The sequence below is a fragment of the Hypanus sabinus genome, chromosome 7 (assembly GCF_030144855.1).
Source record: "Hypanus sabinus isolate sHypSab1 chromosome 7, sHypSab1.hap1, whole genome shotgun sequence".
NCBI lineage: Eukaryota > Metazoa > Chordata > Chondrichthyes > Myliobatiformes > Dasyatidae > Hypanus > Hypanus sabinus.
Window position 1 is genome coordinate 16,359,940 of NC_082712.1, and position 263,939 is coordinate 16,623,878.

The following is a 263,939-nucleotide window of genomic DNA, read 5'->3' on the forward strand; positions in this document are numbered from 1 at the left end:
AAGGTATCCCCAGTTGTGTCCGAGCCTGAAGGGTTTAGGTGAGGGGGTACAGAGGCCTCAGAAGGGTTAGGGAACTCCCAGATAGTTGGCCTAAGTAGCGCCTGAGGAACTGTGAGGGTGACTGTGTGGGGAGGAGATGTCACTGTTTGTGCTTGGGTTACGGTGTGTTGGCAGGAAAGGTGGCGAGTTATTTAGTAGTCATGAGGACATGACTTTTATTTGGTGGAGGAAGTGTGTAAAGGGGGTTTCTTTTTTTTCTTTGTTACTGTTGGGAAAGGGTTTCCTTTTGTTAACTAGCAGGAATGCTAATTTACTGATAATGAGAATGGTATTCCTTTGTAAACCAAATGGGGATTAATGTTCTTTCTTCTGAGTCTGTAAGCTTTTGTTGACGGGCTTTTGGGCAGATCGGCGCGAGGAGGTCGAGAGAGAGGACGCAATGCTCTCTGGGCGAGGATCGGACCCCAAAGGGGGGTCCGAGGCCGGGAGATTCTCCGAGGGGGGGGGATGAAGCTAGATGTGCTTGGTTGACCACTCGGAGGATCCTGAGCTGTTTGGAGAGTCGAGGAGTTCGGAGGGGATCGAATGGTGGCCAGAAGACTTCAGTAATTGAGCTCCAACGGTTGTGCACGAAGTGGTTTGGACTTTGATAAGTTTGGCGCCTTTTTTTAAATTTTCTCTTCATATATACTGTATCGTTATTAATCACTTAGTTATAGTAACCTTTATAAATTGTACTCATTTAATCGCTTATGGTGTACTGTTTGGTTTTGGGCGAGGCGGGGACATCTCACAGCGTCCACACCAGCTGATTACCCAGTTTGGCGGGGCCGAAGGCTGCTCCCCCTAGACGAGAACGAGCTGAGCGAGCCTGAGGCGACCCAGGGGGTTACACCAAACTAGGAGATGAGCTAGTGCTTGCCGAGCACAGGAGAGTATTCTTGTAACAGCACCAGGAAAACTACAAAATGAGGTGCTATCCTCATGAAAGTAATAACTCTTTAGGGACTGTATTCATATCATGCACAAAGGAAGCTCATTGTGGTTGGAAAACAATCACCAAATTAGAGCCAGAGGAAGAAAGTTCCAGACTAATAAATTCTGTGTTGCATTAGAAGGTCTGAGCTTGGGTATCTTGCAGTGAGTGACTCATCTCCTAATTCTCCACATTCTTTCCACTATTTACAAGGCAAAATTCATGTGTGTCTTGCCCAGATGAAAGCAACTCAACTAACAGTAAAATAGACTGAAATCATCCAGGTTAATGCAGTTTATTTGCAATTTTTTCCACCAACCTGATGCTTGCTTCCTCCACAAATGACATCCCCTTCCAACCTCATTAACAACACACACAAAATGCTGGAGGATCTCAGCAGGCCAGGCAGCACCTATGGAAAAGAGTCCAGTCGATGTTTCCAGCTGAAACCCTTCGGCAGGACTGGAAGGAAAAAGCTTTAAAAGATTTAAAAGGTGGGAGGGGAGAGAGAAAAAAGGGATGGGGGGGTTAGGGGTAGGAACACCAAAGGGAGGCAATGGGTGGGCAAGGAGATAACATGGGAGAGGGAAAGGGGGATGGGAAATGGTGAAAGGGGGTAGGGGAGGCATTACTGGAAGTTTGAGAAATCGATGTTCATACCATCAGGTTGGAGGGTTCCCAAACGGAATATAAGGTGTTGTTCCTCTAACCTAAGTGTGTCTTATCCCGACAATGGAGGAGGGAATCGGTCAGGAAGTGGAATTAAAAGGGGTGGCTGCTGGGAGATGCCGCTTGTTCTGGTAGTTTGGAGGAACAACACCTTATATTCCACTTGGGTAGCCTCCAACCTGATGGCATGATCATCGATTTCTCAAACTTCTAGTACTGTCCCCCAACCACCCACCTTCACCATTTCCCATCCCCTTGTCTCTCTCTCTCTCATACTATCTCCTTGCCCGCCCATCGCCTGCCTCTGGTGCTCCTCCCCACTTCTTTTCTTTCTTCCATGGCCTTCTGTCTCTTTTACCAATTAACTTCCCAGCTCTTTGCTTCATTGCTCCCCCCTTGTAGTTTCACCTATCGCCTGGTGTTTCTCTCTCATCTTCCCTCACCTTTCAAATCTACTCCTCAGTCCTGCTGAAGGGTTTTGGCCTGGCCTGCTGAGTTCCTCCAGCAGTTTGTGTGTGTTGCTCGGATTTCCAGTGTCTGCAGAGTTTCTCTTGTTTGCGATCCTCATCTAGAATATGAAATGCTGTTACTTGCTAGAGTGAGCCTTGCCTGAGGCGTTCACCTCCAGTCCAGAGACAGGATAGTGAACACCTGGAATCATGACTACTGTTCACATCGATAGGAAAGAGCACTGTCAACGTTTCGGGTTGAGACCCTTCGTCAGGACTAACCGGAAGAAGAGATAGTAAGGGGTTTGAAAGTGAGAGGGGGTGGGGTGAAGCTAAGAGCTGGAAAGTTGATTGGTAAAGGGGATACACAGCGAGAGAAGGGAGAGGATCATGGGACGGGAGGCCGAGGGAGAAAGAAAGGGGAACCAGAGGTGATTGTGAGAGGGGCAGAGAGAGAAAAGAGAGAGACAGAGAAAAAAAGGGGAAAATAAGTAAATAAACAGATAGATAAATAAATAAATAAACAGATAAGGGATGGGGTAAGAAGGGGAGGAAGGGTATTAATGGAAGTTAGAGAAGTCAATGTTCATGCCATCAGGTTGGAGGCTACCCAGCCAGTATATAAGGTGTTGTTCCTCCAACCTGAGTTTGGATTCATTTTGACAGTAGAGGAGGCCATGGATAGACATATCAGAATGGGAATGGGACGTGGAATTAAAATGTGTGGCCACTGGGAGATCCTGCTTTCTCTGGCGGACCAAGCGTAGGTGTTCAGAGAAATGGTCTCCCAGTCTGCGTCGGGTCTCACCAATATATAAAAGGCCACACCGGGAACACCGAACACAGTATACCACACCAGCTGACTCACAGGTGAAGTGTTGCCTCACTTGGAAGGACTGTCTGGGGCCCTGAATGGTGGTGAGGGAGGAAGTGTAAGGGCAGGTGTAGCACTTGTTTCACTTACAAGGATAAGTGCCAGGAGGGAGATCGGTGGGAAGGGATGGGGGGACGAATGCACAAGCGAGTCGCATAGGGAGCGATCCCTGCAGAAAGCAGAAAGAGAGGTGGAGGGAAAGATGTGTTTGGTGGTGGGATCCCATCGGAGCTGGCGGAAGTTACAGAGAATTATATGTTGGACCCGGAGGCTGGTGGTGTGGTAGGTGAGGACTAGGGGAACCCTATCACGAGTGGGGTGGTGGGGAGGATGGAGTGAGGGCAGATGTGCGTGAAATGGGAGAGATGTGTTTGCGAGCAGAGTTGATGGTGGAAGAAGGGAAGCCACTTTGTTTAAAAAAAGAAGACATCTCCTTCATCCTGGAATGAAAAGCCTCATCCTGAGAGCAGATGCAGCAGAGATGGAGGAATTGTGAGAAGGGGATAGCATTTTTGCAAGAGACAGGGTGGGAAGAGGAATAGTCCAGGTAGCTGTGAGAGTCTTTAGGCTTATAGTAGATATCAGTAGATAGGACGTCTCCAGAGATGGAGACAGAAAGATCAAGAAAGGGGAGGGAGGTGTTGGAAATGGGCCAGGTAAATTTGAGGGCAGGGTGAAAGTTGGAGGCAAAGTTAATGAAGGCAACGAGCTCATCATGCATGCAGGAAGCAGCGCCAATACAGTCGTTGATGTAGCGAAGGAAAAGAGGGGGACGGATACCCGTATAGGCTTGGATCATGGACTGTTCCACAAAGCCAACAGAAAGGCAGTCATAGTGGGGACCCATACGGGTGTCCATGACTACACCTTTAGTTTGAAGGAAACGGGAGGAGCCAAAGGAGAAATTATTAAGAGTAAGGACTAATTCCACTAGACGGAGGAGAATGGTGGTAGAGGGGAACTGGTTAGGTCTGGAATCCAAAAAGAAGTGGAGAGCTTCTATCTGTTAGACGACTGCATTGGCGCTGCTTCCTGCATGCATGCTGAGCTCATTGACTTCATTAACTTTGCCTCCACCTTACACCCTGCTCTCAAATTTACTGGTCCATTTCCAACACCTCCCTCCCCTTTCTTGACCTTTCTGTCTCTATCTCTGGAGATGGATTATCTACTGATGTCTACTATAAGCCTACGGACTCTCACAGCTACCTGGACTATTCCTCTTCCCACACTGTCTCTTGCAAAAATGCCATTCCCTTCTCACAATTCCTCCGTCTCTGCCACATCTGCTCTCAGGATGAGGTTTTTCTTTCCAGGACGAAGGAGATGTCTTTCTTTTTTAAACAAAGGGGCTTCCCTTCTTCCACCATCAACTCTGCTCTCAAACGCATCTCTCCCATTTTCCGCACATCTGCCCTCACCCCATCCACTCGCCACCCCCCTCTTTCTGCTTTCTGCAGGGATTGCTCCCTACGCGACTTCCTTGTCCACTCATCTTCCCCATGCCTTCCCACCAATCTCCCTCCTGGCACTTATCCTTGTAAGTGGAACAAGTGCTACACCTGCCCTTACACTTCCTCCCTCACCACCATTCAGGGTCCCAGACAGTCCTTCCAGGTGAGGCGACTCTTCACCTGTGAGTCGGCTGGTGTGGTATACTGCGTCCGGTGCTCCCAGTGTGGCCTTTTATATATTGGTGAGACCTGATGCAGACTGGGAGACTGTTTCACTGAACACCTACGCTCTGTCTGCCAAAGAAAGCAGGATCTCCCAGTGGCCACACATTTTAATTCCACGTCCCATTCTCATTCTGATATGTCAGTTGGAGGAACAACACCTTATATTCCGTCTAGGTAGCCCCCAACCTGATGGCATGAACATTGATTTCTCTAACTTCCGTTAATGCCCCTCCTCCCCTTTTCATCCCACCCCTTATTTATTTATTTGTTTGTTTACTTATTCATTATTTGTTTCTGTTTTTTTCTTTTTTTCTCTCTCTGCCCCTCTCACAATCACTGCTTGCCTGCTCTCCATCTCCCTCTGGTGCTCTCCTCCCCTTTTCTTTCTCCCTAGGCCTCCCGTCCCATGTTGCTTACCCTTCTCCGGCTCTGTATCCCTTTTGCCAATCACCTTTCCAGCTCTTAGCTTCACCCCACCCCCTCCGGTCTCCTCCTATCATTTCAGATCTCCCCCTCCCCCTCCTACTTGCAAATCTCTTACCATCTCTTATTTCTGTTAATCCTAATGAAGGGTCTCAGCCCAAAACGTCGACTGTACTTCTTCCTATAGATGCTGCCTGGCCTGCTGCGTTCCACCAGCATTTTGTGTGTGTTGCTTGAATTTTCAGCGTCTACAGATTTCCTTGTGTTTGTATTGTTCACACCTACCATACGGGAGGAGAATATCATCATCATTTTTACACCATTGAGCGATTTTATTGTTTTGGACGGCCTTAGAAAAATGGAGGGGGGAACTGGGAATGCGTTCTATCGGATGTTGAAAGGTCTAGACAGAGTGGACGTGAAGAGGATGTTTCCCACAGTGGATGAGTCTAGAACCAGAATAGAACGTTCCTTTAGAACGGAGAAGAGGAGGAATTCCTTTTGCAAGAGGGTGGTGTATCTGTGAATGCATTGAGTATATTTAAAGAGGAAATTTATAGGTTCTTGATTAGTCAGGTGTCAAAAGTTACAGGGAGAAGGCGGAAGAATAGCATTGAGAGGGATAATAGATCAGTAGTGATGGAATGGCAGAGAAGACTCACTGGGCCAATAGCACAATTCTACTCTTACGTCTTATGGTCTTATTTCACCTGCTTTCCTTTCTAATGCCTTTTAAGGGATCAGAATCATGGACCTACTGGATATGACATGAAATCTAATCTGTCTGTCCTTCTGTAGCCTCTCTACTTCCTCAAAACTATCTGCCCCTACACCTATCTTCATATCTGCAGACTTTGCAACAAAGCCATCAATTCCACCATCCATATCATTGACGTATAATATAAAAAGAATCAGTCCCAACAGTGACCCCTGTGGAACACCACTAGTCAGTGGTCACCCAGAAAAGGCTCCCTCTGTTCCCACTCTTTGCCTCCTGCCAATCAGCCACTCCATGCTAGAATCTTGTCCTGAAATACCATGGGCTCTTAACTTGTTCACTAGTCTCATGTGTGATACCTTGTCAAAGTCCATCTGAAAATCCAAGTACACAACATCAACTGATTCTCCTTTGTCTATCCTGCTTGTTACTTCTTCAAAGAATTCCAAATGATTTGTCAGGCAAGATTTTACCTTGAGGAAACCATGTTGACTATGGCCTAATTTATCATGTGCCTCCAAGCACCCAGAGACCTCATCCTTAATAACAGGCTCCAACATCATGTCAACCACTGAGGTCAGACTAAATGGCCTATAGTTTCCTTTCTTCTGCTTCTCTTTCTTCTTAGAGAGCGGAGTGACATTTGCAATTTTCCAGCCTTCTGGAACCATTCCAGAATCTAGTGATACTTGAAAGATCATTATTAATCTGTGATCTCTTCAGACACGTCTTTCAGAACTTTGGGGTGTACATCATTTTGTCCAGGTGACTTATCTAACTTCAGACCTTTCAGTTTCCCAAGAACCTTCTCTTTGACTCAGCACCATTCTCCAGCATCATGGAATCCCAATAGAACTGAAATGAACTGGCATTAGTACCTAATGGCTGGATATCCTTCACATGAAGGAAGATGGAGGTGTTCTAACTTGCCACCCTCAAGTTAAAGCAGCTGAATTGACTGCCACTCATCTGGCACCTGGACTTATGTTTTCTTCATCACCAGCACAATGTCTGTAGAGTGCACCAACTACAAAACTTTGCAATTACTTGCTCCCACCTCCTCCCATCCTCTTGTCCTTTCACATCAAGGAGAACAAGGATTCAAGTACATTGGAAAATCACAGGATTCCTTCAAGTCACTAACCTGACATCCAAATATGATATTTCACTTTCACCAAGTCTAAGCTCTGGAACTCATTCCATCAGCACTGTGGGAACCTCTTCACTAGAAGGACTGCAGCCATTCAAAAGTCAGTTCAACACCATGTTCTCCCAACAATTAGGACCAGGCACGAAGTTCTGCTGTTTCCTCTGTCCTGAAAATGCAGAGTTTTCCTTGCCTTATTTTATCTACTTCACTTTCTAACTCGTTAGAAGTTGCCAGGTTTATTTTATTGATCTTGGAAGTTGGTTCTGGGTGGGCACCATGGTCCATATGGACTGGCTAGCCAAGAGACTTGCATCCGTGCTGAATGGATTTACGCCTGTATCTTAACAAGTACGCCCACCACCACCTTTCTCACACAGAATATTCTGCAAATGCTGCATTAATAGCAGTGGAAGAACAGATCTAAGGACCTGAGGGTGTTGTGGAATAGGACTGCAGATGTACACTAGAAAGAGCTGCTGGCACAGTTCCAGCGATCTGGGTTTGATCTCCATGGCCTCCTCTGCAGAATTCATGCACTTGCCCTGCAACCCATGCATTTCCTCTGGTTCTTCACGCCTCATAAAGATGTGTGAAGTTAATTTGCTGCCATAGATCATCCCTCGTGTCTGGGTGTGTGGTTGAATCAGAAGGAATCTGGTTATAATGAAGTTAACTCAGGGTTGGTGGTGAAGTAGGTGTTTGACGGGCAGAAGGGCCTGTCCGTGCTGTGTAACTCTAACAATACATGACTGGATGAGTGCTCCCCACTTGTGTACATACAACCCCTGCATTACGGGGGAGTTACATTCTGAGAAAACGGTTCATATCACAACTTTCACGGCTGAAACAAAGCACAGGAACAAGCCATTCATCCTAGCTTATCCATGCTGACGACAGTGCCTGCCAAGTTAGTCCCATTGGCCCACTATCAGTCTAAGCCTTCCTTATCCATGTTGGTCGAGGCACTCTGTTAGTCGGGGTCAAGCATGGATGTAGCGACCTCGCTGTCTACACGATATACAAGCCAGGGTAATACGATACAGAGTGGGCAGCTGATCAATCCAGAGGAACAGCAGAGACCGATACAGTTGGGCACCAGCAGCGTCGAGGAATTGCCAGTCAGCGTTAAACTCAACGTAGGACTGCCTGGGGGTTTACTCCTGAAGCCTTCCACAAGAGTTCAGAGTTTCCCTTCTCCAACCATGGCTGATGAGCCCCTTCTTCCCGAAGTGACTGGTTTTCCTTCTCCTGTCAGTCGAAATGGTTCTGTCAGGCTTAGTAACCAACCCACACACGAAGACCAGGAGTGGGACATGTTTGTCAGAGGCTATTTGAGATGCATGCCATTGGAAGCTTATCTCCATTACCATTTTGGGCTATAACAACCTGCATCAATGTGCCTGTATAAATATATTTTAAACATTGTAACTGTAATTGCGTTCACCACGTTTTTGGCAGCACATTCCATATACCGTACCCACCATCTTCTGTGTGAAAAATGTGCTCCTTAGGCCCCCTCTCCTCTGATCCCTCGTGTTTTCCTGGAGTAAAGGCTGTGACCATCATCTGGCCAATGGAGAACGGGCTATGCATGCAATTGGGATGAATTACTTCAAACCGAGGCTCACCACTGCATCCCCTTTATCAAGGGTAATTAGAGCAACAATAAACTCTGGTTTTGCCAGAGACTCCAAACCCCGATCATAAATAAAACAAACTCCAGTCATGCCACCACACACTTTGCCACTCATTGACTTTAGACAAACTGCACATGCTCAGTAACCCTCAACTGACACCAGCCGTCTGCACATCCAACTGTGTACATGTGCACTAGCGCTCTGTCGCTGTGGGAAGAAGACAGGACGTTTCGGCAGCGACGTACCTCGTGCGTGTACGAGGAAGTTTGGCGCTGTTAACTACAGCCTGCGGCTTGCACTTCTACGCGTGCGCAGTGCCCCTTGTCCTGGCAGATTGGTGAGAGGCTCCGCTGCGCTACGTTACCCAGTACCGGACCTCCGGGTTAAGAGAAAAAATTGCACAGTATGTGCTTAGGCAGACGACACTGGACTCTCCCTGTGTGGCAAGCGCACGCGGCACGCGGTTCATGGTGGTAGCCGGTTGAGCAACCAGTTGGGAAGCTGTCCTGGTATTGATATGAGCAAAGTGAAGTGTTGCACTTAGGGAGATCGACGATAAAGATACGCTTGGTAGTGTTGCTGTTCAAATGGACTTTGGAGTCCAAGTCCATAGCGCCCTGAAAGCGGCTGTACTGGACGACAAGGTGGTAAAGAAGGCAGAAGGAATTGGTTTGACTGGGGTTTTGATTAGACAAATAATTTCCTTAGTTTGGCACAGTATTGTGAGTTGTAGGGCCTATGGGGGTGCTGTGCTGCTCTATGGCGAAGCTGTGCCCAGTAGTGGAAGGGTCAAAGGTTAGAGGTAGCAGGCATTATGAGTGACATGAGCAATGATTTTTCTCCGCTGTATGTGTTTTCAATCCGGATTGGAGGCAGCCTTGATTGAAAATTTCAGGAAGACAACAGATTCGGTTAATCAGGACACATTGGCACCTGTACATTTTAGCCCAATGAGCCAAAGTTTCATGAAAATAGTTAAAAGGTATAAAAAAAGACAAACAACCATTTAACAAAGTAATAAATTGTGTATTTAACTGAAATACAGAACAAATTATGTATCAGTTCCTAATAGTTATCGTCAGAGGAATTCATCCAGGGTACGCAGCCATGTTCTGTTGAGGGACTTTAAATGAACAAAATCAGTGCAGACATCGAGTGCGGGTAACGGACTGCCTTCATCAATGTCCTGCAAAATGTCAAAATAAATAACCAAAATGATCAAATATCATTACTTTTTGAATCAGTGTCTGTCAGTCCAAATGGATAATGTAACACAAGAACTCAACTGACCCCATTTAAAAATTGTTCACTCCGTAGTGTCCAGCGGCCATGTGGAATGGAATGTGCGGAATGTGGAATGTGTACTCGACGGATGCTAGTCCCCTCTCCTGGTTACTGCTCCACTTACACAGAGGAAATCCCAGCCATTTACTCAACGAGTTTTTTGTTGTTTAGAAGTTGTCCCAAATAGATGGCTGCTCTGACTACCCAATGACGCTATTAACTGAAGTTATCGGTGCAGGAATCCATCCAGTGTATACTGTCATGTTCCTTTGATTGACTCATTGAAGAAAATCAGCAGAGACACCTAGTTCAGACAATGGACTGCAGTCAAACAATGCTTTTGGCAATTGCATCTTCTAAATCTTCATTTTCTTTGTAACATTTAAGATGATTTTGATACTTTCAAATTCTAACTTGTTGAAGTAGTGAAATAGTTTTGTTTCATTCTTGGCCTTTTCTAGCCTCTCCAAATCGGAATGCTTGAAATCACAGTGAACAAAATAGTTTTGAATACAAGCACATGCAACTAACGCTATTTAAAAACTCTTCACTCTGACCACAGCGTAGTGTCTAACAACCTCATAATTAAACTGTTTGGCAACAGCCTCCTGTCCAAATTAAGCAGTACAGTCTCCCAAACAAACCGAGAGATTCCCGGTTATTTTCTCAATTAATTTTTGTTCTATAAGACTTTTCCCAAATAAGTGGCTGCCCTGATTAACTAAAGGTGCTATTAACTGGAAGCCCCTGCACTTAGTCATGAAAATATTGCAGGGCTATGAAGAAGTGATCATCTGGACACATTGATGAAGGTAGCACAGTGGATGTAGTGTATATGGATTTCAGCAAGGCATTTGATAAGGTTCCCTGTGCAAGGCTCCTTCAGAAAGTTACAGCAGAACATCGATAGGATGCAGAACTGGGCTGAGAAGTGGCAGATGGACTTTAACTCAGATAAGTGTGAAGTGGTTCATTTTGGTTGGTCAAATACAATGGCAGAATATAGTATTAATGGTAAGACTCTTGGCAGTGTGGATGATCTGAGAGATCTTGGGATCCATGTCCATAGGACACTCAAAGCTGCTGCACAAGTTGACAGTGTTGTTAAGAAGGCGCATGATGTGTTGGTATTCATCAACCGTGGGATTGAGTTCAAGAGCGTGAGATAATATTACAGCTATATAAGACCTTGGTCATACCTCACTTAGAGTAGTGTGTTCAGTTCTGGTCACCTCACAACATGAATGATATGGATACTATAGAGGGAGTGCAGAGGAGATCTACAAGGATGTTGCCCGGTTTGGAGGGCATATCTTATGAGAATAGGTTGAGTGAACTTGGCCTTTTCTCCTTGGAGCGACGGAGAATGAGAGGTGACCTGATAGAGGTGTATAAGATAATGAGGGGCATTGATCGTGTGGATAGTCAGAGGCTTTTTCCCAGGGCTGAAATGGCCTACACAAAAGGACATAGTTTTAAGGTGCTTGGAAATAGGTACAGAGGGGATATCAGGGGTAAGTTTTTCACACAGAGAGTGGTGGGTGTGTGGAATGCACTGCCGGTGATAGTGGTGGAGGTGGATACAATGGGGTCTTTTAAGAGCCTCTTAGATAGGTACATGGAGCTTAGAGAAATAGAGGGCTATGCACTAGGGAAATTCTAGGCAGTTTCTAGAGTGGGTTACATGGTCAGCACAACATTGTGAGCCATATTTCTATGTTCTATGTGTTTTGTAGGGGTGGTGCCAGTTGGAATCAATGATTTCAGGTAGAGGGATAATTGCAACATAATGGGCCAAATGACCTCCTTGATTCCTTAATTGATTCAATGACTAGAACACAGCATGATTCTTGAAGGACGGAGGCAGCGTTTCTAGGATCTGAGAAGACAAAGCACTTTATAGAATTTTTAAAAATTGCAGCTGTGTTTTCTTTTGTTAATTCAGTTATACAGCATGATAACCGGCCTTTCTGTCCCAACAAGACCGCAGCACTCAATTGCACCCATGTGACTAATTAACCTACTAACCCATATGTCTTCGGAATGTGGGAGGGAACTGAAGCAACCAGAGGAAACCGACGTGGCCAAAGGGAGAACGTACAAACTCTTTACAGACCGCAACAAGATTGAACCCAAATCCCTGGTCCTGTCAACACGAGAAAATCTGTAGGTGCTGGAAATCCAAGCAACACACACAAAATCACAAACAAGAGAAAATCTCAGGCTTTTGTTTGAACACACACAAAATGCTGGAGGAACTCAGCAGGTCAAGCAGCATCTATGGAAAAGCATAAACAGTTAACGTTTTGGGCTGAGACCCTTCCTCTAACTACTATGCCATGGTTTGTGTCAGAATATCAATCCAGCTGCTAACAGAGGAGTAATATGTCAGCTGTTTGCTCTTGGGTTGTGAGGTCATTTGATAAGATTCTTGTAACCAGCTCTGCTGAAACAGTGAGCTGCATTGAGGAAAGATTACTTAGTATAAAATGGCCATTTGTATTCCTGAATCTTTGTAGAACTGGTTCCGAATATTCTATTCCTACTAGCAGTGGAAACATTATTCAGATATAATTCCTAGAGCCACAAATCTATGATCTCTTACAGTTTAGTCAATCTATTTAATTACACATTCTGTGTGTGTTAGGGAGGAACAGAGCTTGTTTCACTGTTGTTGAGCATAGATAAGATGATGGGTTGCAGACTCCTATGGCTGGGAGTCTAAAGCTAGAGGGTATAGGTTAAAGATGTGGGAAATGCTAGAGGGTATAGGTCTAAGGTGAGGGAAATGCTAGAGGGCATAGGTTAAAGGTGAGGGAAATGCTAGAGGGCATAGGTTAAAGGTGAGGGAAGGCTAGCAGGTATAGATTTAAGGTGAAGGGACACTAGAGGGTATAGGTTAAAGGTGAGGGAAAGCTAGAGGGTATAGGTTTAAGGTGAGGGGGTAAAGCAATAGAGACTGAGATAACAAATGGCAACCCCATCACCAGAGCAATGGTGTGCATTACCTATTCTCAGGGCATAGAATTGATATGGTCACAGTACATTAGACATGGTCCAACCAGGGCTTGGTTTGGTGTTGTGGAACTTTTATCCCAGGAATTTCAAATACTTTAGATTGAGTCACCATTTGATCAGTCTTATTTCCTGTACCTAGTCAAGGTATTTCAACGATCCAGTTTTTTGACTGAGGTGAAAAGTATAAATATTCTAATTGATCTTTTTTAAGCTAGCATTGTCTCAGTATTCAAATGACATTCATCCGTTTTTATTATGATTTTATATATTGGCCTTACCATCTCATTAGATGTAGTTAATATCGGTCTCCTTCAGTTTTCTGGGCTTGCTTTCTTGTTGCCAATTGGTTGGTTGGGGTTTTGGGGTTTGGGGGGGATCTGATGTCCTTGTTGCTATTTTCTGGGTGGGTGATATGCTAGTTTTTGTGCAAAGGGGTGGTTGGGGATTTGGGATCTGATGTTCTCCTTGGTGCTTTTCTGTGTGGGCGATCTGTTAGTTTTCTGTGTGCAAGTGAGGGGGTGGGGGTTTGATGTTATTGGTGCTATTTTCACGCAAGGGAGGGGCTGGGGTTTGGGGTTTGGGGTTTGATGTTCTAACTGCTGTCTCTGGGTGGGCGATCTGTTAGTTTTTGTGCGAAGGAGGGGTTGGGCTGTTTGGGGCTTGCGAGCTTTGGCTTTTTACTTTTTGTGTGTTGGGGGGGGGGTTGATGTCCTTTCTTTGGTTTCCATGGTTCCATGATCCATGGTTTTTCTGTATTTCATGGCTATCGGGAGAAGATGAATCTCAGAGCTGTATTACCTTGATAATAAAATGAACTTTTGAACATTTAGAATATTGTAAATGCCTGCAAGGAAATGAATCTCGGGGTTGTAGAGGGTGACGTGTACTTTCTTTGATAATAAATATACTTTTTGAAAAGACCACTTCTGCAAAAGTGGAGTCCAATGGTGGTGGTGGTGGATAAGATAGGGTCTTCTAAGAGACTCCTGGACAGGTACAGGGAGTTTAGAAAAATAGAGGCTTGTGGGTAACCCTAGGTAATTTCTAAGGTAGGGACATGTTCAGCACAGCTTTGTGGGCTGAAGGGCCTGTATTGTGCTGTATTGTCTTGTACTAACTTGTGCTGTACTAACTCAATTTTGTCTGGTCAGTAGTTGTTGGAGGTGATGGATTTATTTGCATGGCCCTCAGTATAATGAACTAGAAAGACAAATATATAGAGAACACAGTGTGCAGACTCAGTGTAAATAATAAAGCAACCAAAATGACAGGCAGTTCTGTTGTCTAACTGTCTGAAAATGTGTGTAAGATGCTGAAATCCAATAAATTGATCTTTTGATTTTTTTTGTTCTATAAAAGTAGGAAATGTTAGCTGGTTATTTCTGGTTTTAACGGTTGACTCCCTGTCATTTTCCTCTTGCACCTGATCACCCTTGGCTCCCTATCCTTTTTATTATTATCTCTCTGTGCCAACTCCCCCATCTCTCTTGCTCCCTTTCCACTCCTGGTCCCTTAAATCTTGCCTCAGTCAACTACCTATCCATACCTGTGAGTGCAATAATTATTTTTAAATGAAGTAAAGTTCTTTACTGGGATCTGGCTGTTGTCAGCAAGGCCAACCTGTTCGCTCGTCACTTGAGAAGGTGGAGGTGAGTCATCTGTTTGAGGCATTGCACCCCTTTCTGAGTGAAGATGCTCGCATGATGCCATTCAGCAGGACGACCAAGCAACAAGCACGGAATGTGACTTGGAGGGCTTTGCCAGGCTCCTGTTCTTGCTAGTGGGTATTGCAAATGCTGGAGGTGCCTGTGATGAGCTTCAGAGTATTTTTCAAGGTGGTACACCCTGAAGCCATTAGGAGCTGGTGGCACAGAGAGTGAACATTTAGGGTGCTTGGTAGGGAGTTTTATCCTGGATGGCCTTTAGCTAATCTGCAGATCTGCCCACTCACAGCCAGCCCCTACCCCATCTCCAACTTTGCATCTATTCAGAAGTTTTAAATTAAAAGGCCCCTCCAAAGGATTAACAAAATGGACAAACCTATTCCTCCACACATATGTATGTGGTTTCAATAGGTACATTTAATGTCAGAGAAAAATATACGATATACATTCTGAAATTCTTTTTCTTCATAAACATCCACGAAAACAGAGAAGTGCCCCAAAGAATGAATGATCGTTAAACCCCCCCCAACTCCCCCCTCCCATGCACAAACAGCAGCAAGGCAATGACCCCCCCCCCACACAACCACCCCCGCCAGCAAATTGCATCGGCACCCTCCACCGAGCACTCGAATCTGCAGCAAAGCATCAATAAAGACACAGGCTTGCAGTACCCTAAAGACTACTCGTTCACCCCGTAATACGACATACCACCGGCTCTCTCTCTCCCTAATAAGGGAAAAGGAGGTGTCCCTGTTTCACAGTGAGAGGTGAAACATGAAAAAGCAACTCGCTGTTGCACTGCTTTTTCCAGGCTCTGCACCCAGAGAATCGGCACCAAAGAGGTGCAGCTCTCCGGGCACACAACCCACGGCAGCTAACTTGCTGCTCCCGTTGTTCTCTGTTCTCCTGCAGCGATTCAGCCAGGGTTGCTGACCTAGAACCAGCTCATCTCCAGAGGCACAAAAATCCAGCGCCCTGAAGGTGCGCTCGTCTTCCAGGCCGTGTCCTTGGCATATCGAGAAGCGGCCGGTCGTGAGGCCCTGAGAGCGGGTCCCATTCCCACAAAGAACTGAGGTCAGCGTGTAACTCCCGGTCAGGGTCTTCAAAAGAACCCTGAAAAGGAAAAAAAAGGAAATATCAAAGATAGGAATAGAGCTGTTTCTGAAGATGCAAGCAAAGGAGTCGCCGTTTAGCACCATCATAACTTGGCAGCATGTTCCTCACAGTGTGAGTTCAGCATTTTGAAGTGTTGATTTGTCATTAAATGTTCCCCAAAGCGTTAAAGCACAGGAAAGACAAACAGAATCTCGTGTTATAAGTCCAAAATGGAGCTTTCTTGGGTAGTGGTTTAAGTGAAGGTATAGCCAGTGTAAGAAATTTGCCTCTGTAGCCTTTGGTGTTTCTGAAAGTGCAGAAGTGGTGTGGGTGGTGAGAGAGGTAATGGTGAAAATGGAAAGAACCATGTTCACATGGATGCTCTGCATGAATGAGAATAATGCTCTTCTGCGCCTCACATCAATTTGAGCCAAGACTATGGAAGTGTACGGTGTAGTGAGGGAACAGCCACAAATAAGGAACATTTACAGCTAGCAGAAGATAGTTCAATAACTTTGGGAAAGGTGTCTCTTGTAATTATGTGAGTTTACAGGGGAGGCAGCATTTGCATACCATGAGGTTGCTAGAGGCTTTCTGAAGCAGGTACAGAAAGGTTGGAGATGGGGTAGGTCTCTACTTCCTGAGCAGACTGAGGTCCTTTAACATCTGCCGGACGATGCTGAGGATGTTCTACGAGTCTGTGGTGGCCAGTGCTATCATGTTTGCTGTTGTGTGCTGGGGCAGCAGGCTGAGGGTAGCAGACACCATCAGAATCAACAAACTCATTCGTAAGGCCAGTGATGTTGTGGGGGTGGAACTGGACTCTCTGACGGTGGTGTCTGAAAAGAGGATGCTGTCCAAGTTGCATGCCATCTTGGACAATGTCTCCCATCCACTCCATAATGTACTGGTTAGACACAGGAGTACATTCAGCCAGAGACTCATTCCACCGAGATGCAACACTGAGCATCATAGGAAGTCATTCCTGCCGGTGGCCATCAAACTTTACAACTCCTCCCTCAGAGTGACAGACACTCTGAGCCAATAGGCTGGTCCTGGACTTAGTTCCACTTGGAATAATTTACTTTCCATTATTTAATTATTTATGGTTTTATATTGCTATATTTCTACACTATTCTTGGTTGGTGCGACTGTAATGAAACCCATTTTCCCTCCGGATCAATAAAGTATGTCTGTATGTCTGTCTGAGAAACCTATTGAGGTAAGAGGGCATAAATGTTATCATGTATACAATGCTGAACAGTCTGCATTCATGTGCAAGTGTATGGCAAGTCAAAACATCTCTCAAGTGGGCAATGAACCTCAGGTCTCAAGGCCAGAATGGATCATTTGGATATGTGGTGATGATAAAGGCCATGCTTTTTTGTCATTCCAGCAACCTTCATGTTTAAGGGGAAAAGGCAAGATATATTGCCTGTATTTTAGAAGTCAAATAGAATGGCTCGTATGAGGTGGCAATGCCTATGTATTTTGATGCTTCATAAGGGAGATTGAGAAATATTTACAAGATACTGTTGATTTTGTGTAATGCTCTCGGCCTCCCAGTAACTGTTCAAAGGCCCTAACTGCCAAGTGATGCTCTTCCCTCTCATCACTGCTTCTGTCACCCAACCTCTCAACCAGGTTGTCCTTTCAATGCAGCGGATTCTGGTCAACTGGGGCAATCGGGACCGCTTTGGCCCAATTAAACAGCTGTCAAAATAGCCAAAGTTTCATAGAAATATTTTTAAAAGTGTAACAAAGACAAGCTGAGTAATATATTTAAATGAAGTACAGAACAAATTTGAACACTATCAATACCACTACAGTACTGTGTATTAGTTGTTAATAGTTATCGACAGAGGAATTTATTTGGTGTATGCAATGAACAAAAAGAGTCCAGACATCAAGAGCAAATAATGAACTGCCTCCATACAATGCTTTCAATGATTACATCCTCCAAATCTTCATTTTCATTACAACATTCAAGATGATTGTCAAAACCTTCAAATTCTTCATAGCTCCTGACTTGTTGAAGTAGTAAAATCATTTCATTTTCACTCCTGGATGTTTCTGGCAATTCCAAGCCTGAATGTTTGAAACCACAGTGAACAAAACAGTTCTGAATTGTTTTAATGATTGTTTCCTGCCCCTTTCATAGAGGAATGGCTGCTAGGCAGGAGACAGTGAGTAGGAATAAAATGGGCCTTTTCTAGTTGGCTGCCAGTAACTAGTGGTGTTCATCAGGGATCAGTATTGGGACCGCTACTTTTTGCATTGTTAGTGATTTAGATAATGGAATTGTTGGTTTTGTGGCAATGTTTGCAGATGATACGAAGATAGATGGAGGGGTAGGTAGTGCTGAGGAAGCAATGCGATTGCAGCAGGATTTAGACAAATTGCAAGAATGGGCAAAAAAGTGGCAGATGGAGTTGGGAAATGTACGATAATGCATTTTGGTAAAACATAGAAAACCTACAGCACAATACAGGCCCTTTGGCCCACAAAGTTGTGCCGAACATGTCCCTACCTCAGAAATTACTAGGCTTACCTATAGCCCTCTATTTTACTAAGCTCCATGTACCTATCCAATAGTCTCTTAAAAGAACCTATCATATCCACCTCCACCACCATTGCCGGCAACCCATTCCACGCACTCACCACTCTCTGAGTAAAAAAACTTACCCCTGACATCTCCTCTGTACCTACTCCCCAGCACCTTAAACCTGAGCCCTCTTGCGGCTCTTGTAAAAAGACCAAAGTGCAGACTATTTTCTAAATGGGGAGGAGGTTCAAACATCAGAGATGCAGAGGGACTTAGAAGTCCTGGTGCAAGGCTCCCAGAAGGTTAATTTATAGACTGAGTCTGTGGTAAAAAAGGCAAATGCAATGTTGGCATTTATTTCAAGGAGAATAGAATATAAAAGCAAGAAGATAATGCTAAGCATTTATAAGACACTAGTCAGGCCACACTTGGAGTATTGTCAACAGTCTTGGGCCCCATATCTCAGAGAGGTTGTGTTGTCATTGGAGAGAGTCCAGAGGAGGTTCACGAGGATCATTCCGGGAATAAAGAGGTTAACATATGAGAAACTTTTGGCAGCTTTGGGCTGTACTCACTGGAATTTAGAAGAATGTGTGGGGATCTCAGTGAATTGAATTGAGTTGACTTTATTGAAGAGTAAAAATCTTTATGTTACATCTCTGTCTGAATGTGCAATGTGCAATTTATAGTAATTTCTAATAAATAGTACATGCAAGAGTACAGTCAATACAGCATAGAAATACAATTATATTAGCATGCATTAATCAGTCTGATGGCCTGGTGGAAGAAGCTGTCCCGGAGCCTGTTGGTCCTGGCTTTAATACTGCTGTACCGTTTCCCAAGACAATAATAACTCAGACAGTTTGTGATTGGGGTGACTGCGGTCCCCAGTTATCCTTTGGGCCCTTTTTACGCACCTGTCTCTATAAACGTCCTGAATAGTGGGAAGTTCACAACTACAGATGTGCTGGGCTGTCTGCACCGCTCTCTGCAGAGTCCTGCGATTGAGGGAAGGCAGTGATGTAGCCAGTCAGGAGGCTCTCAATCGTGCCCCAGTAGAAAGTTTTTAGGATCTGGAGACCCATACTAAACTTCTTCAACTATCTGAGGTGAAAGATGCGCTGTTGTACTTTTTTCACCACACAGCCGGTATGTTCAGACCACGCAAGATCCTCGGTGATGTGGATGCTGAGGAACTTAAAGCTGTTCACCCTCTCAACCCCAAATCCATTGATGTCAATAGGGGTTAGCCCGTCTCCATTCCTCCTGTAATCCACAACCAGCTCCTTTGTTTCTGCGACATTGAGGGAAAGGTTGTTTTCTTGACACCACTGTGTCAGGGTGATGACTTCTGTGTAGGCTGCCTCGTTATTACTTGAGATGAGGCCAATCAGTACAGTATCATCAGCAAATTTAACTAGCAGATTGGAGCTGTGGGTGGCAACACAGTCATGGGTTACAGACAGTAGAGGTGGGGGTCTTAGGACACTGAAAACCTACCGAATGTTGAAAGGACTAGATAGGGTTGATGTGGAGAGGATGTTTCCTCTGATGCCTGTATCTAGAACTAGAGGGCACAGCCTCAAAATTGAGGGGCAACCTTTTAGAACATAGGTAAGGAGAATTTTTTTTTAGCCAGAGAATGCTCTGCTACAGACTGCAGTGGAGGCCAAGTCTGTGGGTGTACTTAAGGCAGAAGATCATTTCCTGATCAGTCAGGGTATCAAAGGATATGGCAAGAAGGCAGGTGCATGGGGTTGTGTGGGATCCGGGATTAGCCATGATGAAGTGCAGGAACAGACTTGATGGGCTGAATGGCCTCATTCTGCTCCTATGTCTTATAGTTCTATGGTCTTATAGATGGTGTTTGAGCTGTGCCTAACCACACAATCGAAGTATAGACAGAGTAGAGCAGTGGGCTAAGCACACATCCTTGAGGTGCACCAGTGTTGACTGTCAGTGAGGATGAGATCACCAGAGACTCCAGCAAGTTCCTACGGATGTACGGTGGAGAGAATTCTGCCTGGCTCATCATTGCCTGATGAGATGACTCTAAAGCGCAGGATCAAGAAGCTGCCGAGGGCTGGAGATTCAAGCTATCATGAGCACAACTGACGACATCTTGTACCCTTACCATCAAGGACGTGCCCTCTTTGTGTTATTACCATCAGAGAGAAAGTACAGGAGCTGAAAGACCCACACTTAGTGTTTCAGGCACAGCTTTCTCCTCTCCAAAACAGATTGCTGAACCCATGAGCACTACCTCGCTATTCCTATATTGCACCTTCTATCTATCTATGTAACGTGATGATAATATTTTATGTTTTGCACTGTACTGCTGCCACAAGACAACAAATCTCATGACATATGCCAGTGCTAATAAACCTGACTCTGATTGTGAACGCAGGCAGATAGGTTAACTTGGACAGGGTCTGTTTCTGAACCGCACTCCAAAGTCTTTCCCCCTGAGCTTTAGTAACGTTGGAAAGAAATGAGTGCAGATCAACTTTCATTTTAATTACTGTATATATATTCCGCTCTTGGTCGCCATGTCCCAGAGGACAATCCATCTCTGATCTCTGGTAATGGAGCAGAACCATGAATCTGGAGTCCTGAGGAAAGCCAGCAAAGAGCAGGAAGCAGTTCTCATTCTAGTTCCACCTTTCTATCCATTTGAGAAGGACCTAGTCCTTGTTTGCTAATTCTGAACGTGTGCAGGAGAAGTGGATAATATATTCATTAAAGTTCAAAGTAGATTTATTATCAGTGTACATATAGTTACCATGTACGACACAAGGATTTTTTTTTGCTGGCGTTCATGGTAAATACAGGAAGTACAATAGAATCAATGGAAGGCCACACCCAACAGAACAACCAGTGTGCAAAGCACAATGGACTTTCCAAATACAAAAAGGAAAAAAAAATTAATAAATAAATATAAGAATGTGAGATGAAGAATCATTGAAAGTGAGTCCATAAGTTGTGGGCAAATCACAAACAGGAGAAAACCTGCCGATGCTGGAAATTGGAGCAACACACACAAACTGAGGAACTCAGCAGGCCAGGCAGCATCAGTGGAAATAAGGACAGTCAGCGTCTCAGGCCGAAATCCTTCAGCAAGACTCACTGGAGGGGGTTCAAAGGAAGTTCACAAAAATGAATCCAGGATTGAGTGGATTGTCAGATGAAGAACGTCTGAATATCCCTGAGTCCTGCCAAAGGGTCTTGGTCTGAAATGCCAACTTTGCTTTTTTCCATTGATGCTGCCTGGTCTGCTGAGTTCCTCCAATAGTTTGTGTGTGTTGCATATGTAACTCTCGTTTTGGCTAGCAGCTTAATATAGGGGGTGATAGCCCCCGGCCCGGCCGAACTTAAGGTATCTTGTTTGGGTGGATGCTACGCGATTTGTCCCCTGTTACAAATCAGTACCCCGAAATAACAAACAGTACACAATACGTGATTAAGATATTAAGCTTTATAATCTTATTTTGACTATATGGTTAGTAAAGGAACAAAAAAGAGAAAAAAGGGCCCAATCTCATTAAACAGTCGGAGCTCACTGACAAGCTGATTGTCCACCATCGACCTCCTCCGATCGTCGCTGACCTTCGGACCCTTGCTTCAAGTCCACCCCATCCAGTGGTCTACCAACTCTCTCTATTCACGTCTTCTGTCCTCATTGCTCCCCGGCAAAAGACCATGAAAATCTCTCTTCCAGCTCACAAGAACGAACAACAGCATTCCAAACCCCGTTATCTCTAGTCATAACCCAAACATTGCTGCTACAGAGAAACCATTACATTAGCAGTGAAACCCTACAGCATGTTACACAGCAGTGACACCCTGAAGTTATCCCCTTTGGTTCAAGGGCCTGATAGCTGGGGATAATAACTGTTCCTGAACCTGGTAGTGTGAGTCCTGAGGTTCCTGTACCTTCTTCCTGAAGGTAGCAGTGAGAAGAGAGAATGACCTGGGTGGTGGGGATCCCTAATGGTGGATGCTGCTTTCCTGCAACAATGCTCCATGTAGATGTGCTCAATGATGGGGAGGACTTTGCCCATGAAGGACTGGGCTATATCTACTACTTTTTGTAGGATTTTCCACTCAAGGCCAGTGCTTCCATACCAGGCTGTGCTGTAACAGGTCAATATACTCTCCACCATACATATATAGAAGTTTGTCAAAGCTTCAGATGATATACTGAATCTTTACAAACTTCTAAGAAAGTGTAGGCAACACACAAAATGCTGGAGGAAATCAGCAGGCCAGGCAGCATCTATGGAAATGAGTAAATAGTCAGTGTTTTGGGCTGAGACCCTTCGGCAGAACTTTCTTGGTAACGACACTTACATGTGGCACTGAGAACAGACCCTCTAAATGAAGGAATTTAAAGTTTCTGACCTTCTCTATCTCTGTTCTCCCGATGAGGACTGCTTTGAGCACACTGCTGGATTGGAAGCCAATGAGGAAGAAGTTCACAGAGTATATTCCCTGGCAGCTATTCTCTATTACTTCAGGATAGTTTTGTTAAGTAGACAGCTTACCCCCTTTGTGTCAGAAATTTGTATGCTCAAACACAACATGGGCATTTTGAGCTCATAATATAGCCTGACAGTCTGACCATGAATGTAGGCTTATTGGATGAGCCAAATTTTGGATCATTTTGCACTGATAGTTTGTGTGAATGTTAAAAATCAAATAGTACTATAACAAAAAGCTGTTAAACAGAAAAGCTGGCCAACATTTCTTCCACCACCAAAAGCAGATTTATTCTATTTCTATTAACCATAGGTAAACACTGGCACATGTTCAGCAGTGGGAAATAATTTCACTTCTTGGACTATGAACAAGAAATGTGATAATGTGAAACAAACACCGTCAGACATGGCAAAGACAAACACTGTTAGACTAATGGTGCCTCTAGCTCATTACACAGATTTGAGCCTCTCATTCTGTGCTGTAGTAACCCCGTGAAACTATGTACTGTCATTTTCACAGAACTGATGTGGAGGCCACATTATTGATAAATTCATTAATTATTTACCATGGAACATTGTACAGAATTAAATAGTTATCATAATATTATTTCTTTGTCTTTTCTTCTCCAATTATAGAAACAAATGAGAGAATCAAATAAATACCTAGCCAGCAATGAAAAGAAAATGTTGGATAAATTATGGGACTGCTTTTGTAAACTAAACTCATACCACCATCATTTAGTAGATCAAGTATTATGAGCTCCTGTTTATGGAAGCAGCCGAGACTGGTATGGAAACACCAATGCTCTTGAATGGAATGTCCTACAAAAAGTAGTGGATAAAGCCCAGTCCATCCCAAGTAAAGCCCTCCCCACTATCAAACCAGAGCTGTCACAGAAAAGCAGCATCCGTCATCAAGGGCCCCCACCAGTCAAGACATGATCTCTTCTCACTGCTGCCATCAGGAAGAAAGTACAGGAGCTTCAGGACTCACACCACCAGGTTCAGGAATAGTTATTACCCCTCAAACATCAGACTTCTGAACCAGAGGGGATAACTACACTCAAAAGGTTCAAAGGTTAGTTTTATTGTCAAGTATATAACTTTGAAATTCATCTTCTCCAGATAGCCACAAAACCAAGAAAGAAAAAAACAGCAATATGATCATCAACTCCCAAATCCCTCCTCCCGCACAAAAATAAACAAAAATAGAACAGGCACATTGACTACGAAATCCCCCCTGCACACAAAAAATGAGGAAAATTGGGTGCGTAACACAGAATGTAAAAACTATAACACTGAAACAAAAGTCTATAGTTCAAGTCCATATCCAAAATGCAGAAAACCTGGGTAACATTCTCAGGACATAGCGACAGGCTTTTCCCTCTCCATAGCAGTGATTCCACCAGCAATCGAAAGGCATTTTTCACTCTCCATAGCAGAATGATCCCACCAGTGATCAAAAGGCATTTTCCACTCTCCACAGCAGAGTGATCCCACCAGTGATCAAATGATGAAAGTATATCCTTAGATGTTTTATCCGACTTGTGTGAGTGTTTTATGTCTGTTATTCCTCTTCCTCCCTCCATCCGAGGTAGTGTTGATTTAAGTGTGTTCAAGTGTACATTGTGTTTTCTAAAATCTGTCATTTCAGTTCTTATTTTTCTTTGCAAAATATTCCGTTCCGTAGCAGACCAAGATATGCTAAAAGAACGCGTTAATATGGGTATAGTAAAAGTGTTTATTGTCTTTGGTATCTTTTTACTGTTGAGCTCTGTTTGGCAGATCTTCTTAAACATTAAAGTACTATTATTATTATCATTATTATTACTATTATTATTACTCCTTTTTCCTTTTTGTATTTGCAGTTTGTTGTCTTTTGCACTTTGCTTGTTTGTTCATCCTGTTGGGGGGGGGGGTGTGGTTTCCATTAATTCCATTTTGTTTCTTGTATTCATTGAGCATACACACAAGAAAATGAATCTCAGGGTTGTATATGGTGATATATATGTACTTTGATAATAAAGGTACTCTTTGAACTTTGATATTTAACCTTCAACTTTTCGTAGTCTTTCACACTCCAATGGATCTATACAAATTTTACTCTTATTTCTGAACTTCATTCATGGGTTCTGAAATAACAAAAATATTTTGGAAGATGTGATAGGGAATGACACCTCTGTTGTGATTATCCTCAACACTGGTACCCCACCAAGACTGTATCCTTAGCCTCCACTTTCGTCCTTATACACTCATAACAGGCTGGCCATATTCCGCTCTAACTTCCTCTCCAAATTTGCACATGACATCACCGTGGTAGACCGTATCTCAATTAATAATGTTGGAGTACAGGAAATTATAAGATTATTGAATGGTCTCCTTGCACAATAAGATGAACTGTTGACCTCACAATCATGGCCTTGTACCTTTTTGCTGCAGATTCGCAGACATCAGGCCTTCGATTTCCTCAGGGAAACTGCAGACCCGGACTTTTGATCAACATAGGGGCTTCAGTCTTCAGTATCAATCATAAGACTCACCAATAATGAAGACCCTGAATTCCAAACTCTCTGATGATCGGGACCTCAAGTACTAGGCCTCGAACTCTGGTCTCACTGACTCATGTACCTGGGGGTCACAGGGCCCTTGAGTCCTCTGCCTGCACAAAACTCGGAGCCCAGAACCTACCCATGATTCGTTGATTTGGAGATGCCCAGCCCCCGTCTTCACTGGTCTGCTGGCATGCCATCTGACTACAGACATCCTTTCATTACACATCCACATCGTTTTACAGCTTTCAACAAGATCTCCTCATTCTTCGATATTCCGGTTGGTCTAAGTCCAAATGCTCACCATTTCCTCTATTTCAGAGAAGAACTCAGTAAATCTTCTCTGAACTGCCTCCAATAAAAGTATATCCTTTCTTTATAAAGTCCAAATCTGTACACAGTATCCCAAGTCTGATCCTAGCAGTGAACTCTGCAATTGTAGCAAGTCTTCCCCACTTGGAAAATTGATCTGCTTTGCTCTGAAGGCCAATGTTCCTTTTGGCTTCTGAACTACTTGCTTTAATGCTTGCCAACTTTGTGTTTAGTGGAAGGTCATCCAGATTCCCCTGGAGAGCTGCATTCTGTAATCTCTCTTCATTTCTACAATATAAATTTTTTATTCTTCCAATACTGTGAATGGCTTAACATTTACACATAACTGGAACAAGCTGCCAGTGGAAGTAGTGGATTCAAGTTCAATTACTACATTGATATGTTTGGATAGGCATATGGATGAGAGAGGTATGGAGGGCTATGGTCCTGGTACGGGTTGATGGAACTAGGCAGAATAAGAGTTCAGCACTGACTAGATGGGAATAAAGGTCTGTTTCTGTGCTGTAGTCCATTAAGACACTATGACAATGACTAGGATCAGGCTGGCAGAGACTGGATGGGCTGAAGGGCTTCTTTTGGTGCTATAGTGCTCTATGACTATGTTATAATTCATTTGTCAGAATTTTGTCTTCTTATTTAATCAATCAAATAATATTCAAATACCAACTGTGTTAGCTTAGGATTTGAATCCCTTTTGCTCTTTCCTTGTTAATTTTTTTCCTCCTGCAGCTTCCAAACCACGTCTGTGTCTTTACAAGAATTTACCTTTTGAGATTAATTGAGAATTATAGCATGGAAATAGGTCCTTCGACAACAAAGTCCACATGGATCATCTGTAGAAGTCTGAATGTTTGGTGAACTTTGAAGAAAGTAGAGACTCTGGAACACCTTCCTTGTGATTTGATCAATGTTCTGAGCCCAGGTCAGGTCAATGCCAAGGAATTTAAAGCTACCAACTCTACCGCAAATCCACCAGTGTTACTTCTGCTACCTTCATCAATTGCCTTCATCACCTCTTCTGCATAAAGACATGCGTACTATCTCTAACATCTATACTTTTCCAAATGCGAGTAGATCCTTTCCCGAAGAGACTTACTGAAATTGTACCCATTACTGATGAAAACCTCACCACCTATTACAATAAAAGAATCAGTGAAAGACCACACCAACTTGGGTGTTCAACCAGTGTGCAAAAGACAACAAACTGTGCAAATTCAAAAATAAATAAATAATAATAGTCAATAAATATCAAGAACATGAGCTAGAGCCTTTGAAAATGTCCACAGGCTGTGGAACATTTTGATGATGGGGCAAGTGAAGTTGAGAGAACTGAACATTAGGGAAGTTGAAGTCCCCCGTGACAATGCTGTGCCCGTCCTTCCTTTAAGGTTAACCTCTTCTTTCCTCTATTATCTCCACTTCCTGCCCTATTACCCTGCCCCCCCACTACTCTAGTTTAAACACTCCCAAGTAGCATGAATGAATCACTCTGCAAGGAATTTGGTGTCCTTCAGCTGAGTTGGAACCCAGACTGGTCCTCGCATCCCGAGAAGAAACATCCCTTCCTTCACCAGCTCCTTATACACATATTTATCATGATCATGCCCACTTACACCCATGTGAGCAATTAACCTACTGACCAGTATGATTTTGGAATGTGTGAGGAAACTGGAGCACCTGAAGGAAGCCCGTGCAGACACTGGGAGAACAAACTCCTTACAGACGGTGGCCGGAATTGAACCCGGGTCACTGGTGCTGTACTCTAATCGCTATCATAAGGCAATGGAGCAGAATTAGTCCATTCAGCCCATCAAGTCTGCTCTACCATTCCATTATGGCTGATCCCAAATCCCAGTCAACCCCATACACCTGCCCTCTCACCATATCCTTTGATGCCCTGACTGATCAGGAAACTACCAACTTCCAGCTTAAATATACCCACTGACCTGGCCTCCACCGCAATCTGTGGCAGAGCATTTCACAGATTCACCACTCACTGGCTAAAAATATTACTTCTTACCTCCATTCTAAAAGGTCGCCCTTCAATTCTGAGGCTGTGTCCTCTAGTTCTGGATACTCCCACCATAGGAAACATCCTCTCCACATCCGCCCTATCTGGTCCTTTCAACATCCGATAGGTTTCAATGAGATCCCCCTGCATTTTTCCAAATTCCAGTGAGTACAGGCCCAAAGCTGCCAAATGCGCTGCATATGTTAACCCTTTCATTCCTGGAATCATCCTCGTGAACTTCCTCTGGACTCTCTCCAATGACAACACATCCTTTTTGAGATATGCAGCCCAGAACTGTTGACAGTACTCCACGTGTGGCCTGACTTGTGTCTTTACAAAGCCTCAGCATTATCTCCTTGTTTTTGTACTCTATTCCCCTTGAAATAAATGCCAACATTGCATTTGCCTTCTTTACTGCAGACTCAACCTGTAAATTAACTTTCTGGAGGTCTTGCCAGAGGGCTGCTAGGTCCCTCTGTACCTCTGATGTTTGAATCTTCTCCCCATTTAGATAATAGCCCACACTATTGTTCCTTTTACTAAAATGCATTATCCTACATTTCCCAACTCTGTACTCCATCTGCCACTTGTTGCCCATTCTTCCAATTTGTCTAATTCCTGCTGCAAACGCATTGCTTCATCATCACTACCCACCCCTCCACCTATCTTCGTATCATTTGCAAACTTTGCCACAAAGCCACCAATTCCATTGTCCAAATCACTGACAAACAATGTGAAAAGCAGTGGTCCCAATACTGATCCCTGAGGAGCACCACTAGTCACCAGCAGAAAAGGGTCACTTTATTCCCACTCACTACCTCCTGCCTGTCAGCCATTCCTCTATCCATGCCTGTAACTTTCTTGTAATGCCATAGGATTTTATCTTGTCAAGCAGCGTCATGGGTGGCACCTTATCAAATGCCTTCTGAAAATCCAAGTAAATGTCATCTACTGCCTCTCCTTTGTCCACCCTGCCTGTTACTTCCTCGAAGAACACTAACTTTTGAGTTATTTTATCATTAGTCTCCAAGTACCCCAAAACCTCATCCTTAATAATAGACTCCAACACTTTCCCAACCACTGAGGTTAGGCTAACTGGCATTCCTCCCTTCTTAAAGAGTGGAGAGACATTTGCAATCTTCTAGTCTTCCGAGACCATACCAGAGTCAAGTGATTCTGGAATGCTCATGAGCAATGCATCCGTTATCTCTTCAGCAACCTCTCTCAGGACTGTAGTCCATCTGGTCTAGGTGACTTATCCACCTTAAGACCTTTTGAGTTTGCTCAGCACTTTTTCCTTTGTAATAGCAATGACACTTCCTCCTACTCTCTGGTACACTGCTAGTGTGTTCCACAGTAAGAAACAATGCAAAGTATCCATTAAGTTCATCTGCCATATCTTTGTTCCCCCATTACTACCTCACCAGCCTCTTTTTCTGGTGATCCAATATCTACTCAAACCTCCTTTTACTCTTCCTGTAACTGAAAAAACTTTGTTTCCTGATTTATATTATTGGCTAGTTTGCCCTCATATTTCATCTTTTCCCAAATAACTTTTTAGTTGCCTTTTGTTGGATTTCAAAAGGTTCCCAATCATCCAACTTCCAACTCACTTTTGCTACCTTATATGCTCTTTCCTTGGCTTTTATGCAGTTTTTAACTTCCCTTGTCAGCCACAGTTGCCTATCCTGCCAGCTGAGAACTTGTTCTTCTGTGGAACATATCTATCCTGCACATTGTGAACTATTCCCAGACACTTCAGCCATCTCTGCTCTGCCGTCATCCCCACTGGAATCCTCCTCCAAACCACCTGGACAAGCTCCTCTCTCACGCCTCTGTAATTCCCTTTATTCCATTGTGATACTGATACATGTGAGTTATGCTTCGCCCTCTCAAATTGCAGTATGAATTCAGTCATATTATGATCACTGCCTCCTAAAGGCAGATACATACGTGCGTATGGGTTACGCCATAGCCTACGCCATAACCCTGATTTTCACTTCTGCATAGGCACTACGCCGTAGCGAGTATGCGTTGGTGTGCGCCAAAACACTCGTTGGTGGTGGCGTTTCTATGCCACTGTGTTGAGTGTCTTTGTGAGAGACACGGACGAGGAAATGCATTTCAACCATTTTCGCATGTCGGCAAGTAGATTTGACAATTTGGTTCATCTACTTTGCATCGGTGTACAGACACGGTGGAGAAAAAGCAACCAGAAATGCGATGCTACCAAGCGGACCAATCGTGGTTTTTGCGGTCTGCGTCGCCGCGACGTGTGAGTTACTTCTTTGGGGAGGTGCACATCATCCTACGGTGTAAGGTACGTGGTACCTACGGCGAAGATGCGACGCACAGGTATCAATCAGCTTTAAGGGTTCCTTCACGTTAAGCACCCTAATAAAATCTGGGTTATTACACAACACCCAGTCTAAGATGGCCTTTCCCTCAGTAGGCTCGAGCACAAGCTGCTCTAAAAAGCCATCTCGTAGGCACTCAACAAATTCCCTCGTGATTGGACACCAACCTGATTTTCCCCAATCCCCTTGCATATTGAAGTCCCCCATTACAATTGCGACATAACCCTTATTACATGCCTTTTCCAGCTCCCTTTGCAATCTCAACCGCACATCTTGGCTACTATTTGGAGGCCTATATATGATTGCCATAATGGTGTTTGTATTTGCTACACTACCATGCTTCTATTTCTTGCCTTGCTTGTATCTGGCACAAGGAACAACCAAAGAAGTCTGTATTTAACTTCTGAACGAACTCCCTAAATTCTTTTTGCACGAGCTCATCTTTTTCCATGCCTACTTTCAGTGCTTTCTCCACTGATGCTGCCTGACCTACTGGATTTTGTGGCAGCTTAGAACATAGAAAACCTACGGCTTCTGTCCTGATTTCAAACTTGCAGCAGTTGCATTTTTTTTGTGTGTTCGTACAGTGGGGAGCTATTCTGCTCAGTGTTAGGTCCCTTACGTTTCTGCTGCTCCTATCAGTAACTCAAGCCGGGGAACGTTGGTGCAGATGATGTGACCACGTGCCTCACAGTGAGCAGGAGAGGTGCAGACTTCAGAAGATGACAGTGGGTAGAAACATGGTCAGGATTTCAGAACGGAGAAACCTGAAGCAATGCGTTCTGACAGGGCAGAGATATGGTGCTGACAAGTGTAGGGGATCAGAGTGCTATAAGACGTCACTAAACTATAGAAAAAAATTACAGATAATATTGCTAGATTTCTATAAGTATTAATTCTGCCACAGCCAGAGTCCTGCATATAGTTCTAGTGATTTATCATTGAAGACACTTACCACCTAAGACATGCCCTTTTCTCATTATTACCATCAGGGCGGAGGTACAGGAGCCTGACGCCACACACTCACCATTTCAGGACAGCTTTTTCCCCTCTGCCATCAGATGTCTGAATGGTTCATGAACACTACCTCACTATTTTGTGGTCCTTTTGTAGATTATTTATGTATTTTTATAAATTCTTGTAATTTACAGTATTTTTATAAATTATATATGTACTGCTGCCACAAAACCACAATTTCATGACATATATCAGTGATAATAAGCCTCATTTTTATTCTGATTGTGTTACAAGAATGCTGAGGTTCCAAACCAATTAAATCTCCCTCAAAGTATTCCATTTCAAAGGAAACAATCTTGCTTCAGTCACTATTCTCCAGTTCTGACAACAAGCTTATAAATCTTCTTCAATTTAAGACGAATAATAAAATTAGGCCTAGATACAATGGATACAAAGGATCTGCTGCATTTTCCTTAGCTTGTCACTAACTGGAGTTCATTTACCTGCACCATCCCATTCTTTGCATAACCACAATTTGTATTTTTAATCTATTTGCCAGGATTTCTCATTGCTTTTAGTCATCTTCTGTAACTATCTTGCAAACTCTGTAGAGCCATCAGCAAATTGAACAAGCTGATAATTGATTTCAATGCTCAGATCATTTGGTTTAGAAACACAAACTGCACGTACTAATCTTTGACAAACTTAGCATTCATTCCTCGAGTTGATTCATTCATAGTTCAAAGAAATTTATCTCCAAGCGGACAGGGTAAGGATAGTTTCATTATTGTGTGGAGGAAAACCTACTAATAGCTACGATGTCAATGTAGATAAGGTTTCAATACTTAGAACTTAATGGATATATTTAGAAATTATATTTGGCCTTAAATTTCACTTGTCACTGTTGGCAGTGTGGAGGATCAGAGGGATCTTGGAGTCTGAGTCCATAGGACACTCAAAGCAGTTGTGCAGGTTGACTCTGTGGCTAAAAACGCATATGGTGCAATGGCCTTCATCAATCATGGAGTTGAATTTAGGAGCCGCGAGGTAATGCTGCAGCTATATAGGATCCTGGTCAGACCCCACTTGGAATACTGCGCTCGGTTCTGGTCGCCTCACTACAGGAAGAATATGGAAGCCATAGAAAGGGTGCAGAGGAGATTTACAAGGATGTTGCCTGGATTGGGGAGCATGTCTTATGAGAATAGGTTGAGTGAACCTGGCTTTTTCTCCTTGGAGCGACAGAGGATGAGAAGTGACCTGATAGAGGTGGATAAGATGATGAGAGGCATTGATCGTGTGAACAGTCAGAGGCTTTTTCCCAGGGCTGAAATGGTTGCCACAGGAGGACACAGGTTTAAGGTGCTGGGGAGTAGGTACAGAGGAGATGTCAGGGGTAAGTTTTTCACTCAGAGAGTAGTGAGTGTGTGGAATGGGCTACCAGTAATGGTGGTGGAGGCGGATATGATAGTGTCTTTTAAGAGACTCTTGGATAGGTACATGGAGCTTAGTAAAATAGAGGGCTATAGTAATTTCTAAGGTAGGGACATGTTCGGCACAACTTTGTGGGCTGAAGGGCCTGTATTGTGCTGTAGGTTTTCTATGTTTCTGTCAATCCATTGACTGTGCAATAGCCTCTGCCCTCCACTCTAAAAACATAGAACATAGAAATTTACAGCACATTACAGGACCTTTGGCCCAAAATGTTGTGCTGACCATGTAACCTGCTCTAGAAACTGCCTAGAATTTCCCTACCGCAAAGCCCTCTATTTTGCTGAGCTCCATGTACCTATCTAAGAGCCTCTCTAAAGACCCTGTTGCATCTGCCTCTACCACCGTCACTGGCAGTGCATTACTCACTACAATGTGTGAAGAGCTTACCTCTGACATCCCCTTGTAACTGTGTCCCCTCATGTTAGCCCTTTCAGCCCTGGGAAAAAGCCTCTGGCCATCCACACGATCAAAGCCTCTCGGTCCTGTCCCACCTGGAAAATGTGCCAGGCTGCTGTTTATAGACTTCATTTCAGCCTTTAACACCATCATACCCCAGAAACTGGTGGGGAAAGTGTCCTCACTGGATCTCCACACCTCCTTCTGCAAGTGGGTACTGGACTCCTGAACAAAAAGGCTGTCTCTGATCACAGTGCACTGAGCACTGGAACTCCCCAAGGATGCGTGCTCAGCCCGCAGCGGATGCACGACTGTGTCGCAGGATCCAGCTCAAACCGTACCATCACGTTTGTGATTGGCGCGACAGTGACAACAGAGAGGAAGCTGAGCGGCTGGTGGGCTGGTGTGAGAAGAGTGACCTAAGCCTGAACGTGGAGAAGACACAGGAAATCGTTGTCGACATCGGGAGGGTGCAGACAAACCATCCCCCTCTGCGAATACTCTCCGTAATCGCCCCAAGTCTCTGGTGTTCGCATCAGGATGACCTCACCTGCCCCCTTCATCACGTCCCTGAACGAGAAGACACTGAAGAGCCTCCACTTCCTAAAGAGAATGTGGAGAATGAGGTTCCCACACCCCCATCCTACTTTCCACCAGGCCAGCGGACTGCTTAATTCATGCCAACACAACTATGTTTCTATGGCATACCAACTATCCTGTTGTGCATACTATTTATTAAAAAATTACAATAAATTGCACATTGCATATTTAGACAGATGTAATGTAAAGATTTTTACTCCTCATGTATATGAAGGATTTACACCAAGTAATAAAATCAATGCAATTCAATTCAATTCTTTGCACGTTCCCCCCAAACTGTTTTAGTCCATCTGCCGACTCCCTGCTTCCTCAACACTACTTGCCACAAAGCCATCCATCCCATCATCCAAACCATTGATATACCATGTGAAAACATTAGGAGGAGGCAGAGTAGGCCACCTGGCCCATCAAGCCTGCTCCCCCAAAGAATCGGTCCCAACACCAACCCCTGCAGATCTGCACTAGTTACCAGCACGAGAAAGAAACATAGAAATCTACAGCACATTACAGGCCCTTCAGCCCACTCTACTCTACAGACTGCCTAGAATTACCCTACTGCATAACCCTCTATTTTTCTAAGCTCCATGTACAAAGTACCTAAGAGGCTCTATTGTATCCACCTCTACCACCTTCGTTTGCAGCCCATTCCACGCACCCACCACTCTCTGTGTGAAAAACTTACCCCTGACATCCCCTTGTACCAACTTCCAAGCACCTTAAAACTGTGCCCTCTCATGCTAGCCATTCCAGCCCTGGGAAAAAGCCTCTGACTATCCACGTGATCAATGCCTCTCATCATCTTATACACCTCTATCAGGTCACCTCTCATCCTCCTTCGCTCCAAGGAGAGAAGGCCAAGCTCACTCAATCTATTTTCATAAGGCATGCTCTCCAATCCAGGCAACATCCTTGTAAATCTCCCTTTATTCTCACTTTATTCCCACTCTTTGCCTCCTGCCGATCAGCCAGTCTTCTGTACATGATCCTGATGAAGGGGCTCGGCTCAAGATGTCAATTGTTTAATCCCTCCATAGATGCTATCCGACCTGTTGAGTTCCAGCAGCATTTTGTGGGCTTTGCTCAAGGTTTCCTGTATCTGCAGAACCTCCTGTGTTTCTAACAATACCAACGTCTGTCCTGTAATACTCCCGCTGGACAGAGTTGTAGGGAGATCAGATGCTAATGATGAAATGAGCTGGTTAGTAGTGGGACTTTGGAAACTGAGCGTGAGTGTGACAGTGAGCAAGATATTCCTGAGGGGGTCACATGCAAAGGAAGGGATGAGGAAGTGCAGCCGGGAGGACAGTTACACATGTGCTATTCAATGCTCTCCTCTGCTGGTATTAGTCTAGCACTCCATAGTGTCAGTGATCGCCGATGGGGGATTGATTTCCGTCGCCGTCTGTGAGGGGCTTGTACCTTCTCCCCATAGCTTTGCTCCAGTCTCCTCTCAAATTCCGCTCAGTCCGTCAGACAACTCTGCTCTTGTTGGGAGTCTGGATGATAACGTTGGGTCTGGCCTTTCACGAGTGTACTGCAGCAGGTTCAGATGATGTAGACTGGATATGCGGAGTGGAAGCAGGACAGGCTGGCAGTTAACATTAAATGGATCTGGAGAGAGGAAGATGCTCGAGAAGGAACCCAAGTGGGCTTGGCAATTCTAATGGCAGGAAAAAAAAGTCCACAGTCTCGATTGAACTCAGAGGCAAAGAAATAAAATCTAACATCCACGTGCCTATCTCAGAGTAAATCTGCCTCCACCACCTCTCCTGGCAAAGTATTTCACGCACCCACGACTCTTTATATAAAGAACAGTGTTAAAAATAGGTTTTTGTATTTTATGGTAATATTATGTCTTGGCACTGCGCTGCTGTAAGTCAATAAATTTCACATCATCCTAAGTCAGTGAAAAATAAAGCACACAAAATGCTGGAGACATTCTGCAGGTCAGGCAGTAGCTGTGGAAATGAATAAACAGTCAACATTTCATCCAAGACCCTTCATCAGGACTAATGACTAGTGACTTCGGTGACTTTGGAGGACTTCGGTGGGAGGAGATCAGTGAGCCTGAGTACGTGCTTGCTGAGGTAAAAAGGTAAGGTTGGTAGGTACTTTTTTCATTTATTCTGACTCATCTGGGATCAGGTAATGGGGAAGACAGTTAGAGCAGTGGTGTGCTCCGTATGCAGTATGTGGGAGGTCAGAGTCAACACAGTTGTCCCTGATGGCCACACCTGCAAAAGGTGCATCCAGCTGCAGCTCCTATCAGACCGAGTTAGGGAGTTGGAGCTGGAGCTGGATGAACTACGGATCATTCAGGAGGCAGAGGCAGAGATAGATAAGAGTTATTGGAAGGTAGTCACACCGAAAAGTCAGGAGGTAGGCAAATGGTGACAGTCAAGAGAGGCAGGGGGAGCAGACAGAGAGAACAGAGCACCCCTGTGGCCGTTCCCATCAACAATAAATATACTGTTTTGGATACTGTTGGTTGGGATGACCTACCAGGAACAAGCTGCAGTGGTCCTGTCTCTGGCACTGAGGTTGGACCCTCGACTAGGAAGGGGAGGAGGGAAGAGAAGAGAGCGGTAGTGGTAGGGGATTCTATAGTCAGGGGGACGGATAGGAGATTTTGTGGGGAAGATCGGGAGTCTCAGATAGTATGTTGCTTCCCTGGTGCCGGGATCCGAGACATCTCAGATCGGGTGCAGGTTATTCTTGAGAGGGAGGGCAAGAATCCAGATGTTGTGGTCCATGTAGTGACCAACGACATGGGTAGGATGAGTGAGGGGGTCCTGCCTAGTGAGTTCAGGGAGTTAGGTGTGAAGCTAAAGGGCAGGACCTCCAGGGTAACAATCTCAGGATTGCTACCTGTGCCACGTGCGAGTGAGGCAAGGAACAGAAGGACTATACAGATTAATACGTGGCTGAGAGGATGGTGCAGGAGGGAGGGCTTCAGGTTTTTAGATAATTGGGCTTTGTTCCAGGGAAGGTGAGATCTGTTCTGAAGGGACAATTTACACCTGAACTAGAGCAGTACTTGCAGGGAAGTTTGCTAGTGCTTCTTGGGGGGGGGGGGTTTAATCTAAATTTCAGGGGGCGGGGATCCAGAATGTGAGAGAGGATAGCGAGATGAAGAATAAAGGACAGGTGGGGACTACACGGTTCCAGAATATTAGGTGTGTAGTAGAGAAAGGTGAGGCGGAACAAATGATAAGGAGGACACATGTACAGAGGGATGGTCTGATGGAACATGGAGTTAAATGTGCAGAAAGAATAAGTAAATTTAGGAAGGCCAATAAAACTCTAGGGGCGTATAGCCTGATGGGATTTCGGGGAGCTGGGTTACGCACAATAGACAGAGATTCAAACAGAGAGAGGAGAAATGGGCTAAAAATTCTATATCTGAATGCACAGTGTCAGAAATAAGGCGGATGAGCTTGAAGCTCAGGTGCGAATGGGTAACTATGATGTTGTTGGGATAATGGAGACATGGCTGCAGGGAGATCAGACCTGGGAAATGAATGTACAAGGGTATACGTGCTATCGTAGGGACAGAAATGTGGGCAGAGGGGGTGGGGTGGCCCTGTTGGTGAGGAATGAGATTCAGTCCTTTGCAAGGGGGGACATAGGGTCAGGAGAAGTAGAGTCTGTGTGGATAGAACTGAGGAACAGTAAGGGCAAAAAGACCCTAATGGATGTTGTCTACAGGCCCCTAAACAGTAGCATGGATATTGGGTGCAAGTTGAATAGGGAGTTAACATTGGCATGTGGCAAAGGTAATGTCACAGTAGTTATGGGGGATTTCAACATGCAGGTGAACTGGGAGAATCAGGTTGATGCTGGACCCCAGGATAGGGAGTTTGTAGAGTGCCTATGGGATGCATTCTTAGAACAGCTTGTACGAGAGCCGACCAGGGACAAGACTATTCTGGATTTAGTCTTGTGTAATGAACAGGATTTGATAAGCGATCTTGAAGTAAAGGAGCCATTAGGAGGTAGTGACCATAATATGATAAGTTTTTATCTGCAATATGAGAAGGATAAGGGCAGCTCGGAGGTGTCAGTGTTGCAGTTGAACAAAGGAGACTATGGAGCCATGAGGGAGGAGCTGACCAAAGTTAACTGGACGGATAGCCTAGCAGAAAAGACAGTGGAACAGCAATGGCAGGTATTCTTGGGAATAATGCACAAGGTGCAAAATCAGTTCATCCCCCGGAGAAGGAAGGATTCAAAGGGGGGAAAGGGGCCACAGTGGTTGACAAAGGAAGTCAGAGATTGCATAGCATTAAAAAAAAATGACAGAGCTAAGGTGAGTGGGAAGACAGATGATTGGGAAATTTTTAAGGAACAACAGAACTTAACTAAAAAGGCAATACGGGGAGAAAAAATGAGGTATGAACGCAAGCTAGCCAGGAATATAAAGGAGGATAGCAAAAGCTTTTTTAGGTATGTGAAGAGAAAGAAGATAGTTAAGAACAATGTTGGGCCCTTGAAGAATGAATTGGGTGAAATTGTTATGGGAAACAGAGAAATGGCAGAATTTAATAAGTACTTTAGATCTTTCTTCACTAAGGAAGATACAAGCAAGCTCCCAGATGTATGGATGGGCCAAGGACATAGGGTAACAGAGGAAATGAAACAGATTGACATTAGGAAGGAAACGGTGATGAGTAGACTGATGGGACTGAAGGCTGACAAATCCCCAGGTCCAGATGGTCTGCCTCCTAGGGTACTAAAGGAAGTGGCTCTGGAAATTGCGGATGCATTGGTAATCATTTTCCAATGTTCCTTAGATTCAGGATCAGTTCCTGATGATTGGAGAATGGTTAATGTTATCCCACTTTTTAAGAAAGGAGGGAGGGAGAAAACAGAGAACTATCGACCTGTCAGTCTAACATCAGTAGTGGGGAAGATGCTAGAGTCCGTTATTAAAGATGAAATAGTGGCATATCTAGATAGCAGCGATAGGATTGGGCCGAGCCAGCATGGATTTACCAAGGGCAAATCATGCTTGACTAATCTACTGGAGTTTTTCGAGGATGTAACCAGGAAGTTAGACAAGGGAGATCCAGTGGATGTAGTGTACCTCGATTTTCAGAAGGCATTTGATAAGGTCCCTCATAGGAGATTGCTGGGTAAAATCAGAGCTCATGGCATTGGGGGGAAGACATTGACATGGATAGAAAACTGGTTGGCAGATAGAAAGCAAAGGGTAACGGTGAATGGGTGTTGCTCGGAATGGCAGGTGGTGACTAGTGGGGTGCCACAATGCTTGGTATTGGGACCACAGCTGTTTACGATTTATGTCAACAATTTAGATGAAGGCATTGAGAATAACATCAGCAAGTTTGCTGATGATACTAAGCTGGGTGGCAGTGTGTCATGTGATGAAGATGTTAGGAGAATTCAGGGTAACTTGGATAGGCTGGGTGAGTGGGCAGATACTTGGCAGATGATGGTTAATGTGAATAAGTGTGAGGTTATCCACTTTGGGAGTAAGAACAGGAAGGCAGATTATTATCTGAACAGTGTAGAGTTAGGTAAGGGAAAAATACAAAGAGACCTAGGAGTCCTTGTTCATCAGTCACTGAAGGTGAATGAGCAAGTGCAGCAGGCAGTGAAGAAGGATAATGGAATGTTGGCCTTTATTACAAAGGGAATTGAGTACAAGAGCAAGGAAATCCTTTTGCATTTGTACAGGGCCCTGGTGAGACCACACCTGGAGTATTGTACAGTTTTGGTCTCCAGGGTTAAGGAAGGACATCCTGGCTGTAGAGGAAGTGCAGCGTAGATTCACAAGGTTAATTCCTGGGATGTCTGGACTGTCTTACGCAGAGAGGTTAGAGAGACTGGGCTTGTACACGCTGGAATTAAGGAGATTGAGAGGGGATCTGATTGCAACATATAAGATTATTAAGGGATTGGACAAGATAGAGGCAGGAAATATGTTCCAGATGCTGGGAGAGTCCAGTACCAGAGGGCATGGTTTGAGAATAAGGGGTAGGTCATTTAGGACAGAGTTAAGGAAAAACTTCTTCTCCCAGAGAGTTGTGGGGGTCTGGAATGCACTGCATCGGAAGGTAGTGGATGCCAATTCTCTGGATGCTTTCAAGAAGGAGCTAGATAGGTATAGGGGAATCAAGGGATATGGGGACAAGGCAGGAACCAGGTATTGATAGTAGATGATCAGCCATGATCTCAAAATGGCGGTGCAGGCTTGAAGGGCCGAATGGTCTACTTCTGCACCTATTGTCTATTGTCTATTGACTGAGTCCTGATGAAGGGTCTTGGCCCAAGACTTCGACTGTTTACTCTTTTCCACAGTTGCTGCCTGTCCTGCTGAGACCCTCCAGCATTTTGTGTGCATTACTTTGATTTCCAGCGTCAGCGGATTTTCTCTTGCCAGTGACAATGAACCAGATTCTGCAGTCCCAGCAGTGTTGAAGTCCCTCTATTGTGGCTGAAGGCGTCCTTACTGAGGGAGTAGCTCTGTATTAAATTGCTTGCTGAGCTAAATCCCGGAGAGCAGATCAGCTTGGCACTCTGATGGAATTAGAATATGTCCAGGCCTGCCGATTTTCCGAGCTTCCTTTGTGTAAGAATGTAAAAGGCATAATGTTCTGAAATTTAACTCATACTCTTTCCCTCAGAGCACAATTGTGGAGGGGAAATTCCCCCAGTAACTGCATCTGATAACATGTTCTACACACCCACCACACTGTGTGTAAAAAATCTATCTCTGACAGGACCCCCAATACTTTCCTCCAGTCAGCTTAAAATTCTGACCCTACGTGGTAATGCCTGCAAGAAATTTAATCTCAAGGTACTACAGTAATTGTGTGATATGTGCGCTTCGATGATAAATTTACTGTGACCCTGATTTGACTTCCATCCTGGGGAAAAGTTGCTGGCTACCCACTTGATTCAAAGATTCAAGGCATATTTATTGATACAATCTTGAGATTTGTCTGCTTACAGTACCCAATGAGAAAAAAGACCAACATCCAATGTGCTGCCAAAGTGGAAAAAAAACACAAATCATGCAAACAATAGAAACATTCTGAACTAAATAGACCCAAATCTCGGAACAGTCGGAGCAAGCACAAAGCCCCGGTCTCAAGTTCATCGTAGAGCAGGGCAAGCTGCTGCAAAGTTTGAAGTGTGCAGCTGCGGGGGAAGACTCACTGCCTCAGCGACACTGAGAGAGGACAGGCAGCAAAATCAGCAAAACCCTCACCTCCGGTCCTGGCGCCCTGCCTAATCTGGGCCTGCGGTTAAATCATCCAAACACCAGATCATGCCCCGCTGGACCCAGCCACCCTCAGCCACTCCAAATCGGCATTTTCTGTGTGTCACTTCAACTCTATCTCTGTCTCTGAAACCACCTCAAACACACTGTGTCCTGACTTTGCACAGCTCATCCCTCAAGTCAGCTTCGTCTCTCTTTGCCTCTTCACTGTTTGCGGTGATAGTTTACCTCAAAAAATATTCTTAATGATGTTTTTAGTTGTATTACTTGCCTTCTGAACTGCCAGTGAGCTGTTGCACAACTTCTTAAACCTGAACCTATGGCAGAGATCAATGCCTTGTATCATCTGATACAGCTCAATCAAATCACCTCTTGTCTTTCTACATTCCAAACAGAAAAGCTTTCACTTGCTCAATCTCTCCTCATAAAGCATGTTCTCCAATCCAGGCCGCATCTTCTCTGCACCCTCTCTAAAGCTTCCACATCTTTCCTATAATGAGGTGACCGGAACTGAGCACTGGGTGTGTAGGCGAAGTGGCAGGAGATTGGCATAATGCTGGGCCCATTCTCACTGAGATTTTATAGGGTGCCTGCCTCCCACAGTCACACATATCATAGCATATCCCAACCTATCCCGATGAGCTATCGGTGTGCAGAATAAACTGCTGGAGGAACTCAGCGGATCACACAGCAGCACGTTGACGCTGTAAGACTTGGTAACTTCCAGCAGTTTACTTCTTGATCCTGGTTCCAGCATCAGCATAAACACAAGAGATTCTGCAGATGTTGTAAAGTCCAGAGTAACACACACAAGAAGTGTTGGAGTGTAAGCTTGTCACGCTTCGCCCTGGGGTAGCTCGTCCACTGATGGTCCGCACCAGACACTCAGCTCTCACTTGTGGCTCCAAGTAACTGCTTGCTCTTGTCGGTGGCCATACGCAGGTACACCACTTTGACAGGCAAGCTAAACCAGGTGAGGGTAGCTGGGAAACTCCAACCCCGGCGAGATAGGGAGATGCTTACCTCAGCATGTGAAGCCAGTTCCGGTAGACCGGATGTATGAGATCAACATTAATCCCGTTTCTCCACATTAGGCCTCCCTGCCTTGCCGATTTAGGTCTAGTTCGATGGCATCCGTTAGTCTGGCGAGACCATGGATCTGCACCTGGAAAGTCTTGCTTCAGTCTGTGTTGGTAGAGCAGTGTCTGTTGTGGCTGTTGAGGCCCACATGAGAGTGACGGTCTCGGCTGCAGCGACTGCATTTGAAGGCGCTGTCCTCCGGTGTTGTCTTGGTGCTGTTTTAACGGTGAGTGCGCTTTTCTTCAGCAGCAAGCCTCAGCTTCTCTTCTCTTTTTATATCTCTGCGTAGTTCCAGCCTCCAGCGAGAGCGGTCGCTTGCAATGTCCTCCCACCTCTCGACGTTCATGTTCAGTGACTTCATGTCTCTCTTGCAGACATCTTTGACACGAAGATGGGGCCGTCTTTATGCTCTCTTGCCAGAGGCCAGTTCTCCATACAGCAGGTCTTCCCGTCTGACATGCGGTGTACGTGGCCCAGCCAGCGGAGACGGCATTGTTGGAGCAATGTGAAGAGGCTGGGTATCTGGGCGCAGGCCAGGACCTCATTGTTGGTGTCTAAATGCCTCCTAAAATTACTAACTGTTTCTGATTTCACCCCCTCTTCTGTCAACATGTTGATAACACCACTCCCTATGTGTAAAAGAAAAATCCCTCCTATCTCCTTTCGAACTTCTTCCTCATACCTTATCTCTATGCCCGAGGAATCTTATCTATGGGAAATATATATTCTGCTGAAGGGTTTCAGCCTGAAACTTTGACTACTTTTTTCCATAGATGCTGACTTCCTCCAGCATTTTGTATGAGTTGCTTGAATTTCCAGCATCTGCAGATTTTCTCTTGTTTGTCGTAGGACATATTTATTGTGTGTTTCCCTTTCTATGCCTCTCATCATCTTATATATCCCACCAGGTCTCCTTTCTACTACCTTCACTCCTTGGAAAAGGAACAACACCAGTCCTCTCCCTCCACATAACTAAAGTCTTCACAAACCAGGCAGCATCCTGGAGTGTCTATAGTAAACTGCCGGAGGAGCTCGTCTGTCTGAATAAGAAGCAGATTCAATATCACCGGCATATGTCGTGAAATTTGTCAACTTTACAGAGTAAATATATATATAGCAAGAGAGAGAGGAACTGAATTACAGTGAAATAGATGTGTGTGTGTGTGTGTGTGAAATAGTTAAGCTAAAATAAGTAGTGGAAAAAAACAGAAATTAAAAGTAATGAGGTGGTGTTCATGGGTTTAATGTCCATAGAAATTGAATGGTAGAGGGAAGATGCTGTTCCTGAGTCATTGAGTGTGTGTCTTCAGGCTTCTATACCCCCTCTCTATGGTAACAATGAGAAGAGGGCATGTCCTGGGTGGTGGGGATCCTTAATGATGGACTCCACCTTCCTAAGGCACCGGGGCCTGAAGAAGTCTTGAATACTCCCGAGGCTGGTACCCATGGTGGAGCTGACTAATTTTACAAGTTTCTGCAACTAACTTTGATCTTGTGTAGTAGCCCTCCCATACCAGACAGTGATGCAGCGAGTCAGAATGTTCTCCATGGTACATCTGTAAATGTTTTTGAGTGTTTTGGTTGACAAAAGAAACCTCCTCAAATATAGCTGCTGTCTTGCCTTCTTTATAGCTGCATCAATATATTGTGTCCCAGTTCAGTCATCTGCGATCTTGACACCCAGGAATTTGAAACTGCTCACTCTCCCACTTCTGATCCCTCTATGAGGATTGGTTTGTTTTCCATCATCTTACCTTTCCTGGTCCACAGTCAGCTCTTTCATCTTCTCACTCCTGTACGCCTTCTCATCTGAGATTCTACCAACAGTGGTTGTATCAGCAAATGTACAGATGCTATTTAAGCTATGCCTAACCACACAGTCATGGATATAGAGAAAGTAGTGCAGTGGGCTAAGCACACACCCCTGTGATGTGCCAGTGTTGATAGCAAGGTGGAGATGTTATTTCCAATCCGCACAGATGGTGGTTTTCCGGTTAAGGAGTCAGGGATCCAGTTGCAGAGGGAGGTACAGAGGCTTAGGTTCTGGAGCTTTCTGAACAGGACTGTATGAGTGATGATGTTAGATGCTGAACTATAGTCAGAATCAGAATCAGGTTTATTATCACTGGCATGTGATACGAAATTTGTTAAGTTAGCAGCAGCAGTTCATTGCAATACATAATCTAGCAGAGAGAAAAAAATAATAAGTAAAATAAAAATAATAATAATAAATTAAACAAGTAAATCAATTACAGTATATGTATATTCAATAGATTTTTTTAAAGCGCAAAAACAGAAATACTGTATATAAAAAAAAAGTAAGGTAGTGTCCAAAGCTTCAACGTCCATTTAGGAATTGGATGGCAGAGGGGAAGAAGCTGTTCCTGAATCACTGAGTGTGTGCCTTCAGGCTTCTGTACCTCCTACCTGACGGTAACAGTGGGAAAAGGGCATGCCCTGGGTGTTGAAGGTCCTTAATAATGGACGCTGCCTTTCTGAGACACCACTTCCTAAAGATGTCCTGGGTACTTTGTAGACTAGTACGCAAGATGGAGCTGACTAGATTTACAACCCTATGCAGCTTCTTTCGGTCCTGTTCGGTACCGTACCACACCAGACAGTGACACAGCCTGTCAAAATGCTCTCCACGGTACAACTATAGAGGTTTTTAAGTGTGTTTGTTGACATGCCAAATCTCTTCAAATTCCCAATAAAGTATAGCCACTGTCTTGCCTTCTTTATAGCTACATCAATATATTGGGACCAGGTTAGATCATCAGAGATCTTGACACTCAGGAACTTGAAGCTGCTCACTCTCTCTACTTCTGATCCCTCTGTGAGGATTGGTATGTGTTCCTTCATCTTACCCTTCCTGAAGTTCACAATCAGTTCTTTCATCTTACTGACAAAAAACAGCATCCTGACATAGGGACTTGTATTGTCCAGGTGATCCAAGGTTGCTTGGAGAGCCATTAAGACCACACCAGCTGCAGACCTATTATGGTGATAGGCAAACTGCAGTAGGTCCAGGTCATTCCTGAGACCAGTGTTAATTCTAGCCTCTAAAAGCATTTCATTACCATAGATGTGAGTGCTACTGGACTCAGCCCACTCTTCTTGAGCACTGGTATAATTGTTGTCCTTTTGAAACAGGTGGGAACTTCTGACCGTAGCAATAACAGACTGAAGGTGTCTTTGCATATCCCCAGTTTTTCAATGCCTTCTAAAGTACTCCATCGGGTCCTACTGTCTTGCGAGGGTTGACCCTCCTGAGAAGCAGCCTGACATCGCCCTCCGAGACAGAGTTAACAGGGTCACCGGATAGTGCAGGTACCCCTCATAGCTGTAGTTTTGTTCTCCTTTTCAAAGTAAGCATGAAAGGCATTGAGTTTGTTTTGCAGAGAAGCGTCGCTGCCATTTATAATGCTGGGTTTTGCTTTGGAGGAAGTAATGGCCTTCAAACCTCACGAGAGTTGATGTGCATCTGACATTTCCAGGAATTGTTTCTTGACTCTTGGAATAGCCAAGGACAAGTTATACCTGTTGTTGTGTACAGATCCGGGGTGCCACTTTTAAGTGCCACAGGTCCTGAAGAGAGAATTCAGGGAGATGGGTTGGAAGCTGAAAAACAGGACCTCTAGGGTAGTAATCTCAGGATTGCTGCCTGTGCCACGTGCTAGCGAGTGCAAGAGTAGCATGATCAGGCATATTAATGTGTGGCTGAGAGACTGGTGTAGGGGGCAGGGCTTCAGATTCCTGGATCATTGGGGCCTCTTCTGGGGAAGGTACGACCTGTACAAAAAGGACGGGTTACACCTGAGCCCAAAGGAGTCCGATATCCTAGCAGGCAGTTTTAATAGAGCTGTTAGGGAGGGCTGTGCTGGATTGAGTGTTACGCAATGATCTGATAAAAGAGGTTAAGGAACCTTAGGGAATGGTGATCACAATATGATCGAGTTCCCTTTGAAATTTGAGAATGAGAAACTAAATTCCAATCTGTTGGTATTTCAGTGGAATAAAGTAAATTACAATGGCATGAAAGGGGAACTGGTCAAAGTTGACTGGAAAGGGACATTTGCAGGAAGGACAGCAGAGCAGCAATGGCTGGAGCTTCTGCAGAAAATGAGGGAAGTGCAAGACAGATGTATTCCAAATAAGAGGAAATTTTCAAAGGGAAGAAGGACAGTGCCGAGACTGACAAGTGAAGTCGGAGCCAAAGTAAAAACTCTTTTGGAAGAGGACAGCGAGGCTTGAGAGGAAGTGCGGCGGCGGCCATTTTCAAATTGTCCAATTGCTTCTCAGATCGGAGTTCTGAGAGGCGGGACTGCGCAGGCGCGTGAAGGAGGCCCGGGAAGGAGGGAAGATATATAAAGAACGCCGCCTTAAGAAGCGGGCAGCTTCGTTTGCGGGCAGCGGAGTGAGCCGGGCGCAGAGTGTAGGGCTTGGGCTCAGAGGGCTTAGGCGGAAGAGGGCACAGTAGGCTTATCTTTTAGTATTTTCAGTTATTTGGGAGGTATGAGTGTGAGGGCAGCTTGTTGTTCTCGGTGTCGGATGTGGGAGATCCTGGAGTCTCCGAGCCTCCCGGACGTCCACATCTGCGCCAGGTGCGCCGAACTGCAGCTCCTGAGGGACCGAGTTAGGGAACTGGAGCTGCAGCTCAATGACCTTCGCCAGGTCAGGGAGAGTGAGGAGGTGATAGAGAGGAGTTACAGGCAGGTGGTCACTCCGGGGCCACGGGAGGCAGATAGGTGGGTTACAGTCAGGAAGGGGAAGAGGCAGGTACTAGAGAGTACCCCAGTGGTTGTACCCCTTGACAATAAGTACTCTTGTTTGAGTACTGTTGGGGGGGACAGCCTACCTGGTGGGAGTGACAGTGGCCGAGCCTCCGGCACAGAGGACGGCCCTGTAGCTCAGAAGGGTAGGGTGAGAAGAAAGAGGTCCATAGTAATAGGGGACTCAATAGTCAGGGGCTCAGACAGGCGTTTCTGTGGAGGTGACCGGGAGTCCCGGATGGTAGTTTGCCCCCCTGGTGCCAGGGTTCGGGACGTTTCTGATCGCGTCCAAGATATCCTGAAGTGGGAGGGTGAGGAGCCAGAGGTCGTGGTACATGTAGGTACCAATGACATAGGTAGGAAAGGGGAAGAGGTCCTGAAACGAGAGTATAGGGAGTTAGGAAGGCAGTTAAGAAGAAGGACTGCAAAGGTAGTAATCTCGGGATTACTGCCTGTGCCACGCGACAGTGAGAGTAGGAATAGAATTAGGTGGAGGATGAATGCGTGGCTGTGGGATTGGAGCAGGGGGCAGGGATTCAAGTTTCTGGATCATTGGGACCTCTTCTGGGGCAGGAGTGACCTGTTCAAGAAGGACGGGTTACACTTGAATCGTGGGGGGACCAATATCCTAGCGGGGAAGTTTGCTAGGGCTACAGGGCGGACTTTAAACTAGTAAGATGGGGGGGCGGGAGACTATTTGAGGAGACTATGGGAGAGGAGGTTAGTTCACCAGTGGAGCAAGTAAATAGACAGTGTGTGAGGGAGGAAAGGCAGGTGATGGAGAAGGGATGCGCTCAGCCCGAAGATGTAGGGGAGAAGAAAGAAAAGGATAATAAATTTGAATGCATTGTTAGGGATGGAAAGAGAGGAGGAGATGGAATGTATCTAAATGTATCTTAAATGTATCTATTTTAATGCTAGGAGCATTGTAAGAAAGGTGGATGAGCTTAAAGCGTGGATTGATACCTGGAATTATGATGTTGTAGCTATTAGTGAAACATGGTTGCAGGAAGGGTGTGATTGGCAACTAAATATTCCTGGATTTAGTTGCTTCAGGTGTGATAGAGTAGGAGGGGCCAGAGGAGGAGGTGTTGCATTGCTTGTTCGAGAAAATCTTATGGCGGTGCTTTGGAAGGATAGATTAGAGAGCTCCTCTAGGGAGGCCATTTGGGTGGAATTGAAGAATGGTGCAGTAACACTGATAGGAGTGTATTATAGGCCACCTAATGGGGCGCGTGAGTTGGAAGAGCAAATGTGTAAGGAGATAGCAGATATTTGTAGTAAACACAAGGTGGTGATTGTGGGAGATTTTAATTTTCCACACGTAGACTGGGAAGCTCATTCTGTAAAAGGGCTGGATGGTTTAGAGTTTGTGAAATGTGTGCAGGATAGTTTTTTGCAACAATACATAAAAGTACCGACTAGAGATGGGGCAGTGTTGGATCTCCTGTTAGGGAATGCGATAGGTCAGCTGACAGATGTATGTGTTGGGGAGCACTTCGGGTCCAGTGATCACAATAGCATTAGCTTCAATATAATTATGGAGAAGGACAGGACTGGACCTAGAGTTGAGATTTTTGATTGGAAAAAGGCTAACTTTGAGGGGATGCGAAGGGATTTAGAGAGAGTGGATTGGGTCAAGTTGTTTTATGGGAAGGATGTAATAGAGAAATGGAGGTCATTTAAGGGTGAAATTATGAGGGTACAGAATCTTTATGTTCCTGTTAGGGTGAAAGGAAAGGTTAAAGGTTTGAGAGCACCATGGTTTTCAAGGGATATTAGAAATTTGGTTCAGAAAAAGAGGGATGTCTACAATAGATATAGGCAGCATGGAGTAAAGGAATTGCTCGAGGAATATAAAGAATGTAAAAGGAATCTTAAGAAAGAGATTAGAAAAGCTAAAAGAAGATACGAGGTTGGTTTGGCAAATAAGGTGAAAGTAAATCCGAAAGGTTTCTACAGGTATATTAAAAGCAAGAGGATAGTGAGGGATAAAATTGGCCCCTTAGAGAATCAGAGTGGTCAGCTATGTGTGGAACCGAAGGAGATGGGAGAGATTTTGAATGATTTCTTCTCTTCGGTATTCACTAAGGAGAAGGATATTGAATTGTCTAAGGTGTGGGAAACAAGTAAGGAAGTTATGGAACCTATGACAATTAAAGAGGTGGAGGTACTGGCGCTTTTAAGAAATTTAAAAGTGGATAAATCTCCGGGTCCTGACAGGATATTCCCCAGGACCTTGAGGGAAGTTTGTGTAGAAATAGCAGGAGCTCTGACGGAGATCTTTAATATGTCATTAGAAACGGGGATTGTGCCGGAGGATTGGCGTATTGCTCATGTGGTTCCATTGTTTAAAAAAGGTTCTAGAAGGAAGCCTAGCAATTATAGACCTGTCAGTTTGACATCAGTGGTGGGTAAATTAATGGAAAGTATTCTTAGAGATAGTATTTATAATTATCTGGATAGACGGGATCTGATTAGAAGTAGCCAGCATGGATTTGTGTGTGGAAGGTCATGTTTGACAAACCTTATTGAATTTTTTGAAGAAGTGACGAGGAATGTTGACGAGGGTAAGGCAGTGGATGTAGTCTATATGGGCTTCAGCAAAGCCTTTGACAAAGTTCCACATGGAAGGTTAGTTAAGAAGGTTCAGTCGTTAGGTATTAATGCTGGAGTAATAAAATGGATTCAACAGTGGCTAGATGGGAGATGCCAGAGAGTAGTGGTGGATAATTGTTTATCGGGATGGAGGCCGGTGACTAGCGGGGTGCCTCAGGGATCTGTTTTGGGCCCAATGTTGTTTGTAATATACATAAATGATCTGGATGATGGGGTGGTAAATTGGATTAGTAAGTATGCCGATGATACTAAGGTAGGAGGTGTTGTGGATAATGAGGTGGATTTTCAAAGCTTGCAGGGAGATTTATGCCGGTTAGAAGAATGGGCTGAACGTTGGCAGATGGAGTTTAATGCTGAGAAGTGTGAGGTTCTACATTTTGGCAGGAATAATCCAAACAGAACATACAGAGTAAATGGTAGGGCATTGAGGAATGCAGAGGAACAGAGAGATCTAGGAATAACTGTGCATAGTTCTCATGTAGATAGGGTGGTGAAGAGGGCTTTTGGAACGCTGGCCTTTACAAATCAAAGCATTGAGTACGGAAGTTGGGATGTAATGCTAAAGTTGTACAAGGCATTGGTAAGGCCAAATTTGGAATATTATGTGCAGTTCTGGTCACCAAATTATAGGAAAGATATCAATAACTTAGAGAGAGTGCAGAGACGATTTACTAGGATGTTACCTGGGTTTCAGCAATTAAGTTACAGAGAAAGGTTGAACAAGTTAGGTCTCTATTCATTGGAGTGTAGAAGGTTGAGGGGGGATTTGATCGAGGTATTTAAAATTTTGAGAGGGATAGATAGAGTTGACGTGAACAAGCTGTTTCCATTGAGACTAGGGGAGATTCAAACTAGAGGACATGATTTGAGAGTTAGGGGGCAGAAGTTTAAGGGAAACACGAGGGGGTATTTCTTTACTCAAAGAGTGATAGCTGTGTGGAATGAGCTTCCTGTAGAAGTAGTAGAGGCCAGTTCAGTTGTGTCATTTAAGGTAAAATTGGATAGGTATATGGACAGGAAAGGAGTGGAGGGTTATGGGCTGAGTGCGGGTAGGTGGGACTAGGTGAGATTAAGGGTTCAGCACGGACTAGGAGGGCCAAGATGGCCTGTTTCCATGCTGTGATTGTTATATGGTTATATGGTTATAAAAGAAAGGGCATACAAGGAAGCCAGAGCTAGTGGGAAGATAGAGGATTGGGAAGCTTTTAAAAACTTGCAGAAGGAAACTAAGAAGGTCATTAGGAAGGAATTATGAAAGGAAGCTGGTGACTAATATCAAAGAGGATACTAAAAGCTTTTTTAAGTATATAAAGGGTAAAAGAGAGTCAATGGTAGATATAGGACCAATAGTAAATGATGCTGGAGATATTGTAATGAGAGATGCAGAGATGGCAGAAGAACTGAATGTGAATTTTGCATCAGTCTTCACAGTGGAAGACCGGACATTCAAGAGTGTCAGGGAAGTGAAGTACGTGTAGTGAAAATTACAATTTAGAAAGCTTAATGGTCTGAGGGTGGATAAATCTCCTGGACCTGATGGAATGCACCCTTGGGTTCTGAAGGAAGTAACTGGAGAGATTGCGGAGGCATTAACAATGATCTTTCAAGGATTGATAGATTTGGGTATTGTACCGATGATGTCGGGTAGATGGAGCTCATCAGCCTGGGAAGGCAGTCCATCTAAGAGAGGGGAAACTCTGATTTCAAACCTCTACTGGCTTGTGGCCTTACCCACTCACGGGAAAGGCTTCGGGAGTAAACCCTGAGGACAAATCCGGAGCTGAAGTTCCTAAGGCAGTCCGACGTTGTCTTCAATCTCTGGCAACTCCAGCGATGACACTGGTGCCAAGCTGTATCAGCCCTTGCCCTTACCTTGGACAACATTGGTGTCGTGGAGAGGGGAGACTTGCAGCACGGGCAACTGCTGGTCTTCCATACAACCCTGCCCAGGCCTGAGTCCTGGAAACCATTCCAGGCGCAGATCCATGGTCTCGCGAGACTAATGGATGCTACCACCAATGAGCAGCCTCATATGCAGCATCTTGTCAAAGGCCTGCTGCGCATGAGGCTGCTTAGCAAGCAAAGAACATATGGAATTACAGGGAAGTTACTAGCATGAGTGGAGCATTGGCTGATTGGAAGAAAACAGAGAGTGGGAATAAAGGGATCCTATTCTGACTGGCTGCCGGTTACCTGTGGTGTTCCACAGGGGTTGGTGGCAGGACCGTTGCTTTTTACAATATATGTCAATGATTTGGACTATGGGATTGATGGGATTTGTGGCTAAATTTGCCAATGATACAAAGATAGGTGGAGGAGTGGGTAATGTTGAGGAAACAGAGAGCCTGCAGAGAGACTTAGATAGTTTAGGGGAATGGGCAAAGAAGTGGCAGATGAAATACAATATCGGAAAGTATATGGTCATGCACTTTGGTGGAACAAATAAACGGGCTGACTATTATTTAGATGGGGAAGAGAATTCAAAATGCAGAGATGCAAAGGGACTTGGGAGTCCTTGTGCAGGATATCCTAAAGGTTAACCTCCAGGTTGAGTCAGTTGTGAAGAAGGCGAATGCAATGTTGGCATTCATTTCTAGGGGTATAGAATATAAGAGCAGGGATGTGATGTTGAGGCTCTATAAGGCACTTGTGAGACCACACTTGGAGTATTGTGTGCAGTTTTGGGCTCCTTATTTTAGAAAGAATATACTGACTTTGGTGAGGGTTCAGAGAAGATTCACGAGAATGATTCCAGGAATGAAAGGGTTACCATATGAGGAACGTCTAGCAGCTCTTGGGCTGTATTCCCTGGAGTTTAGGAGAATGAGGGGTATCTCATAGAAACATTCAGAGTGTTGAAAGGCCTGAACAGAGATATGGCAAAGTTATTTCCCATGGTAGGGGATTCTAGGACAAGAGAGCACAACTTCAGGATTGAAGGATGTCCATTTAGAACAGAGATGTGGAGAAATTACTTTAGTCAGAGGGTTGTAAATCTGTAGAATTTGTTGCTGCTAGTGATTGGGTGTATTTAAGACAGAGATAGATACATTCTTGATTAGCCAGGGCATCAAAGGGCATGGGAAGAAAGCACGGGAGTGGAGATGACTGGAAGAATTGGATCAGCCCATGATTGAATGGTGAAGCAGGCTTGATGGGCTGAATGGCCTACTTCTGCTCCTATATCTTCTGGTCTTATAGTCTTATATCTCGTCCTCAGCTGTATACGAACTTCCTGGTTCACCACAGCTTTTGGTTTGGGAATGTACAACAGGTTTTTGTAGGCTCCCACTCATCCACACAGGTTTTAATGAAGTCAGTGACACCTGTGGTATACTCATGCAGACTCAAAGATGACTCCCTTAGTATTGTCCAGTGGCTGAGTAGCATCAGGGTCTGTGGGAGGAAAGGAATTGCTGAAGTTTTGCATTGAAATTTGGCGCAGGGTTCTGATCCGAAACTCGGTAACTCCTTTCCTCCCACAGATGCTCCTTGACCTTTCACCACGAATACCCTCGACACTGGAGGCCTGCAAAACTTCATCCTCAGCCCTCTTCTCTATTTGTAAATGATGTGGGCAGATTCTGCTCCTGATCCACCTACAAATTTGCAGAAATGCAACTATAGAGGGCTAGATGAGCTGGAGAACAGGCAGGAGACAGAGAGCTGAGTGACACAGTGTCAAGACAACAACCTTTCACAGGAGTTTCCAGAGCGAGGTTGAAGGCAACGTCGGACTGCCTTAGGGACTCCAGCTCCGGATTTGTCCTCGGGGTTTACTCCCGAAGCCTTTCCCATGAGTGGGTACGGCCACAAGGCAGCGGAGGTTTGAAATCAGAGTTTATCAAAGACTATCCATTCGCTATGACATCGTCATTATGTGCCATGTCGTATGACATGGGCAGTCATGACCATAATTGTTCTTGACAACTTTTTCTACAGAAGTAATTTGCCATTGCCTGCTTCTGGACAGTGTCTTTATAAGACGGGTGACCCCAGCCTTCATAAATACTCCTCAGAGATTGGCTGCCTGATGTTAGTGATCGCATAACCAGGACTTGTGATATGCACCAGCTCCTCATATGACCTCCCACCACCTGCTTCATGTGACCCTGACTGGGGGACGGTGGGGGTTTAGTACGTGTTACACCTTGCCCAAGGGTGACCTGCAGGCTTGCAGAGGGGAGCGCCTTACACCCATTTGGTACCTCCCACCTCCACCCTGTGAAAGTCCTTGATAGAGTGGATGTGGAGAGGATGTTTCCTACAGTGGGGGAGTCTAGGGCCAGAGGACACAGATAGAGTGGATGTGGAGAGGATGTTTCCTATAGTGGGGGAGTCTAGGACCAGAGGACACAGATAGAGTGGACGTGGAGAGGATGTTTCCTATAGTGGGGGAGTCTGGGGCCAGAGGACACAGATAGAGTGGATGTGGAGAGGATGTTTCCTACAGTGGGGGAGTCTAGGGCCAGAGGACACAGATAGAGTGGATGTGGAGAGGATGTTTCCTATGGTGAGTGAGTGTAAGACCAGAGGACACAGCTCAGGATAGAGGGGTACCCTTTTAGAACAGAGATGAGGAGGAATTTCTTTAGCCAGAGAGTGGTGAATCTGTGGAATTCGTTGCCACAGGCAGCTGTGGAGGCTGAGTCTTTATGTATATTTAAGGCAGAAGTTGATAGATTCTTGATTAGTCAGGGCATGAAGGGATATGGGGAGAAGGCAGGAGATTGGGGCTGAGGTGAAAAAAGTCACAATAATTTCTATGGTGTTCAGGAGAATCCTTGTGGATAAGCCATATCTCCTAAGATGTCCAAGAATGTACCTTTTGTCATTGCATCAATATGGAGAGAGCTGGTGAGGTTCTCAGTGTTGACCATCAGTAAGGCAGCACAGTTGATGAGGATAGGGTTCTGTCCACCCCCCACTAGCACTTCCATTTTATTTCCTTGTAACCCTCTTGTCGTTTCTTCTCTGCCACTCTTGGGACCGCTTCAGTGAATCCTGGCTTCTGTGACGTGCATGTACTATTTTACGGCAGGATGGACAGAGCTGTAGGCAGTTTCTTTAGCCATAGTTGTACCAATTGTATCTCTCTTACTGTACCCAGATCCTCTGGCAGTAATGGTAGGCCTACTATTTGCCTACGTAATTGATTGTGACACCTGCCCGGTACCTTTTGGTGATTTGCATACAAGGACACTTTGGTGCTTGTGAACATCAATGTTGTCCAGTCTGACACCACTTTGCAAACTGTCTGTGTTTCCGTTTAGTGGGTTCACCCTCTTCCACGCCTGCCCATCTCACTGACACACTCAGCTTGTCTCCGTACCCTGAGCTGCTCCTCTTTACTGATAAACCACCAGGTTTTATATCACTGGCAAGCTCGGAACCACAAGACAGAGTCACTAACCTTCATTAGCGTAAAGTTCTTTTCCAGAAGATCAGGAATTCTCCCGTTCATCATATTCCGCCAACCCGTCAGAGATCCCTCGTTACGTTTGGATTGGGGAGGCCGTGACGAGTCACGAATGTGGCTCTGGGGTAACTGTTAGCTCAGGTCAGTGGGAGGGCGGATTTCTTCCTGTAGGGCAACAAGAAAAGAAAGATTCCCTTTGTTTGCCACATGCACATTGAAATGTACCTTATTTGTGTTTGTGATTAACACAGTCAGAGGTTGTGCTGGGGGCAGCCCGCAAGTGTCAGCGTCAACACAGCACATCCACAACCACAATTTACTAACCCTAACCCGCCCGTCTTGAAACTGGACCCAGAGGAAACCCACACGGTCACAGTGTGAACGTACAAACTCCTCGCAGACAGCAGCGGAAACGGAAGCCGGAGCGATGCTGCTGTAAAGCTTCACGCTAATCGCCACGGCGAACCAGGTGAGGCAGAGACCATAGGGGCATTTAAGAGAGCCTTAGATAGGCATGATCTGATGTGGATGATCGAAAAATGAAAGGCTATGTTGGAGGGAAGGGATGGATTGAGCTAAGAGAGAGTTAAAAGGCTGATTAAAGAGCCCGTGCTGTTCATGTTCAACCTACTTGAACTTAAATCCCAGAGTTTCCATGGTGGGATTCAAACTGGTCTGGAACTTGGATTACAAGTCCAAAATCAGAAGCAGCTTGTTGATCACCGACACGTTGTGAAATGCGTTGTTTTTGTGGCAGCAGTACAGTGCAATACATAAAACATTATTATGTTGCTACAAGAAATATAAATGAACAAATGGCACGAATAGAGGGCAAAATAATGAGGTAGTGTTCATGTGTTTACCGACTGTTACTGAGTACCCACTCCTTCATTTACTTAAAGTTTTTACCCTTTGGACAACTTTGTAAATGGGGGCAGATCATGGGAATCTGGACATGAAGGAATTTGGGAGCACACAGTCTGGGTATTCACTATCCTAATCTTTATATCAGGGGTTTTTAGTCAAACTACCTCATGGTTGGCAAATGGTATGTAGGCGAAATAGGATTTAGAGCAGATTAGTAGACAGCAGGGTTCACAGAAATCCTTTGCTGGTTTGAATTTCAGCTCGGGGGAAAATAGTGTAGGTTAACAATGTGACAGTGACGAGTACACAACGGAATGGTGCAAAGATTGGAGTGCTTTCTGAAGGGTGCAAAACAAAATGCTGAAGTGACGGACGGAGCGTCACTTTATACAGTCAACCTGTGAGTATATACTTCCTATCTTATGTATTTATATCTATTGTGTTTCTTTAGTTATTGTGTTCTTAACCTTACTTTTGTTGTGTCTGGCGTTACAATTATTTCGTTCTCCTTTGCACTGGAAATGGCATTAAATAATTTTGAATACGGCAGAAGAACCCACTCAAGGTGCAGCCCGAGCAGCGGGCATCCCCCGAGTTTTGTGTGTCTTCCTCGGGATATCCAGTATCTGCACAATCCCATGACAGATGAGGTGCAGTTCAGGGTTGGAGAACGGGAAGGGGATTGCGAGAGGGGTGTGCTGTTCTTGAATCTCAAATAAGAGATGCTGTTCGTCCGGGCTTTCAGGCTCCTGTGTCTTCTCCCAGAAGGTAGGGGAGAGGAAAGGGAATGTCCAGGACGGCAGGCACTCGGACTGGGTCTGGAGTCACTGGCAGTGATCATTTTTTGTGCGCCGCTCATTTACGCCGCTGTTTCCATCTGGGAGCGGCTTGCTGGTGTTTGAAGTGGCGGTGTGTATGTTGTAAGAATGCCGACCGCAAGCTCTTCGCGTTGTGCACAGAGGGCGCAGTTCCGCAGGCTGGGCAGCCGAGGGAGGGAGGGCTTCAAGTTTCTGACTTGCTGCTGACTCGCAGTTTTGCTTGCAGGGTTCGCAGGGTTCAGTGCGGAATCGCGGTTCTCCGCGGTGCCTGCAGCCCGTTCGGCCCCACCGCCGTCTGCCCGCCCATGGGCACCGTCCCTCGGGCACAGGCGGGGGACAGCCAGCCTCGGCAGCGGATCGGCGCCTGATCCCGAGCTTGCCCACTGCCCCCGGCGAGAACTCCGATCGGGGGTGGGGGGTGGCGGGCTGCGGAGCACACGGATCGCCGTGTACACACAGAGGGAGAGGAAGACGGGAGAAACATTGGATAGAGTCGACCATCCCAGCGAGGCCAGCTCGGCCTGGGCTTAGCCCGGCCACCGCAGGTAACAACACACAGTCCGCCCGGAATCCGAATTTGCCACGGTGTTTGTGTACTAAACCTGATCCATACAGATTGAAGCTCACACCACCGACGTCCACATAGCGCCTGCTGTTCAACAAATGCAGCCGGAGCCTGCCGTATTGTTTCGAATTGAAATCACAGCCTTCGGCTCCCCAGTTCTTTTGCACATCTGTTAGCAATTTTTGAGCGTTTTGACCCTTCCGTCCCCAAACAATTCATGTTTTGTTTGTAACTTTTGGCGAACTTGTGGGCCCCGAGAGAGAGTGAGTGCGCCAGTTTAAAGGGGGTGGGTGCGGAGGGGGAGAGCCGCCTTGGAAGTACCAGAATCAGGTTTTTATCACTGGCTTAATTGTATTGCAGGAACAGTACCGTGGAAAAAACATAAACTCACCATAAATAAAATACTAATAACTAGTGCAAATCGAAGGAATAACAATGTAGTGTTTGTGGACGGTACAGAAATCTGATGGTGGAGGGGAAGAATCTGCTCTTTGTGGATTTTCAGGGTCCTGTACCCCTTCCTTGTTGGTAACAATGAGAAGAGGGTATGTCCTGGGTTTGGAGGGCCATTAGAGATGGATGCTGCCTTGGAGCACCACCTCTTGACCATCTCCTCATTGGTAAAGAAAGAGTTAAACCGGCCGCTGGTCTACTCTTTATTCTCCTCCATAGATGCTACCTGACCTGCTGAGTTCCTCCAGCATTTTGTGATGTTGCTCTGGATTTCTGCAAAACCCCTGGTGTTTAGTGTTTGGTGAAATGTCTTTTTGGCAGGGCAAAAGAGAAGGATGGTTCTTTAACCACGGTGGTTGTGATGTGGTTTATTCTTTCATAACTGAGTAAACAGTGAAAATTGAAGCCTTATTTTATGATAACTGTCTGTTAGTGAATCACCCATCCGTTCTGATCACCGCTCAGAATGGACAGATTATATTGAAGCCTGTGGAGGGCTATAAGGAGCTCATAGCCATTGGGCTCCATGGTAGCTTAGCGGTTAGCACGACGCTATCACAGCCAGAGTTGGGAGTTCAATTCCCACTGCTGTCTGTAAGGAGTTTGTGTGTTATTCCTGTGAGTGCATGGGTTTCCTCTGAGTTCTCTGGTTTCCTTCCACAGCCCAAAGATGGACTAGTTAGTAGGTGAATTGGACATTGTAAAATTAGGCTCAGGTTAAATGGGTGGGTCGATGGGCGGTGCGGTTCATTGGAATCGCTTGTTTGCACTGTATCTTTAAATAACAAAAATTAAACAGAACTCATGTTGGGAGTGGGCCAGCTTGACTCCTTTGAGCATAATTAAAGGGTACCTTTTTTATGAATCCTTTAGCTTCTTAACTTAATGATTGAGAACAAGGGAGAAGGTATCCAAAGTTAAGACAAATGTAAAGGTTTTCACACATCGGTGAAGGAACAGTGTATTAGTTGCCATGGTTTATTGTGGTATCGCTGGCTGGATTAACACGCCACCATAACACAAAACCTTGAATTAGAAACCCAGAGTATTTCTTTCAGAGAAATCTTGTCAGTGGTGTGAACAACCAGAGTGGGGAGCCTGACGTTGGAGGAGTTAGAATGGCTAACTTTTTATTACTGCCATTCTCTGTACACTAAAAAGTATTTCATTGGTTCAAAGCAATTTGGCCAATCATCGCTGGTGTTATACAATTGCCAGTAAGTTGTTACTTTTCCAAAGTAAAATGTATTAACCAGTTGGTGGTTTTGATATTTGAATGCAAGTAAATAAATTACTGCAGATGCTGGAAATTTGAAACTAAAGCAGAAGCTGCTGGAAGAAGTCAGCAAGTTGAGCAGCACCTGTGGCAAGAGAAGCGGTCAAGGTTACAGATTTGCAACAGGGAAAGAAAGATACACATAGATTTCAAGTAGGAGGGAAGATGGGACAGGGATGTGTCTAATGAAGGGAATGGCTGTGATAGGCTAAGTTGTAGTGGTTTAATGAGGACAGTTATCTGCATACTAAGTTCCTGGGAATGTGTCATATGTTTTCAGATTTGCCCTGAAGGCAAGGTTTCTGCATGTAGTGTAGGTTAAGAAAAACAAACCAGCAGGAAGCATCTGTGGAAAGGAAAACAGTTATTGCTTCGGATGACAGATCCTTCTTATACCTGGATGGGGTATGTTCGCTTTTCCCACACACAGGAGGATGAGATTTCATTTGACAGTGGTGGTGATGATGCTGTCTTAGATATTTGGTTGAAGTTGTTAATGTTAGTTTTGTTTAAAATTCATTCCTGATACAGCCCTATTGATTTTTAATTCTCTATTTTTTTTTGAAATACTGAGAGCTGCTACTTCATATGGCCCATTGAGTGGGGGCATGAAGCTTATACTTCAACCCCACCAGGGATTAAGAAGCAGGAGTTTGCAGATGTGTGGGATCTACCACACTGAGTTGTCTTGAGATATCTAACTGTATTCGAGTTAATGCTATGATTGTGTTAGTGTGTTCCATGCACAGGAGAAGTATTATGAAGTTGCTTTAACTGGAAATATTTCAGCAGGCAGGAGTAATCATGTTTCGGACAGATGCCAAGGCACAGACTGTAAACTGGTTTTCCAAAAGGTCACAGGAATGAAATGAGAATCAGGTAAATCAGGCTTCTCTTCAACGATTCAGAAAGGTAATTCTAGGCCATTACCTCTGAAACTGACGAGTTTCAGTTGACATTGTCGATGGCAGTTGACTTTGTTACTTGTCTCAATCTCAACTGAGGCAGTTTTGCTTGAGTAAAAACTTTAAATATCATTGCAGAATTTGATTACAGGCAGGCTCTGTGAGGGGAGGCTTTCCAGAGGAACATGAACTGCCTTTCCATTTGAAGAGGAGAACAGCATTTGAGGTCTGTGTCTTTGGCTTATGCATTTGATTTCAGGAGCTGGACTGTCTGTAGGGTTTCACCCGAACAACTCAGCTGCTAAGATATTAGCATAGATTATGTCCAACTGTTCCTGTTGTACAAGTACCTTAAGGTGGAGAAAATGCCCACCTTGCTGGCATCCAACAAACCGGGAGAGGAATTGCAATGAGAAAGCTGTGAGGTGCTGAAGAAGCTGTCCTTAATGAGTGTAGTCCTGAGAGTGTTGTTGCCTATGTGCGGCCATTTGGCCTGGTGAGCCAAAAGCAGTTTAATATGAGAATTCCATCAATCCTATCGCCCCTTACTGATTTACAAATACTTTCCTTTTTGATATTTTATCCAGCTCTTTACCCAACTCCACAATTGAACCTGCCTCCATTTCTACTCCTGGCAGTGAACGGGAAACTTAGCGTGCATTTGTTTTTCTTTACTGTTGATTTCCCTCCATGGATGCTGCCTGACCTGCTGAGTTCCTCCTGCATTTTGTGTGAGTTACTCTGGATTTCTAACCTCTGCAGAATCTCTTTTGTTTTATGTTTTTTCCTTGGGTTACTTTTGATTCTTCTGCCGTCCTGGTTCCTGACCCCTCTGCCAATGGGGACTGTTTCTTACCATTTATGATTTTTAAAACCTCTACCACATTTGTTGCTGAGTACCAATCCAACTTTCCCCTCTACCCAATTCCCTTTGTTCCTGAGTACCAATCCAACTTTCCCTCAACCCAATTCCCTTTGTTCCTGAGTACCAATCCAACTTTCCCTCAGCCCAATTCCCTTTGTTCCTGAGTACCAATCCAACTGTCCCTCAGCCCAATTCCCTTTGTTCCTGAGTACCAATCCAACTTTCCCTCAACCCAATTCCCTTTGTTCCTGAGTACCAATCCAACTTTCCCTCAACCCAATTCCCTTTGTTCCTGAGTACCAATCCAACTTTCCCTTTACCCAATTCCCTTTGTTCCTGAGTACCAATCCAACTTTCCCTTCGATCCAATTCCCTTTGTTCCTGAGTACCAATCCAACTTTCCCTCAGCCCAATTCCCTTTGTTCCTGAGTACCAATCCAACTTTCCCTTCGACCAAATTCCCTTTGTTCCTGAGTACCAATCCAACTTCCCTTCGACCCAATTCCCTTTGTTCCTGAGTACCAATCCAACTTTCCCTCAACCCAATTCCCTTTGTTCCTGAGTACCAATCCAACTTTCCCTCAACCCAATTCCCTTTGTTCCTGAGTACCAATCCAACTTTCCCTTTACCCAATTCCCTTTGTTCCTGAGTACCAATCCAACTTTCCCTCAGCCCAATTCCCTTTGTTCCTGAGTACCAATCCAACTTTCCCTTTACCCAATTCCCTTTGTTCCTGAGTACCAATCCAACTTTCCCTCAACCCAATTCCCTTTGTTCCTGAGTACCAATCCAACTTTCCCTCAACCCAATTCCCTTTGTTCCTGAGTACCAATCCAACTTCCCTTTGACCCAATTCCCTCTGTTCCTGAGTACTAATTCAACTTCCCTTCGACCCAATTCCCTTTGTTCCTGAGTACTAATCCAACTTTCCCTCAACTCAATTCCCTTTGTTCCTGAGTACCAATCCAACTTTCCCTCAACCCAATTCCCTTTGTTCCTGAGTACCAATCCAACTTTCCCTTTGACCCAATTCCCTTTGTTCCTGAGTACCAATCCAACTTTCCCTCAACCCAATTCCCTTTGTTCCTGAGTACCAATTCAACTTCCCTTCGACCCAATTCCCTTTGTTCCTAGGTACCAATACAACTTCCTCTACTTTATCCACACAACCAAAGTCTTTCATTACTGAGATCTTTAAAAAATTTCTCTTCTTAGTCTTTTACAAAGATTTCGCTTCTTTTCTTAAATACAGCACCCAGAACTAAATAGGCAATGTCGTTGTGTCCTCATTGATCGTAGAAGCAGTCCCAGAAGGTTGGAGTGCCACAAATGTCAAGAAAATTAATAAGGATAATCCTGGAATGAGTCTTGCATTGTAACGAGCAAAGGTTTGGAGGGGATTCTTAGAGACAGATTCTTAGAAGCTGGCTTGGCTAGGTGTAGTCAGCATGGCTTTGTGAAGGGCAGGCTATAATAGACATTTTAAAGGAAATGACAAAACAAATTGATGAAGTGGAGTGGTGGATGTGGTATATATGGATTTTGGTAAGGCAATCAACCTTAACAAAGTAGGTATATTCAGAAAGTCAGGAGGTGTGGGATCTAGGGAAATGGCTTTGACTTACTTGGGCCCTTAGCTCCTAAGTGGAGTGTAGGGCAATGATGGTCTCCCATCTCCATCATCGTCTGAAGTCGATGGTCTGGATGGAGTTCGTCAATGTTTCTGTAATCCATTGCATCCACTGTACGGGGGTTTGGCATATACAGCTTCAGCACAGCCCTGCTGACCAGCCTCTCACAATAGGGACATAGGGTTGGACATGGAGAGGCCAACTAGAGGGTGTATTCAAGGACATTTTCAACCTCTCACTGCTACGGGTGGAAGTTCCCACTTGCTTCAAAAAATTATACCAGTGCCTAAGAAGAATAGTGTGGGCTGCCTTAATGACTATCACTCGGTAGCATTCACATCGACAGCGATGAAATATTTTGGGAGGTTGGTCATGACTAGACTGAACTCCTGCCTCAGCAAGGACCTGGACCCATTGCAATTTGCCTATCGCTACAATAGGTCAACGGCAGACGCAATCTCAATGGCTCTCCACACTGCTTTGGACCACCTAGATAACACAAACACCTATGTCAGGATGCTGTTCATCGATTATAGCTCAGCATTTAACACCATCATTCCCACAATCCTGGTTGAGAAGTTGCAGAACCTGGGCCTCTGTACCTCCCTCTGTAATTGGATCCTCGACTTCCTAACTGGAAGACCAGAATCTGTGTGGATTGGTGATAATATCTCCTCCTCGCTGACAATCAACACTGGTGTACCTCAGGGGTGTGTGCTTAGCCCACTGCTCTACTCTCTCTGTACCCCTGACTGTGTGGCTAGGCACAGCTCAGATACCATTTATAAATTTGCTGATGATACAACCATTGTTGGTAGAATCTCAAGTGATAATAAAAGCGCATACAGGAGTGAGATATGCCAACTAGTGGAATGGTGCCGCAGCAACAACCTGGCACTCAATGTCAGTAAGACGAAAGAACTGATTGTGGACTTCCGGAAGGATAAGATGAAGGAACACACACCAATCCTTGTAGAGGGATCAGAAGTGGAGAGACTGAACAGCTTCAGTTTCCTGGGTGTTAAGATCTCTGAGGATCTAACCTGGTCCCAACATATTGATGCAGTTATAAAGAAGGCAAGACAGCGGCTATGCTTCATTAGCAGTTTGAAGAAATTTGATATGTCAACAAATACACTCAAAAACTTCTATAGTTGTACCGTGGAGAGCATTCTGACAGGCTGCATCATTGTCTGGTATGGAGGGGCTACTGCACAGGACCGAAAGAAGCTGCAGAGGGTTGTAAATCTAGTCAGCTCCATCTTCGGTACTAGCCTACAAAATACCCAGGACATCTTTAGGGAGCGGTGTCTCCGAAAGGCAGTGTTCATTATTAAGGAACTCCAGCACCCAGGGCATGCTCTTCTCTCACTGTTACCATCAGGTAGGAGGTACAGAAGCCTGAAGGCACACACTCAGTGATTCAGGAACAGCTTCTTCCCCTCTGCCATCCAATTCTTAAATGGACATTGAAGCTTTGGACACTACCTTACATTTTTTTAATGTACAGTATTTCTGTTTTTGCACTTTTATAAAAATATCAATAAATATAATTGATTTACTTGTTTATCTATCTATCTATCTATCTATTTATTTATTTATGTATGTATGTATGTTTTTCTCTCTGCTAGATTATGTATTTTATTGAACTGCTGCTGCTAAGTTAACAAATTTCAGGTCATATGCCGGTGATAATAAAGCTGATTCTGAACCTTGGTTCTGTGGATTCAGAGCTGCCTTGCCCAAAGAGGCAGAGGATGGTAGTGGATGGAGTGAATTCTATCTGGAAGGTGGTGACCAGTGGAGTTATGCTTGGTTCTGTTCTGCTCTGTGATTTTTAAAAGATAAGTGAATAAGTTGAGGAAATGGAAGGGTGGGTTATCAGGTTTGCAGATGCACGAAGGTCTGTGGTGCTGTGTATAGTTCAGAAGGTTGTCATAGGCTACAGTGAGACTGACACAATGCAGAGCTGGACTGTGGAATTCAACCCAGAAACGTGTGATGTGATTCACTTTGGAAGGTTGAATTTGATGGCAGAATACAGGGTTAATAGCAGAGTTCTTAGCAGTGTGGAGGGGCAGAGAAATCCACCTTCATCGATTGCTCAACGTTGCTGCACAAGATGGTAGGGTGGTTAAGAAGGTGGATGGTGAGTTGGCCTTCAGTGGAGACTGAGTTCACGAGTCACAAAGTAACGTGCAGCTTTATAAAACCCTGTTAGACCATTGTGTTCAGTTCCAGAAAGGATGTAGAAACTTTAGAGACGGTGCACAGGATGTCAGAATCAGGTTTATTATCACCGGCATGTGACATGAAATTTGTTAACTTAGCAGCAGCTGTTTAATGCAATACATAGTATGGAAGAAATAATGATAAAATAAAAAGATAACTAAGTAAACAAATTACAGTATATGTATATTGAATAGATTTAAAAAACATGCAAAAAACAGAAATACTGTATAGTCTTTATCTGCGGGTTCTACTTGCGCGGATTCAACCAACCGCGGACTGGGAAAACCCTGAAGTTCTCTCTCCAGCACTTGTTGTTTGAGCATGTACAGACATTTTTTCTTGTCATTATTCCCTAAGCAATACAGTATAACAACTATTTCCATAGCATTTACATTGAATTAGGTATGATAAGTCGGAACAGGTACATCCTGTATTATTTAGCGTCAGTTAGTCAAATGTTTGTCTTAGTATATAGTATATATTTTACCTTTCTATGCATATAAAACACTCAAGAAACATATGTATTTCAGTAATTAAACCACTACATTGCTTAGTAATAATTGCAGCTTTCATTGGGGCAGGGCCTTTCAAATGCTCCATTATTCTCACTTTATCCTTTAAAATTGACCGACTGTAACCTAACGCTTTTCCAGTGACTGATGGCATTTCACCTCTTTCCAATTGCTTTATTATGTACACTTTACTTTCAATCATGCGTCAATGGAACAGAAACACAGTGGGTGGCGGGTCCTGAGCTCCACTGGTTCCTAAAGTCCACCACACTGAATTCCCCAGGTCCTAAGGTCCACCGCAGTGAGCCAGGTTAAATAAGGGACTTGAGCATCTGCATTTTTTGGTATCCGCGGGGGGGGGGGGGTCCCGGAAGCAATCCCCCGCGGATAAGGAGGGCTGACTGTATATTTTTTAAAAAGTGAGTTATCGTCCAAGGGTTCAATGTCCATTTAGGAATCGAATGGCAGAGAGGAAGAAGCTGTTCCTGTTGCTTGGATTAGAGAGCATGTGTTATGAGGGTAGGTTGAGTGAGCTTGGGCTTTTTGCTTTGGAGTGAAGGAGGATAAAAGGCGACTTGATAGAAGTGTAAAAGATGATAAGGGATATAGATAGAGTGAACAGCCAGAGACTTTTTTACAGAGCAAAAATGGCTAACACGAGGGAGCATAATTTTGAGCAGATTGAAGGATGGTATGGGGGCGTGTCAGAGTTTTTTAAAAATGGAGAGTGCCAGGTGTTTGGAGCGCCCTACCAGGGGTGATGATAGAGGTATCAGGGGTATATAAGAGACTCTTAGGTAGGCACATTGATGTTAGAAAAATGGAGGTGTATGTGGGAGGGAAGGGTTAGATTGATCTTGTGAAGATTAAAAGGTTGGCACCTCATTGTGGGCCGAAGGGCCTGTACTGTTCCATGATGCTGTATGTTCTACAAGTTGACACACTCAGTGACTCACGTTGAGTTATCATGATGCTTTCATCCTGGAATACCATGTTCTTACATTGTAAGGTCCAGTATCCTTGATTCTGCCAATATCAAGACAGAATTTTGATATATTGGTATTCTGCCAATCAAAATGCAGTGCTTAACATTTCTCAGGCATAAATTTCATTTGCCACCTGTCTGCCCATTGCGCCAGTCTGCCTCTGTCTCTGTCTCCTTGTGTTCTAATAATGCCCACAGTCCAGCAGGAGCCCCTGGATTGTCTGAACAACCGATGCTGACTGTAATCCAGGACGGGTTTCCCTTCCTGAGAACTATTCCTAAATCAGAAATGAACGGCAGCAGCATGTGAGAGAGGGTCACAGACCAGCTGGCAGGAGAATGAGCAGGAGTGGGGAGAGCCTCAGTCAGCCAGTGAGTCTGCCTGGAGTTCCCAGCTCAGCCGGGCTCCCCTCGGCCCTCAACGTTGTGGCTGGTCGGAGAGAGAGAAGATGGAATTGAACTCCAGTCGCTGTAAAGCATTACACCAGCCAGTAGGTATTTGTAACCTGGGCAGTACTTGTACTTGTGGCCCTTCACTACTTTTCAGTGCAACTATACTCAAAGACTTAAAGCGCATTTATTAGCAAAGAGTGTATAAGTTATACGCCTTGAAATTCTGCTTACAGGCAGCCGCAAAGCAAGAAACTCGAATAACCCAATTTAAAGAAGACCTAATGCCATGCACAGATAAAGAGAGAGAGGGAGAGAAAAAAATCACACATTGTAGAAACAATAGAAGCAGGCCAACAGTGTTCTGAACCAGGCTGAATCCCAGACCCACTCCTGGAGCAGCTAGAGTAGGCCCGAGCTGGATCAGTTTGGCACCACGGAAAAAGGGATGAACATTCGCAGGAGAACATTGGTTCCACAATCCAAATCCAGGTTCCCCGAGATGCCTGGGCCACCCGCCTGAAGCCGTTGTTGATCTCACCTAAACAGCTCGGCATTTGGAGTGATCCAACCTCGCAGGCTCAAACAAGAAGACATTGTACTTCGCAATGCACCAGTACAGCTTATCTCCTGAACCAGCCTTGGCTCTGCCTGCCTCCTCACTGCCTGTGACAATAGTTCACCATGAGATGTTATTAGTAATGTTTTTAGCCGATTCTCTTGCCTTATGATTTACCAGTAAGCTATTGCACATCTTTGGTAGTGCCTTCTTAAACTGGTCTGATCTTTGCCTTCGATCCACTTTCCTGCTTACACTTCCTTATCTTTGGAAATCTTCATTGATCTGAATCTATCTCATGACTCCACCTCTACAGGTTTTGGGTAAATAATTCCAAAGATTCATGCCCTCACAGAATCAATTCTTCAGCTGAGTGGGAAATATTTTCTCTGTCAAGACCCCCCAGAATTTGATATTTTGGAAGATTAGCTCTCACTCCCTTTAGAGTTGGAGGGAGATGTAACAGAGGAGCCCAGTAAGTTCACACCGACCATCAGCCACACATGTACTCATATCCCATGATCCAGTGATGGACATGCAGCTCCTTCAAGATTTCCTTGGAAGACAACAATCCTTTCATAAGCACAGGAGAATCTGCAGATGCTGGAAATCTGGAGCAAGACACACAAAATGCTGGAGGAACTCAGCAGGCCAGGCAGCATCTATGGAAAAGAGTACAGTCGACGTTTCAGGCTGAGATCTTTCATCAGGACTGGAGAGGAAGGGGGAGGAAGTGAGAACAAGAAGGTGGTGGTAGGAGGTGAAGGAAGACAAGCTGGCAGGTGATAGTTGAGGCCAGGTGAGGGGAAGTTCATGGGTGAAGGGAGAAGCTGGGAGGAGACAGGTTGAAGAAGAAAGAACAACAAAGACTTTCTTGCCTTTCTCATTCTTTGCTGCAGCCCGTATGAGGACGCCTTGATCCTTCTGTTCCGTAGGGTGGCATGGTAACATTACGGTTAGCACCATCACTTTATAGTGCCAGCAATCACCAACTAGGTTTTGTTTCCTACTTCTCTCTGTAAGGCGTTTGTACGTTCTATCTGGGACTGTGTGGGTTTCTTCCTGGTGCTCTGGTTTCCTCCCACAGTCCAAAGACATTCAGGTTAGGATTAGTAAGTTGTTATGTTGGCACCGAAGCATGGCAACATTTGCAGGCTACCCCAACACATCCTCGCTGATTTGATTTAACTTGAATGACACATTTCACTGTACATGTGACAAATAAAGCTAATCTTTAATTAATTAAGTTATTTAGAGCTACAGCATGGAATATGTCCTCCCAGACCTTTGAGCTGCATCTCCTAGCGATCTGATCTCACCCTAACCCAATCATGGACAATTTCTAATGAACTTACCCGGTACGTCTGTGGACTGGAGCGGAGCATGCTGGGAAAACCCTTTGCCCCACCTGGGAGGGCTGTTTGGGGCCCTCTGTGGTGGCGAGAGAGGAGGTGCCGGGGCAGATCTAGCACTTGACCCACTTGCAGATTTAAATGACAGGAGGGAGATCAAGGGTGTCAAGTATAGCACATCCCTACAGAAAATGGAGAGTGGGGGGAATGGAAAGATGAAGGATCCTGTTGTCGATGGTGGAAGTTATGGAGAATTCTGTGCTGGATGCAAAGACTCATGGCATGGATAGTATGACACCCACAACCTCTGTATGTTTCAAGGACCTTTCATCTCTTGTTCTCAATGTTTCTGCTATTTATTTTTTTCTCTCTCTTTTTGCAATGCACATTTTTGTTGCCCTTTGCACATTGACTATTTGTCCATCTTGTGTGCAGCTTTTCGTTGATTCTGTTGTGTTCCCAGGTTCTGTATGGTGTTGTGTAGTTTGAAAATAAATGTACTTTGAACTTTGAATAACGTGCTGGATAAGGAGGCTTGTGTTGACCTTCATAATGTGCCATGATCTCTATGTCTGTCCTGTTTTCAGATAATGTGGAATTTTCCCTTTGACCCACATGACCTTTAAATAGGCACCATACTCAAGTCTAATTTCGAGGGGGTCCTCTGCTCTCCCTTCCTGACATTTACCTCTTAAAACTGTCTCTCACTCAAGGACTGAGTGTACGTCCACACTAGACCGGATAATTTTGAAAAGGCCGGTTTCGTGTAAAAACAATAGGTGTCCACACCAGACGTTTTTGAAAATACCTCCGTCCCCATTAAAACGGGTATCTGGGCAAATCTCCTCCTCCTGGGCATGTGCAGGACACATCGACAGAAAACAAGCGACATGTCGAATCTCACCGTGAAAGACTTGGTGCTCGTTTGTCCAGTATAGACTAGAAAAACTTAAAAGGCAATTGCCAAATGATGACAGCTGTTGGCTCTTGCGCAGGAGGACTTAAAGCTAAAAAAAACAAACACTGGAGCGTATGGAGGCAACCGACAGGGAGTTCACAGACAGTATTCGAAACATTTCCTATAGCCATAGTCTCGTCACCGATGAAAGGGACGACAGCTACAACTAAATGCAATAAGGCTTGTTACTGGGCAAAAGTGAAATTTGCTGTTACCTCATTTGTTTGCCTTTACTTTTGCCATGTCTTTCTGTATTATTTTGCTGTATTTAACGTGCAATAAAACGAGTTACTGGGCAAAAGTGATTTTATTTTTACCTGAGTAAAGGTAAAACTTCCAATTTTCATTTTTGGCCTTAACATTTTCATGTCTATGCCAAACATAAGCTGCTACTTAAAAATGACATTTTGGAAGTAGTGACAATTGCATCTATTGAATGTTTGCACAAGCAATACATTAATAACCATATAACAATCACAGCATGGAAACAGGCCATCTCGGCCCTCCTAGTCCGTGCCGAACTCTTAATCTCACCTATTCCCACCTACCCGCACTCAGCCCATAACCCTCCACTCCTTTCCTGTCCATATACCTATCCAATTTTACCTTAAATGACACAACTGAACTGGCCTCTACTACTTCTACAGGAAGCTCATTCCACACAGCTATCACTCTCTGAGTAAAGAAATACCCCCTCGTGTTTCCCTTAAACTTCTGCCCCCTAACTCTCAAATCATGTCCTCTCGTTTGAATCTCCCCTACTCTCAATGGAAACAGCCTGTTCACGTCAACTCTATCTGTCCCTCTCAAAATTTTAAATACCTCGATCAAATCCCCCCTCAACCTTCTACGCTCCAATGAATAGAGACCTAACTTGTTCAACCTTTCTCTGTAACTTAAGTGCTGAAACCCAGGTAACATCCTAGTAAATTGTCTCTGCACTCTCTCTAATTTATTGGTATCTTTCCTAGAATTCGGTGACCAGAACTGCACACAATATTCTAAATTTAGCCTTACCAATGCCTTGTACAATTTTAACATTACATCCCAACTTCTGTACTCAATGCTTTGATTTATAAAGGCCAGCATTCCAAAAGCCTTCTTCACCACCCTATCTACATGAGACTCCACTTTCAGGGAACTATGCACTGTTATTCCTAGATCTCTCTGTTCCTCTGCATTCCTCAATGCCCTACCATTTACCCTGTATGTTCTATTTGGATTATTCCTGCCAAAATGTAGAACCTCACACTTCTCAGCATTAAACTCCATCTGCCAACGTTCAGCCCATTCTTCTAACAGGCATAAATCTCCCTGCAAGCTTTGAAAACCCACCTCATTATCCACAACACCTCCTACCTTAGTATCATTGGCATACTTACTAATCCAATTTACCACCCCATCATCCAGATCATTTACGTATATTACAAACAACATTGGGCCCAAAACAGATCCCTGAGGCACCCAGCTAGTCACCGGCCTCCATCCCGATAAACAATTATCCACCACTACTCTCTGGCATCTCCCATCTAGCCACTGTTGAATCCATTTTATTACTCCAGCATTAATACCTAACGACTGAACCTTCTTAACTAACCTTCCATGTGGAACTTTGTCAAAGGCTTTGCTGAAGTCCATATAGACTACATCCACTGCCTTACCCTCGTCAACATTCCTCGTAACTTCTTCAAAAAATTCAATAAGGTTTGTCAAACATGACCTTCCACGCACAAATCCATGCTGGCTACTCCTAATCAGATCCTGTCTATCCAGATAATTATTAATACTATCTCTAAGAATACTTTCCATTAATTTACCCACCACTGATGTCAAACTGACAGGTCTATAATTGGTAGGCTTACTTCTAGAACCCTTTTTAAACAATGGAACCACATGAGCAATACGCCAATCCTCCGGCACAATCCCCGTTTCTAATGACATCTTAAAGATCTCCGTCAGAGCTCCTGCTATTTCTACACAAACTTCCCTCAAGGTCCTGGGGAATATCCTGTCAGGACCCAGAGATTTATCCACTTTTAAATTTCTTAAAAGCGCCAGTACTTCCACCTCTTTAATTGTCATAGGTTCCATAACTTCCTTACTTGTTTCCCACACTTTACACAATTCAATATCCTTCTCCTTAGTGAATACGGAAGAGAAGAAATCGTTCAAAATCTCTCCCATCTCCCTCGGTTCCACACATATCTGACCACTCTGATTCTCTAAGGGGCCAATTTTATCCCTCACTATCCTCTTGCTTTTAATATAACTGTAGAAACCACCATAAAGCACCTTGTTAAATGTATAAAACATGTCTGCATCAGTGTTATCTTGTATTTCCATACAATGATACATTAGGCTGTTACACGCCTGTTGTCAGAGAAGTACTTGCATAAATAGGTAAACCAACTTCGTACAAGCAAGGACAAAAAACAAGGCAAAGTGAGTACAGTATACTTATTTATTCAGTAAGCTATGGGTCAAAGTATTTGGTGAGTACATTTCTAACTCTTACGGCTTCAGTCTCTTTGTCGTCTGTTCTGAAATTGTTAGGTTGTTTGGGGGTTTGGAATTCTCTGTCACACTGCAAACCTGCAGTAACATTCTGCTCAGGGACAGTCTCCTGAAGCCATCTGCCATTGTTGTTATGGTGTTGGAGGAAATGCTGTGCTGCCGTCACCATCTGTTCCGGCACATCATTTCAGCGTTTTTAAAAAGCTTTGGTTACCCCGTACACACTACACCGGTCAATCGGCGTTTTCAGATTTAAACACTCTGGAGAGCGTTTTAGAAAAGCTCCATTTTCGGGGGAGGAAAAAACCGTTTCAGTGTGGACGGAGGGTCAAAACAAAGAGAAAAAGCTTGGGTTATGGATTTATCTGGTCTAGTGTGGACGTAGCCTTAGTGTGACTCAGAACAGAGAGGCTCTGCTGTTGTTGATGATGTGTGAATAGTTATTATAGGCTAAGCACCCCTTATTCGAAATGCTTCGGGCTGGAAGTATTTTCTTTAATGAGATAGTCTGGGAAGGAGACCTATGTCTAAACACAAAATCCATTTGCATTACATATATAGCTTTTACGTTTACCCTGAAGGTGGTTTTAGATAATATTTTCATAATTTTATACAAAAAAAACAATAATGTATGCATTGAACCATTAGTGAGGTATCACTACTTTGGACCCGTGAGTTAACAGTCTTTTGCCTTTTGCTATCTCAGTCACTTCTGACTGAATTACCGTGCTAGTGGTAAGCAGTCAGTGTCTTAAATGCGTTCATCAGACATATGTACTTGACAATAAAGATTATTACATACCATTAACGTAACGTGTGCATGGTAACAAAAGCAGCTCTGTTTGTGTAAGTGCTCAGAACAGTTTGGATTTTGGAGCTTTTTGGATAAGAGGTGCTCAACCCGTTCTTGTGGTGCTGCTTATAATTTTCAAACGACTAGTAAATTAGTAAAAAGGTCTCTGATCTGAAACATAGTCTGCTTCTCATTTCCCCAGATGCTGTTCGATTAAAGAGTGTTTACAGCATTTGATTTCCACCTTGTCGACTTCTTTGCAATTTCCGGTTGCTTTCTTCGTAGACTGTCAGTTATTATTAATATTTGAAAGTTTTGGTCAAATGCCAGGGAATGTGTCCATCAGGAGTTTGTATGTTCTTCTGTGACCACGTTGGTTTCCCCCGGGTTCTCTGGTTTCCTCCCGTAATACAAAGACGTCTGAGTTAGCAGGTTTATTGGTCACGTGGGAGCAATTGGGCAGCATAGGCTAGTTTGCTCAGAAGAGTCTATTACCTATCTCTAAACTAAAAAATGAAATGAAGCCTCTAGTTTGTGTAACATCTTGTGTAACTGGATTGTTTGGTCTGTTAGATTGCGCTCGCTCCAAGGCCAGTGAATTTTCCCGATAGTCTCTGTTGGTTTGCATTGCTGCTGGCTCTCCTGACCTCCGCCATAATTTCTATTCCCATGCAATTTAAATATAAATCACAGAATATCATTGTTTTCTGTCCCCGTCCATTACATTGTATCGGTCTGTGTACAATAAACTTCCGATCTCTATGGGCATTCAGCACTACTATCTTTTAACTACTTAATAAAATTGCACTGGATAAAGACAGATCAACTTCACCTAAAGTAAAATCTCTTTTATGGAGATGCAATAGCATGGAGGATATCAACAACTCCTTTTACTCCACCAATACTGATTGAAAGCTGTTTACTGCAGTTTTGACTATTTGTTCAATCTGTTATTATCTTAATGATGTAAGATTTGTTCTGCAATCTCAGTAAATTTTGTAATCTTGTAAATGTGGTTTTAAAGTCATAGAATACTACAGCACAGAAACAACAGGGCCTTCAGCCCTTCTGGTCTGTGTCAAACCATTAATCTGCCCTGTCCCATTGACCTACACCCAGACCATAGCCCTCCCTACCCGCCCCCCCAATCCATGTACCTGTCCAAATTCCTCTTAAATGTTGAAAATGAACCCACATCCACCTCTTGCTGGTAACTTGCTCCACACTCTCACCACCCCCTGAGTGAAAAAGTTTCCCCTCATCTCCCCCTTAAATATTTCATCTTTCACCCTTAACCCATGACTTCTAGTTGCAGTCCCACCCAACCTCGGAGAAAGCCTGCTTGCATTTACCCCATCTATAACCCTCATAATTTTGTATACCTCTATCAAATCTCCCCTTATTCTCCTATGCTTCAGGGAATAAAGTCCGATCCTATTCAACCTTTCCCTATCACTCAGGTCAAGTCCCGGCAACATCCTTGTAAATTTTCTCTGCACTTTTTCAATCTTATTTACACATTTCCTGTTGGTAGGTGACCAAAACTGCACATCAAATTAGGCCTTGCCAATATATTTTCTACATAACATCCTATCTCCTATACTCATTGATTTATGTGGCCAATGTGCCAAAAACTTTCTTCACGAACCCATCCATCTGTGACGCCACTTTCAAGGAATTATGGATCTGTATTCTCAGATCCCTTTGTTCTGCTGCAGTCCTCAATGCCCTACCAGTCACTCCCAAAGTCCAATACCTCACATTTGTCTGCATTTCCAGCTGGTCCAAATCCTGCTGTAAGCTTTGATAATCTTTCTCACTGTCCAGTACACCTGTAATCTTGGTATCTTCCACAGTTAACCACATTATCATCCAGATCATTGATACAGATGACAAACAACAAAGGACCCAGCATCGATCCCTGTGGCACACCACTGGTCACAGGCCTTCAGTCAGAGAGGCAACCATTTACTACCACTCTCTGGCTTCTCCCACAAATCCAATGTCTAATCCAATTTACTACCTCATTCTGAATGCAGGGCAACTGAATATTCTTGACCAGCCTCCCATGTGGGACCTTGTCAAAGGCCTTGCTAAAGTCCATATATCCTTGCCTTTATCAACTTCCGTGGTAACTTTCTCGAAAAATTCTATAAGATTGGTTAGACACGACTTACTACGCATCAAATCATGTTGACTATGTCTAATCAGTCCTTGTCTATCCAATTGCTGATATATTTGGTCCTTAGAATACTTTCCAATAACTTCCCCACTACTGATTCACCAACCCTGGTTTATTGTTAAACAACAGACAAACATTGGCTAACTTCCAATCTTCCAGCACCTTACCACGGCTAAGAATGATTTAAATACCTCTGCTCTGGCCCCAGCAATTTCTGCATTAGTCTCCCGCAGGGTCCGAGGGAACACCTTGTAAGGCCCTGGGGATTTATCCAACATGATTTGCATCAAGACAGCAACACCTCCTTCTCTATAATCCGTACTGGGTTGATGACCTTGCTGCTGCTTTGCCTCACGTCTGTAGACTCTGTGTCCATCTCCCAACTAAATACAGATGCAAAAAATCCATTTAATATCTCCCCCATCTCTTTTGACCCCAGATGTAGATTAACATTCTGACCTTTCAGAGGACCAATTTCTTCCCTTTAATCCTTTTGCTCTTAATATATCTGTAGAATCCCTTAGGATTCTCCTTCACCGTGTCTGCTGGAGCAACCTCATGCCTTCCTTTAGCCCTACTGATTTCATTCTTAAGTGTTCTCTTGCGTTTCTTATACACAAGTACCTCACTTGTTCCTGCCTCTCTTTACCTGCTAAGCACCTCTTTCTGTTTATAATCTTGTCAAATACCTCAATATCTGTCAAAAACCAAGGATCCCAAAACGCATAATTCTTGCCTTTGATTCTAGCAGGAATGTACAAATTCTGTAAGCTGTACCGTGAAATTAGTAGCATTTATGATTACTGGATGCAAAGTGTTTCCCTAGACAACCCTCTGTCATCTGCCCTGTCTCATTCCCGAATAGCAGATCCAGTATCTCCATGTACTGATTCAGGAAACTTTCCTGAACACATCTGACAAACTCTTTCCCATCCAGCCCTTTTACAGTACGGATGTCCCAGTCAATATGTGGAAAGGTAAAATCACCTACCATCTCAACTTTCTGTTTCTTGCAGCAGTCTGTGGTCTCTCCACAAATTTGTTCCCCTAAATCCCGCAGACTGTTGTATGGTCTATAATATAATTCCATTAACATTGTCATACCTTTCTTATCCCTCACTTCTACCCGTAGAACCTCACTAGACGAGCTCTCTAGTCTGTCATGTCTGAGCACTGCTGTGACATTTTCCTTAACTCCTAACGCCACCCCTCCCCCTTTAATCCCTCCGGCTCTGCAACTCTCGTTTAACCCCTTCTCCTCCCACTTGCAGGACTAGCAAATCTTCCCGCTAGTAGTTTTCTATTTTATGACTACAGAGCTTTGTAAACTCAGTCAGCTCCGGCTCCATCATGGGCACTAGCCTCTTCAGCATCGAGGACATCTGCCAGAGATGATGCCGCAAGAAGGCAACATCAATCATGAAGGACCTAGCTCTTTTCTCTCAAGGAGAAGGTACTGGAGCAGGAGCCTGAGCAAACACACTCACTGTTTGATGAACATCTTCTTCCCTTCTGTCATCAAAATTCTGAACGGCCCATGAACACTACCTCTCTATTTCGCTCTCTTTTTGAAATTCTTATTTATTTATATTTCTTCTTGTAACTTACATTATTTTTTATGTATTGGACCATACTATAAGATCATATGACATAGGAGCAGAATTAGGCCATCTGGCCCATCAAATCTGCTCTGCCATTCAATCATGGCTGATCCTTTTTTTTTTCTCCTCCTCAACCCCAGTTCACGGTCTTCTAAGCGTAAGCTTTGATGCCATGTCCAAGAACCTATCATTCTCTGCCTTAAATGCACCCAGCGACCTGGCCTCCACAGCTGCATGTGCAACAAATTCCACAAATTCACTACCCTTTGGCTAAAAAAATTTCTCCACATCTCTGTTTTGAAAGGGCGTGCCCTCTTGTCCTAGACTCTCCCACTATGGGAAACATCCTTTCTACATCTACTCTGTCTAGGCCTTTCAACATTCAAAAGGTTTCAATGAGATCCCCCTTCATCCTTCTGAATTCTAGTGAGTACAGACCCAGAGCCATCAAATGTTCCTCGTATGATAACCCTTTCATTCCCAGAATCATCCTTGTGAATCTTCTCTGGACCCTCTCCAAAGCCAGCACATCTTTTCTAAGATGAGGGGCCCAAACTGTTCACAATACTCAAGGTGAGGTCTCACCAGTGCCTTGCAAAGCCTCAGCATCACATCCCTGCTCTTGTATTCTAGACCTCTTGAAATGAATGCTAACATTGTATTTGCCTTTCTCACTACTGACTCAACCTGCAAGTTATCCTTCAGGGTGTTCTGTACAAGGACTCTCAAGTCCCTCTGCATCTCAGATTCCTGGATTTTCTCCCAGTTTAGAAAATAGTCCACTTATTTATTTCTACTACCAAAGTGCATGACCCTGCATTTTCCAATATTGTATTTCATTTGTCACTTTCTTGCCTATTCTCCTAACCCAAGTCCTTCTGCATCCTACCTGTTTCCTCAATGCTATCTGCCCCTCCAACAATCTTCGTATCATCTGCAAACTTGGCAAAAAGCTATCTATTCCATCATCTAAATCATTGATATACAGCATAAGAGGAAGCGGTTCCAACACTGACCCCTGTGGAACACCACTAGTCACTGGGAGCCAATCAGAAAGGGATCCTTTTATTCCCACTTGCCGCCTCCTACCAATCAGCCAATGCTCCATGTTAGTAACTTTCCTGTAATACCATGGGCTCTTAACTTGGTAAGCAGCCTCATGTGTGGCACCTTGTCAAAGGCCTTCTGAAAGTCCAAATATACAACATCCACTGCATCCCCTTTATCTATCATATAAAACCATATGACATCTTCTCAACCACTGAGGTCAGGCTAACTGGTCTATAATTTCCTTTCTGCTGCCTTCTTCCTTTCTTAAAGAGTGGAGTGACATTTGCAATTTTCCAGTCCCCTGGCACTATGCCAGAGTCAAATGTTTTTGAAAGATCATTACTAATGGCACCACAGTCTCTAACGTGACCTTTTTCAGAGCCCTGCGGTGCAGTTCATCTGATCCGGGTGACTTATGTACCTTCAGGTCTTTCAGCTTTTTGAGAACCTTCTCCCTAGTAACAGTAACTCCACCCACTTCTCTTCCTGCACACACTACAACATCAGGCATACTGCTAGTGTCTTCCACAGTGAAAACTGATGCAAAATACTCTCCTTATCCCTGGTTATTATTTCTCCTGCCTCATTTTCTAGCAGTTCTATATCCACTGTCATTTCTCTTTTATTTTTAACATACTTGAAAAAACTTTTACTATCCACTTTAATATTATTTTCTAGCTTCCCTTCATATTCCATCTTTTCCCTTCTAATGATTTTTTTAGTTGCTTTCTGTAGGTTTTTAAAAACTCCCCAATCCTCTATCTTCCCACTAATTTTTGCTTTGTTGTATGTCCTTTCTTTTGCTTTTACAATAGCTTTGATGGTTGTACTACTTTACCATTTGAGTTTTTCTTCATTTTTGGAATACACATGTCCTGCACGTTCCTCATTTTTCCCAGAAACTCACACCATTGCTGCTCTGCTGTCATCCCTGCCAGCAGCTCCTTCCAATTTACTTTGGCCAACTCCGTTCTCATACCACTGTAATTTCCCTTACTCCACTGAAATATTGCTACTTCAGACTTTACTTTCTCCCTATCAAATTTCAAGTTGAACTCAACCATATTGTGATCACTGGTTCCTAAGGGTTCTTTCACATTATGCATTATGTAAAAGATAACATTTTACATTATCCCTAATCACCTCTGGTTTATTTCATACCACTCAATCCAGTGTAGCTGATCCCCTAGTAGGCTCAACGACAACCTGCTCTAAAAAGCCATCTCTTGGTGGCATTCAACAAACTCACTGTCTTGAGATCCATTACCAACCTGATTTTCCCAATCAACTGGCATGTTCAAATTTCCCATGACTACCATAACTTTGCCCTTTTGACTCAACTTTTCTATTTCCTGATGTAACCCGTGGTCCACCTCCCAGCCACTGTTGGAAAGCCTGTATATAACTGCCATCACTGTCCTTTTACCTTTGCAGTTTCTTAAGTCAACCCACAAGGATTCAACATCTTCTGATCCTTTGTCACATCTTTCTACTGATTTGATGCCATTCTTTACCAGTAGAGATGCCACCCTCTCTGCCTACATTCCTATCCCTCTGATATATCGTGTAAGCTCAGACATTCAGCTCCCAACTACAACCATCCTTCAGCCATGATTCAGTGATGGCCACAACATCACACCTGACAATCTGTACTGCTGCCACAAAACAAGGAATTTCTCAATGACTGTCAGTGGTAGAAAGCCTGATACTGATTCTAGTTGCCTTTGAAATAGGTTAGGTAACTGTCCCTATTACAGATTGCTGTGGGACCAGAGTTGGCATTATACCATCCACCTCGTGCTGCCCAGCTAGATTCCTAACTAGTTTGGTACCTTGCATTTGTTTTCATCACACAGTTGCTATGAAAGAATTCACCAAATTTTCTTCTGGAAGTTTTAGAGAATGCCTTTAATATCCACAGTCTGGATACTTCCTCGCCTTTCCAAAGCTATTTAATCATTTTCATCAGATGTGACGTACCACTTGCATTCACGGTGAAGAATTAAAAATTTTCAATTTGTCCTTAATGATGGACTCAAGATGTCAGCCAAACAGCTTACTTTTAAGAACTCTACAACTCGTGTTCATGATATTTATTGCTTATTTTATTTAATTATTGTACTTGCCCAGTTTCTTGCCTTTTCACACTGGTTGTTATCTGATTCTGTTGTGTTTTTGTGAATACCCACAAGAAAATTAATCTCAGGATGGTATATGGTGATGTATATACATTTACTTTGAACTTTGAAATAGCTTCCAAGGTGATATTTTAGTGACAGATGGGTGATACCCTTCCACTTGTCCTGGCCAACGCTGAGCTTTCAGCCTTCGTAGGTTTTAAAGGTGATACTGTGGGCACTTGAAGTGTGTGGGTAAATTATGCGACAATAGTTACTGCAATTTTGATAAATAGTTCATTGGCTGGAAGTGTGATGGGAATGCAGAGCTCAGGGAGTGCACTCTAATTCTGAACTGGGATAGGAAGAAGGAAGCGATTCTCCTGACTTTTAAGTATTCTCTGAGTGCTGTGTTTGAAAGCAGGACCCAAGTATAACAAGGCTGTGTGCTGAGTTTGACTTTGGGAGAATTGAACAGTTCTACGGTCAGCTGTTAAATGTAAGTCAATAGCGTAATAAATCAACTCATTTGCTGGCAACTCTGTGTGTAAACAGCACAGCCAGTTTGCATTTCACTTGGCTTGTGAATCCAGTCCAGACGCATTCTGTTTTGTGAAGTCTTTTTACTTAAAACCTAAATAACAATATGAGACCTGAGGGACAAAACTGTGCTGGGGATAAAACAGCTGGTGCATACTAGTTAGTCTCGTTTATGTCAAGGCTTCTTTTTAAAAAAAATATTTATTTATTAATTAATTTTTTTAAAATTACGAAGAATAAGTGTAATGAAAAATTAGTAAGAAAAAGAAAAATAATATTAATCCTCCCCCCTCCCCTTAACCCTCCCCCTCCCAACCCTTATCTAAAGAAAGGAAAAAAAGAAAGAAAGAAAGAAGAAAAAGATTGCCTGGATATTGGAGGACTCCATGGAGTTCAAAATAATTTTAATATTTATTTTTACCTTCCCCAATTACTTTATAATTTTATCTTCAAAGGACCTATATATTTAATATCATCTTTTGTAGGTATGGGAGCCAAATTTTCAAAAATATATCATATTCATTTCTTAGATTATATGTAATTTTTTCAAGTGGAATACAACTATATATTTCATTATTCCAACGATCCATAGTTAAATATAAATCAGATTTCCAAGTAACTGCGATAACTTTTTTAGCTACTGCCAATGCAATTTTTATAAATCTTTTCTGATACTTATTCAATTTAAATTTCGGTATTGTCCCTTCAATATCTCCTAATAAAAATAATATTGGACTATGTGGGAGTTGTACTCCAGTAATTTGTTCCAATAAAAGTCTTAGATTTATCCAAAATGGTTGAATTTTAAAACAAGACCAAGTAGAATGTAAAAAAGTACCAATTTCTTGATTACATCAAAAACATTGGTCAGACATATTTGAATTTAATCTGTTTATTTTCTGTGGTGTTATATATAATTGATGTAAAAAATAATATTGTATTAATCTAAGTCGAACATTTATTGTATTTATCATACTATCAGAACATAATCTTGACCAACTTTTTCTATCAATTTTAACATTCAAATCAGATTTCCATTTTTGTCTTGATTTATGAATTCCAGATTCAATTGTCTGTTTTTGAATCAAATTGTGCATACAAGATGTAAATTTTTAAATTTTTCCTTTTTGAATTAATATTTCTATTTCACTAAGTTTTGGCATCAACTTTGTTTGACCCAGCTTTTCTCGTAAATAAGCCTTTAATTGAAAATAACAGAAAAGAGTGTTGTTTGATATTTTATATTTATTTTTTAATTGATCAAACGACATCAATATACCTCCTTCAAAACAATCACCTATATATTTAATCCCCTTTTGGAACCAATTATGTAAAAGTTTATTATCCATTGTAAAAGTAATAAGCCTATTTTGAATTAAAGTTCTTTTTGCTAATAAAGATTTCTTTATCTCATCGTCCATATTTACCTTATTCCATAAATCAATCCATTGTCTTAGTATAGGAGATTCTTTTTTTTTCCCCCGTATCTATTTGGATTCCAATTTGGTATATAAAATCTTCTGGTATGTTTTCTCCTATCTTATCTAATTCTACTCTAATCCATGCCGGTTTTTCTTCATCAAAAAAAAGACGCAATAAATCTAAGTTGATTTGCTTTATAATAATTCTTAAAATTTGGAAGTTGTAACCCTCCTAAATCAAATTTACATGTCAATTTTTCCAATGATATTCTTGACATCTTTCCTTTCCAAAGAAATTTCCTTACATATTTATTCAGTTCTTGAAAAAACTTCTGAGGTAATTGTATTGGTAAAGTTTGAAATAAATATTGCAATCTAGGAAATATATTCATTTTTACAGCATTAACTCTATCTATTAATGTTATTGGTAACATCATCCATTTATCAAGATCCTCTTTTATTTGTTTTAATAATGGCAAATAATTTTGTTTATATAAATTTTTTACATCATTATCAACTCTAATACCTAAATATTTTATCCCGTTTATTGACCATTGAAATTGAGTTACTAATCGACATTGATTATAATTTCCTTTGGTAAGGGGTAAAATTTCACTTTTATCCTAGTTTACTTTATACCCTGATACTTTCCCATATTCTTCCAAACTAAAAGATAATCTTTGCAAAGATTGCAATGGGTTTGTTAAATAAATCAAAACATCATAAGCAAATAAATTAATCTTGTATTCTTCTTGATTAACTCTAAAGCCCCCAATGTCTGAATCTGTTCTAATTAATTCAGCTAATGGTTCTATCGCCAATACAAATAAAGCAGGTGATAATGGGCAGCCTTGTCTAGTTGACCTCGTTAAGCAAAATGGTGTTGAAATTTGACCATTTGTAACTACTTTAGCTTGAGGATTAGTATTTAGTTTTAATCCATTGTATAAAAGATTTTCCTAACTCATATTTTTCCAATACCTTAAACAAAAAATCCCATTCCAATCTATCAAATGCTTTTTCTGCATCCAAAGCAACTGCCACACTCATTTCCTCTCTTTTTTGTGCCAAATGAATTATACTAAGTAACCAGGTTATATTATCCATTGACCGTCTATTTTTAATAAAACCTGTTTGATCCATATGTATTAATTTTGGTAAATATTTAGATATTCTATTAGATAAAATTTTTGCTATTATTTTATAATCTGTATTCAACAAAGAAATAGGTCTATATGATGTTGGTTTTAAAGGATCTCTACCTTTTTTTGGCAATACAGTTATGATGTCAAGGCTTCTGAGTCATTGTAGGAGTAACTGAGAACTGAAGGAGGTGATTGAGCCGTGGATTTGAAGGGTGGTTCAAGTTACACCCCTTCTGGTGGTTCTGCGGCTATTTTGAAATGGTGAATTATTTCCAGCTCAGATGTAGGAATGCTATGGGCTGTAGATTACAGATTGTGAATTTGTAGAGTAATTCTTTATTAGAGTTACAGAACAACACAGAATGGATTCAGGCCCTTCGGTCCAACCATTTCATGCTGGCCACAGTGCCCACCCCCTAATCCTAATTCCTTCATTCAGCCCAAATCCCTCCACGTACTTGTGAAGTGCTCCTTAAGTGATGCTGTTGTACCCGCATCGTCCATTTCCTTGGGCAGCTTGTCCCATACACTCTGTATGGAAAAAATTCTCCTGGGTACACTTTAAACCTTCCCTATCTCACCCTAAATCTTGGCTTCCTAGTCTCAGATACTCTTACTCTCAGGAAAAGACAAACTTCCACCCACCATGATTGTAAACTTTGCTATAAGGTCGCCCCTTTATACCTGGATATTCCGAGGAATAAACCCAGCCTGGCCAGCCAGTCAGCCATTCTTGTCTGGCGCGTGGTGTCAGGATTGGCCTCCTTTCGGATTAACCGGGTCACAATATGAACGTCCCTGACTCGACCCTTGTGTTTTTTACGAGGCCGAGTGGCTAGCTCGAAGCTCAACCCGGCTCGGGGGTGGCCCGACTTGGATTCGAACTCGGGAGCCTTCACTCCGGAGTCTGGTGCTGATGTCCTTGCGCCACCAGCCACAACAAGGTGACCAAACTGGACACAGTACTCTAGCACTCACAGACTGCAACGTGGTGTCCCAGCTCCTGTATTCAGTGCATTGACTGATGAAGGCCAGTGTGCTAAATGTCTGGCTGCTTATGGTTCTGCATTCAACAAACTACGCACTCGTACTCCCTTGTCCCTCTGTCTCAGTACGTATCAGAGCAGAACACCTACGCTGGTTCAACTATCGAAGGGACGGAGGAGGGGTTCCTTTTTCCAGAGTGTGGTGAACCTGTGGAACTCGTTGCCGTGGAGCCCAGCTCATTGGGTGTATTTAAAGCAGAGGTTGATATGTAACTCAAGCAAAATGCTGGAGGAACTCAACAGATCAGCAGTGTCTCTGGAAATGAATAAATAGTCAATGTTTTGGGCTGTGACCCTTTTGATTAGTAAGATTGTTGGAAATTACAGGGAGAAGGCAGAAAATGGGGTTGACAGGAAAAATAAATCAGCCCTGATTGAATAGTGGGGCAGACCTAATGGGGCAAGTGGCCTAATTCTACTCCTATGACTTATGGTCTTATAGACTGTGCATTTCTCTTGAGGAAAGTGCTCCTATTTGGCAGAAAGATTGTGAGAATATGGAGAAATGTTAACTCCCAATACCTGTGGTTAAGTTACCTCAGACTTGACGCGTACTCAGTGACCTTTTATTTTTCCTGCGATTGAGTTTCAATCTGTGTTGACAGGTACACAAGGATATTAATTTGCACAAGACAGGTTTGGCTGACAATTGGAATAGGAGACTCAAGGTTGCACAGCAGTTTGCGTGAATTTATAGAATCATAGAAAATTTCAGCACAGAAACAGCCCATCTAATCTGTGCTAACCCATTTAAACTGCCTAATTTAATTAATTTAGGAGTTGGTAATGGAGGCAGTAGTTAGGGTAGCCCAGTGCTCCAATTGTAAGATGTGGGAAGTCAGGGACAGCACAATTGTCCCTGATGACTACCCCTGCAAAAGGTATATCCAGCTGCAGCTCCTGACAAACCGAGTTAGGGAACTGGAGCTGGAGCTGGATGAACTTCAGATCATTTGGGAGGCAGAGGCAGAAATAGACAGGAGTTTCAGGGAGATGGTCACCCCTAGGAGTCAGGAGACAGGTAGTTGGATGACTGTCAGGAGAGGGAAGGGGAATAGACAGGAAGAGCAGAGCACCCCTGTGGCCGTTCCCATCAATAGTACGTATACCGTTTTGGATACTGTTGGTGGGGACGACCTACCAGGGACAAGTTGCAGTGGTTGTGTCTCTGGCACCGAGACTGGACCCTCAGCTCAGAAAGGAAGGAGGGAAAAGAGGAGAGCAGTAGTAATAGGGGATTCGATAGTTAGGGGGACAGATAAGAGGTTCTGTGGGAGAGATCGAGAATCCCGATGGTCTGTTGCCTCCCTGGTGCCAGTGTCCGCGATATCTTGGTTTGAGCTCTCAGTATTCTCAGTAGAGAGGGTGAGCAGCCAGATGTTGTGGTCCACGTGGGGACCAATGACATAGATAGGAATAGGGATGAGGTCCTGAAGAAGGAATATTGGGAGTTAGGAAAGAAGTTAAAAAGTAGGACCTCAAGGGTGGTAATCTCGGGATAGCTGCCTGTGCCACGAGACAGAGAGGGTAGGAACAGGAAGTTATGGCAGATGAATGCGTGGCTGAAGAGTTGGTGCAGGGGGCAGGGGTTCAGATTTCTGGATCATTGGGATCTCTTCTGGGGACGGTCTGACCTGTACAAAAAGGACGGGCTGCACCTGAACTGGAAAGGGACCAATATCCTGGCGGGCAGGTTTGCTGGAGCTGTTGGGGAGGGTTTAAACTAGTTTGGCAGGGAGTGGGAATCAGAATGTGAGTGCAGAGATTAGGGTAGAAGGACAAGGGCATGATGCTATGTGTTCTGAGTTGGTGAGGAAGGACAGGCAGGGGACAAAACATAAATGTAGCCAGTTAGAGGGGTTGAAATGTGTCTATTTCAATGCTAGGAGTATTAGGAATAAAGGGGATGAACTTCGAGCATGGATCAGTACATGGAACTACGATGTTGTGGCCGTTACTGAAACTTGGCTGGAGGAAGGGCAGGATTGGCTGATGCAGGTACCAGGGTTTAGGTGTTTTAAAAGGAATAGGATGGGAGGTGGAAAAGGGGGGGAGTGGCATTGCTGGTCAGGGATGGTTTCACGGCTATAGAAAGGGAGGACGCTGCAGAGGGAGTGTCCACGGAGTCGGTGTGGGTGGAAGTCAGAAATAGGGAGGAAATAGTGCTGGGAGTGGTCTATAGGCCGCCGAATAGCCCTCGGGACACCGAGGAGCAGATAAGCAGGCAGATTTTAGAATGGTGAAGGAAATACAGGGTTGTAGTTATGGGTGATTTCAACTTCCCTCATATTGACTGGCACCTCCTGAGTGCAAGGAGGATAGATGGGGCTGAGTTTGTCAGGTGTGTTCAAGAAGGATTCCTGACACAGTATGTGGACCGGCCGACGAGAGGAGAGGCTATACTGGATCTAGTTCTGGGTAATGAACCTGGTCAGGTGACAGACCTCTTGGTGGGGGAGCATTTTGGTGAGAGTGACCACAACTCCCTTAGCTTCAGCGTAGCTATGGAAAAGGATTAAAATAGACAAAATGGGAAAGTGCTTAACTGTACATAATACTCCAAATCAGGCCTCACCAATGTTCAGTGGTTCAGTTTAATATCAGATAATGTATACAGTATACAACCTGAAATTCTTACTCTTCACTGACATCCATGAAAGGGAAGAGAGAAAAAAACCCAAAGAATGAATGACAGAAAACATTGGAACTCCACCCCTCCCATGTACAAGCAGCAGCAAAATCATTAACCCACCTGTTCCCCCCCCCACCACACACCACGCCAGCAATAGCAAAGCCACCAGAGACCATGATCTCGAGTCCCATCAAAGTACTGTCCGTCCCAACACTTGACCATCTCAACAGGCCCTCTCGCTCACTAACAAGGGTGAGAGAAAGAGATATTGCTCCCGCCACAGTGAGAGGGGAGGTCAGCAGCTTGCTCTTCTGATGTGCAGCGTCACTTACTCGAGTTCCCCCATCTCGAGAACCAAACTCTCACTCATCGTTGTGAGGGAGAGAGATATTGCTGGAATGCAGAGGCCTCTGACAGCTGTCTCAATGTTAAGATCACCCATGACAGTTCCATCAGTGACATCGGCGAGGAATTGGATCATCCACAGGGCCGCATTCCCTAGGTGCATGTTTTCGAGGCCGCTCCTCGGGATCCCAAAATGCAGGCTGCTCGGCGAGTTCCGAAAGCCTCCTACCATGAAGAACGTAGTTTGAGTACATGGACTCCGACAGGACCCCTGCCAGCCTGAAAATGTAAGATAAAAATATGAGAAAAGGAGATTTAAACTGTTTCACCGACAAAACAGGAAGAAGTCACTCAGGTCCGCAAAGACCTTTGGCACCATCTTTAGTTCCTCCTGTTCCACATTTTGTATAGTATCTTATACAACTTAAACATGACATCCCATTTCATCTTCTCAGTACTTTGATTTAATGAAGGCCATGTGCTGAAAGCTTTCTTTATGACGCAATTTATGATGCCATTTTCAACAGATTAAATACCTGTATTCCCAGATCCCTCCTCAGCACCCTACCATTCACTGTGTAAGACGTACCTCGGTTGGTCCTACTGAAGAGCAAAACCTCTCACTTGTCTGCATTAAACTCCATCTGCCATTTTTCAGCCCATTTTCCCACCTGATGTAGATCCCTCTGCAAGCTTTGATAGTCTTCCTCATTGTCCACTACACCCCAGTCTTGGTTCATTCGCAGATTTGCTGATCCAGTTAACCTCATTATCATCCAGATCACTGATTTAGTTGACAAACAACAAACCCAGCATTGATCCCTGTGGCACACTACCAGTCACAGGCCTCCAGTCAGAGAGGCAACCATCTGCTACCACTCTCTGGCTTCTCACAAAGCAAATGTCTAATCCAATTTACTACCTCATCCTGAATGCCGAGCGACTGAAACTTTTTGACCAACCTCCCATGTGGGATCTTGTCAAATGCCTTACAAAAGTCCGTGTTGGAACAATTTCCACAGTCTTACCTTCATCCGCTTTCCTGGAAAACTGTAAAATTGGTTTGACACGACCTACCACACATGAAGCCATGCTGACTATCCTTAATGAATCCATCTCTATCCAAATAGTTATATATCTGGTTCCTTGGATACCTTCCAATAGCTTTCTCCCAACTGATGTCAGACTCACTGCTTTATGTTTGGAGCCTTTTTTAAACAGCAGTAAAACATTGGCTATCCTCCAATCCTCTGGTACCTCTCCTGTTGCTAAAGATGTATTAAATACCTCTGCTAGGGCCCCAGCAATTCCTGCACTTGCCTCCCACAGGGTCCGAGTGAACACCTTGTCAGGCCCTGGGGATTTATCCACCCTGATTTGCCTCAGGACAGGAAAACATCTATTCCTCTGTACTCTGTACAGGGCCCATGAAGTCGCTGCTGCTTTGCCTCACATCTGTAGACTCTGTGTCCATCTCCCGAGTAAATATAAATGTAGAAAATTATTTCACGATCTCCCCCGTCTCTTTTGGCTCCACACATGGATTACCATTCTGATCTTCCAGAGGACCAATTTTGTCCCTTGTAATCCTTTTGCTCTTTATCTCAGTTATGTCAGCAAGGATGGTTTAACCATGCCAGAGGGCATAAGTAAGGAAAATAATAAAGAAAATATCAAAAGTGAAGACACTGTACCTGAATGCATGGCACATTCGTAAATGTTCTAATAGGTTATTTCTTCAAAAGGTAAGTATTTTCCAGCTCCTCTGGTCTGGAGCTTAGTGCCTTGTTGGGCAGTTTCAGAGTGCACTCTGATTCTGGTCCCATTACTGCGGGACTAGAATCAGCAGGGAAGCACATTTCCTTTCCTTAGGATTTCTCTTTACTATTTGTGAGCCGATGGTTTTGTGATCATCGGTACTGATTCTAGATCTTAAAGATGAAAGATTTGCTTTTATGTGTCAAATGCATATTGAAACATCAAAACATACAGTTTGCGTCAATGACCAACCCTGTCCGAGGATGTGCTGAGACCAGTGTGCAAGTGTCACCACCAAAACAACATGCCTGCAACTTATAACCCCAGCCCATATGGAGTACCCAGGGAACCCACGCGATCGCGGGCAGAAGATGCACATTCCTTGCGGGCAGTGGTGGGAACTGAACCCGATCGTCAGTGCTGTAAAGCTGTCTCACCATGCTGCTTTTTAATTCAATTTTTATTTTAATTATTGGGAGGCCGGGGAGGAGTACAAACTGTTTAGGGATAGGTGAGACCAGGTGACAGGAAAGGTAGGTGGGTATGGGGGGAGGATGAAGTGAGATTCTGGGAGGGGATAGGTGAGACCAGGTGACAGGAAAGGTAGGTGGGTATGGGGGGAGGATGAAGTGAGATTCTGGGAGGGGATAGGTGAGACCAGGTGAGGGGGAAGGTAGGTGGGTATGGGGAGAGGATGAAGTGAGATTCTGGGAGGGGATAGGTGAGACCAGGTGAGGGGGAAGGTAGGTGGGTGTGGTGGGGGAGGATGAAGTGAGATGTTGGGAGGGGATAGGTGAGACCAGGTGAGGGGGAAGGTAGGTGGGTATGGGGAGAGGATGAAGTGAGATTCTGGGAGGGGATAGGTGAGACCAGGTGAGGGGGAAGGTAGGTGGGTGTGGTGGGGGAGGATGAAGTGAGATGTTGGGAGGGGATAGGTGAGACCAGGTGAGGGGGAAGGTAGGTGGGTGTGGGGGGAGGATGAAGTGAGATGTTGGGAGGGGATAGGTGAGACCAGGTGAGGGGAAAGGTAGGTGGGTATGGGGAGAGGATGAAGTGAGATTCTGGGAGGGGATAGGTGAGACCAGGTGAGGGGGAAGGTAGGTGGGTGTGGTGGGGGAGGATGAAGTGAGATGTTGGGAGGGGATAGGTGAGACCAGGTGAGGGGGAAGGTAGGTGGGTGTGGGGGGAGGATGAAGTGAGATGTTGAGAGGGGATAGCTGAGACCAGGTGAGGGGAAAGGTAGGTGGGTATGGGGGGGGGGAGGATGAAGTGAGAAGCTAGGAGGAGACAGGTGGAAAATGTAAAGAGCTGATGAAGAAGGAATGTGATTGGAATGGAGAGTGGACCATGGGAGTCAGGGAAGGAGGAGAGACACTACAGGGAGGTGATGGACAAGTGAGGAGAAGAGAAGGGGTGAGAGGGGAACCAGAATGGGGAACTGAAAAAGAGAGAAAGAGGAGGGGGACAACTCCTTCCCTTTCACAATAGACAGCAGGTGCAGGAGTAGACCATTCGGCTCTTCGAGCCAGCACCGTCATTCAATGTGATCGTGGCTGACCATCCACAATCAGTACCCTGTTCCTGCCTTCTCCCCCATCTCTTATTCTGACATCTCTCCCTTCCTTTCCACTCCTGGCCCAAAATATTGACTGTTGGTTCATTTCCATTGTTGGTGTCTGACCTGCTGAGTTCCTCCAGCATTTTGTGCGTGTTGCAGTCCTTGGACAGAACGTGTGGAGTACAGGCAGAAATGGGCCCTTTGGCCCACGATGGGTGTGCTGACCATGATGTTTTTGCAAATGCAATTAAATCCTGTCTCTCATAATACCCTCCAGTAAGTTTTCCACACTGATATTCCCACAAGTCTGTAGTTTTCCTAGCTAAACCCCACTACCCAGATGTATGAAAACAACTGAGGATGGAGAGGAATAAACAGTGGATATACTGAGCTAACTGAAATGTCGACTGTTCATTTCCACAGGTGCTTCCTGTCCAGTTGAGTTCTTCCAGTATTTTGTGTGTGTGACTGGATTCAAATGCCCATTCCTGATACCCCTCCTGTTTGCTGACCAGACCTTTATTACGTATTTTTAACCAAGGATGGTAATCCTGCAGGCCTTGCTCGTTATTGTAACTAGAACATGCTGGTTTAGACTCCTGAAAGCATCCCACTTTTTGGATGTCCCTTTGCATGCTAACTCTACGTCCCAAGCAACTTTTGCAAATGCTGTCTGATGCCATCATAATGAGCCTTTTGGGCTTTTGTCTGGAGCGCCAGCCCTGCGTCTTTCCGTCACTCAGCTGACAAACCAGTTCATTATTGTCACAGGTACCGAGTTACAGTGGAAAAACTTGTCTTGCATATTGTTCATACCGATCATTTGATCACTGCAGTGCTGAGAAGTTATTCAGCTTTAAGTTCAAGTGTTATTGAACCATTCACATGAAAACAGCCAAAACAAAACAGCATTCCATAAGATATAGGGGCAGAATTAGGCCACTTGGCCCACCGAGTGCTCCACCATTTCATCATGGCTGACCCAATTTTCCTCTCAGCACCAATCTCTGGCCTTCTCTCTGCATTCCTTCATGCCCTGAGCAATCGAGGATCTGTCACCATCTGCCTTAAATATACATAAGGGCTCGGTCTTCACCACTGCCTGTGGCAAAGAATTCCACAGATTCACTACACTGGCTGAAGAACAACTTCTTCTCTGTTCTAAAAGCATGTTCCTCTATTCAGAGGTTGTGCTCTCTGATCTTAAGACTTTCCCACGATATGAAACATCCTCTCCATATCCAAGGTCTTTCAACATAAGATAGGTTTCAATGAAGTCCCCCCTCATTCTTCTGAATTCTAGTGAATACAGGCCCAGAGCTGTCATATGACAAGCAGTTTAATCCTGGGATCATTTTTGTGAACAAGAGAAAATCTGTAGATGGTGGACCCTCCGCAGTTTCAACACATCCTTTCTCCGATAAGGGGCCCAAAAGTGCTCACAGTACTCCAAGTGAGGCCTCACTAGTGCTTTATAAAATCTCACTATTACATGCTGCTTTTATATTCTTGTCCATTCTATCACAAAGTTCCTCTGGGGCCAAGGTACAAATCGCAGTACCTACAGTCATACACAACATGTAGCACATATAGCTCATATAATTACAACAGTAAAACATACATGTACAAAAATTTAACGAATAATAATAATACAGCCCAATCTGTGAGTGACATGGCCTTTAGACGGACGTTGTCTTGGAGACATGTCAGCTGCAGCACTTGTTCATCTTGCGCAGGTGTAGCTGCAGAGCAACGTGATGAAGCTTGTCATCCCAGGAGTGAACACTGGAGGGCAGTGAGGGGGTGGTCCCCCAACCCATCCTGATTCCAGTGGCACACAGCCAGCTCCTTCCGTCAGCTCCCCAACTGTCCGTCTCACCAGTGAACCATGAATCACACTCTCATTACCAATGTCCATCAGGAACTTGTGATCACTATAAGAAGTCCAAGCCAATCATTTTCACTGTTTGCTTGGACTGTGCACCGCCGCGGTGCATTTTTTACCTTGTCCAAGATTAAGCAATGAGGGTTTGCAGAATACAGTTGCAGGGAAAGAGCAGAGCAGGCAGACCATTAGATGCAAAATTATAACCAGGTAGATTGTGAGGCCAAGAATCATTTTATTCCCCTGGGGAACTGTCCAGTAGTCTTTATGACAGCAGAGTAGAAGCTGTCCTTGAACCTGGTGCGAGATGCTTTCAGGCTTTTGTAACTTCTGCCTGATGGAAAAGAGGAGATAAGAGAGAATGTCCAAAATGGGTGGGGTTTTTAATTATGTTGGCTGCTTTACCGAGGCAACAAGAAGTGTAGATGAGTACGTGGAGGAGAGGCTGGTTTCTGATGTGCTGAGCTGTGTCAGGGAGAGTGTGTGTTCGGGTCGAGGTGTAGACAGAGTCGATGGAGGAGAGGCTGGTTTCTGTGATGTGCTGAGCTGTGTCAGGGAGAGTGTGTGTTCGGGTCGAGGTGTAGACAGAGTTGATGGAGGAGAGGCTGGTTTCTGTGATGTGCTGAGCTGTGTCAGGGAGAGTGTGTGTTCGGGTCGAGGTGTAGACAGAGTCGATGGAGGGGAGGCTGGTTTCTGTGATGTGCTGAGCTGTGTCAGGGAGAGTGTGTGTTCGGGTCGAGGTGTAGACAGAGTCGATGGAGGAGAGGCTGGTTTCTGATGTGCTGAGCTGTGTCAGGGAGAGTGTGTGTTCGGGTCGAGATGTAGACAGAGTCGATGGAGGAGAGGCTGGTTTCTGATGTGCTGAGCTGTGTCAGGGAGAGTGTGTTCGGGTCGAGGTGTAGACAGAGTCGATGGAGGAGAGGCTGGTTTCTGATGTGCTGAGCTGTGTCAGGGAGAGTGTGTTCGGGTCGAGGTGTAGACAGAGTCGATGGAGGAGAGGCTGGTTTCTGATGTGCTGAGCTGTGTCAGGGAGAGTGTGTGTTCGGGTCGAGGTGTAGACAGAGTCGATGGAGGAGACGCTGGTTACTGTGATGTGCTGAGCTGTGTCAGGGAGATTGTGTGTTCGGGTCGAGGTGTAGACAGAGTCGATGGAGGAGAGGCTGGTTTCTGATGTGCTGAGCTGTGTCAGGGAGTGTGTGTGTTCGGGTCGAGGTGTAGACTGAGTCGATGGAGGAGAGGCTGGTTTCTGCGATGAGCTGAGCTGTGTCAGGGAGAGTGTGTGTTCGGGTCGAGGTGTAGACAGAGTTGATGGAGGAGAGGCTGGTTTCTGTGATGTGCTGAGCTGTGTCAGGGAGAGTGTGTGTTCGGGTCGAGATGTAGACAGAGTCGATGGAGGAGACGCTGGTTACTGTGATGTGCTGAGCTGTGTCAGGGAGATTGTGTGTTCGGGTCGAGGTGTAGACTGAGTCGATGGAGGAGAGGCTGGTTTCTGCGATGAGCTGAGCTGTGTCAGGGAGAGTGTGTGTTCGGGTCGAGGTGTAGACTGAGTCGATGGAGGAGAGGCTGGTTTCTGCGATGAGCTGAGCTGTGTCAGGGAGAGTGTGTGTTCGGGTCGAGGTGTAGACAGAGTCGATGGAGGGGAGGCTGGTTTCTGTGATGTGCTGAGCTGTGTCAGGGAGAGTGTGTGTTCGGGTCGAGGTGTAGACAGAGTCGATGGAGGGGGGGCTGGTTTCTGATGTGCTGAGCTGTGTCAGGGAGAGTGTGTGTTCGAGTCGAGGTGTAGACAGAGTTGATGGAGGGGGGGCTGGTTTCTGTGACGTGCTGAGCTGTGTCAGGGAGAGTGTGTTTGGGTCGAGGTGTAGACAGAGTCGATGGTGGAGAGGCTGGTTTCTGTGATGTGCTAAGCTGTGTCGGAGAGAGTGTCTGTTTGGGTCGAGGTGTAGACAGAGTCGATGGAGGGGAGGCCGGTTTCTGTGATGTGCTGAGCTGTGTCAGGGAGAGTGTGTGTTCGGGTCGAGGTGTAGACAGAGTCGATGGAGGGGAGTCTGGTTTCTGTGACGTGCTGAGCTGTGTCAGGGAGAGTGTGTGTTCGGGTCGAGGTGTAGACAGAGTCGATGGAGGAGAGGCTGGTTTCTGATGTGCTGAGCTGTGTCAGGGAGAGTGTGTGTTCGGGTCGAGGTGTAGACAGAGTCGATGGAGGAGAGGCTGGTTTCTGATGTGCTGAGCTGTGTCAGGGAGAGTGTGTGTTCGGGTCGAGGTGTAGACAGAGTCGATGGAGGAGAGGCTGGTTTCTGATGTGCTGAGCTGTGTCAGGGAGAGTGTGTGTTCGGGTCGAGGTGTAGACAGAGTTGATGGAGGAGAGGCTGGTTTCTGTGATGTGCTGAGCTGTGTCAGGGAGAGTGTGTGTTCGGGTCGAGGTGTAGACAGAGTCGATGGAGGAGAGGCTGGTTTCTGATGTGCTGAGCTGTGTCAGGGAGAGTGTGTGTTCGGGTCGAGGTGTAGACAGAGTCGATGGAGGAGAGGCTGGTTTCTGTGATGTGCTGAGCTGTGTCAGGGAGAGTGTGTGTTCGGGTCGAGGTGTAGACAGAGTCGATGGAGGAGAGGCTGGTTTCTGATGTGCTGAGCTGTGTCAGGGAGAGTGTGTTCGGGTCGAGGTGTAGACAGAGTCGATGGAGGAGAGGCTGGTTTCTGTGATGTGCTGAGCTGTGTCAGGGAGAGTGTGTGTTCTTGTCGAGGTGTAGACAGAGTCAATGGAGGAGAGGCTGGTTTCTGATGTGCTGAGCTGTGTCAGGGAGAGTGTGTGTTCGGGTCGCGGTGTAGACAGAGTCGACGGAGGGGAGGCTGGTTTCTGTGATGTGCTGAGTTGTGTCAGGGAGAGTGTGTGTTCGGGTCGAGGTGTAGACAGAGTCGATGGAGGAGACGCTGGTTTCTGATGTGCTGAGCTGTGTCAGGGAGAGTGTGTGTTCGGGTCGAGGTGTAGACAGAGTCGATGGAGGAGAGGCTGGTTTCTGCGATGAGCTGAGCTGTGTCAGGGAGAGTGTGCGTTCGGGTCGAGGTGTAGACAGAGTCGATGGAGGAGAGACTGATTTCTGTGACGTGCTGAGCTGTGTCAGGGAGAGTGTGTGTTCGGGTCGAGATGTAGACAGAGTCGATGGAGGGGAGGCTGGTTTCTGATGTGCTGAGCTGTGTCAGGGAGAGTGTGTGTTCAGGTCGAGGTGTAGACAGAGTCGATGGAGGAGAGGCTGGTTTCTGTGATGTGCTGAGCTGTGTCAGGGAGAGTGTGTTCGGGTCGAGGTGTAGACAGAGTCGATGGAGGAGATGCTGGTTTCTGATGTGCTGAGCTGTGTCAGGGAGAGTGTGCGTTCGGGTCGAGGTGTAGACAGAGTCGATGGAGGAGAGGCTGGTTTCTGACGTGCTGAGCTGTGTCAGGGAGAGTGTGTGTTTGGGTCGAGGTGTAGACAGAGTCGATGGAGGAGACGCTGGTTTCTGATGTGCTGAGCTGTGTCAGGGAGAGTGTGTGTTCGGGTCGAGGTGTAGACAGAGTCGATGGAGGGGAGGCTGGTTTCTGATGTGCTGAGCTGTGTCAGGGAGAGTGTGCGTTCGGGTCGAGGTGTAGACAGAGTCGATGGAGGAGACGCTGGTTTCTGATGTGATGAGCTGTGTCAGGGAGAGTGTGTGTTCGGGTCGAGGTGTAGACAGAGTCGATGGAGGAGACGCTGGTTTCTGAAGTGCTGAGTTGTGTCAGGGAGTGTGTGTGTTCGGGTCGAGGTGTAGACAGAGTCGATGGAGGAGAGGCTGGTTTCTGTGACGTGCTGAGCTGCGTCAGGGAGAGTGTGTGTTCGGGTCGAGGTGTAGACAGAGTCGATGGAGGAGAGGATGGTTTCTGTGATGTGCTGAGCTGTGTCAGGGAGAGTGTGTGTTCGGGTCGAGGTGTGGACAGAGTCGATGGAGGAGAGGCTGGTTTCTGTTGTGCTGAGCTGTGTCAGGGAGAGTGTGTGTTCGGGTCGAGATGTAGACAGAGTCGATGGAGGGGAGGCTGGTTTCTGTGATGTGCTGAGCTGTGTCAGGGAGAGTGTGTGTTCGGGTCGAGGTGTAGACAGAGTCGATGGAGGAGACGCTGGTTACTGTGATGTGCTGAGCTGTGTCAGGGAGATTGTGTGTTCGGGTCGAGGTGTAGACAGAGTCGATGGAGGAGAGGCTGGTTTCTGATGTGCTGAGCTGTGTCAGGGAGTTTGTGTGTTCGGGTCGAGGTGTAGACAGATTCGATGGAGGAGAGGCTGGTTTCTGTGATGTGCTGAGCTGTGTCAGGGAGAGTGTGTGTTCGGGTCGAGGTGTAGACAGAGTCGATGGAGGAGACGCTGGTTACTGTGATGTGCTGAGCTGTGTCAGGGAGATTGTGTGTTCGGGTCGAGGTGTAGACAGAGTCGATGGAGGAGAGGCTGGTTTCTGATGTGCTGAGCTGTGTCAGGGAGAGTGTGTGTTCGGGTCGAGGTGTAGACTGAGTCGATGGAGGAGAGGCTGGTTTCTGCGATGAGCTGAGCTGTGTCAGGGAGAGTGTGAGTTCGGGTCGAGGTGTAGACTGAGTCGATGGAGGAGAGGCTGGTTTCTGCGATGAGCTGAGCTGTGTCAGGGAGAGTGTGTGTTCGGGTCGAGGTGTAGACAGAGTCGATGGAGGAGAGGCTGGTTTCTGTGACGTGCTGAGCTGTGTCAGGGAGAGTGTGTGTTCGGGTCGAGGTGTAGACAGAGTCGATGGAGGAGAGGCTGGTTTCTGTGATGTGCTGAGCTGTGTCAGGGAGAGTGTGTGTTCGGGTCGTGGTGTAGGCAGTGTTGATGGAGGAGAGGCTGGTTTCTGTGATGTGCTGAGCTGTGTCGGGGGACTGTGTGTTCCAGTCTGGAAGTGTAGACGAGTCCGTGGAGGGGGCGTAAACTGAAGCATGTGCAACACTCCCCTTCCTGTTGTTAACAACCAGCTCTTTTTATTTATGTCTTGCACTGTACTGCTGCCACAAAACAACAGGTTTCATGACACAGCCCTCCCAGCCATCGAGGATACTTTCAAATGGCGATGCATCCATCATTAAGGACTCCTGTCACCCAGGACATACCCTTTTCTGATCACTACCATCAGGGAGGAGGTAGAGGGGCCCAAAGACACACACTCGATGATTTAGGTACAGCTTGTTCGCTTCTGCTGTCAAATTTCAGAATGGTCCATGAATCCATGAATACTACCTCACAACTTTGCTGTTTCTTTGCACTGCTGATCGATACTTCTGTATTTCCCATCATTACACAGTAATTTTTCTCTGTATCGGAAGGTACTGCTGGAACAAAACAACAAATCTCACAACATAGGTCAGTGATGTTAAACCTGATTCTGACTATTGAGTCCCCTGTCATTACTGCTCACCACGACTTTGGCCTTCTTGCTGTACACAGAGCTCGTTGTGCTCTAAGTGACTGGCTGCTGTTGTTTTCTCTTGAGAGGCCACTCCTTCCCCCTCCCCCACCCTGAGGCTGTATCTACTGCCCTCCCCTCCGCGCAACACCAATGCCCTTTAACGGAGAATCCTACAAAACATATTGGATATGGCGCAGTCTATCATGGATAAATCCCTCCCCACCACTGAGCACATCTACATGGAGTGCTGTTGCAGGAAAGCAGCATCCATCATCAAGATCACCCACAGCCCAGGACACGCTGTCTTCTCACTGCTGCCATCAGGAAGGAGGTACAGGAGCCTCCAGACCCACACCACCAGGTTCAGGAACAGTTATTGCTTCTCAACCATCAGGGAGGAGGTACAGGAGCCTCCGGACCCACACCACCAGGTTCAGGAACAGTTATTACCCCTCAATCATCAGGCTCCTGAACCAGAGTGGTTAACTTCACCAACCTCATCACTGAACTGTTGCCACAACTAATGGACTCACTTTCAAGGACTTTTCATCTCATGTTCTCCATATTTATTGCTTATTTATTATTATTATTATTTTCTTTTTGTATTTGCACAACTTTTTGTCTTTTGCGCTTTGGTTGTTTGTGCATCTTGTAGTGTGTGGTTTTTCATTCAGTAGCCACTTCGTTAAGCACACCTGTTCATTAATGTAAATATTTGATCAGCCAATCATGTGGCGGCAACTCAATGCATTAAAGCATGCAGACACGGTCAAGAGGCTCAGTTGTTGTTCAGAACAAACATCAGAATGGGGGAGAAATGTGATCTGAGTGATTTTGGCCGGGGAATAATTGTTGGTGCCAGATGGGGTGGTTTGAGTATCTCAGAAACTGCTCACGTCCTGGGATTTTCACACACAACAGTCTCAAGAGTTTACAGGGAATGGTGTGAAAAACAAAAAAGAAAATCCATTAAGAGTCAGTTCTGTGCCTTGTTATTGAGAGAGTTCAGAGGCGAATGGTTCAAGCTGACGGGAAGGTGACTGTAACTCAGATAACCCCATGTTACAACAGTGGTGTGCAGAAGAGCATCTCTGTATTGGATTGGCTACAACTGCAGAAGACCACGAGCATGAACTCCTGTACTTAATAAAGAATCTGAAGCATGAAAGGGACATGCCTGTAGAATACTTAATGTTGGTCTTCCTCTTTGCAGGTCAATCTGGATTGAAAAATGGCTGCACCATGGTTAATCTGGTACTTGCTGGCTGTGGCTTTCATTGACTCTGCTCACTCCTTCGATGGTAAGTTAATTGTTGAGATTTTCTCAGTTATATGATTAAAATCAGGAAATCATCTTGTAACATTGTGGGTGAGCTAGATGCCCAGTTTTGTCTGTGTGGAGTTTGCACTTTCTCCCTGTGACCTTGTGGGTTTCTTGTGGGTCCTCTAATTTAGCTCCACATCTCACAAAATAATTGACTGGCATAAATGGAATCGTGTAGAATCTGGAGGCAGTTGCTGAAAATGCGGGGAGCATTAAATGGGATAAATCTCGAATTAAATAGGAGGCTGATGAACTCAGTTGTGCCTACTTAATATCTCACCCTGCTCTCCAGGCAACATGGCGGTCATAAAGCAAATGGGAGGCAGAGTCTGGGTTGCACCAGGAATACCATTAAGGATCAGGTAACGTGGGACCCGGGTATAAAAATGAAGAATTAATATAGGATCTCTAGAAAAACTGGTTGTGTTGGAGGCATTGTGTGCAAGAGGGGACAGATATAACAAGGATTACTGGAATCTGGAGAGGTGAGGGAAAGTGGGCATGTTCTCCTTGAAGTAGAGGACAATTGTGCTTCGGGACAACTGCAGCCCTTGCGAGCTGCGGCAGATATAATGAATGTGTCATTGACTCTGTGGATGTAAAGTTTATCATCAACATGAACCTATTAGTTTGCATGGTGATTTTTGTACTGTAAATTAACTCAAATCTTTGCAAGATCCACACAATTAATAGGCTTGACAATGATCCAGTTGGGTATGGTAATTTTACCTTTCTCTCAATAGTATCAGAATGTTGGCAATCTGTCAGTGTCCAGTGTCTCCAGTATTTACTGTGCCCATAAAATCTATCGTATGGATATCTGGCTGGTAATGAGATTAGAAGGCTTAAGATCGATGAGGGCAGATGTGCTCAAATACTCCACCAGAGAATTGGCTCCTTTTCTGCTCCAATGTAGATTGCACTGTCAGCCTGAGTCGCTGCAGTTTGGATCATTTGTGATGCTGACTTGTACACTGGTATGATGCCTTTCCATCAGTACTTATTGAAATGGAGAAGTTCTGATGCACTCAGGGACCATTACTCTGTGACTGATGACACTCTGATGCTCTCAGCACTCTAATCTAATTATCTGGCTGAAGATTGAGAGACCAGAAACAAAATGTCCAGAGGAGTAAGAGTGGTGTGTGAATGCAAGTTAGTGAAGGATAGCTGATCCAGGTCATCGGTGTGACTTGGCAGTTTCCTGGTTTAAAAATCTCGAGGCTTTAATGTGATTCCTTAAATCATAGAACACAGAACACTCAACACAGCACAGGCCCTTTGGCCCATCGTGTTGTGCTGATTATTTTAACCTGCTCTAAAATAAATCCAACACTTCCCTCCTATATATCCTTCCACTGTTCTTTCATCCATGTGCCTGTCTCAGAGTCTCTTAAATGTCCCTAATGCTTCTCCCATCTCCCCGGCAGTACGTTCCATGCGATCTCCACTTCTGTGTTAAAAAACTATTTCTTAACACCCTTAAAAATAAAGGGTGGCTAATGTGAATTCTGGTCCCTTGGAGGACGAGAAGGGGGAATTGATATTGGGTAATGAGGAAATGGCAGAGGCTTTGAATGACTATTTTGTGTTGGTGTTCATGGTGAAGGACACGTCTAACATGCCAAAGAGAAATGTTATGGATGCGATGGGAAGTGAGAATCTTAATATGAGAGCTTTCACTAAAGAGGTAGTACTGTGCAAACTTGTGGACTTGAAGATAGACAAGTCCCCCGGTCCTGATGGAGTGCATCCCAGATACTGAAAAAAATGGCAGAGGTTATAGAAGAGGCTTTGGTGATGATTTACCAAAATTCTCTGGACTCTGGGCAGGTCCCGGCGAATTGGAAGGCAGCGAATTTCACACCACTCTTCAAAAGAGGATGTAGGAAAAAGGTAAATAACTACAGGCCAGTTAGTTTAACATCTGTAGTTGGGAAAATACTTGAAACTATCATTAAAGAAGAAATAGTGAGGCATCTGGAAAGAAATGGATCCATCAGACAGACACAGCATGGCTTCAGCAAAGGCAGGTCCTGTTTGACAAACTTACTGGAGTTCTTTGAGGAAATAACAAGTGCAGTGGATAGAGGGGAACAGATGGATGTTATTTACTTGGATTTCTGAATTTCCAGAAGGTGTTTGATAAGGAGCTGAACAAAATCCATAAGTTAAGGATGCATAGAGTTGGGGTGATGTATTAGCATGGATTGAGGATCGGTTATCTAATAGAAAGCAAAGAATTAGGATACATGGGTGTTACTCTGGTTGGCAATCAATGGTGAGCGGTGTGCTGCAGGGGTCTGTGCTAGGCCTGCAACTGTTCACAATATAAATTAACGATCTGGAAGAGTGGACAGAGTGTAGTGTATCTTAAGTTTGCTGATGACACTAAACTGAGTGGGAATGCAAATTCAACAGAGGATGTGGAGAGTCTGCAGAGGGATATAGATAGGTTAGGTGAGTGGTCCAAGGTCTGGCAGATGGAATACAGCATTGGTAAATGTGAGGTCATCCACGTTGGAAGGAATAATGGAAGAGCAGATTATTATATAAATGGTAAAAAATGCAGCATGCTGTTGTGCAGAGGGACTTGGGAATGCTTGTGCATGAATCACAAAAGGTTGGTTTGCAAGCTATTTTTTAATTAAGTACAATCATGAACAATAGCCAGATCAGAAATGCTGATCAAGTCAACTTGTTCCCAAAGAGAACTCTGATAGGCCAATCAGATGGTTCACTGCTGCTCAGCGACAGAACGCAAAACAAATCATGTACAATGAAGAAACATTAAAAAATAGTAGAAATACTGGAGTCATGATGATCATGATGAAGTCTGCTGAAGAGAGACATTTATACACATATTGTCCTCCATCATTCAGAGATTGAAGGATAAAGTTACAGGGTGACAAAACGTGGCAGGAGCACTTGGAACAAAAAACGAATCCTTACCGGGAGAAAACAGCACCTGATCTTCGGCACTGATTTCCAGCAATTTAAGGACAAAGTCCATCTGGAGCATAACTCACAAGTGCTCTTGAAAGTCAGGTATTAACCCTACCTACCAACAGCCAAGCATTGCCATCCCGGTCCCCTTCATAGCTTATGAAGAAGCATTGCTATCATGGAGCCAAATGGAGTGTTGGCCTCCATTGCTAGAGGAATTGAATTTAAGAACAGGGAGGTCATGCTGCAACTGTAAGATAGAGGCAGGAAAGTTGTTTCCACTGGTAGGTGAGACTAGACCTAGGGAAATAGCCTCAAGATTTGAGGGAATAGGTTTAGGATGGAGATGAGGAGGAACTGCTTTTCCCAGAAGGTGGTGAATCTGTGGAATTCTCTGACCAATGAAGCAGTGGAGGCTGCCTCAGTAATTATATTTAATACAAGGCTGGAGAGATTTTTGCATAATAGGGGAATCAAGGGTTATGGGGAAAAGGCAGGTGTATGGAGATAAGTCCATGGTCAGATCATATTGAATGGAGGAGCAGGCTCAAAGGGCCAGATGGCCTACTCCTGCTCCTATTTCTTTTGTTCTTAGGTTTTTATGTTCTGACATCCCCCCCACCCGTGCATTATTCCAAACACCTTAAACGGCTGTCCCCTTGTTTTACTAATTTCTGCTCTGGAAACTAATCTCTGGCTGTCCACTCTGTCAAGGTGCCTCTCATTGCCTTGTGCACCTCTATTAAGTTGCCTTTCATTCTCCTTCGCTCCAAAGATAAAAGCCCTAGCTCTCACAATCAACCCTCATAAGACATGCTCTCTAATCCAGGCAGCGTCCTGGCAAATCTCCTCTGCCCCCTCTCTAAAGCTTCCATGTTCTTGCTATAAGTAGGCGACCAGAATTGTACACAAGTGTGGTCTGACATGGTTGGTGGTGTTGTGGACATGTTTCTGGTACCAATATAGCATGCCCACAACTCACTAGCCGAAGGTCATGGGAATGTGGGTGGAAAGCAGAGTACCCAGAAGAAGTCCAAGCAGTCATGGGGAGGGAGGGAGAGAGAGGGAGGGAGGGAGAGAGAGAGAGAGAATGAATTGAACTGGGTTGCTAGTGCTGTAATGGTGTTGTTACAATACTGTGCTCCCCCATGGTTAAATACAAGGGGTGATTGATAAGTTTGTGGCCTGAGGCAGAAGGAGTCTATTTAGAAAACCTAGTACATTTATTTTTCAACATCGTCCCCTCCTACATTTACACACTTAGTCCAGCCGTCATGGAGCATACGGATCTTGGACCTCCAGAAAGTGTCCACAGATGGGTGCTTGATAAGTTTGTGGCCTAAGGTAGAAGGAGATGAGTTATACAGCTCTTGTTACATGCACATGCAGTTCAACTCTTTGAGTAATTATGCAGAAAGTTTGAAGTTAATAACTCATCAGGGGTGATTGATAAGTTAGTGGCCTAAGGTAGAAGGAGATGAGTTATTAAGTTCAAAATTTCTGCATAATCACTCAAAGAGTTGAACTGCACGTGCATGTAACGAGAGCTGTATAACTCATCTCCTTCTACCTTAGGCCATGAACTTATTAATCACCCATCTGTGGACACTTTCTGGAGGCTCAAGATCTGTATGCTCCCCGACCGCTGGACTAAGTGTGTAAATGCAGGAGGGAACTATGTTGGAAAATAAATGTGCTAGGTTTTCTAAAATTGACTTCTACCTCAGGCCATGAACTTATCAATTACCCCTCGTAAAAGATCACCTCATCTGCTTTAAATGGATGATTCCTGGCAGTTGAAACGGTCACCCTCTACCACCCTTCCCCCTGTGCTTATATCACCCACAGGAGAAAATCTCCTTTCCATATACTGTTTGTAAGTCTAGGTGCCTTCATCCTTCCAATCTCCAGCAGTTAGGAGCCTAGCCAACTTTTCCTCCTGATTCAATCTGCCGATGCCAGGTATTGGTCTTGCCACGTGGGATTGTTTCAGAATGAATATGGAATTTAAAAACTGTACTTCTGTAATGTGCTTCTGGTTTAGAACAGGCCGACCGAACCATCCAAGGCCTGAACCAAAGTGTCTCTGATCACTGGAATCATGGTTTAAGGTTTCCCATTCCCGAAGGTACAGGGGCTGAGCTCTTGACTGCAGAGCAATTCAAGTGAGACCCCGAGCTCCACCTTTACCTCTCAAAGCTTCATTTTTGCGAATATTGCCTGTTGTTCAGATTAATTTAGCTGCATTCACTAATAGAACAACTCGCTGCCCATAGCTGTCGAGACAATAAGCTCCAAATTTCAAATATGTATTTGTTTACTGGCAGTTATTGGTAGTTAATTTGACGGTCAGCAAGCCAGCTGTGTGAGGCTTTATCCGGCGTCTGTGTTTACAAGGAATTTGATGTGGTGTGTGCGTGCGACAGGGAAGAAAAACACCCCTCATCAATTACAACAAATAAACAAATCTATAAAAAATAAAGAGAGCTAATAATGTTGGGGGTTGATGGACAGATAATAAAATGTGCATAAATAAATAAATCCCAGCATGTAAATGGCATTGTAAAAGGTGATTTAATTTATTTACAGCACAGTGCAGTGACAGGGGTAATAGATAGGGTGGGGTGGCAAACTCGAATGGTTGATCAGATTAACTGCCCAGGAGAAGAAACTTTTAAGATGGTGTGAAGTTTTTGTTTTAATAGCCCGACAGCACTTTCCAGAGGGAGTTTTTAGAAAAGGCAGTTGGCAGGGTGGGTAGTGCCCGCAATGGTTTCCCCTGCCGCTTTTCGCCCTGGACACTTGCAAGTCCTGCGGGACAGGGGGCTGCAGGCAGCGACCTGGCAGTTCACTGTAGTTCTGTGTTCCGTGAGAGGGTGCTGCAGCAAACCAGACAGGAAACGTTGATGTGAGGATGCTGTCTCTGATGGCAGTGTAGAATTGTACCAGCTGCAAGACAGACATCCTCTGCCCAGGCTTTCTGTTAACGGTTCTCCCACACGAGGTCCTGGGAAACAACGTTGCTTAGGAAGCTGAATGTTGAAACAGGGCTGACTGTAGACAATAGACAATAGGTGCAGAAGTAGACCCTTCGGCCCTTCGAGCCTGCACCGCCATTCTGAGATCATGGCTGATCATCTAATATCACCTACTATTCCTGCCTTGTCCCCATATCCCTTGATTCCCCTATCCATAAGATACCTATCTAGCTCCTTCTTGAAAGCATCCAGAGAATTGGCCTCCACTGCCTTCTGAGGCGGTGCATTCCACACCCCCACAACTCTCTGGGAGAAGAAGTTTTTCCTTAACTCTGTCCTAAATGACCTACCCCTTATTCTCAAACCATGTCCTCTGGTACTGGACTCTCCCAGCATCTGGAACATATTTCCTGCCTCTATCTTGTCCAATCCCTTAATAATCTTATATGTTGCAATCAGATCCCCTCTCAATCTCCTTAATTCCAGCATGTACAAGCCCAGTCTCTGTAACCTCTCTGCGTAAGACAGTCCGGACATCCCAGGAATTAACCTCGTGAATCTACGCTGTACTTCCTCTACAGCCAGGATGTCCTTCCTTAACCCTGGAAACCAAAACTGTACACAATATTCCAGGTGTGGTCTCACCAGGGCCCTGTACAAATGCAAGAGGATTTCCTTGCTCTTGTACTCAATTCCCTTTGTAATAAAGGCCAACATTCCATTAGCCTTCTTCACTGCCTGCTGCACTTGCTCATTCACCTTCAGTGACTGATGAACAACGACTCCTAGATCTCTTTGTATTTTTCCCTTACCTAACTCTACACCGTTCAGATAATAATCTGCCTTCCTGTTCTTACTCCCAAAGTGGATAACCTCACACTTATTCACATTAATCGTCATCTGCCAAATATCTGCCCACTCACTCAGCCTATCCAAGTAACCCTGAATTCTCCTAACATCCTCATCACATGTCACACTGCCACCCAGCTTAGTATCATCAGCAAACTTGCTGATGTTATTCTCAATGCCTTCATCTAAATCGTTGATGTAAATTGTAAACAGCTGTGGTCCCAATACCAAGCATTGTGGCACCCCACTAGTCACCACCTGCCATTCCGAGAAACACCCATTCACTGTTACCCTTTGCTTTCTATCTGCCAACCAGCTTTCTATCCATGTCAGTGTTTTCCCCTCAATACCATGAGTTTTGATTTTACCCAGCAATCTCCTATGAGGGACCTTATCAAATGCCTTCTGAAAATCGAGGTACACTACATCCACTGGATCTCCCTTGTTTAACTTCCTGGTTACATCCTCGAAAAACTCCAGTAGATTAGTCATGCATGATTTGCCCTTGGTGAATCCATGCTGGCTCGGGCCAATCCTATCACTGCTATCTAGATATGCCACTATTTCATCTTTAATAATGGACTCTAGCATCTTCCCCACTACTGATGTTAGACTGACAGGACGATAGTTCTCTGTTTTCTCCCTCCCTCCTTTCTTAAAAAGTGGGATAACATTAGCCATTCTCTAATCCTCAGGAACTGATCCTGAATCTAAGGAACATTGGAAAATGATTACCAATGCATCCGCAATTTCCAGAGCCACCTCCTTTAGTACCCTAGGATGCAAACCATCTGGACCTGGGGATTTGTCAGCCTTCAGTCCCATCAGTCTACTCATCACCGTTTCCTTCCTAATGTCAATCTGTTTCATTTCCTCTGTTACCCTATGTCCTTGGCCCATCCATACATCTGGGAGATTGCTTGTGTCTTCCCTAGTGAAGACAGATCTAAAGTACTTATTAAATTCTTCTGTCATTTCTCTGTTTCCCATAACAATTTCACCCAATTCATTCTTCAAGGGCCCAACATTGTTCTTAACTATCTTCTTTCTCTTCACATACCTAAAAAAGCTTTTGCTATCCTCCTTTATATTCCTGGCTAGCTTGCGTTCGTACCTCATTTTTTCTCCCCGTATTGCCTTTTTAGTTAAGTTCTGTTGTTCCTTAAAAATTTCCCAATCATCTGTCCTCCCACTCACCTTAGCTCTGTCATACTTCCTTTTTTTTACTGCTATGCAATCTCCTACTTCCTTTGTCAACCACTATGGCCCCTTCCCCCCTTTGAATCCTTCCTTCTCCGAGGGATGAACTGATTTTGCACCTTGTGCATTATTCCCAAGAATACATGCCATTGCTGTTCCACTGTCTTTTCTGCTGGGATATCCATCCAGTTAACTTTGGTCAGCTCCTCCCTCATGGCTCCATAGTCTCCTTCGTTCAACTGCAACACCGACACCTCCGATCTGCCCTTATCCTTCTCATATTGCAGATAAAAACTTATCATATTATGGTCACTACCTCCTAATGGCTCCTTTACTTCAAGATCGCTTATCAAATCCTGTTCATTACACAACACTAAATCCAGAATAGCCTTGTCCCTGGTCGGCTCTCGTACAAGCTCTTCCAAGAATGCATCCTGTAGACTGTAGAGTTGTTGATGTAGGGAGTGAGTGGAGGGAGAGGAGACATGTTTCTTTAACTGCAGTGTTAGAAAGAACCTCCTCTCAGAAGCCCTTGGAGCATGCTGGGGAAAATCCAAGTATTTCTATTCATGTCAACAAACAGGCTTCATCTGACTTTGGAGTGTTGCTACGTCCCTGTGTCCTAGTCACCAACAGGCTTCATCTGACTTTGGAGTGTTGCTACGTCCCTGTGTCCTAGTCACCAACAGGCTTCATCTGACTTTGGAGATGTCATTGTGTCCCTGTGTCCTGGTCATTGTGGTCTTCTGTACTTTGCATGCAGGTCACTGTGTGCATTTGCTCTGACTGAGTGGGTGTGCCCAGTATTGATGTACGTCCGTCCGTGCTGATTGCCATGGTGAAGTGATCCACACTGCTGAGGCACCGGAGCAGACATTTGTCGGCAGAGTTGATTGGTAATTCAGGAATGTAATACACTTACTAAGTAACTGTTCAGTGTTGTTCACTGTGACCTTCCTGTGGCTTTCCCTTGTGAAACTTAGACCTGAATGTTTATAACTACGGCGGATTAAAATAAAGAACATGACATGAATCAAATAGAAATACTGATGACCTATCACTTATGGAGCATTGTTGTAATGACATCCCTCCAGGAAACTAGGAGATGTTATTTGTTTTAATTATTTGCACAGGAGGTAATAATATCCCCAATCAGATTCGTGGAAATGTTCAAGGCAGATTTCCTTTGGAGGGATTTTCAAGATTCAAGATAGCTTGATGTCATTTTCAGGGCACAAGTCAAAGGAGATCAAAATAATTGTAAACTTGAGAAAGTCTGTAGATGCTGGAAATCCAGAGTAGCACATAAAAAATGCTGGAGGAACTCAGCAGGTAAGGCAGCATCTATGGAGAGGAATAAATTGTTACATGCCAAGACCCTTCCACAGGACTGGAAAGGAAGGGGGAAGATCCCAGAATAAAAAGGTGGGAGAGGGAAGGAGGATAGCTCGAAGGTGATGGGTGAAGCCAGGTGGGTAGGAAAGATAAAAGGCTGGAGATGAAGGTATCTGATAGAACCATGGGTGAAAGGGAAGGAGGAGGGGACATGGGGGGAAGGGGTCGATAGGCAAATGAGAAGAGGTAAGAGGCCAGAGTGGGAATCAGAAGAAGAGGGGAGAGAATTTTTTTGACAGAGGGAGAAATTGATATTCATGCCATCAAGTTGGAGACCACCCAGATGGAGTACAAAGTGGTGCTCCTCCACCTTGAGGGTGGTCTCATCTTGGCACAAGAGGAGGCCATGGACCGACATGTCAGAACAGGAATGGGAATCATATAACCATATAACAATTACAGCACGGAAACAGGCCATTTCGGCCATGCCGACGCTTACACTCACCTAGTCCCACTGGCCCACACTCAGCCCATAACCCTCCATTCCTGTCCTGTCCATATACCTATTCAATTTTACTTTAAATGACAATACCGAACCTGCCTCTACCACTTCTACTGGAAGCTCATTCCACACAGCTACCACTCTCTGAGTAAAGAAATTCCCCCTCGTGTTACCCTTAAACTTTTGCCTCCTAACTCTCAAATCATGTCCTCTTGTTTGAATCTTCCCTACTCTCAATGGAAAAAGCCTACCCACGTCAACTCAATCTATCCCCCTCATTATTTTAAATACCTCTATCAAGTCCCCCCTCAACCTTCTACGCTCCAAAGAATAAAGACCTAACTTGTTCAACCAAGTTAGGTCAGAATGTAGATGTTAGAATCAGAATGAAGATGTTTGGCCATCAGGAAGTTCTGCTTGTGGTGGATGGAGTGGAGGCGCTCAACAAAGCGGCCCCCCAATTTACAATTTGCGATGAAGTGTTGCCTCACCTGGAAGGACTGTTTGGAGCCCTGAATGGAGGTGGGGGAAGAGGTGAATGGGCAGGTGTAGCACCTCGGCCACTTGCAGTAGAGAATGATGTGTTGGGTGCGGATGCCGACAGGGTGGTGGGTAGGGAACGCTATCTCTGTTAAGGTGGCAAGAAGATGACGTGAAGGCAGCTGTTTCTGAAATGGAGGAGTTCAAGTGAGATCCCCGATCTGTGAAGAAGGACATTTCTGATGTGCTGGAAAGAAAAGCCTCATTCTGGGGACAGTTGCGATGGAGATGAAGGAACTGAGAGAAGGGCACAATGTTTTTACGGGAGACGGAGTGGAAAGATGTATAGTTAAGAAAGCTGAGGGAATCAATAGGTTTATAAAAGATGTCCACTAACAGTTTGTCTCCAGAGATGGAGACAGAGAGACAGAGAGAGATCAAGAAAGAGGAGGGGAATGTCAGAAATAAATGGACCAAATAAATTTAAGGGCAGGGTGGAAGTTAGAGGCAAAGTTGATAAAATTGACAAGCGCAGTATGGGTAATGAAGCAGCATCAATGCAGACATCAGTGTAGCAGAGGAAGAGTTGCAGAGTGTTACCAGAGAAATAATTGTTACTGTAGGTCCAATGCAAGGCCAAAAAACACAATATGATAAAGAACACAATAATAAAAACACAAAATAAATATAAATACATAAGATAGTTTATATACAGTATGTCCATAAAGTGGGACTAGACACAGGAGTGTCTGTACATAAGGTGACTGACAGGAAGTGATAAAGTAGTGGTAGTTGGGGGTGTGGAGGGGTCGGTTAGTGGGTGGAGGTGTTGATCAGCCTTACTGCTTGTCTGACCAAAGTATTTCACATTATTTGGAAGTTAACTCAGTTTACAATTCTCAGTTAAAGCTAGGTGGAGGAGTTACTTCAGGGTGAAAGTTCAGCACAGAGACAGGCTGTTCAGCCCATGTAGTCCATGGCAAGCCTCCTATCGACCTGCACCAGGCCCATAGCCCTCCAGACAGTCCATGTACCATGCACCAAGCAAACTTCTCTTAAATGTTGATATCAAACTCACATGGAGCTTAGAAAATTTGAGGGCTATGGGCAATTGTAGGTAATTTCTAAAGTAAGCACATGTTCGACACAGCATTGTGGGCCAAAGGTTTTGTGCTGTAGGTTTTCTTCTGTTTTTACATGCATCACTTGCGCTGGCAGCTCATTCCACACTCTCACCACCGTCTGAGTGGTGAGTAGAGACGGGTAGGATGTTATGTGGTGCTGGGTTTAGCCTCCACAGGTAGAATCTAAATGATATTAATTGAAGTTGTTTTCAGTGCACATTGTGGCTTTACACAAGGACAGTTCTGGCCAGTGATAATCTCAGTCCAGATCAGAATATTTACAAAAAATGACTTTTAAACAGAGTAAAAGTATCTTTTTTGTCCCAATCGATACCACAATCAGCAGCTCAGTCTACCTATCCTCAATCAATTTATCCTAAATCAATACAGCAGAGGCGGATGATCTGATTGGTAGTTTAGTGATTACTGTCACACTGTTACAGCAACACGGCTTCAACTTCTGCCATAAACACACGAGGTGCTGCAGATGCTGGAAATTCACAGCAACACACACAAAATGCCGGAGGAACTCAGCAGGTCTGGCAGCATTTATGGAGAGGAATGAACAGTATGTGTTTCAGGCAGAGACCCTCGGTCATGAATAATAACTGGTCTCAGCCCAAAACATTGACTGTTTATTCGCTTCCCGCCACTGTCAGTCGGGAGTTTCTTAGTTTTCCCTGTGACTGCGTGGGCTTTCTCCGAGTGCTCTGGTTTCCTCCCACATTCCAAAGACATATGGGTTAGGGTTAGTAAGTTATGGCCATGCTACGATGGCGCAGGAAGTGTGGCGACATCCTCAGACCGTGTTGGTCGTTAACGCAAACAACACATTTCACCATATGTTCTCATGTACGTGTGACAAATTAAGCTAATGTTCAGTAGTAATAAATCGCTGAACGTAAGTTGCCTTGCTGCAATGTTTGCAGTTCACAAGGTACCTAACTGTGTGTATGGTGACACCATGTCACACAGACGATGACATTATTGATAGATTGAAGAGACATTTTAGATCAAGGTAAATCTAGTCTGTGAATTGGTTGCTGTAAGAGTACTTGAAATACCAAAACACGCCTTACAGCATTATTGTTTACCAAGGACATTCGTAGCAACACTATTTCTCAGTGACGTGGCAGTTGTTGAACTTTGGACTCTACTGTTTGCGCCGTATAGAGAGTGTGGCCAGCTGAGACCACGTGATTCCTTTTCATTGCAGAACATCTTGTCTCCAAATGCTCCTCTATGTACACCTTCCGTCTTCCCTCTTGTACTGAAATCACAGTTCCTCTCACACTACCTCTGGCTCATTAAGGAGAGATAGCAGATAAATGGTCATAGAAACATACTCTTTGGCCCTCTTGCTCCATGCATGCCTTAGCCAGTTCCATTTGCCGGCATTTGGTCTATACTCTGCTAACCTTTCCTATCCAAGTACCTGTCCAAATTGCTTTTAAATCAAATCATTAGAAAGAGGTGACATAGGTTAGGACGGTGTTGATTCATTGTGGATAGAGCTAAGGAACTGCAAGGCAAAAGGACCCAGATTGGAGTTGTATACAGTCGCCCAAACAGTAGTAAGTATGTTGCCTACAAATTACAATGGGAGATGGAAAATGCATGCCAAAAGGGCAATGTTACAATAGTCATGGGGGAATTCAATATGCAGGTGGTTTGGAAAATCAGGTTGGTGCTGGAGTTCAGGAGGGGGAATTTCTAGTGTGCCAATGAGATGGCTCTTTAGAACAGCTCATGGTTGAGCCCACTAGGGGGTCAGCTATTCTGGATTGGGTGTTGTGCAACGAACCGGAATTGGTGAGAGGGATAAAATAACTCTGAGTGGCAAGTAATATGATCGAGTTCGCCCTGAAATTTGAAAAAGGATGTATCAATATTACAGTGGAGTGAAGGGAATTACAGAGGCATGAGAGAGGAGTTGGCCAGATTTAACTGGAAGAGAACACTGGTGGAGCAGCAGTGGATGGAATTTCTGGAAGTAACTTGGAAGGCACGGGATACATACATCCCAAAGAGGAAGAAGTATTGTAAAGGCAAGGAGACAGACCATGGTTAACAAGAGAAGTCAAAGCCAACATAAAAGCCAAAGGGGCATATAATAGAGCAAAAATTAGTGGGAAGTTAGAGGTTGGGAACCCTTTAAAAACCAACAGAAGGCAACTAAAGTCATTAAGAAGGTAAAGGTGGAATACGAAAGTAAGCTAGCCAATAAAATTAAAGAGGATACCAGAAGCTTCTTCAGATACATAAAGAGGGAAGAGTGGATATCAGACTGCTGGAAAACAATGCTAAAGAGGTACTCACGGGGTACTGGAAATGGCGGATGAAGAGAATAAATATTTTGCGTCAGTCTTCACTGTAGAAGGCATTGGCAGTATGGTAGAAGTTCCAGATGTCAGAGGGCAAGAGTTGTGTGAAGTTGCCATAGCTAGAGAGAAGGTTCTTGGAAAACTGAAAGGTATGAAGATAGGTAAGTCACCCCAGGGTTCTGACAGGGGTAGCTGAAGAGATCATGGAGGCATTTGTAATGATCTTTCAAGAATCACTAGATTCTGGAATGGTTCCGGAAGACTGGAAAATTGCAAGTGTCACTCCGCTCTTTAAGAAGAGAGAGAGGCAGAAGAAAGGAAACTATAGGCCAGTTAGTCTGACCTCCGTGGTTGACATGATGTTGGAGTCAATTATTAAGGACGAGGTCTCAGGGTACTTCGAGGCACATGATGAAATAGGCCATAGTCAACATGGTTTCCTCAAGGGAAAATCTTACCTGACAAATCTTTTGGAATTCTTTGAAGAAATACTAAGTAGGATAGTCAAAGGAGAATTGGTTGATGTGTACTTGCATTCTCAGATGGACTTTGACAAGGTGCCACACTAGTGAACAAGTTAAGAACCCATGGTATTTACAGCAAAGATTCTAGTGTGGATAAAGCAGTGGCTGATTGGCAGGAAGCAAAGAATGGGATTAAAGGGAGCCTTTTCTGGTTGGCTGCTGGAAACTAGAGGCGTTCCACAGTGATCTGTGTTGGGACCAATTCTTTTTACATTATATGTCAATGATTTGCATGATGGAATTGATGGCTTTACTGCAAAGTTTGCAGATGATATGAAGATAGGTGTAGGGGCAGATAGTTTTGAGGAAGTAGAGAGGCTACAGAGGGACTTAGACAGATTAGGAGAATGGGCAAAGAAATGGCAGATGTCATGAAGTGTATGGTCATGCACTTTGATAGAAGAAATGAAAGGGTTAACTATTTTCTTAAAAGAGAGAAAATACAAAGAACTGATGTGCAGACGGACTTGGGAGACCTGTTGATGTACTTCCCAAAGGTTAACTTGCAGGTTGAGTCGGTGCTGAGGAAGGCAAATGCAATGTTAGCATTCATTTCAAGAGGTCTAGAATCTAAAAGCAAGGATGTAATGTTGAGACTTTAAAAACCACTGGTAAGACCTCACTTGGAGTATTGTGAGCAGCTTTGGGTCCCTTATCTCAGAATGTGCTGAAGCTGGAGAGGTTTCAAAGGAAGGTCACAAAATGATTCCAGGGTTGAATGACTTATCATATGAAGATTGCGTAATGGCTCTGGGCCTGTATTCACTGAAATTCAGAAGAATGAGGGGTGACCTCATTAAAACCTATTGAAAGGCTTTGATAGAGTGGATGTGGAAACGATGTTTCCCATGGTGGGAGAGGCTAAGACCAGAGGACGCAGCCTCAGATAAGAGAGCTGTCCTCTTAGAACAGAGATGAGAAGGAATTTCTTCAGCCAGAGAGTGGTGAATCTGTGGAATTCTTTGCCACAGGCCACTGTGGAGGCCAAGCCTTTGTGTATATTGAAGGCAGAGGTTGATAGATTCTTGATTGTTCAGGGTGTGCAAGGATACAGTGGGGATTTCCTGAGATTGCGGCTGAGAGGAAAATTGGATCAGCCATGATGAAATGGTACAGCAAATTCAGTGGGCCAAATGGCCTAATTCTGCCCCTATATCTTATGCTCTTAGATGTTACCTGCCTCAAATAATCAGGCTGGAAATCCACCACAAGGGGAGGAAAAATGTATTTGATATTTTTTGGTTTGGCAGGGTAGTGCTGTGGTTAGAATAACACTATCACTGTGCCAGCAACCAAGATTCCATTCTGCCACTGTCTGTAGGAAGTTTGATTGTTCTCCCTGTGACCTCTTGCATTTCTTCTGGGTGCTCTGCTTTCCTCCCGTATTCCAAGCCTGTACAGGTTAGTAGGTTAATTGGTTACGTGCGTGTAATTGGGCAGCATGGGCTTGTTGGGAAGGGCATGGTACTGTGCTGTTCTCTCCTTTCTCTGGGACCTCATTCCATACACACATCCACTGCGTGTGTGAAGAAGTGGCATCTCAGGACCTTTTAAATCTCTCTCGTTCTGATTTCTCAACCCTTGGAGAAAGACCATGCTCAGTTTCCCTATCTATACCTTACATGATTTTATTCCTATCTATTTGGTCATCTGCCTGTCTCCTACATTCCAAAGGAATAACGTTCAACCACTCTCAATTTGGGCCCTATGGTCACATTCCAGAGGGATAAATATTAAATTCTTACATATCTACACTCACCTGCTTTAAAGGTTAAATGCTCAAAAAAGCCCTGCAGTTTTGCTGGTTATGTCCTGATGCTGGACTTTGATGGCCGGATATGTGTTGATGTCTCCTTTCCCCCTCCACTGATGCTACTCGACCCACTGAATTCCTCCAGCAGATTATTGTTGCAATTGCAATCTCTCTTCGTCAAATGTGATTTTCTTTTCAGAAATCTGTGTTAACTTTGTACAGTTCCATTAATCATTTCTGAGAGCCCTGCTTTGTCATCCTTGATAATAACTTCATGCTTTTCATTACTGCTGACTTTAGGCTAACTGACCTGTGATTTCTAATTTTAAAGTTAAAGATTAGACACGTGTGTATCGAAATATTGTAACGTACAGTGAAATCCGTCGTTCTGTGTCAACATGGATGTACTGGGCACAGCACGTAAGTATTGGCACACTTTATGCCAGCATGCCCACATACTCACCCTAACCATATGTCTTTGGACTATAAGGGGAATCCCATGTGGTCACGGGGAGAACTCTGCTTATAGGCAGCGGTGGGAATTGAGCCCTGATCGCTGGTGCTGTAATGGATTGCGCTAACTGCTGTGTGACGTTGGCACCTTATTTTTTTTAAATTGCAGCATTCCATTTGCCAGCTTTCAATCTGCAGGAATTATTTTATGATTTCTACGGTTGTGGAAAACAGTAACCCGTTTACCCACTATTTCAATGACTACCTCTTGTAATGTTTATGGTTGTAAATTACAGTGCCCAGCAGCAGGGTTTCCCAACCTTGCTTATTCCATGGGCCCCTACCATTAGCCTAGGGGTCCGTGGACCCCAGATTGGGAACCCCTGCCCAGCACGTTTAGACCATAAGATGTGTGAGCAGAATTCAGCCATTCGGCCCATCAAGTTTCCCCTGGTATTCCATCATGGCTGATCCAGTTTTCTTCTCAGCCCCAGTCTCCTGCCTTCTCTCTGCATCCCTCATGCCCTGACCAATCAAGAACTTATTGATTGTCGGTTCCATTATTTTCTTTGTTGCCAAGTTCCATTAGTTCATTAGTTTCTTGGTTTCCTGATGTCTCAGGGAAGGTACTTGTGTTTCTCATAACACAGAACAGTACAGCAGACCAGCAGGCCATTCAGCCTCCAATGTTGAGCTGCTCTACTGTCTCTATGTGGCTAGACATTGGTTCAGATGCCATCTATGACGTCGCTGATGACGCAACTGTTGTTGGCAGGGTCTCAGATGGTGGTGAGGAGGTGTGCAGGAGTGAGAAAGATCAATTGGTTGAGTGTTAGCACAACAACCACCTTGGACTCAATGTCAGTAAGACCAAGGAATTGGTGGTGGACGTCAGGAAGGGGAAGTTGCGAGAATACACACTAGTGTCAAGTTCATGAGTGAGAACATCTCTGAAGAGCTGTCTTGGGTCCAATATGATGATGCAATCCTAAAGAAGGTACACCAGCAGCTACTTTTCATCAGGAGTTTCAGGTGTGTTGGTGTGTCACCAGACTTTAGCAAATTACTGGAGATTACCGTAGAGAGTATTCTAACTAATAGCTTCATCAGCTGGTATGGAGACTCCAATGAACAGGATCGGAAAAAGTTACAGAAGGCTGTAAACTTAGCCAGCTCCATCATGAGCACCAGCTTCCCCACCTTCATGGGTATCTTCAAACGGTGATGTCTCAAAATGGTGGCATCCATCATTAAGGACCCCCCCCCCCCCCCAATCACCCAGAACATGCCCTTTGTGAACTATCTATCTATGGTGAGCATATGGAACGAGCTGTCAGAGGAAGTGGTTGAGGTAGCTGTAATATCATCATTTAAGAAGCACTTGGACAGGTACGTGGAGGGCTGGGGCTTGGACGGATATGGGCTGATCACAGGAAATTGGGACTACCTCAGTAGGCACTGGTCAGTAGGAACTGGTTGGGCCGAAAGGCCTGTATTGTATTGCTCTATGACTCTACATGTAAACTAAATAATCTAAGCATGTAGCTAGTGGCCTCTTAACACTGTGTGCAGTGCCCCTAACTCAACCAAGCAGGCAGGCGTGTCATGGAATGGAGACTAAGATTTTCGAGGAAAAGTTATACCTATTTGTGGAGGCTCGGCAGAGTTGCTTACAGTGATAACGTAGTCAGTCCCTGGCTGCAGACCCTGTAACTCAAGCAAGAGGCCAAAAATAAACTGCCATATGAAGTTTGGAAAATCGGCTGGGGTAGCTGGTGTGGTGATCATTTTCTGCACTGCTGTTAGTGCTTCAGTGCTACAGGTGTCAGCTGGAGACACCCCAGGACTTATTAGGAATATAGATTTTGTAAAATGGCTGTTACTGGGATAGACTGGCTCTTGATTATTTCACTTTATTTTGGGTTGTGGGTTTTCTTGTGGCTTATTTATTCCCACGACAGCAAGGGAAGTTGATAATGAGGAAGAGATGTGTTTTAAGATTTGTCATTAAGTGTGATATGATGAGTCATCGCTCAGTGGCATCTCAGTCAAAGGAAGGCATCTGAAAGCCTCAACTTCAGCATCTTCCCAGTTTCAAAAGGTTCTGCACGAAAATGCTATTTCGGATAGTCCTGGGATCATAGAACACTGCAGCAGCGAAACAGTGTTTCACTGGCCAATACAGTCTGTGCTGAGCTCGTCCCATTCACCCACACCTGCTCCACAGCCCTCCATACTCCTCCCATCCATGTAACTATCCAAATTTCTCTTAGATGCTGAAATCGAACCTGCATCCACCACTTCCACCCTCACATCACCCTCCAATACTCCAAATTCAACCTCATCGACGTCTTATACAAATTCAACATAACCTCCCAACTCTTGCCCTCAAGTACTCAGATTTATCCAGTGTTTCTCTCTATTGAATGTAATGAATTGATGGTTATAAGACTATAAGATATAGGAGCAGAAGTAGGCCATTCAGCCCATCGAATCTGCTCTGCCATTCAATCATGGGTTGATCCAATTTTTCCAGTCATCCCCACTCCCGTGCCTTCTCCCCATACCCTTTGATGCCCTGGCTAATCAAGAACCTATTTATCTCTGTCTTACATACACCCAGTGATGGCCTCCACAGCCACTCGTGGCAACAAATTGCACAGATTTGCCACCCTCTGATTAAAGTAACTTCTCCGCATCTTAGTTCTAAGAACACGCCCTTCAATCCTGAAGTCGTTCTCTCTTGTCTTAGAATCCCCTACCATGAGAAATAACTTTGCAATATCTAGTCTGTTCAGGCCTTTTAACATTCAGAATGTTTCAAAGATCTACCCTCATTCTCCTGAACTCCAGGGAATACAGTCCAAGAGCTGCCAGAGCTGCCAGACATTCCACATAGAGTAACCCTTTCATTCCTGGAATCATTCTTGTGAATCTTCTCTGAACCCTCTCCAATGTCAGTATATTTTTTTAAAATAAGGAGCCCAAAACTGCACACGATGCTCCCAAGTATGACCTCACGAGTGCCTTATAGAGCCTCAACATCACATCCCCGTTCTTATATTCTTTACCTCTAGAAATGAATGCCAACGTTGCATTCGCCTTCTTCACCACCGACTCAACCTGGAGGTTAACCTTTAGGGTATCTTGTACAAGGATTCCCAAGTCCCTTTGCATCTCTGCATTCTGAATTCTCTCCCCATCTAAATAATTGTCTGCCCATTTATTTCTTCCACCAAAATGCATGACCATACACTTCCCAACATTGTATTTCATTTGCCACTTCTTTGCCCATTCCCCTAAACTATCTAAGTCTCTCTGCAGGCTCTCTGTTTCTTCAACATGACCCACTCCTCCACCTATATTTTATCATCGGAAAATTTAGCCACAAATCCATTAATCCCATAGTCCAAATCATTGACATACATCATAAAAAGCAGTGGTCCCAACACCGACCCCTGTGGAACTCCACTGGTAACTGGCAGCCAGCCAGAATAGGATCCGTTTATTCCCACTCTCTGTTTTGTGCCGACCAGCCAATGCTAGTAAATTCCCTGAATTTCCTTAGCTCTTATCTTGCTAAGCAGCCTCACGTGCGGTACCTTGTCAAAGGCCTTCTGAAAATCCAAGTACACCAAGTCTACTGCATCTCCTTTGTCTACCCTGCTTGTAATTCCCTCAAAGAATTGCAGTAGGTTTGTCAGGCTGGATTTTCCTTTCAGGAAACCATGCTGGCTTTGTCCTATCTTGTGATGTGCCTCCAGGTACTCTGTAATCTCATCCCTAACAATCGATTCCAACAACTTTCCAACCACTGATGTCAGGCTAACGGGTCTATAGTTTCCTTTTTGCTGCCTCCCACCCTTCCTAAATTGCGGAGTAAAATTTGCAATTTGCCAGTCATCCGGTACAATGCCAGAATCTATTGATTCTTGAAAGATCATTGTTTATGCCTCCGCAATCTCTCCAGCTTCTTCCTTCAGAACCCAAGGGTGCATTCCATCAGGTCCAGGAGATTTATCTACTCTCAGACCATTAAGCTTTCTGAGCACCTTCTCAGTCGTAATTTTCACTACACCTGCTTCACTTCCCTGACACTCTTGAATGTCCAGTATACTGCAGATATCTTCCACTGTGAAGGCTGATGTAAAATATGCATTCAGTTCCTCTGCCAGCTCTGCATCTCTCATTACAATATCTCCAGCGTCATTCTGTATTTGTCCTATATCTACCCTTGACTCTCTTTTACCCTTTATATAATTAAAAAAGCTTTCAGTATCTTATTTGATATTAGTCGCCAGCTTTTTCTCATAATTCAGCTTTTCCTTCCGAATGACCTTCTTAGTTTCCTTCTGCAAGTTTTTAAAAGCTTCCCAGTCCTCTATCTTCCCACTAGCTCTGGCTTCCTTGTATGCTCTCTCTTTTGCTTTTACTTTGGCTCTGACTTCACTTGTCAGTCACAATAGTGTCCTTCTTCCCTTTGAAAATTTCTTCTTATTTGGAATATCTCTGTCTTGCACTTCCCTCATTGTTCACAGAAACTCCAGCCATTGCTGCTCTGCTGTCCTTCCTGCAAATGTCCCTTTCCAGTCAACTTTGGCCAGGTCCCCTCTCATGTCATTGTAATTTACTTTATTCCACTGAAATACCAACACATTGGATTTTATTTTTCCCTCTCAAATTTCAATGTGAACTCGATCATATTGTGATCACTGTTCCCTAAGGGTTCCTTAACCTTAAGCTCTCTTATCATCTCTGGATCATTGCACAACACCCAATCCAGCACAGACGAACCCCTAGTGGACTCAACAACAAGCTGTTCTAAAAAGCCATCCCCTAGACATTCTACAAATCCTCTCTCTTGAGGTCCAGTACTGACCTGGTTTTCCCAATCCACTTTCATGTTAAAATCTCCAATGATTATTATGACATTGCCTTTTTGACATGCCCTTTCTATCTTCTGTGAAGAGTGGCTGTTGTCTTGTATGTTTGGCCTATTGCATATTCTCTGCCATTCAACTATGCCTGACTTTTATTTCAATGCCATTCTCGAACCTTCCCCCTATAACCCTTCATCCTCTTACCAGTCATTCTCTGTCTTAAGACCTACTGACTTGGCCTCCACGGCTGTCTGTGGCAACAATTGCCTCAGATTCACTATCCTCCGGCTGAAGAGATTCCTTCTCGTCTCAGTTTTCAAGGAACGATCCTTTATTCTGAGGCTGTGCCCTTGGATCCCAGACTTCCCCACTTCCACTCCATCACAGACTTTTAATATGCTTCAGGTTACAGTGAGATTCACCACCCCACCATCCTACTGAACTCTACTGCATACAGACCAGAGATGACCAGTGTTGCCCATACATTCAGCACATGAAAGTCCCATCGTATGCTTTGAAATTATAAATGGCAGGTAAGAGCACAGTCCTGGAAACAGAGGGAGCACGTGGAAACAGTGTTGGTGAAGGGTGTCTTGCAAAATGCTGACTGTTCATTTTCCTCCTGTCTGACCTAGAGGGCAACACAATAGAGCAGTGACTAGCTGTACGGTGAGGGTTCAGTTCCCGACGCTGCCTGTGTGTTCTCCCTGTGACTGTGCTCCAGTTTCCTCTCATATTCCACAGACTTACAGGTTAGGGCCAGTACGTCGTGGAGGCTGGAAGTGTGGTAACACTTGCAGGCTTCCTCAGCAGGTTCTTGGACTTGGCATTCCGGTTTCAGATGTTGCTGGTGATGGCCAGAGGTGACTTATAGGTGACAAACAAAACAGAGAAAGCAAAATGGAGGCTAAGTTGGGGTTGAAACAGGGTCAAGGTGTCCCTGAGAGCTAGGAAAGACCTGATGTTTCATCGCTCTTTGTCTTGTGGCTGCTTGTAGGGAGACGAATTTCCAGGTTGTATAACATACACGTTCTCTGACATAAATAAACTTTGAACTACATTGGCCATTGACGCAAGCGACGTATTTTATTGTATGTTTTCATGAATGAATGACAGATAGGAGTTATTGAGGAACACTGCTCTGTGCTCTCGACGCTGGGCTGTAGCAGGCGCCTTACTTCATCAGATGATGCAAATGCAAATATTTGTCTGACAGTAATTGAACCCACTGATTTATTTTCTAAAGTAGATGTGGATAACTATATGCCTTTTTAATTATGAATGAATATTTACTTCCAACAGTGAAATGAGTTGTTAATTACCTCAAAATCTCAGAGCAAAAGTACCATATTAATATTGTTGATGGTACTGAATTAGTGACAGTCCTGTGGGAAATTGGTCTGGCCAGGTTTAAAACAAGTCCTTGACAAAGAAAGGACGATCTAATTTCTGAAAGCAGTAGAAATTTGCACTGATGCTTGGAAGTACAGAAGAAGCAAGAGGCAGTCTGGGGAGTGATATCAATGGTGTGGAGTTTCAGATGGGGAATTACAGTCAATCTTTCCATGATAGCCGCATATTTCCTCCAACATGATTTGCTAGAGTCATAGAACACTACGGCACAGAAATAGGCCCTTCAGCCCATTTCGTGCCAAACTATTAGCTTGCACCCAGACCATAGTCCTCCATGCCCTTTCCATCCATGTACCTATCCAAATTTCACTTAAATGCTAAAATGGAACCTGCATCCACCTCTGTCGCTGGCAGGTTGACCCAGATTGTCACCACCCTCTGAGTGAAGAAGCTGTTCCTCATGTTCCCCTTAACCATTTCACCTTTCACCCTTAACCAATGACCTCTAGGTCTAGTCTCGCCCAGCCTGACTGAAAGAAGCCTGCTTCTATTTACCCTATCTATACCCCTCATAATTCTGCGCACCTATTACTGTGTGCCCTCAGTTTAAAATCAAAGTTGGTATGTTCAATAGATCAATTGTTCCGTTTAATATCAGAGAATTTATGCAATGTACAACCTGAAATTCTTGTTCCTCACATTCATGAATACAGAAGAGTGCCGCAAAGAATGATTGACAGTAAAAAGGTGAGAACCCCAAGCGCCCCCTCCCCCACCCACCCACAAGCAGCAGCAAGGCGTTGACCCCCCCAACCCCACTTCAGCAAAAAAATTCCATCCACCAAGCAAGCAAAAGCAAAGACCATGATCTGCAGTACAACACAATTCAGTACCCAACAATTTGACATACCACAGGTGTGCTCTCTCTCTCCCCCCCTCCCTCTCCTGCCCTCTCCCACCCTATCCCTCTCTCTCCCTCCCACCACCTAATAATGGGCATGGAGGTGTACCCCCCCCCCCATCCACAGTGAGAGAGGGGATACCACTAAAAACAAACAGCTCGCTGACTTAAGATGTTAAAGTCTGACGTGTCACTTTTTTCTGAGTTCTCTGACTCAAGAATCAGCAACAAACTCTCCTCCACCAACAAGAGAACGAGAGGGAGAGAGGAGGCGCAATTTGAGTACAGAGTATCCAACAGCTGATCCACTGTTCCCAATATTCTGTTTTTTCCCATGATGCTTCAGTCAATGGTACTGGAGTACTGTTGCTTCCTCATTATTCCGGTTAGTTCAATACAATCATCCCTATCTTTTCCTCAATTGTGAATCAATTGTGAACCATCCTCTAATACTACTCCTGTAGAGTCTTCAAAACTCAGTGATTGAAGAGCTAGTCCTGATGGTTGGGTAATTGAAATGTTGGTTCTGATGGTTGGGTAATTGAAGTGTTAGTTCTGATGGTTGTGTAATTGAAGTGTTGGTTCTGTGGTTGGGTAATTGAAGTGTTGGTCCTGTGGTTGGGTAATTGAAGTGTTGGTTCTGTGGTTGGGTAATTGAAGTGTTAGTTCTGATGGTTGTGTAATTGAAGTGTTGGTTCTGTGGTTGGGTAATTGAAGTGTTGGTCCTGATGGTTGGGTAATTGAAATGCTGGTCCTGATGGTTGGGTAATTGAAGTGCTGGTCCTGATGGCTGGGTAATTGAAATGTTGGTCCTGATGGTTGGGTAATTGAAGTGTTGATCCTGATGGTTGGGTAATTGAAGTGTTGGTCCTGATTGTTCGGTAATTGGAGTGTTGGTTCTGATGGTTGGGTAATTGAAATGTTGGTCCTGATGGTTGGGTAATTGAAGTGCTGGTCCTGATGGTTGTGTAATTGAAGTGTTGGTTCTGTGGTTGGGTAATTGAAGTGTTAGTTCTGATGGTTGTGTAATTGAAGTGTTGGTTCTGTGGTTGGGTAATTGAAGTGTTGGTCCTGTGGTTGGGTAATTGAAGTGTTGGTTCTGTGGTTGGGTAATTGAAGTGTTAGTTCTGATGGTTGTGTAATTGAAGTGTTGGTTCTGTGGTTGGGTAATTGAAGTGTTGGTCCTGATGGTTGGGTAATTGAAATGCTGGTCCTGATGGTTGGGTAATTGAAGTGCTGGTCCTGATGGCTGGGTAATTGAAATGTTGGTCCTGATGGTTGGGTAATTGAAGTGTTGATCCTGATGGTTGGGTAATTGAAGTGTTGGTCCTGATTGTTCGGTAATTGGAGTGTTGGTTCTGATGGTTGGGTAATTGAAGTGTTGGTCCTGATTGTTCGGTAATTGGAGTGTTGGTTCTGATGGTTGGGTAATTGAAGTGTTGGTCCTGATTGTTCGGTAATTGGAGTGTTGGTTCTGATGGTTGGGTAATTGAAATGCTGGTCCTGATGGTTGGGTAATTGAAGTGTTGGTTCTGTGGTTGGGTAATTGAAGTGTTAGTTCTGATGGTTGTGTAATTGAAGTGTTGGTTCTGTGGTTGGGTAATTGAAGTGTTGGTTCTGTGGTTGGGTAATTGAAGTGCTGGTCCTGATGGTTGTGTAATTGAAATGTTGGTCCTGATGGTTGTGTAATTGAAGTGTTGGTTCTGTGGTTGGGTAATTGAAGTGTTAGTTCTGATGGTTGGGTAATTGAAGTGTTAGTTCTGATGGCTGGGTAATTAAACTGTTGGTCCTGATGGTTGGGTAATTGAAGTGCTGGTCCTGATGGTTGGGTAATTGAAGTGCTGGTCCTGATGGTTGGGTAATTGAAGAGCTGGTGCTAGTGGTGTGGTAACTGAAGTGACAGTCTTGATGGTTCGGTCACTCAAGTGCTGTGGTCACTGAAGTGCCAGTTCTGAGGAGTTAGAAAGGAAGAAACTATCCAGTGAGCCACTCATGTGGAATGACTCTGTGTTATGGTAAGGCTAGGGTTAAAGATAATATCTGCGACTGTGTGTAGTCAACTCAGGCAAGGCAGACCACATTGCCAGAGGCACCCTTGCTTACAATAGACAAAGTAAGAGAGGGTGACCGGCTGTGTGTATTCAAACTAGGCTAGTGGGACCTCTGAGATGAGACCTTTTCCAGAAAGACCCTTGAAGGACATAAGTTCCTTTTGCACGGTTCAGGGGTGCTGGAGACAGATATGAAGGGAATAACGGAAGGAGGTGAATGATGTGTATTTCACGTCCTTCTGTTAATCAGATATCTCATCTGTCTCTAGCGCTCAACATCTAAGTTACAATTGCTTTACTGTCCTCAAAATTTCATTGGTTGTCAATTTGCAGTTTCTACTGACTTTTAACAGCTGTATTGTGAATGGTAATTGATCATGCAATCAGGAATTCAAGCATCTACAATCTACCAAATGATCAGTATCCGTAACTGATAAGCCAATTCTGTATAGGAACAGCAGTTTTCTGTCCTGGCCTCAGATGATCTCACTGTGCACAAGTAAAATAAAGTGTGGTTGGGTCATAAAAGAGCTTGTGTTCTGGGTCCAGTTTGATTATTGATAATTTAATGATTATATTATTATCAGCGATAACAATTATCGCTGAGAAGTACACAGGTGTAAAATGTCACTTAAAAAGAGTAACACATATCTAATGTATGCAAGTCACGCATGCTATGGACAGTTTCTACAGCAGACGCTGTAGTTTCAAGTATGTTTAGGTTAAACTTGCTACAGCTGGGGTGAAAGGTTGCACAATGATAAAAAATAGACCATAAAATCCGAGTGGCTAAAAGTGACAAAGCTCATCTTTAGATTGATAAACAGGTGTCACTTCCTCTGCACGCCTTCCCCACCAGTTTGGGGCACCATGGTAGTGCAGCATGAGGCTATTACAGCTTTGGGGCAAGGGAGTTCAAAGTTCAATTCTGTCAAGGATTTTATACATCCTCCCTGTGACTGGGTTTCCTCCGCATCTTCGTTTCCACCACAGTCCAGAGGTACACCGGTTAGCAGGTTAATTGGTCATTGTACGTTGTCTGGTGAGTAGGCGAGGGTTAAATAGATGAGCTGCTGGGCAGTGCAGCTTGTTGAGCCAGATTGGCCTGGTCGACACCGTATCTCAAAATATAAATAATAAATAATAAATATTGTTGCTTCCTATTTGCAGTGAGTTGCGAAATAAAAAGGTTGATTTACTGATCTGTGATATATGTGTATTCTTCCCCCACTTGGATATTCCTCAGCAAACTCATCACTATCTCATCACTTAATGTCAAATTGGAGACTGTTTATAGATAGTTTGAAGCAAGCCAGAGCATCACCACAGGCAGATGCACACCATGTTTATTTAACATCTCCCAGACTCAGTCTGCAACTTCATTTGTACTTAAAGACCCCACTTATCAATCGACTTTCACATGTTAGTCTAAAGCATTATTCCCAGCTAATTTTGTTTCCTATATTATTTGAATTCTTCATTTCCTCAATCCCATCATTGTAGCTGGAAACCCCCAAGATTCTCCTGTGAGTGTGGGTGTGTGGAGCTTGAAAGTAAAACGATGAGCTTTCTTTGACATGTAGCCACGGAACAGACAGTGAAATGCATCGTTTGTGTCTGCGAACACAGTCCAAGGATGTGCAGAGGGAAGCCTGGAAACGCCAGCATGCTCCCGGCACCTACACAGCATGCCGCAACTTACTAATGCTACATCTGTGCAATGTGCGATGAAACTGAGGAACCAGGAGGAAACCCACACGGTCACAGAGGGAACGTACACATTTCTTAATCTGGAAAATTCTGTATTCTGGAAAGATATCACCAAATCAGAAAACTGATTTGGTCATGCCTATAAAGATGAAGAATTTTTATATTTAAATTAAATTATTAATCTCAATTTGAATTCCATAAAGATTAAAGGTTAGTTTTAATTGTCATATGCAAACAAAACATACAGTCAGAGCTGCGTAAATCCCATACACTCAGAACACTGACCAGAGAGACGTGGTCTGATCAGAACGGAGATGACAGACCCCATACACTCAGAACACTGACCGGAGAGACGTGGTCTGATCAGAACGGAGATGACAGACCCCATACACTCGGAACACTGACCGGAGAGACGTGGTCTGATCAGAACGGAGATGACAGACCCCATACACTCAGAACACTGACCGGAGAGACGTGGTCTGATCAGAACGGAGATGACAGACCCCATACACTCAGAACATTGACCAGAGAGACGTGGTCTGATCAGAACGGAGATGACAGACCCCATACACTCAGAACACTGACCGGAGAGACGTGGTCTGATCAGAACGGAGATGACAGACCCCATACACTCGGAACACTGACTGGAGAGACGTGGTCTGATCAGAACGGAGATGACAGACCCCATACACTCAGAACACTGACCGGAGAGACGTGGTCTGATCAGAACGGAGATGACAGACCCCATACACTCAGAACACTGACCGGAGAGACGTGGTCTGATCAGAACGGAGATGACAGACCCCATACACTCGGAACACTGACCGGAGAGACGTGGTCTGATCAGAACGGAGATGACAGACCCCATACACTCGGAACACTGACCGGAGAGACGTGGTCTGATCAGAACGGAGATGACAGACCCCATACACTCAGAACATTGACCAGAGAGACGTGGTCTGATCAGAACGGAGATGACAGACCCCATACACTCGGAACACTGACCGGAGAGACGTGGTCTGATCAGAACGGAGATGACAGACCCCATACACTCAGAACACTGACCGGAGAGACGTGGTCTGATCAGAACGGAGATGACAGACCCCATACACTCAGAACACTGACCGGAGAGACGTGGTCTGATCAGAACGGAGATGACAGACCCCATACACTCGGAACACTGACCGGAGAGACGTGGTCTGATCAGAACGGAGATGACAGACCCCATACACTCAGAACACTGACCGGAGAGACGTGGTCTGATCAGAACGGAGATGACAGAACCCATACACTCGGAACACTGACCGGAGAGACGTGGTCTGATCAGAACGGAGATGACAGACCCCATACACTCAGAACACTGACCGGAGAGACGTGGTCTGATCAGAACGGAGATGACAGACCCCATACACTCAGAACATTGACCAGAGAGACGTGGTCTGATCAGAACGGAGATGACAGACCCAATACACTCAGAACACTGACCGGAGAGACGTGGTCTGATCAGAACGGAGATGACAGACCCCATACACTCGAAACAATGACCAGAGAGATGTAGTCTGATCAGAACACAGCCTAATGTTGAAAGTGCAGTTTAATCGGAACAAAACCCGGCAGAGCTGGCACCGTGATTAAGGGTAGTGTGAATACTCTAGCCTTGGTACTCAGTAACTGCTGATGGTGCCTCATTCAGAACCTCAGAGAGAGCATCTGCACTTGCTTACATAGGTAAGTTTTACTGTAGAGCTTGCTGACTTTGAGTTGTGGTTGTTAGCATCAGAGTAAGAGTTGTGATTTACAGCAGCAACTGCTACTCATGTAAGTTTGTAAGCCAAATGGCAGCAACTTTCGCCTTCTGCTCTGATGATAATCTGATAGCAGCAGTGACTGCCATTGGAGATGCTCACTATTAGGAGCATTGGCTGATTATTTGTTGGGCTCTGATTGGTGAGAGTAAGGGCTGAGTTTTCTTCCCCTTGTAGATGGGATGACAATTCAAAATTAAAGATCAGATTGGCTTTATGTGTCACTGTATGTTACATCGAAACACTGTCAAAAGTGCATCAGTGACCAACACAATCCAAGGATGAGCAAGTGTTGCCACACTTCTGGTGCCACTATAGCAACCCAGAGTCCAAATCAGGTTTCATATCACCAACAGATGTTGTGAAGTTTGTTAGCTTAGCAGTGTAAAGCAGTCGCTGAAGTGGAGAGAAAAACTGTGAATTACAGAAAGTCAGACTCAGAATCAAGTTTAATATTACCTGTGTTAACTGCACAGCTATACATGGTAATATAGAGGGGAAAATAAATAAGTAAATCAATTACGATATATTAAGTAGTGACATTAAAAATAGTGTAAAATTAGAAAAACTGTAAGTGAGGTAGTGTCCAAGGGTTCGGTGTCCTTCAGAAATCGGATGGCAGATGGGAAAAAGATGTTCCTGAATCACTGAGTATGTGCCTTCAGGCTTCTGTACCTCCTACCTGATGGTAGCAATGAGAAGAGGGCATGTCCTGGGTGGTGGAGGTCCTTAATGATGGACACTGTCTTCGTGAGGTGCTGCCCCTTAAAATTGTCTTGGATACTACGGAGGTTAGTGCCCAAGATGGAGCTGACTAATTTTACAACTTTCTGTAGCTTCTTTTCGTGTTAGGCAGTAGCCCACTCCCATTTCCAGAGAGTGATGTAGCCGGTCAGAATGCTCTTCATGGTACATCTGTAGAAGTTTTCAATGTCTCAGGTGACAAGCCATATCTCCTCAAACCCCTAATGAAATATAGCTGCTGTCTTGCTTTTCTCGTAGCTGCATCGATATGTTGGGACCAGGTTAGATCCTCTGAAATCTTGACACCCTGGAACTTGTTATTGCTGGCTCTCTTCACTTCTGATCCCGCTATGAGGATTGGTTCGTGAACCCTTGTCATACCCTTTTGCAAGTCCACAATCAGCTCTTTGGTCTTACTGACGTTGAATGCAAAGTTGGTGCTGCAACACCACTCCACTAGCCGGTATATCTTGCTCCTGTACGTCCTCTCGTCTCCATCTGAAGGTCTGCCTACAATAGTTGTATTATCAGCAAATTTACACTACTTCATTACTTTTTTATTTCTGTTTTTTTTGCGCTAGTTATTTATTTTAACTATTACATATGTCCATTCAGAAATTGGATGGTAAAGGGGAAGAAGCTGTTTCTACAATCAACTTAACTTAACCTATAGGTCTTTGGAATGTGGGAGGAAACTGGAGCCCCTGGAGGAAACTCACACAAATTCTGGTGGGTATTGAACTACAGTCTTACAGCTGGCACTGTCAAGTGTTAGGCTAATCGCTACACAGCCATGTAACCCTTCTGTGAACAGAATCTGAATCACGCTTTGTACCAATGGCATATGCCATGGAATTTATTGTTTTGTGGCAGCAGTACAATGCAATACTTAATAAGAAAAACTATAAATTACAGTAAGATATTTATATAGATTAAATTAAGTAGTACAAAAAGAGAGCAAGAAAGTAGTGAGGTAATATTCATGAGTTCATTATCCATTCAGAAATTTGATGTTGGAGGGGAAGAGCTGTTCCTGAAAGGTTGAGTGTTTGTCTTTGGGCTCCTGTGCTTCACCTCCTCCCCGATGTTTCAATGAGAGGCGGCTTCAGCATTCTTGGGCTCTCACTCTTAAAGACAGCTGTTCACCAAGCCATAGAGCTGACCATTTGCAAGTGAAGAACTTGGGTTTGGAAAGGACTAGTGTAAGATGGCTGTAGGCTCAGCGGATCTGAATTCTGCTTTTAGGCAGAAAGTATGTCTATGAAGATGGGTTGAGTGAGCTGGGGGTTTTCCCTCGAGCAGAGAGCTGACTTGATAGAGGTGGATAAGATGATAAGATCAATAGATAAAGTGAACAGCCAGGGACGTTTTTTCCTGAGGTGGAGATGTTAATATGAGGAGACATAATTTTAAAGTGATTGGAGGAAAGTTTGGGGGTGATCTCAGAGGTAGGTTTTATACAGAGAGTGCTGGCTGCCAGGACTAGTGGTAATTATTTGGGGCACTTAAGAGACAGTATAACTGGTGCAGAGTAATGGAGCCAATTATTGGTCATGTTCCACCATCAGGAATCAATGCAGCCATGTGCCTCGATGGCTGCCCTGGAGATTCCTGCACTCCTCGCTCAGCCGAATCCTCCAGATCACCAAAGCGGCAAATCATTTAGTCAGCTCAAAAGTATATCCTTAAGAAAGAAATTGCAGGCTGCAATCGATCGTGTTCAGAAGTATATTTAGAAAAAGAACTACACTGGTGTCATCTTGCCATTGAACGGTTGCCTGCCTGCAAAAAGACAGATTTGTATGTGTCCTCAACACATTCTTTGATAAATATACTTTGAACTTTGAAACTCTTAGGTATGTGGATGATAGTAAAATGGAGGGCTATGTGTGAGAGGAGGGTTAGATTTATCTAGGAGTAGGTTAAAAGGTTGGCACAACCTCATGAGCCCTGTACTGTGCTGTAGAGTTCTACGTTCTACTTTCTAACCTGCTATACATCTCACTGTTTGGTGTTTGGGGATTTCATTGCAGGCCGTTTCTTTTCCTTTAATAAGGTCAGAAATGGTAAGACCTGGCTGCTCCACTTAGAGGAATGAGGGGGTCAAGGCAGAGCTGGACACCATCCAGGCTTTACCTTACTGTACACTGTGTCATTTACCATTTTACTGCCAAATTGTGGCTACAGGTTTGCAACCCTTTCAAAATCCAAATGTTGCAAAACTATCCCAGCAAAAAGACAAGAGATTTTGCAGATGCTGGAAATCCAGAGCAACACACATGAAATGCTGGAGGAACTCAGCAGGTCAGGCAGCGCCTGTGGAGAGAAACAGAGCCTACTCTCATTTGGATAAACGGCAGCTCTGTTGAGGGTCATGTGTTTTGATTCCCCAGGTGTCTTCAATACCATACAGTCCTCATTGTTGGGGAAGAAGCTCTGTTCATTGCAGGTTGCCACTTCCATTGTATCCTGGATAATGGACTACAGTACCTGACTGACAGACCATAGTTTGTGGGGCTTCAGAGCTTTGTGTCAGACATGGGTATAAGTAGCACTGGGGCCCCACAGGAAACTGTATTGGCTTCCTTCCTGTTTACCCTATATACCTCCAACTTCAGATACAACACTGCCATGTCATCTGCAGAAATTGTCTGATGACTCAGCAATAGTTGGGGGTATAAAGGGAGGATGGGAGGATGAATACAGAGCCCTGGTGAAGGACTTCGTCAATTGGTGCAAGCTGAATCATCTGCAGCTCAACATCAATAAGACAAGAGATGGTGATGGACTTTCAGGAGATTAAGCCTGCACTGCTCCCTGTTCCTATTGATGGTTAGGACGTGAATGTGATGAGGGCCTACAAGTGGTGAGGGAGGAAGAACGAAGTAAGAAGCTGGGAGTTGATGGGTGGAAAAGGAAAGGGCTGGAGAAGAAGGAATCTGATTGGAGAGTGTGGTTAAAGCCCAACAGATAGATTGACTGTCTCTGGAGACAAGACCACAAACCAATTAGGTCTTCCAAATCTGTTGGAACAGTAATACAGTAATTTGGTGGGGGATGGGGGAATGTTGAAATCAGTAAAAAGTGATTTTGTTCTTTGGGATTGAATATTCAGATTCAGGGTTGTTTATTGTTAGTAAACAATAAAATTCCACATTTGTATCAATTAACAGTATATTGGGCACTGGGAGGAGGGGGGAGGGAGGATAGACACGGAGAAGGGAGAAGGACAATGGGAGGAGAGAGGAGGGAGGATAGACACTGGGAGGAGGGAGAAGGACAGGAGGAGAGAGGAGGAGGAAAGACACGGAGGAAAAAGGGCACGGGGAGAGAGGAGGGATGATGGACACTGGGGTGAGGGAGGATGGACGGTAGACATTGAGAGGAGAGAGGAGGAGGGAGAAGAATACGGGTGAGGGAGGAGGGTGTTTTTAAGCTCTCTCCTTTCCCAAGTTGCACCTTTTATTTTTGTTTAGTTGTCTAACCCTCTCAGACAAAACACATTCTGTGGGCTGTACTTCTTTCTGTGTGAGTTCAGCCTGTATAAATACATAGAAGATGAAATATCACTACATAGAGTGAAATGCGTCATTCTGAGTCAACACAGGACAACACAGCCCAAAGGTGTGTGGGGTGGGGACACCATCTTTCCAGTGCCAATGTAGCATGCCCACAACTCACTAGCCTGCCTTGGGAATGTGGGAGGAAAGCAGAGGATCCAGGAGAAACCTACAGGTCATGGGGGAATGTACAAATGGCTTACATTGACAGCCCAGGCCAACATGGTGCTGAAAATCAAGGTGCTCTCCCATTCCACTTCATTCTCCACCTAATAGGTCAGCTTCTGTCTAACTGCAACTGTATCCTTCACCTGGGTGTCCCAATAAAGAAAAACTATACTCAGAAGTGATGTTGCAATCAGGTTATTTGAGCCTCTGTAAACAAGCAGGCTGGGGCTAGGTGCCTGATATGAATCCAGTGAGACTGCCCAGCCTCACAGTTATCAGTATGCGCTCCTGGCTTCGGCATCTCAGTCTTTAACCACCCATTCATGAGCCATGCATTTACACAAACCTCTGACGTGACATATCTTGTAACTGATATCAAAGTTCAAAGTAAGTTTATTATCAAAGTACGTACATGTCACCATATACAACCCTGAAATTAATTTTCTTGCGGGCTCTCATTGTAAATACAAGAGGCACAATCGAATCAGTGGAAGTCCACATCATTAGGACAGACAAACATTCAATGTGTAAAAGACAACAAACTGTGCAAATACAAAAAAAGTAAAATAATAATAATAAATAAGTAATAAATATTGAGAGCATGAGATGAAGTGTCCATGAATAGGTTGTGGGAACAGATCAGTTCAGCTAGTGAAGTTACCTCCTTTGGTTCAAGAATCTGATGTTTGAGGGGTAATAACTGTTCTTGAACCCAGTGGTGAGGGTCCTGAAGCTCCTGTACTTTCTTCCTGTTGGCAGCAGCGAGAAGAGAGCATGGCCTGGGTGGTGGGGTTCCTGATGATGGGAAGCACTGGTTTGTTTGATGAAGTTTCTTGGTGAAGGCATTTCATTGAAAGATCTCATGTTCTGTGCTGCCACTCTTCAATGTGACTGAAAGAAATCAGCCTTCCCTGCAGGATACGGAGGTTTGTGAAAAGTAGAGAAGGGGGCACTTGCTGTGTTGTCAACGGAACGGACAGTTCCACAGAGTGATGTATTGACGCAATCCCTGGGAAGGGATGCCAGCAGCTCTACTTCATGAGGAGTTTGAGGAGATCTGGTATGTCCCCCCCCAAAGACTCTTGCAAATGTTTAGGTGTACTGTAGACAGAATTCTGACTGACAATATCAAATTTCAAAGTAATTTTTTTTATCATAGTACGTGTATTTCACCATATACAACTCAGATTTATTTTCTTGTGGGCACACTCAGTAAATCCAAGAAACACAACAGATTCAATGAGAGACTGCATCCAATAGGACAAACAGCCGATGCGCAAAAAAGGCAACAAACTACAAATACTAAAGAGAAAAAAAAGCAATAAATATGGAGAATGTGAGATGTAGAGTCTGTGAAAGTGAATCCATAGGTTGTGGGAACAGTTCAGTAAAGGGGCAAGTAAAGTTAAGTGAGATTATCCCCTTTGATTTGAGAGCCTGATGGTTGAGAGGTAATAATTCTTTCAGAATCTGGTGGTGTGGGTCCTGAGGCTCCTGTACCTTCTACCTGATGGCAGCAGTGGGAAGAGAGCATGATCTGGGTGTTCTTGATGATGGGGCTCCAATGCAGAGGGTCACAAAATGGGCAGCAGAGGGTTGTAGACTCAGCCAGTTCCATCACAGGCACCACCCTCCTCACCATCTAGGACATCTTCAATGGACAGTAACTCATGAGGGCATCACCCTCATCACCATCGAGGATATCTTCAACGGACAGTAACTCATGAGGGCACCATCCTGCACTCAGAACTCCCATCATCTGGGACATGCCCTCATCTCATTACCACCATCAGAGAGGAGGTACAAGAGCCTGAAGACCCACACTCAACAGCTCAGGAACTGCTTCTTCCCCTCTGCCATCAGATTCCTGAACGGTCCATGAACACTATATGTTGGAACTATTTATTTCTTTTGTGTTTATAGTAATTTAATGTTGTACTGCTGCTATAAAACAAATTTCACAACAGATGTCTGTGATAATCATCCTGATTCTGATCTCCACATCAAATGGACACCCTAACTGCAGCCAGATTTTACACTCAGCAGGGACATTTGCGCACTTGCTTAGTGGGTTAAAGAACAATCGCAGAGCTTGGCAACAAAGGAGGGGTGCTGGCGCGGACAAGAAACAATTATCTGCAAGATAAAATGTGGCCACCCATGCAGCTGACATTGCAGTTGCCCAGAAGCAAGTGAATCTGTCCTGTGATTGCATGCTGTGCAGACTTGGTGGTAGCAGGATAACTAGAAGCCATACAGGAGGAGGCCAAAGTTCTGATCCCTGCAGCTGGTTTAATTAGTTCGATGCTGAAAGTGTGCACTGTCGCTGTTGTGAACCTCCTCTGGACTCTCTCCAATGACAACACATTCTTTTTGAGATATGGGACCCAAAACTGTTGACAAAACTCCAAGTGCAGCCTGACTGGTATCTCATAAAGTCTCAGCATTATCTCCTTGCTTCTATATTCTATTCTCCTTGAAACAAATGCCAACATTGCAGTTACCTTCCTTACCACTGACTCAGCCTGTAAATTAACCTTCTTGCACGAGGACTCCTAAGTCCTTCTGCACCTCTGATGTTTGAACTTTCTACCTTTTTAGATAATAGCACTATTGTTTCTTTTACCAAAATAGATTATCATACATTTCCCAACACTGTACTCCATCTGCCACTTTTTTGCCCATTCTTCTAATTTGTCTAATTCCTGCTGCAATCACATTGCTTCCTCAGCACTACCTACCCCTCCATCTATCTTTGTATCATCCACAAACTTTGCCACAAAGCCATCAGTTCCATTATGCAAATCATTGACAAACAATGTGAAAAGTATCAGTTCCAATACTGGCAGCAAACCAGAAAAGGCCCCATTTATTCCCACTTGCTGCCTCTTGCCTGTCAGCCATTCCTCTATCCATGACAGTATCTTTCCTGTAACGCCATAGGATTTTATCTTGTTAAGCAGCCTCATGCGTGGCATCCTATCAAATTACTTCTGAAAATCCAGGTAAATGACATCTACTGCCTCTTCTTTGTCCACCCTGCTTGTTACTTCTTTGAAGAACTCTAACAGATCTGTCAAGCAAGATTTCCCTTCACAAAAACCATGCTGACTTAGACTTATTTTATCATTAGTCTCCAAGTTCCCTGAAACCTCATCCTTAGTAATAGACTCCAACAATTTTCCAGCCACTGAGCTTAGACTAGCTGGCCTATAATTTCCATTCTTTTGCTTTCCTCTCTTCTTAAAGTGGAGTGACATTTGTGAACTTCTTGTCCTCCAGGACAATTCCAGGATCAAGTGATTCTAGAAAGTTCCCGGGCAATGCATCTGTTATCTCTTCAGCAACCTCTCTCAGGACTCTGGGATGTAGTCCATCTGGTCCAGGTGACTTGTCCACCTAAAGACCTTTCAGTTTGACTAGTACTTTTATATTCTAGTCCTCTTGAAATGAATGCTAACTTTGCATTTGCCTTCCTCACCACTGACTCAACCTCCAAAGTAACTTTAACAGAATCCTGCATAAGGACTCCCATGTCCATTTGAGACTCAATTGTTTTGTATTTTCCGTTTAGAAAACAGTCAACACTTTCACTTCTGCCAAATTGCATGGCCATACATTTCCTGAAACTGCATTCCATCTGCCCCTTCTTTGTCTATGCTCCAAATCTCTCCATCCTTCTGTAGCCTCTCTACTTCCTCAAAACTACCTGTTCCAACACTTATCTTTGTATTGTCTGCGAACTTTGCAACAAAGCCTTCAATTTGGTCGTCCAAATTGTTGACATATAATGTAAAAAGAATTGGTCCCAACATAGGCCCCTATGGAACATGACTAATCACTGACAGCCAAACAGAGGAGGCTCCCTTTATTCCCACTCTTTGCCTCCTGAATTCATTCACTAATTTATCCATGCCTGAGTTGTTCCCGAAAATCCTCGTAGCTTGTTAAGCAGCCTTATGTGTGCCACCTTGTCAAAGGCCTTCTGAAAATCCAAATACACATCAGCCAATTCCCCTTTGTCTATCCTGCTTGTTGTTTCTTAAAAGAATTCCAACAGATTCACCAGGCAAGATTTTCCCTTGAGGAAACCATGCTGACTATGGCCTATTTTATCATGTGACTCCAAGTACCTCAAAACCAAATCCTTAACATTCAGCTCCAGTATCTTTACAACCATTGAGATCAAAATAACCGGCCTATAATTTCCTTTCTTCTGCCTGTCTTCCTTCTCAAAGAGTGGAGTGACATTTGCACTTTTCCAGTCTTTTGGAACCATTCCAGAATCTGGTGATTCTTGAAAGACCATTACTACCACAACTCTTCAACCACCTCTTTCAAAAGCCTGGAGTATACATCGTCTAGTCCAGGTGACTTATCTACCTTCACACCTTTCAGTTTCCCAAGAACCCTCTCTCTAGTTATGGTAACTTCACAATTTCATGACCCCTGTTACGTACCCCGTAACTGGGTCACTTACCAGCAAAGATAAGAGAGGTCCGTTGAAGTCTGATGGTACTATTTTTAACAGTATTTATTGATAAAAATACACAAAAATAATATCAATGCAAACATACAGATAATATACATCGTCAATACTAAATCTAAAAGCGCGGGTATAATAATAATCAATAAGGAATAGCTCTATCGTTGTCTAGGGGTTAATGTCTGATGGAAATATAAAAGTCACTTTAGTTCATTCAGGCTTCAGCTTTTGGTTGGAGAGAGAGACGATGTTTTTAGAACTTGCCCATTTTCCTTTTTATGATGTCGATCCTTCGAAATGTTGTTGGTGGTGATCTCTTCTTTAGCTAAGCTGTCTTCCGTGGTAAGGCCTCAATCCCGGGCAATGGGAAAGGACACACGTGGGCCTTCCACCGACTGTCGCTATTAAACGCTGTCACGGGATTTCCAGCGTTTCTTCTGGTGCGTCTCAAGGGGTTGTTCCCCAGATCCTCTTTTATCCTGACTCACGGGGTTTCAGATGTCAATCAGTCTGGGATGATGCAATCCCTCAACCAACCCCCTCTGATCATTCCCTGAGGGCTTCCGTTAAGTACAGTACTCAATATACAATTCCGTCTCCAAGAGACAATGGCTGTTTTCTGTGGCTTTGTATCGCAGAGGGCCAGGACATTCCAAACGTCTCTCTCATTTCCTGGGTCTCCTGACCTGAATTAATAGTGATCTTGCGATTCTCAAAAAGGAGGGGGCTACTTTGGACCCTTCGGCCCCTCAGAGTTGGGCACAGGCGTAACACCCCTGACACCTGGAACTTCCACCGTACTGCTAGTGTCTTTCACAGTGAAGACTGATGCAAAATACTTATTCAATTCGTCTGCTAATTCGTCCCCATTACTACCTCTCCAACATCGTTTTTCGGCAATCCAATATCCACTCCTGCCTCTCTTTTACACTTTATATATCCGAAGAAACTTTTGATATTCTCTTGAATATTATTGGCCAACTTACTTTCGTGTTCCATCTTTAGCTTCTAAATGACCTACAGTTTATTAGGGAAAGTGAGCAGAAGATAGATAGGAGCTCCAAAGAGTTAGTCACTCCGAGGCTGCAGGAGTTAGATAAGTGGGTGACTGTCAGGGAAGGGATGGGAAGAGCGTAGATAGTGGAGGTCACCCCTGTGATCATCTCCCTCAGTAATCGTTATCTTGTTTTGGATGCTGTTGAGGGGGGGTGACCTGACAGAGGATGACCATGGCGATTGGGTCTCTGGCATTGAGCCTGGTTCCGTGGTGCAGAAAGGAGAGAAGAAGATGAGGAATGCGGTAGTCATAGGGGATTCCATAGTGAGGGAAACAGACAGGAGGTTCTGTCAGCCTGATAGGGATACCCGCATGGTGTGTTTCCACCCAGGTGCCAGGGAACGGGTTGTCTTGGATTGGTAAGATACCGTGCTAAGACGGGAGCACAATATTGATACGCAGCAGCCTCTCTGGACTCTGGATTGGGGATTACCAAATATTATGTGTTTTTTCTTGTGTGGTCTGTTTTGCCGTGTGCGTTTTTTATGATATAATTCTGGGGAACGTTGTCTCATTTTTTAACTGCATTGCATTTGTGGTTTCTAACTAACAATAAACTGAATCTGAATCTGAATAATCATAGCCAGTGGGATGATTTTCAACAGAAAGCAACAAATACTGGACTGAGAGTGTTATATCTGAATGCACGCGGTATAGGAAATAAAATGGATGATCTTGAAATTCAGCTACAGATTGGCAAGTATGATGCTGTGGTCATCTCTGAGACTTGGCTGAAGGATGGCTGCCATTGGGAGCTGAACGTCCAAGGATATGCGGTGTATCAGAAAGATAGGTTAGTAAGCAGAGGGGGTGGTGTATAATAAATAATATTGAATCATTGGAAAGGGATGACATAGGATCAGAAGGTGTAGAGTCTCTATGGGTTGAGTTAAGAAATGGCAATGGCAGTTGCATACAGGCTTCCAAACAGCAGCCGGGATGTGGATTACAAATTACAGCAGGAGATGGAAAAGGTGTGTCAGAAAGGCAATGTCATGATAATCGTTGGGGATTTTAACATGAAAGTGGATTGGGAAAACCAGGCCAGTACTGGACCTCAAGAGAGAGAATTTGTAGAATGTCTAAGGGATGGCTTTTTAGAACAGCTTGTTGTTGAACCCACTAGGTGATCAACTGTGCTGGATTGGGTGATGTGCAATGATCCAGAGGTGATAAGAGAGCTTAAGGTTAAGGAGCACTTAGGGAACAGTGATCACAATATGATCGAGGAAATTACAATGGCATGAGAGGGGAACTGGCCAAAGTTGACTGGAAAGGGAAACTAGCAGGAAGGACAGCAGAGCAGCAATGGCTGGAGTTTCTGTGAAAAATGAGGGAAGTGCAAGACTGATATATTACAAATATGAAGAAGTTTTCAAATGGAAATAGGACACTACCGTGGCTGACAGGTGAAATCAGAGCCAAAGTAAAAGCAAAAGAGGGAAGATAGAGGATTGGGAAGTTTTTAAAAACTTGCAGAAGGAAACACAGAAGGTCATTAGGAAGGAAAAGATGATTTATGAGAGAAAGCTGTCAACTAGTATCAAAAAAGATATTAAGAACTTTTTAAAGTATATAAAGGGCAAAAGAGAGTCAAGGGTAGATATAGGACCAATACAAAATGATGCTGGAGATATTGTAATAAGCGACCCAGAGGAACTGAATGTGTATGTTGCATCAGTCTTCACAGTGGAAGACATCTGCAGTATACTAGACATTCAAGAGTGTTCGAGAAGTGAAGTATATGCAGTGCTCAGGCAGCTTAGTGGCCTGATGGTAAATAAATCTCCTGGACCTGATGGAATGCACTCTCGGGTTTGGGAAGTAGCTGGAGAGGTTGCAGAATAATAATGATCTTTCAAGAAACGTTAGATTCTGGCATTGTACCAGATGACTGGCAAATTGCAAATGTTATTCCACTATTTAAGAAGGGTGAGAGGCAGCAGAAAGGAAACTATAGACCTGTTCGCCTGACATCAGTGGTTAGGAAATTGTTGGAATTGATTGTTAGGGATGAGATTACAGAATACATGGAGGCACATGACAAGATAGGCCAAAGCCAGCATGGTTTCCTGAAAGGAAAATCCTGCCTGACTAACCGACTGCAATTCTTTGAGGAAGTTACAAGCAGGGTAGACAAAGGAGATGCAGTAGACGTGGTGTACTTGGATTTTCAGAAAGCCTTTGACAAGGTGCCACACGTGAGGCTGCTTAGCAAGATAAGAGCCCATGGAATTACAGGGCAGTTACTAGTGTGGGTGGAGCATTGGCTGATGGGCAGAAAACAGAGATTGGGAATAAAGGGATCCTATTCTGGCTGGCTGCCAGTTACCAGTGGAGTTCCACAGGGGTCAGTGTTGGTACCGCTGCTTTTTACGATGTATGTCAATGATTTGGACTATGGGATTAATGGATTTGTGGCTAAATTTTCCTATGATAAAATATAGGTGGAGGAGTGGGTCGTGTTGAGGAAATAGAGAGCCTGCAGAGAGACTTAGATAGTTTAGGGGAAAGGGCAAAGAAGTGGCAAATTAAATACAATGTTGGATAGTGTATGGTCATGTACTTTGTTAGAAAAAATAAACGGGGAGACCTGTATTTCGATGGGAAGAGAAAATTCAAAATGCAGAGATGCAAAGGGACTTGGGAGTCCTTGTGCAAGATACCCTAAAGGTTAACCTTAGGGTTATTGGCATTCATTTCTAGAGGTAAAGAATATAAGAGCAGGGATGTAATGTTGAGGCTCTGTAAGGCACTTATGAGGCCACACTTGTGTGCAGTATTGTGTGCAGTTTTGGGCTCCTTATTTTAGAAAGGATATACTGACATTGGAGAGGGTTCAGAGAAGATCCATGAGAATGATTCCAGGAATGAAAGGGTTACCGTATGAGGAACTTCTGGCAGCTCTTGGACTATATTCTCTGGAGTTCAGGAGAACGAAGGGGGATCTCATCGAAACATTCTGAATGTTACAAGGCCTGAACAAATTAGATATGGCAAAGTTGTTTCCCATGGTCAGTGAGTCTAGGACAAGAGAGTATGACTTCAGGATTGAAGGACGTCCATATAGAAAGGAGATGCAGAGAAATTACTTTAGTCAGAGGGTGGTAAATGTGTGGAATTTGTTGCCATGAGTGGCTGTGGAGACCAAATCTTAAAGGGTGTGGGGAGAAGACGGGAGTGGGGATGACTGGAAGAATTGGATCAGCCCATGATTGAATGGTGGAGCTGATTCAATGGGCCAAATGGCTTACTTCTGCTCCTATATCTTATGGTCTTATGACATTTTTAGTTGCTTTCTGTTGGTTTTTAAAAGCTTCCCAATCCTCTGACTTCCCAATATTTTTTGCTCTATTATATGCCCTCACTGGCTTTTATGTTGACTTTGACTTCTCTTGTTAACCATGGTTGTGTCATCTTGCCTTTAGAATACTTCTTCCTCTTTGTGCCTTCCAAATTGCTTCTAAAAATTCCAGCCATTGCTACACTGCCATCACCCTTGCCAGTGTTCTTTACCAGTCAATTACGGCCAACTGCCCGCTCATACCTCTCTAATTTCCTTTATTTCATGCTAATAGTAATATATTTGACTATCTGTAATTGCATAAATAAAATTAATAATACTGTGAACATGTGTTCCTGATAGTTGTGGAATGATTTCAGAACTGAGTTCTTTAGTTTTGATTTGTGTACTTGTTTTCTCCCTCATCAACAGGGATATCATTGGTTATCAAAGCTCCATTCTCCTCAGTTCTGAATTAACATGGCTTCATAACTTTGAGGAACTATTACATCTTTTACCACTTTCCTAACTTAGGAACAGCCTATCCTACAATTAAGGAAGATTGTAGTCTAACTCCACAGACCCACCTTCTCTTTGTTACAAATCCCCTTGTTTCACAATTGATGCAGTACCAGTTGCAATTCACTCTGTGCTGTGTTCCTTAGAATATGCTTTAGTCATCATATTGTCAAGATGGGAATATTATCCTTCTGGATACACTGCAGATGTTTGAATCTTGATCAACAAACACATTTTTGGAGGAATTCAGTAGGTCAGGCAGCATGGAGGTGAAGGGTTGCCTGGTGTTTAAGGTGGAGACCCTGTACCAGGACTGAGAGTGTAGAGGGGAGGTCACCAGTATGAGAAGGGAGGAGTGAGATCAGACCAGGGGCTGGTGATGGGCAGGTGGAACCTGATTGGGGGAGGGTCAAGAAATCCATAAATGTAAGAGATTTTGCCGATGCTGGAAATGCAAATCGTGCAATCTGAGCAGGTCAGGCAGGGGTGGCATGCTGTCCCTGTCTCCTGTGTCCTCTCCTCAGTGTCCTGGTACAAATCCCACCGGGCATTATGGACTTATCCACAGAATGCCCTACATCTCCTTCTCCTGATCTCCCCTTCATCCATGTCTTTTCCACAATTTATGCTTTCTTCCTTTAATTTGTAGGAACTTGTCAGTGGCTTGAATCACAGACGGTTGTTTGGTACCTTGTGCATCATGTGATTCTGTGCAATTCCATGTTTCATGTCCATGTGGAATGTGTGGCTTTTCTCCGGGTGTTCTGGTCTCTTCCCACACTCCCAAAGTTCAAAGTACATTTATCAAAGTACGTGCATGTTATACAACCTTCAGATTCACCTCCTAACAGGCAGCCATGAAACAAAGAAACCTGAAAGAACCTGTTTAAAAAAAAGACCATCAAACGCCCAGTGTGCAGAGAGAGTAAAAAACAAATCAATAAACGTTCTGAACTGAAGTCCCCCAAGAGTCCGTCCACAGAGCCTCAGTTCAGTGTAGAGCAGAGCAGCGAGCTGAGCCGGCCTACCTCAGGCCCTGACACCCTGACCTTTTCAATCTGGCCGGGTGCCTGATCGGGTTCAGTTGCTTTCATATGCTCTGGGACCTGGGCCCCACCACCTTGATTTGATCTGTATCTGACCTTTCCAATTCAGCCTGGTGCTGAAATCTTGGGTCTTCCTCACTCTTGGGGACAGGCCTACTGCCTCACCTTGTCTCGGTTCTGCCTCCAAGTCCACAGGGAAGTTACAGGTGATGATCGTTTACAACCAGCCACAAGTCGCTGAGATTCTCCAGCGCTATCTTGAACTGGAAGCCCATTTTAAACCGGAAGATGTTTTGGTGAATAAATGAATGAGGCTGGGATTAAGTGAGAAACAGAGGAGAATCAGAAGACATATCATGTACATATGCCATGAAGTTGTTTTGTGGCACCAATACATTGCAATACATGAAAAAAATCTATACATTACAATAAGTGTGAATATATAATTAAATAAGGGGGGAAACAATAGTGAGGTAGTGTTCATGGGTTCATTGTCCATTCAGAAATCGGATGGTGGAGGGGAAGAAGTTATTCCTGAATCATTGAGTGTAGATCTTCAGGCCCCTGTACCTCCTTCCCAATGATAGTAAGGAGAAGAGGGCATGTCCTGGATGATAGGGTCTTAATGATGGATGGCACATTTTTGAGGCATCACATTTTGAAGGTGTCCTTGATACTGGGGAGGCTAGTGCCCGTGGTGGAGCTGGCTGTGTTTACAACTTCCTGTGGCCTTTTCTGATCCTGTGCCATGATCCCCCACCCCCCCCCCCCCGCCCCATACCAGATGGTGATGCAACTGGTTGGAATGTTCTCCATGGTACATCTGTAAAAATTTGTGAGTGTCTTTGGTCACGTACTAAATCTCAGACTCCTAATAAAGTACATTTTAATTGCATCAATAGTTTGGAACTCAGCGGGTCAGGCGGCATCTATGGAAGAAGGGTACATTCGACATTTCGGGCCGAGATCCTTCACAGGATCCTGCTGTTCCCTGGGGTATCAACTGCTTATGAGTTAAGAAAACCAAGTCGGTTGGGTATGAAATGAATTCGGATATTGTGGAAAGCTGGAGGGCCTGGTTAATGATTTGTGCTGTGTGTCAGGCTGGACGTGACAGCTGCAGTTTTCTGTTTGTTGTTCTGTGGAGAAGCTTGATAAAGATACAATGGCTTTCGAAAGAAATGCTCAATGGAGCAAAGTTTTACAAGGACACAGGGTAGAGGGTAGTGGGACAAACCAAACAGTTTTTTGAAGAAATATGTGATGACTTGAAAGACTAGGATAAGGAAAACAGATCACAAATTTTAAAGCAAATTTATTATCAGTCTATAAGTGTTACCATATACAATGCCAAGATTCATTTTCTTGTGGATATTTACAGGAGAATTTAGAAATAATTTTAGAAATAACACTATACAAAAACAAAGACTGACAAACACCCAATGTGGAAAAGACATACTGTGAATATAAAAAAGAATAAATCCTGAGAGTGAGTTGTGAAGAGTCACTGAGAGTGAGCCTGTATATTGTAGAATCCGTTCAGTGTTGAGGTGAGTGAAATTATCCACACTGGATCAGGAACCTGATGGCTGAGTGGTAATAACTGCTGCCGAACCTGGGAGTGTGGGACTTGAGGCTCCTGCACCTGCTGCCCGATGGTGGCAGTGAGAAGAGAGCATGGCCTGGATGGTGCGGGTCCTTGTTGATGGATGCTGCTTCCCCGTGGCAGCACTCCGTGTAAATGTTCGCAATGGTGAGGGAGACTTTTCCTGTGATGGACCGGGCCGTATCCACCACTTCTGTAGATTTATAGTATATTCCCCAGAACAATGATCATACAGTGGTGGGTATGTGTGTGTGTGTCCAGAGGAGCCTTTAAAACTTTTTACATCAAACATGTAAACATGTGACCCTATAGAGCCAGAGAAAGTGATTTTAGTAGATATTCTGTGATCTACCAACATCAGAGAAATTAACATACACACACACTCAATTCCAGAGTGCCAAGATCTCGAGTCAAAGGTGTAAGAAAAATGGGCCTTGAATATCTAGGGCCTGAGGTAATCCCAACATTTATCAACGAGCGGAGCAGAAAATTTACAGGGCAGCAAACAAGAACACACAATCTCTTTAAAAATGTTCACAATCTGAACCAGAAAGTCTGTCTGATTGTATATATGATGGGCCTCCAGGACCTTGCCCAATGATAAAACTAGCATTCATTAACAAAGTACAAAGGGGAAAGTACTATAATGGTAGATCAGAAGTCTGTACCGTCAGTCTCCTGGCCAGCAGTATCTGTGAATAAGCACCCTATATAATGCATTCCATAAATAAGTATGGTTGCTTAGCAACCTGCCAGACTTTGACACAGCCTACCAGAAGAAAGTGAAACCAGTGTTTAAAATTGATTAATGATCATTCCTTCAAGCACAGACCTTCACAGCAAGTTTCTTGACAAAGCAGCATTTCAGATTTCTTCATAAACAAGATGGCAAAATGCCTTTGACTTCCAACACCAGCACATGAATCATTTTGTTACAGAGAGTGGATAGGCTGAGCTCAAAGCTAAACAAAAAAAAAAATAACCAAGTAAACAGAGTTTGTAATTCTGCCAAACTGTTGATAACCTGAGGGTGTACATTATTTATTAATCTAGTTTGACTTTAATAATTGTGTATGCTGTTTAAGTTGAAGGTAGGTGGGTGGACCTACTGTGTTCTCATTGCTACCATCAAGGAGGAGGTACAGGACCCTGAAGACAAACACGAGATGTTTCAGAAACAGCTTCTTCCCCTCTGCCATCAGGTTCCTGAATTCATCAGAATCAGGTTTAATATCTCTGGAATATATCATGCAATTTGTTGTTTGGGGCAGCAGCACATTGCAATCCATAATAATAAAAATCTATAAATTACATTAAGCAATATAGATGAAGATTAAATTAAATAAGCAGCACAAAAATGAGAGCAAAGAACAAGGAAAACAGAAGTAAGGTGATGTTCATGGACTTATCGTCCATTCCGAAATTGGAGGCGGAGGGGAAGAAGCTGTTTGTCTTAAGGCTCCTGTACGTCCTCCCTGATGGTAGCAATGAGAAGAGGGCATGTCCTGGGTGACGAGGGTCTTTAGTGATGGATGCCTCCTGTTTGAGGCATTGCCTATTGAAGGTGTGCTCAATGCTGGAGAGGCGAATGCCCATGATGGGACCATTTATTTACTTACAGCACAAAATAGATCCTCCCAACCCTTTGAGCTATGCCACTCATCAATCCCTCAATTGAATCCTGACCTAATCATGGGACAATTTACAGTGACACTGAGGAAATCCTCGTGGTCACAGGGAGAATGAACAAAGTCCTTAAAGGCAGAGCAATACACACAACGCGCTGGAGGAACTCAGCAGGCCAGGCAGCATCTATGGCAAAGATTACAGTGGGTGTGTTGGGCCTAAGCCCTTCGGATGGATTGGGTTTCAGTCCGAGATGTCGACTGTACTCTTTTCCAAAGATGCTGCCTGGCTTGCTGAACTCCTCCAGCATTTTGTGCGTGTTGCTTGAACTTCCAGCACCTGCAGATTTTCTCTTGTTTGTCCTTAGGCAGTGGAAGGAATTGAAGCCAGTCCTGACGAAGGGTCTCGGCCCGAAACGGCGACAGTGTTTCTTCCTATAGATGCTGCCTGGCCTGCTGTGTTCCACCAGCATCTTGTGTGTGTGTTGCTTGAATTTCCAGCATCTGCAGATTTCCTCGTGTTCACCTGTACTGTAAAGTGTTGTACTATACTACTGACTGAGCTTACAACTTTCCATAGTGACCCCTTGAAACCAGAGGGTGATGCAATCAAGTAGAATGTTCCCTGGGGTACATCTGCATGACTATTTCCCTTTTTCATTTAAAAAACATTTTTGCAACTCATAGTAATTTTATGTCTTACTTGGGAAGGGATATACACGGACACTGGTCTGGAAGGGGTGTACACAGTTATCTAATTAAACTAACGGAGAAGTACATTTTACATGCAGCAAAGTTGAAAATGCTGAGAATATTTGATTTGAAGTGGATGATCTTGCCGGTGGGTTTGGAAGCCTGTAAGACGCCTCATTTACACGAGGTTGGGGAAGGGTTGTGTTTTTCTCTGCTGCGGGCGTAGTCTGACCTGTGGTGTGCCAAGAGTGGATGGAATTGGAAGAAGATTATTGGGAAGAGTTAGCCAGAATTGTATGTCTAAAGACATGAGTGCTGGTGAGAGAAGGCATTGTGGGTATTAGATAGGGATTGGCATTTGTTGTTCAATGGGGGAATTAGGATTGGGATAGTCGGCATATTAACATATTGCTATGGCAGCGCCTGTGATCTGGACTGTGTTCTGCCACTGGGCTATAAGGAGTTTGTACTTTCTCTCCGTGACTGTGTGGGTTTCCTCAGCGTGCTCTGATTTCTTCCCACAGTCCAAAAATGTATGGGTTGTGGTGAGTGAGTTGTGGGGATGCTTTATTGGCCCAGAAGCATACTTGTGCTCTGTCCCCAACTCATCGATGGCCGTTGATGGGAACAACGCATTTCACTGTATATTTTGTAGTTTCAATGTATGGGTGAAATAAAGCTCATCTGTAACCTCTGTGTCCATTCGATTCAGGAGGATCGGGATTATCAGTGGAGGGGTGCTGGGAGCAGGTGAGCAGAGCATTTTCACACCGTGGGCTGGAAGTGGGAAGAAAGGATTGAGGGGAAGTATTTTCTTCACAAGAAAATATTCCAGACGGGGCACTACATAGATAATGAAGTCAACCCCACGAGCACTGGCATGGATATAGCTTTCGAAACACGAGGCTGATGGATGATTAAATGTGCCTGGTCACATTTCACTTCACAGTTGAACACATTGCATCACAGCCTGGAATGGAATGCAATGCACCAGAGACGCCAGGGAGTGGTGGAGAGTACCCCAGGGAGAACTCTTGCCAGCCTCAAGGACATCTACAAAAGTCAATATCTCAGAAGGGCAATATCCACCATCAGGACCATGCCCTCTTCATGAGGCAGGAGGTACAGGAGCCTGAAGACCCCCATCTACCCCTACCCCTATCCCCATCCCTATCCCCATCCCTATCCCTACCCCTATCCCCATCCCCGATTGATCACTTGCAATTGATCACTGCAATTGATTCTTCTTCCATTGCCATCCCCATGAGAAACTTAACAGTTCAATTTTCAAATTTGCCCTCATTGTCACATGCATCTGTGCCCAGAAGTGGTAGCGTACTGGTTCGTGCAATCATGTCACAGCACTTCCGCCCAGTTGGCAAAACATAATGAGTGCTCTGCCACAGGGGTTGGTGCTTGGGGCCGAAGATGTGGTTGCCAAATTTGCTGATGACAGAAATCCCCGTGACAGAGGGCAGTGTGGTGCAGCAAGGCAACTCTGTGGATGTTGAGTAGGAGACCCACCTTCCTGTCTGCTCTGGTGAAAGCACTGGCAATAACTGAGATCACAGTCTCTAAACATGCTCAAACAGGGTCCGTCTGTACCTTGCAACACAACCTGGTGAAGAGTCTCAGCCTGAACTTATCTCAACTGTTTATTCCTCCTCATGGATGCTGCCTGACCTGCTGAGTTCCTCCAGCATTTCATGTGTGTTGCTCTGGATTTGCGGCATCTGCAGAGTTTCTGGTGTTTGATTACAGTGCAAGGACTGAGATTTAATTGTGCTTACTTTGCCACCTCTGCTTTCTCCAGCAATCATTGCAATTGTCGTCACACCATGATTTACACAGGACTGCCATCGGGTGTCTCTGGCCCACAATCCGATTGATTGATCTGACACTGCCTTCATTTGTATTCATTGCTCCTGGACCTATTGATCACATCGGGGTACAGAGTGTTCCAGATCTCTGCAGCACCAACTGCAAAGCAGTCAAATCTAACTCAAGGCCTGCATTAATTGGGAGCAAGTTAGACTCATTCCTATCACAACTATTTGTCCTTCTGTAGCACCTTTTCTTTACAGGTAAAGATTAGTTTCATTTGTCACATGTGTATCAAAACATCCAATGATGAGCATATGTGATGAGCTGGGGACAGCCCATTAGTGTCACCACGCTTCTGGTACCAACAGAGCGTGCTCACAACTTATTAACCCACGTGGTCACGGGGAGAGCACAGACAGAGCTACGATTGAATACCAGTCACTGGCACTGTAACACATTATGCTAACCGCTACGCTAACGGCCGGAATTTCAGAGAAGGAAAATAACCTTGGCAGCAATAACTTACATTCACATGGGACCTTTAATGTGGAATTTGGCCAATCAGCCCATCCAATAAGTTCTGCCATTTCATCGTGGCTGATCCATTTTCCCTCTCAAATCCTTTGTCCTATCTTAGAAACATAGAAAATAGGTGCAGGAGTAGGCCATTCGGCCCTTCGAGCCTGCACCACCATTCAGTATGATCATGGCTGATCATCCAACTCAGAACCCTGTACCTGCTTTCTCTCCATACCCCCTGATCCCTTTAGCCACAAGGGCCATATCTAACTTCCTCTTAAATATAGCCAATGAACCGGCCTTAACTGTTTCCTGTGGCAGAGAATTCCACAGATTCACCACTCTCTGTGTGAAGAAGTTTTTCCTCATCTCGGTCCTAAAAGGCTTCCCCTTTATCCTTAAACTGTGACCCCTCGTTCTGGACTTCCCCAACGTTGGAAACAATCTTCCTGCATCTAGCCTGTCCAATCCCTTTAGAACTTTATACTTTTCAATAAGATCCCCCCTCAATCTTCTAAATTCCAGTGAGTATAAGCCTAGTCGATCCAGTCTTTCTTCATATGAAAGTCCTGCCATCCCAGGAATCAATCTGGAGAACCTTCTCTGTATTCCCTCTATGGCAAAAATGTCTTTCCTCAGATTAGGGGACCAAAACTGCACTCAATACTCTAGGTGTGGTCTCACCAAGGCCTTGTACAACTGCAGTAGAACCTCCCTGCTCCTGTACTCAAATCCTTTTGCTATGAATGCCAACATACCCATTTGTCTTTTTCACTGCCTGCTGTATCTGCACGCCCACCTTCAATGACTGGTGTACAATGACACCCAGGTCTCGTTGCACCTCCCCTTTTCCTAATCGGCCACCGTTCAGATAATAATGTTTTCCTGTTCTTGCAACCAAAGTGGATAACCTCACATTTATCCACATTAAGTTGCATCTGCCATGAATTTGCCCACTCACCTAACCTATCCAAGTCACCCTGCATCCTCTTAGCATCCTCCTCACAGCTAACACCGCCGCCCAGCTTCGTGTCATCCGCAAACTTGGAGATGTTGCATTTAATTCCCTCGTCTAAATCATTAATATATATTGTAAACAACTGGGGTCCCAGCACTGAGCCTTGCGGTATCCCACTAGTCACTGCCTGCTGATCTGAAAAGGTCCCGTTTACTCCCACTCTTTGCTTTTTACTCCCACTCTTTGCTGCTCCCCATAACCTTCGCAGCCTGACTAATCAACAACCTATCACATCAGGTAGCTAAGACCAATGCAGAGTGAGAGGCTCCAGGACAGGGCATGAGATCTCACCACAAAATTATAGGAACTGGTTTGTCAGTATTTTTGCTCAGTGTAACTATTGTATCAGTTAATCCAAGTGTAGACTGTGCAATTAAAGACCTGAAAATATATCCCCTGAGAGAATTCAATGCTATTTAAAGAATTCTTCATTTTCTTTAATTTTTCACTTTCTGTTTGTGTCCTATTTCTCTAATTATTGAATGATTAGCCCATGGGTTCAGCTGTGTCATAGCTTACATGATGTTGTGTAGATGAGAAATGGGAGGGGTGCTTCAGACTGTAAGATGCAGGTGTACAACAAGAACTATTGAAAGGAATTTAAGTAGCTGCAGCAGGATACGTAGGAATGGAAATCAGAAACTACTCATGGTAAACACGAGAGACCCTGCAGGTGCTGGAAAGCCAGAGCAACACACACAAAATGCTGGAGAAGCTTGGCAAGTCAAGTAGTGTCAGTGGAGAGAAATAAACAGTCAGGTTTTGGGCTGAGACCATCAGGACTGGAAAGGAAAGGGGAAGAAGCCAGAATAAGAAGGTGGGCAGAAAGGGAAGGAGTACAGACAGGAAATGTAATAGGTGAACAATACTTCAAGTGAGGCCTCACCAGTGCTTATGAAGACTCAACATTATATCCTTCCTTTTATATTCTAGTCCTCTCAAAATGAATGCTAACTTTGCATTTGCCTTCCTCACCACTGACTCATCCTGCAAGTTAACCTTTAGGGCATCCTGTATGTAGATTCCCAAGTCACTTTGCACCTCAGTTTTTAAAATTTTCTGCCTGTTTAGAAATAGTTGACGCTTTTGTTCCATCTACCAAAATGCATGACCATACACTTCCTGACACTGCATTCCATCTGCCACGTATTTGCCCATTCTTCCAATCTAAGTCCTTCTGCAGAGTCCCTGCTTCCTCAGCACTACCTGCGCCTCCATCTATCTTCGTATTGTCTGCAAACTTAGTCACAAATCATTGACATACAACATAAAATGAAGCAGTCGCAACACTGACCCTTTGGAGCACCAACACCAAACCTGAAAAGCCTCCCTTTATTCCCACTCTTTGCCTCCTGCCAATCAACTATTGCTTTATCCATGCTAGGATCTTTCCTGGAATACCATGGGCTTGTAACATGTTAAGCAGCCTCATGTGCAGCACCTAGTCAATGGCCTTCTGAAAATCCAAGTACACAACATCCACTGATTCTCCTTTGGTGCATATGGTGCATTGGCCTTCATCAATTGTGGGATTGAGTTTACAAGCCAAGAGAACTGGCTTGCCCGCAGAAGCAAAGAGTGGTTGTAGACGGGTCATATTCTGCATGGAGGTCGGTGACCAGTGGAGTGCCTCAGGGATCTGTTCTGAGACCCTTACTCTTCGTGATTTTTATAAATGACCTGGATGAGGAAGTGGAGGGATGGGTTAGTAAGTTTGCTGATGACACAAAGGTTGAAGGTGTTGTGGATAGTGTGGAGGGCTGTCAGAGGTTACAGAGGGTTATTGATAGGATGCAAAACTAGGCTGAGAAGTGGCAGATGGAGTTCAACCCAGATAAGTGTGAAGTGGTTCATTTTGGTAGGTCAAATATGATGGCAGAATATAGTATTAATGGTAAGATTCTTGGCAGTGTGCAGGATCAGAGGGATCTTGAGGTCCGTGTCCATAGGACACTCAAAGCTGCTGCGCAGGTTGACTGTAGTTAAGAAGGCATACGGTGCATTGGGCTTCATCAATCGTGGAATTGAATTTAGGAGCTGAGAGGTAATGTTGCAGCTATATAGGACCCTGGTCAGACCCCATTTGGAGTACTGTGCTCAGATCTGGTCACCTCACTACAGGAAGGATATGGAGACCATAGAAAGGGTGCAGAGGAGATTTATAAGGACGTAGCCTGGATTGGGGAGCATGCCTTATGAAAACAGGTTGAGTGAACTCGGCCTTTTTTCTTTGGAGCGACGGAGGATGAGCGGTGACCTGTAGAGGTGTATAAGATGATGTGAGGCTATCGTGTGGATAGTCAAAGGCTTTTTCCCAGAGCTGACATGAAAGGGCATAGTTTTAAGGTGCTTGGAATTAGGTACAGAGGAGACATCAGGGGTAAGTTTTTTTTATGCAGAGAGTGGTGAGTGCATGGAATGGGCTGCCGATGACGGTGGTGGAGGCGTCTTTTAAGAGACTCCTGGACAGGTACATTGAGCTCAAAAATAGATGACTGTGGGTAACCCTAGGTAATTTCTCAGGTAAGAACATGTTCGGCACAGTTTTGTGGCTGAAGGGCCTGCATTGTTCTGTAGGTTTTCTTGTTTCTGTGTTTTAATTCCCTTTACTCCACTCTAATACAGATACATATGACTTTAGCTTCTGTCTTTCAAATTTCAGGGTGAATTCTGTCACATCATAATTACCGTCTCTTAAGGGTTCCTTTATCCTTAAGCTGCCTAATCAAATTTGTTTCATTGAGTAATATCTACTGTGACACCCATACTGTAAAAGCATTGGATGGGAACAAGTTTGTCAATTGTGCGCAGGAAAGTTTCTTTGATCAGTACATACATTAGGTCCCAAGTAGAGAGAGTGAGATTCTAGATTTTCTATTTGGAGACTTTTGCATCCAGTAATCATAATACCCTTAGTTTCAAAGGATAGGTCAGGTCATCGGGGTGAAATTGTAAATTGGAGAAAGGTCAATTTTGATGTTATCTGGCTAGTGGATTGGGACAGGTTGTTTTCTGGTAAGGATGTACTTGATAAGTGGGAAGTGAAATTCTATGTGTACAGAGTTTGTGTGTTTCAATCAGATTAAAAATCAAGGATAACAGGTTTAAACAACGGTTTTTGAGAGTTATTGAGGCCCTAGTTAAGAAAAAGAAGGAGGCGCTTAGCAGGTATAGGCTGGAAGGAACAGACGAGGTACTTGAGAAGTATAAGAATTGCAAGAGAATGCTTAAGAAGGAAATCAGGAAGGTTAAAAGAAGGCATGAGGTTGCTCTAGTAGACACGGTGAAGGAGAATCCCAAGGGATTCTACAGATATATTAAGAGCAAAAGGATAGCAAGGAACAAAATTGGACCTGGAAGATCAGAGTGATAATCTGTGCATGGAGCTGTAAGAGATAGGGGAGATCTAAAATGAATATTTTGCATCTGTGCTTGTGCTGGAGTCTGTGGAAGTGAGGCAAAGCAGCAGCGAGGCCACGGACTCTGTACAGATTACAGAGGAGGAGGTGCTTGCTGTCTTGAGGCAAATTAGGATGGATAAATTCCCAGGGCCGGACAAAGGTGTTCCCTCTTATTCTGTGGAAGGCTAGTGCAGAAATTGCAGGGGCCCCAGCAGAGATATTTAAAATGTCCTTAACAACAGGTGAGGTGCTAGGGCGTTGGAGGATAGCTAATGTTGTTCTGCTTTTCAAGAAAGGCTCTAAGAAAAAGCCAGGAAATCATAGACTGGTAAGCCGGACATCAGTAGTGGGAAAGTTTATTGGAAGGTATTCTAGCAGACCAGATGTATAATTGTTCGGATATACAGGAACTGATTCAGGAGAGTCAGCATGGCTTTGTGCGTGGTAGGTCATGCCTAACCAATCTTGTAGAGTTTTTCAAGCAAGTTACCAGGAAAGTTGATGAAGGCAAGGCAGTGGACGTTGCCTACATTGCCGGTGAATTGACAAGGTCCCAAGTGGGAGGTTGGTTAAGAAGGTTCAGTCAGGATGAGGTAGGAAACTGTATTAGACATTGGCTTTGTGGAAGAAGCCAGACAGTGTAGCAGATGGTTGCCTGTCTGAATGGAGGCCTGTGACTAGTGGTGTGCCGTAGGGATCGGTGCTGGGTCCATTGTTGTTTGTCATCTATATCAACAATCCAGATGATAATGCAGTCAACTGGACCAGCAAATTTGCAGAATACACCAAGATTGGAGGTGTAGTGGACAGCGAAGAATGCTATCGAACTTGCAGTGGTATATGGATCAGTTGGAAAAATGGCAGTTAGAGTTTAATGTAGATAAGTGTGACGTGTTGCAGTTTGGAAGGACCAGCCAGGGTAGGGCCTACACGCTGAGCATTAGGACACTGAGGAGTGTGGTAGAACAAAGGGGTCTGGGAATACACATCCATAATTCCTTGAAAGTCATGTCACATGTAGATAGGGTCATAAAGGAAGCTTTTAACACATTGGCCTTCATAAACCTATGTATTGAGTGCAGGTGTTGGTGTTAAGTATTGATGTTATGTTGAAATTGTATAAGATGTTGGTCAGGCCTAATTTAGAGAATTATGTGCAGTTTTGGTCACATTGCAGAGAAAATTTCGAAGGATGTTGCTGGTACTTGAGGACCTGAGTTATTTGGGAAGGTTGAATAGGTTAGGACTTTATTCCTTAGACCATAGAAGATTGAGGGGAGATTTGATAGAGGTGTACAAAATAGTGCGGGGTATGGATAGGGTCAGTGGGGTGGAGATATGTCTCTGCCGAAGGAGGTGTAAGGTGCTCCTTCCCAGCGCTGGTCTACAAGTCACTCTTGGGCAAGGTGTAGCACCTGCTTTGCTCCCTGATCAGGGACTCGTGAAGCCATTGGCACAGTTGGTGGATGGTTGAATGAGCAGTTGGTGTATATAACGTCCTGGTTATGCAACCACTGATGCCAGGCCTAAAATCTCTGATGAGTATTGATAATGGCTGGGGTCACCCGTCTTGTAAAGACACTGCCCAGAAGAAGGCAATAGCAAACCACTTTTGTAGAAAATTTGGCAAGAACAGTCATGGTCAGGGGAAGACCATGATCGCCCATGTCATATGACATGGCACATGATGATGATTATAGATAGGGTTAATGCAAGCAGGCTTTTTCCACTGGGGTTGGGTGAGATTACATCTAAAGGTCATGGGTTAAAGGTGAAATGCTTAAGGGGAACATGAGGGGGTCTGTTTCTGTGCTGGAGTGTTCTATGAACCTATGACTATGTAAAAGAAACAAAATAACAAGAAAGAGATTGCGGGTTCATAGACTATTCAGTAATGTTATGATGGAGGGGAAGATAGTATTTCTGAATGTGCATCCTATACAGGTTTCCCGCACTATCCGAAAGGAGAGTGTTCCTATGAGACCTTTCGTAAGCTGAAATGGCGTAAAGCCAAGAAGCAATTACCATTAATTTAATCGTGAAAATTTTTGAGCATTCCCAGACCCAAAAAATAACATACCAAATAACACATAAAACCTAAAATAACACTAACATATAGTAAAAGCAGGAATGATATGATAAATACACAGCCTATATAAAGTAGAAATGATGTATGTACAGTGTAGTTTCACTTACCAGAATCAGGAAGACAGTGAGCACACTGGAAGGTTCATGCATTTTTCTATCATACAGTTCTTTGTAATCACTCAAACCGTCCTGCAATCCTGTCCTAAACCTACGTGCCCTTTCAAAATTAAAGTCATACTTTTCTGCAATCATTGCAGCACTGTCAATCGTAGTGAAAATCTCATGCAATTGCTTCACATTCAGTTCCTGGATGAGTTCTCTTTTGCTATTGCTATTACGTTCGGTTCCAATTCGTATCCTTTCCTCTTGCAATTGCATCAGCTCTCTTAGGCTTTTCTGATACGTTAGGACACATCTTGCTAACGGATGCACAAAATAAATCGAGATAAAGCACATTTGCTGCTCGGGGTGTGCGCTGCCACTATAACGGCTTGCTGCAAAACAAATGCTGAACGCTATTTTCGCTTTCCACATTTTTCTGTAAAAGTGAAAATCCTCTTCGGATTTCTTTCGGTTAACGAAAACAGGTACTAACGTAGGTCTTTTGTAAAACTGAAGGGGCGTAAAGTGAACTTTGGAAAAGCGGGAGATACTTGTACTTCCTCCCCGATCGTATTAACGAGAAGAAAGCATGTCCTAAATAATGAGGGTTCTTCAAGATAGATGCCACCTTCTTGATGCATGGCCTTTTGAAGATGTCCTCAATAGTGGGGAGGGTTGTGCCCATGTTGGAGCTGGCTGATTCTATGGTCCTCTGCAGCCTCTTGCATCAGAGCCTCCCTACCAGACAGTAATGCAACCGGTCAGAATTCTCTCCACAGTACATCTGCAGAAATTTGGAAGTTCCTTGTGACAGAGTGAATCTCTTCAACCTCAGAATGAGATTTCTAATTCTTGTTGAGTGACTCAATAACTTATAGAGGATCAGTTTACATTATGATGTAGAGTTTATGTACGATAAGAATTTGTTCAGCAATCAGAATTTTGATTATATTAACAATTAGATCTAAAGAAGACCACAGACAGCTCCATGTTGCAAATATATAATTTTTGTGTGTATATAGCAAACTGCCTGGTAAAGGAAACCATTGAAATGAGGAAAAGAATTTTAACTACGGTAAAGGTCTCGCTCTAAGTAAGAACTGGAATTCAATTGTAAACAAAGTGGGAGAGTGGAAACCTGATTGGATGAGGACTAACCAATCAGGAGGGATAGATAATGGGGGTAAATACCACCAGACTAGATGTGCCCAGACATCACCCCTGAAGAAGATGGCAGAGCATGTCATCAAAACGTTGGTTATAATTGATATCTGTACCCGGCTGGAAGCCTGAGAAAAGTTTATTCGTCGATGTAACAACATTGTTTGCGTAGCTGGGGAATACTATTCATCATGGTATCATAGACACTATCCCTGCCACCCTCCTAGCAACTTCGTTTGCCTCCTTCCCAATTTCAGCGAAGGGTCTTTACGTCTTTACCTGGAAGCGTTGTCTCTGTTTCTCTTTCAAAAGGTGTGGTCTCCTTTGAGCATCTTCCGATATATTATGCGAATGCTCAGCCTTGTATATAGCACTCACTTGCTGAGCCCTGCCAAAGCGCAGAACATTACGTTGTTAACTGTGTCATTATCCTCCAACATGTGGTAAGGGAATAGTTTTGTTTGTCAGATTTCCATTAGAACATCCAGTGAAGTGCTTTGCTTGTGTCGGGGATGTGCTGGGGCAGCCTGCAAGTATGCCCACAGCATGCCCGCAACTTACTAACCCTCAGCTGTACCTCTTTAGACCATGGGAGGAAACTGGAGCACCTGGAGGAAATCCTGTAGACTGCAGCGGGAATTGAACCATGATTGGTGGTCGCTGCCATTGTGCTAACCGCTACACTGGACGTAATTCAGATCTGATCCATGGATTGTGGGATTGGTTAGCATAGGTAGTCCTGTATCGCAGTTTCATAGGGTCATACAGTACAGAAATGGTTCTTCAGCCCAAATCATCCTTCCTAACCAATGTGGTCCCACTTACCCCATGTTCCTCTAAACATTTACCATCCGTGTATCTGTCTAACACACATGAAATGCCAGAGCAACTCAGCCAGTCAAGCAGCATCTATGGAGATGAATAAACAGTTGATGTTTCATCCTGAGACTCTTCATCAAAGCTGGAAAGGAAGGGAGCAGAAGACAATAGGAGATTGAGGAGGGGGAGGAGTATACGCTGGCAGCTGACAGGTGAGGGGGAAGGTGGGTGGGTGGGAGGATGAGGATTAAGTGAGAAGATGTGAGGGGTTAGAATGAAGAGTCTCAGTGCAATACAGCAACTGTTTATTGGCCTCCATAGACGCTGCTTGACTCGTGTTTCTCCAGCATTTTGAGCATATTGCTCAAGATTTCCAGCAACTGCAGAATCTCTTGTATTAATGTACTTACTAACTGTCTTTTAAACATTGTAATTGGGCCAACCTCTGTGACTTCCTGTGGCAGCTCATTCCATATTCCTAGCACGCTTGGTATGGAAAATGTTTAGATCCATAAGACTATAATACATAGGAGCAGAATTAGGCCATTTAGCCCATCAAGTCTAAACTGCCATTCATTCATGGCTAATCCTTTTTCCCCTCCTCAGCACCACTCCCCAGCCTTCTCCCTTTGAAGCTGTGTCCAGTCAAGAACCTATCAAGCTCTGCCTTAAATACACCCAACAACCTGGCCTCCACAGCTGCCTGTGGTAACAAATTCCACAAATTCATCACCCTTTGGCTAAAGAAATTTTTCCACATCTCTGTATTAAATGGATGTCCCTCTATCCCGAGGCTGTGTCCTCTTGTCCTAGACTTCCCCACCATGGGAAACATCCTTTCCACATCAACTCTGTCTAGGCCTTTAAACTTTCGAAAGGTTTCAATGAGATTCCCCCTCATCCTTCTGAATTCCAGTGAGTACAGACCCAAAGCCATCAAACACTCCTCGTATGATAACCCTTTAATTCCCGGAATCATCCTTGTGAACCTCCTCAGGACCCTCTCCAATGCCAGCGCATTTTTTCTACAATACTCAAAGTAAGGCCTCACCAGCATCACATCCCTACCCTTGTATTCTAGACCTCTTGAAATGAATGCTAACATGGCATTTGCCTTCCTCACCATGGATTCAACCTGCAAGTTAACCTTCAGGGTATTCTGCACAAGGACTCCCAAGTCTCTTTGCATCTCAGATATTTGGATTTTCTCCCCATTTAGAAAATAGTCTGCACATTTATTTCTACTACCAAAGTGTATGACCATGCATTTTCCAACATTGTGTTTTATTTGCCACTTTCTTACCCATTCTCCTAATCTGTCTAAGTCCTTCTGCAGTCTTCCTGTTTCCTCAACACTAGCTGCCCCTCTACCAATCCTTGTATCATCTGCAAACTTGGCAACACATCTATTTCACTTTAAATCTTACCGCTCTCACCTCTTGCCTGCATTCTCTAGTGTCAGACTCCCCTACCCTGTGACCATCCACCTTATCTGTGCCCCTAGTGATTTAAACTAGGAAAACAGTCACATCGGGTCAATAACTGAAGCCTTTTCCTGACAATATCGTTGTAACCCTCTGTAGCTTCATCACATGTTAACCTGGGTGTGCAGTTCTGGTACAGTGACCATAAGTTCACTCAGTGCGATCTCATCAATCAATGCCTTGTGCAGCTGTAATGTGATGTCCCAACTTTTCTACTCAAAGCCCCGAACAATGAGGGCTTCACTATCTGTGTTGCCACTTTCAGCAAACTATGTACTTGTATCTTGAGGTCTCGCTGGTGTTACAAGAGTGGCATGCTAGCGTAGTGGTTATCACAACGCTTTACAGTACTGCTAACCTGGGTTCGATTTCCGCTGCTGTCTGTAAGGAGTTCTCCCATGACCACGTGGGCTTCTTCCAGGTGCTGCGGTTTGCTCCCACAAGCCGAAGACGTACTGGTTGGTAGATAAGTGGGTCTTTGTGATCAGGCCAGGGTTAAATTGGGGTAGCTGGGCGGTGCTGCTTGGTGGGCCGAAAGCACCTGTTCCGCTCGGGATCTCAATCAATCAAACACAAGAGGAAGTAAGGAAAGGTGAAACTATATCTCAGATATTTCTAGAGTTGCTAAGCTTTTCATCAAAAGTAAGACAGCCAGGTTATGGACAGCTCTTGTGCTGATGGGCACAGATTTCAGTTACACGTGACATTTGTAGGCACTGGTATGGCTTGTTCTGCCTTGCTAAGAATGACTCTGACAATTCCTGGAAGCACTTACTGTGAGAACACGCCAAGGTAATTTTCAATTAATCCAATCAGTGACAAGTGAGAAGTACTTGTTGTTGATTGAAAAATTCTCAGCTTTTGTACCTGTCAAATGGTTTAAAATGTATGTCTGTAGTGATCACAAGCACAGCGATTCTGCAGATGCTGGAATTGATAACTGCTGAAGGACTTCAGCAGACCAGGCAGAATCTACAGAGAGGAATAAACAGTCAATATTTTGTTTAGTCAGGACTGGGAAGGAAGGGCGAAGAAGCCAGATTAACTGAGGGAGAAGAAGGATTGCAGGCTGGCAGGCGATAGGTGAGAGCAGGTGGTGCGGAAGGTAGGTGGGTGATGGTGGGAGGTTGAAGTGAGAAACTGGGAGGTGATAGCTGGAAAACGTAAAGAGCTGAAGAAGAAGGCATCTGATAGGAGAGGACAAAGAAAGGGAAGGAGGAGCGGAACCAGAGGAAGGTGTAGGGCAGGTGAGGAGAAGAGAAGGGGGAGACTGATTGGGGAATGGAAAAGGAGAGAATGGGGTGGGGTAGACAGCTGACATCCTCACACAATATATGGTGGCACTTGCGGGCTGCCCTCAGCACGTCCTCAGACTGTTGGTCGTTAACGCAAACAGCCCATTTCACAGTATGCTTCGATGTACACATGATAAATAAATCTGAATCAATCAGATATCTCTGTGAGATATTTCCTCAGGAGATTGACTGTGATTTATGTTCATATTCCATTGAAGTACCATCCTTTGGGACTCCTGATTCTATTCATAAGTAATTCAGCAAATAACCATGTACTGTTGTGTTCATTGTGTTGAGTATGGTGATGGCATAGTGCTTAAGCTACTGTGCTCATCGTAGAGCAGAAGTAGCCCATTCAGCCCAGCAAGCTTTGCTAGTCTATCATGGTGATTTATTACCATACTCAACCCCATTCTGTTGGCTTCTCCCCGTAACCTTTGACACCCTTTCTAATCAAGATGAGCCCTGAACTAAGGAACTACACGTAAGGTTTTGAAAGCTGAAAGCTGGGGGGGAGGCCTTGAGGAATAGAAATGAAGCAGGAGGGAAATCAACAGGGTAGCTGGGGAAAGGGTTGGAGCACTCTGTGACAAAGGAAGAGTTATGTTTCCAACCAGAGGAAGTGGGTAAAGTACTAAATCAAAACAGATAATTATTAACTGAGGAGAAAGAAATGGGTGGTAGTGAGATTAGGGAGGGGTACAATGATATTCTAGGGCGTGCTGATATCATGATGGAGGAGGAGTGTTATTGAGATGGATAAGTCCCAGGGACTGTTGGGATCCATTCCATGTTATTGAGGGAGGCTAAAGAGGTGACTGTTGAGACCTTGACAGAGATCTTTGTGCCCTCATTGATCTCAGATGACATCACAAAACCTAGAGAAGAGCCAGTGTTTGTTTGTTTAAGGTGAATGGGACAAACCAGGAGATTATGGGCAGGTGAGCCTATCAGTAGCAGGATAATTATTGGAAGAAAGTGTGTAGGGATAGGATCTACTAACATTTGGAAAAGCATAGAGATTAATGATGAGAATAGAGAAGCTTTGTTCTGGGAATGTCATGTTTTAGGAACTTGATTGAATTTTTTGAGGAGGGAACAGAGATGATTGGTGAATGTTAGGGAAGTGGATTATGTCTACATCTATGTAATCCTCAAACACACTTGGAATCTGTTTTGTCTATTGTAATTTGGGATCAAAAACAGGGGAGGAAATATGTCGCTTGCCTCATGGTAACCTTTCTTTCTCATCTCCTTCAAAAGGACCTAGTATCACAGAGTGCCGCTCACCAGAACAGGAGACCTTCACGTGCAGTTGGAGTGTTGGAAGCATCTGGAATCGGACCGAACATGGCCAGCTGAAGTTCCTTTATGTAGAAGGGTGGGTATTGATTTGTTTTTTCTCCCCGTGTTTGGGTGATTATTTTATGCCATAACCGAGTCAGTGTCTACGGTTGACACTCACCAGCACAACTGTCCAGTCATGTAGCTTGTAACATAAGTGGATTAATTCCGTGAAGCAGCTGTATCCTTTTCAGTGAGCAAAGTGTGAGAACCTGAGAATTTCTCCTCATGTGAGAAATAGAAACTTCATCACATGAAATAATACCGATTCTTAAAAACCAGCGCAGCTCCATTTTCTACATGTGGGATTTTCTGATTTTACCCAAATCCAAGTGCCACATTACTAGGAAAAGAAAGCCCTGCCTATCATCTCCCTCTGTGTCCCCTCCCCTACCTCTTTCTCCCCTCCCCTACCTCTTTCTCCCATGATCTACTCTCCTCTCCTATCAGGCTCCTCCTTCTCTAGCTCTTCACCTCTTCCACCTATTGCCTTCCAGCTTCTGACTTCATCCCCCCCTTACCCCACCCACCCACCTTGCCCCTCACCTGGTCTCACCTATCACCTGCCAGCTTGTACTCCTTCCCTTTCCTCCAACCTCTTATTCTGGCTTCTGATGCTGTCTGTTCCAGTCTTGATGAAGGGTCTCAGTCTGAACTGTCAACTATTTACCCCCTTCCTGTCTGACCTGTTGAGTCCCTCCAGCATCTTATGTGTGTTCCTGTAGAGGGCAAATGCTAGACTGGCGGCACCTGAGGAAATGGAATTGGAATTTGTGGAGGGACTGAAAAAGCTGATTGAGGTGCTGATAGTCACAAAAGTGTTTTGTAGTTAGCATTTAGAGTTTAAATTCACTTAAATCTTGTAGTTTTTTTCACAGCGTAAGTTAGCAGCACACAAGATGTTGGTTACACAGTGGAAGAGGTGGTAACCTCTGTCAATGGGGACCAACTTCAGGCCCTTCAAAATGGAATTGTGCTTTTACATAACGCTGCTTACACAGAGTATAAACTTTCAACTTCTGTCAGTGTGAAGATATAGTGAAGTGGAGAAGTCAAAAGTTCATTGTGGGAATTCAGGCTTCAGTACCTCTTGCTCAATGGTAGGTATAAGAGAACGCATGGCCTGGATGGTGGGGATCTTTGACGATGTATGTTTTCTACCTCGATATAGAACCTAGCACAGTACAGGTCCTTTTGGCCCCTGATCTTGTGCCAATCTTTTAATCTGAGATCAATCTAACCCTTCCCTCCCACATAGCCCTCCATTTTTCCTTCACCAATCTGCCTATTTAAGAGTCTCTTAAATGACCTTAATTTATCAGCCTCTACCAACACCTCTGGCAGGGCAATCCATGCATCCTCTTTCTCTGAGTAATGATCTTTCCTCTGCCAACCCCCCAGAATTTTCTCCAATCACCTTAAAATTATACTCACTTTGGGAAAAAGTCTCTGGCTATCCACTCGATCTATCGTTGAAGGAGTGCCTCCTGTAAGATGGTGGGGAGGGATGTGTCATAATGTATTGGGCTGTGTTCTCTACTCTCTACAGCTTCTTACATTCCTGCACATCTGAGTTACTCTACCGAACTGTGATGCAAGAAGAGCTGCTTTTGTACTTCCATTGAGAATGAGGAACAACCCGAAGGGAGAGATTAGAAAACAGAAAAGAGTAGAATGAGGAAGAAATAAAAACACAAAATGCTGGTAGCCTCCTACCTGCCGGCATGAACATTCAACTCACAGACCTCCGTTGATACCCCTGCCCCCACCTTACCCCATCCCTATCTATAATTTTAGTCTGGTTCTCTTTCTCTCTCTTTTTTCCCCCCTCACTATTATCTCCCCCCAGCCCTACCTTTCTTTCTCTTTTATTTCCCATAATTCTCCACCTTCCCCCCAGCCCATTTCCCTCCAGCCTATCACTTCCCAGCTCTCTACTCCATCCCTCTCCCCACTTTTTATCCCCCCTCGACCATCCCATGTTACTTCACTCCTGATGAAGGGTCTCGGCCTGAAACGTCGTCACTACCTCCTCCCATAGATGCTGTCTGGCCTGCTGAGTTCTGCCAGCATTTTGTGTTTTTATTTATTTCCAGCATCTGCAGATTCACTCGTGTTGCCTTAGAATGAGGAAGAGATTTGTTTTTACAACAGGTAGTGAAAGGAAAAGAAGAAGTTTAGGTAATAGTGTGCAATGTTAGAGGAAGTAAAGTCAAGGAGCTGATTCAGCTCACTGCAGGGGAATGAGCAGGTTGAGAAAATTCCTTTTCCTAAAAGCCCTTTCTTTCACCTATATATTACCCACTAACCACCGGCTGTTGCTTTTGGACACAGTGACTTGTTCCTTTTCAACTACAAGTTCAAGTTTAATTGTTGTTCAACCATACATCAATAAACATGGATACAGCCAAACAAAACAGCATTCTTCTGGGCTCACGGTGCAAAACACAGTACCAACAGTCTCACACAGCACAAGGCACGTATACTATATGTAGAACCTAGATATTTATAGCACATTACCGGCCATTCGGCCCACAATGTTGTGCCGATCATATAACCTACACTAGAGACTGCCTAGAATTTCCCTAGTGCATAGCCCTCTATTTTTCTAAGCTCATGTACCTATCTAAGAGTCTGCTAAAAGACCCCATTGTATCCACTTGCACCACCATCACTGGCAGTGCATTCCACGCACCCACCACTCTGCGTGAAAAACTCACCCCTGATATCCCCCTTGTACCTCCTTCCAAACACCTTAAAACTGTGCCCCCTCAGCCCTGGGAAACAGCCTCTGGTCAATGCCCCTCATCATCTTGTACACCTCTAGCAGGCCACCTCTTATCCTCCATCACTCCAAGGAGAAAAGGCCAAATTCATTCAATGTATTCTCATAAGGCATGCTCCTCTCCTCCACACTCTCTCTATAGTATCCACATCCTTCCTGTAGTGAGGTGATCAGAACTGAACACTCCAGGTGAGGTCTGACCAAGTTATATAGCTGTAACTTTACCTCACAGCTCTTGAACTCAATCCTACGGTTGATGAAAGGCAACACACATACACCTTTTGAACAATATTGTCAACCTGCGCAGCAGCTTTTGGGCAAGGACCCCAAGATCTCTCTGATCCTCTCATCTCTGATTTTCTGGTATAATTACAATGGCAGTAAAAATAGAGTCAAGAAGTTAATAGTAATAATGTAGGCCAAGTCCCTACGTGCCACGTCCTGCAGATTGATGGTGCTTGAGGTGTCGTTGGCAAGAGCAAGCCCGCAGCAGTCTAATCATCACGTACTAGTGCAGCCGCTGAGGATCGCATTGCAGCTTGTCTTCCACCGTGAATACTGGAGGGCAGCACCAACGATAGGGGTTAGCCCTAACCCAGCATTGACACGGTGCCAGATCACCTTCGGCACAGGTGAGCTGCAACAGACCACGAGGGCCTGCTCAGACAACTGCCCCGCCATCGGCCTCACCAATGGACCAGTGAAGAGTATTCTATTTACAAAGCAATAGAGTATTAAGTATATAAAGTACTATTCTACATATCAAGTAATTCTGTAAAATGTTGCCTTCTTTTTGAATCAGCTCCAGTGTAGTTTTACTTTACACATTCACAAATCCATCCAATTTACTGTAGACCAGAAAATCCATGACCATTTTGGTTATTCTTTCTTTAATATTGACCTCCAGAGTAGTATTGGGTAAACCTTGTTAATTAAATCTGGCTGCAAGTTCTAAATTCCGTAACCCCATGCATGTGAACACTCTACCAACTCCTCCTGATGGCAGAGAGCCACTAAAAGAGGCAGCTTACTTATTTGGCATCACAACTATCCCTACAGATGTTTCCAATTTAGTAGTTAAATTATTAAACAAATAACTGCTTGGTATATCTATGCTCCTTTAATTTCCATAAGACATAGGAGCAGAATTAGGCCATTCAGCCCATCGAGTCTTCACCAGTCCATCATGGCTGATTTGTTATCCTTCACAACCCCATTCTCCTGTCTCTGCATGTAATCTTTGATGTCCTGATTAAGCAAGAACTTATCAAACTCCACTTTAAATATGACTTAGCCTCCACAGACATCTGTGGCAATGAATTCCACAGATTCACTACCGCCTGGTTTAAGAAATTCCTTCTCATCTCTGTTCTAAATGGATATCTCTCTATTCTGAGGCTGTGCTTTTTTGTCCTAGATTCTCCCACTATAGGAAACATTCTCTCCACATCCATTCTATTGGGACCTTTCAATATTTGATAGGTTTCAATGAGATCCCCCTCATTCTTTGAAACTCCAGTGAGTACAGGTCCACTGCTCCTCATACATTAACCTTTCATTGCTTGGGTCATCCTTGTGAACCTCCTCTGGACCTTCTCCAATGCTAGCACATCTTTTCATCAAATATTTTTAAATAATTCTTAAATATAATATTATTTTCCTGATGCTGCCTCCTCTACAATGGAGAGACTCATCGTAAATTGGTGGACTGCTTCGTTGACCACCTCTGCTCCATCTGCCAAAAGTGGAAATTCCCAGTGGCCAAACATTTTAATTCCCATTCCCATTGTTACATGTTGGTCCACGGCCTCTTCTTGTGCCAAGAAGAGGCCACCCTCAGGGTTGAGGAGCAACACCCTATTTTCTATTTGGGTAGGCTCCAACTTGATGGCATGAACACCGGTTTCTCCTTTTGGTAAAAATAAATTCCCTTCCCTCTCGCCCCTTTTTTCCTTCTCCACTTAGGCCCCTTACCTCTTCTCACCTGTCTTACCACCTCCCCCTGGGTCTCCTTCCCTTTCTCCCATGTTCCATTCTCCTTGTTATCAGATTCTTTCCTCTCCCGCCCATCTGGCTTCACCTGTCAACTTCTAGCTATCCTCCTCCTTCGCCCCACCTCCTTATTCAGGCACCTTCACCCTTCCTTCTCAGTTCTGAAGGATGTTCTCAGTCCAAAACGTTGGCCGTTTATTCATTTCCATGGATGCTGCTCGACCTGCTGAATTCCTCCAGCGTTTAGTATGTGTTGCTCTGGATTTCCAGCATCTGCAGAATCTCTTGCATTTAAAATGTTTCTACCATTGCTATCTTTGCTTTTCTCAGCTAGGATGAATTCCATGTGGGCCAGGTGAAATTTCCAACCACGCTGTTGTGTTATTTGTTTAATGCTGGCAATAGTTGTAATATCCACACTACTGACTCTTGTCCAATGTACCTAACTTGCATTGTATTTAACACAGGGAACAGTTATATGTCTGAATGTGTGACTGATTGTTATTTTCTGTCCAGGAATAATTCCAACTGGAGAGAATGTCCAAAGTATATCGCTAGAGAAAATAGCTGTTACTTCAATCAGACTCATACTTCAGAGACTGAGTATTGTGTTCAACTAAAGTCTGGTAACATCACACATGACCATCGATGTTTCGTACTCGCTGAAATTGGTAAATAAGCAAGACTTGACAAGATTCAAGATTGTTTAATGTCATTTCCAGTACACAAGTTTAAAGGAGAACAAAATAATTGTTACTCTGGACCTGATGCAGCACAAAAAAAACATAATAAGATAAAGAACACAATAATAATAATAAAAACACAGTAAATATAAATACATAAGATAGATTGATTGTATGTCCGCAAAGTGACGCTAGGCACAGGAGTGTCTGTACATAAGGAGATGACAGGAAACAATAAAGTAGTGGTGGTTGGGGGTGTGGAGGGGTGGTTTAATGGGTGGAGGTGTTGATCAGCCTTACTGCATGGGGAAAGTTACAGTGTTTGAGTCTGGTGGTCCTGTGTATGCTATATACCCTCATCCCTGATGAGAGTGGGACAAATAGTCTATGAGCAGGATCCTTGGTGATGTAACTGGCCCTTATCCAGTATCTTTCTATATCATGGCCTTGATGGTGGACAAGAAGGTGATGGTGAGGTGTTGAATAGTTTTGAGTACTGTTGTAGTGCCTTCCTATCCACCAACAGAAGAGGACTGCATTTATTATTGCAACTTTACAAGTACTGCCTGTGGTTTCACTGTCCCAATGGGAAACTGAGTTTGAAACTTGTTCTGTTTCTGCTGTCGTCCGCCAGCGCCCCGTAACACATGTAAAACATTCTTGTTATATCAAGGTGCCAATGACTCAAGCAAAGCCACTGATTCTAAATCATATCCTCATATTGTAGAACAGTTAAGCACAGTAGAGTACAGGCCCTTCAGCCAGCCATTGAGCAAACACGAGGAAATCTGCAGATGCTGGAAATTCAAACAACAACACATAAAAAATTTCCCAAATCTCTTACGATCTTTCCTTTCAGTTAGTACTGACGAAGGGTCTCGGCCCAAAACGTTTCGACAGCGCTTCTCCCTATAGATGCTGCCTGGCCTGCTGTGTTCCACCAGCATTTTGTGGCCAGCCATTGAACCTGCTGTCAGTCAATCTAACCCCCCCCCCCCCACATAGCCTCTATTTTTTTATTATCCATGTCTCCAATGTACGTAAGAAAGAAAGTTTTTAATGACCTACGTAGGAGACCATTGAGTTGATCTTTATTTTATTTATATCAAGATAGAGCAGAGGTGCCAAACTCAAGGTAATTAGATATTATCTCACGGGCCAAAGGTAATTCCACCGCGGGCCGGATTTGGCCTGCGGGCCTTGAGTTTGACATATATGAGATAGAGCATGGCACGGCCCAAGTCCGCGCTGCCCAATTATACCATGTGACCAGTTAACCTACCAACCCGTAAATGTCTGGACTGTGGGAGGAAACTGGAGCACCCAGAAGAAACCTACATGTTCACAGGGAGAACACACTAACTCCTACACACAGTGGCAGGGATTGAACCTGGGTCACTGGCGCTGTAATAGAGTTAGATGAATCGCTCTGCTACTGCGCCACCCCATTCTCAGACTGTCCCATTGTAATAATAATAATTTAGTATTAGAAATAAAGTATTATTTATTTATTTGCTCAGTTTGCCTTCCTTTTCACAATAATTGTTTGTCCGTCTTTGTGTAACCTCATTGATCCTATTGCATTTCTCTGTTCCGCTGTGAATACCTGAAAGAAATTCATCTCAAGGTGACATGGTATATGGTGACATATACATACTTGCATAATAAATTTACTTTGAACATTTATATCCTGGCAAACTTTCTCTTACATATATTCATCAACTCTCCTGCTACCCCTACACTGTGTACAATCCACAGTGGCTGTGTGGGAGGAAATACAAGCACCTGCCAGAAGTCCACACGTTCATAAGGAGAGTCCCCAAACTCCACACTGGACTCAATGAAGAGCCCAGGCTACTGGAGTTGTGTTATAGCAGTCACAGAGCCATAGAAAGGAAAAAAGAATACAGCGAATTAGGCTGGAAGCTGAGAAGCAAGACCTCAAGGGTAGTAATCCCGGGATTGTTGCCTGTGCCACGAGACAGCAAGGATAGGAGTAGACTGAGGTGGCAGATAAATGTGTGGCTGAAGGACTGGAGCAGGGGGCAGGGATTCAGATTTCTGGATAATTGGGACCTCTTCTGGGGCAAATGGGACGTGTACAAAAGGGATAGGTTGTACTTGAATCCAATATTCTTGTGGGCAGGTTTACTAGAGTTGTTGGGAGTGGTTTAAACTAATATGGCAGGGGGATGGGAACAGTATGACAGAGCTGAGGATGAACCAGCAGGTTTACAAGTAGATGATGGGTGTAACATGAATGTAAGGAATGACAAGACAATGATTGGGTACAAATGTAGACAGAGCTAAGAGTTAAATTGTACCAAAGAGGCACAATTCTAAAGGGCGAAGAATGCAGGACTGAAATGCTAAATGCATGCAGCATTTGAAATAAGGTGGACAAACATGGTGCAAATAGAGATTGCATTGTGGGCATCACTGAATCGTGGCTGAAAGAAGGCCATAGTTAGGAGCTTATCATCATAGGATATACTTTGTACTGAAAGGATAGACGCTGGTGTGGTTTTGTTGATAAGAGATGGAATCTCTTTCATCTATAGAAAGAGCTGACATAGGGCCAGATAATGTTGAATCTTTGTGGGTGGAGTTAAGAAACTTAAAGGCTAAAAAACCATTATGGAAATCACGATTCATGAAGGCCAATACACCGTATGCCGCCTTAACCACAGAGTCAACCTGCGCAGCTGCTTTGAGTGTCCTTTAGAACAGAGATAAGGAGGAATTTTTTTAGCTAGAGATTAATGAATCTGTGGAATGCTCTGCCACACACTGAGCTGGAGGCCAAGTTGGTGGGTATACTTAAGGCAGAAGATTGTTTTCTGATCAGGCAGGGCATCAAAGGATATTACGAGAAGGCAGGTGTATGGGGTTGAGTGGGATCCGAGATCAGCCATGACAACACATTGTGTATTGCTCTCGATTTCCAGCATCTGCAGTACTTCTTGTGTCTATGCGTGCACTTAATTCCCTTCATAATTTTGTATACTTCAACGATCCAAGGAATAATGTCCTAACCTATTCATTCCTTCCTTATAACTCCTCCAGACCTGGCAACATCTTTGTAAATTTTCTCTGCACTCTTTCAACTTTGTTTACATCTTTCCTGCACACGATACTCCAAATTAGGCCTCACCAATGTCTTCAATGTAACATCCTATCTCCAGAACTCAGTGAACACACACAAAGTGCTGGAGGAACTCAGCAGCATCTATGGAACAGAGCACAATCGATGTTTCGGGCCGAGACCCTTCAGCAGGACTGGAGAAAAAAGGTTGACAAGTAGATTTAAAAGGTGGGGAAGGCAGATACACAGGGTAAGAGGTGAAGTCTGGAGGGGGAGGGGTGAAGAAAAGAGCTGGGAAGTTGATTGGTGAAAGAGATGCATGCTATCAGACTCCCCGTACTCCATCCCTGTATCTCTTTCACCAATAACTTCCCAGCTCTTATTTCACCTCTCCCTCTGCTGGTTTCACCCATCACTTTGTGATATGTGAATCACTTTACATCCCTTTCCCCACCTTTAAACTCCAGTCCTGCTGAAGGGTCTCGGCCCGAAACGTCGACTGAACACTGTTCCATCGATGCTGCCTAGCCTGCTGAGTTCTTCCAGCATTGTTGTGTGTGTTGCTCAGATATCCAGCACCTGCAGATTTTCTTATTTGTGTCTGGTACTCAATACTTTGATTTATGAAGGCCTTTGAGTGAGGTCAGCTGAGAAGATCATCGGGGTCTCTCTTCCCGCCATCACGGACATTTACACTACACACTGCATCTGCAGAGGAAACAGCATTATGAAGGACCCCATGCACCCCTCATACAATCTCTTTTCCCTCCTGCTGTCTGGGAAAAGGCTCCGAAGCATTCGGGCTCTCACGCCCATACTATGTAACAGTTTCTTCCCCCAAGCCATCAGACTCTTCAATATCCAGAGCCTGGACTGACACCTTGCCCTATTGTCCTGTTTATTATTTATTGTAATGCCTGCACTGTTTTTGTGCACTTTCTGCAGTCCTGTGTAGGTCTGTAGTCTAGTGTAGCTTTCTCTGTGTTTTTTTTACATGGTTCAGTCTAATTTTTTTGTACTGTATCATGTAACACCATGGTCCTGAAAAACTTTGTTTCAGTTTTACAATCTACTGTACCAGCAGTTATGGTCGAAATGACGACAAAAGTGACTTGACTCGACTTGATAAAAGCTTTCTTTAGGACCTAACTACCTGTGATACCACTTTCAATGAATTAAGGACTTGTATTATAGTAGACAGATCCCTTTGTTGTACCACACTCCTCATGTCACCAGCCCTTGTGTCTCACTATGTGTTTTTTGCTCTATCCCTGACTTCCATTATAACTGCCTGTACTCTTCTGTCATTGTGCTAGTGAAACCAGATGCTCCAATCTCATTGAACTGGTCGTTGTTGAATATTAGCCAGTCGGGACTGTTCATGGACATACAGCTGTGGTGGGCAGTGTCAGCGAATGCCGATGCCGGCTCTGGATGGATCGCACGTAAATTTGAAATCCACTATAAACTCAGCCAGGCCGAGCACTGGAGTGTGGTAAGTATTTCAATCACTATTGACAAAGTTAACGGATGCTTTACTCTCAGTCAAGATCTGCCATCTTGGTCATTCTCACAATGGTGAAAACCACCTCTTTCATCAGGTTATTAAATGTTCCACTTGTCACCAAGCAGAAACACGAGATCCCAACATCCCTGACTTGTTTGATCAGAGATGTTCTGCAAAGCACTCTCCCAATCGGTGTTTGGTTTCTGCAGCGTATGAATGCAGACAGGACCAGAGACGAGAGGGTCAGCATCATGCAGACAGGACCAGAGACGGGAGGGTTAGCATCATGCAGACAGGACCAGAGACGGGAGGGTTAGCATCATGCAGACAGGACCAGAGACGGGAGGGTTAGCATCATGCAGACAGGACCAGAGATGAGAGGGTTAGCATCATGCAGACAGGACCAGAGACGGGAGGGTTAGCATCATGCAGACAGGACCAGAGACGGGAGGGTTAGCATCATGCAGACAGGACCAGAGACGGGAGGGTTAGCATCATGCAGACAGGACCAGAGACGGGAGGGTTAGCATCATGCAGACAGGACCAGAGACGGGAGGGTTAGCATCATGCAGACAGGACCAGAGATGGGAGGGTTAGCATCATGCAGACAGGACCAGAGACGGGAGGGTTAGCATCATGCAGACAGGACCAGAGACGGGAGGGTTAGCATCATGCAGACAGGACCAGAGACGGGAGGGTTAGCATCATGCAGACAGGACCAGAGACGGGAGGGTTAGCTTCATGCAGACAGGACCAGAGACGGGAGGGTTAGCATCATGCAGACAGGACCAGAGATGGGAGGGTTAGCATCATGCAGACAGGACCAGGCAGAGGGGGTTGGCACCATCAGATGAACACACACAAAGTTAGAGCGTCACAGTAGCTCAGGGGTTAGCACGACACTTAGGAGTTCAACTCCGTACCATTCTGTAAGGTGTTTCTGTACATCCTCCCCATGGACAGTCTGGGGTTTTCCCCAGTGCTCCAGTTTCCTCCCACGTTCTGGGTTGGTTAATTGGTCATTGTAAATTGTCCTGCACTTAGGTTAGAATAATATGAGCTGGGAGTTTGCTGGGGTGGCGGGGCTCAAAGGGCTGGAAGGGCCACTCAACTTTTAATTGCTAAATAAATAGATAAATAACGTTGGGGGGATTCAGCAGGAAAGGAGAGGAATGAACAGTTGACTCTTAAATTTCAAGTTTAATTGTCATTCAACCATGTACACAGCTAAGTGAAACAGTGCTCTTTTAGGGCCAGGGTACAAAACAGTACCAACAGTCACACACAGCACAAGGCAAATAGAGCACATATAAGATAGTAGTAAGCATGCAGTCACACAAAGGAAACCTAGCCCATGTCCTATAGACTGATGGTGCATGGATAGTGTTGGCAACAACAAGCCCGCAGACAAACACAATCCAGGTCGTCTTCCGTCGAGTGAACACTGGAGAGAAGCATTAAGCGGAGGGACCGACCATCTCCCAGCCCAGCACAGGCACTGCGTCACACCATCGCCAGTGTTTCCTCTGGTGGCCAGCTGCAACAGGTGATCCCACGACATGAGGGCCTAGTCCGTACTACAGGCGAGGCCACGCTGCTCTTGCTCATGAACCAGTGAACCAGACTTGCAGTATTTGAGTTGAGACCCTTTTTCAAGACTGGAAGGCAAGGGGGCAGAAGCCAGAAGGTGGGGGGGAGGGAAAGGAGCACAAGCTGGAAGGTGAGGGGTGAGGTGAGAAGCTAGGAGGTGATGGGGGAAGAGGTAAAGGGCTGAAAAAGGAATCTGATAGGAAAGGAGAGTGGGCCATGGGAGAAAGGGAAGGTACAGGGTGCCAGAGGGAGGTGCTGTGTTTTAAATGTTGTTTCATGTTGAGAAAAAGCCATGTAGTCAGATGATGGCAGAGGTTTTTCAGAAAATCTAACACTTTCCTTTTTCTAATTCTGCTCCTGCAGCATTGTTATTTCAACTACTAATACAAAATTTGCTAAACTCTCTGTACTCACAGATTGAAACCTTACCTGGCCAGCGTCCACCTCAACCTCTTTACGGCTTTGCAACAGGGAAGGAGTACACTATCCGGCTGAAGTGCAGTTACCATGACGTTGGCAATTTCAGTGAATTCAGCGACGTTTTATACGTCTACCTTCCAACTCCGCACTCAGTAGAAGGTGAAACTTTACCGCCGTGTATGACTAAGTGTAGAAGTGTGCACTTACAGATTGTTTTGAGATGTTATTTAACGATTGCATGATTAACTGATAACTCTCAGTGCTAGCCTCCAAGGGGATCGCGACCTTGTCGTAGAGTTTGGAGGCTTGCGTGCTTCAATGACCTGGAGAGGTCATTGTTGGCTGGAATCAGAGCCTTGTGCATTGGCTCTTGGTAGGGTCACCCATGCCAAACAGGTCAAAGTGTAGAGGCCAAACTAAGGGTGGTACACCAGGCACTAGGGTCCAGCTCAGGGCCAACAACCCTAACAGGTTGTTAACGGAAACGGCAGTGAAGAATCCTTCTATACAAAGATGGAGGACCTTCATTGCTGCCCTAAACGGCAGCGGTGGAACGGGCAGTAAGTGAGACTCAGTGCTAGCTGATAGACCAGGAGATATTGTAATACTGTGGTTGTGCTCATTGTTAGGGCATGCCACTCTCACCTGGTCCTCAACACCACCTCTTTAGGGAGTGGTCTACTTCTTGAGGAGACTGAAGTGAGTGAGGCTCTTCCACGCATCCCATTCAAACCAGTTTTTACTGGAGCACCATAGAGTGTGTCCTGAGCAGCTGCATCACGTCTGGTATGGGAATTGCAAGGCACCTGGCTGTAAATCCCGATAAAGGACTGTGAGGACTGCTGGGGTCTCTCCACTCATCAGAGAAGTTTATCAGGAGCACTCTGTATGCAAGGCCTTTAGCATCAGTTATTGGTCCAGCAGTCTCTTTGAACCCCCCTCAAATCTACCATCAGGTAGGAGGCTCCATAGCACTAGGACAACTGTTAGGATGGGAAACAGCTTCTTTCCTCAGGCAGTGAGACTAATGAACTCCCTGCCAACACCCAGGACTCATCACGTACTCTTTACTTTTTAACTTGCGTCATAAATGCACCTTATTATTTATTAACTTATTTGTGGTGATGTTACTATCGGTGTTGTGTGTGAGTTATACATACTGTGTTGTGCACCTTGGTCCGGAGAGAAGTTGTTTTATTTGGTTGTTTATGTGTGTATGGCTGAATGACAATAATCTGAACTTGAACTTGGTCAAGCTGACAAAACTGGGTCTGTAAAGAGAGAAGATTGCCAGGTTTGCTGTACGTATCCTTACTAGAAAATGCATTGCCTGTCCCAGGCTGGTCAGAACATAACGTGTCTTTGAGGCTGGTCGGGACACAATGGGTCTCCCAGGCCGGTCAGAATACAACGGGTCTTCCTAGTGCAGGAAAATCCATCTCTGGGTTATATTATGAATAAAATCCAGGGTTTTTGTCTTAATATGTTGTTTTTCCTCTTGCATTCTTCAACATGTAGCTCAGTATATTCCCCCAGGGATTGGTGACGTCATCTACACTTTGTGGCCACTTTATTAGGTACACCTATACTTCTGCTTGTTAAAGAATATATCTAATCAGCCAATCGTATGGCAACATAAAAGCATGAAGACGTGGTCAAGAGGTTCAGTTGTTCAGAATGGGGCAGAAATGTGATCTAAGTGATTTTGACCATGGAGTGATTGTTGGCCCAGGCAGAGTGGTTTGAGTAGCTCAGAAACTGCTCATCTCCTTGGATTTTCATGCACAACAATCTCTGGAGTTTACAGAGAATGGTGCAAGAAACAAAAAAACATCCAGTGAGTGGCAGTTCTGTGGGCGAAAATGCCTTGAGAGAGGTCAGAGGTGAATGGCCAGACTGGATCAAGCTGACAGGAAGGTGACAGCAGCTCAAATAACCAGACGTTACAACAGTGGTGTTCAGAAGAGCATCTCTGAACGCACAACGCATCGAAGCTTGTAGTAAAAGGGCTACAGCAGAAGAAAGCCACACCGAGTTCCTAATAAAATGGCCACTGTGTGAATATCAATGATTTGGATGAGAATGTACAAAACATGGCTAACAAGTTTGCAGATAACACTAAAAGAAGTGATGTGTCAGGCATTGAAGGTGATTATCAGGATATACAGAAAGATCTTCATCAGATGGGTAAGAGGAATGGCAAATGGGGTTTAACTTGGATAAATGTGAGGTTTTGCATTTTGGGGAGACAAGAGAAGGTAGAAATTTAACAGTGACCCTGGGGTGTGTTGTAGGACAGAAGGACCTACACTTACATGGTTCCCTGAAAGTGGGGTCATAGGAAGACAGGGTGCTGAAAAAGCCTTTTGGCACACAGGTGTACACCTGTTAGGGCACTGAATTCAGAAATTGGGAAGTTGCAAAGGACTCATCTGGAATATTGTGTTCAGTTTAGTCACCAGTTGGAACAATGCCATGAATCTGGAAAAAAGGACAGAGGTTTACAAAGATGTTGCTGGGACTCAGTGGAGTGAGTTATAGAGGGGGTTTCAGAAGGTTGGCATTGGAGCCAAGGGGTGATCATTTCAAGGTGTATAAAATCATGAGGGGCACGGGTAGGGTACAGGTACAGTTGGATTCCCTGGATTGGGGAATCGGGTACTAGAGGGCACAGGCTTAAGGTGAGGGAGAGAGAGAGAGAGATTTAATGGGAACCTGAGGGGGAACTTTTTCACCAAGAGACTGGCAGAGGAGGTGGCTGAGGCAGGGACATTAAGAGCATTTAAATGATGCTTTGACAGATGCAGGGATATGGGCAGACAATGGCAAATGGGACTGGCGAAGATGTGAACGTGAGTCACCATGGACCAGGTGGCTGGTGGGCCTAATTCCATGACTCTCTTGTTGTTCACTATCGGTGACCGATGCCAGTCCTCTGGCTGAAAGGGCCTTTCAGGAATCTGTATGAAAACCATCAGGTAAGGCACTCACCAGTGTCGATGTCGACGCCTAAAGAACGTGCCAGGATCCTCGGTCAGGACAAAAGGGGGCATTGAAGTGAAAGGCAGAGTTGTGGTTCTTGTATTGCCATTGTCGTGTGACTGATCCATCCAGGTGATCCAGCATCCTGTTGAGCAGGGTTGTCCAAGTCTGAGAAAAGCAGCTGAATGGCTTCCTGGAGCTTGGCGATGGGCTCTGACCTGTACTGCCCTTCTCTTGCAGATCCGTTAGAAAGGCCCAGCATTATCGAATGTCGCTCACCCGAGCAAGAAACTTTCACATGCAGGTGGAGCAGTGGAACTTACCAAAACCTGACAGAACACAGGGAGCTGAGATTCCTTTACACAAAGGGGTGAGATACATTCACAAGAATAATTCTGGGAGGAGCATTTGATGGCTCTAGGCCTATACTCACTGGAATTCAGATGAATGAGGGGAATCTCATTGAAACCTGTTGACTATTCAAAGACTCCCATAAGAGTGAATGTGGAGAGGATGTTTCCTATGGTGGAGGGAGTCTAGGACTGGAGGGCTTAGCCCCAGAATACAGGGACATCCAGTTAGAACAGAAATGAAGACAAACTTCTTTAGCCTGGAATTCATTGCCACAGATGGCTGTGGAGGGCAGTTCATTGAGTATATTTAAAGTGGGGGTTGATAGGTTCTTGATTAGTAAGGGGATCAAAGGTTATGGGGTGAATGGGGATAATAAGTCAGTCATACTGAAATTACAGAGCAGACTCAATGGGATGAATGGCCTAATCTTGCTCCTATGTCTTATGGATTGGTGAAATACATTTTGCAGTATTCATTTTCCGATACCGATGATTTTTCTTTGTAAGAGAGAATGAATCTTCTTCTTTGAGAACATTCCCAGCTACTTCCAACTCTCCATGCCATTCAGGTTTAGATGGCACCAAACTGGGCTCTCAGTTGAGGTTGTAGTTAAAACTGAGTTGATTTTTAAGCAATACCTAATTAATTGAATCGCACCCTTTCAAAATCAATCTTTCCTCTCATTGTCCTTCAGATGACTATTGAATGATTTATTTAAAAATACCAAATAAATGTTTGTACACTTTAATTCAAATAAAAAAACAAGAATTCTGTTAGATTTTTGCAGAAGTTTTATTAGAGTCAAAGGCCTTACTAAAGTCCATGTAGACAACATCCACTGCTTTGCCTTCATCCACTGTCCTGGCAACTTCCTTGAAAAACTCTATAAGATTGGTTAGATGCCACTTAGCACGCACAGATCCATGCTGACTATTCCTAATTAGTCCCTGTCTCTCCGAATATTTATATATCAGGACCCTTAGAATACCTTCTAATAACTTTCCCTCTACTGATGTCAGGCTCCCCAGCCTATAATTTAATGGCTTAATTTTAGAGCCTTTCTTATTTCTTTACTTCTCAGCTATCCTCCAATCCTCCAGTACCTCACCTGTTGCTAAGGATGATTTAAATATCTCAGCGAGGGCCCCAACAATTTCTGCACTTGCCTCCCACAGGGTCCAAGGGAAGACCTCGTCAGGACCTGGGGATTTGTCCTCAAAGGTAGCAAACACCTCCTCCTCTGTAATCTGTACAGGGTCCATGACCTTGCTGCTGCTTTGCCTCACAGCTGGAGAGTGTGTCCATCTCCCAGTGAATACAGATGTAAAATTAGCCATTTCAAACCTCCCTCATCTGTTTATCTTCGCAAACAGATTACCACTCTGATCTTCCCAAGGACTAATTTTGACCCTTGCAACCCTTTTGCTCTTAACATATCTGTAGAATCCCTTAAGATTCTCCTTCACCTTGTCCATTAGGGCAACCTCATTATTTCTTACAGTCCTACTGATTTCCTTCTCATGTGTCCTCTTGTATTTCTTATACTCCTTAAATACCTCATTTGTTCCTGCCTGCCTACACCTTCTATGCATCTCATTGTTCTCCTTAACCAGGATGTCAATATTACTTGAAACCAATGCTCCCTAAACCTGATATCCTTGCCTTTTATTCTGACAGGAACATACGAACTCTGTAAACAGAAAACAATCTGTCCCAATCTACACTTGCCAGGTTCTTTCTGATACCATCAAAATAGTCTTTCTCCAATTTAGAATCTCAATCTGAGGCCAAGGCCTATCCATTTTCATAATTACCTTGAAACTAATGTCATTATGATCACTAGATACAAAGAGATCCCCTACACAAACTTCTATCACCTTCCTGTCTCATTCCCTAATAGGAGATCCAGTATCACACACTCTGTAATTGGGACTTCTGTGTACTGATGAAGGAAACTTTCATGAACACATTTAACAGACTCTTTCCCATCCAGCCCTTTTATAGTATGGGAGTCCCAGTCAATATATGGAAAGTTAAAATCACTTACCATCACAACGTTATGTTTCTTTCAATAGTCTGCGATTTCTCCACAAATTTGTTCCTCTAAATTCTGTTGTATGGTCTATAATATAATCCCATTAACGTGGTCATATCTTTCTTACTCCACAGTTCTATCCAAAAGCCTCACTAGATAAGCTCTCCAGTCTGTCGTGACTGAGCACAGCCGTGACATTTTCCTTGTCTAGTAATGCCACCTCTCCTCCTGTAATCCCTCCAGCTCTATCATGTCTAAAACAACGGAACCCTAGAACATTGAGCTGCCAGTCCTGCCTATCCTGCAAGAAAGCCTCACTAATGGCTCGGACGTCATAATTCCATGTGTTGATCCATGCCTTGAGATCATCCACTTTTCCTACGATACTTATTACATTAAAATATGCGCAGCTCAGTTCCACCATGCTCACCCTTTTAAACCATAAGACATGGGAGCAGAATTAAGCCATTTGTCCCATCGATTCCTGACTTTGTATGCATGCTTAACATCTTTCTTCACAACCACTATCTGCTCTGGTGCTCTGGTTCCCATGTCCCTAATATTATTGCTGTTACAGTTGTGGGATAAGGGGTATTAAACACAGGGACATCTGCTTTCACATGCTGACCATCAAACACCTAGTATACACTAATGCTACCCCACATTCTAATCTGGCTGTGTTCCATCAGCTCCCTGCCCCTTCCCGCACTCACCCACGTGGTGGAGGAATTTACACTGACCAGTGGGCATCTTCCCCACTCCCAGTACATTTTTCGATGTGAGAGGAGACTGGAGCGTCTTCAGAATGAGCAGTGGACTGAATGGGCTTTCCTCAAGCATGATTTCTCGTGTATATCTGAGATATCTTTCCCTCCTTTACTTAATTAAAAAAAAACACTGCTAAAGCAACTAGCTGGAGATTTAGGCTTCTAATTATGGATCTACACTGAGCCACAATTATTGTAAATTATCACTGTAAATGGCATCTGATTGGATCACTTGTAATTTCTTTCTCCTTGGAGATGGTGTCTGGCAGTTAGTGACTCCCTGCAGCTTCTCATCACAACTGAGGAAGGAGGAGTTAAGGCTGATGTTTACACCAGCAATTTTGAGTTCTATAGGTTTATGCAAAGATTAGGTTTGGGTCTGTCTCTCCGCTGTATTGACATTGATTTGTGTGAACCAGTAACGTTCTGCTACTGATGCAGTCACTGACATCCAGAAGGTAGTTTCCAACAGAATGTCAATGAGCAGTCCAAATCTCTCCTGCCTTTCTCAGCCCTCTCACCTGGATCCACATAGAGAATGAAAGCTTTTGCTTCATGCCTTTATTCCCTCCCCCTTATTTATACTATCTCCACACTTCCCAGGAGATCTGAAACTGTGACCGTGCATTTACTAACATAGATGCTGCCTAATCTGAGTTCCTACGGTATATTGCGTGTTTCTTGTGACCATGGGATATTGAGTTCTTTCCTGTTTTGGAATAACTGCTGTTTTCTGAAGATCCTAACAAACTCATGTCTCTTCAGGAATAATGCCGACTGGAAGGAATGTCCAAAATACTTGCACAACAAAAGCTCCTGCTACTTCAACCAGACCTACACCTCCATCTGGGTTTCGTACTGTGTACAGTTGAAGTCCGAACTTCAGGGTCAGGACATCACTTTTGATAAACGCTGCTTCTCCATAGACAACATAGGTAAGATCTTGGCTTAGGTGAGGTAAATTGTCTCGTAAGTGATTCTCTCTCTATCCTTATTTGTTAATTCCTCATCTGTTAGGGCACAACAGATTAGTGAGACTGCCTCCAGGGGCATTGTTTTGTACTCTGTTTAGGATGTGGGAAGTCTGGGAGACTGAAGGCGAGAGTTGGGGGTCATGAAGTGTGTCAGGTAATCTCCCATTACTAGGGAGAAGGTTCTTCGGAAACTGAAAGGTCTTAAAGGTAGATAAGTCACCCGGCCCTGATGGTGTACAGCCAAGGTTTCTAAAAGAAGTGGTTAGTAGAGACATTAGTAATGATCTTTCAAGAATCACAAGTTTCTGGAGTGGCTCTGGAAGACTGGAAAATTGCAAATGTCACACCACTCTTCAAGAATGGAGAGAGGCAGAAGAAAGGAAATTATAGGCCAGTTAGTCTGACCACAGTTGTTGGGAAGATGTTGGAGGCGATTTTTAAGGATGTAGTTTCAGGGTACTTGGGGGCACATAATAAAATAGGCAGTAGTCAGCATGGTATCCTCAAAGGAAAATCTTGCCTGACAAATCTGTTGGAGTTCTTTGAAGAAATAACAAGCAAGATAGACAAAGGAGAATCAGTTGATGTTGTGTATTTGGATTTTCAGAAGGCTCTTGTGCCACACATGAGGATGCTTAAGCTATTAGCCCATGGTATTACAGGGAAGATTCTAGCATGGATAAAACAGTGGCTGATCGGCAGGAAGCAGAGAGTGGGAATAAAGGGAGCTTTTTCTGGTTGGCTGCTGGTGACTAGTGTTCTACAGTTGTCTGTGTTAGGACCGCTTCTTATTATATGTCAATGATTTGGATGATAGAATTGATAGCTTTATTGCAAAGCTTGCAGGTGATATGAAGATAGGAGGAGAGGCAGGTAATTTTGAGGAAGTAGAAGGGTACGGAAGGACTTAGATTAGGAGAATGGACAAAGAAATGGCAGATGGAATATAGTATCGGGAAGTATGTGGTCATGCACTTTGGTAGAAGAAATGAGAGTGTTGACTATTTTCTGAATGGAGAGAAAATACAAAAAAATGAGGCGCAAAGGGACTTGGGCGTCATTGTGCAGGATTCCCTAAAGGCCAGCTTCCCCAATCCCACTTTCCTATTCTGGCATCTTTCCCCTTCCTTTGTAGTCTTGATAAAGGGCATTGGCTTGAAAACCTCTGACAGCCCTCCATACTATCCACAACAACTCCAACTTTTGTGTCATCAGCAAACTTACTAACCCATCTCTCCACTTCCTCATCCAGGTCATTTATAAAAATCACGAAGAGTAAGGGTCCCAGAACAGATCTCTGAGACACACCATTGGTGACCCACCTCCATGCAGAATATGACCCATCTACAACCACTCTTTGCCTTCTGTTGGCAAGCCAATTCTTGATCCAAAAAGCAATATCCCCTTGGATCCCATGCCTCCTTACTTTCTCAATAAGCCTTGCATGGGGTACCTTATCAAATGCCTTGCTGAAATCCATATACACTACATCTGCTGCCCTACCTTCATCAATGTGTTTAGTCACATCCTCAAAAAGTTCAATCAGGCTCATAAGGCACAACCTGCCCTTGACAGAGCCATGCTGACTACTCCTAATCATATTATACCTCTCCAAATGTTCATAAATCTTGCCTCTCAGGATCCTCTCCACCAACTTACCAGTGAGGTAAGACTCACTGGTCTATAATTTCCTGGGCTATCACTACTCCCTTTCTTGAATAAAGGAACAACATCCGCAACCCTCCAGTCCTCTGGAGCCTTTCCCGTCATCATTGATGATACAACGATCATTGCCAGAGGCTTAGCAATCTCCTCCCTCGCCTCCCACAGTAGCCTGGGGTACATCTCATCCGGTCCCGGCGACTTATCCAACTTGATGCTTTCTAAAAGCTCCAGCACATCCTCTTTCTTAATATCTACATGCTCAAGCTTTTCAGTCTGCTGTAAGTCATACTACAATCACCAAGATCCTTTTCCATAGTGAGTACTGAAGTAAAGTATTCATTAAGTACCTATGCTATTTCCTCTGGTTCCATACACACTTTCTCACTGTCACACTTGATAGGACCTATTCTTTCCTCTTGCTCTTCACATACTTGTAGAATGCCCTGTGGTTTTCCTTAATCCTGCCTGCCAAGGCCTTCTCATGGCCCTTTCTGGCTCTCCTAATTTCCTTCTTAAGCTCCTTTCTATTACATAGAACATAGAATAGTATAGCATAGTACAGGCCCTTCAGCCCACAATGTTGTGCTGACTCCACACAACTATCCCCTGAACAATTGCCACATTTCTTCCGTACTTCCCTGAGAACATCTGTTTCCAATTTAAGCTTCCAATTTCCTGCCTGATAGCCTCATAATTCCCTTACTCCAATTAAATGCTTTTCTAACTTGTCTGTTCCTATCTCTCTCCAATGCTATTTTGAAGGAGATTGAATTATGATCACTATCTCCAAAATACTCTGCCACTGAGAGATCTGACACCTGACCAGGTTTATTTCCCAATACCAAATTAAGTACAGTCTCTCCTCTTGTAGCTTATCTACATATTGTGTCAAGAAACCTTCCTGCACACACCGAACTCCACCCCATCTAAACCCTTTGCTCTAGGGAGATGCCAATTGATATTTGGTTAATCAAAATCTGCCATCATAACAACTCTGTTATTATTACACCTTTCCAGGATCTATTTCCCTATCTGCTCCTTGATATCCCTGTTACTATTGGGCGGCCTATAAAAAGCACCCAGTAAAGTTATTGATCCCTTCCTGTTCCTAACCTCCACCCACAGGGACTCTGTAGACAATCCCTCCATGGCGTCCACCTTTTCTGCAGCTGTGACACTATCTCTGATCAAAAGTGCTATGCCCCCACCTCTTTTGCCTCCCTCCCTGTCCTTTCTGAGACATCTAAAACCCAGCACTTGAAGTAACCATTCCTGTCCCTGAGCCATCCAAGTCTCTGTAATGGCCACCACATCATAGCTCCAAGTACTGATCCATGCTTTAAGCTCATCCGCTTTGTTCACAACACTCCTTGCGTTAAAATAGACAGATCTTAAACCGTCGGTCTGAGCGTGTCCCTTCTCTATCACCTGCCTATCCTCCCTCTCGCACTATCTCCAAACTTTCTCTGTTTGTGAGCCAACCTCCTCTTCCCCAGTCTCTTCAGTTCGGTTCCCACCCCCCAACAATCCTAGTTTAAACTCTCCCCAGTGGCCTGAGCAAACCTCCCCGCCAGGATATTGGTCTCTCTGGGATTCAAGTGCAACCCATCCTTTTTGTACAGGTCACACCTGCCCCAAAAGAGGTCCCAATGATCCAGAAACTTGAATCCCTGCCCCCTGCTCCAATCCCTCAGCTGCACATTTATCCTCCACTTCATTCTGTTCCTATTCTCACTGTCGCGTGGTACAGGCAGTAATCCCGAGATTACTACCTGTGCGGTCCTGCTTCTCAACTTCCTTCTTAAAACCCTGTAGTCTTTTATCAGGACCTCTTCCCTTTTCCTACCTATGTCGTTGGTAGCAATATGTACCACGACCTCTGGCTGTTCTCCCTCCCACTGCAGGATATCTTGGACGCGATCAGAAACATCCCAAACCCTGGCACCTGGGAGGCAAACTACCATCCGAGTTTCTTTCCTGCATTCACAGAATCGCCTGTCTGACCCCCTAACTATAGTGTCCCCTGTCACTACTGCCTTCCCCTTCCTTTCCTTACCCTTCTGAGCCACAGGGCCAGACTCTGTGCCACGGGCACAGCCACTGTTGCATCTCCCAGGTAGGCTGTCCCCTTCAATGGTACTCAAACAGGAGTACTTATTGTCAAGGGGTACAGCAACAGGGGTACTCTCTAGTACCTGACGCTTCCCCTTCCTCCACCTGACGGTGATCCACTTGTCTGTCTCCCGAGGCCCCAGTGTGACCATCTGCCTGTAACTCCTTTCTATCACCTCCTCGCTCTCCCTGGCCAGGTGAAGGTCATCAAGATGCATCTGCTGTTCCCTAACTCGGTCCCTTAGGAGCTGCAGCTCGACACACCGGGTGCAGATATTGCCGTCTGGGAGGCTGGTAGTCTCTAGGACCTCCCACATCTGACACCAAGCACAGAAAACATATACTCACACATATACTCAAAATGCTGGTGGAACGCAGCAGGCCAGGCGGCATCTATAGGGAGAAGCACTGTCGACTTTTTGGGCCGAGACTCTTCGTCTGACAAAATGTTGACAGTGCTTCTCCCTATAGATGCTGCCTGGCCTGCTGCGTTCCACCAGCATTTTGTTTGTGTTGCTTGAATTTCCAGCATCTGCAGATTTCCTCGTGTTCGCACACATACTAACTCCTTTCTGCTAGTAACACAGGTAAACCTACCTTGCCTATTCCCGTTACTGCCTAAGCCCGTTGAGCGAAAGCCCTATCACTCTGCTGCCCACTGGATATGACAGACTTCTTTTTAAACCTTTCGTGCTCTACTGGCTGTCGTCACACGCTTGTGCAGTCTTGGCTCTCTTTTACCCCGGGTAGTAAGACTGCCTTTGCTCCAGAAATCAGCTGTTCACTCGCAGCCTTCTTGCTCCGAATTCTGCTGGGCTCCATCTGCATTTTGTGTGTGTGAAGGAGCAAAAGTATTTGGGATCTTGTATATTTACACCCCTCCTCTCTGTAAACTTGTGTTTTTCCTTTTGTCAGAGGTATGTCCAGTCAGAGTCAGAATCAATTTTATTATCACTGACGTTATTAAGTTTGTTGTTTGCTGCATAACATAACATTACTAAAAATTACAAAAAGAATATATGCAAAATAAATAAGTAGGCTGAATGGGAGCAAAATGCTGAGGTAGAGTTCATGGTGCATTCAGAAATCTGATAGTGGAGGGAAGAAGTTGTTCCTGAAATGCTGAGTGTGTGTTTTCAGACTCCTGTCCTTACCCCTGATGGCAGGAATGAACAGAGGGCATGTCCTTGGTGATGGGGTTTCTCAGTGTTGGAAGCTACATTTTTGAGGCATTGAAGATGTCCTTGATAGCGGAGGAGCTGGTGCCCACGATGAAGCTGGCTGAGTCTCCAACCCTCTGCAGCTTTTTCTGATCCATTGCATTGGTGCCAGCATACCAGCCAGTCTCGATGCAGAATGTTCTTCGCAGTGCAACTGCAGACATTTGCCAGAGTCTCTGGTGACATACCAATTCTTCTCAAACTCTGACTGAAATAGAGACACTGGTATGCCTCCTTTGCAATGCATCAGTATGTTGGGCTCAAGACAGAACTTCAGAGATGTTGACACCAAGGAACTCGAAACTACTCACTCTTTCCTCTGCTATCCCCTCGATGAGGACTGGTGTGCGTTCCCTCAATTTCCCCTTCCTGAAGTCCACAATCAATTCCTTGGATTGCTGATATTGCATGTGAGGTTGGGTCTTTGACTGATCACTATTGTTCACTACAATAGTCATGGGGGATTTCATATGCAGGTAGATTGTGAAAATCAAATTGGTGCTGAATTACACAGGAGGAATTTCTAGAGTGCATACAAGAGGAGCCTGTGGTTGAGCCCACTAGAAGATCAGATATTCTGGATTGGGTGTTGTACAATGAAACAGAATTGACTAGAGAATCCTTTGGGGCAAGTGTTCACAATATGATCAAATTCACCCTGAAATTTGAGAAGTCAGATGTACCAGTATTACAGTGGTAATTAAAAGGGAATTTCAGAGGTATGAAAGAGGAGTTAGCCAAAATTGACTGGCAGGGATGATGGCAGAGCAGCAATAGCTGGAATTTCTGAAAGGCACAGGATATATACATCCCAAAGAGGAAGAAGTATTCTAAAGGAAAGATGACACTACTGTGGCTATCAAGAGAAGTCAAAGCCAACATCAAAGCCAAAGAGAGGGCATATAATAGAGTAAAAAATAGTGAGAAGTTAGAGGATTGAGAAGCTTTTAAAACCAAAAGGCAACTAAAAAAGTAATTAAGAAGGTAAAGATGAATGTGAATGCAAGCTTGCCAATAATATCAAGAAGATACCAAAAGTTTCTTCAGATACATAAAGTGTAAAAGGGAGTTGAGAGTGTGTATATCAGACCACTGGAAAACCATGCTGGAGGGGTAGCAATGGGGGACAATGAAATGGTGGATGAACTGAATAAGTATTTTGCATCAGTCTTCGCTGTGGAAGACACTGGCAGTATGGTGAAAGTTCTAGGTGTCAGAAGCAATGAAGTTACCATAACGAGAGACAAGGTTCTGACAGGTCTAATGGCAGATAAGTCCAGATGATGTACACACCAGAGTTCTGAAAGAGGTGACTGAAGGGATCATGGAGGCATTAGTTATGATCTTTCAATCCAGAAATCTGGAAAATTGTAAATTTCACTCCACTTTTCAAGAAGAGAGAGAGGCAGAAGAAAGGAAATGATCGGCCGGTTTGTCTGATATCAGCGGTTGGGAAGATGTTGGAGTCAATTGTTAAGGATGTATTTTTGGGATACTTGAAAGAACATGATAAAATAGGCCATAGTCAGCATGGTTTCCTCACGGGAAAATCTTGTCTGACAAATCTGTTGGAATTGTTTGAAGAAATAACAAGCAGAATAGACAAAGGAGAGTCAGTTGATGTTGTATACTTGGATTTTCAGAAGGTCTTTGACAGGGTGGTTGCTTGACAAGCCTCAAACCCAAGGAAAGATTCTGTCATGGATAAAGCAGTGGCTGATCGGCACGTGGCAAAGAGTGGGAATAAATAAAGGGAGACTTTCTGGCTGGCTGCCCTTGACTAATGGTTCTCCACTGGGATCTGTGTTGGGACGGATTCTTTTCAATGACTTGGATGATGGAAATGATGGCTTTGTTGCAAAGTTTGCAGATGATATAAAAATGGGTGTGGGGCAGATAATTTTGAGGAAGAAGAGAGACTACAGAAGGACCTAGACAGATTAGAAAAATGGGCAAAGAAGTAGCAGATGGAATACAGTGTTGAGAAGTGTTGCTTCCAATGGTGGGAGGGTCTAATACCAGAGAACACAGCTTCAGAATAGAGGGGTGTCCTCTGAGGATAGAGATGAGGAGGAATTTCTTTAGCCCAAGAGTGGTGAATCTTCTGAATTCTTTACCTCAGACAGCTGTGGAGGCCAAGGCTGTATTTTTAAGGCAGAGGTTGATAGTTTCTTGATTGGTCAGGGCATGAATGGATACAGGGAGAAGGCAAGAGGCTGAGTTTGAGAGGAAAAATAGATTAGCCATGATGAAATGGTGGAGCATACTGGATGGGCCAGATGGCCTAATTTTGGCCCTATATCTTACGGTCTACATTCTCAGTTCAGATTCGTGTTTATTTATAGAAACATAGAAAATAGGTGCTGGAGTAGGCCATTCGGCCCTTTGAGCCTGCACCACCATTCAGTATGATCATGGCTGATCATCCAACTCAGAACCCTGTACCTGCTTTCTCTCCATACCCCCTGATCCCTTTAGCCACAAGGGCCATATCTAACTTCCTCTTAAATATAGCCAATGAACTGGCCTCAACTGTTTCCTGTGGCAGAGAATTCCACAGTTTACCACTCTCTGTGTGAAGAAGTTTTTCCTCATCTCAGTCCTAAAAAGCTTCCCCTTTATCCTTAAACTGTGACCCCTTGTTCTGGACTTGCCCAACATCGGAAACAATCTTCCTGCATCTAGCCTGTCCAATCCCTTTAGAATTTTATACGTTTCAATAAGATACCCCCTCAATCTTCTAAATTCCAGTGAGTATAAGCCTAGTCGATCCAGTCTTTCTTCATATGAAAGTCCTGCCACCCCAGGAATCAATCTGGTGAACCTTCTCTGTACTCCCTCTATGGCAAGAATGTCTTTCCTCAGATTAGGGGACCAAAACTGCACACAATACTCTAGGTACGGTCTCACCAAGGCCTTGTACAACTGCAGTAGAACCTCCCTGCTCCTGTACTCAAATCCTTTTGCTATGAATGCCAGCATACCATTTGCCTTTTTCATCGCATGTACTTGGAAATATACTGGTTAATGTGTTGTTTGCATTCACAGATAGCATAACCAAAGGGTTGTGCTGGACGCCACAAACTGCTGTGCCAACATAGCATGTCCACGATGCTCAGCAGAACAACACAGAACACAACAAGCTACTAAACCACAATAGGAAAATGGGTTCCATTTCTCCCAGACCCCCAAACATATGAGGGTCCTCCAACTCCAGGACCGGCTTCCAGCCTTTGGTAATCAAGTTTTGACTTTCGGACTCCTGATCAACCTTCAGGCTCCGATTTTTGTTATTGACCCCAGACTAGCTGATGAGAGGGCCCTGACCTCTAGGCTCAAACGCCTGGTGCACCGACGACGGGCCCTCATGTCTCCTGCTTGCATGGACGTTGATCCCAGGCACACCTAACTGGAAATCCTGATAACCTTGGTCCACCCACACCACTGGACTTCAAATGCGGAGTGGAAGCCTGGACTGCCGATGTCCTGTGTCAGCCATCCACACCGCTGGACTTGGAGTGCAGAGACTCCTCCACATCCCTGTCCGTAAATTCTAACCTGACCTCCAACTTCAATCTCTGTCCCTAAAACATTCCTGCACACTTCCCTCATGACTTCTATTGCCCCTGAGTGAAAAGTTCTCCTGACCACTTACTCTTTCCCATTTCAATTTGTGTTGTCTTGGATTTGTATCCTTCACACCAAGAAACAATTTACTTAATTGGGCTGCTGACGAGAAAGGCAGAACAACGGAATTGTTTGATTTGCTTTCACAGTGGTTTAGTTTTTCTAGGGCTATTTCAGTTCCCACGTTACATTCCTGGAACTTCAAATTAACAAGAGCTTTCAAAGAATACTGCAAATATCTGATTTCATTTGTTTGCGGATGTACAATGTGACAGATGCTGGTATATATTAGAGAAGGATATGTCAGGAAATTGTCTAAAGTTGCAAGCATTTTGCACCTACCTGTGCCATATCAGGTCTTGTACCATATCTTCAAACCGAGAGAATTCATAGTATTTCATACATAGATTGAAAACAAGAGTGTAGCTAAGAAGTTAGTAGGATCACACAACAGCAGAGGGAATTTATGATAATAGAACTTAGAACAGAAGAGCACAGTACAGACCCTTTAAATCTACTCCAAGATTAACCTAACTCTTCCCTCCCATGTAGCCCTCCATTTTTTTCTATAGCCCATTGCCTACCCAAGAGTTTGAAATGTCCCTATTGTGTCTGCCTCTTCCACCACCCCTGGCAGCACATTTCATGCATCCACTGGTTTCTGTGTAAACAAAAATCTCCCTCTGACATCACTCCCCCTTATACTTTCCTCCAATCAGCTTAAAATTATTCCTCCTGGTTTTGGCCATTTGCTCCCTGAGAATAAGTCACTTCCACTCGATGGATGCCTGCTATCATATTGTACACCTCTAACAAGTCTCTTCTCATTCTCCTTCGCTCCCTTTCACCTCCCAGTTTCTCATGTAGTTCCCCCACCCCTTGCCTTCACCCTCTCCCCTAACACACGTACCCTCCCCTAACCTTTTTATTCTGGCTTCTTCCCCTTTCCTTTCCAATCCTGATGAAGGGTCTCAGCCCCGAAATGGCAGCCGTTTATTCCTCTTCATAGGTGCTTCACAAATCAAGATGAAGTTGTACATGTATACAAATGGATGAAACAACATTCCTCCGGACCACAGTGCACCCACAAAACATAAATCACACACAGCACATAACCAAAATAATACCACAAATAAGTTAATAAAATATAATTCAAAGTGCATGCAGTAGGTAGCACAGGTAAACAGCAAACAGCTCACTGTCCTAGAGACGGGATCTCAGTGGTGGCAGGGTCTCACAGTCTGAGGGAAGAAGCTGTTACTCAGTCCTGGTCCTGATGCTCCTGTACCTCCTTCCTGATGGTGGTGGGTCAAAGAGAATGTGGGATGGGTGGTAGGGATCCTCAAGAATGCTTCGGGCCCTTGGTGTTCATCATCAGTGACCCACGTTGTGAAATTTGTTGTTTTGGGGCAGCAGTGCAGTGCAATACATAACAATTGCCGTAAGTTACACTGATACATCGAGACATAGATAGATAGATTGAGCAGAGAAAAAGAAGGGGAAGTGTTCATGGGTCCATGGTCTGTTCAGAAATTTGATGATGGAAGGGCAGGAGCTCTCTGTAAAACATTGAGTGTGGGTCTTCAGCTCCTGTAAATCTTTTCTGATGGTACTGCAGAAAAAAGGTGAGGTAGTGTTCATGGCTTCATGGACATGAATACAGCAATGTAATTAATCACTAACGTATCAACTTGATACACTTCTGCAAACCACAATGTTCACTAATCAATGACACCTGGCTTTCTGATCCCTTAACGGTCTGGTGAACTGTTTGTCCACGTGTTCACCCATCTCAGTGTCACAGACACTTGGTGAGCTGTTTGTCCACGTGTTCACCCATCTCAGTGTCACAGACACATTGTGAACTGTTTGTCCACGTGTTCACCCATCTCACTGTCACAGACACATTGTGAACTGTTTGTCCACGTGTTCACCCATCTCAGAGTCACAGACACATTGTGAACTGTTTGTCCACGTGTTCACCCATCTCAGAGTCACAGACACATTGTGAACTGTTTGTCCACGTGTTCACCCATCTCAGTGTCACAGACACTTGGTGAGCTGTTTGTCCACGTGTTCACCCATCTCAGAGTCACAGACACATTGTGAACTGTTTGTCCACGTGTTCACCCATCTCAGTGTCACAGACACATTGTGAACTGTTTGTCCACGTGTTCACCCATCTCAGTGTCACAGACACATTGTGAACTGTTTGTCCACGTGTTCACCCATCTCAGAGTCACAGACACATTGTGAACTGTTTGTCCACGTGTTCACCCATCTCAGAGTCACAGACACATTGTGAACTGTTTGTCCACGTGTTCACCCATCTCAGTGTCACAGACACTTGGTGAACTGTTTGTCGACGTGTTCACCCATCTCAGTGTCACAGACACATTGTGAACTGTTTGTCCACGTGTTCACCCATCTCAGTGTCACAGACACATTGTGAACTGTTTGTCCACGTGTTCACCCATCTCAGTGTCACAGACACATTGTGAACTGTTTGTCCACGTGTTCACCCATCTCAGTGTCACAGACACATTGTGAACTGTTTGTCCACGTGTTCACCCATCTCAGTGTCACAGACACTTGGTGAGCTGTTTGTCCACGTGTTCACCCATCTCACTGTCACAGACACATTGTGAACTGTTTGTCCACGTGTTCACCCATCTCAGTGTCACAGACACATTGTGAACTGTTTGTCCACGTGTTCACCCATCTCAGTGTCACAGACACATTGTGAACTGTTTGTCCACGTGTTCACCCATCTCAGTGTCACAGACACATTGTGAACTGTTTGTCCACGTGTTCACCCATCTCAGTGTCACAGACACATTGTGAACTGTTTGTCCACGTGTTCACCCATCTCAGTGTCACAGACACATGGTGAACTGTTTGTCCACGTGTTCACCCATCTCAGTGTCACAGACACATTGTGAACTGTTTGTCCACGTGTTCACCCATCTCAGTGTCACAGACACTTGGTGAGCTGTTTGTCCACGTGTTCACCCATCTCACTGTCACAGACACATTGTGAACTGTTTGTCCACGTGTTCACCCATCTCAGTGTCACAGACACATTGTGAGCTGTTTGTCCACGTGTTCACCCATCTCACTGTCACAGACACTTGGTGAACTGTTTGTCCACGTGTTCACCCATCTCAGTGTCACAGACACATTGTGAACTGTTTGTCCACGTGTTCACCCATCTCACTGTCACAGACACATTGTGAACTGTTTGTCCACGTGTTCACCCATCTCAGTGTCACAGACACATTGTGAACTGTTTGTCCACGTGTTCACCCATCTCACTGTCACAGACATGTGGTGAGCTGTTTGTCCACATCCTCACTATCACAGACACGTGGTGAGCTGTTAAACCACGTGTTCACCCATCTCACTATCAGACACGTCGTGAGCTGTTTGTCCATGTGTTCACCCATCTCACTGTCACAAACTTGTGGTGAGCTGTTTGATCATGTCTTCACCCATCTCACTATCACAGACATGTAATGAGCTGTTAACCACGTGTTCACCCATCTCACTGTCACAAACTTGTGGTGAGCTGTTAACCACGTGTTCACCCATCTCACTGTCACAAACTTGTGGTGAGCTGTTAACCACGTGTTCACCCATCTCACTATCAGACACGTAGTGAGCTGTTAACCATGTGTTCACCCATCTCACTGTCACAGACACATGGTGAGCTGTTAACCACGTGTTCACCCATCTCACTATCACAGACATGTAGTGAGCTGTTAACCACGTGTTCACCCATCTCACTGTCACAGACACGTGGTGAGCTGTTTGAGCACATGTTACTGTCTTGTCCTGTCTCTTGGTGTGTGTCACTTGGTGTTCTCTGCTGTTAATGGTACTTGCTTTCTCATTTATGTTCTCACTGTCATTAAAATGAATATTTTTATTGAGCTTTGTTCCTGCTCTGCTCTTCACAGTGAAGCCGGATCCACCAATTTCACTGAACTGGACGCTGCTGAATATCAGCCAGTCGGGCCTGCTTGCTGACATCCAGATGTGGTGGGAGCCTCCACCCACAGCTGATATTAAAAATGGATGGATTTCTCTCAAGTATGAGATCCAGTATAAAACCAGCAAAAGTAACCACTGGGACTCGGTATGTTCAAGTTAATTCCACGTGTTCTTATTTATTTAGAGATTCAGGCCACCAAGCTACACTACCAGCAACCTACCTTTTTAACACTAGAACAATTTATAAAGGCCAATTAACCTACTAATCAGTACGTCTTTGGAGCACCCAAAGGAAAACTACATGGTCTTGGGGAGAACGTTCAAGCTCCTTACCAATGGCGCCAGGATTGAACTGTTAACTCCAGAGAGCACTGAGCTATAGTCGTGTCACACTAACCACTACGATACCGTCTTGCATCTTCTTTGTCGATGGTCATTAGTAGATAGTGTGAGTATAAGAGAAACGAATAGCAAACGTGAACCACTGAGTGAACATGCACTCTGGAATAAAAACAATAGAACAGGGAACTTTCTGAATGGTATCACATCAGAAATACTAAAGGGCCTGGTAGCTCAAACACAATATCTGTAGGATATCAAGTTCGAGTTTAATTGTCATTCAGGCATACATGAGAATACATGTGTGTAGCCAAATAGAACAATGTTACTCGGGGGCCAAGGTTCAAAACACTGTACTAACAGTCATACACAGAACAAGGCACATACAGGACATATAAGATAGCAGTAAACTTACAGTCACACAAAAAATATACATGTAGCCCAAGTCCCTGAGTGACATGTCCTACAAGTTGATGGTGTATGGGTGTTGCTAGCAAGAACAAGCAGTTATCAACAGTTCTCAGATGAATGTACACACTCAATCCAGCTTGTCTTCCATTGAGCAAACACTGGAGTGGCCAGCCCCCAAGTCAGCATGGACGCCGCACTTGTGGACTGCTAAAATAGGCACGCCCGCAGCTTGAGACCTAGTCCTTACTACAACCAAGGCCACGCAGCCTCCCCACTCTCAGGGGAAAGGGAAACAAATTTGCAGCATTTTGCATTACCAATACCGAACAGGATCTTGCAATTGCAAGAGAAATGTACAAGACAATCACTTGTTAGTCTGCACGCCCTTCGCTCACTGACTCCAATGCCTTTCTGTAGCAGGCATTAACACGATCTGCACCGTCCAACTTCTCAGCCAATGAACTAATCACTGATGGGGTAGACCTGCAGTACTTGAAGTTCCTAGTATCCAGCATTGTCCTATAATCATAATCAAGATGTTTAAAATAACTAAAACACCATTGGATGGCTCACGAGAGGCTGCTGCATCTGAACACACTGCCATCTTACTGGACAAATATAGAAAATAATCACAAACATTAGAAATTTTGCAGTTGCACAGAGTGCTGGAAGAACTCAGCAGGTCAGGCAGCATCTATGGAAATGAGGGAACAGTCGATTTTTCAGGCTAAGACCCTTCTTCAGGATGGGGAAGGAGTAGGAAAGATGCCAGAATAAAAAGGTGGGGGAGGGAAAGAGGCTGGCCGGAGGTGATAGGTGAAGCCAGATGGGTGAGAAAGGTCAGGGCTGGAGAAGAAAGAATCTGATAGGAGAGCAGAGTGTACAATAAGAGAATGGGGAAGGACTAGGAGATGCATGAGAAGTCATAGGCAGGTAAGAAGAAGTGAAAGGTCAGAGTGGGAAATGGAGGGGGGTGTGGAATTTGTTCTTCAGAAGGAGAACTCAAAATTCATGTCATCAGATTGGACGCTACCCAGAGGGAATATAAGGTGTTGCTCCTTCACCCTGAGGGTGGCCTCGTCTTGGTACAAGAGGAGGCCATGGATCGACATGTCAGAATGGGAACGGGGAATCAGTATTAAAATGTTTGGCTACTGAGAAGTCCTGCTTGTGGCGGACATTGCAGAGGTACTCGATGAAGTGGTCCCCAATTTACAACTGGTTTCACTAATGTTGAGGGGGCCGCATTGGGAACACTGGGCAACCTTATCATCATAGGCTTTTAAACCTCGTGGTTTGAAGTTACACATGTTACAGCCTCATTAAATCACACCTGGGTAACTGAGGGCCACGCTTTGCGGAGAGGGGCCAGGTCCAGAGATTAACAGAACAGCACATCTGAGTGTTAATCTATTTTACTGGGAACTTTAAAGAAGAAGATTAGCTTTATTTGTCACTTGTACATTGAAATATCATAACATACAGATCATTTGCGTTGACAGTCAACATAGTCCAAGGATGTTCTGGGGGCCGACCGCAAATGTCACCATACTTCAACATCACTAACCATAACATGTACAACTTTGGACTGTGGGAGGAAACCAGAGCACCTGGAGAAAACTGGAGTGGTCACAGGAAAAACGTACAGACTCCTTACAGACAGAGGTGGCGCTGTAAAGCATTGAGCTAACCACTACTCTACCATACCTGTATCAGCATGCCACTCTTCCTACCCTTTCTGGTTTCTCTTTGAAGATCAGTAACTAATTTATTTATCCCACCTATCACAGATTGAAGCTTTCTCCACCACCCATCCAGTGTATGCTCTTGGTACTGGTAAGAGTTATGATGTCAGGCTCAGATGTAAGCAAATCGCCAATGGGGAATTCAGCGAGTTCAGTGACATCCTGCAGATCTTTATTCCAGCACCTCAATCTGTGGAAGGTAAGTGGAATGATAGTCTCCAACAGCCTATGGAGTCTTTGGAGGCTTGGCTACCACTAATGGAATGGCCATCAGTCAGGACACTGAGTACAGGATTTGGGATATTCTGTTGTAGTTGTATAAGCCATTGGCGAGGCTGCACTTGGAGAATCATGTACAATTTTGGTCACCCTGTTATAGGAAAGACGTGATTAAACTGGAAAGAGTGAGTATAAAAAATTTCAGAGCATTGTCAGTTGCCAGTACTAGAAGGTCCAAGTTATATCGAGACATTGGTCAGGTTGGGTCTTCATTTCTTGGAACTAGGAGAATGTTTAAAATTATGAGAGTCTTGGGTAAGGTGGGCAATAACATGATTTTCCCTGATGTTGTGTATGTAATATTTGAGTTATCTTGTACAGTATATATATATTGGTTGATTAAGCATTCTTGGTTGTTTAAGCAATTCATTACGAGTTATACGTATAAGTATGTGAATTCTGAATATCATGACGCTACCTTGTGATACATTTGTACATCATTTAAGTTAAAGAACAGAGTTAGACTCACATTCCCCACTGTCTTGTTTTTCTTCCAATTAGTTTAATATTTTGAAGTTACAAAATATAACAGTGGCAAAGAGGTATTTTTAAAATGAACCCAAGATGGCTATCGACCCACTGAAGTACAGTGAGGTGTTTGAACTAAAAAATATATGCAGGAGGAACGGTGAGTAAAAAATGCAGTCCAACATAGACCATCAAGTTTAAAAAAAAAGCAGAGCGGCACATATTCTTCAGAAGTGAAGACACAATTGAGTTTATTTTTAAATAAGAAAACAGAAGAAATCATTGGTTCATGAAGAGTGAGTAGTACAAGGTGATAATAATCATTAAAAATATCAGCTGAAATGTTTGGCAACTTCAGAAAGATAGACACATTTGACTCCACAAGAGATAGCTGGCTCATGTGTACTGAGCTAATTGAACAGTATTTTGAAGCAAATGAAATATCGTAAATTCTGGTGTATAAGCTGAGAATTTGGCCCTAAATTTTGGTCCTAAAATTAGCGGGTCGACTTATACCGAGGGTGCCAACTTTGGAAAAACGAATACACGGAAAACAGGTCGAATTTATTGGCTGTTTTTGAGTCAAGTTTGTTCCACTGTTGATGCATGAATTCTTTGAATGGTTTGTATAAACTCACATCTAGTGGCTGGAGCATGGACATCAAACCACCGGGGATGACTGCATTGTCCGTATTTTCAGCTTTCAATGCTGCTTTTGTCTCACCTGACAAGTGCACTTTGAACATGTCCCAGACAAGTAGTGACTTTTCCTTCCCAAAACCTTCGGGACATCAACACCACACATCTTTAACCCTCTTCAAGCAACCTGCTTCATCCATCCAGCTGCATTCTTGAATGTAAACAACACCCTGTGGGAATTTTCTGAGCAATCTTTGTTTTTTATCTCAACACAAGATCACGTCTATTCATAAATCTGGTGCACCAACTTCACGTAGCTTTGAAATTTTTGCTGACCTCATGGTGTTTTTCGGCCCATTTCAACGCTTGAACTCGAATCATTTCTCTGGTAACAATGTATCTGGACGATCGCTGATGATTCACCCACTCTAAAACTTTTTCTTCCAGTTCTGGCCACTGGCATGTTTTCCTGCGGTTTGCATGTTTCGTCTTCGGCATTTCCCTCAGTGTGTCCTCTGCCTTTCTCCACTCTCTCACTTGTTTCTCATTAACACTAAACTTCTTAGCAGCTGCAGAATTATTCGTTTCTTTAGCAAAATCAACAACCTTCAGCTTGAAGCCAGTATCATATCACATTCATTTTAATCTTTTGTACATGGTGGTCGCAAACTCAATACTGAGTACACATACTGAACCCGTCACCCCATGTTATGTTTTAACGAGATTACGATGGGCGCTAAATGGTTTCACAGGGGTTACATTTCAGAGGCTTCTTTACCATTGGGAACCCAATCCAGAACTTCCCTGTATGATTTATTTATTAAGAATTCGCTTATAACGCTCTACGCTGTGTTGGCTCATTTTCTTAGCAGGTATTGATTCACGAAATTTCCATGTTATGGATCCAGTAAAGCTGAGTACTGGCATGTGAGATCTTGTGATCTTTCTAGTTAAATCAAAAACCTCTACAAAAGGGATTGGCTTATATAAAGGTAACGTGAAAAAGTCACTTTTTAAACCTTGAAAATGGCTTATACTCCGGGTTGGCTTATACACCAGAATTTACGGTAGGCAACGAGAAACGAGTACCAATTTTGCTGCGTGCATTGGGTTTAAAGACATACAGTTAGCTTTGAAGTTTAACTGTTCCAACCAAACCATCTAAAATGAGCTTTGGTGCTATTGTGAAAGTAGTTTAGGAACCTTTAGAAACAAAACCATTGTTGATTGTAGAATGTTTTAGCGGAATTGAAAAGAAGGGGAGTCCATTTCAGCGTACACGGCTGAATTGAAGAGATTGAGCATTGTCAGTTCAGCGATGGGTTACTGATACACTGAGAGATTGGTTAGGTTATAGAATCTTAGCAGAACGCATTCAAAAACAGCTCCTAACTGAAGCACAACTTACACTTAAAGAGCAGTTGAAATTACTCATCAATGGAAACAGTAGACAGAGACACAATAGAGTTGCAGTCAGGAATGAAAGTGAGTCTGAACAAAATCACAGCAGGGCTCACGTGTACCAGACCAATGCAGGTTTAAAGATGAAACTTGCAGAAAATACACAAAGCAGGACAGATACAAAGAACATGTACAGACAAAAATAAACAGACTGTATAGAGAAAAAGATAAAAAGTTAAGCTGCAGTTTGAAAAAGAGCTCTAATCTGCATGGTGTTGCTGAAAAATCTGATAATGATGAGAGTGACACAGGACTGAGCAGCTTTGAGATTTACAATATGAAAGCTAACAATAGAGAAGCAATATGGCTTACAGCACAAGTGAATGGCAAATTAATTAAAACGGAATTGGATATTGGCTCGGCTGTGTCAGTCATTCGACAAAATGAGTTTGAATGACATTTCAAAGATATCAAATAAGCCTGCAGAACTATACTAGAGAAAAGTTAACTCCTGTTGGAATGACATTTTTAACAGTGAAATACAACAACCAACAAGCCACACTGGGCTTTTATGTGGCAAAAACAGGAGGGCCAGCATTGTGGGGATGGGAGAGGCTGAGACAACACCAATTTAATTGGAGATCCATTCACCATTTACATACCACATCCCCAGTAATAAACTAAAAGTGAATTAAGAAAGGTACTGGATGATCCCTCAGCTGTCTCCATGCCAAACACCATGAACAGTTGCCCCACAGAGGACAAACAGGTGTTGGTGCCTCTGCTTGGGAAGCATATTGGACCAAGGATGGACCATGCTGCTCAGAAGGATTGTGAAAGTGATAAAAGCAGCAACATATCTGAGAAAGCTTCTGATCTGTTAATTAGACAGTTACTTGTGAAATGTGGCCTGGTTTTGCTGGAAGAGGGTCAAGGAGCTTCAGAAAAGTTGTGAGAATTTGACTTTTGTGAGAATCTTCAGTACAGGCAGTCCCCAGTTCGTAAGTTGGAACAAGTACATCCGGTATTATTTACCGTCAGTCAAACGTTTGCCTTAGTATATAGTATATGTTTTATCTTTATATGCATATAAAACACTTAAGAAACGTATGCATTCCAATAATTAAACCACTGCGTTGCTTAGTAATAATTGTAGCTTTCATTGGGGCAGGGCCTTTCACGTGCTCCATTATTCTCACTTTATTCGTTATCCTTTAAAATTGTTCCGAACGTCGACCGACTGGTAACACTTTTCCTTGACCGATGGCGTTTTACCTCTTTCCAAATGCTTTATTATTTCCACTTTATTTCAATCGCGATCGCTTCCCGTCAATGGAACAGAAACACTGCAGGCAGTGGGTCCCGACCTGCGCCGGCTCCTGAGGTCCGCTGGGTCTTAAGGACCACTGCAGTGAATTCCCCGGGTCCGCACTGAGACAGGTTAAATGGGACAAGTGGGGGCTGTGCTGGGGTTGGGTATTTGATCCTCCACAATATTTCACATGGGAATTTAAACTGGAGTTGGCAGTGTTTTTTTTACATCAAGCCGGTACGGATGGTACGGGAGTCACAATATCAAACCGGCACAGGGGTGGTCTGTCACTAAATCGAACTCGGAAACCCCGTTCCAGTCGACTGGTATCTGACTGCGCCACCAGTCGACTGGAACGGGGGTGGGGTGGGGGGGGGAGGGATCAGGGTGAATCTTACTAAGAAAAACTTAAGCCAAATACAAAGTTAAACACTTAACACAGTGTCAACGGCTTAAAATGGTGGACGGTGTTCGTAAGTACGAGTTGTCCGTAAGTTGGACGTTCGTAACTCGGGGACTGCCTGTACTCTGTGAGCTTTACAGAGACTAAAAGTTGCTTGTAAAAGTAGCTGCAAAGATGCAAGACCCAGCTGGATGAATGGAAGGCCAAACAGAAAGGAGTGAATGGAGATACAAACAGACAGACAGACAGACATACTTTATTGATCCCAAGGGAAACTGGGTTTCATTACAGCCACACCAACCAAGAATAGTGTAGAAATATAGCAATATAAAATCATAAATAATTAAATAATAATAAGTTAATCATGCCAAGTGGAAATAAGTCCAGGTCCTATATGCTCAGGGTGTCTGACACTCCGAGGGAGGAGTTGTAAAGTTTGATGGCCACCAGCAGGAATGACTTCCTATGACGCTCAGTGTTACATCTCGGTGGAATGAGTCTCTGGCTGAATGTACTCCTGTGCCTAACCAGTACATTATGGAGTGGATGGGAGACATTGTCCAAGATGGCATGCAACTTGGACAGCATCCTCTTTCCAGACCCACCGTCAGAGAGTCCAGTTCCAACCCCACAACATCACTGGCCTTACGAATGAGTTTGTTGATCCTCTGTTGAAAAATAGAGGACTTGTCAGATAATGTCGTGGATGAGGAAACCGAGAGGAGAGATCAGGTCGTAAAGGGAGCAATAGGATTAATAAGAGAATAGTCCAATGAGCTAAATGGATCTTCCCAAATAAAGATGCACAAACTAGAAGAAGGAAAAGGAAGAAGAAAGGAGTCCAGAACTATCAGAACAATTTCCTGCAGTCCCAGAGTCAACTCCTGCAACCAGCACAGAGGAGGCCCCAGAACCTGAGATTGTTTCACTGCCACAAGTCTCATCTGTTAAGCAGAATGACACCCTTCTCAGGAAAAACATTATCCCACAAGAATAAGAAAGCCTCCACAGCAATTAAATCTTTATGCCTGATGGGACAATTTGAAATTTACTATGCTGTGGATGTCTGTACAATCGTTGTAGCATATAATATACTGTGGATTTAGTTGAGATGTATTCTCTATTAAGTTGGTGATAGCTAAACAGAGAGAAGCATTGTGTATTTAATACTTAAATAATATGAGTAATCTTGTTTAATCAAGCATTCTTGTTCATTTATATAATTCATTATGAGTTCCATGTATAAATACGTGAATTACCTACATCATGACGCTACCACATGATATACATGCACCTCACTTAAAGTAAAGAATGGAGTTAGACTCACATTCTCCGCTCTCTTGTCTTTCTTTCAATTATTTTAATGTTTTGAAGTTACAAAACATAACACTTAGGGGGTGTAGATTTAGGTTGACAGGGGTAAGATTTAAAAGGGACCTGAGAGATAACTCTTTCACCCAGAGCGTGGTGAGGATATGGAGCGAGCTGCCAGAGGAAGTGGCTGAAGCAGGTACAACATTATAATTTAGGAAGCACTTGGACAGGTACATGGAGCTGGGGCTTGGATGGATATGGGCTGAACACAGGAAATTGGGATGAGCTGAGTGGCCAGTACGGATTCATTGGGCCAAAGGGCTTGATCCATGCTGCATTGATCTGTGACTTGGTAATGAAATCTGGAAATTCCTGCAATACACGTTAAGGAGGAGTCCAGAGTTGGAATGGATCACAGAGATGGAATTGGATGAGTGCAGAGGAGAGTTCAACTCCATTCCAAAATTGTTTTCTTACTCATTTTGATGGGTGCAAATCTTTGGATATTTCTGCATTGGGAATGTGATTGGAGAATTATGAGCAGTTTTGGGCCCCTTGTCTAAAACAGATATGCTGGCATTGGAAAGGGTCCAGAGGAAGTTCATAAGAATGATTCTGGGAATTAAAGGGTTAAGGTATGAAAAGCATTTGATGGCTCTGGGCCTGTACCCGCTGGAGTTTAACAGAATGGTGGGGGGAATCTCATTGAAATCTATCAAATATTGAAAGGTCTGGATAGAGTGGATGGGGATAGTATGTTTCATGTAATGGGGGAGTCTAGGACCAGAAGGCACAGCCTCAGACTAGAGGGATCTCCATTTAGAACAGAAATAAGGAGGAACTTCTTTAGCCAGAGGGTGGTGAATCTGTGGAATTCATTGCCACTTACGGCAATGGGGGCCAAACTGAGTATATTTAAAGCAGAAGTTGATAGGTTCTTGATTAGTCAGGGCATCAAAGGTTACGGGGAGATAGCAGGAGAATGAGGTTGAGAGAGATAATAGATCAGCCACAAAGGAATGGCTGAGTAGGCTGGATGGATTGAATGGCCCAATTCTGCTCCTATATCTTATGGAGCACGTGACAACTTGTCAAAGAGCCCTTCAGCTCACTGGCCCATGGTTTCAGACCAAAGTGGACAGTATGGATTAGCCAGTGTGCTCTTAGAGTTAAGCATGTGGCCATAGCACATCAATGTCTTTCAGAAAGTTAAAGGAAAGACCATTTGTTTAACGCTGTGTATATGAAGCATTCAAATAACTGATCGCTTCGCTTGCTGATTCCAGGGTTACTGTTGGAGATTTATTATCTCACTTCTTGGTAGAAGCTTGTCTAGTAAATTATTGTGTGGAGTGCATTATTCACATTGCATGACAGGTGGATCAACGAGATAATCCACAGTCTGCATGGCTCAGACTGCCTCCCTTTCTATATTGTTGCAAATTGTCAGTAGCTGGCAAGGGAAGCATGACGAGAATGAGAGAGAAAGTGAGTGAGAGTGATTGCTACTTTCTTCATGCCTCCTGACTGTGTCAGAACTATTAAAAACATCTACTTTACCACATATGGCAATGCTGATGCCTTCAGAATCAGGTTTAATATTACTGGCATACTGTATGTTGTGAAATTTACTGTTTTGCAGTTGCCATACAGTGCAGTACATGATCATTTTAAAACTATAAATTACAATAAGAAATATATTTTAAAATTAAATTAAATTAATAGTGCAAAAAGAGAGCAAAAAAATGAAAAAGTATTGAGGTAGGGTCCGTTCAGAAATCTGATGGCAGAGGAGAAGAAGCTGCTCCTGAAACGTTCCTGTACTTCCTCTGTGATGGTAGTAAAGAGGGCATGTCCTGGATGATGGGGTCCTTTATGATGGATGCTGCCTTTTTGAGGCATCACCTTTTGAAGTTGCCCTCAATGCTGGAGAGGCTAGTGTCTGTGCCTCCCCAGATTCACTGAAAATGAAGGGTTCCCAACCTAGGTCCACAGACCCCTTGCTTAACGATATTGGTCCATAACATAAAAAAGGGTTTACAGTGTAAACCCTGGGTACAAGTTCCAATTCTCATTAAATCCCGAGGTCCAGCTGTAACTTTCAAACTGATTTGAAGCTTTTGATTTTATTGCCACACCTTACTTGGACGAGAGCCACCACATATTTCATTCAGGGCTTCCACAGAAACTAGACAAGAATGAAACAAAACCAGTTTTCTACAGGGTCATCCTTGTGGTAAGACAACATTATTAGTAATTAGTTCTACTCCACCATACACAGAGCAGTTTTAGAACATAGAACAATATAGGCCCTCAGCCCACAATGTTGTACCAACCCTTTAACCTAAGATCAATCTAACCCTTTCCTTCCACATATCCCTCCATTTTCCTATCATTCACGTGCCTAAATGCCCTTAATGTATCTGTCTCTACCACCACCCTTGGCAGTTCCATGTACCCACTACTCCCTGTGTAAAAAAAGCTTACCTCTGACATCTCCCTGTATTTTCTTCCAATCACCTTAAAATTATGCCCCCTCATATTAACCATTGCCTCCCTGATAACTGGATCTCCACTCTTATCAATGCCCCTTATAATTTTGTAAAACTTTATCAAGTTGCCTCTCATCCTCCTTCCAGAGAGAAAAGCATTAAGTTGCTCAGCCTAATCTCATAAGACGTGCATCCTGGAGAATCTCCCCTGCACCTTCTCTAAGGCTTCCACGTCTCTCCAGAGGTGCCCAGAACTACACATAATATTCCAGGTGTGTCTGTTTGAACCAGAGTTTTAAAGAGCTGTACCATTTCCTTGAGACTCCTGAACTCAATCCCGTGACTAATGAAGGTAAACACATTATGTCTTCACCTCCAACTCGCGTGGCAACTTTGGGGGATGTGTCATTCTTTTGACCATCTGGGGAAGGGGTTTTCCTGCTGTAAGCAGTAAGCCACCAAAAGGTTACCTCATTAGAAGTTAAACTTTATTGTGTTGGATAAACTTTATAGCGTTAAACTTTTGGATACTATAGAGAGTGCAGAGGGGATTTACAAGGATGTTGCCTGGATTGGCGAGCATGCCTTATGAGAACAGGTTGAGTGAACTCAGCCTTTTCTCCTTGGAGTGACGGAGGATCAGAGGTGTACAAGATAATGAGAGGTGTTGATAGTGTGGATAGCCAGAGGCTTTTTCCCAGGGCTGAAATGGCTAACACGAGAGGGCTTAGTTTTAAGGTGCTTGGAAATAGGTACAGAGGGGATGTCAGGGGTAGGTTTTTCACACAGAGAGTGGTGGGTGTGGAATGCACTGCCAGCAGCGGTGGTGGAAACTGATATAATGGAGTCTTTTAAGGACCTCTTAGATAGGTACATGGAGCTTACAAAAGGAGAAGGCTATGCGGTAGGGAAATTCTAGGCAGTTACATGTTCAGCACAACATTATGGGCCGAAGGGCCTGTATTATGCTGTAGATTTCTATGTTCTTTATGTAATTGGATGCACAGGAGCTGGAGTTCAGACAACTTATTCTGGAAGATCAGCACTCGCTGCATCTTCCTGGGCTCCTCATTCCTGGAGGGATTTTTTTGTTGTGCATTCACTGTGGAATTCAACCTTCACCGCTCACAGCAAAGCAGGCAAAGGACGTATGTTATCATTTTCTTGCAGGCATTTACAGAAAAATAAAGAAATACAATAGAATTCATGTGAGATTGGGTAAACAAAGACTGACAAACAACCAATGTGCAAATAAAAATAATGCTAAGAACATGAGTGGTGAGGAGTCGTTGACAGTGAGTCTGTAGTTCAGTGTTGAGGTGAGTGAACATGTCCCTGCAGGTTCAGGAGCCTGATGGTTGTAGGCTAATAACTGTTCCTGAATATGGTGGCGTTGAGAAGAGAGCACGGCCTGGATGGTGCGGGTCCTTGATCATGGATGCTGCTTTCTTGTGGCAGCGTTCCATGTAAATGTGCTCAGTGGTGGGGAGGGCATCTCCTGTGATGGACTGGGCTGTACCCATCACTTTCTGTATCCTTTTTCTGGTCCTGAGTGTTGGTATTTCCATGCCTGGCCGTGATGCAACCAGGTAGGATATTCTCCACTGTGCACCTAAAGACATTTGTCAATGTTTTTGGTGATAAGCCACATCCACACAAACTTCTAAGAAAGTAGAGGCATATTCTATATAATCAAACAACTAGAAACAGTTTAAGTGACCATCTTGTTTAGTCCTCAGAGATCCTTGGCTTCAGAGGACTGCAGTGGCTTGCCATCACTGTCTGAAGAACAACTAGAGATGGCCATAAGGGCTGGCCTTACCCATGACACCCACCTCCCAAAAGATAATAGAATCCCTGTCATTGATTTAAATGTTTCACAGGAAATTATTCTTGCTTCAGATCCCAGCTCCCTTTCAGACTGCACTGGCAATGTTTGGCGCTACCTCTTGGCCGTGAGTTGTGTCCATTGTGCTATCTGCCGTCACTACATCAAACTGCAACTCCTGTACATTATAAAGTGGTCACTAAATGTATGCTCGTGGTCTTCGTTTCTGCAGCCCATCCACTTCAAGGTTCAGAGATGCTCTTCTGCACACCTCTGCTACAACGTGTGGTTACTTGAGTTTCTGTTGCCTTCCTGTCAGTTTGAGCCACCCTGGCCCTTCTTCTCTGACCGCTCTCATTGACAAGGTCTTTTCACCCACAGAACCGTAGCAGACTGAATGTTATTTGCTTTTTGTACCATTCTTTGTAAACTCTGTTGTGTGTGAAAATCCCAGGAGATCAGCAGTTTTTGATGCTCAAATCACCCTGTCTGGCACCAACTATCACTCCATGGCTAAAATTACTTAGCTCACATTTTTCCCCATTCTGATATTTGGTCTGAATTATAACTGATCCTCTTGACCATGTCTGCATGCTTTTATGCATTCAGTTGCTGGCACATGATTGGCTGATTAGATATTTTCATGAAAGAGGTGTACAGGAGTAACAAATAAAGGAGTGTATTGTGCAACATGATGAGGAACTGAATGCTTTGATGTGACAAAGAGAAGGATTTCATTTGGTTATTTGGGTTTGTGTGTGTTCCTGCCTCTACACAATCTATGTTGTATGACAGATTATCAAACTGAAGGCTAACTTGGTGTCTCTCTCCAAAGGCAGTAACTGACCTGCTAAGTATTTCTAAGCAACACACACAAGATGCTGGTGGAACGCAGCAGGCCAGGCAGCATCTATAGGAAGAAGTACGGTCGACGTTTCGGGCCGAGACCCTTCGTCCTGACCGAAACGTCGACAGTGCTTCTCCCTATAGATGCTGCCTGCCCTCCCGCGTTCCACCAGCATTTTGTGTGTGTTGCTTGAATTTCCAGCATCTGCAGATTTCCTCGTGTTTGTATAAGTATTTCCAACGTCTTTTGTTTCAATCTTTAAGGCTGTTTCTTTCTGTGCTTGTTTCTGACAGAAGCCGGACTGTTGTTCAGGTTAATCCTAGTCTTTGCTTCACTGGGCACAGCCCTGATAGTATTCTTGATCCTGTACACCAAGAACCAAAGGTATGTATGACACAAGCATAGTGAGAGGTGCAGTTACTGGACATGAGTGCCAAGAAGCATGTAGTACCACATGTAAACCAAAACATACTTTGAAATAGGCTGTTTGTGTTAACGACCAACACAACATGAGGATGTTCTGGGGGCAGCTAACAGGTGCCATCGCACTTTCTGCTACCAACATAGCATTCCCACAATGTTCAGCTGAACACAGCAAGCAACAACACAAGAGGAAAACGAGCCCCTCTCCTTATAGTCTCAAATACCAACTACATTTCCTCATGGATATCTGCATTCATTGTTTCTCAGGCAGGAAGTTATAACTGATTCATGTCATTGAATGTTCAGTAAATCACCCAGAATTTTACTACAGACCCTTTGCTAGTGGGAACACTTTCTCTATTTCACGTTGGTAGGATGAATTGCCATATCTTGAGTTCCAAATCCCAGTTGTGATATGAAGCTATTGAGGGGCCACAAAGAACTATCTGTCTGTTAGCCAGGTGGTGTTATAGTAATACGGCACAGAAACAGGGGCTTCAGCCCAACTGCTCCATGCTGACCACACCATCCTCCCTGCTATTCCCTGTGGCTCATGTTTAGCCCATAACTCTCCAAGCCCCTCCCCTCCATGTACCTACCCAAATGCCTCTTAAACTTTACTCTTGTACTCACCTTAACCACTTCGTCTGGCAGCTCATTCCAGGTCTCTGTGTAAAGAAGTGACCCCTCTTTCCTCTTACAAAAGTCCAGCGTGGCCACATCCTCCCTGTAACTCAGACTTTCTAGTCCAGGCAGCATCGTTATTGCTCTTCTACACCCCTTCAAGTTTGACAACGTCTTTCCTATATCTAGATGACCAAAACTATACACAACGCTCCAAGTGTGGTCTCACCAACGATTTATAAGGCTGCAAGATAATGTCCCTATGCTTAAACTTGATGCCCTGATTGATGAAGGATAGCGTGTAACACCTTCTTCATCACCCTGCCTATTGGTATGGCTGCTTTCAGCAAACTATGATTTGTGTTCCCTGGTCCCTCCGTTCCACAACACTTGTCAGTGCCCTACCATTCGCTGTATAGGTCCAACTCCAGGTTGACTGTCCAGAATGCATCACCTCACATGTATCTATGTTGAATTCCATGTTTGCCATCTCCATAACTGATCAAAATGTCTTTGCAATTTTAGTACCTGATTAATAAGACCACAAGACATAGGAGCAGAATTAGGCCATTTAGCGCATCGAGTCTGTTCCACCACTCAGTCATGGCTGATCCTTTTTTTCCCTCCTCAGCCCCAATCCTGGCCCTTTCCCTGTAACCTTTGATACCGTGGTCAATCAAGTGCCTGTCAATCTCTGCCTTAAATATACCCAACAACATGACCTCCACAGCTGCCTGTGGTAACAAATTCACCGCCCTCTGGCTAAAGAAATTTCTTCTCAGCTCTGTTTTAAATGGACACCCCTCTATCCTAAGGCTGTGCGCTCTTGTCCTAGACTCCCCCACAATGGGAAACATCCTTTCCACACCTACTCTATCTAGGCCTTTCAACCATTCGAAAAGTTTCAATGAACTCTCCCCCCCTCACCCCCAGTATCCCTTTTAAATTCCAGTGAATACAGACCCAGAGCCATCAAATGTTCCTCGAATGATAACCTTTTCATTCCTGGAATCATCCTTGTGAAGCTCCTCTGAACCCTCTCCAATGCCAGTCATCTTTTCTTAGATGAGGAACCCAAAACTGTTTACAATACTAAAGGTGAGGCCTCACCAGTTCCTTATAAAGCCTCAGCATCAGGCCTGATGGAATATTCCCCAGGCTGCTCCACGGGGCGAGGGAAGAGATTGCTGAGCTTCTGGCTAGGATCTTTATGTCCTCATTGTCTACAGGGATGGTACCGGAGGACTGGAGGGAGGCGAATGTTGTCCCCTTATTCAAAAAAGGTAGTAGGGATAGTCCAGGTAATTATAGACCAGTGAGCCATACGTCTGTGGTGGGAAAGCTGTTGGAAAAGATTCTTAGAGATAGGATTTATGGGCATTTAGAGAATCATGGTCTGATCAGGGACAGTCAGCATGGCTTTGTGAAGGGCTGATCGTGCCTAACAAGCCTGATAGAGTTCTTTGAGGAGGTGATCAGGCATATAGATGAGGGTAGTGCAGTGGATGTGATCTACATGGATTTTAGTAAGGCACTTGACAAGGTTCCACACGGTAGGCTTATTCAGAAAGTCAGAAGGCATGGGATCCAGGGAAGTTTGGCCGGGTGGATTCAGAATTGGCTTGCCTGCAGAAGGCAGAGGGTCGTGGTGGAGGGAGTACATTCAGACTGGAGACTTGTGACTAGTGGTGTCCCACAAGGATTTGTTCTGGGACCACTACTTTCTGTGATTTTTATTAACGACCTGGATGTGGTGTAGAAGGGTGGGTTGGCAAGTTTGCAGGCGACACAAAGGTTGGTGGTGTTGTAGATAGTGTAGAGGATTGTCGAAGATTGCAGAGAGACATTGATAGGATGTAGAAGTGGGTTGAGAAGTGGCAGATGGAGTTCAACCCGGAGAAGTGTGAGGTGGTACACTATAGAAGGACAAACTCCAAGGCAGAGTACAAAGTAAATGGCAGGATATTTGGTAGTGTGGAGGAGCAGGGGGATCTGGGGGTACATGTCCACAGATCCCTGAAAGTGGCCTCACAGGTAGATAGGGTAGTTAAGAAAGCTTATGGGGTGTTAGCTTTCATAAGTCAAGGGATAGAGCTTAAGAAACGCGATGTAATGATGCAGCTCTATAAAACTCTAGTTAGGCCACACTTGGAGTACTGTGTCCAGTTCTGGTTGCCTCAGTATAGGAAGGATGTGGAAGCATTGGAAAGGGTACAGAGGAGATTTACCAGGATGCTGCCTGGTTTAGAGAGTATGGATTATGATCAGAGATTAAGGGAGCTAGGGCTTTACTCTTTGGAGAGAAGGAGGATAAGAGGAGACATGATAGAGGTGTACAAGATATTAAGAGGAATAGACAGAGTGGACAGCCAGCGTCTCTTCCCCAGGGCACCACTGCTCAGTACAAGAGGACATGGCTTTAAGGTAAGGGGAGGGAAGTTCAAGGGGGATATTAGAGGAAGGTTTTTCACTCAAAGAGTGGTTGGTGGGTGGAATGCACTGCCTGAGTCAGTGGCGGAGGCAGATACACTAGTGGAGTTTAAGAGACTACTAGACAGGTATATGGAGGAATTTAAGGTGGGGGGGGGGTTATATGGGAGGCAGGGTTTGAGGGTTTGCACAACATTGTGGGCTGAAGGGCCTGTAATGTGCTATACTATTCTATGTTCTATGACATCCCTGCTCTTGTATTCTAGACCTCTTGAAATGAATGCTAACAATGCATTTGCCTTCCTCATCACCGACTGAACCCTCAAGTTAACCTTCAGGATGTTCTGCACAAGGACTCCCAAGCCACTTTGCATCTCAGAGTTTTGGAATTTCTCCCAGTTTAGAAAATAGCCTGCACATTTACTTCTACTACCAAAGTACATGAAAACCACGTTGACTATTTTTATTCAGGCCTTGACTACCCAAGTGATGGTGGATCCTTTTCCCTCAGAATTCCCTTCAGTAATTTCCCTAAGACTTAAGTTAGGCTCACCGGCCTGTTCTTGCTACCCTTTATGAATTATCTAATACAGAACCATTTTTTTAACCAAAACATTAGCTACCTTCCATTCTTTTGCAACTTTACCTGTTATCACACTTGATATTAGAGGATTGTCAAAGAAATTCATCCATCTAAGATCTACCATAACATCTAGGAGCAGAATTCGGCCATTTGGTCCATCAAGTCTGCTCTGCGATTACATCATGGCTGATCCAATTTTCCTCTCAGCCCCAATCTGCTGCCTTCTCTCCGTATCCCTTTATGTGCTGACTAATCAAGAATTTATCAACCTCTGCCTTAAATATACACAATGAGTTGGTATCCACAGTGGCAATGATTTCCACAGATTCACCACTCTTCCCTCTGCCAGCCTGCAGGTCGCCCTTGGGCAAGGTGTAGCTCCTGCTTAGACCCCCTGTCAGGGATCGAAGCCATGGGAGCAGGTGGTAGATGGTCGAATGAGCAGCATGGTTTCTATAAAATCTGTTAGAGTTCATCAAGTAAGTAACAAGCTGAATGGACAAGGGAAAGGCAGTAGATGTCACTTACTTGGATTTTCAGAAGGCATTTGATAAGGTGCCACACATGAGGCTGCTTAACAAGATAAAATCCTGTAGCATTACAGGAAAGATACTGGCATGGATAGGGGAATGGCTGACAACCAGGAGACAGTGAGAGGGCAGTGGTCTTATAATGCTGGGCTCACCCATCTTTTAAAAACACTGCCCAGAAGAAGCCAATAGCAAACCACTTCTGCAGAAAAATTTGCCAAGAACAATCATGGTCAAAGACCGTGATCATTTACATCATACAACACAGCACATAATGATGATGATGATGATGATGTATTTTAAGAGGGATCTAACATCCTAATATTCTGCTTTTCAGATTGAAGCTGTTCTTTCTGCCTCCTGTGCCTGTGCCCAAAATCAAAGGAATTGATTCAGATCTTCTCAAGGTAATTGGAATCTTTGTAAAGTATGTCATTTCTGTAAACAAAGGACAAGCCTAAAACCTGAGTCGCAATGAGAATCAGATTTAATATCACTGACATCTGTCATGAAATGTATTGTTTTGCACCACAGTACATTGCAATATGATATAATAAACAAAAGCTGTAAACACCTGGGTGATGAGGGTCCTTCATGATGGATCACACCTTTTTGAGGCATTGCTTTTTGAAAATGTCCTTGATGCCCATTGAACTCCTTTCTTAAACCACTGAAGTACTATTGGACCGGGAATCCCAGGATCCAGGATAAGCAGTGTATTTCTTTGTTAGGGTGGAAGGTGCAATTTGGGAGGTGTTTTCAGAACAGCCTGGGGGTGACCGCACTGGGTAAGCCTTTTCCTCAATGGCACTGTGACATTCAGATATTATTGTTGGTCAAGAGCTAGGCTGGTGCATCAGAACATTGTGGAATTCTCACAAAGAAACAGAGTTACATAGATTAGAATTAGGTTTATTGTCGCTTATTTATATAGAAACATGGAAAACATACAGCACAATACAGGCCCTTTGGCCCACAAAGCTGTGCCAAACATGTCCCTCCCTTAGAACTACCTATGCTTTATTCATAGCTCTCTATTTTTCTAAACTCCATGTAGCCATCCAGGAGTCTCTTAAAAGACCCTATCATTTCCACTTCCACCACCACTGCCGGCAGCCCATTCCACACACTCATCACTCTCTGTGTAAAAAATTTACCCCAACATCTCTTCTGTACCTACTTCCAAGCACCTTAAAACTATGCCCTCTCATGCTTGCCATTTCAGCCATGGGGAAAAGCATCTGACTATCCATACTCTTTGCCTTCTGTGGGTAAGCTAGCTCTGGATCCACAAAGAAATGTCCCCTTGGATCCCATGCCTCCTTAATGTCTAAGTAAGCCTTGCATGGGGTACCTTATCAAATGCCTTGCTGAAATCCATATGCATTACATCTACTGCTCTTCCTTCATCAATGGGTTTAGTCACATCTTCAAAAAATTCAACCAGGCTTGTAAGGCATGACCTACCCTTTACAAAGCCATGCTGACTACTCCTAATCATATTATGCCTCTCCAAATGTTCATAAATCCTGCCTCTCAGGATCTTCTCCATCAACTTGCCAACCACTGAAGTAGACTCACTGGCCTATAATTTTCTGGGCTATCCCTACTCCCGTTCTTGAATAAGAAAACAACATCTGCAACTCTCCAATACTCTGGAACCTCTCCTATCCTCATTGATGATGCAAAGATCATTGCTAGAGGCTCAGCGATCTTCTCCCTTGCTTCCCACAGTAGCCTGGGGTACATCCCGTCCAGTCCCAGTGACTTATCCAACTTGATGATTTCCAAAAGCTCCAGCACATCCTCTTCCTTAATATCTATATTCTCAAGCTTTTCAGTCCACTGCAAGTCATCCCTACAATTGCCAAGATCCTTTTCTGTAGTGAATACTGAAGCAAAGTATTCATTAAGTACCTCTGCTATTTCTTCTGGTTCCATACACATTTTTCCCCACACTTGATTGGTTCTATTCTCTCATGTCTTATCCTCTTGCTCTTCATGTACTTGTAGAATGCCTTGGGGTTTTCCTTAATCCTGTCAGCCAATGCCTTCTCATGGTCCCTTCCGGTTCTCCAAATTTCATTCTTGAGCTCCTTCCTGCTAGCCTTATAATCTTCTAAAGTCCTATCATTACTTAGTTTTTTTGAACCTTTCGTAATCTCTTCTTTTCTTCTTGACTAGACTTACAACAGCCTTTGTACACCACGGTTCCTGTACCCTACCATTCTTTCCCTGTCTCATTGGAACTTACCTACTCAGAACCCCATGCAAATATCCCCTGATTTGCCACATTTCTTCCATACAGTTCCCCAAGAACATCCGTTTCCAATTTATGCTTCCAAGTTCATGCCTGATAATCTCATATTTCCCCTTACTCCAATTAAATGTTTCCCTGACTTGTCTGTTCCTATCCCTCTCCAATGCTATGGTAAAGGAGATAGAACATGTCATGATATTTGTGTTTTTGAGGCAGCACTACAGTACAAAGACATAAAAATGTCTAAATTCTAAAATATATGTGTAAAATAAAGAATAACAAAATAGTGTTCATGGGTTCAGGGACCATTCAGAAATCTGATAGCAGAGGGGAAGAAGCTGTTCCTAAAACATTGAGTTTGTGTCTTCAGGCTCCTGTATCTCTCCTTAATGGTAACAATGAGAAGAGGGCATCTCCCGGGTGAAAGGGGTCTCAATAATGGATGCCGCCCTTTTTGAGGCACCACCTCTTGAAGGTGTCCTTGATGCTGGGGAGGCTCGAGCCCATGATGGTGCTGGCCGAGTTTGCAACTTTCTGCAGCTTTTTTTCAATTCTGCCGATACCAGGCAGTGATGCAACCAGTCAGAATGCTTGCCATGTATACATTTGTAATAATCTTTGATGACATACTAAATCTCCTCAATTCCCAATGAAGTATAGCTGCTGGCATGTGTTCATCAAAGGAAGGTGGATAGATCCTCCAGGAGAGGGCCATTGCTGTCACTTTTGAGGCTTGAATGTTACATGTAAGTTAGGAGCCCAGCCTGAGTGTTGTCTGGGTTAGGGTGTGTACAGTTTCATTGGCTGAGGAGTTACGAAGGGATCATCAGAAAACATCCCCACTTCTGGTTAAAATAAGTAGTACAAAAAGAGAATGAAATAACAAAAAAAGTGAGGTAGTGTACACAAATTCCTTGTCCATTCAGAAACCGGAGGGGAAGAAGCCGTTCCTGAAACATTGTGTGTGTGTCTTCAGGCTCCTGTACCTCCTCCAGTGAAAAGCTTGACTTGCATACTGTTCATACAGATCAAATCATAACACTGAGGTAGAACAAAGTAAAACAATAACAATGCAGAATAACATACAGCCTAGAGTCAAATATGCCACATTATTGTACAACAGCATTTTGGGACTGATTTTAATGGATTCATTGACACTTGATAGTGGAAAGGAGACATTAATTAATTCCACAGCAATTATCTTCCCGCTGCCTCAGGAAAACAGGCAGCATAATTAAAGACCCCTCCTACCCTGGACCCTCTCCTGTTGGGCAAGAAATACAAAAGCTGGGAAACACATACCACCAGGCTTAAGGTAAGCGCTACCCTGCTTTTATAAGACTATTGATTGGTCTTTAGTACAATAAAATGTTCTCTTGGCCTCACAATCAACAGTATCTTGTTACGACCTTACACCTTATTGTCTGCATTTTTCTCTGTAGCTGTTACACTTCATTCTGCATTGTTATTGTTTTACCTTGTTCTACCTCAATGCACTGTGTAATGATTTGATCTGTTTGCAATTTGCAAGACAAGTTTTTCCACTGTATTTTTGAAAATAATAAACAAATTCCATTTCCAGTTCCAAAAAGCATCTATTCTAAAGATTAATTTGTCCTGTGTATTTCCACCATTTTCTGCAAACTCTTCAATTTATCTTGATGCTAATGATTCTCCTTTAACTCCTTGTCAACATTTGATATTTTTGTTACAGAAAGGTAAAATGGACGAAGTGAACTCAATCTTTGCAAACCACCTGAGCTACAAGTCTGACGTGTATATCGATGATCCCTGGATCGAATTCATTGACATTGACTTTGATGATGTGGATGAAAAGACCGAGGTGTTGGATACAGACCGACTCCTGGGGACTGCCCACCCCAAGACTGACAATTGCCTGAACGTCAAGGATGACGATTCTGGCCGCGACAGTTGTTATGAGCCAGATGTTTCTGAAGCAGAAGGTGCTGGCTGTAGGCCAAGTGCCAACGAATTAACCAGCTTTCAACTGAAAGCCAGTGATGAGAAAGAAGACATGAAGGACGCTACAGGAATTCCTGTGGGCACATCGGGTGTAGATAATCAAAAGAGCCCACAGGCAAGCGATGAGGAATGTGACTGTAGCCAAGTGCAACAGGATATGACAGCCTCTACCAAAACTGAGTTCACTCATCCACCTGTTCATAGCCAGCTCAGCAACCAGAGCTCCTTTGGGAAGATGGACTTTTACGCACAGGTAAGCGACATCACGCCTGCAGGCGGTGTCCTCCTTTCCCCAGGGCAGCAGAACAAAGCAGAGGTAGTGCCAACCAAAGAAGCCTCAGCTGTTCCAAAGGCAGATCAGAAAGGCATGCACCCAGACAGTGCCTACACCTCAGAAGGCGACATGAGGCAGTTCTGTGCCAGCAGCGCGAGCAAAGAGAACCTATCAGGCACAGAGAAAAACCTGAATCAAAGCAACTACTTTACCACAGAGAGCCTCGCAAGTACCGCGGTCGGGTCTTGTAAAGAAACAGAAAGCACCAGGCAGCCAAAGTTACCTGTGCCAGACTATACCTCGATACACATGGTGGACTCTCAGCAGAGCCTATTGTTGAACCCAAATGTGCTGCCCAGCAAGAGCCAGCCTACCCTTGCTGGTTATCTGATGCCTGAACAACTTGGCAGTGTCGTCCCCTAGTTAGTTCACTGCACTGTTACAAGAGTGGTCTGATAAACTCTGTATAATAACATGGAAGTATTAGCTCGCAAAAAAAAACACACAACGGTACCACCATTAAGAAATATTATAACTGATAAATCAAGAATATGAATTATTTTTAAATGTCAGCTATATTTGTTAGTGAGAAAAGACTGTATTTTTATAAAGCTAAAACAGTTCCCATATAAAGAAGCTGGAAGAAAGTTCTCTGCCAATTGGACTGGGAATACTGTTTCTCAGTAAGCCATTTTTCTAATTCTTGGAAATACCTGCTGCAAATGGACTGTAAAAGTTCCAGAAGAATTTGGGGATCAAGGATAGGTGCAATCTTGCATCCCTCAAACATCAACCCCCTATAATCAGTGGAACTGAACTTGGAGGCAGGAGTACAGTGCAAATCCCCCTTTGCTTTGTGATGAATTCTCGCTCTGAACTTGGTCGAGTCCCCAGCTCATCCCTGTGTTTGTGACAGTCCTCATTATACCTCCGCTCATTTTAGAAGGACAATTGGCAGGAATACCTAACCTAAGCTTTATCTTAAAATGGATCTCAGGAACAAAGTCAATATTGCTAATAAAGGAACTAAAACATTAGTTACCCTCCCGATAGAGGTCACTTAGCTTTTTAAAGGAGAACTCTCCGAGCAAATACACTCTACAAAGTTTTCACTCTGTTATGTCTCAAATGGCTGTGGAAGTAAGAGGCTTGCTGAGGTGGGCTTCAGTTATTACAGCAGTTCAATTCTGAAACATCTCAGTGCGGACTTATCTGTTAACTTAAAATCTCAGTCCTCCAGACAATCAAGGCCCAAAGTAATCTGTTGAAACTTCTTTTAGATGGAAACCATATTCACAAGAGATTCTGCACATGCTGGAAATCCAGAGAAACACACAGATGATGCTGGAGGAACTCAGTTGCTCCCTTCCATAGATGGGGCAACACGGCACGGCACCATAGCAGTTAGCGCAACACTTTACAGATCAATGTTCAATTCCCACTCCGCTGATGTACACCCTCCCTGTAACCAGGTGGATTTCTTCCAGCTCTTCCCATTTCCTCCTACATTCCAAAGACAAACGGTTAAAGGTATTGTGTTGTGAGCATGCTGCATTGTTGCCTGAAGCATGGCAACACTTGTGGGCTGCCCCAGCACATCCTCACTGATTTGATTTGATGCAAACATGAACACGTGACAAATAAGGCTCCTCTTTAGATCTTTATCTTTATTCCCTCCATAGATGCTGCCTGACTTGCTGAGTTCCTCCAGCATTTTGTGTGTGTTGTTCTAAGTGAAAACCCTCTCTTACATCAGCCATGAACCTCCGTCACCGTTCATAGAGAATAACAGGGCAGTTTATCTGGAGAGAATAAATCCTTCCAGCGTACCAATCCCCGAATAACCCTAGTCTAATCACAATGACTAATTAACCTATGAAATGGTATACTTTTAGACTATGGGAGGAAACCAGATCACCCAGAGGGAAACCACATTTTCTACGTGGAGGACTTACAAACCCCTTACTGAGGGTACCGGGATGGAACCCCAAACTCCCAACACCCCAAGTGGTAATAGTGCCGCACTAACCATTACAGTGTCATGGTGTCCCGCTGATAAACTCCTTCCACCCTATCGTCATGTGATTCAGGTAAAGCAATCAGAAACAGGTCTTCAATTGACTTCTTGATATTAACTTAGCTAGTAAGAGTTCTGTCCATTAACCCCACGTTGAGTATGTTGGACTGTTTAAATAGTTGAACAAAGTCCAGTACAAAGTTGTGGGCTGTGGGATAAGAGTTAATGATGGAACACTCTGCAGTGGCTCTCTCACCCTGCGAGCTGAACGCATTACAATTAAAAAATCCAACTCTTTGCAAATAAGAAATTTGATCCTATTACTAAACTGTGAAAATAGTATAGCTCAGATATGCCTTTATAAATTCAGAATATACTTTCAACCAAATATTCCATAGCTTCATAGAATTACATAGCATGAAAACAGGCCCTATGGCCAACTGATCCATACTGTCCAAGATCCCTACCAATATTAGTCCCATATCCCTAAACCTCTCCTGTCCAAGTGTCTTTTAAATGGGGCACCATGGTAGTGTAGCCTTTGGCCTAACACAAGTACAGTTCAGGCATCGGAGTTCAGAGTCCAATTCCATCTCCATCTTTAAGAAGTTTGTACATGCTTCCCATAAGCACGTGGGTTTCCTCCAAGTTCTCCAGTTTCCTCATATAGTCTAAAGAAGTACTGGTTGGAAGGTTAATTGGTCACTGTAAATTGTCCTGTCATTAAGCTAGGGTTAAATCGGTAGGTTGCTGGGCGGCGTGGGCTCATTGGACTGGAAGGGCCTGTTCTGCGTGGTGTCTCTAAATAAATAAAATAAAAAATGTAGTTATTGTAGCTGGCTTTACCATTTCTTCAGACAGCTCGTTCCATATACATACCACCCATTCAAACCTCAGATCCCATTTCATTCTCTCCTCTCACCATAGATCTAGCTTTAGATTCGCTGCCCTGGCAGAAGGACTGTGACTGTTACTCTGACTGTGCTTCTCATATTCTATAAAGTTACCCATCAGCCTCTTTTGGAAGGGAATCAATCCTCCAAAGCAAGCCCTCCTGTACCAGTAGCATCCATATGAATATTTTCTTCACCTTCTCTACATCCTAAGGTGACCAGAACTGCACTTTATACTCCATGTGTGGTTTCTAGGGGCATAGATTTAGGGTGAGGGGCAACACTTCACACAGAGGGTGGTGTCTAAATGAAACGAGGTGCCAGGTTGAGGCAGGTACATGGAGAGATATGGGCTGACCTCAAGAAATTGGGACTACGTAGGGCCACACTGTGGTTGGCTTTGACTGGGTGGGCCGAAGGGCCTGTATTCAATCTGTATTGCTCCATGACCCTTGCCTATGGCTAAAGAGGATACAGAGCTGTTTGTCAACAGCAGATGAGGCTCATCAGCTGAGGTTAGCTCATTTAGGATAAAGAAAACACTGATCTCAAACCTTTGCTGCCTTGCATCTACACCCACTCATGGGGAAGGCTTTGGAGTAAAGTCAGAAAAAAATCCAGAGTTGGATTTCTTAAGGCTGTCCTATGTTGAGTTCAATGGTGACTGGCAACTTCTGCCAGCTGTATGGAGAGGGGAAGCGTGCTACATGGGCAACAGCTTGCATGTGTATCCACCCAGCTTGGACGCAACATCCATGGTCGACCCTGATATTGAGAAGGCCCCAGTTGTTGGCCTAAAACATTAAGTCTGTTTCCTCTATGTAAATGCTGTTCAATCCTTGTTATACACAAGACTTTAAGCCATCAACAGTACAATTTTATATTTCTCTGATTTCCTTTAGTAGATTTAAGCATGTAGTAAGAGCTACAGTCACTGTGAGAGCATTCCTCACCAATTTCCACCCCTAGCTCTTCCCCAAGGTGTGGTGCTGCTTCTGCTTTCTCAGTAAGATACACGAGGAAATACTCTGTCTGTAGGAGCTCCTGAGTTCCACTTGCCAACGAGTGTAGAGTTATCCTTCAATCTTCACAAAGCCATTCACCTACAGCCCACCCTGTCCCAGTAATGCTGTCATAGGCCCCATCCATCCAGTTGTATTACATGTTTGTTCCAGGATGCAGTCATAGATTCAACCTTCAACACCACCCCACAATCGGGAGCCACAAATTCCATGCAGACCGTCTTGTCCGGTGAGCTTGTCCCAACTGCCTGAGTTTGGCCTATGGCCCTCTAAACCTCTCCTACCCGTGTACTTACCGAGAAAGCTTTTAAATGTTGCTAGTGTTGTATGCCTCAAGAACTATTTCGGGCAGTTCATTCCAAATTCACACCACCTTCTGTGTGAAGAAGTGCCATGGTGTCCCCATTAAATCTCTTGCCCCTTTAAACCTGTGCGCCTCCCTGGGTAAAATTGCTGTGTGCTTTCAGACTGTCTCTGCTCCTTACCACTTTATGTGCCTCTGTCAGGTCACACTTCAATCTCCTATGTTCTGGGAAATAAAGTCCTGGTGTACAAAATATACTTCGAGTCATAGAAACAGGCACTTTGGCCCCTCTAATCCATGCCAAACCATTAGTCTGCCTAGTGCCATCAACCTACATCTGGACTTTAGCCCTCCATACCCCTCCAATCTACAGTATGTACCTGTCCAAACTTCTCAAATGTTGAAATCAAACCCACAGCCACCACTTCTGCTGGCAGCTCGTTCTACACACTCACCGTCCTCAGTGAAGAAGTTGTTCCCCTTAAATATTTCATCCTTAACCCATGACATCTAATTCCATTCTTGCCTGGCCTCAGTAGAAAATGTGTGAAGAGGCCACTGGATCCATCTAGTCCGCTTGTTCTCCCCAACCCTGTCACAGGCCTATTAGCAATTGCATTGCACCAGCTTCCTTAATCCCATTTATAAAGTGGTTATATGTTAGTCAGTACTTGATTAACTTTCTAGCTGCTTCAGACAAGTGCATTGAGTTGCTGACTGAATAGCTGAAGGGCAGATAAGCTATTGAAATCTCTGGCTGACACCAGGCCTCACTCAGGGACTGTAATGGTGCCTTGCTATTGCTCTATATTTTACTGATTTAAAAAAAACAAGTGATGCTGTAGCATCATTACCTCCCTGGATAAAATGTGAATCCAACAAAGTTTAAACCGAATCAGTAAATGGGCTTTTTATTGTCACGTGTGCCAAGGTACAGTGAAAAATGAGTCTTTTCAATTCATTGCGACGATGTAGTGACGGAGTACAAAGTAAAACAAGAGCAGAGTGCAGATAAAGTGTCCCGGAAAGGACAGCTCTGGCAGACCATAATGAGGTAGGATAGTTCAAAAGTTTGTCTTATCATATTAGGGGACTGTTCAATAGTGGGTGTACATTTCTAGAACAGAACACTACAGCGCAGAAACATGCCCTTTTGCACATCTACTACATTCTGAACTATTAATCTGCCCTGTCCCATTAACCTACACCCAGACCAGAGCCCAACATACCCCTCCCATGCATGTACCCCTCAAAATTTCACTGAAATGTTGAAATGGATCCAGCATCCATCACTTGCACAGGCAGCTCATTCCACACTCTCACCACCCTTGGAGTGAAGATATTCCCCTTTCACCCTTAGCCTATGACTTCTAGTGGAAAAAGTCTGCTTGCATTTACCCTTCATAATTTTGTATACCTTTATCAAATCTCACCTCATTCTCCTACGCTCCCTATCACTCAGGTCAAATCCCGGCAACATCCTTGTAAATTTTCCCCGTATTCCTTCAATCTTATTTACATATTTCCTGTAGGTAAGTGACGAAACCTACACACAATACCCCAGATTAGATCTCATCAATGTCTTACAACTTCAACGTAACATCCCACCTTCTGTGCTCAATAATTTGATTTATGAAGGCCAATATGCCAAAAGCTTTCTTTATGACCCTATCTATAGGTGCGCCACTTTCAAGAAATTCTATGAGACATACTCCTGTAAACCACCTTACTCTGCAGACAGGGGAGGGTAAATCTGGGGGAGGAGACTCAAACAGCCTCTGCCTTATCCTTGTTCTGCATTCACTTCACCTTAACTTGCTTCCCATTCTCAGTGCAATGTTCTTATCCTAAAGGTCACAACCAAGCTAAAGGCTCGATGTAGCCACCACAAGGTTGGGCGATTGTTGCTGGAAACTGAACAAATATAAAAGTCAATTATAAAATAATGGTTCTTTTAAAAATTGCCTCAGTAAAGAACAATGTTCCTCCAACATAGTTTACAGTGGGACTGGTGTTGGAGGTCCCTTTAGTCCATCACACTAATGACACCACAGTAAGTGTGGCAGTAAGCACTATGCTATACAGCTCGGTGTCAAAGTTCGGAGTTCAATTCTGGCAACGCCTGTAAAGAAGTTTGTATGCACATGGGTTCCTTCCCACAGTCCAAAGACCTACGAGTTAGTAGGTTAATTGGTCAATGTAAACTGTCCTGTGACAAGGCTAATGTTAAATAGGTGGTTTGCGTGGTAGGCAAGGGCCTATTCTGCTCTGTATCTCTGAATAAATAGATCAAAAGCTGTTCTTTCTGTAAGGAAATGCCACCTATCTGAGCACTGCTGTTTTGACTTCAGGCTTTCTATAAAGGTCTTACAGGAGTTATCCCATTCGAGGAAACCAGCTTGATCTGTAAGATGGTATATTTGCTTTTCTATCTATGGATAAACTGAGATTTGCACCTGACCTTGTAACCTCCTTAAAACGTATGCTGCCATTTCTCAGTTTTTCTGAAAGACTTGTAATTTCAGAGGCAGCAATCCGTATCATAGAATGATCACAGCTTATCTCCTCCAGAGCAATCACCAGTTCCACACCACCCCTACCTCGTCCCGCCTTTTCTCCATAGCTTAGAAAATTTTCCCCCACCTTATATTTGTCCAATGCCCTCAAAGATCTCAGTGGAACCTGTCTCCCCCACATTTGGAGGCAATACATTCCAGATTCCAAACACATGCTGTGAAAAATCATCTCTCCTCACATCACATTTGATTCTCACCCCTTCGACAATGATTCCTGTGACCACTACTCAAACTCTCCAGCAGTTCACCCCTTACCACTTCATATATTTTCGCAGATCTCTCTTCATCCCGCTCTCAAAACAGAGTCAGCTCCTCCAAACTATCCTTGTGTCTCATCTCCTAATCTTTTCTGGACTCTCTCCAATGCCTTCTCACCCTCTCTACAATGAGATAACCAGACTCAAGTTCAACTTTAATCATCATTCAACCATGCACACGAATACAGGAAAATGAAAGTGTTCTTCTAGGACTAAGGTGCGAACAGTCAGACACAGCACGCATATTGTACATATGATAGCAGAAAAACATACAGTTACAAAGATAATAATAATAGACTGAAGGCAATATTCCAGTAGAGCTTGGAGCAGTGCTTTTTAAAGACTGAACATACCTTCCTTGCATTTTTAGTCTATGCCAAAGTTATAGCTGCCTTATTAACCCCTTTCATAAACTGCCCTGACCCTTCAGTGATGTGTATTCATTTTTCCAGACACACTGGTCCTGCAAACCCTTTTAGAACAGCAGTTTCTATATTGACCTCTTCTTTCTACCAAGGTGGATCATTTCACACTTCCCCATGCTGCCCAGTCCACCAGCCTGTCTATCTTGCTGTAGTTTGGCATCACCCTCTTTGCAATTGCTAGATATTCCTCACCACTTCTTGGCATTTTTTTAGAAAAAAAAATTTATTTAGAGATACAGCGTGGAACAGGCCCTTCCGGCCCAATGAGTCACGTCGTTCAGCAACCCACCAATTTCATCCTAGCCTAATCTCAGGACCATTTATCTTACTAACTGCTAGGCCTTTGGACTGTGGGAGGAAGCTGGAGCACCCGGAGGAAACCCATGCATTCAATAGTTCAATTTTATATCAGACAATGTATACAATATACAACCTGAAATTCTTACTCTACACAGACGTCCATGAAACTGAAAAAGAATGAATGACAGAAAATGTTAGAACCCCAAAGTTTCATGGGAAAACTTCATATAAACGGCGTTGGAATTGAACTCCAAACTCCAATGCCTCAGCCTGTAATAGTGTTGCTCTAACCATGGTATGGTTGGCACTTCGTTGGAAATGGTTTGGGGGTGGCCACTGGGTCAAATCTTACACAGGGGTCTGCAACCATCAGTGTGACCCTGCACTGTTTACTGCTAAAGTAAGCAAGATGCTCAAGCTGTTTCATGTCAATGACGGGAGCAGCAGACAGCAAGTTTCTTTCTCCCTCAGTTCAGATAAAAACAACACCATTAATTGAATTTGTATGATTACTCAGTTGACATGTGGATGAGTGAAAAATGGAAGGTTACGTGGGAGGGAAGAGTCAGATTGATCTTAGAGTGGGTTAAAGGGGCCGAAGAGCCTGTATTGTGCTGTACTGTTCTATAAGATCAGAACATATAGGAGCAGAAATAGGCCATCTGGCCCATTGAGTCTGCTCCGCTATTCAATCATGAGCTGATCCAATTCTTCTAGTCATCCCCACTCCCCTGCCTTCACCCCATACTCTTTGATGCCCTGGCTAATCAAAAACCTATCTATCCCTACCTTAAATGCACCCAATGACATGATTTCACAGCCATTTGTGGCAACATATTCCACAGATTTACCACCCTCTGACTAAAGTAATTTCTCCACGTCTCTGTTCTAAATGGGTCCTTCGATCCTGAAGTCATGCCCTCTTGTCCTAGACTCCCCTGCATGGGGAATAACATTGCCATATCTAATCTGTTCAGGCCTTTTAACAATCAGAATATTTTTATGAGATCCCCCCCTCATTGTCCTGAACTCCAGGGAATTCATCCCAAGAGCTGCCAGACATTCCTTATGCAGTAACCCTTTCATTCCTGGAATCATTCTTGTGAATCTTCTCTGAACACTCTCCATATATTCTGCGTCTCCAGTTTGGGACCACAGGAGAAGAGACATAGAAGTTTCTTTGATGTGGGTTGATTTAATACGAACTGGATATATACATACAACATAGAACATCACAGTACAGTACAGGCACTTTGGCCCACAATGTTGTGCCGACCTAGAAACCTACTCCAAGATCAATCTAACCTTTCCCTCCAATTTCCCTTCATCCACATGCCTATCTAAGGGTCTCTTAAATGTCTACCACCACCCCAGCAGTGTATTCCATGCACCCACCACTCTACATAAAGACATCCCCCCCGATTCTTTTCTCCAGTCACCTTAATATTATGCTCCTTCGTATTAACCATCTTTTGCCCTGAGAAAAAAGGTCTCTGGCTGCCCACTTATCATCTTGTACACCTCTATCAAGTGGCCTTTTGTCCTCCTTTGCTCCAAATAGAAAAGCCCTAATCGCTCAGCCTATCCCCATCAGGCATACTCTCCAATCCAGACAATCTCCCTCTACGTCTTCTCTAAAACTTCCACACCTTTCCTATAATCAGGTGACCTGACCATCTTCTGGTCTTTCTGAGGGCTCCAAAATTTGACAGAAAAAATAAAACCCACATTGCATTTTATTCTGTTGCTGTGGGGCCACAAAAGTCATTGTGGGGTGGGAACAAGTTTCTGAAGTAGGGTAGGGTAACATTGCTACACATCCCACCACAGCATCTGAGAAATTCAGTTTCACTGTGTGGAGTGATGTCTTGTGTTCCCACAGGTAACTGTAAAACACTTGGATTCTGGTTGAATCCCATGTGACTCCACTTAATTACTTATGGCCATCACCCCTGCTGGGGCTTGGGCCGCGCACAGCAACTCCCCACAGTCCTATGTCCTGGGCAGTCTTTCAAGTTCCTCCATGTGTATCCCATCTAGACAAAGGCCCTTCCTCACCCAGGGATCAGGACTTTGGAGCTCCTGTTGATGTTTCTGTAGCTCTGGGTTTTTACAGGATGGGGTTGCTAGCCCCATGACCAACCGTCCTCCCTTTGCAACTGAGCTTGGGAATGCCGGTGATGGAGTTCATGTGACTCCAGATGCACCAATATTGTTGATTCCTAACTCTTTCCTCGATACAGCTGGTTTGGCATGAACAATCCCATGAAATAATCTTCATTTGAGAGGTTTATCTGAGTGAGGACAGGTGTGTATAATAATGCAGAACATCTCTAGTCAGCCTACTCCCTGTTTTACTCTCTCCCCACCTCCCCCCCCCCCCCCCCCCCACACACACACTCACGTTTCTGAGCAGAACAGAAGCTGGATGTCTTGAGTTCTCTCTGAGGATTCAAATCCTCACACCCAAGAACACACAGTTATTCATTCTTAAAATCAAATGGCTAAAGAATTCTGAAGGGTCCGGGCTTGGTACAATGAGTTCGTGGGAGGAGGTTTTATTCTGAAGACATATTGTCATGAAATGTAAAACATTGTACGCAAATGAGCAAATATACAGATAACCGAGTGCAAGGGGCAATCTCTCTGCTGTTGTGGAGTATACACTGCTCTACTGGAAATGACAATAAAAGAGCTTGAATCTTGTCTGCATAGGACAGGGTGTATTGTGGCTGCTACTCCAGTTGGGTTCTGTTTAGTACATGAACCAAATTATTAGTAAGCAATCGATTTCTACATTATGTGTGGGTACCATAACCCTCCAACTTTGACAGTGTTTTTCAGGTTATAAATAAGGTTAAACAAATATTTTATATGAAGTTTGCTGCTATGAACGTGTGACCCTAACAGTAACAGACAAAGCCACTCTTCACCCCTGCTGATTAAACTGCTCATGGCTGACTGCATTCATACAGCCAGCTCAATCAGATTTTACGCAGCAGTATTATGTATTAACTAAACTAAAGGTACACACTAAGGCAGCATGATATTAACTGGTGCAGCAGCAAGCTCTTTCAAGAATTTAAAACATTTCACATTAATTATTTTCAAAAAACAAAGATGTATTTAAATGAATGCATTCTCAGTGTTATACTATGTGAAGATGGATAAGTTTTCCCTGTTAACGACAACACATTGTATCCATATTCCCACCATCCCAGGGTGATTACTAGGGTGGCAGGCTGAACTAACCTCACTTCATAACTTCCATTAGCATTGTTCTTCCCATAAACCCAAAGCAAGAATGAGTAAATTTACAAGGATGCTGCCAGGACTTGAGGGCATGAGTTACAGGGAAGGGTTGAATAGGTTAGTACTTTATTCCCTGGAGTGTAGGAGAATGAGGGGAGATTTGACAGAGGTATACAAAATTATGAGGGGTATAGATAGAGTAAATGCAAGTTGGCTTCCTCCACTGGAGGTCATAGCTTAAGGGTGAAAGGTGAAATATTTAAGGGGAAAATGAGGGGGAGCTTCTTCGCTCAGGGTGGTGAGAGTGTGGAATGAGCTGCTAGCAGAAGTGATAGATGTGGGTTTGATTACAACACGAGAAGTTTGGATTAAATCATGGATGGTAAGGCTATGGTCTGGGTGCAGGCTGATAGGACAAGGTAGGCAGGTTAATAGTACGGTCTAGTTTCAGTGCTGTAATGCTCTTTGACTCAAGCTCAGCAGAATAAGATAATTAAGCATACAGTACATTACAGGAACAAAATATGAAATACTGCACCACATCCCTAATGCAAGAACTGAACCCTAAACACGGACTTTCCTTCCACTATGACTGTCTCTGAATTCTGCCGCCACTGTTAAGTCCAGCAACAGTTAAACTTGCATTGGATTGTAGTTAACAAAATGCAGTTACAAAGTCAAAGTGGCCAAGCACATCCCTCTGTTGTCTAGTAACAGAAAGTGCTCTTGTTTCTCCAGCAGTGAAGAGTATATGCTGCGAATGTTCACTTTGTCTTAAAAGCACTTTATGAAATTACACTTTTGAAATCCTTGCTGTCATTTGTAGATAAAATGATTAAAAATAGAAATATTTTTAATCACTCACTCAGTTACAGTGAGTATATTCATGCAACATGAATTAAGTTGGGATCATATTTTGGTTTAATGTTTTCTATAGCAAACTATTCCTTGTGGGCCCAGTCTAAGGCCCTGCAGAATGTAAGCATCAGTCTGTTTTCTGGATCTGATAGGGCTACACAAGGGCATTAACCAACTTGTCCACAACTCGTTCACTCTGGAGAAAATATTCAGACCTACAGTGAATAGCACTGTAGTCAGACTAGTCCCCTGACTTAAATCCAGTACATGTGAAGCTCCTAGGGTTGGAGATTTAACACAGCACATAACACTTTGTGCTTGGTGGAGTGATGACAAATAATTTTGGAACCATGATTGGAAGTGATTAACATTGTACTAGCTGATCACCGGAACTAACATCCTTCACCTTTATAAAGAAAATGAGTTTGGATGCTTGAGGATTATAGCTTGGAGCATAGAACAGTAAAGGCCCTTCAGCCCACCATATTGTGCTGTCCCCATAACCTGCTCCAAGATCATTTTAACCCTTTCCCCAAAACATCTTCAAGCCATGCCCTATATCAAACAATTTCTTGAGATTTGATTACAGCTGATAGGAATTTAACTGATGTTTTAAAATTAGTAAAACACATTGAGACAGTAAAGGGGATGGGTTATGAGTAAGTACGGAAGATCTCTAAGCCTCACACAATAACATCAGCCTCCCTGGGGTTGTGTTCCTGTGATCCTACCGTCTGGATTCTGGTTAATTTGCTGCTGCAACAACAACACAAACCATTTTAGAAATAGAACGGACTTGCCTCATCGACAGTGTTCTTTCAATGTGAAAAGTCTGAGACAGGCGTCAAAGAACCACTGTCCCTTCTCAACTATCCAAAGCTGTGAGAGATGGTACTGCCTCACAAGGTGTCCCCCCACCTTTTGTCATTGCCTACCCCGTAAACTGCCTTTCCCCATGCACCTTGTCCATTGACCACCTCCATCTTCCTTCCTCTGTGCCAGTGAAATATTTAAAGCCTTTGCAGAAGGCAACATCTGATTTTTAGAAGCTGGAGGTGGAATTAACCCTGGCTGAACAGTCAGTGCATCACCTGCTCAGAAGGAATAACTTAGAAGATTATTTTTTTCTCTGCCCTAGATTTGTATTTTAAGTATTAAATTTTGAAAGGTGCAAAAGTACAGAAATCAACATTTGTGAAGTACATTTTGGGTTATATATTATTTTTAATCCAGAAAAACTGCATGTACTATTTTTGAGAAGTGCTTTGCCTTTTGTCTATGTATAGCTTCAGGTTTTGTAAACTGATTGCATTGCTCTGATTTATTGATTAAAAACTAAAACTCACCTCAAAAAACAATGTCTGGGCCATTTGTAATCCAACTCTGACGTGAGGCGTCACTGAGAAAGAAATGCTTGAATCCATTATTAAACACGTGTACATAGTAGGAGGACATTTACCGTAGAAAATAGATAAACATGAGAGATTCTGCAGATGCTGGAAATCCACAGCAATAGACAAAATTGCACAGCAAGTCAGGCAGCATCTATTGGAGGGGAGTGGAATAAACAGTCAATGTTTTGGAGTGAGACCCTTCATCAGGACTGGAAAGGAAGCCAGAATAAGTTAGGGGATAGGGGAGTGGAAAGAAGACAAGCTCGAAGGTGAGAGGGGAAGTCGGGTGGGTGGGGGAGGGAGGATGAAATAAGAAGCTGGGAATTGATAGGTGAGGAGGAAGGAATCTGACAGGAGAGGAGAGTGAATCATGGGAGAAAGGGAAGGAGCAGGGGCACCAGAGGGAGGTGATAGGTAGGTGAGAAGATGAGGAAATGCAAGAGAGGAGATAGAGTGGGAAATGGAAGAAAGGGGAGGGAGTAAGAGAAATTGATGTTCATGTCATCTGGTTGAGGCTAGCCAGATGATATATGAGGTGTTGCTCCTTCAAGCTGAGAGTGACCTCATCATGGCTGAAGAGGAGGTCATAGACCACAAATGTCAGAATGGGAATCCGAATCAAAATGGTTTGCCACAGGGAAGCTCTGCTGTTTGTGGATGGATTGGAGGTGCTCAACAAAGCGACATCAGGTCTCTCCAATGTAACAAGAGGCTGCATCGGGGTACCAGATACAGTAACCAGCCAACAGATTCACAGGTGAAGTGTTGCCTCACCTGAAAGGACGGTTCCAGACTTTGAATGGAGGTGAATGGGCAGGTGTGGCACTTCATCCACTTGCAAGGATAAGTACTGGTTAAATACCTGAGCAGATTGAGCATTGTTTTATGAATGAGAAATCAGGTCTGTCAAAGTTCTTTAGAAATAAAACCATAAGAGATAGGAGCAGAAGTAGGCTCCGCAATTCAATCACAGGCTGATCCAATTTTTAGGTTAGTCAGGCAGGATTTTCCTTTCAGGAAACCATGCTGGTTTTGGCCTATCTTGTCATGTGCTTCCAGGTACTCCATAATCTCATCCCTAACTATCGATTCTAACAACTTCTCAACCACTGATGTCAGGGTAACAGGTCTATAGTTTCCTTTCTGCTGCCTTCCATCCTTTTTAAATAGCGGAGTAACATTTGCAATTTTCCAGTCATCTGGTACAATGTCAGAATCTATCGATTCTTGAAAGATTATCATTAATGCCTCTGCAATCTCTCCAGCTACTTCCTTCAGAACCCAAGGGTGCATTCCATCAGGTCCAGGAGATTTATCCACCCTCAGACCATTAAGCTTCCTGAGCACCTTCTCAGTCGTAACTTTCACTGCACATACTTCACATCCCTGACACTCTTGAACGTCCAGTATACTGCAGATGTCTTGCACTGTGAAGACTGACGCAAAACACCCATTCAGTTCCTCTGCCATCTCTGCATCTCTCATTACAATATCTCCAGCATCATTTTCTATTGGTCCAATATCTAGCCTCGACTCTTTTAACATTCATATACTTAAAAAAACTTTTGGTATCTTCATTGATATTAGTCAAAAGCTTCCTTTCATAATTCATCTTTTCCTTCCTAATGACAGCCTTAGTTTCCTTCTGCAAGTTTTTAAAAGCTTCCCAATCCTCCATCTTCCCACTAGCTTTGGCTTCCTTGTATGCCCTCTCTTTTGCTTTTAGTTTGGCTCCGACTTCACTCATCAGCCACAGAAGTGACCTACTTCCATTCGAAAATTTCTTTTTATTTGGGATATATCTGTCTTGCACTTCCCTCATTTTTCGCAGAAACTCCAGCCATTTCTGCTCTGCTGTCCTTCCTGCTAGAGTCCCTTTCCAGTCAACTTTGGCCAGTTCCTCTCATGCCATTGTAATTTCCTTTATTCCCCTGAAATACTGACACATTGGAATTTAGTTGCTCCTTCTCAGATTTCATAGTGAACTCAAACATATTCTGATCACTGTTCCCTCAGGGTTCCTCAACCTTAAACTCTTGTCACCTCCGGATCATTGCACAACACCCTATCCAGCACAGCCAATCCCCTAGTGGGCTCGATAACAAGCTGTTCTAAAAAGCCATCCCTTAGGCATTCTACAAATTCTCTCTTTTGAGGCCTGGTCTTCCCAACTCATTTTCATGTTAAAACCCCCAATGGTTATCATAACATTGCCCTCTGACACACCTTTTCTACCTCCTGCTATAATTTGTAATCCACATGCCAGATGCTGTTTGGAGACCTGAATGCAACTGACATTAGGGTCCCTTTACCCTTGCCATTTCTTAACTCAACCCATAGAGACTACACTTTCCGATCCTATGTCATCCCTTTCTAACGATTTAATATAATTTCTTATAAACAGGGCCACACCACCCCCTCTGCCTACTAACCTATCTTTCTGATACACCGCATATCCTTGGACATTCAGCTCCCAATGGCAGCCATCCTTTAGCCAAGTTTCAGAGATGGCCACAACGTCATACTAGCCAATCTGTAGCTGAATTTCAAGATCGTCCATTTTATTTCTTATGCTACGTGCATTCAAATACAACACTCTCAGTCCGGTATTTATTGCTTTCTGTTGTAAATCATCCAACTGGCGGTGATTATGCCTCATCTCCTGCCTGTCCTTCCTATCATCTCTGTTGCACGATATCTTTGATCTGTTTCTGTTTTCCCTTTCCTCAGCCCGATCACTCTGGTTCCCACCCCCTGTCTAATTAGTTTAAACCCTCCCTAACAGCTCTAGTAAACCTGCCTGCTAGGATATCGGACCCCCTTTGGGTTCAGGTGTAACCCACCCTTTTCGTATCGGTCATACCTCCCCCAGAAGCCCCAAAGTTCCGGGAACCTGGAGCCCTGCCCCCTACACCAGTCTCTCAGCCACACATTAATATGCCTGATCATGCTGTTCCTGCACAGGCAGCAATCTTGAGATTAGTACCTCTGGAGGTCCTGGTTTTCAGCTTCTTACCCAACTCCCTGAATTCTCTCTTCAGGACCTCCTCCCTTTTCCTACCTATGTCATTGGTACCTATGTATACCAAGACTTCAGAATACTATGCACCTGATCCGAGACATCCCGTACCCTGGCACCTGGGTGGCAACACACCATGCGGGTATCCCTATCAGGCTGACAGAAACTCCTGTCTGTTTCCCTCACTATGGAATCCCCTATGACTACCACATTCCTCATCTCTCTCTCTCTCCCGCACCGCGGAACCAGGCTCAATGCTAGAGACCCAATCACTGTGGTCATCCTCTGCCAGGTCACCCCCCACAACAGCATCCAAAATGAGATAATGATTACTGAGGGGGATGGCCACAGGTGTGCTCTCTACTGAGCTCTTCCCTCCCTTCCCTGACAGTCACCCTCTTGTCTAACTCCTGCAGCCTCGGGGTGACTAACTCCCTGTAGCTCCTATCTATCCCCTGCTCACTTTCCCTAATAAGCTGTAGGTTGTCAAGCCACAGCTCCAGATCCCTACCATGGTCTCCCAGAAGCTGCATCTCGGTACACCTGGCGCTGATGTGACCATCTGGGACACTGGAAGATTCCCAGGATTCCCATATCTGTTGCCAGAGCAAAGTACTGACCCTTCAGACATGCTCCACAACCCCCCACCCCCACCAAACCCCCACCCAGTTCCTCAAAAATTGCAAGGAAAAACGAAGTCCACTTACCCCGCCGAAGCCCTACCACTCCTCCACTGGCCAGTCTTCCTTTTATGCCTGAACCTTCCCAGCTCTCCAACTCATGATTGGTGCGCCGGTTATAGCCGAATTCCCATGAAGCTTTCCCCTTTTAAACTTTGCTCCCGGACCTGTGTGCCACCTCCTCTCTCATAGCTCTCCCACTCATGATTGGTGCACCGGTTATGGCTAAATGTGTTAAGTGTGGAACCCAACAACATGGTGCATTAGATTTTCAGAAGACATTTCAACAGGCGCAGCATAACATTAGTGGCACGAGAAATAAATGAACATTAACAGCCAACAGAGAGGTGTCATTATAAGGTGAGCAGATTTCACAAATAAATTTGGAATTAAATTTTCAGAAATAAATTAGGATATGCACATGGATGATAGAGAAATGGAGCCCTATGTGAGAGGGAAGGGTGAGATTGATCTGAGAGTTGGTGAAAAGGTGAGCTGAAGGGCCTGTACTGTAGTGTTCAATGTTCGATGCTTCAAGAAGCATTCAGCATCTTACGGCTACTGCACAAATGTTGCTCAGTGACAAGATTTCAGACGCAGGTTTATTATCAAGGACAGATGTCAAAGAATTTGTTATTTCGTGACAGCAATACATTGCAAGCCATAAAAAAGTTACTGCAAGTAACAAGGATGTCACATTAGCGTAGTGGTTAACATGACGTTTTACAGTACCAGTGACCCGGGTTCAATTCCTGCCACTGTCTGTATGTAAGGTGTTTGTCCACCCATGTTTCCTCCCACAGCCCAAAGACATACCAGTTGGAAGGTTAATGTAAATAGCCCCATGATTAGAATAGGGTTCAATCAGTGGATTGATGGGCTGCAGCTTAAAACGTCAGAAGGGCTTATCCCAGGCTGTATCCCAATAAATAAATAAACGTGGGGTTTTAAAATATAAATAAATAAATAGTGCCCAATGAGAGTAAAATGGTGAGGTAGTGTTCATGGACCATTCAGAAATCTGATGGCAGCAGAGTAGAAGCTGCTCCTGAAACATTCAGGCTCCTGTGTCTCCTTGCTGAGGTGGGGGCACGCCCCGGGTGGTGGGGTTCTGGAGGTACTCAGGCAGCTTCGATGGAGCTTCACATTCAGGAAGGAGCTCCTACCTGATGGTCCCTTGGCCCATTCTGGAGGGATATCACAGAAGGAAGAGGCAGCCCGATAAGGAGTGCACATGAGGGTCTGTGATTAAGATGTGAGGCTCGGAGGGAAGCCCTCCCTGGTGGAATGCATGGGACTGAGAGGTGTTCTGCAGAATTATGCAGGTGGTTCACTCTGCAGCCACCATCCGGAAGTAATGGAGAGAATACAGGTTGTAGGAGATAAAGACTAGCTTATTTGTGATATCCCCATCGAAACATGAAGTGAGATGTTCCATTTGCTTCAATGCCCAGCGCAGTTCAAATAGTGCTGGTGAGTCAACCTGTGAGTGTTGCCATACTTGCTCCGCCAACAAAATACACCAGGTAATATAGTGGCTAGCCTAATGGTTTACAGCACCAGTGATTGGGGTTCAATTCCTGCCACCGACTGTAAGGAGCCTGTACATTTAGTTTTATTTATTTACTGAGATACAGTACAGAACTGGCCCTTCAAATCACGCTGCTCAGCAACCCCTGATTTAATCCTAGTCTAATCAGAGGACAATTTACATTGACCAATTAACCTACTAACTGGTATGTCTTTGGACTGTGGGAGGAAACCAGAGCATCCATTGAAGAACGTACAAGCTCTGTTCTCCCCATGACTGCTGGTTCCTCCACATGTCAAAGACGTATGGGTTAGGGTTAGTGAGTTAATGGCACATGAAGCTGGTGGTGCAAAGTGTGCCAACACTTGCAAGCCAACAAATCCTCAGACCATATTGGTCATTGATGCAAATGATGCATTTCACTGTATGCATTAATGCTTCAATATCCATGTGTCAAATAAAACTGTTCTTTAAGCTTTTCCCTTTCTGATGCACACCTTCTGACTCCCTCCTATCCCCACATTCTTTGGTACTGCAACATTCTTGTCTCATTCAACAGAACAAACCATACATTGTTTTTAAGTCTTCCCTACAGTATGGTTAATCTTACAATTCCCAATATTATGCTCCATCTGCCAGCTTCTTGCCTGCAGATAGTTCTCTGCCAACTCTTTGTATATGCCTCTTGCTAACCCACCTCTCTTGGTATCTGCAGTGAGTCTGGCTACAGTGCACTCAGTCAGCGTAGGCTGTAGATAATTGTGTCTAGCACTGGTCCCCATGGCACCCACTAGTTCTTGACTGCCAGTCTAATGGTTGTTATGTTCTTGTGATTTCAAAACATTAAACTAATTCAAAAGACACAGGTGTCCAAAATGTGAGTCTTAGTCCTTTCTTTAAAGCGAGGCATGCAGGTATCACATGGTAGTGTGATGACGCATGCAATTCATGTATTTATACATATAACCTCTAATGAATTATTTAAACAAACAAGAATGCTTAATCAATGTATGGATATATTCAAATATTACTAAAATATTAAATACACAACACTCCTCCCTGCTTAGCTATAAACGCCAACTCAATGGAGAATGTATCTCAGCTATAGACACAGTATACTATACAGCCACTGTATACAGACATCCATAGTTTACTAAATTTTAAATTGTCCCTTTCGGGCCCAAAGATTTAAGAAAATGGGAAAATTCTTACTTTTGAGCGATGGCATCTCTCCTGGGGAGTCACTCTGCTTAGCAGGTGAAACTTATGGCTGTGAAACAACCTCAGGGTCTGGGGCCTCTCTGTGGTGGTTGTAGGAGTTGACTCTGAGACTGCACGAAGTGTCAGCTTCCTTCTGCTCACCTCAAATGATCCATGTGTCGCCTCGAGATGATATCAGATCTCCACTGTGTAGGAGAGTGGTCCAGTTCTGTCCTTAATCTTTCCAAGTACCCATAAGACTTTAAATAAAAGGAGCAGAATTAGGCCATTCAGCCCATTGAGTCTACTCTGCCATTCCATCATGGCTGATCCCAGATCCCACTCAATGCCATACACCTGCCTTCTCGTCATATCATTCGATGCCCTGACTGATCAGAAAACAATCAACTTCCGCCTTAAATATACCCATGGACTTGGCCTCCACTGCACACACAGATTCACTACTCTCTGGCTAAAAAAAAAAATTCCTCCTTACGTCTGTTCTGAAGGGTTACTCCTCGATTTTGATGTTATGACCTCTAGTTCTAGATACCCCCACCACAGGAAACATCCATATCTGCCCTAACTAGTCCTTTCAACATTCAGTAGGTTTCAATGAGATCTCCTGCATTCTTCTAACTTTCAGTGAGTACAGGCCCAGAAATGCCAATCGTTCCTCATATGTTAACCCCTTCATTCCAAAAATCATTCTCATGAACCTCCTTTGGACTCTCCAATGACAGAACATCCTTTCTGCCATGTGACACTCAAAACTTGACAATACTTGAAGTGCAACCTGACCCGTGTCTTATAAAGGCTCAGCATTATCTCCTGGCTTTTATATCTATTCACCTTGAAATAAATGCCAACACTGCATTTGCCTCCTTTACCACAGACTCAACCTGTAAATTAATCTTCTGGGGTCTTGCACGAGGACTCCTGTGTCCCTCTGTACCTTTGATGTTTGAACCTTCTATCCATTTAGATAATAGTCCCCACAGGGTTGTCATGATGGGAGATTTTAATTTCCCCAATATTGATTGGCATCTCCCTAGAGCAAGGGGTTTACATGGGGTGGAGTTTGTTAGGTGTGTTCAGGAAGGTTTCCTGACACAACATGCAGATAAGCCTACAAGAGGAGAGGCAGTACCTGATCTGGTATTGGGAAACGAACCTGGCCAGGTGTCAGGTCTCTCACTGGGACGGTATTTTGGACATGGTGTACAAAGGCTGTTGTAAATCTAGTCAAGAAGAGAAAAAGTGCTTACAAAAGGTTCAAAAAACTTGGTAATGATAGAGATCTAGAAGATTATAAGGCTTAAGAAAGAAATTAGGAGAGTCAGAAGTCAAGTCACTTTTATTGTCATTTCGACCATAACTGCTGGTACAGCACATAGTAAAAATGAGACAACGTTTTTCAGGACCATGGTGTTATATGACACAGTACAAAAAACTAGACTGAACTATGTAATAAAAAAAACACAGAGAAAGCTACACTAGACTACAGATCTACACAGGACTACATAAAGTGCACAAAAACAGTGCAGGCATTACAATAAATAATAAACAGGACAATAGGGCAAGGTGTCAGTCCAGGCTTCGGGTATTGAGGAGTCTGATAGCTTGGGAGAAGAAACTGTTACATAGTCTGGTCGTGAGAGCCCAAATGCTTCGGAGCCTTTTCCCAGATGGCAGGAGGGAGAAGAGATTGTATGAGGTGTGCATGGGGTCCTTCATAATGCTGTTTCCTTTGTGGATACAGTGTGTAGTGTAAATGTCTGTAATGGCGGGAAGAGAGACCCCAATGATTTTCTCAGCTGACCGTCACTATCCGCTGCAGGGTCTTGCGATCCGAGATGGTGCAATTTCCAAACCAGGCAGTGATGCAGCTGCTCAGGATGCTCTCAATACAACCCCTGTAGAATGTGGTGAGGATGGGGGGTGGGAGATGGACTCTCCTCAGCCTTCGCAGAAAGTAGAGACGCTGCTGGGCTTTCTTTGCTATGGAGCTGGTGTTGAGGGTGAGATTCTCCGCCAGGTGAACACCAAGAAACTTGGTGCTCTTTACGATCTCTACTGAGGAGCCGTCGATGTTCAGCGGGGAGTGGGGAGTAGGCCTTGGCGGGCAGGATTAAGGAAAACCCCAAGGCAAGAGGATAAGACAGAGGTAAATTTAGTCAAAGAGAAAAAAGAGAGATTACGAAAGTTTAAAAAAAAAACTAGGTTACGATAAAGATCTAGAAGATTATAAGGCTAGCAGGAAAAAGTTTAAGAATCAAATTAGGAGAGCCAAAAAATGCCATGGAGCCCCCATGTGCCACCTAGGCACTAAGGGTTGAGAGAGGGGAGGGGGAGAGAGGGAGACCATGAGAAGGCCTTGGCGGGCAGGATTAAGGAAAATCCCAAAGCATTCTACAAGTATGTGAAGAGCAGGAGGATAAGACGTGAGAGAATAGGACCAATCAAGTGTGACAGTGGAAAATTGTGTGTGGAACTTCAGGAGATAGCAGAGGTACTTAATGAGTACTTTGCTTCAGTATTCGCTATGGAAAAGGAACTTGGCAATTGAAGGGATGACTTCGAGCGGATTGAAAAGCTGGAGCATGTAGATATTAAGAAAGGGGATGTGTTGGAAAGCATCAAGTTGGATGTCAACAAGATGTACCCCAGGCTATTGTGGGAGGCGAGGGAGAAAATTGCTGAGCCTCTAGCAATGATCCTTACATCATCAATGGGGACAGGAGAGGTTCCAGAGGATTGGAGGGTTGCAGATGTTGTTCCCTTATTCAAGAAAGGGAGTAGAGATAGTCCAGGAAATTATAGACCAGTGAGTCTTACTTTAGTGGTTGGTAAGTTGATGGAGAAGATCCTGAGAGGCAGGATTATGAACATTTGGAGAGGTATAATATGATTAGGAATAGTCAGCGTGGCTTTGGCAAGGGCAGGTCATGCCTTACGAGTCTGATTGAATTTTTTGAGGATGTGACTAAACACATTGATGAAGGAAGAGCAGTAGATGCAGTGTATATGGATTTCAGCAAGGCATTTGATAAGGTTCCCCATGCGAAGGCTTATTGAGAAAATTAGGAGGCATGGGATCCAAGGGGATGTTGCTTTGTGGATCCAGAACTGGCTTGCCCACAGAAGGCAAAGTGTGGTTGTAGTTGGTCATATTCTGCATGTATGTCGGTCACCAGTGGTGTGCCTCAGGGATCTGTTCTAGGACCCCAATCTTAGTGATTTTTATAAATGACCTGGATGAGGAAGTGGAGGGATGGGTTAGTAAGTTTGCTGATGACACAAAAGTTGGGGGTGTTGCGGATAGTGTGGAGGGCTGTCAGAGGTTACAGTGGGACATTGATAAGATGCAAAACTGGGCTGAGAAGTGGCAGATGGAGTTCAACCCAGATAAGCGTGAGGTGGTTCATTTTGGTAGGTCAAATATGATGGCAGAAAATAGTCTCTTGGCAGAGTGTGGAGGATCAGAGGGATCTTGGGTCAACAGAACACTTAAAGCTGACACTGTAGCGGTGTGCTACACACAGTGCTGAAATAACGACATGTAGTCGGTGAGCTGCAGTTGCAAAGAGGGTTATTCAAACTTCGCGGCCTCACTTTAAAGCCATCCTGTTCCCGCCCTCCCCGGGCGGGAATGCTGTAGGGGGCGCGTATTCACAGTCCCGTCCCGCGCGCGGGCTTTTCCCCTTGCTGGTGACACAGGCTTGGCGCCCTCTTTGGGACTGGCCTCAAAGCCGGCGCGCGCTGCTTTGTGGGCCGGTTCGAGTGCGCTGGGAAGTGGGTTGCCACTTAACCCCCCCCCCCCCCAGAACTGGCGATACACCCCCCAATGTCCTCAGTCTGGGTCGGACTCTGTTTGGGAGGTCTGTCTCTGCGCCGCGGTGCCTGAATCTTGACCGGCTGCCAAGTCCACATGGGCCGGTTTGAGTTGGTCCACTGTGAAAACCTCCTCTTTCCCCCCAATGTCCAGCACAAATGTGGACCCGTTGTTTCTGATCACCGTAAATGGCCCCTCGTAGGGTTGCTGTAGCGGTGCCCGATGCCCGCCCCGTTGTACAAAAATGAACTTACAGTTTTGCAGGTCTTTGGGTACGCAGGTCGGGTTCTGCTCATGCTGTGAAGTGGGTATGGGGGCCAGGTTACCAAGCCTCTCGCATAGTCTGCACAGGACTGCTGCAGGTTCTTCCTCTTGCCCCCTTGGGGCTGGTATGAACTCCCCTGGGATGACCAGGGGTGCGCCGTACACCAACTCAGCCGACGAGGTGTGCAGATCCTCTTTGGGCACCGTGCGGATTCCGAGCAGGACCCAGGGGAGCTCGTCCACCCAGTTAGACCCTTTGAGGCGGGCCATGAGAGTCGACTTCAGGTGATGGTGGAAACGCTCCACTAGTCCATTCGACTTGGGTGGTAGGCAGTTGTGTGGTGCAGCTGAGTCCCCAAAAGGCTGGCCATAGCTGACCACAGGCTGGAGGTGAACTGGGCGCCTCTATCAGAGGTAATGTGGGCCGGTACACTAAAGCGAGATACCCAGGTTGCAATCAGTGCTCGGGCGCAAGATTCAGAGTGGGACCGCCTCTGGCCATCTTGTGAACCGGTCCACGATAGTCAGGAGGTGCCGCGCTCCACCCGACACTGGCAGGGGGCCCACGATATCCACATGAATGTGGTCAAAATGCCGGTGGGTGGGGTGGAACTGCTGCGGCAGGGCTTTGGTGTGCCGCTGCACCTTGGCCGTTTGGCAGTGTATGCACGTTTTGGCCCATTCACTGGCCTGCTTGCGGAGTCTGTGCCAAACGAACCTGTTGGCTACCAATGGTACGGTTGACCTGATGGAGGGGTGCGCTAAGTTGTGAATGGAGTTGAAAATGTGCCACCGCCAGGCTGCCGGGGCGGGGTTGGCCGGTGGTGATGTCACAGAGTAGGGTCCTCTCACCTGGGCCTACGGGAAGGTCCTGGAGCTGCAAACAGGAGACTGCAGTCCTGTAACTAGGGATCTCCTCCCGAGACATGCCAGACATCCGTCGTGTATTCGGAGATGTAGGATAGATATCACTATTGGCGGGACGACCAGGGGTGGGATGCTTTAGTGAATGCAAAAGATAAGAGATTTGTGGTCCGTGAACACGGTGAAGGGCCTACCTTCTAAGAAGTACCTGAAATGCCGGATTGCCAGGTATTGCGCCAACAGTTCCCAGTCGAAAGCACTGTATTTGAGCTCGGGTGGTCGTAGGTGTTTGCTGAAAAACACCAGGGGTTGCCAGTGACCCTCGATGAGTTGTTCCAGCACTCCACCGACTGCCGTGTTAGATGCGTCCACTGTGAGGGCGGTAGGGATGTCCGTTCTGGGGTGCGCTAGCATCGCGGCATTTGCCAAGGTTTCTTTGGTTTTAATGAAAGCGGCGGCGGACTCCTCCAAGGTGATGTACTTGCCCTTACCCGATATCAGGGCAAACAGGGGGCGCATGATTCAGGCAGCTGAAGGGAGGAAGCGGTAGTAGAAATTCACCATACCCACAAATTCCTGAAGGCCTTTGATTATGGTGGGTCGGGGAAAATGGCGGATCGCAAGTATCTTGGCGGCCAGAGGGGTTGCCCCGTCTTTAGTAATCCTGTGGCCCAGGAAGTCGATGGTGTCGAGCCCGAACTGGCATTTGGCCAGGTTGATTGTCAAGCCATATTCACTCAGTCAGGCGTAGAGTTGACGGAGGTGGGACAGATGCTCCTGACGACTACTGCTGGCTATGAGGATGTCGTCCAAATAGATGAAAGCGAAGTCCAGGTCACATCCCACTGCGTCAATTAACCGCTGAAACTTCTGTGCGGCATTCTTTAGGCCAAACAGCTTGCGGAGGAACTCGAAAAGGCTCAACGGGGTGATGAATGCCGTTTTGGAGACGTTGTCCAGATGCATCGGGATTTGATGGTATCCCCGGACGAGGTCCACCTTGGAGAAGATCCGTGCGCCGTGCAGGTTTGCTGCAAAGTCCTGAATGTGCGGCACAGGGTAGCGGTCCGGTGTGGTAGCCTCGTTCAGCCTGTGGTAGCCGCCGCATGGTCTCCAGCCCCCTGTCGCTTTGGGCACCATGTGCATTGGGGAGGCCCATGGGCTGTCAGACTGCCGTATGATCCCCAATTCCTCCATCCTCTTGAACTCCTCCTTCGCCGGTTGGAGCTTGTCCGGGGTAAGCCGCCGAGCACGGGCGTGGAGGGGTGGTCCCTGGATCGGGATGTGGTGCTGTACACCGTGACGGGGCATGGCTGCCGTGAACTGCGGTGCCAGAACCGATGGGAAATCCACCAGGACTCTGGTGAAGTCATTGTCGGACAGCGTGATGGAGTCTAGGTGCGGGGTCGGCAACTAGGCTTCACCCAGGGAGAATGTTTGAAAGGTCTCGGCGCGGACCATCTCTTCCTTGGCAGGTCGACCAGTGTGTGCTCGCAAAAAATCCGCGCCCAGGAGCGGTTGGGCTACGGCGGCCAGTGTGAAGTACCACGTGAACCGGCTGGAGCCGAACTGCAGCTGCACCGTACGGGTGCCGTAGGTCCTTACTGTGCTGCCGTTCACGGCCCTCAGGGTGGGACCCGGTTCTCTGTTGCGGATGTCGTAACTCGTCAGAGGTAAGACATTGATTTCGGCTCCGGTGTCGACCAAAAAGCGGCGTCCCGACTGCTTGTCTCAGACATACAGGAGGCTATCCCGATGGCCAGCCGCTAGCCATCAGCAGCGGATGGCCCTGGTGTTTCCCGGGAACTTGTAGGGCAGGCTTCTGCGCCCCACCGCTGGTGGTAGAAGCACCATTGTTTGTTGGTCTCCTCACCCCTGCCTCTGGGGTTAGCAGGCTCTGCAGCCAGGCCTGGTCTGGTTTGCTGCTGGGAGCGTGACCTGGTGATCTGTGCGACAGATGCCCCACTCTCTTTCTTGGCTTTCCACAGCATGTACGCCCGGGCCGCCACCTTCCGGGGGTTGCTGAAATCCGCGTCGGACAGCAGCAGGCATATGTCCTCAGGCAGCTGCTCCAATAATACCTGCTCAAACATGAGACAGGGCTTGTGACGTCCGGCCAGGGACAGCATCTCATTCATCAAAGCTGACAGCAGCCTGTCTCCCAAACCATCCAGGTGCAGTAAGCGGGCAGCTCGCTCGCGCCGTGAGAGTCCGAAAGTCCTCATGAGCAGGGCTTTGAATTTTGTGTATTTGCCGTCCTCCGGGGGGGGGGGGGGCGACTGTATGAACTTCTCAACCTGGGCAGCTGTCTCCTGGTCGAGGGAGCTCACCACGTAGTAGTAACGTGTGGCATCCGAGGTTATCTGCTGAATGTGGAATTGGGCTTCTGCTTGCTGGAACCACAGGTGAGGTCACAGCGTCCAGAAGCTTGACAGTTTTAACGAAACTGCATGAACAGATGTGGCGTCGTTCATCTCCAGTCCAAATATCGTTTGGGCCGTCAGGGTCACCAATTGTAACGGTATGCTACACGCAGCGCTGAAATAACGACACGTATTTGGTGAGCTGCAGTTGCAAAGAGGTTTATTCAAACTTCGTGGCCTCGCTTTAAAGCCTTCCTGTTCCTGCCCTCCCCAGGCGGGAGTGCCTATTCACAGTCCCATCCTGTGTGCAGGCTTTTCCCCTTGCTGGTGACGCAGGCTAGGCGCCCTATTTGGGACCGGCCTCAATGCCGACGCGCGCCACTTTGTGAGCCAGTTCGAGTGCGCTGGGAAGTGGGTTGCCACACCTCCTTACTTTCTCAATAAGCCTTGCATGGGGTACCTTATCAAATGACTTGCTGAAATCCATATACACTACATCTACTGCTCTGCCTTCATCAATGTGTTTAGTCACAGCCTCAAAAAATTCAATCAGGCTCGTAAGGCACAACCTGCCTTTGACAAAGCCATGCTGACTATTCCCAATCATATTATGCCTCTCCAGATCTTTCCTCTCGGGATCTTTTCCATCAACTTACCAACCACTGTCAAGTCAAGTCACTTTTTATTGTCATTTCGACCATAACTGCTGGTACAGTACACAGTAAAAACGAGACAACGTTTTTCAGGACCATGGTGCGACATGAAACAGTACAAAAACCACACTGAACTACATAAAAACAACACAGAGAGAAAAGCTACACCAGACTACAGACTTACCCAGGACTGCATAAAGTGCACAAAACAGTGCAGGCATTACAATAAATAACAAACAAGACAATAGGCACAGTAGGGGGCAGTAAATTGGTGTCAGTCCAGGCTCTGGGTATTAAGGAGTCTGATGGCTAGGGGGAAGAAACCGTTACATAGTCTGGTTGTAAGAGCCCGAATGCTTCGGTGCCTTTCCCAGATGGCAGGAGGGGGAAGAGATTGTATGAGGGGTGCGTGGGGTCCTTCATAATGCTGTTTGCTTTGCGGATGCAGCGTGTAGTGTAAATGTTTGTAATGGCGGGAAGAGAGACCCCGATGATCTTCTCAGCTGACCTCACTATCCGCTGCAGGGTCTTGTGATCCGAGATGGTGCAATTTCCGAACCAGGCAGTGATGCAGCTGCTCAGGATGCTCTCAATGCAGTCCCTGTAGAATGTGATGAGGATGGGGGGTGGGAGATGGACTTTCCTCAGCCCTTGCAGAAAGTAGAGACGCTGCTGGGCTTTCCTACAGAGCTGGTGTTGAAGGACCAGGTGAGATTCTCCGCCAGGTGGACACCAAGAAATTTGGTGCCCTTTACGATCTCTACCGAGGATCCATTGATGTTCAGCAGAGAGTGGTCACTCTGTGCCCTCCTGAAGTCAACAACCATCTCTTTTGTTTTGTTTACATTCAGAGACTGAAGAAGGACTCACTGGTCTATAATTTCCTGGGCTATCTCTACTCTCATTCTTGAATAAGGGAACAACAGCCCCAACCCTCCAGTCCTTCTGAACCTCTCCTATCCCCATTGATGATGCAAAGATCATTGCCAGAGGCTCAGCAATCTCCTCCCTTGCCTCCCACAGCAGCGTGGGGTACATCTCGACCGGTCCCGGTGACTTATCCAACTTGATGCTTTCTGAAAGCTGCAGCACAACCACAGCCGTAATACCTGCATGCTCAAGCTTTTCAGTGTGCTGCAAGTCATCCCTGAAATCGCCAGGATCCTTTTCTGTAGTGAATACTGAAGTAAAGTATTCATTATGTACCTCTGCTATCTCCTCTGGTTCCAGACAAAACTTTTCCACTGTAACACTTGATTGGTCCTATTTTCTCACGTCTTAACATTCTTGTAGAATGCCTTAGGGTTTTCTTTAATCCAGTCGACCAAGTATTCTCATGGTCCTTTTTGGCTCTCCTAATTTGACTCTTAAGCTCCTTCCTGCTAGCCTTATAATCTATTAGTTCTCTATCATTACCTAGATTTTTGAACCTTTCGTAATCTCCTTTTTTCTTCTTGACTAGATTTACAACAACCTTTGTACACCACGGTTCCTGTACCCTACCATTCTTTCCCTGTTCCATTGGAACGTACTGATGCAGAACTCCATGCAAATATCCCCTGAACATTTACCACATTTCTTCTGTACATTTCCCTGAGAACATTTGTTCCCAATTTATGCTTACAAGTTCCTGCCTGATAGCCTCACATTTCCCCTTACTCCAATTAAATGCTTTCCTAACTTGTCTGTTCCTATCCCTCTCCAATGCAATGGTAAAGGAGTTAGAATTGTGATCACTATCTCCAAAATGCTCTCCCACTGAGAGATCTGACACCTGACCAGGTTCATTTCCCAATACCAGATCAAGTACAGCCTCTCCTCTTGTAGGCTTACTGTATCTACATATTGTGTCAGGAAACCTTCCTAAACACAGCTAACAAACTCCACCCCATCTAAACCCTTTGCTCTAGGGAGATGCCAATCGATATTCGGGAAATTATAATCTTCCACCACAACAACCCTGTTATTATTACACCTTTCCAGAATCTGTCTCCTTATCTGCTCCTCGGAGTCCCTGTTACTCTTGGGTGGTCTATAAAAAAAACACGCAGCAGAGTTATTGACCCTTTCCTGTTCCTAACTTCCACCCACCGAGACTCTGTGGACTATCCCTCCATGTCTTCCTCCTTTTCTATGGCCATGACACTATCTCTGATCAACAGTGCCATGCCCTCACCTCTTTTGCCTCCCTCCCTGTCCTTTCTGAAACATCTAAAGCCTGGCACTTGAAGTAACCATTCCTGCCCCTGAGCCATCCAAGTCTCTGTAATGGCCACAACATCATAGCTCCAAGTGCTGATCCACGCTCTAAGCTCATCTGCTTTGTTCGTAATACTCTTTGCATTAAAATAGACACATCTCAAACCATCGGTCTGAGCACATCCCTTCTCTATCATCGCTCTCGCACAGTCTCCAACCTTTCTCCATTTGTAAGCCAACCACCTCCTTTCCGTCTTTTCAGTTTGGTTCCCACCCCCGAACAATTCTAGTTTAAACTCTCCCCAACAGCCTTTGCAAACCTCCTCACCAGGATATTGGTCCCTTTGGGATTCAAGTGCAACCTGTCCTTTTTCTACAGGTCAAACCTGCCCCAAAAGAGATCCCAATGATCCAGAAATCTGAACCCTTGCCCCCGGTCCAATATATCAGCCATGTATTTATCCTCCACCTCATTCTACTCCTATATTCACTGTCACATGGCACAGGCAGTATTCCCGAGATTACTACCTTTGAGGCCCTGCTTCTCAACTTCCTTTCTAAATCCCTGTAGTTTGTTTTCAGGACCTCCTCCCTTTTCCTACTTATGTCATTGGTCCTAATATGTACCACAAACTCTGGCTGTTCACCTTCCCACTTCAGGATATTGTGGAAGTGATCAGAAACATCCTGGACCCTGGCACCTGGGAGGCAAACTACCATCCGCATTTCTTTCCTGCGTCTGCAGAATTGCCTGTCTGACCCCCTAACTATAGAGTCCCCTACCACTGCCACCATCCTCTTCCTTTCCCTACCCTTCTGAGCCACAGGGCCAGACTCTATGCTAGAGGCGGGACCACTGTTGCTTCCCCCAGGTAGGCCATCCCATCCCCCAACAGTACTCAAATAGGAGTACTTATTGTTAAGGGGGACAGCCACTCTGTAACATTTGACTCTTGCCCTTCCCTCTCCTGACTGTTACCCACTTATCCCTCTCACGTGGCCCCGGTGTGACTGCCTGCCTACAGCTCCTCTCTATCACCTCCTCACTCTCCCTGACCAGACGAGGGTCACTGAGCTGCATCTCCAGTTCCCTAACACGGTCCCTAAGGAGCACAGCTCGATGCAGTCTAAACATAAATGATATACACTTTTTACAAGAAAAAATATTACAAAGTGATAAACTGCAGTGATTGGGGTTGTGCTGGTTTGTTAAGAACTACATAGTTGAAGGGAGGTAGCTGTCCCTGAACCTGGTGGTGGGGGACTTGTGTACCTCCTGCCTGATAGGAGCTGTGTAGGCCGGATGGCAGGGACCTTTGATGTTGAGGCAGTGTCTCCTGTAGATAGTGGGGAGGGATGTGCTCCTGATATATTGGGGTGAGTCCACTACTCTCTACAGCTTCTTAGATAACTGTGTATTCAAACTTCTATACCAGACCATAACAATACTTCCAACAGAACATCTGCAGAAATTCATTAGAGTGTGTGGTGACAAACCCACTCTCCATTTCCAGATCCCCAACCTATGCCCCGCATGCTCTTACCAATGTAAACGTTCTTGCTTATTGGCAAATTGCCAATGGCCAGATCAGAGTCATACAGCTCTGGCGACCAAGTAAAGTACAAGTGGTCCAGGTGCAATCTCCAAAAAGCCAGCTCACCTGTTAAGTGGCAATTCTGGACCTAACTAGATGTTCAACAGATGTGGAAGGGCTTGAAAGATTCACCTCTTATAAAATAAAACCAACAGAGTATAAACAAGGTATCGCTCCCACATAGCTCAATGCCTCTTATGCTTGCTTTGATTGTCAAAACATGGAGGAACCTTCACAAACTCCCACAGCCTCCAAAGACCCTGTGATTTCAGTCTCTGAGGCTGACGTGAAAGCATCCTAGAGGAGGGTGAACTCACAGGAAGCATCCGGCCAAGATGGTCTACCTGACCAAGTACTAAAGACCTACACAGATCAACTGGCTGTAAGGTTTACTGATACCCTTAACCTCTTGCTTCAGCAGTCTGAGGTATTCTGTTACTTCAAGCAGGCTTCATTTATACCGGTGTACAAGAAGAATGTGGTAACCTGCCTCTATGACTATAGCCCAATACCACTTACATCCACTGCGATGAAGTGTTTTGAGAGGTTGGTGATGAAGCACATCAACTCCTGCCTGAGAAGTGACTCTAATTTGCCTACTGGCTCAGCAGATACCATCTTGGTGTTCACCTGGCAGAGAATCTGACCTGGTCCCTCAACACCAGCTCCATAGCAAAGAAAGCCCAGAAGCGTCTCTACTTTCTGCAAAGGCTGAGCAAAGTCTATCTCCCACTCCCCCCATCCTCATCACGTTCTACAGGGGTTGTATTGAGAGCATTCTGAGCAACTGCATCACTGCCTGGTTCGGAAATTGCACCAACTCGGATCGCAAGACCCTGTAGCGGATAGAGAGGTCAGCTGAGAAGATCATCGGGGTCTCTCTTCCCGCCATTACAGACATTTACACTACACACTGCATCCGCAAAGCAAACAGCATTATGAAGGACCCCATGCACCCCTCATACAATCCCTTCTCCCTCCTGCCGCCTGGGAAAAGTTACCAAGGCATTTGGGCTCTCACAACCAGACTATGTAACAGTTTCTTCCCCCAAGTTATCAGACTCCTCAATACCCAGAGCCTGGACTGGCACCCTATTGTCTTGTTTATTATTTATTGTAATGCCTGCACTGTTTTGTGCACTTTATGCAGTCCTGGGTAGGTCTGTAGTCTAGTGTAGTTTTTTTTCTGTGTTGTTTTTTACGTAGTTCAGTCTAGTTTTTGTACTGTGTCATGTAACACCATGGTCCTGAAAAACGTTGTCTCGTTTTTACTGTGTACTGTACCAGCAGTTATGGTCGAAATGACAATAAAAAGAAATGAAAATAAAAAGACTTGACTTGACTTGATCTCATCGGCTCTTCACTCAACCCAGGAGCACCTGGACAGTGAAGATGCATACATCAGGATGCTCTTTCTCGACTATAGCTCAGCATTCAATACTATCATCTCCTTAAAACTAATCAATAAGCTTCAAGACCTTGGCTTCAACACCTCCTTGTCAAATGGATCCTCGATTTCCTCACTTGCAGAACCCAGTCAGTTCAGATTGACAACATCTTCTCCTCAACCTCCAGCAACACAGGTGCACTACAAGGCTGAGTGCTTAGCCCCCTGCTCTACTTACTTTATGCTCATGACTCTGAGGCTAAGCACAGCTCCAATGCCATACTTTAAACTTGCTGATGACACCACTTATTGGGCAAATTAAATGCAGTGATGAATCAGCATATCGGAGGGAGATTGAAAATCTGGGTGAGTGGTGCCACAACAACTCTATGTCAGCAAACCAAGGAGCTGATTATCGATTCGAGGAGAAGGGAACCGGAGATTGATGAGCCAGTCCTCATCAGCTATCAGAGGCGGAAAGGGTCAGTAATTTCAAATTCTTTGGTGTTATCATTTCATAAGATCTATCCTGGGCACAGCACGTAAGAGTTAGATAGAGCTCTTAAAGATAGCGGAGTCAAGGGATATGGGGAGAAGGCAGGAACGGGGTACTGATTGTGGATGACCAGCCATGATCACATTGAATGGAGGTGCTGGCTCAAAGGGCCGAATGGTCTACTCCTGCACCTATTGTCTATTGTAAGTGAAATGACAAAGAAAGCATGACAGTGCTTCTACTTTCTTGAGAGTTTGTGAAGATTCAGTATGACATCTAAGGATCTGACAAACTTCTAAAGATGTTTATTGACTGGGAGCATATTGACTGGTTGCCTCGCAGCCTGGTATGGAAACACCAGTGCCCTTTGAAACAAAAACCTCCAAAACTGGTGGATATGCCCCACTCCATCTCGGGTAAAGCCCTGAGCACATCTACAAGGAGTGCAGTTGCAGGAAAGCACCATCCATCATCAGGGAATCCCACCACCCAGTTCATGCTCTCTTCTCACTACTGCCATCAGGAAGGTACAGGAGTCTCAGGTTCCACACCACCAAGTTCAGGAACAGTCATTACTCCTCAACAATCAGACTCTTGAACCAAAGAGGATAACTTCACTCCCTCCCCATTACTGAACAGTTCCCACAACCTATGGACACTTTCAAGGCCTCTTCATCTCATGCTCAATATTTATTGCTTATTTATTTATTATTATTACGTTTTCTTTTTGTGTTTGCACAGTTTGCCCTTGGCACATTAGTTGTTTCTTTGTCCTGTTGGGTGTGGTCTTCCACTGGTTCTTGAGAAACATAACAGAATCGATGAAAGACGACTGCCCACAAGAAAATGAATCTCAAGGTTGTACTGTATATGGTGACATATACGTTCTTTGATAATAAATTTACTTTGAACTATAACATCTAAAGTCTGTTATTTGAACTTCAAGGGTTTAATCTGATTCAGGCTCTGGATAAATGAAGTTCTTGATGACAAACAGATGAGACAAGCGTCATGTCAAGGGTATGTTCAATGTTCAATGTGGCAGGAAGGCAAAGGGGCTCCGTCTGTGGACTGAATGTCTACTGTACGATGAGGCAGCAAGCAGCTGATGGAAGATGCATCACCTTACTCAGTGTACGCTGTCTCACTGCACTCAGGCTCAGAAGGTACAAAAGGCTAACAGTGAGAGGATCAGAATCGGATTTAATAGCACTGAGACATCATGAAATTTGTTGACTTGCTTAGACAGTATAGTGCAATAAAAAACTATAAATTACAATAAGAAATACATTAAAAAATTAAGTGAAATATGTACGTAGTGCAAAAAGAAAGTAAAAGTAGTGAGGTAGTGTTTATGGGTTAGTTCATTATTCATTCAGAAATCTGATGGCAGTGGGGAAGAAGCTGTTTTTAAAACATCAGGTGTGTGTCTTCAGGATCCTGTGCCTCCTCCCCGATATTCCCCAATGAGAACAGGGCATGTCCTGGATGATGAGGGCCCTTAATTATCAATGCTGCCTTTTAAAGTATTGCCTTTTCAAGGTGTCCTTCATGGCGGGGAGTCTGGTCCCTGTGACAGAGCTGCCTGAGTTTACAACTTTCTGCAGCTTTTTCCGATCCTCTCCATACCAGATACCAGGCAGGTAGCCTCTGAGCAGAGAGCACAGACGTAAGGAAGGAGGCTACCTGATCCTCGACCCCACTCCTCCATTGGTCGAGAGTGTAAACCTCCCCTCATCACTCTTCTGAACGGCACCGAATGGGAGTAAATCACTTCACAGCATCATTTTGGAACATTTTGAGCCCAAGAACACTAATAATTATCAATAATTAATGGCTAATAATGAAGCACAGAACTGAGTGGTGTATGAGTGGTGGACCACAATGATTTTACAAGTAGGTCCAGTGGTCAGTCCCAACAACCCAGGAAACGTAAACCTCATTAACCAAAGATCTATACTTTGGTCAGAAATTGTTTGATTTTCAGTTTATCCCCCATCATTAATGGGTAGGTCATTTAATGTGTGTGCAGTTGAATTGGGAAATTAATTTTATTTATTTATTTGTTTGTTTGTTTATATTTAGCAACACAATGTGGAGTCGGCCCTTTTGGTCCTTCGAGTTGTGCCACCCCAGCAACCCCCAATTAACCCTAACCTTTTGCTTCTGACTTTTAATGGTGGTTGGCAGTCCAACTTAAAAGTTCATTACTGCCACCAGTTGGACTGGAGTGCAGTGTAGAGTTGGGAAATAAAACCCCTACTAGTTCTTTAAGTCTGCATTTGCATTCTTTCAACCGATATTCTTCACATTATAAAAGAATGTGTTCAACTGGTTCATAATGATGACAAAACCTACACACCCCAGACTGATGATTTCCAACAAGATACAAGGAATAATTAAGCATAGAATATCCAATTCTAAGTCCAGTCAATATGATTCCTTCCCTTCTTGTTTTACCGCTTCTCCCATCAATAAAATACTTAAATATTCTGTAAAGTTCTGTGGTCTTATGTCTATTATCTCACAGGTCTTGCCATAATCCCCAATTCTTGGCCCCACCAACCCCTTGCCTTCTCATTTGCTAAGTGGAAGGCCTATATCCACAGATGAACTTTTAACAGCTTTTTAAGCCAAACAATTAACCCACTCATTCCCCTCATCACCTCTATGTGCAGGGATCTATAAGAAGCAGACATGTAAATCAATAAATTGAATATGAAAGAAGTTTGAAGAGCTTCCAGCAGTAAACCTGATCTACTGCTGGAATGATCTAGTCAAAACCAAAAAAGAATCTGAACAAATTTTCTCTGCTCACTGTAAGCCCAAAATTATAGCAACCATCTCTGCCGTATGTACTGATAAATGGTTAGAAAGATGTTTCTTTATTGTTACCTGTAACTCAGGCACAAAAACAGCCACACCAGCATTCCCCGTTAAATCATCTTTTGATCCATCAGTAAAAATGGTTAATATATCACAATAATTTTCCTTAACATACTGGTGAACCAACAGAGTCTCAGGCATAGCAGGATCCTCTGATTTTATTAAATCATGCAACCTAAAGTCATTGGCAAAAACCACGGTGGGGTTACCGAAAAAGCTACAGTGGGACATATTGCATAATTCGACGAACCCATATTCCTAGCATGATTAGAACTCAGCCACCCAAAACTAAAAACACTTCTCTTGTGATGTTACCAAGGTCTTCCAACACACTTTTAACAGGGTGATCATTCCTCTGTCCCCTCAGAGTGGTGGCATCCGTTGGTCTCGAGAGACCATGAATCTGCGCCTGGAGTTTCCAGGGCGCAGGCCTGGTTAGGGTTGTACGGGAGACCGGCAGTTGCCCAAGCTGCAGGCCTTCCCCTCTCCACGCCACCGATGTTGTCCAAGGGAAGGGACCCATGCAGCTTGGCACTGGTGACATCGCAGAGCAATGTGTTGTTAAGTGCCTTGCTCAAGGACACAAACGCGTTGCCTCAGCTGAGCTCGAACCAGTGACCTTCAGGTTACTAGTCTGATGCATTGCCCACTAGGCCACACGCCAACAAAGAGTAATCCAGAATGTTAGCACCAACTTCAACCTCCACAACTGTAAAGGTAGTTATCCCATTTCAACCAGCAGAACTGAAACGGGACGACCTTACTGCACCACAACTCAGTCTGAAAGCCTGTGCATGTATCACATCCAAACATTTTAAATTTGAAGATGAAGCTGATCCATAAGCCACACAGCCATAATCATGTGCAGATCTAATTACAGGTTTCCCCTGCTATCCGAAGGTAGAGCATTCCTATGAAACAGTTCGTAAGCCAGAATGTCGTAAAGTGAATAAGCAGTTACCATTTATTTATGTGGGAAAGATTTGTGAGCGTTCCCAGACCCAAAAAATAACCTACAAAATCATGCCAAATAACACATAAAACCTAAAATAACAGTAACATACAGTAAAAACAGGAATGATACGATAAATACACAGCCCATATAAAGTAGAAATACTTTTCTGCAATCATTACAGCACTGTCGCGTAGCCAAAACCTGACTACGTAGCGGAAGCAGTCTCACCGGAAACAGTCTCTCCAGTAACCTTTAAGCTATGAAGCTGCCAAATCATACCAAATAACACATAAAAATATACAGCCTATATAAAGTAGAAATAATGTATGTACAGTGTAATTTCACTTACCGGAATCGGGAAGACAGCGAGCACACTGATGATGGTGCGTTAGGCTGAGTCGTCGGAGGTTGGGGTGCTCAGCAAATTTTTCCAATGAATTGCAGTTTCATCACAGTTAAACACTTGCTTATATGAGTAACCACTTTCTGTAATTATTTTCCTCAGTTCTGCTGGGAACTTTTCAGCAGCTTCAGTATCAGCCGAAGCACTCTCTCCAGTAAACTTTAAGCTATGAAGCTGCCCTTGCCTCAGAAACCGATCAAACCACCCAAGACTACCTTTAAATTCCACTTTCATAACACTTTCACCACCATCGTCCAATGCTTTTTGTTTCAGCTTCTTAAAAAGACTGATTTCTCCTTAAGTACAAGGTAACTTAACAGAACACCATGCTTTCTACACCCATCGATCCACTCAAGCACCAGACTTTCCATTTTATCCATTATTGGATGCCGACTAAGAGAGACCACTTTGCTACGAGCAGAACCAACAGTAACATCGGCAACTTTAAAGATTCTTTCTCTCTGCGTATAAATAGTGTGAATGGTTCAATGCGCGGACAATGTCCTTACTTCATTCACCACGATCAAAACGCTTAATTGTGTCTAGTTTTACGTTAAGTGTAACACCCTTACGAGCTCTTTTAGGCTTTTCCGATACCTTAGAACGCATCTTGCTAACTGATGCACAAAATAAGTCGACATAAAACACAGATGCTCACAGTCACTAGTTTAAGCAATGGCGGCTAGAATGCAGTTCCGGGGAGGAGCTTGGCTGCTTGGCGCACACTGCCTGTTTTTTCATATAAGTGGAACACTCTTCTGTTAGCGAAAACAGGTAACTAATGTAGGTCTTTCGTAACAGCGAGGTGTCGTAAAGCGAACGTTTGGAAAACGGGGGCCACCTGTAAACAGACATAAATGGTCAAAAGAGATTTTTCGTGTAGCACCCCAAGAATACCCACATATTTAATGCCCCTTTATATTGATCAACTATCTTACTGATGTGGTGCTTCCGTGTCAGCTTATTATCCAGCCAAGTGCCGAGGAATCTTACCATTGACACTTCTTCAGGAGTTTGACTACACAATTTCAAATTGAAAGCAGGTCTATTGATCCTCTTTGTAAAATATATAACTTGTGTTTTGGCTACTGAAAGCTTACAACCCCATCTATTTGCCCAATGTTTGACCTTATTGCTAATTGCATCCTATATGCAGTTAAATTGAAATTTCTACCTCTGATCCTTAAAGCTCTATCATCTGCAAAAAGTGATTTACCCAGCCCAGTACCTATCTCAGAGAAAATATCATTAATCATAATATTAAACAATTAAGGGCTACAAATACTGCCTTGTGGGGTCCCATTCCCTACCTCATAGAAGCTCAAATATACCTTACCTACCCTTACCTGCATAAACCCTAACCTAATGATGGGGCAAGTTACAAGGACCAATCAGCCTACACTTTGAACGTGGGAGGAAAGAGGATCACCTGGGAAAACCCATGCACTCCACAGGGAAGACGTACAGAGACTCCCCACAGATGACGTCAGAATTGAACTCCGAACTATGGAACACCGCGGGTTGTAATGGCGTGGTGCCAATTGTCTCATATGAAAGGATGAGCTTTATTTGTCACATGTACATCGAAACATCAAACACTAAGTGAAATATTTACATTTACAATCCAAGGATGGTGCTGGGGCAGCCTGCAAATGTTGCCACAGATGCTGCCTGACCTGCTGAGGATCCCCAGTACCTTTTTACTTTGACCTTGATATTGGTCAAGAAGCTGAACTTGCTATGTGGGCACAAGAGATTCTGCAGATGCTGGAAACCCACAACAACACATCCAGAATGCTGGAGGAATTCAGCAAGTCAGGCAGCGTGTATAGAGAGGAATAAACAGTCCTTTTGGGCTGAGACCCTTCATCAGAACTGGGAAAAGGGGGTAGAAGTCAAAAAAAGGTGGAGGGAAGGAGAGGACATGGGCGAGAGGAGTGGGGGCAAGGGAAGGGGTGAGAGGGGAGCAATGGAAGGGACCTCCCTATTCCCAGGATGAGGCTTTGTTTTCCAGGACATCAGAGATGTCCTCCTTCTTCAAAGATCGGGGATTCTCTCCCTCCACCATTGATGCTACCCTCACCCACATCTCCATTTTCTGAACATCTGCACTCAGTGCATCCTCCCACCACCTTAACATTGATAGTTCCCTTTGTCCTTACCTATCAATCTGCAAGCCTCCAACACATCAACTTCCGCAATGTCTGCCATCTCCAAAGGATGGATTAACTTTATTTCCTTCCCCAGCCAACATGTTACCTCCCCTCCCCCACTTTCCGCAGGGAATCACTCCCTTCCCCCCCCCCCCCCCCCCCGACTAATCTCCCTCCCAGCACTTATTTCTGCTAGCAACCCAATGCTACACCTGCCCATTAACCACCTCCACTCTAGGCCGCAAACAGCCCTTCCAGCTGAGGCAACACTTCATTTGCAAATCTGCTGCGGTCATCTATTGTGTCCGGTGCTCTTGATGCGGCCTCATCTGCACTCGTGAGACCCATTGTAAATTGGAGTACTGCTTCGTCGAGCATCTCTGCTCTATCCGAAGCAGAAATTCCCAGAGTCCAGACTTCCTAATTCTGATTCTCATGCCGACACGTCAGTCCATGGCCTCCTCTTGTAGGACGAGGGCACTCTCAGGATGGAGGAGTGCTACCCTTTATTCCACCTGGGTATCCTCCAGCCTGATGGCATTAATAGCAATTATTCCTTTGGGTAAAAACAAATCTCTCCCTGCCTCTTCCTCTTCTACCCCCCACCCTGGCCTCTTACCTCTTCTCACCTGCCTACTACATCCCCCTGGGTCCCCTCCTCCTTCCCATCAGATTCCTTCCTCTCCAGCCACTTACCTTTCCCACCCTCCTGGCTCCACCAGGACCTTCTTCTTCTTCCCCTTCTCCCTACATTTCTACTCTGCCTTCTACCCCTCCCTCTCGTTCTGAAGAAAGGTCTCAGCCCGAAAAGTCAACTCTTTATTCATATCGGTAAATGCAGCCTGACCTGCAGAGTTCCTCCAGCAGTTGTGGGCGTTACCATGGGAATGCTTCTGATTGACAAGACTGTGATTGATGGGCGGGTGTGATCCCTGAAACGGAGCTGTTGCGGATTGGCAGGGCTGGGAAAGTAATGGGTGGGGCAGGGAGGTGATTGACAGGTTTGGGAAAAGATTTCGTCGTGACCGATCAGTTCGTCACACGACGAACGATTCGCCAAGAGCTTGCGAGGGCGGGATGTGATTGGTGGGAGTATCGAAGGGGTGGAGTCACTGTGGAGCCAATCCAGACAAGGCATTGTGGTTGGGCGGGAAAGCCGAAGTGCAAGGTTGGTCCTCATTCCTCCGTCCGGCGCTTTGTGGTACGGTCCAACCGTCGTGCGAGCGCGTGAGGAAAAAACCGGGAATAGGACCGGGAGAAGGAGGGAAACATAACCGGGAGAAGGAAGGAAACATGACTGGGAATAGGACCGGGAGAAGGAAGGAAACATGACTGGGAATAGGACCGGGAGAAGGAAGGAAACATGACTGGGAATAGGACCGGGAGAGGGAGGGAAACATAACCGGGAGAAGGAAGGAAACATGACTGGGAATAGGACCGGGAGAAGGAAGGAAACATGACTGGGAATAGGACCGGGAGAGGGAGGGAAACATAACCGGGAGAAGGAAGGAAACATGACTGGGAATAGGACCGGGAGAAGGAAGGAAACATGACTGGGAATAGGACCGGGAGAGGGAGGGAAACATAACCGGGAGAAGGAAGGAAACATGACTGGGAATAGGACCGGGAGAGGGAGGGAAACATAACCGGGAGAAGGAAGGAAACATGACTGGGAATAGGACCGGGAGAGGGAGGGAAACATAACCGGGAGAAGGAAGGAAACATGACTGGGAATAGGACCGGGAGAAGGAGGGAAACATAACCGGGAATAGGACCGGGAGAAGGAAGGAAACATAACCGGGAATAGGACCGGGAGAAGGAAGGAAACATAACCGGGAATAGGACCGGGAGAAGGAAGGAAACATAACCGGAATAGGACCGGGAGAAGGAGGGAAACATAACCGGAATAGGACCGGGAGAAGGAAGGAAATAGGACCGGGAGAAGGAAGGAAACATAACCGGAATAGGACTGGGAGAAGGAAGGAAACATGACCGGGAGAAAGAAGGAAACATAACCGGGAATAGGACCAGGAGAAGGAAGGGGAAATAACAAAGTAGGGGGTGCGAACCCTTGAATAAAGAAGGAACTCTGGGCCAGGGGAGGATATCGGGATGAGGACACTGGGATAACGAGCGAAAACTGGGAGTGGGTGGATAAAGACACAGAAATGGTAAGGAAAACCAGGAGAGGGACTACTAGGTTAGATATATGGAATACTAGGATGGGGAAGACTGAGTGATGGAATACCAGCAATGGAAAGGGACTACTGGGATAGAGAGAGCAGACACTGGTATATGGAGAGAGAAAACCTAAGAATGCGATCCCCTGAGATAGAGAGAGAGGAAGAAATAACCCATCTTGGTGGAAAAACATGGAATGGGGTGAAGGAATATGTGTATAATTAATGTTATTAAAATAGGATCATTGTAAAATGGGTGGTTGATGGGCAGGATCTTTCTTTCCCCCCCCCCCCCCCCCCAGTCTTGATGAAGGGTTACTGCCCAAAATCTCAGCTTTTTACTCTTCCATAGATGCAGCCTGACCAGTTGAGTTCCTCCAGGATTTTGTGTGTGTTGGTTGATAGTCAGGGTTGGTGTGCATCTTGTTGATCAAAGTGTGTGGTATCTCTATGGCTATGAAAATATTCATGAGAGTGAACCCCCAGGATAAATTGAGAGGAATTGGAGTTCAGAAAATTAAGTCTGGGATTGAGGAAACCAGAAACAGTGCTAAAAACCAAGATTCAGAAAGAGAACAGGAATGGGCAGCGATAGAGAAAACAAAGGAGAGGAAAATTTGAAATGGAGGAGAGAAATCTCAAAAAGGGAGGGAGAGTGAAAGAATTTGGGATTGAACGAGAAGTGGAATTTGACAGGAAGAGTCTGAGGTAAAGAGGAAAATTAGGATAGAAAGGGTGGGGGAAATCCATGCTAGAGAAAGAAATGAAGGCTAGATGGGATGTGAATTTGGATTAGAGAAAAGACATGACAAAGAGGAGGATCCAAAATTGGAAAAGACAGTGAGAGGGAAATGCCCGGGAAAATATTGTACACTGGAGAAACATACAGTGCCTATAAAAAGTATTCAACCCTGCCCCCTGGAATTTTTCATGTTTTATTGTTTTACAACATTGAAATACATGGATTTAATTTGGCTTTTTTGACACTGATCAACAGAAAAGACTTGTGTCAAAGTGAAAATGAATTTCTACAACTTGGTCTAAATTTATTACAATTATTAAACACAAAATAATTGCATGATTACTCACCCCCTTCAAGTCAGTATTTAGTGGATGCACCTTTAGCAGCAATTACAGCCTTGAGTCTGTGTAGATAGGTCTCTAACAACTTTGCACATCTGGGCACTGCAATTTCCCCCCATTCTTAACAAAATTATTCAAACTCTGTCAGATTGCATGAGGATTGTGAGTCAACATCCCTTTTCAAGTCCAGCCACAAATTCTCAATTAGATTGAGGTCTGGAATCTGACTTGGCCACCCCAGGACATTAACTTTGTTGTATTTAAGCTATTTCTGTGTAGCTTTGACTGCATTGAGGTCATTGTCTTGCTGGAAAACAAATCTCCCAAGTTGCAGTTCTCTTGCAAGCTGCATCAGGTTTCCCACCAGAATTTCCCTGTATTTTGTTGCATTCATTTTACCCTCTACCTTCACAAGCCTTCCAGGACCTGCTACAGAGAAGCATCCCCACAGCATGATGCAACCACCACCATGCTTTACGGTAGAGATGGTGTGTTTTTGATGCTTAAACCAAACATACTGTTTCGTCTGATCGCCAAAAAGCTCAATTTTGGTGTCACCAGACCATACAACCCTCTTCCAGCTGACTTAAGGGTCTTCCACTTGCCTTCAAACAAACTTTATCTGAGTTTTCACGTGAGGTTTTTTCAACAATGACTTTCGTTTTTGCCATATTCCCATTAAGATGCAACTGATGAAGCACCCAGCCAACAGTTGTATGCCCAGTCTTTCCCATCACAGCCACTGAAACTTGTAATTTCTCCAGAGTCATCATAGGTCTGGTGGCCTCTCTCATTAGTCTTTTCCCTGAACGCTTACTACATTTTTGCCATGCATTTCCCTGAGAACATCTGCTCCCAAGTTCCTGCATAATAGCATCATATTTCCCCTACCCCAATTAAATATTTTCCCAAATTGTCTGCTCCTCTGTCTCCAGCACTATGGTAAAGGAGATAGAGTTGTGATCACTACCTCCAGAATGCTCTCCCACAGAGAGATCTGACACCTGACCAGGTTCATTTCCCAATACCAGATCAAGTACAGCCTCTCCTAGTTGGCTTATCTACGTATTGTGTCAGTAGACCTTCCTGAACACACCTAATAAACTCCACCCCATCTAAACCCCTTGCTCGTGTGAATAGCCAGAGGCTTTTTCCCAGGGCTGAAATGGCAACCACAAGGTGCATAGTTTTAAGGTACTTGGAAGTAGGTACAGAGGGGATGTCGGGGGTAAGTTTTTCACACGGTGGTGCGTGTGTAATGCACTGTTGGTGATGATGGTGGAGGTAGATCAAAAGAGTCTTTTAAGAGACTTAGGTACATGGAGCTTAGAAAAACAAGGTAAAATAGAGAGGAAAATATGTGGTAGGGTAACTCTAGGCAGTTTTTATGAGTAAGTTACATGTTTAGCACAACATTGTGGGCCAAAGGGTCTGTAATATGCTGTAGATTTCTATGTTCTATGTCCTCTTCTTGCACAGTCACTCAGTTTTTGAGGACAGCCTGCTCCAGGCAGATTTACAGCTGTGCTATATTCTTTCCATTTCTTGATGATTAACTTAGCTGTACTGCAAGGGCTATTTAGTGACTTAGAAATTTTCTCGTATCCATCTCCTGACTTGTGCTTTTCAATAACTTTTTCGTGGAGTTGTTTGGAGTGTTCTTTTCTTTTATCCACGGTCTTCTATCCTCTCCTATTAGATTTCCCCCTTCTCCAGCCCTGTATCTCTTTCACCAATCAAATTCCCAGCTCTTTACTTCACCCTCCTGGTTTCCCCTATCACCTGTAGCATTTTGTGGTGTTGCAGTGAAATGTACGAGTTAGTTGAGTGGTGTCACAGCAGTAACCTTGCACTAAAGGTCAGCAGGACCAAAGAGCTGATTGTGGGCTTCATAAAGGGTAATCAATCCTCATAGAGGGATCAAAAGTGGAGAGTGACAATTTCAAGTTCCTGAGTGTCAGTATTTCTGAGGTCCTAATCTGGATGCAAAAAGTTCTACAAGTATACCACAGAGAACTTAATAATGGCAGTGCCCTTCATTAAGGACCTCCAGCAACCAGGGCATACCCTTTTCTCGTTACCATCAGTCAGGAGGTACAGAAGCCTGAAGGCACACACCCAGCAATTCAGGAACAGCTTCTTCCCATCTGCCATCCAATTCCTAAATGGTCATTGAACCCTCGGACACCACTTCACTTTTTTTTTTAATATGCAGTATTTCTGGGGTTTTTTTGCATGTTTTAAAAAAATCTATTCAATATATGTATACTGTAATTGATTTACTTATTTTTTTATTTTATTTATTTTTTTCTCCTCTATATTATGTATTGCATTGAACTGCTGCTGCACAAAGTGCACAAACACAGTGGCATGCAAAAGTTTAGGCACCCCGGTCAAAATTTCTGTTACTGTGAATAGCTAAGCGAGTAAAAGATGACCTGATTTCCAAAAGGCATAAAGTTAAAGATGACACATTTCTTTAATATTTTAAGCAAGATTATTTCTTTATTTCCATCTTTTACAGTTTCAAAGTAACAAAAAAGGAAAAGGGCCCAAAGCAAATGTTTGGGCACCCTGCATGGTCAGTACTTAGTAACACCCCCTTTGGCAAGTATCACAGCTTGTAAACACTTTCTGTCGCCATCTAAAAGTCTTTCAATTCTTGTTTGGGGGATTTTTGCCCATTCTTCCTTGCAAAAGCCTTCTAGTTCTGTGAGATTCTTGGGCCATCTTGCATGCACTGCTCTTTTGAGGTCTGTGCACAGATTTTCGATGATGTTTAGGTCTAGGGACTGTGAGGGCCGTGGCAAAACCTTCAGCTTGCGCCTCTTGAGGTAGTCCATTGTGGATTTTGAGGTGTGTTCAGGATCATTATCCTGTTGTAGAAGCCGTCCTCTTTTCATCTTCAGCATTTTTACAGACAGTGTGATGTTTGCTTCCAGAATTTGCTGGTATTTAATTGAATACCAGCAAATACTATACAGTAATTGCTCTGAACCAATTGATCAAGCATCATCCATAAATTTGTTATATTGCTACTTTTAATACTGTTTTTTTTTTGGCTGTCATGCATCTGAGTTGCGCTTTTGTACTGCTGGACGTTGCTTGTACTGGCTGGTTACTTGATTTTATTTATAGTATAGTTTATTTATTTTATTTGTTTTATAGCATTGAGTACGAGAGTTGCAAACTCATTTTCGCTCTATTAGTGCGTGACAAGTTGTACTATGCAACGACAATAAAGCTATTTCTATTTCTAATTCATTCTTCCCTCTACCAGTGAAATGTTCCCTGTGCCACAGGCTGCAACACAAGCCCAAAGCATGATCGATACACTCCCAAGCTTAACAGTTGGAGAGGTGTTCTTTTCATGAAATTCTGCACCTTTTTTTCTCCAAACATACCTTTGCTCATTGCAGCCAAAAAAGTTCTAATTTAACTTAGTCAGTGCACAGGACTTGTTTCCAAAATGCTTCAGGCTTGTTTAGATGATCCTTTGCAAATTTCTGATGCTGAATTTTGGCCGCAATGAGGGATAATAACTGCTCCTGAACCCGGTGGTGTGAAACCTGAGTCAGTGAGCAGTCAGCATGGCATGGATGATTGGGATCTTGATGATGGAGGCAGATTTTCTGCCATAGCACTCTAGAAGTGCTGAATGGTTGGGAGGGCTTTACATGTGATGGACTGGGTCATATCCACTACTTTGTAGAATTTTATGTTCATGGGCATTGGTGCTTCCATACCAGTCAGTGATGCAACCCGCCAATATACTCTCCACCACACATCTAGAAGTTTGTCAAAGTTTTAGATTCATGCCAAATCTTCACAAAGTTCTAAGGAAGTAGAGGCGCTGCTGTGCTTTCTTCGTAATGGCATTTGTATGGTGAACCCTAGACAGATCCTCAGAAATAATAACACCAAGGAATTTAAAGTTGCTGACCCTGTCCAGTATTGTTATGGCTATGGGGTTTAAAAATAACTTGAGTAGCTGTGAGAGGAAATTGGGGATGCAAACAAATCAATGGGTTGTAGAAAACTAAATAAAGAGCTGCAAAAGGGGCATTAGATTAAGTGGCATCTCCAAGGGGGTGAGAAACTGCATGAAGAAGGAATAGATCTCTCAGGGTGGTTAACAGCTTGAAGAAAGTGTGGATCTCAGGGTGGCTGGCTGCTTGAAAGTGAATCCCTTGGGCGGTACCTACGCTCTGCCCGCCAGAGAAAGCAGGATCTCCCAGTGGCCACGCATTTTAATTCCACGTTCCCTTCCCATTCTGATATGTCTATCCATGGTCTCCTCTACTGCCAAGATGAAGCCACACTCAGGTTGGAGGAACAACACCTTATATACCGGCTGGGTAGCCTCCAACCTGATGGCATGAACATTGGCTTCACTAACTTCCATTAATGCCCCTCTTCCCCTTCTTATCCCATCCCTGATAAATTTAGCTTTTCTCCCCCTCCTCTCTTTTTCTTCCTCTCTCTGCCCATCACTCTTTGCCTGCACTCCATCTCCCTCTGGTGCTCCCCTCCCCTCTTCTTTCTCCCTAGGCCTCCTGTCCCATGATCCTTTCCCTTCTCCAGCTCTGTATCCCTTTTGCCAATCACCTTTCAGTTTCACCCCACCCCCTCCGGTCTTCTCCTGTCATTTCGAGTTTCCCCCTCCCCCTCCTACTTTCAAATCTCTTACCAACTTTCCTTTCAGTTAGTCCTGACGAAGGGTCTCGGCCCGAAATGTCAACAGTGCTTCTCCCTATAGATGCTGCCTGGCCTGCTGTGTTCCACCAGCATTTTGTGTGTGTCCCTTGGGTGCTAAACAGCTTGAAGAAAGAGTGGATCTCGGGGTGGTTAACAGCTTGAAGAAAGAGCGGATCTCGGGGTGGTTAACAGCTTGAAGAAAGAGCGGATCTCGGGGTGGTTAACAGCTTGAAGAAAGAGCGGATCTCGGGGTGGTTAACAGCTTGAAGAAAGAGCGGATCTCGGGGTGGTTAACAGCTTGAAGAAAGTGCAGATCTCGGGGTGGTTCACAGCTTGAAGAAAGAGCGGATCTCGGGGTGGTTAACAGCTTGAAGAAAGAGCGGATCTCGGGGTGGTTAACAGCTTGAAGAAAGAGCGGATCTCGGGGTGGTTAACAGCTTGAAGAAAGAGCGGATCTCGGGGTGGTTAACAGCTTGAAGAAAGAGCGGATCTCGGGGTGGTTAACAGCTTGAAGAAAGAGCGGATCTCGGGGTGGTTAACAGCTTGCAGAAAGAGCGGATCTCGGGGTGGTTAACAGCTTGAAGAAAGAGCGGACCTCGGGGTGCTAAACAGCTTGAAGAAAGAGCGGATCGCAG

The 263,939-nt window shown here is 44.4% G+C and overlaps 1 protein-coding gene and 1 long non-coding RNA gene across 2 annotated transcripts; one reads left to right on the forward strand and one right to left on the reverse strand.

The window, feature by feature from the left end:
• Positions 1–56,386: 56,386 nt before the first annotated feature.
• On the forward strand, positions 56,387–227,108 carry ghra (growth hormone receptor a). Its single transcript, XM_059974276.1, has 13 exons — positions 56,387–56,725; positions 98,066–98,153; positions 161,106–161,223; positions 166,480–166,634; positions 171,048–171,226; positions 173,245–173,407; positions 176,471–176,600; positions 180,152–180,321; positions 192,944–193,122; positions 195,518–195,671; positions 206,749–206,839; positions 211,383–211,452; positions 215,020–227,108. Exons 2-13 carry the CDS (start codon positions 98,084–98,086, stop codon positions 215,983–215,985), a joined length of 2,445 nt encoding a protein of 814 aa, XP_059830259.1. The 5' UTR covers positions 56,387–56,725; positions 98,066–98,083; the 3' UTR covers positions 215,986–227,108.
• Positions 85,849–114,594, reverse strand: LOC132396593 (uncharacterized). Its single transcript, XR_009513033.1, has 2 exons — positions 114,198–114,594; positions 85,849–86,529 (listed from the first exon to the last, which is right to left on the reverse strand). It is a non-coding gene; the product is annotated as an uncharacterized LOC132396593 (long non-coding RNA).
• Positions 227,109–263,939: the final 36,831 nt, after the last annotated feature.

Bases quoted from the DNA above. Each gene is read 5' to 3' on its own strand.
- ghra (XM_059974276.1), top strand. From the start codon at position 98,084: ATGGCTGCACCATGGTTAATCTGGTACTTGCTGGCTGTGGCTTTCATT. The intron at 206,840-211,382 runs GTATGTATGACA...TCTGCTTTTCAG, and splicing joins CTGTACACCAAGAACCAAAG to ATTGAAGCTGTTCTTTCTGC. The intron at 211,453-215,019 runs GTAATTGGAATC...TTTTTGTTACAG, and splicing joins TTGATTCAGATCTTCTCAAG to AAAGGTAAAATGGACGAAGT.